The 251348-nt window shown below is 36.4% G+C and overlaps 1 protein-coding gene across 5 annotated transcripts; it reads left to right on the top strand.

The window, feature by feature from the left end:
• The first annotated feature begins 50995 nt into the window (after positions 1 to 50995).
• On the top strand, positions 50996 to 236190 carry fgf13.L (fibroblast growth factor 13 L homeolog). Of its 5 annotated transcripts, none has more exons than XM_018228963.2 (7): positions 50996 to 51232; positions 61914 to 62107; positions 147838 to 148005; positions 198486 to 198596; positions 201133 to 201236; positions 227547 to 227745; positions 234541 to 236190. In XM_018228963.2, exons 2-7 carry the CDS (start codon positions 62059 to 62061, stop codon positions 234675 to 234677), a joined length of 768 nt encoding a protein of 255 aa, XP_018084452.1. In that variant the 5' UTR covers positions 50996 to 51232; positions 61914 to 62058; the 3' UTR covers positions 234678 to 236190.
• Positions 236191 to 251348: the final 15158 nt, after the last annotated feature.

The following is a 251348-nucleotide window of genomic DNA, read 5'->3' as shown; positions in this document are numbered from 1 at the left end:
TGCAGGTAATAAGGTATCTCATCATTCAAGGTTTAATTTTCCTCTTTTATAATATATCTATTGGTGAACATGACAGTCCATAAGCATATAATTATTGGGTGCTCTCTATATGTACTATTCATTTGAAGATCAGTATTACAAATATTACTAGTTTTCCTTTACATTTCATGTTAAATGTCAGGAAACAGCATCCAATTATCTTTGGGGAGAGAGCCTGTAAAGTCCCCATGGTTCCCCCTCAGTCTCCAATGCTGCCACATGTATACATGCAGGGAGGGAAGAGAAGTGCTCCATAAAGATCCATGATGACTCTGCATTTCACTACAATCATACAAAATGATGACTTGATATTTTAGAATTGTTATTTTAAAGAGTGAAAATATGAAGGCAACAGCTGCAAAGTTGAGGAGCATCAATCCAATGGCTTTTATTTATGAATTAAAATCAGTGCTCAATGTGCAATGTGCCACGCTTTATGATAAAGTACAGTGAGATATGTAAAGAACTATGAGTGCCCTTATGGCACTTGCAATACACTGAACGGGAAACAAAAAGCATGGCTTGTTCAACCTAATCTTTTGCAATTATTTGATGTTCTGTTAATGGGAAATGTTTCTTTTCCACATAGATGTTGGTTTTGCTTAATTATTAACTGTTTTTTTTCAACTTTATAACTAGGTTGAGCCACAGAATTTCAGACACATCTCTGCTAATCATTGTTATATATGCAAGCAAAGAAGTGAATTTAAAGAGCGAGGATTTATGGATGGATGGGCAAGAAAACAAATAAAATATAGAAATATAATCATGCTACTACCATAATATTGGCTATACATCAAATCTCTAATCATACACAGCTTTAAATAATGAAAGCTCACATTTCATGAAGGCTGCCCAGCACAGAATAGAAGTATGGTATAATAATTTCTGCCATAGTTGGATTTGCACCGAATGAAATCCTCTGCACTCTCATGGAACTAGGAAATTACAAGTGTATAATACAAAAAGATTACTCGAAAAGTCTCGCTGTTGAAAATCACTTTCACTGCATACAGATCCCTGCTCAGGGCACAAAGTGACTCATTCAAGGATTTATTCTCAGCAAATGGATATTAATATATGAACTATTTCAGATCAGTAGGGTGAAAGTGATTCAAGCACTTGTCAAAAATACAACCAGCAAGTGCCAATACATGTGAAATTGGAGTTTAGAATTGGAGGTGTAATTGCTTACTCTGTCAGACGCATCTATAAACATGTTTATTAGAGGTTGGCATGTTCACGGATTCTGGAAAATGAGTTGGCTAAATTGTAAAGAAAACATTGCTGGTAACTTGACTTAAATACTGTACATAGCGGGTTCGGTATTTGGAATAATGAAATCAGTGGGATTAGCATTTTTAAAAATTGCTGCTGTTCATAAAATTATTACAGGACATTTTCGGTCTTTAGATTAAATGCATCATGGCACTGGTTTATTTGTGATTTAAATAAGGATTATTTGCAAAACCACCCACATGATAATTTTTGCTGTAATGTAGCTGTGTGTTCTACCATATTATGTACTGCGTGTAGAATTTATCTACTAAGAAAGGCTTAAAATTAGGGTTCCCTAAAACAACTTGGCAGTCCAAGTTAAATTAGATGTAATGTATATAGATGTATATATACTGTATATATAGAATCCATATTTCCAGCGCACTCCGTACATAAATTGCAGGACCCAGGTGCTACCTTAAGAGGCTGTGTTATCAATCAATGTGTTATCGAAGAAGTCACTTGCACACTGGGATTTAAATAGTTAAAATGTCCACATTTTATTTAAATACTTTTAAAAAACAGAACTGGTCGACATTTCGGTCTTTCTCTATGACCTTTCTCAAGACCCTCTTGTATATATATCTTAGTAAATGTACCCGCACTCCTTCTTTGTAGTGAAAAAATCAATGTGCTTTATTCACAAATTCATTTCCAACGTTGGAAATGAATTTGTGAATAAAGCACATTGATTTTTTCCCTACAAAGAAGGAGTGCGGGTACATTTACTAAGATGTATTACAAGATTTGACAGACGCACCACCTGTTACATCCTAAATTCTGGAAAGAGTGCGCTCACTGCACTTTTTGACATTATATATATATATATATATATATATATATATCTATATATATATATATATATATATATACACACACACACACATTATTGGCACATTTTTAGAGGCATAAAAATAGTACATAAGGAAATATAAAAATATATATATAATTACATTCTAGATTCGATTCTCCATGTTAATACAAAAGAGCAAGGTGGCCGTGTCCCGTACAGTTAACAACAGTTAACAACCTAATGAGGTGGGGCACTTGCTAACTCAAATAGGAGTTTATAGTGCTGGGCATACCATCATAAGGGCTAGATGTTATAGCAGTGCTTCAAGAGACGGTTTTTAACTTTAGTTCAGAAGAGAGTGAAGGATGCTTCTCTATGGAGGAATACGTGTATGGAAACCAGACCTGCAGCACCCTTTGCACAGTTTATTACATTACCTAATGCAGGCACCTGAGGCACAGGAACAAGTAATTGACAAAAAGTGAACGGCTAACCTTATCTCAGCTCTGTGTCTTAGCTCAGCCTCAGTCTTGTCTATAATTTTGTGTTTGGAAGAAACTATCATTTAACCCACTAGATAAAAGTCAGAGCTGTTCTCACAGAGTTGCTTGGGGCAAGAATTATGAAGATTCAAATTTAAGACAACGCAAACATTATTTTAAAACACTAATAGGACAGCTCAGTGGAATTAAACAAAAGCCTTAAATCTAATTGTGGAACAATTTACAAAGCATTTTCAACTTTTAAAATCTCCCTATATCAGTATTATTATGAACGGGATGGAAAAGTAGACATTAGGAGTTGGGGTAATATAATAAAAGTCGAACAGACTGTACTAGGCCTCGCAAATCATAGCAAACAATCTTAAAGGCTTATTGACTATTTATAATTGCAGTACTAGGAACCATTTATTATTCACCCTCACCTATGTGGACTTAAATCTTACACCAGTGCACAAGTAGCGCATATTGTAATGTGAATGAGAAACAAGGCAAAGTGGGCATAAGGGTGCCCTGAACTTGAAAGACATTCATTAAAGACTTTCTTTCCACTGTAAATAATTTGAAAGTGCTATTGCATTAAACCCTTTGTATTCATAAGCTTATTTGTATTCTTTCAAGCTTACCTTGAGGGGGTTGCAACTACTGTATGTACCACTGTGCTGGACCCTGCTCATAGTGTGGAGGAAGGAGTTACTGGAAGTTGTAGTTTAACAGCTGCATAACCATAGTCCTAGTTTATAAATGGGGCCAGACAAGCCTTTGCACCCAGAGCTCATCAACCCATAATAATCACATTCTAATCACTTCTTTTTGTTAGGAAGAGAATAAATCATTTTTCATACTTATTTTGCCACGTTTCTTCAATATGTATTGCCTACTGAAAACTTGACATCCATGATGAATTGTTTCCTATATATGCATATTATTTGTTTTTTATATAAAATGATTTCAATTATATGTTTTCCATGTCCTCAATTCTTAAGTCTGTATACAGTGCAAAGCCAAGTGCAGAACTAAAACAAGCTTATGGCCTGCAAATCTCTGCAAATAATTAAACAAGATCATGCATCAGCTTGGTTCTCTGATTATTAACATGATCAAAACATTACAATGTCATGCATATCAATCCTCATACACACTCATAGAAGCCAGAACATATAAAGAAAAAAATAAAGAATAAATAATGCAAAGATTGTTTTGGGAATGGAATGTATTATTATTTTTCTTCAATGCTTGCTACATTTGTTTTGCTAATTAAAAATTCCCCTTCATATACTTCCAATGCTAACTGGAAAGGTCAAGACACCCCCACTGACTGCTGGAGGGTCAGCAGCCACAGTTCTGATATCTACCGCTCACAAAGATTATTGCAGCTGTCAGTAGGAGATCAAAATTGTAAAGATTATGGGAAGGAGATATGTTTTGAATACTGCCCTTTGGGCCTGTAAACTTGGGATCTGCAACTATAGTCCCAATGTAAAGAAGAGTAGAATACATAAGGAGTTTTCTTACTGGAATTTATTTCACTATTGGGTATTGCTGGCTGGGTATGCCATTTTTATTGGTGAATGATATATGTATCCAACTGCCCACATGTTACTGGAACACTGATAAAATGCTGGAAATAATATCTAAAATAAAATCACAATAGCATGGTGGTTCTCAGTAAATCCTAGTATTTCCAAGATATGTGTTGCCAATGGGTACCAGCATTGTCCATACTTTACTAATGCAAGGTCTACTTTTAGTGAAGTTGTCCCATTATGATCTACATCCATAATAGCATTGTTATCATTATGTTCCATAGAAAATATTACTTAAATATTGATTTATGAGAAAATGTACAGTTATATTTAGCAAACAACTATTTCTTATGTAAACCTAACGTAACAAATCAGAAAGAAAAAATGAACAGGTATGGATGACAGTAGTATACAACGTGTCAGCCTTGTATACCGGAATAAAGTTACATTTTTAAATCTGCCTGGAGGATTGATCTTTGGAAGTGCCTGCTCATTTAATTTGCCTAACGTAATAAATATCTGAATAAAAAGCATGAAACAGAAGGATAATTTAGGCAAGGTTTGTGTGTTGACAGTGTCTTGAGATCACTGATCACCAGCTAAAGGTCTACTGGTAGATCCCAATCTACATTTTGGGCACCCCTGGTCTATATTATCAACATAACAAAAAAAGAAAAGAGAATGAAAAAACTGCTAATTACTGTATATACTTAAAATATACCTAAAATTCTCCTAAATAGCAGTTTGTCTAGTCAAAATCTTAAAATAATGATTTTCAGTTTTATTACATACGCTTACTGTCACAATCTATAACAAACGCACACATCTGAAGTCTGATGGCCCATGAGAAACTGAAAACTGTTACAGGTTTGCAACCTCTATATAACATATGCACAATAGTAGACTTCACCATTGAGAATTTCTTTGTATTATAATAAACTACACTGCAGGATCAAGCCCAGTCTCAGTGCACAGTCTGATTTTTGGCAGGTAAATAAAAAATCTCTACAGCAGCACAAAGGACTCTGCAGAACACCAGTTTTATTGGAATGAAAAGAAGCCAGCTAAGCATACTTTGCCACTCTTGGCAAAATGTAATATAAACAATGTCCAATTTGACAGGAGGCTCAACTTTTTACCAACTGCAAATAAAAGTACTTCTAATCTTGCAACTGTAAACAGATTCTAGTACTTTCCTGGCCTATGATGTATATTCCTTATGTTTTAAGTTGAGATACACCTATGGCTTCCATTTTATTATCCCTTACAGGCTGCAGGTCATAAGGCAATGGAGAAAGAAATGGATCCAGGATCAGCAGTCCCTCCCACTGATACTCCAATTAAATGGATTCACAGCATTAAGACAGAGGAATTTACTCATGACATATAGATGATAAACCAGCCTGATGTCTAAGCCACATTATTATGTTAAAATATTTATTATTCATTTTGCAATATGCTCTGTCAAAGTGGCGGTGCAGTACAAAAAAATACAATCGTAGATGCTTCAGTGTTTTGGCACCTTTTCAGTTATTGCATTCACTTTTCTGTTATTGCAGATGTTATATTGTGCAAAGACTTGACAAGTAGATATATAGATCAATAGATACTATACAGTTTTGCTAATATTACTATATGCAAAAGAAATTAAAAAAAAAGTGAAATACTGAGATTTTATGGCTTTAGGGTCCATTGTTTAAAGTGAGCAAGAACACAGGGATATTTATCAAGCCAGATAAGTGCTGATGTATTGTGGACATTTGTATCAATATACAAAATGCACTGGAAATAAAATAAATTACCTTGATTGACGTGCCCCCAAATGGCTGTTAATTTTCCAGTGAAAACTACTTGTTTTATGCCATGTCGATTTGTCCACACCATAGATGAATGAAACACTGTATAATCTAATAGTGTTAACTGAACTTTCTGCATGGTTAGTCAATAATAATTCCATTTCAGATACTGTGACTTCTGTGGGGCATTGAAATGTGTGTTGGATATAACTGTTTGATCAATGGATTTTCAGAGCTAAGACCTTTGGCAATCTATGTTGCTCTTTAGATGATGTTTTCAAGTATTACTGTTCATGTGGATAAAGCATTACCTGCCTAAACAAAAGATTGCCTGCCTAAACAAAGACTCACTAGCTAGTGCATAGAGTATTTACCACTTCCACAACAACCAAAACCCAAAATAAGCCTTTAACAGAAAAATTTCCCTTATTCTATGCCTAATGGCCTTTCAACCTCACTCTCACCCTTACTGATATACTAATACAACATGCTTGTCTAACAATTACCATGTGGCCTCTGCAACTTTTGCTTTTATTATCATCGGGCCATAGGTTTAGGGAAAGTGGGTTCTGTGGGTTTTTGTGCTGGGCTGGGGGCGTTGAGATCCTTCAAGATTGAGTACTGTTTACATTTGTATTTTATCCTACAAAAGGGTCATCCTGTCCCAAGCCCAGTGAGAATGAAGGAAGACTCCCCTGCTTGCAACCATCAGTGCCCTACTCTGTAAGTATTGTAATCCTTTCTTGGCATACTCCCTTAAAATAGGATCACACCCAGCATACATTGGATGCTCACACACTGGTAGTCAAGCAAATCTGCAACTCTCCCTGGGAAATTTAAATTGGAAGAAATGGCAAAATAGAATTTTACAGCACAGTTTCTCCACCTAGTGGCACTAAGTCATGCATCTCAGGGGATCCAGGTAGGAAATTATTTTTGAACAGTAATGCACTTTTAATTGAAAGAAACAGAAAATGTAATAAGCATTTAAACAAGGAAACACTCCCACAATTGGGACATGTGGGGGTCTGTCGGCCTTACCAATGAAATGCCCCACAGTAGTTGCCCTGACTAGAAGGCCATGCCTTAGGGTAACTCACAAACTAACCATATTTAGCCTTCAACCTATATAAGGTTGCCAACACGCTCCCTTGGATAACATCACTTCTGGGTTTATGATGATGTCTGATAGATGATGACATAACTTCTGTTTTTACAGTGGCTAGCCAATAACATGCGGGGTTACAGTTTGGATAGGGTAGCAGATCCAACCAGGCCAACATGTGGGTTCACATTGTTCAAAAAAGCAGGGAAAATGCTGGGGAGTCATCTGCATAGAGTGTTGTCTAGCAGCTTGGTAGGAAACAGGATGAAGTCTCTCTGAGCTCCAGAGTTTTCCCAATGAATGTAGTGCAGTAAAAACCTGTACGTACATGACCTTCTGCAGGACTTTAAGCCATAACACTTTTAGGGGCCAAATATGTTCAGATTGTGACTCAAACTTAAGTCATGACCTTTTAGTTATGGCAACTACTATGGGGCCCAAGGGTTCCTGCACTCATTTATGTGAAAATAAGTCCCTATCAAACTTATTTGTGACCACTTAATAATAAACTCACTAAAATGCATCTATTCTATTTCTAATCGCTTTCTAGTCTAGAATTTGAAACTGGACTATTGTTATTTTATCTGTCATTCTACTGTAATCATAGCATACATTAAGAAACATACAGAATAATATTAGTCATTTTAGTTTGTCAGTGATTCATATATTTAAGTCAGTAATTGTTATAATGGATTAAAAAGCAGATAGTTACAAAATTAACAGTTATCATTCTATATCATTCTATAGACTTGGCAGAGTGAAATCTGCATTTATGCCCATATTTCTTTAAACTTTGATTGTGACTTTATGTGGTTAGACTTTAGGGTGGTATTTTCCATATGCATTGCATGTAGAGGTTATGTTTATTCTCTATTACAACACATGATGTGACATGCAACATTTTGGTAATAGTACTCCAAAGCCTCAAGCACAAACATCTGATCATTTTCTTGAAGTGCCCCATTCAAAATAAAAGTCATGGGGCACGTACATGGGGCACGTACACAGCCCAGATTTCCTTCACAGAGAGAACAACTAAAAGGCTGCAGTTTAAGCAAATAAGAACAAAGTAATCTGCAATTACTATTGCTTTTTTATTGTTACTGCTGCCTAAAGGGCTGAGTTCCACATTGATCTCTTAGAGACAGCAGTTCCTAAAACATTAACATATTTGCGCCCAAATACCAAGCAGATTGCTTTGTCAGACTGCAGATCTGTCTAAATATGTTGGGTTTAGGGACTGCTTATTTTCTTGATGCAAAAAATACAAAGATGATTACAAAAGGCTGCCTAGGGGAAATTACGATCTCTCTGACACCAGATGGCCCCTTCAATGTATAAACCACAAGTAGAGGAAATGCAGGAACCTATCCCACAATGCTAGGGAAAAGAAAAGTGTTTTGCAGTGCCTTGCTATTCCTTAACATTAACTTCTGGAGTTGTTACAGCTAGTTGGCATTTACAAAGTGGGGATCATTTTGCTTGCAATTGGAAGCTGCAAATTATCTTGCCCTGCATATTGCACCCCAGGCGCAGGTCTTTGCTCTCCTCCTTGAATACAATGAGGCTCTTGGGCAGTGTTGGAATCATAAGGGAAGAGGCTGAAGAAGGCACATAGGCCTCCACCATACTGCCCCCTAACATGGGCATCATTTAGAAACATAAGTTGGTAAATGCTGGTGAAGGAGTGCTACAGTAAGTGTTAAGAAGGTGCCATTCTCCTATCAGAACTGTGCTCTGCAGATTTTTAATCCAGTACAAAATGCAATGTGCGGCAAGGCCCCAATCACAAGTGTTTAGTGAATGAGCACTAAGGGGTACCCAAAAGTATTCAAACAGACAGTATGGCAAAAAGTATCTGCAAATCTCTTCTAAAATTTGTCCTCAATTGGAAGACATGGCCAAATTCCAAGCTGACTCTGGGAGCAACAGGGGTATTATTGTGAAACAGCTACACACAAACTTAATATCACCATAAATAGTGCCAAATGTTGGCTGGAGTGCTCTAAAGTTTGGTGTAAAGGTTAGGACAATGCTTTCTGATTCTGTAATGCCAAGTGAAAAATTGGTGGAATATGAATAACGGTCTGGATCTGTTTTTTCATGATTTGGACTAGCGCCTCTGTTCAGATGAAAGCAAACCATAATGCTATAGCTTTACTTAGTTTGAGGGAAGTCCTGTTCCTGTTGCTGTGCCCTGTCCAAAATCAAATTCAATCACCAATATCTCAGCCCATCCTCACCAAGGCTTTTGTGGCTAAATGGAAGTAACTATCACCAACAAAGTTCCAGCATCTAGTGGAAAGTCTTTCCCGAAGAGTAAGAGTAAAAGTGCATTTAATTCTGCTTTCAAATGGTAACTCTTGCTCTGTATCTGTTTGAAATGGTATCAGTTTTTACATATTGTGGACATTTTAATGGGGTGCACTGCTTAGAAGACAACAGCAAAATAGAAAAATGGCAAGCTAAAACATCATAGTTACCCACTGAGTTTTATATGCCTATATATCATTAATATATTTGTGAATGATCACAGTCAAGGTGCAGAAAATGAACAGGAAGGAGGAACTTACATTTTAATCTATATATTATTTTTCATGTGAGTTACATCTTGTACAAATTATTTGCTATTTTGGCATCCGCTGGCCACACTGCATTCCTAGAATATTAGATCTGAAGGGCTTAGTGCCAAGTGTTCAAGCCTAAGCTAGACATTTTAAGGCACCACTTCCAAAAGGCCTTCAACAATATTTATGTACTTTTAGTTTTTTTTATACAACATACATTGTTCACATATTAAAATAACAGTAATTATAATGTTCCTTAATTATCATTATGTTGAATGCAAATTCCGTTAGTAGCAGTCGATGTCCAAATATCAAAGTCTTTTGCCAAAAGTGATTGGAAAATGATAGCTTGCCTTTTTAAAGTACAAGATGCAAAACATTGAAAATTCATTGTCCATGCTTTAGAAAATAACTACTATGTAATTCATTTAATATTAAATTCTATACAGTCTCACAAACTTACAACTAAGACACGAGAATGCAGGCTCCAGGATTCTGGTGTCCCTAGATGCCAATAAGGCTTTTGATACTGTTGAGTGGGAATTTCTGTGGGCGGTCCTGCAAAGGTTTGGATTTGGGGTGAATTTTGTAAAATGGATCCGTTTGTTATACAAGAAACCCACAGCTTATGTGTTTGTCAATGGGGTGAACTCACCAAGAGTGAAGCTGGGGAGGGGCACCGGGCAGGGATGCCCTTTGTCCCCCCTCCTGTTTGCGCTATGTATTGAACCCCTTGCACTCTTAATTAGGCAGGCTACTCAAATAACGGGGCTACGTTACAAGACCATAGAGGAGAAAATATCGTTGTATGCCGACGATGTGGTACTTTATCTTGAGAACGCAGGCCCCTCTCTTACTAACGCACTACAGGTAATAACGGAATATGGGAGACACGCTGGTATAACAATAAATAAGGATAAATCGGCCCTGCTCCCCATAGACCTGATCCCAGAAAGTGATAGATTGCAGATGACTGATCTTCAGTGGGTTAGTAAACTGAAGTACCTAGGGATAGAGGTGGAAGTGGATATGACCAAGTATGTGGCTAATAACTTAGAGCCGGTAATCAGGAAATTGCAACTAGCTACCACACAATGGGCCAATCTACCACTGACACTCTGGGGGAGAACCAATGTTATCAAGATGATATATTTACCCAAATTTCTGTACATCCTCCTGAACTGCCCCGTGTACATTGACAATAAGGTATTTCGTAGAATTGATGCTATAATCAGGCCTTTCTTATGGTCGAATAAGGCCCCTAGGATTGCACTGCACACCCTCACGTTCCCTAAAGATATGGGCGGTCTGGCGCTCCCGAATCTGCAACAGTACTATGTGGCCTCGCAGATCTCCTACCTTCATGCTTGGTTTAATCCAGACACAAGTAGTCCATTACTGATCCTTCAAGCCTTAGCGGCAGGATCCTGGGAATCCCTTCGTAACGACCCATACAGGTTAGGGGTAAATATGTTAGCTCAACCTCTCACTATAACTACCCCAATTAAAATATGGCAGCTGGAGATGAAGCACATGGGGAAAAAGACGGCCTATATCAGTATTAAACAACCACTTTGGGGTAATAATAGCCTATCCCACTTTCGGCATTTTCCAGATTTCTTATACTGGCCACAACACGGTATTAAATATCTGGAACAGCTACAAGTGAATGATACCTTCCCCACTCTCCTTCAACTACAACAAAATATGTCACCACCCCGACTCCTGCAATATCGGTATTTACATTTAAGGCATGCCTTCAGGGAACAATTTGGCACTTTATCTTTGCCCTCACACTCCAACAAAATTGAGGAGCAGGCTTGGAATGCTTCCCCTACAAAAGTGGTGTCCAGACTCTATAAGGCTCTTATGGGTAGTCAGGACTCAAAATATCCAGCACTATTTCTAAAGTGGCAGGCGGATATACCTAATTTAACTGACGACAACTGGGAAGAGGTTACTGAGGACCCATACTGTCATTTGGTTTCGGGGAGAGATAAACTTATTCAATGCAAACTCCTCCACAGAGTGTATATTACGCCTCAGAGATTACATCAAATAGGGAGAAGGGAAAATGATGCTTGTCATAGATGCAATCAGACTCCTGCTCACTGGATACATATGTGGTGGGATTGCCCACTTATTAAAAAGTACTGGGATAAGATAGCTAGGTACATGGTTAATGATCTGGGACTACCACCGACGACAGACCCACAGCAGGTATTACTGGATGCCGTTGGTGATCTCCCAAATACAAGTAAGGGCACTCATACTTTGATTAAAATTTTACACCATTATGGCAGGAAAACAATTCTTATGCACTGGATGGGTGGGGATAACCCCACCATGAAAAAGTGGCGGAGACAGGTGAATGCGGTACTTCCATTGTGTAAACTAACATTTGAAAAAAGGGGTAACATGACTAAATTTACGAAAATTTGGGAGCCATGGTTAACACAGGAAGGATTGGACATAGACTAATCTCATCTAGAGAATTAGGGAAGAGTAATGGGAAACGGTACCCCCCCCCCTATGTTTTGTCTCCTATGTGATTGTTATTACATATTGTGCTGTAATTTTAAGTACAATTTCACTGTTGATGTATGTGATTGTTTGTGCGAAAACAATAAAAATTATTTTGGAAAAAAAAATTCTATACAGTCTACTAAATGCTATTTTTTGATGAAGCCTGTATTTTTGCTAGAGTGATGATTGTGCCATCAACAGAGTTTTATGTTCAACAAAAACACAGTACCTGCCAATACTTCCAAAGGGATTTTATTTTCATCAGAACGCAGATGCCACTCTAGGCAGGCAAACAAGAAAGATGATTAAGGACAAGGTTAAAATGATAAATAGACCAGATATGGACATCTTAATCATGAGATTTATATCTTACAATGCCAAATAATCCATCTCATTGAAAATTGAGAAAATAAAATATTTACACTATCTAAACAAAATGTTTGTGAGGGCGGGGAGTGTTGTGGTGTGATACTGGGTCTTGTTTGTGATACCCAGCTATTGAGAACATACAGTATAACAATTTAGAATTTACTATTACTACAAGGCAAAAAATAACAATGGAAATATCCATTAATACAAGACAAACAGTTGCTAAGCGGGTGATGGAGAGCTTGTTTCTGATGTGTGTAATGGATCTGAAATTTCTTTTGCTCTATATGAATTCATCCCATTGGATCATAAGTTTGACAGAAGATCAATACCTTAGTTAAGTTAGGGAAATACTTTCATCCGCTTGGATTTTCTTCCTGCTGTTATGGTAAGTGATTTGTGGGCTTTGAATTTATATAACTCAACAAATATGTAAACAATTGGAAAGCTTAATCGTCTTCTACCCCAAAGGTTGCTCTGAATAAACACACGTGGGAACTTTCTTTAACTTCTCTGATATTTTTGGGAAGTAGATCAATTGTGCCAGGCAGCCATGACAATGATATAGCTTGTGGTAAGAGGTTCCTTCAGTTAGGGTCAAAATGGCCCAATGGGTACTGTGAAAATTCCCAGTGGTCCACATTATTGTCACCTGGCACCAATCCTAAATTAACCCTTTCACTTGGCCCTCATAATTTTTTGAGATGGCCCTGTGCCATGTGCTTGCTTGCCCACTACCTGCAGCACCAGAGTGAGGTTGTATGCATTAACCCTGGTAACGGCAGTGCAGGAGGGAGCTCTTGAGGTTCTCTGGTGGGCCCCAGTCTGACAATACTGCCTTCAGTATTAGGGAAACATAAGCATTCATCTGTCAACATATTTTATCCCCTTGCTATCTTATATTTTTTCTGAGGATTTGTATGGTGAGATGAAGAAAGACACGAGAGGACTCTGAAATGTATAAACTGTATAATATATTATTTAATCTAGACATCTTAGCTTTCATTTCAAAATAATGACGAAAATTACTAAGATCAGATTCTAACCTGAGCACTAGATGCAGCAAAGCATTTTTATATAAAGTAGGTTAAATCTCCTCTGTTAATCCATATGCATTGATTATTGCATGTTGTGTTAAACATTCAGCATTGCTTTCTTCATTATGTTCATTTCAAGGTCTCCTTGGGTTTGTGATCACTCTGAGCTGGCCTGCTGGGAGAAGCACAGCCCTGAATGACATTGTTCTGTAAGTGACAGGTAGAAGCAGAGCTGGATTCAGAATAGGGCAATTCCCTTGGGACCAGAAAACCAGAGGTGTAAAACATTTAAAAAGTACTAATGACAAATATTTTGTAACCTTTGTGAAAGTGTTTCAGTCCAACTCGTGGCCCAGCACCTTCTTATAACTGGAAGTAGCAAATACGAACCAACTACCCTCCTGTTGTTTTCATGCTCCTCCTGACCCTCACTCTCCATAAAAAATAATCTATACAAGTGACTTCGGATTCTGAAATAAATTATATTTAATGAGCACTGGATTTCTCAAACTTGGAAAACTTATTTGTGATAAAGAGGTTCTGTTATCTGAAATCAAGCATGCACCCATACATACCTATAACACAACTCATCTAGTTCTCAGCAAAGTTTTCATCAGTGGTAGTACAGAATATACAGAGACATTTGCACATTCACATTTACTTAGTTGTACTATTTTGCTATTTTCCATTCAACAATAAACCACATGTAATGCCTGCAATTAAACAATTGTAAAAATTCTCTTCTGGGATATCCCTGACCAGAAACAGATCAATTACTATAAATACTATGAGTGTCCTTCTGCCTAACCTTCATTTACAAACACTAATTTGCAGCTTTCTCCCCTTCTGAAGAACAACATACTACATTGTGTACATTTGTTCATTGCATGTGACCACAGTCCAGCACCATGGACAGATCACATTAACTGAAATAAATGCACATATCAAATACAATATACAACATCCCAGAAATAAAATTGGACAGCCATATATACCAGCCAATAATCTGCCAACTCAGTCTGGAAGGACAGTATTGCTTAATTGATCAGCCCATGTATGGCCACCTTTAGTGACTGGATTTTCTGGGGCTGCTTAACATATTACAAACCTACAATAAATAACCATGTCCTTGTCTTTTTATTATTTTCAGCTACTTTTTGTTGTGTGTGAGCTCACAATTCTGGGGAACTTTAAGTTGGTGATATCTAGAGGTAAAAATGGATAGGGAATATATGGATGGTAGATGCAGAATGGATGCTAGAAACACACATTTTAGCTGATTGATTAGAGCTTTGCAACTTTGCCTTTCACATTTCAGTATATTTACTCAGAATTCTTTCTGCACGCAGTACCCATTGAGTAGTCAAGATGGAGTCCGGTGAGTGTGCAGAGACAATACTGAGCTCCCCATAGAGCACAGTGGTGTTTAACTATCTAAAGCAGGGAACTATTTTTTTGCACTTTGCCTACTGTGTGGGGCATTGTGTAGATACAAAATACAAAAAAAGGGGGCTGTGGGTGTACTTCAAGGCTAAGTTAAAATGTGTTTAAATACAATGGAAGTGCTACTGATTTGGCCAATTAATCAATGCACATTCCCTGGTCCCCGTCTGATAAGCCACCATACCACATCAAGGTAAACCCCATACGGTGGTCCCTAACTGCATAGTAGCATTACTTGGGAGTCTCCTGAACCTTGGTTTCAGTCTGAGGGCTAAATCCTCCCCTACCACTAGCTTTTGCGGCTTTTAAGAGAGAGAGAGATTGCCCAAACCATGGCCCATTTTTATTTAAAACATAGGACCACCATTTGTTTAAAGGGGTGGGTGTGGGGTGCTACAAACCACATGAAGCTTAGCCTGCAGCTTATCAACTATATTGTATTTAAACTAATTTTAACTTAGCCTTGGTGTGCACCCACAACCCACCTTTTTGTATTTTGTATTGCAGCCAGAAGCTGCAGGTTAAGCTTCATGTGGTTTGTAGCACTCCCACCCCTTTAAACAAATGGTGGTCCTAAAAAATGGGCGTTAGTTTGGACAGTCTCTCTCTCTTAAAAGCCACAAAAGCTAGTGGCGGGGGAGGATCTAGCCCTCAGACTGAAACCAATGCCAAGGTTCAGGAGACACTTATCCCAAGTAATGCTACTATGCAGAGAGGTACAAGCCTTTTTATACTATGATCGGAGGTAAACAAGTTAGGGACCACCATACGGGGTTTACCTTGACATAGTATGGTGGCTTCTCAACTTTATGATCATAACTTTGTAACTAAAAACCCCATTTTTTGTAAACACATGCACCTGCATATATACTGAATTACTTATGAGACAGAGGACCAGGGAATGTGCATTGATTAATTGGCCAAATTAGTAGCACTTCCATTGTACTAAAACCCATTTTAACTTGAAGTGCACCCACAACCCCTCTTTTTTGCATTGTGCAGATACCAAAGGCCTCTGTGTTCCATTTTGTAAGTCAGTGCTACATTAGTGAGGGGCATTTAGGAGAAAGTCACATAGTTACCCCCCCCTTACTGCCACTACCCTGTGTGTAGCCCACATGTAGGTCATATCCTTACTACCAGCCCTAAGGCATGTTGTAAGGACAAGGCTGAGTTGTGTCCTGACTAACTATTATCTGTAATTTAGTGCCTACACTTTAACGCAGCACTTACAGTGATAATACATCTTAAGGTGGCCATACACAGACCGAGTCGACAGCTTATTGGCCAGTGTATGGGGACCTGCAACGGGCTTCCCTGATCGAGACATTACTACTAAGAAATTGCATGTGTTTCAGCTGAGGCAATTAAAAGAGAACTGAAGCTTAACTACAACAGTAAGCTAGAAATATTGTACATTATATTTTGGGTTTCTGTACCAGCCCAAGGCAACCACAGCCGTTTAGCAGAGAAGATCTGTGCCTCCAAAAATTCCCCAATAGCTCCCCATTCTTCTTTTCTGCTGATTCATTGCACATGCTCTGTGCTGATGTCACTTACTGAGCTTAGGGACCAACTCACAATATTCAGTACACATAGACTAGGAATGCCACAATATAAGGCTGATTTAGTATTTAATACAGATACTGTAATTACTACATGGCAGCACAGAAACCAGTGCAACTTGCATCAGTATCAGCCCTGTAGCATCAGCTTATATTACATACAAATCTAATTTTTTGCATGTAAATTTGTGATGACCCCTAAGTTTAGCTTCTCAACAGCTGCTCAGAGCCTACTGAGCATGTGAGTGTCGCAGACACTTTACAAGATGGTGACCCCCTGTGACTAGTTTGAAGTCCTGGATCATTACTGCTATTGAAAAGGTGAAACTTTAGGTTGGTGCAATATGTTTAGTTATAAAATATGGCATTTTTAACCATATCATTTTTAGGCATTACTTCTCCTTTAACCACACTGTCTTCTAATGGCCTCAAATAATTACTAAATTCATTAACTCCCATAGTTCCTGTCTGCAGCTTTTGATAATTAAGTACTAGGACAACCACCTAATCTGAAATGCGCTGAAGGAGGCTTAGGCCTATCCCCAGGAGGCTGGGATCTGCCTGCACTTTGCTGCTTAAAGAAAAATAATGTGTCAATGGGGAATATGGGGGTGGGGTATAAGGGAGTAAAGTATCACTTAAATAACGAGGTCCAATAGGTATTTTTTTTTACTATATTGTTTACAGTAGAATAAACAGTTTAATTTTTTAGAGATGTTTTTATGTTTAGTATTACATGTACTCATTCCTTATATATGTTGTAATTTGTATACATGTTCTAAAAATACATTAAATAAAAGTACAATATTCAAAGAACATATAGCCAGGGACATTAACAAATTATATGCCTAACAAAAATATCACATGCTAATAAAGGCTCTTATAAATGATGGATTTTGTTTTGCATACATTGGTTAGTAGTTTAATACAGAGGGTGGAACTTTTAAAAGCATTTACTGGGCATGCCCCACATTAAAGTCTGCTGAAATGATTTCAAGTGCATTCCATTAGCATCATAAAATGCAGATTTATGGAACTCACTATCTTGAATTGTGCTGGGCAGTGGGCACATGCTGCTAAGATGCTTCATAGAGAACAGACAGTATACTATGAAAAAGCATGTTTGCACCCACAGCCACCTCTTCCCCATTTACAGCTCTAATTTGTGCCCTGGGGAAATATCATGTCTGATATAGTATACCAAGCTGTGTGGGTTAACCTAATTGTGCCCCATATGTTGGACTATGCTGCCTTACTCAGTTTGTAGTTTTATTGTTTATGTAAAAATAAAAAGGAAAATACAATATTTAAATTTCCATGATAGATTTGCATTCACTTCTCAAATTGTTGGAAGATGTCACCATGTTTTTTCATTTGGAGTCTCATCAATCCCAGTTATATTTATCTTTCCAGAGTTCTTTTGGGGCCATTCACTAAAGTATCTGGAGACATATATTTTTTCCTGCTTCAAGAAGTGTTCATTACCCTGATTTCTGAGTTCTCTAGATGTATGTCCTATATATTGAAGGTTACAAGGGCATCGGAATTATATAGTGATTGTTTTACCTTTTGTAAAAAATTTTATTTGACATAGTTTGCTTGCACTATATATTATAAATAGCCTAGTTTTGATTATACTGGTGATGAAACAGATACCTGGATACCTTATGATTTCTAGAAAGGGAGAGTTTAAAATCTTTCAAATTTAGGATGTTTCAAAAATATTTAAAGTCGTTTCATATTGTTGTCATTATACGTTCACTGGAGTGGCACCTATTGCAGTCCATTTCTATATGGATCTATAACTGGACAAGGCTATCACCAAATTAACTGCCCGTCAGAGCATTTGAAATTCACAATGCAAATGTTTACTGTCAGCTCCAGTTTATATAGTGAATAAAGTACCCCCTTTTGTAAAATATAAGGATATTATAAGTTACCGAGGAGTTTCATGACCATATAAAAACACGAGGTAACTTCTAATATCCTCATATTTTGCAACTGGGGGTACTTTATTTATTATAATACACAAGTTTCGGTGAGTCATGTGACAGAAATGACATCAGAACTCACCGTTTATAACTGATGACATCAGAACTCACCATTTATAAGGATATAATTTACAGGATATTCATGGCTTTTGTGTATTATAGGTATATACCTTCCCTTCCTTCCTTAGTCTTTCTTTCATTCTTCCTTCCTTCTTTCTTTCTTTCTTTCTTTCTTTCTTTCTTTCTTTCTTTCTTTCTTTCTTTCTTTCTTTCTTTCTTTCTTTCTTTCTTTCCTTCCTTCCTTCCTCCCTCTTCTTTCCATAGACTCTTCTTTTCCATAGACATTAAAGTATGTTCACTAGGTTGCATCTAACCTACCAGTGCACAAGCAGGGGTACTAACTCACTATCCCTCTCATGGAGGTTTGGACTGCTCTTTACCCTAACTGGTCTTAAGTGGATTCTGACACACTTACAACACAAGTTGACTATTACTAGCTGGAAACTGAGAGAAGATTGCTTTAGGCTATAACCCCTAAGATTAGAGTATGTTGCATTCTTCATTGCAGCAGCTCCATTTAGAGGCCCCAAAAGGAAGTGAACAATCTCTTAATCTTCATTATAAATTTTTGAAGGCACTAATCCCCCCCCTCAGACTGTTGATTTTTTTTTTTTTTATAAAGAGGAACTAGGATACCTGATGGCAGATGAATAAAAAACTAAATTCATTTAGCAGAAAAAAAATTGATATTTTCCCCTATTATTTATTTGTATAACATTGACATATAATTCAGTGTTAATAAAGACTGGTCATTACATCAGTTGCTGCCACAGTGGTGCTCACAGCCCATTTTCTCTGCTATGCACACATGTAGGGCAATACTCAGAAAAAACCCCACACAGACACAGGAGAATATACCAACTCAAAGCATTGCTTATATCAGAATTAAACGTAGGACTACAGAACTGCAAGACAACAGTGCTACCTGCAGTTCATTTCAGTTCCAGTATTCCATCAAAACAGCTATAAATTTGACTCCCATAACAGTTACATTTGTTCAAGTTAAAATCTGAAAGTATGAAAGAAAATCCAATTTTGTGTAATCTGAATTCAACACAGATGAGATTAATTGCCACACAGAGACAGCATGTTTGATAATATATTAAAAAAAAAATGGAAATAGTGTCATATGAAATTGGTACATTCAAACCTCAATATTTTTTGAGTCAATATTAAATTTGTTTCAAAAATTTTCTACAACGTTGGGTGTTTTTTGTTAGTATAAAGTGACTACATATTCTGCTAATAACCATACAGTATATACTGAAAAATTAAATCTAAGTGAATTGTGCTTTATATTTTTAATGTCAGCGTTTCATTTAATGCCTTCGAATCTTCGATTCAATGAATGGGTTTTTGACTATGTTCTTTTTAATAGGAATAAATACAATTAATACTAAAACAGGTACAGAACCTGTTATCCAGAATGCTCAGGACTTTGGGCTTTCTGGATAATGGATTTTCGTAATTTGGATCTCCATACCTTAAGTCTACAAGAAATTAATGTAAACATTAAATAAACCCAATAGGCTGGTTTTGCCTCCAATAAGGATTCATTATATGTTAGCTTGGATCAAGTACAAGGTACTGTTTTATTATTACAGAGAAAAAGAAAATTGTTTAGAAAAAATGTAGTTATCTGATTAAAAGGGAGTCTACGGGAGGCGGCCTTTCTGCAATTCGGAGCTTTCTGGATAATGGGTTTCTGGATAATGGATCCCATACCTGTACTATTAAACCTAAAATTTCTGTTCTGCCCTCAAATTAGGTCCTGTGCCTCAGGGACCCTGTAGTTGTAACAACTATCGTATCTGATATTACTATGTTGTTGCCTGAATTGTGCCATTGATGTTGAATTTTGTCACACATACACAGAACAGGTGCCTACTACAGCCATCTTTGTCCATAGCTAGCTAATTCCACTGTCCCAGCTAATTCCACTCTCCTCAGCACCCCATACGTCTGAATGCAATTGAATTAGTTAGGAGGCTGCACTGTAGGATGTGCAGCTCGGTGTTGTTTATAGCTGCAGATTATTTCCAAACAAACATATCTGTACTCACCGACTTGTAACTCTGCTACAGTTGTTAAATGGTGCTTTATTGCGTGCAGACTGATGGTAGCATGTACAGAAATCATAATTTGCTGCTTTCTATATATATATATATATATATATATATATATATATATATATATAGTTGTCCACACAACATAATGTGACAAGGACCTTGTTATAATCATTACTTAACACTTAGCTGCACGATTGCAGGAGGTAAATTTGGTATTAGTGATAAGAAGATACAAAGAAGCATTTTCCCTAGTAAGTTCCTGAACTACATGTTATGTAGCACGTTCACATACCAATGTGGTCCATATTAAGTAGTCCATTAATTTCCTACCAGCCAAAGTAGGGATAATAGGGTAATAATACATTTTACATTTTTGGGTTTCCTTCTTTTACTGAAATCTCCACCCTTCACACTTCCACAATGAGGCTTTCACATGATCACACTATCCAATTATTTATAGCACTGGGAGAGAAACCTTCACTTTTTTAATCTAGCTGTTTGTCATGATAAAGGTTACAGCTACATTTGCATTATAGTTTTATCCCTTCATGTGCCAGTAATAGGTAAATTTGCCACTTGACAAAGAGCTGTTTACTTTAAATGTGTTTTGTGAATAAATATCTGTTTGCAGCAGAATTCTGCACAAATTGCATCTACTCCTGATTTATGTTTTTTTTATTAACAGTTGCTTGAAAGCAAGGGAAAATGGATGCACAATATTTATAAAGGACTGGTATTTGGTTAGGGCTCAGTAATACTAATCATAACTACCTGCAAGCTACGATGCATTTGCAAACAGAAGAGGTTTATTATCTTTGTTAGAGCCTGATAGCTACTGTATAGTTAGGTTATAATGCCTCACCTCCAATCCAACACCAGCAATCTCTAGTGCAGGGAAAGGCACCTTACATGGAGACAACCTTAGGGTACTAGTAAGTTTGAAAAGAAACAACAACTGAAGGGACAGTAATACTTTATGAGGACAGCTTGGGTTTAATTGTCACTATCAATAATATTTATATTTTACTGTTATTTTACTTACTGTTATTTACTCTTTTTTTCAGGCTAAGAGATAGAAAATATACCTGCTGCACTAACATAATACAAATAAATTTTAATTACCGGGAGGACATTTGTAAGCTTAGTATTTTATTAACAAGCAGCAGTTGAGCCTTATTTTATTTTAAGATCTATTCAAATTCATTTACAGGCTTCATATAATCATTCAGAGAAATATCTGGGGAATCCTACTGAAGTATGGCAAATCAATATGCTCTAAGCTAAAATCAAACGTCAACTGTAGAGGAAAAGATTTGTACAGCTAAATGAACCCAAGTTAACCACAAATGCCATACAATGGTTCACCCATTAACCTACCATAGAATGGCAGTAATGGAGGATCTTAGCTATTAATCCACGATTAACAAAGATTACTCACACTCAACAGGAGATTAGCAATAAGCTTTCAAAACAATTTACGTCTTGTCTCAGTATATAAAATATATTTGGAGGCCTTTGTCAGCAAACAGCAAAGAGGATCTTGATTACTAAAGCAAAATGCTTTAGTATGCTAGTATGCTTCCCACTAGTGTTAAAGATATAGTGTACAAATCCTAATGTACATTGATTGTTAACTTAGGTTAGGTTATGCATGCAGTCATGCATACAAGAATCAATATGGCTTCCAGGGAAAATTCCCAGTACTATAAGATTATACTTTTAGGGTGTGCAAAATATGCAATCCATACAACGATAGCTATCCAAGGTACGTTAGCAAGTTATTATGTTATTGCCTAAATTGCAAGTCAGAAATCTCCAAAATAAGAAGCTTTTATATAAACAAACATTTAAGTACACTCACTCACTGTGGCGGAATTTTACTCTTGAGGACTGTGTGACCTCTAACTTCACTCTGATAAATATACCCCTTAGCTTGGGGTAGAGGGAGCTCCAGTTCCAGAGGTAGAGAAAGCCTTACAAAAAAGTTTGTGAGAATGGGGATTAGATGTAGGTACTCTAGGATCACAAAATAGGATATATTATTGTGCAGCTTTGGCACTTTGGCACTAGGTTGGAACTATGAGCCAAGTGTGCAGAGTTACAATAGAAGTAATCACTTGAAAATTTGTGGCTACAACACCTTTGTAAGTACTGTTACTCTATTTGGGTATCTTCATTACAATCATACATAAAAATATTTTTTTTACTGTATTAGTAATAAGCAATATTGTTCACACCCGGAAACATAAAAAAACAGAAAAAGAAAGTATTTTGCTTCATTTTTTCAATTATTATTTTTTCTGCACGAATGCCTGCTTTGACACAGATTAGGGCATTAATGGACTTATTGATAAAGCTGTGAAAACAAATGGTGTTACTGTTACCAAATATTGGCATTTTAATTCCACAATAAACTGTAAAATCATGGGGATTTATAAATCTGTGTAATGATTTAAATCAGATTACAAAATTCTGGTGAAAAACTTGTAATGGATTAGTGGAGCACAGGGATGCTCAATATAGACCTGACTATCTGGTCACATTACAGCAGTATCCCTTCACTTTATCAGATCCTGAATACTCCCAGGTAATGTCAGAAACGAATACCACTGTCTAACAGTTCCCTCCTACTATGGCTTAGTTTTCAGCTAATAGATCATAATCATACAGACCACAAACATTATAAAAAGGAAAGCAGCATTAACATCATCATAGAACCTATTGAAAATGTTTGAAAGGAGCAGAGTAAAGTCAACATAATTGATTCAATTTATTGCACAATGCCCATCATTTTTGTGCTAACGCCTTTAACCACTTTTCCCTCAATAGTTTTATGTTGACTGTACTGCATAGAAGTCATGCTGGTAAATATAATAAAAATGATCACTGAGGGACAGAGTTCTGGGGAATATGCAGGAACAGTGGGAGTATAACTAATGCATATATACATAGAAGTAGTCTGTAGTAACCACACTCACAGGTCTTATGTAGTTAAGAGAATTTTTATTTGCAGACAAAAACAAACGTTTCGGCTGGAACGCCAGCCTGTTTTGGCTGGCGTTCCAGCCGAAACTTAGATTTTGCCTGCAAATAAAAAATCTCTTACATTACATAAGACCTGTGAGTGTGGTTACTACAGACTACTTCTATGCTATCCTTTTTGAGCACTGCACTCAGGCACGAGTGATTTGATTTGTCGTGAGTGCCGGCATTTCATCCATCCTTATATATATATATATATATATATATATATATATATATATATATATATATCTGTACAAAAGTAGAGTGGAGCACTTAACCCGTCCGTGACTTAGTCCACTTACATGGACAAATCATATATATATAACAAAAAAGTCCAGACCACTTCTAGGTAAAGAAAAAATGAATTTTACCAGTATACAGGTAGTCATGCAAACATGCAACGTTTCGGAGCTCCCGCCCCTTTGTCAAGCATTAATTCTCACAATGACATCATATCCTATTTAACCTGTCCCAAAACATAGACACACCTTCTTCTTACATGGTATTAATTATTTAACATACACAAATAATAGTTCAATAGTTTCACTCCTATCGTATTATATCAATACTACATAGGTATCACATAATTTCAGTCATTATGCATAATGTGTCTAATTCTCATAGTTTGATACTGTCTTACTCCTAAACCATTTAAATAAACGCATAAAGATCATATTCTCTATTGAGTCCTTTTGGATGCAGCGTCTGTAGAGTGTGGATCCAAAATTTCTCCTTCTTTTGGAGTTGAAGGAGTCTGTTGCCCCCCCGTCGTGGGGGGGCAACAGACTCTAATACAAGAAATCTGAGGGATGCAGTGGTATGTCTCGCCAATTTAAAATGAGCTGGGACTGGTAATTTAACCACTTCCTTCCTGATTGTAGATTTATGTTGACTTATTCGATCTCTGATCGGCTGTATTGTTTCTCCTATGTATGCTAGCCCACACGTGCCTTTGATCATATATATCACGTATCCTGAATCACATGTGTAGTGACCACGAATATCAAATTTTTTTCCTGAGTGTGGGTGTGTGAAAACATTAGTGCGTATTACGCTCGAACACTGATTACATCTCCCACACGGATACATACCATCTTTAAGTGGAGCTAACACTCTCTGTGGGGTAATACGTGAAGTGCCTAAATTGGCTTTCACCAATCTATCCCTCAAGTTTTGTGGTCGTTTGTAAGATAACAGTGGAGGTTCCTCAAATTCTCTGATCCCTGGGTAGGCCTTACGTAAAAGTGGCCAATGCTTATATATAATCTGATGGACTTTACGTGCGCAGGGATGATACGTATGTACAAACGGAATTCTGGTTTGCCTCTCTGACCTATGTGCCTTTTCTTGGATACTAGATTGCCGATGTAGATCTCTCACTCTGCACACTTCTCTCTTCAATATCTCACCAGGGTAACCCCTCTGTTCAAATTTAGTAGTCATTTCCTCCAGTCGTATGTTTAATTTTTCTTCCTCTGTTACTATACGCCTCACCCTTAGCAACTGGGATCTGGGGAGAGAAGAGATATTAGCCCTCGGGTGTGCGCTCTCATATCTTAATAAGTTATTGCGGTCTGTAGGCTTAACAAATAGATCAGTACATAATTGTGTTCCCTTACGATAGACCTTTGTATCCAAAAATACCACCATTTCATGGCTATGTACTAATATAAATTTGATAGTTGAAACACAATTATCAAGATATGTTTTGAATTCCAGCAGGGATTGAACGTCACCCCTCCAGATGACCATTAGATCATCTATGAAACGCCACCACTTTATACAATGTTTGTCAAACAGGTCATGTGTATATACATAATGATTCTCAAACTGACTCATGAACAAATTGGCGTAGGTAGGGGCGACGTTCGATCCCATCGCTGTACCCTGTAACTGAAGGAAGAAAGTGTCCTGAAACAGAAAATAATTCTTATGTAATATTAGCGCTAATAGTTCCATGAAAAACCTTCTCTGCATCTCATCATATTCAGAAGCCTCTAACACCGCCTGTGTGGCCTCCATTCCTAGATCATGAGGTATTGATGTATAGAGGCTACACACATCAAAGGCAGCCAATATAAACTCCCCCTCACCTAGATCTACATTCTGTAAAGAGCGCAAGAAATGTGAAGTGTCCTTGACATACGATTTACCCAACGGTACAAAGGGAGCCAAAACCTTATCCAGAAATATGGCTAACGGAGCCAATACTGAGTTTACCCCTGCCACTATAGGGCGCCCTGGGGGGGACTGTTGATCCTTATGCATTTTAGGGAGGGTATAAAAAACCGGTATACATATATACATACATACATACATACATACAGGTATAGATCATGGTAGACAAATTTGAGAGCTTTTTATGATGAGGTAAGTAAAACTGGCTACAGGATCTGGTATAGAGGGTGGTTGTTAAAGGTACATTCTCTATTTGGAGTAAGGTTCTTAGTGGGTTCCCTCAGGGCTCTGTATTGTGTCCAGTTTTATTTAACTTGTTCATTAATGACTTAGGGGAGGGTATTGTAAGTAATATATCAGTGTTTGCAGATGACACAAAACTATGCAGCCCAATTAATTCCATCCAGGATGTCGCATCCTTGCGGCAGGATCTTGACAAACTGGCAATCTGGGCAGCTAAGTGGCAAATGAGATTCAATAGAGCACTGGGCTGATTTTTCCTTGGGGTACAACCTATACAGTCATGATGGATTGCACCTCAATGGAAGGGGGTCCACTGTGCTAGGGGAAAGAATGGCCAAGAGGTTGGAGAAGTGTTTAAACTAGGCAAGGGGGAGGTGGGTGAGATAAAGAATTATGGGGAAGCAAGGGTAGACACGGCAGTGGGATTAGTAAGGAGTCATGGGTGAGGAGTGAGGGGGGCATACAGTTTACTAGCTAAGGAGGTCCCTCTGTTACAAGGAAAACAGACTAATACTAACTTAACATATAATTTTGCACTAAGTAATGCAAATTTAAAAAGTAAAAGTAGTAACTTCCGCTGTATGCTGGCAAATGCATTGAGTTTGTCAGGTAAAATGGGAGACCTAGAATTAATTACATGCTCTAAAAATTATGATATAATTGGTATCACTGAGACCTGGTGGGATGAAACATGTGACTGGATTGTGAATTTAAATGGTTACGCCCTTTTTAGGAGGGACAGAGGGGTTAAAAAGGGTGGAGGAGTGTGTTTGTATGTAAAGCCTGAATTAAAGCCATGCATTAAAGAAATAACCATAGCTGGCAATGGAGAGGGTCTAGAATCCCTCTGGGTAGATATTTTGACTGTGCAAAAACTAATAGAATTATCATTGGTGTATGATATAAACCACCTTGTATAAGTGACGAGTATGAAGCCCAGCTGCCCTTACAAATAGAAGCGACTTCACAACTAGGTCAAGTCATTACTATGGGTGACTTCAATCCAGACATTGGCTGGGGTAATGGGGTTGCCAAGACAGAAAAGCTAGTAGGTTTGTAAATATGCTGAATGACAACTTTTTATTACAGCTCGTTCAAGAAGCTACTAGGAATAACTCTCTTTTGGACCTTGTAATAACTAATGTAGGGACCTATAGGATCTGCTATGCTCCTATAGCTTTAAATCCCTACCCTTCCTTTATCCCTAGTTACTAGGCAAAATTCTATGTAGCTAGTTTAAGTATTTCAGTTATTGGCCAAAGGGTGTATGACCACTTCCTGCCACACTTCCATATAGTGTTGGAAAGGAGTGACCTCTTCCTCTTTGGCTGCTGGTGTCCTATCCAACTGGTTGTGCTCATTGAGCATGGGTACACCAAGACCGGCAAAGCCACCACCCTAAAGGGACCTGATAATGGGTAAGCATTTAGGGAATAGTGATCATAACATGGTCTCCTTTGAGATCCTGTTGCAGAGGCAATTCTATAAGGGAGTAACTTAAACTCTAAATTTCAGACGTGCCGACTTTTGACAGTATAAGGGCAACTCTGCAACATATTACGTTGTAAATGCTTTTCACAGGGTTAAACAGAACAAAAATGGGAAGTCTTTAAAATGCTGCTTAATAAATATACATGTTAGTATATTCCCCTTGTAAACAAGGAACGTCGTTGCAAAGCAAAACCTTTTGGTTCAATAGAAGTATTTCAAGTTAGCTTGGACAACTGAATCATTTATTAGGTACAAGGAGGACAATAAATCATGCAAGCTAAAATCGAAATGGAAAAGGATATTGCAGTAAGCAGTAAAAAGAATCCAAAATTATTTTTTAAATATGGTAATAGTAAAAAACTGAAGCAGGAAGGGGTGGGACCTTTAATATCAGAGGGGGGTCAGCTGGTTGATGAGAACAAAGAAAAAAGCTCAGAACTCAGAACTTATATTTTTTGTCTGTCTACACAAATGAGGAACCAGTTAATGAAGGTTTCCTTATTAATATTCCCAATTATAGTAATACAACTAATGATGCATGGTTCACACATGAGGAAATTCAAAAGAGACTAGAACATGTTAAGATAAACAAAGGTCCGGGGCAAGATGGTATTCATCACAGGGTACTTAGCGAGCTTAGCTCTGTGATTGCCAAACCTCTTTACTTAATTTTTCAGGATTCATTGTGGTCTGGCATAGTGTAGAGAGACTGACAAATTGCTAATGTGGTGCCGTTATTAAAAATGGGATCCCGTTCTCAGCCTCACAACTATAGGCCAGTTAGTGTGACATCAGTGGTAGGAAAGCTTTTCGAAGGGTTAATAAATGAGAAGATACTGGACTTCATAGCATGAGTTTGTGCCAGCATGGTTTTATGCGTAATAGATAAGAGATATGGGAAGCACTACTTACACTCTTCAGGTGTTGTTGCATATGGTGGTTCTATTCCTTAGACGTACAGCCAAGTCCACATTCAGCAAAATTTCACAGGAAAGGCAAGCACTTCACTTCTTGCTGTGCAAATAATCCTTTATTTTAGCCAGTTTTACCACTCCAAGTACAGAACAATGTTTCGGGGAGTTTGCAACTTCCTTCGTCAGTTAGTATAGATATGGGTAGATATAATTTATGTGGAAGTAGGTTGGGGCGTGTGGATGAATGCTGGGTTGTGTATGCATGCCCCAGAAACGTAACTAGAGGGGGGCGGGCCCTGGCACAGGACGCGCAGCCGGGCCCCTGCCCCCCTCCGTACACCCGGAACTCCCGGGTGTACGGAGCCCAACCCGGGGCCTTGAGGGGGTGTGGGCCCTGGCCCGCTCGCACCCCCTGCTCCCCCGGTAGGGATGTAGCGAACCGCCGAGTATGTGTTCGCGAACGCCGTTCGCGAACACCGGCAAAAAATGCGAACAGTTTGCGAACTTCGAACATCCGAAAATCGTTCGATTCGAACGATCGTAGGATTTTTAATCGTTCGAACGAACGATTTTCGTTCGAATCGAACGAAAATCGTTCGATTTTAGCGATCGAATGGTCGAATGGTCGAACGATTTTGACGCGAACGACTATTGGCGAACGTCGCGCGACGTTCGCGAACTTGCGGCGGACGCGAACAGCCGATGTTCGCGCGAACAAGTTTGCCGCAGAACAGTTCGCTACATCCCTATCCCCCGGTAGTTCCGCCACTCGCATGCCGATTTAACTATGTTACTATGTAATGTTAATAAATGTAAAGTCATGCACCTGGAATATAAAAATAGCCAAGCCACTTATACCCTAAATGGGACTGCATTAGGTAAATCCATAATAGAAAAGGACCTTGGAATCCTCGTATATAATAAACGTGGCTGTAGCAAGCAATGCCAGTCAGCAGCTTCAAGGGCAAATATGGTCTTGCGCTGTATTAAAAGGGGCATAGATTCTAGTATACTAGAAAATGAAGGTCGAAATTACAGAAAGTTCCTTTACCCGGAAAACCCCAGTTAATTAACCCTCGATATTCGACTGGGGAATGAAAATCCTTCGACTTCGAATATCGAAGTTGAAGGATTTTGCCCAAATACATCGATCAAACGATCGAAGGAATAATCGTTTGATCGAACGATTAAATCCTTCGAATCGAAGATTCGAAGGATTTTAATCCAACGATCGAAGGATTATCCTTCGACCAAAAAAAGTTAGACAAGCCTATGGGGACCTTCCCCATAGGTTAACATTGAGTTCGGTAGCTTTTAGGTGGCGAACTAGGGGGTCGAAGTTTTTTCTTAAAGAGTACTTTGACTATCGAATGGCCGAATAGACGAACGATTTTTAGTTCGAAACGTTCGTTTCGAAGTCGTAGTCGAAGGTCGAAGTAGCCCATTCGATGTTCGAAGTAGCCAAAAAAAAACTTCGAAATTTCGAAGCATTTTTACTTCTATTCCTTCACTCGAACTTAATGAATGGGCCCCTTAATGTTAGTCTATTTTGGGAAAAGCAAAATAGATTTCCAGTGTAAAGCCACTCAGCACTGACTTTGTAAATGAGTCCCACAATATGCACCATACAGGCAGATTGCAGAATTACTTATTGCTTGCTAGGGAATAAGATTCATTAGCATAGTGACAAAGCTTTCATCAGTCTGCCAATATTTCTGTCAGTTAGTGCTTTCCACCTGTGGCACATGCATAGTACAAGTATCCCAGACTTCACATCTGGTGTAGCACTTGTCACGTAGGGAGGCTTAATGAATATCTCCACGCTCAGGAACACTGCAGGGATCAGCATGAGCATTGTCCCAACTGTAGAACTGCCAATGATTAGTAATATATGAACAGAGCATATTCTGACAATATGCTATTTTGCTTCAAAGAAAATGAGTAAGCGGTCACGTCATTGCTTTTGTGTGTGAGGATGAGTGTAATAAATGGAAAATAACAGAAGTTCGTTGGCAACACTTTTGTAAAATGTTAATAAACTTCTGTAGACTAAGAAGTGAACATCTCACTCACAGATCTCTGGCTTTATAAATATTATGCATAGGTCTACTGAGAAATGATTATTTTACCGTTAATTGCAGGGAGCTTTAACCTCCCACATACATCACTGCTTCACTGTTCAAGCGATTTCTTGAACATTTCCAGAGCTCCTGCTCATTATACCCAGGGATTATAGTGCACATGGATTAAAGAGCAAATTGAATACTCATTCAATTCTGCCCACATCCACAGCTTCATATACAGTTAATAAAAAACTTTTAGAATTAAAAGAAGAAGGTATTCCTGCTACTCAGTTACCAATTTCTATCCTCTTTTTGGTCTAAAAAAGAGCCAACGGGCTACCTTGGAATGCTGAGCCAGAGTTCAACAGCAGCTGGGCAGCCATTTAGCAGGGACTTCTGACTTGATGTAATGTAGAGGTATGTTTATTTTATATGGTCTGCAAGCTGTATTTTTTAATGCAGATATATATCTTATTTATAAGTGTCAGTGAAGCAATTTACCTCCACAGCTACTGGACTTTTAGGTCGGACTCCCAGGGACAATGCAACAGCTCTCTGCCTTACTCAAGGCAACATATACAGAGCACCAGTGTCAGCCTATAATCACACAATAGGGGGGGTACAATTGCTAACACTGAGTGACTACTTCCAGGCCTCTAAGTTGCAACCCTAGCAAAAGCTTGTGGCTGTACCTTTTCACTCACTTCTATGGCAAGTGGCATTTCAGTCTGATGTACCAACTAGACCCAATCACAAACCCAATCACTAACACAATACAAATAATGCTTTCTGTATCTGCTTACAAATTTAGCCACTAAAGTCTCTTAGAAAATATACATAAGCAACACCAGTAGGTATGCTGCCACTGCCCTACTGGTACTTGATTATTGGGATCTGCCCAGTGGGAGATCAGATTTAGAGGCCTTTATATCCTAACAGTGATTGCAGCTATATATAATATGTATAATATGGTAACGTTGACAGATCTTTGTTGGATCAGAAAGAGTGACTTTTACTGATGAGATCCGTCAACTTTACCATGCTGATCTTAGTAAAACAACACACTGGCAGTTTTCGAAAGTAAAAAAACAGGAAACGATTTAAAGTAGAAGGGACATATAATCTTCCACTCTAACCACTATTGGCAGCCACTACTCTAACTAAAGAAATGTCTACCATAAAGTTCCATATAAGTACACAGAAACAGAGGTTTGACAATCTGAATCTATGTAACAGAGACAGAGGCCTATTATAACCAAATATTATTTTTTTTATTCAGTGTACTACTGTATGTTATCCATGCTAAAGAATTCTCTGAATTGCTGTAAATATTTAATCAGAATTTGAGTTTGTTTAATGTCAGAAGTTTTTTCTACTTCAAACAAACTCTAATTTATAAAAAAAATAATAATGCTTGCTTATTTATTAATAAATCAGAATATAAAAAAATTGATAGAGGAATCCAGATAAAACATTTAAATAGGTCAATTTTTTTTCTATTTATTATTTTCAATAGGTCAAAAATTTTGAAAAACTTGCAATGAAAAAAAAAAAACAAACCTTAAAGTTGCTAAAGACCACTCCCACTGACTACATAAACTTGGCTTTTAGGTGGCAAAGTTTTACATTCAAGCTTTACCAATTGATAAATACCACTTGATAATATACGCAGAAGTTTTCCAGGGCATACCTTGAATTCACAAGTTGTAGTGCAAAATAATTTAATTTGTTAAATGTTGATAAATTACCTGTTTAGTGAGTACAATCCTGGTTGCTGTTCAGTACATTGGCAATTACTGAAGTAAGGAAAGAGCTTTCAGAAAAAACATTGTATGCTGGGTTTGTAATTTCGAAGGGATGCCTTAGCCCAGTGATCCCCAACCAGTAGCTCGTGAGCAACATGTTGCTCTCCAACCCCTTGGATGTTGCTCCCAGTGGCCTCAAAGCAGGGGCTTATTTTTGAATTCCAGGCTTGGAGGCAAGTTTTAGCTGCATAAAACCAGCTGTACTGCCAAACAGAGCCTCAAAATAGGTTGACAATACACATGGGGCTACCAAATGGCCTATCACAGCACTTATTTGGCACCCCAAGAACATTTTTCATGCTAGTGTTGCTCCCCAACTCCTTTTACTTCTGAATGTTGCTCACGGGTTCAAAAGGTTGGGGATCCCTGCCTTAGCCCATCATAAAGAAAGCTAACACACAAATGTGCGCCAATATAAAAAAAGTTGGTTTTTAAAGGAGAACTATTGCAATAATTAAAATGTAATATAAGATTATCATTTAGATCCATTATATCTTATAGGGGGTCTTCCTTTCCTAGCAGATTTATTAGAGCTCACTCAAATCTAACAAAATAGCTGCCTTTTGCACAAATTCTGCATGTAGAGAGACGGAATTTCTGGGAATTTTAATAGAGTGAGCTCTAATAAATCTTCAAGGCAATAGGAACCCCCTATAAGATATATTGGATCTAACTGTCAATGAAGAGAGAATGAAGAGAAACAGATAATGAGAGAGGAATAGTGAAGATGAACATGATCAGAAACGGTACAGAATTTTTAATTGATTGTATTTAGAAAGTGTCTTATTTCAGTATGCTGAAGCTTATATTAAATTTTTATTTTCGCGATAGTTCCTATTTAAATACAAAAAATATAAAATATTGTCGTTAGATATCAGGCTACCCTGCTGAAAGTCAAACCAGGAAACAATCAATGATTTATTATATCAGGGAAACGAACAGAACATTAATAGTAATATTAGACAATAAATGCTATCTGGAGAGCAGTTTACTAACATAGAAAAGATTGGATAAGTGACGGCTCTGTTTCCACAGCAACAGACTTAATGGTACTCGTTTTCTGCTTTGACTCCTGATCTCTTCTTTAGCGAGTTTATATTTGTGACTAATACAGAAACATCCCAGTTGAATTACTGTTACATTAACTGCCAGTAAATACTGTGGAGGTCCTATAATACAGTAGGTTTTAGATGTACACTAATGCATTACATCAGTGGCTGGTATAAAAGATTAGTTTATGGAAGTCATCATTTGAACCAGGCATGATAAATCCTAGAAAACCCATTAGAGGAAATATTAACTGTGGAAATAAGTTCACTGAATCCAAGAGCCTAAAAAGTAGCATATGCGTGTCTATTCAGGCAGGGGTGTGCCAGTTCCTTGCCGCAGAACACCTATTTGTGCCCCTAAAGGAGTTGCTTTGTTATTCGGCTGAATCCTTTGTGAAGGATTCAAGATTCAAATAAGTTGTTTGTAAATGAAATTACAATTCAAAGCAGTTGCTCATTGCTCAGTTCCTTCTCAAGTTTCCAGAAACAATGCATCGAAAATCAGTTCTTCTTCAGCCGACACTCCAATTCCCACAATGCCTTGCACCCTTCTCCTATTCTGCTTTTCAAGTATGTTAATCATAGAACATAATAAGAATTAAGGGATGTTGGTGTTTTGGCTAGAAAGTTGACTACTGATACAATGTTACAGTGTTACAATGTTATGTGTGCAGAGAGAGACTTAAGGAGACAAATTACTTTAACACAGTTTTTGATAAAAAAAAAAATCAATAAATCATAAAAAAACCTGCTGGTAATCCTTCTGGATTTCCCAGTTTGATCCATAATAAATCAGCTCATAGCCAAATCTAACTAAGCTTTTTTTCTCTTGGCCAACAGGAGCCACTGTTTCACTGGACTCTAAGGGGTATATTTATCAAAAAGTGAAGTTAGAGATCACCACAGTCCTCGAGATTGAAATTCCGCCTCTCTCCATTCATTTCTATGGGATTTTGAAAGGCATATTTATCAAAGGATGAACTTAAGGACACTTCCAAGAAATACAGGCAGAAGGGCATCACTGTTTGTGTTTAATTTAAATACAATCTGTATGCATAACAAAGCCCAGAGAATTGCAATTAATGTGTGTCTAAAAATGATCTAGTAACCTTATACTAGAGGGCACATTACTTAGTGAAAAGGAGCAAGTGCAAAATCACGCACATTAGAGCGAACACACAAAGCACATGTGCTCCTACTACAACAACTGGAGACATAGAGTACAAGAGTGTCCTATATTTAATGCCTGCCTTGACCATAAATGATGCAAAAGTATCGGACATTCATGGGGACATAATGAGTGTCCATATGTACCTTAAATAACTGGCGGAATCTCCATTTGGGAAGTGCACAGAGTAGCACCTGAGAGCACTACACACTGAAAAGGATGGTAGGAGACAGAAGCAAGGTGCATCATGGACAAAAAAACATGGCAATGTGTGCTCCCCTGTAGTAAATAAGCCCAGCGTTTGCCAGGTTTCCATATACAGTAATCTTGCAGCCGACTGTTCTTAGTACTCTGAGCCAAGGTACATTAGATAATCTCTCATTTTAAACGTGAAGTTGCTTAGAAACAAGGAATGTTTAATATCTGTACATTTGTTCTGCTGTATTGACTACTTCTTTTATCTTTGAATAAAATATCTAAAAAGAATACAACCTCTTTCTTACAATATTGATTTTTTTCACAACAATTATATTTCATCATTAAAAATGTCCCCATGGAATGCTTTCTATTAATTTCCTGCTAGTAATTACTGTAAGTCTGCAAAGAGTTATTACTGTGTAGAGTCAATTTTCATACAGTCTGGTCAGCATTAAATCTAAAATGTCTTGCTATGCTTTTTGTACTACAAATAATATGGAACACTTATTCATCCCAGTGCATTTTCTCTTGGTTTTTGTTTGAGTGCAGAGAGTTAGTTATTAAGCTTTTGTTTTTTTAGCACATTTAGTTCCAGTTTGTACCACTATATATTTTTTATCAGTATTGCTGGGGGCACATGCATTAAAGGGTGTGAATATAGGGGAGTAAGTTAAGAGCAGTAGCTATAGGTAGAATACCTCCCAACATTAGAAAGATCAAAATGAATTAGTCCATGTCCTCGATATACAAACACATATGTATAATGGGACAAGTCCATTATGCTCTAGGTTCTACTGCAACTAAAGATTGCACCAACAGGTGTACGTATATGTAGCAGGACTTCGAATTTGATTCAATTACAAGTATAAAAGATTATATCAAATGTTTAAAAACAATTAAATAGACAAAACTCCAACTAACACAAAAAGCCCAAGCAGTATAAGGAGAACTATAGCTAAATTTATATCCTTATAAGTGAACTTTTTAATAAAATCAGCCTATTTATACCCAAAGAGGAAGGTGGGAGTAATGGCCATTCATTGGCTGATCTAAGCTATGCATAGACTTTATTTGTATGCAAGCACATTGGCTTGTATGAGTCAGGAAGATATACTTTAGAACAGGTATGGTATCCATTATCTGAAAAACAGTTATCCAGAAAGCTCCAAATTATGGGAAGGCCATCTCCCATAGACTTTAAATCAAATAATTCACATTTTAAAAAATGTTTTCCTTTGTCTCTGTAGTAACCAAATAGTGTCTTGTACTTGATTCGAACCAAGATAAAATTAATTGATTCTTGGACGCACAACTATCCTATTGGGTTTAATTAATGCTTAAATATTTTTTTTAGTAGACTTAAGCATGCAGGATATTAGGTCCCACACCTGTCCTCAAAATGGCAGTGCTTCCATAATGGATGGCATAAGTATATTTTTCATTAAAAGGCTTTATTTATAAGAAGCAGTGCTTTAAATATAAGCATTTTTATGTGATATGTTTTTTAAACAATGCAGCAATGTTAAGGGGTATAGCTTCCCTTTAAAATATTAAAGATACTCATGTGGTCCATTTGGAATAATTTGGAAGAGCACCAAGACTAAGGTACATTACACAGGAAATAATTCATAGAGACATAGAGAACTGCAGTAAACCCAACAAGGACATGAGAACAGATTGTCCAGGCAATGAATTGTGGAGGCCATGACCTCTTCATACAGTGGCCTTTGTCTGACATAGATCTATGTCTTTTCATCTATAAATTGATTTTTCTATGACATCAGTACCACTTGCATAAATATGTTTTCATGTGCACACTGGCAAGGTATTGCTTGTATATAATTAGACTTAGTGATTATCAGATAATCCAGTACAGAACTGAGTAGTGATAAACCCAACGATGGAAGTACCAAAATGCATTGGCTGCATTTAAATTTGCAATATGAAAGAAATGAGGTTGAAATTTAGAACCTGTTCAGAACTTTAACACTGCTGTACCACCAATTGATTTGCTGATTATTAAACATTGAAGAGCACCTGTGACCCCCAAAAAATATAGCCTACACTGCTATTTGGGGAAACAGTACTATTTTAATACCCCCTGCCTGATAGTTCCTGGTGTGAGCAGCCATGTTTAAGGGTGCGTAAACACAGGGAGGCCCTTTTATCAAAGGTCAAATTTTGAATTCATGTGAATTTCGAAATTTGATTTGGAGGTTATTTAAGAAAAATTTGAATGTATAAAACTCGAACTCGACTTGAAAACTCAAATCAATTTCGAATCGAATTTGACTAAACTTGAATCTAGTTTTTTCTCCGAAGGCTATTAACATCTTCAAATGGGTCACTGGACCTCTGCCATTGACTTCTACATACGGCAGATTTAAAGGGATAGATAAAAAATTTTCAAAATGAATCAGTTAATAGTGCTACTCCAGCAGAATTCTACACTGAAATCTGTTTCTCAAAAGAGCAAACAGATTTTGTTATATTCAATTTTGATATGGGGCTTATCAAATTGTCAATTTCCCAGCTGCCCCAAGTCATGTGACTTGTGCTCTGATAAACTTCAATCACTCTTTACTGCTGTACTGCAAGTTGGAGTGATATCACCACCCTCCCTTTTCCCCCCCAGCAGCCAAACAAAAGAACAATGGGAAGGTAACCAGATAACAGCCCCCTTACACAAGATAACAGCTGCCTGGTAGATCTAAGAACAACACTCAATAGTAAAAACCAATGTCCCACTGAGACTCCTTCCGTTACTTTGAGAAGGAAAAACAGCAGCCTGCCAGAAAGCATTTCTCTCCTAAAGTGCAGGCACAAGTCACATGACCAGGGGCAGCTGGGAAATTGACAAAATGTCTAGCCCCATGTCAGATTTCAAAATTGAATACAAAAAAAATCTTTTTGCTCTTTTGAGAAATGGATTTCAGTGCAGAATTCTGCTGGAGCAGCACTATTAACTGGTGCATTTGGAAAAAAAACATTTTTTCCGATGACAGGATCCCTTTAAGGTGGTGAATACTTGAATTGTTCCCAGGGTCAAAGTTTGATATATCTCGGATTTGAATCGAGTTTGGATTATTCCCAATTCAAATTTATGATTTTTGACCAAAAATACAATTTGAAAATTCTAATTTACTATTCAAACCTTAATAAAGCTGCCCCATAATGAGTGGTGTGCTCGGTGTATGAGTGTGTGTGATCACACACTTTCATATGATGAAAACTGGCACTTCTCTCAGAAATGTTGATTTTAAAAAAATACCCTTTGCCTATCATCCTTGATAAAGGTCCCAATAGGGACAGAAATGTTGGAATTCACAGTGATTGAGAATAAATCTGGATTTTTGTCATGATATAGAGTGTGGATCCTTTTACCAATATATGTATAATTAAATATATAAACTGAAAAATTAAACTGATACTCCAATCTTTTGTTTATACTGCAGACCAGGTTTGTAAAGATTCAGTCTTTGTTTGCACTCTGATGAAGGTATAATGAGCTGGTACTGCTTCTGCTTCTATTGGAGGATGTTCATAGGAAACTAAGAAAGTTACTTTGCTGCACATCGCATAAACAAAATATATGTACCCAGTTGTTTAATTTTAAATCCCTATCCATCCAAGCATTGGGTATGGAGAAAGGGGTTAAGGCATTCTCCCAACTAATTACATGCAGACCAGTGCAGCAAAGGCCAAAAAAGCTTTTCAGATGTTTTAAAAAATATCCCTTGTTGGAATTCATTTTGCCATTTTATCCAAAATCAGCTACTAAAAATACATACTAATAATAAAATAATAATATGTCAGGAAGAGGCATTTGAAAGAGACAGTGTTGAACATTTCATGGAACAAAAACCCCTAAATTTTCCATTTACACAAAAAATATTTAAAGGAGTAACTTAATTTAAAAAATATGGACCCATCTAGAATATGTCGTAATGTTTTGGTCTCTAGTGCTCAAACAGGACATTATTGTATTAGAGAGGGTACAGAGAAGGGCAACTAAGCTGGTGAAAGGTATGGGAAATCTTAGCTATGAGGAAAGACTAGCCAAGTTGGGGTTGTTCACGCTGGAAAAGAGGCGCTTAAGGGGGGATATAATAACTACAGTATGTATACATAAATAAGGGGATCATATAATAATCTCTCTAATGCTTTATTTACCAGTAGGTCTTTCCAGCTGACATGAGGTCACCCATTCCGATTAGAAGAAAAGAGGTTCCGCCTAAATATTCGGAAGGGGTTTTCTACAGTGAGAGCTGTGAAGATGGAATTCTCTCCCTGAATCAGTTGTACAGGCTGATACATTAGATAGCTTTAAGAAGGGGTCGGATGGCTTTTTAGCAAATGAGGGAATACAGGATTATGGAAGATAGCTCATAGTACAAGTTGATCCAGGGACTAGTCAGATTGCCATTTTGGAGTCAGGAAGGAATTTTTTTCTCCCTCTGAGGCAAATTTGAGAGGCTTCAGATGGGGTTTTTTTGCCTTCCTCTGGATCAACTGGCAGTTAGGAAGGTTAAAATAGTATTCAAAGGTTGAACCTAACTTTCTATGTGACTATGTTTCTATATACAGATTTATTAAACTGTGAAATATCTTGGTTTGGCTGGACATTGTGTCAAACATTGTTCACAAAACTGAAAATACTTTGGTTTGTGCTACTGCCACATAACAAAAAGTATCTATGGTACCACTAAAAAAATAAATATTAGATAAGTGAAAATACAAAAATGTATAGTAGAAGAAATAATAGGGAGAAAACACTCACAGTTCACCTCAGTCCCAAGGTGCAAAAACCAAAAACACTGTATCCAAAGGGTGTGAGGGTCTCCAAAAATAAAGAGGCAAATGTAAAAAGTAGAAAAATTTATTAGGACATGGAGACCTCAAACATTGTTCACACCTGAAAGCAGACTTTAATAATTATTTCTCTGGATTCTGTATTTCATTGGCGTATTTCACAAGTGAAATTATTTCTTTGGTACGTTGTCCTTCTAATAGAAGGTTCTGACAACCTTACATAGCGTACAAGCAATATGTTGATGAACAAGCAGCTGTATTTGCCAGGTACCTTTTGAGGCTATGAAATATTGTCTGTCACATTAAGATGTCTCCTAACTACTTGTGCTTTTGGAAAATGTTTATTTATACCTAATAATAATATTAAAATATTCCTGGAGTTGCATTTGCGCTGAGGTTATTGGATAAATAAAGCTTTATTAAATGCAGCCCAGAGCAGCTTATTCAGATGTAAAAACAGGAAACTATGAGTCACATAATTTACAGCAGGATAATACTAATAAGGGGAAGTAATTTGATATGTACGCATCAAACTTTTAACTCCTTTTGTGCTAAGGAACCCAGCATTAACATGAAATCCCAATTAGCTCAGCTTACCCACCATTCAGTATATTGTCTTAAAGTGATACTGACACCAAAAAACTACTTTTTAAAATATGAATGTACATTAAAAGTTACCTATAAGGCATACTGATTGTTTTGTTTTTTTTGCTGAGAGGTTTGTTTTTGTAAGTAATTGTTAGTTGAAGTTCCTAAACCTGACTGTTCTGCCAACCTGACTGTCCAATCTCGGCCTGTCAGTTAAAGTTTCTAATGCTAATTGACTCCTGCTGCACAAATATGGCAGCCTCCTCATACAGGAACATGGGGCATCAGACAGGTAAAGTAAAAGCATTGTGCAAATACTTTATGGCAAAATCCTAAGTAGTATGCAAAGCCAATATTATGATAGATGTAAAAAAAAGGCATAATTTCTGGTGCCAGTATCTCTTTAATCAATTTTATCACAAATGATTTATTTATAGTAAATAACAAAAAATATGAGTGTAATAAGAGAAAAATATGGCTAAGTTCCACTGGGTATAGGATTCCTTATCCGGAAACCCGATATCCAGAAAGCTCCGAATTACGGAATGGCTATCTCCCCTAGACTCCATTTTATCCAAATAATCCAAATTTTTAAAAATGATTTCCTTTTTCTCTGTAATAATAAAACAGTAGCTTGTAGTTGATCCCAACTAAGATATAATTAATCCTTATTGGAAGCAAAACCAGCCTATTGGGTTTATTTAATGTTTAAATGAATTTCTAGTAGACTTAAGGCATGAAGAACCAAATTACGAAAAGATCCGTTATCTGGAAAACCCCAGGTCCCGAGCATTCTGGATAATTCTGCACCACTAAATTGTGCCACATGGTGTACAAAAGGCAGTATCCAATTTGACCTTCAAAAAGTTTATTGAGCGTTGCTGTCAGATAAATGCATAACATACACTAGAGGAGAAAGGAACAATTTCCCAGCTCTTCACTTACATTCTTTAACAGCTGGATGTTTCAATACCATACAAAGAAGAGAAAATGAGTGTATTCATCAGACACTGCAAAAGTTTCTTTCTGAAAATAACTTACAGCCTACTAGAAATGTGTTCATGGTGGCATTTTAAATGAAAACCTAGCTGATATTGTTTATGATAGCAGGGTAGCTTAAATATTTGTGTGAATGAAGCAAGTTCTCTACGTAGATACAGGGAGTTATTATTTAGAAAGATATTAGGAGCAATATCTTGCAGGTGCCTGGTGTAGAGACTGTCACCTCCAATCAAAAAATAAACACACTCTGTCATCCTTCCTAATTATATAACTGTACCTTAACTAAAGTAATTTTCTTGTTACAATGCAACAGTAGGTATGACTCAAGCATTTGTTTGGCATAATAAAGCCTGCTGCGCAATGCATTAGTGGTTTGATGATAAAATAGCAACTGCTTCATTTAAGTAAGAAAGAATCTATAATACATATGCTCAATATACCCATCTATGTTATTCAAATATGAAGCGGAGAGCTTAGTAACGTATGAAGAAATTGCACTTGTACCAAAATTTGTTTACATCTTTCAGAAGGGAAAATTTAAGTTGATTGATATTAATATTTATATACTGTAGTACTTGATGACTGCATTACTTATGATCTTGCCTGCAATCCAGGTTAGTGAATTATAGGATATGTTGATTATGCTTAAATATTTGTAAATGTATATACTGTAAATATGCACTCAGGGCGCTAGCCAACACTGTACTTACAGCATGCCATAGTGCTTCCTAACTTACTCCTCTAAATGTTATGCCCCTTAATGCGCTGGTAAGGAGTGGGGACGTCTAGATGCCTTCCCCTCCTGCTGAATGCAGATGGCACTGTATTCATAGGCCACAGGTTAGAGTCCTGCACAGAACAAATAATTGAGACCCAGTAGACCCGTGGCCTGAACCTGCATTTTTACCTGGTTGGACCCACTACCCAACCCGGTGACAAACATGTTGTTGCTTCAAACTAGAAGTGACATCGACAGAAGTGGCTTGGGCAGCAAGTAACCAGCCTGCTGCAGGACTCTACCATAGGTCTCTGTACTTCAAACTAAGGAAATGGGCTTGTATTGTAAGCTTTTGCGAGTATGTTCATTTCATCCTATTTTTACTCCGTAAACCTGATGCAGGAATGCAGTGTGAAAAGTGCAAAAAAATTATGAATTTGCACACTACCTTCCCAGTTGTAAATTACACTTTATATAACTGAGAGATTCTTCAGGCATATACAAAGAAGCTAAATGGAAGATTCTAGATAAATAACTGTAGGCATGAGAGTCTAAAGAGTGAATTAACAGTAAAAGCTGGGCATCTCAGATGCTAGCAATTAGTCAAGTAATGTTCTATGCGGTTTATATATACATAAAAGATAATAAAAAATCATATTACGCACATTTGCAGAAAGTGTAACAATTAAAGGGTTAATACTACAAAGCCAATTTCACTCAGTCTTGAAAACCATCTATAGTCAAAAAATCGCTACAAGTGAGAACCCTAAACATAAAAATGTCCTCCCTGTATAGGTAATAGAGGAGTTCTCTCTTTACTTCTTACAAAATCTACCTAAACTGAGGTCAGAATTGGATAGATACTGCAGCTATATTTCCTACTTGTGCATAAAACTAATGTAAAGGATCCGGGTTGGACTGGCCTGCCGGGGCCCTGGGAGAAATCCCCGTGGGCCCTGGACTTTGTGGGCCCCTCGGATCCCAATTTTATTAATTTGCCATCATCTCTTAATAATAAAAAGTTTTGTACCAGCCAGTCCATAAAGGCGGTGGGCCCCAGCCAACTAAAATCAGAATAGCACCAGACCAGAGGAGGGGGCCCATTGCTGCCCGGTGTCCGTTTCACTAACTTGCAGCAGTTCTAGGTAATAGCTGGTTGTGTCTATCTAATATCTATAGCTGTGTTCCAACTTCACATGACGTCACAAGCGATGTAACATGGTCAGAGCATAGGACCCTGTGATGATAGCGGCAGGCCTGCACTGTGCCTGCATGGCTGCATGCAGATTCTACATTTCAGGTAGGAGGCAGTAGGCTTAATCCATCACCAAGCATGCACACTTCTATAGGTGTGGCAGACTCTCTGAATTTATGGTCGCATGCAGGGTCAGTGAGCTGTGAACAAGCTAGCAGACTTTAGGACCCAGGGACCATTTGTGAAACTATCTTCACATCACAGTGAAAGCAGAAGACCCGAAGTGCAGTCTGCAGTGCTTGGCAGTAACACAATTTCTAAGTGGCACATCAACTTGAGGACTTGACTGGCACTGGCAGAAGCTGAACTGAAGTCCCCAGCTGCAGAAAGTGGCACGGGTACTGACTCTGGTCTACATTTTAATTTTAAAAAGAACCTGATATTTCTACTGTCCTAAGTCTTGAGTGTTAACAGATACTTCATTTTTGCCAAAGAGAAGTTTTTATGTATAAAACAAAAATAAAAATGTGATTTAAAAAATGGTATAAATGTCTATTGTTTCACTGTTACTAGGGTGGGGATAAGCAGACAAAAAGTTGTCTAACATTATTTCTACCTCTATAAGGGTACTATACTAAAATGACTCAAACCACTGCCCGGTTGCTAGGGTAATTAAATTTTTTTCAAATAAAAATGTTCATTTTGATATTTACTTGTGGGCACTATTTTTTAATTCTTAATTTTTTTATATTCTAATAAGGCTTTAAACAATGCAACACAAGTAACAGTTGGTAACAAGATAACATATTTAGCAAATTGAGTTTGTGGGCACTATTTTATACCGTTGGGGAGGGGGTGCAGGCCCTTGAGATGAGGTTTCCTGGTGGGCCCCAGGCACCTCCGTCCAACACTGAAAGGATATGTACTTTTTACATGAATGTATTCATGTATTTAAGAGGGGTGGGCATCCCCCATCCCCTAATGTGCCATTCAGAGTCACAAATTAAGAAGCACCAGTCGGTGCTAGTGTTGCCACCCAGCTGGTATTTTACTGATATTGGCAGTAAAACACCTGCAACATCACTGCGGAAAACTGCCTCAGTTAAACACCATGCAAAAAACAAAACAAAAAAAAAAACGCTGTGAAAAACTGCCCATTGACTAGAGAAAAGTGTTATTTTACAAGATATAACAATATTTTTATTATATTTGCTTCATATATTGTAATATTCTTCAGCATTTCTGTCATTCCTGTCAGTCATATTCTTAGTGTGATTTTTTACTCATATGCACACACATACACACTAGAGTCAGTTTCACCAGCGATCAATTAACCTACCAGTATGCTTTTGGAGTGTGGGAGGAAACTATGGGAACACAGGAAGAATGTATAAACTGTGTATAAATAGTTCCTGGCTTGAGTTGAACCAAGCAGTACAAGAAATCAATGCTAACCAATATGCTGCTCAGAGAGGTATAATAAATGTTTATCCTCTTTCCTATAAAGTACCAGCCCTATCTAAACTTATCTTTATTACATTTGTGTTATGGCTCAGAGCCACTTCCATGGCCATCAGCCTGTTAACCAAAAATTAATCTCATTTCTCTAGTCTGGGTGTCTGTGCTATTTCCAAACCAATTTCACTTGGGATTGAGGTGAAGGTAGATAAGCTACCTTGTGCAGAAGGGGAGGGCCTCAGTGCAAGTAGTAAAACCAAGCAATACATAACCCCCTAGGTATACTTGTGGTAGTGCAAAGTTTAATGATGAAACTACTTGTGCCAAAATATTTGCAAACAAAGGTTTAGGCAGCCTTAAAGCTGCCAAATTTCTGTTCATTTGCTTTCAATACTGTTCTTTCTACATTTTTTCTTTTCCATTTCATAAAATATCACTAGCAGTTAAAGCCCTATTTTCTCATGGAATATACAAAGCTTTCTTTTTTTGCTGCAGTTTTGTTTCCTGTTGTACAAGTTGACTCTCTCCAGATTTTTTTCCTACCCACCAAAATGCTCTTTTACATTCCAGCAATTTCTGCATTATATATGCGGCATGGTGTTCCTACACTCCTGGTTTCTTTTGCAGTTACTGTGTCAGAATGTACAAACTGCATCCATTTAACAATAGCATCAGAGACTCACTGCACCTTTTGTAAGAGAAATAACTAGCAAAGAAAAATAACATGGCATACAGTCCATCATGAATGTAAAACAAAACTATTTTACCGGGGTTATTTGACGTTTCTAAACATCGTACACCATTCTAAATATTGTAAAGTTACTGTATAACGAAAATATGGTGTTTCAGCAAATTATATGCAATAATCAATGCAGAATCCTATTTATATAGATGTATTGGTAAATTGTTTTTCTATGATCATAATCCAACAAAAATATTTTAAATCTGGATCACACGCTATTTAATTAATTTAATTATGGCAATCATGTAAAGTTTTGTTGAAAAGAGCCAGAGAGGTCAGTCTGACACAGTACTTATTTGCTTTTACGGCTCATTTTGACTGCCTAATGAGCTCCATAAAGAAACTCCCACTAAAAAAAAAGTATTTCTGAATTGCCTTATATAAAGAAAGAAATTATAACTGAAAATGGCACGTCAGTCCCCAGCCTACCTATGGATTTGGTAGACATTTATGTTACAACTTCAGTTTGTTATTCCTCTGTACATTCATGTTAAATATTGTTACTCCACTGTGACCATGAGTTGCATTTTGTGCTGACAAAATTCATGGAATAAATTTTCAGATCATATATATATATATATATATATATATATATATATATATATATACTCAAACAGAATGGAATGCACAACCATTATTATGTAGAAACCTGGGTGCTAGTCCGAGAAGTATGTAGACAAAATGCAGGGATTGACACCACTCCAAGGATATACATCAAGTCAATAGTTCCTGTGCGGAACTAATATATATATACAGTATATATATATATATATATATATATATATATACATATATATATACAGTATATAGGGGTTATTTGCAAACTATCTGGGCAATATGCCATGTTTTTTTCACACACATACAACATCTTTACCATACTTACAGCTGCTGCAAATTATGTGCAACCCAGGTTGAGCCTGATTTGTCAATATGGGCATTTGGTAAACTTTAAGGAGGATGTGACAAGAGCATATAACAAAATGGTTATGCCACCTGTTCAATGAAGATGGGAATTCTAGAGCTCACATTTGCCTGTATACCCTTGAGAATGTTCCATGCAAATTAGAAGCAACATATATAGGTATAATAGTTTTTCTCTGGGTGCAACTTGCAACAATCATTTTCCCCAGTGATGCTGCTAGTGTTTGGTGTTGCCCCTAATTGTATGTTAATGAAAAGTTTTCACATATACACAAATACAGTATATATATTTGAAAAAAGTGTCTGCATTCTACTGCTGCTTTTTGTTTGAGGTGCACAGTCAAAAATATGCAAAGTTTTGCAGGTAGAACCAGGACTCTCTAGATAAGTAAAAAAATATTTCTTCACATACCATTTGTATCCAATGTTTCCGTCTGTTAGGACCATTATCAAGGATAACAAACAGTGATCAATGTGTGACTAAAATACACTGTAACAAGTGAAAAAATGGTGCCTCTTAGCTATAAAGAAAGACTGGCTTTTTGGTTTGGGATTGTTCAAGCTGGAGAAGAGGCTCTTAAGGGGTGATATGATAACTATGTATAAATATATAAACGGATCATATAATCATCTCTCTGATGCTTTATTTACCAGTAGGTCTTTCCAAGTGACACAAGGTCACCCATTTTTATTAGAAGAAAGGAGGTTCCGCCTAAATATTCGGAAGGGGTCTTTTACAGTGAGAGCTGTGAAGATGTGGAATTCTCTCCCTGAATCAGTGAATCTTGATGGACGTGTGCCTATTTTCAACATAACTTACTATGTGACTATGTAATTGGGTCAGGAATGACTCACCCTGGACCCAAACCTAAACCATAAAACCTTAAACCCACCCGAACATAATCAGCAAAATGTTGCCATTGTAGGACTTGCACCTGACTCATACCCATACGTTTCTTGCTCTGTAAACTACTTCTGTGCATGCCTCTGGTTCCAAGACACTGAATCTTCAGGAGCAGAGGAGGAGTGTTCTTCCCCAGTCTGGCCTGCACCCAACTCTAACCTGCAATGGTTGGAAAAATCTCAACCCAAACCCACCAAAATAGTGGTCAACCCACAAATCACTACATCACATCCTTACCCCTCATAGCCCCATCTCACACCTTTTACCACTGATCCATTGTCTTTCTGGTAGGGACCTGTACATTTTGTTGCAAAAGGTGGTAACCCTATGGCTGAGGCTCTGTTAAAATAAGTTTGTGGAGATATACAGTCAACAAGCTAATAGAAAGATAGACAGACAGACAGATATAGAGATAGATAGATTATTATTAACATGTATTTTTAGAGTGCCAACATATTGAGCAGCGCTAAAAAATAAATGTGTTCATACAAAGAAGTGACATTAGAGATGGACATGGAGACATGGAGATGGGGTGATAGCAGAATTGTTAACTATGATAGATTCTTCTGGGATGTTATGTGTGTTAGTAGAGGAAAAGAGAACATTTCCATTTTGGAGAATTTAATTTAAGGTAGTGTTGTGACATCAAAGTTGAGATAGCGGACAGGCAGGAGGAGATCCTAGTTAAGAGCTCTGGATTGAGATCAGGAGAGCAGAGATAGATCTGATTATAGCCAACATAGAGGTGGTATCCATGTGAGTTGATTAGTTTGCCGAGGCAGGAAGTATAGAGAGAAAATAAGGGGCCCAGGAGCCTTGAAGAACCCCAACAGATAGAGGCAGGGGAGAAGATTATACTCCATTGTAGGAGACACCTAAGGAACAATTAGTGAGGTAAGAAGAGAACCAGGACAGGGCCGATAGCTAGATAATGTTCAATACTCAAATGTGTCCAGAGATTTTAGGTACACAGAGGGTCAAAAAAAACCCCACCAATAAATAGTGATTATGAAAGAAAAAAAGCCCCTCTGTCGTTTGCCAGGATCTACAGATTTTCAGTCTTGGCCCAGCATGGTAATTGGAAAGATACTGGAAGAAAGGCATATCTCTCCCAGAATACCCTGTTAGGCAGCACATGTCAAACAAGTGCCTTTTCAGGCATTTGGGCTTAGAGAATTCCTTTATTTTTAGAAACTCTATGCCAGACACATACTCTACCAGAAGTCCTGCAAAATGCTCTTGCAGGGAAGGTTGGATCGTGTATTGTGTTTCTTAAACACCATCTCTGCATTCCAATTGAATTACCTAATTGTTAATCACAGTCTTATGAGCTGTTCTGGTATGATCAGCATCTCTCTTGCCCTTACTATTGGATGCCAGTGCAGGACCTTTATAACCTTAGTGTGAAAAGAAGAAAACACTTTGTAAAACATTATAAATATATTGCTTATTGGAAAATAATTGTTTTCTTTGCAGTCTCAACATAATGTCATAATAAAACTGCAGCCCCAGTGGGCCCCCAATGTTCCAGTCTGATCCTGATGATAGGACCCCCTGTTCGTTTGGGCAAATGCCTCTTTGTCCATTTGTTAAAGAGTCTCTGGTGCAGGGGTTGGCAGCACTATTAGGGAAAGATCTGTCTGCAGGAAATTTTGAATTGGATATGTCCCCTGCAAAGGAGATCTACTAGTAAACCACCCTTCTTTGGTATGGTGCATTTTTTCAGTATTTTGTATAGCATGTTGGTAGACTGTGTTTATACTGTATGTTCATTTGTTAATCACTCATGTAACATACATGGTAAGATGTTGATTTTATCATATACTTGGCAACTTTGCACTTGGGCCTGTGATGCACATAATATGTTTATAACTGAGAATTGTGGTACATAAACACCTACAGCCTACAGACTTGTTTTAACTGTCAGTATGCTCCCCTTAAGTCTCAGCATTTGCCTGCTAAATCTGGAGGTTAGGGGGACGTGTTACAACATTCTGTGGCACAGGTTTGAGAGCAGGGCTAGCAATCAGTTGTATACAGACAATGACATACTTGCTTTCTCTTCTCTGGACCTGAAATAATGTGCAGGCAGCTGCACTTCTGATCTCTACTAGTGCATTATAATCTACCAGTGCAGCTGCCTAGTAGGAAATCTATACTCTTGTTTGTTTGCATAAAAACAGACACCTCATGGCAATTTTGTGTAATGAAACAGTACTCTTCTTCTCTTTAATGGAAAAGTTCAGTGTAAAAATAAAAAAAACAGGTAAACAGATAGGCTGCGCATAATGAAAAATGTTTCTAATATAGTTAGTTAGCCAAAATGTAGCGTATAAAGGCTGGAGAAACTGGATATCTAATATTAGAGAACACAACCCAGCATCCTGCTTTTCAGCTCTCTAACTCTGAGTTCAGTCCAACCCCTCTCAAAATCCATCTTTCTCAATGTATAGAACACTAAATTAGAAAGCAGCTAGACTTGTAGAGTGAAGTGTTGGAGAAACACAGTGGGGCTGATTTCTGAACATAGGTGCTAAACTGCATATTTAGTATGTAGGTAGAAAGTGTATCCAATCTACAATTAGCTTCAAACAGTCTATTGCAACCTGGAAAATGAACAAATACATTTGGTTGGTTGTTACTGGCAAATGCCTTAAATGTTCATAAATCAGCCACATAAAGTTCAAATACTTATGTCTACTGTCACTAAACCCAGGGGAGGATGTCATATGCAAAAATCATTGTGGAGAGTGCCCAGTTTCTGTACTTTTAACCCTGTCCAGAGTAAATAAAAACAGTGTCACTATCTGGCACATTTATTATGATGTCATGTTTCAAAATATATTTTATGTGTTACAACAGGCTGATAAAGCAGAATTTATTTATAATGCAAAAGCTACATGACTCAAGTTTACACTACAACACGTGCTGGGGAATTCTCTCCTACACTCCTAGTATAGGATTACTCCTATCAGTAATGAACCAGCCTCCAACAACTCCAAATTCAATATTTGTTGGCCACTCTGTCTCTGGATTCTATTATACCCAGAAAACTTAGGGGCATTTTTATGATGCTATTTAAAATGAAATTTGCATTAGTATACTAACTCTAGTAGGTAATTGCAAAATACTACTATACGTCTATGTAAAGTAAAGGGTACTAACTATTTACAAATTGTATAACAAAAGGAATGTTATTGCACATGTGTTCTTTATTTATTTTCTTTTTCCTCTTTTCTTTAATTTATATTATATCTTTTCTTTATTTTGTCTTCTGTTTCCTTTGCTGTAAAACGAACCTACAATAAAAAAGATATTGTTAAAAAAAAATGAAATTTGCAGAAAAAACTGTGTAAAAAGCTGTGAAAAATATCACAAGGTGTGTGTAATTTTACACCATATGAATTTCACATTTGCCACCCTTATTTTACATTGCTTCAGGTGGAAGTTACTCTAAGAACCACGTAAAAAGTATACACAGTTTTTTATGCCGTTTTTTTACATGGTGAAGCCTGGCGATGTGTGGTGTATCATCTGCCATTTTTTACACAGCATAATAAATATGCCCCTTAGACCCTGTCCTGGCAATGCGTATGCCTGGATGTTTCACTCTTTTAAGTGTCCTCTTTCTTCAACCGTCAAAATTTAAAAATGCTAGCCTTTTTTTCTGTTTATTTCCTTAACCTAGTGGAGTCTTAGCTGTGTAAGTTGATCTAGACACAGCTGTCTACTGCACTTAGTTAGAGCAACTTGGAAAGAAAAAAAAAACGGCCCGAGGAATTCAGTTTCCCTAAAAATAGAAGCAATATACAGCCAGTGACTTGCCACTTTTTAGATAACTGTTGTGTGAACTGCATTCAGCTGATGACCCCTGTAATAGCTGCTGACATTCATCCCATATTCCATAAACTTAAATATTTTTGCCAATTCCATTAATAGTAGAAAGAGTACATCTTTTGGATATGACATGTGATCAAGAACTGGCATCGGTAACAATCTGCGTGTGAAAGACTCAAAAAGAGCTTGTTTGTTATCTCAGCTTCTATTGGCGAAAAAAAAGGACTGATCCATTTTTCCCAACTTCATCAGCAAAAGGTGAGTTCTTCCTGATTTTTCATTTTAATTGTATAAAGTTGTTTTAAACCATAAACCAAATTTAATACTGTTTACTACCTAAAACTTAATATATACACTTTGGTTTTCAGTTGGATAATTTTTTTTTATTATCAGGCATTTAAATGTTTCAGATTGTGACAACCAACAATCAAGACATTTCTTTTCAACTCCATTGGGTATGACAAGGCAGTGGGTGCTGTATGGTATTATTTAATATTTGTAATTCTTTAATTTACATCCTTTATACCTAAATGCATAGAAAACCCCAGAGAGAGTTTTAAAAAAAATTTAAATCTTGCTCCAAATTTATTTTGTTGAAATGAATTGTTCTTTAATTTACAGAAAACTATACCTCATATTAGTGCTGTCCAAAATGTATTCTTCTTATTTGTTATTGATACATTAATTTTATATTTTATTTTGGTTGAATTCACACAATTAAATACTTATACAAATAGATTTTTGGTTATTTTAGAATATGAGGGAATTAACATGGCTCTGTTCTGCACAACAAATTTACAGGCAGCCCGCTCTATCTCTCTATGGTAACATTGCATATCACCCTTTAAACGATTACTGTAAATAGATTTACATGGCCTGCAGGTACCTCCCACAGCTGACTTGCTGGCCTCACTTTTTGGCAGGTTCAGTTTTATAAACTCTTGTAAACACATTAAAACACAAAATGAGCCTTGATAAATTCTTTGCAATGCTGTAGATTAAAACACTTTTTAAGATTTGCCAATGCTATTTCTCAGTAGTTTGGGAGACAACCTTTGTTTGTTTCCCTTCTGGGTCATGATTCACAATTCTGTATTGTAAATCAGAGAAAGAAAAGTAAAAGGAGGAATTATTTTTCTACATTGTGAAAAACAGCATAAAATCCCTGATGTCTCAAACTATAATGTGACATGGGAAGAAAATATATCAACCTATGCAGTGTGTGACGCACAATTTTTAAGGATTAGCCTTGGTTTGTTATGTAGGACCCTTTATCAGAGGTAAACTGGTGTGACTGGGTTAAATTTCAAGAAGTCTTTCTGAAGACACCAGGACTGATAACACATGCAGGTCTTTAGTTACAGCACCTGATTCACAAAAGTATTTATAGGTTTCTTCTAACACTAGTTTTTTTTTTACGTTGCACTGGTGCATTCAGTATTTTCTGCAGAGATGCCATGGGAGAATGGTATATCACTAAAGGCTGATGTTTCTTTTCAGTCTGTAAGACTAATTTTCTAAAGGGTATTTTACAAAGTATCAGTGCATGTTTCTCTATTTTATTTTACAATTAAATAATCCTTCCTAGAAGTCGAGCATAAATACATGCACAATTTTGCTCCATATAAAAAAATAGCTAATATAAATTATTACATTATGTGCAAATAAGCAGTAGAGGGGGCAGGATGGAGGCAAGATGAGTGTACCATTATATTGCACTGCATGTAGAAGCTCATTTGAGCCAGTAAGCTGAAGCTTACCCCTTCAAATATGTCTACAAAAAATAGTCTCCAAATGGCATCTGCTGACTTAGGCTAAGGCCACACTAGGCGATAGTGCCGCGATTTGACTCGCGGCGACTTTTCGCCGCGACTTTTAAGCCGCAATCGCTGGGGAAACTTTTGCGCTGGCGTCTATGGGGAATCGCGTAAAATCGCCAGCGTAAAAACACACGCGGCGATCTTTTTTCTATTGTCGCTCGAAATCGCCTAGCGAGTGTTTTTACGCTGGCGATTTTACGCGATTCCCCATAGACGCCAGCGCAAAAGTTTCCCCAGCGATTGCTTAAAAGTCGCGACGAAAAGTCGCAGCGAAAAGTCGCCGCGAGTCAAATCGCGGCGCTATCGCCTAGTGTGGCCTTAGCCTTATACTCTGAGTGGTAATTGCGTAAGTATTCAAATGTGATGTTGGCTGATTTCACTGCTAACCTATTATATGGCCACCAACCTAATAAGGTAGCTGTACACATTCAGTTTCTCATACTGTCCTACAGATAGCTCTTGTTATATTGTGAAAGCAAAGTAAGGGTAAACAATCATAGAAAACATGATGCTTTGCCCCTGCTGCTGCTTCGTACATGCAGAATTCCATGTCTTTGTTGCTGCCAAACCACAGCAGTGAATATGCTATTAACTGCCAACAATACGGTGACTATTCTGTTGTGTATTGTTACATACTGTGACCCTTACATACTTGTTTGTGGGAGTTTGAGTGATTGTTTGGTGATTTAGCATGTGCAGAATTTTGCTAGCTACCGTAGTGTCCCATAGCAACCACTCAGCATAGCTTTAACTGAATTGAAACAAAGTCAGGGTAAGGGGATACAGGTATAAGCACTGGCCTAGCCACACGCCAGTAGTAAATCCAGGACCGAAAATAAAGCCAATACCTGGTTATGCAGCAAACGGGTGATCCCAATTTATTTCATGGTGCTATTGATGAGATCACTGAGGAAGGGCCATGCAGTCCTGAAACGTTTGATATTTTGTACTGCGTCAATAGCACCATGGAAAAAATTGGGATCACCCCGTTTACTGCATAACCAGGTATTGGCTTTCTTTTCACTCCTAGCTTTAACTGACACTGAATTTATGAGGATGTACTTAATTGTCTGAACGACTGATGTGGAACTCTGCACAAGTGCATACTTTGCCTGTGTTAACAAAGAATGTCTTTAGTTCCCTTTATAACATTTTGGGCCCAGCAAATTACAGAAAGCTAATACATATATAAGGAGACGCAGTACATATTTATCTCCTGTACTCGCCTAACAGATGCCCCATGCTTTGATAACTCATAGTCATAGAAAATGCCTGATCACTACCATTTATCAAGGGTGGGGGCATTCCAGCACAATACCTAACCCCCCTAAAAATCTACAGGACATGAACCAACTCCCCCCCACCACCACCACCATACACACAAGGTTTACAAGCATAACGTGGCTTTGTTCCCAGTGTGAGAGCGGTAGGACAGCTTTAAAAGCATGCCTGTCATATTAATTGTATGACACACGATGGGATTGTTTTTGCAAGTTCCTTCTGTCACTGTGGAATAGGAGGATCCATTTAGAGCTAAAACAATTATAAATGTATTTATATGAGCATTTCCCAAAAAATTAATCAAGGCATTTTCCCTTCAGATCAGTTGAGATTGTGCAAATTGCACATCAGAATGGTCACTGGTACTCACAGGGGTCACACAACCAATTTACCCCCAGTGATGATTAATATTCCATTGAAATCGAACTAAATATATTAAAGGGCATGTTGAACACTTTCAAGATTCATGGTTCAAAGTTATGAAGAAGTAATAGGACTTCAGATTTATGATGATGCATGACGCATGCAATTTTATTTCCTCAAAACCATTAATAATGTGTTCTAACATGATACATTTGAAGTAGGAAGTGCAAGAGATACTGTCTGCCTCAGATTGGAGATAAGGTTTACAAAGTCATTGACATATTTTCCTGTGCATTTCTGTATTTTAATGTAGAAAGTGTATATTTGTATTTCTTGTTTTTTTCTGAGGACTAGATGTACAATGAAAACTACATCAGAGGTAAAAAATAAAATACAAATACATGTGTATTTTTTAAAAACAACCATTTAACTACTGTTTTATTTTAGTTCATAAAACAAGGGTGATACTTATAAGCAGATTCAAGATTCTGTGTCCTTTGGGTCATAAAAATGTTCCATTGCTTGTAAAAACAGACTAGAAATCAATAGGTTTTTAATACCTTGCTCAAGGAACAGCTTTAATGGAAGTCCCTGGAGAATGGTGGTTATTTTAATTATCAAAATACAAACACATATGAAACAGATTTATATTAGTCACTGAATAATATTATGTATAGGTAGACTTTTCCTCTATCTTATCTGGGCAAATTCAGACCTATGACACATGGCCATACCCAGCATTAATTAGTTAGTAGAGGAGCACCCCAACTAACAGTGACAGAAAAGTGTGTTTAACTGTTGGCAGAAAGAATCTATTCAAATAAATAACAGGCTGTATTGTAACATGAAAAAAAATGCCAGTGGAAAATACACCCTATTTGACATGGGTCTTTTTATTTCCAAGTAACATGTAGCTTTGGACCCAGCTTTGTCATGGCAGCACCCTGTCACCAGAATATACTGTAAAACCAAATCAAGTACCTAGGCTCTCTGACCCAAATTACCTTGGAGCTGATAAAATACACAGGCCCTTCAATGGGGCCTCTGCTGGTTTGAGTGAAGATGTTTGCACCATTTATATGCAGAGTAGATTTGCAACAATGCTTTGGAGTGGCTTGTGTTTCCCTTTTTGAAGTCCTGAGGGAGGAAGGCACCCTGTAATCTTGATTTCTGAACCCTACCAATGAGGATGTACAGTGCACATGCACTAGCAATGACACAATCAGTCTGCACATAAGAGTAAATCAAATGTAGGAGGGGGTGGTGCTGCAAATTCGTGTCTGCAGCCCTCTCGTGCTTGTTGACGACAGCAGCCTGATTGGTGTACCAGAAACTGGAAATTCAATGCACTTGCTCACTGAGTGAGAAACAGGAACATTTGTTTCCAGTGTTCAGGTAAGAATTAGAAGAGCAGACACAGAGTACTGGGGGTGAGAGACCTATGGCATGTGTCAAGCAAATTTCATCACAGCAGTCGCTTTGTAATCCCCATGACTACTCTGTGCCCAGGGAAGTTACCATTTTGCGGTTCTGTATTTACTCCAACAGACAAATGATCCATGATCAGATGTAAAACCAGCTGTCTGTAACAGGTGAGCTGTTAAGCAGCCCTTTACTTGCTTTTCATTGTATATAATTTATTTCGTACATTGTGAAAAAAACACCTGGCACTGGCTACCCATACTTATAATGCATTAACAGTAATAATCACCCATGTGTTGAAAGTACCAGATTCACAGCAAGGAAATATACCCAAAAGTGCTAAATAAGATTCAATACCCATGTCACAATAACAAAGCAGATGGAGAAATCAGACTCCAGAAGTATTAGGTATGCAACAAAAAAGAGACAGACTTCATGCTGCACTCAGTTTAGAACTAAGACATTATGATTTAGATGTGTGTAAGCCATTGAAGATAGATTTCCTCCAACAACTCTTTGCTTCATCCGTTTCTGATAATTTGTGACCATAATTATCATGCATAATGAATCCTCTAATCAAGAATCAGATTGTGTTCTTTTCTGCTGCTAGCTGCCAGCCTGGTTACATTTGTTTTCTATGTGTTCATGGCTAAAAAGAGTGAAGGAGAATCATACAGAGACTAACTACATATCTCAGCAAGCCTGTAATTAGTCCTTAGGAAGGCAGCTGAAGTACAGGAAATAATTTGGTTGTCTGCTGCTGCTGCTGCATAGAGCCCTTGAGCCACAAGGAATCAAGCAAAGTATCAAAATAACCACTAGAAGCATAGCATATTTTTCATAAGGATCTGTATAAAATTAGTGATGATCACATGCAAAATTCCTACTAATTTCCTGCAATCCATGTACACAATCATTTTTTTTAATGTATGGGCACAAATGGCAGATATGTGTGAGCAAGTACTGAATTGTGTGTGTGTGAATAAAGTGACTTTTTTCTGTTCTGTTTAGCGCAGTGCTTTTCAGCATCAATCTATTTACCAAAGCCCATTTAATGTCCTTTTTGTAACTTTTTAAAACTTATTAGAACTCAACACTTAAGCACCCCTTAAGCAATAATAAGAAAACAATTGTTTAAGGCTGGTGGTGTGGTTACTGGTTTCATTTTAAAGTACATGGCTTCTGAAAGATGAAAACAATTAAGCTTGTCTCTTGTCACTCGTGATGAAAGATACAGTGTGCTCAGAGGCTTACTTTACACTTTCAGAAACACATCCCTTAAATGCCATACCTTTGTTTACATTTGGTATTTAAACCTCTCATCAGGCTAAAGTATGTGTGAAATTCTCTGGCACATATGTCCCATTCCACACAGTTCAGCCAGTGCTTATTAAAATAAACCGTGCTGCCCTTTACATTGTGTAGTAGGGTCAGATGACACCATTGTTATGAAATCTGAGTTTTACTCTAATCCAATAACCAAAACAGCATTAGTCACTTCAGCTATGTATTTAGCCATGGGGAAATCACATAACAATTCTCTGTTCACATTTTAGATATTCCCACAAACCTGCAGGGGGTCCAACAAAAGATAAAGTAATGTTACTTTCTGGATTGTCCTTGCATTGAAAGCTGCAGAGTTGAAGTTGGGAGCAATATTAAAGGCTTCCTTTTGATTTTCTAAAATACATATTATACTGATGCTCTCTATTCCTCCCGACATAATCCCTGCTGAGGACACCTAAACTATCCTCAATTTCATGGAAAGAGAAAGAAATCGATTGCATGCATGATATGTGCAGCCATGTATCACATGCCACTGTGACTGTAGAGATTAAGGCATGCTCACTTCAAGGCATAATCTTGTACATAATCTTGTAGAAAAGTTGATTTATGCTTATATCAACCAGAGAATAAAATGGCAGGTACTGAGTGCCTGCCATTTTCTTTTCTGGTTGAATGCACCTGGCCAGACTATGGAGCTGGTGCAAAATTGTTGGTGAGGTGAAAGGGTAAATGGCTTGTTGCATCACTGTGTTTTATGCACCTGATGAAGACCGTTGTAGCCGAAACATGTTGTGCAGGATTTTCTGCAAAATAAAATGAAAACCAAGAAATTGTGCTCTCCGGGCTATTCTCTCCTTTACTTGGAATCTTTGCACTCCGGCACGGGGTCTGTGACTTGTTGAGAAGCACTAAATACACAGATGACCATTATAAGGACAACTCCATATCTAATCGAAAACCTCCACCTTGAGCATGCGCACCCAGAGCACAAATTTATACTGGTGAGATTATAAACTCATTGGCTATGTACCGGGGATTTCATAATTAATGTATAATGCTTATATCACCCATAACTTGTATTACAATTGCATAGTTACACAACTCCCTCTTATGTAAAGAAGATATAAGCCAAAAAATGCTATTTTGATTAAGTAAAGACATTGCAATTCAAGGCAACTCTCCAATGTACATTAATACAATTTTTTAGTGGTTTCAGAGGTCTTTGCATATATAATCTTGTTCGAAAGCAATATCTCTCTGGCCCATTCAATTTTCACCACTGGTGGTTCTGACTTTTGAAACAATGTAGCAGAAGCCGGACACATTAATTTAAACACAATGTAGTGCCAGCCAGGGGAATAGAAAGAAAACTTACACTGGAGTTGGTCAGAAATTAGCTTGACACACAGCTCTAAAGAAACTTCCAGTTTGAAGCATGGGGGCGCTTTAGAGTTGCTCTAGCTGCAACAGGGTGCAATGGAAGTAGTCTCCTGTAAGAAACTTTACAGACAACCTACACGGTCTACTGCCATATACATAACAGCATATCCATGACAATAACATGTCTCAAATTCTTGAATGTAGTGCACCCCCCCCCCAAAAAAAATTATTCAGTTCTAGTGGTAGAATGTTTAATTTAAAAAATGTCTGGTGTTACTGGTCCTTTAAGCGATTAATTCTGTGATGTTATTTTTAGGCAGTTCTGAGGCAGCACAGTAAGAGTTAACTGAAATCACATGGAATGTTTTGCACTGGACATAAATGTTTTAACAGTGTGGGCTGACGTCCTAGAGGTTCAGTGTCAACAGCAGAACGACGATCCTTTTAGAATGCCGGCTAGAGTATTTGGATTGCAATGTGCCACTGAGATTGAATCTAGCTTTTCTGCTCAACAAAACTAGCTTCATTTAGTCAGAGAAATATATCAAACACCGTAGGCAGCAAACCTTAACATCACAAAGGCTCATTCTAATCTATTTTAATTATACCACCCACTTATCTTGTAACCCTGTATGGATTAGTGTTAAACACAAGCCAGAAGTAATTTCTAGTGCAGGGGTCTTAGGTCTTATTTCACCCAGGTTTCACATGCACAGGCAACACCCAGGCCTCAAACAGTTGGAACATCACTGCTGAAATGACAGTTACAGGTGTTTAATGAAAGAGCAAGGGTGTAACTCAGACCTCACCAGAATAGCATGTGAGTCTGGTCTCAGTCTGAGAAACACTACCCTACTGCCTTGCTATCAAAGAACGCAAGAAAAGCAAAATGGCAGTAGCACTAACGCTTTCATGGTGTAACTACAAGTTATTGGACCCTGCCGCAAAGTCTTTACCTCCAAAACTTTGATGAAGATGCTAGATGCTTCTGGAAGGTAAAGATTTCTAGTCCAAGGAATTGTAAAACTATAACTCTCAGCATACCTCCATCAGCTCAACACAGTCACGGGAATCATGTCTGAATGTGGTATTTTGTTTGTACTGCTTGAATTTATCCTAGAGCTTGAAGATAAGCTGTATGTTGAAAAAAAAAGTTGTTTTGGTGCATGTTTGTGGGGTGAAACATCAATTGGATTTGGTTTACAGTACACTTGTCAAATGTTGCAGGCTTACAAAGTAGGGTGTTTGCAGCCTTTGGTGTTTGATATATAAAATGTGTCCCTCAATGAAAACATCAGTTCAGAATATTCAGCTTGTTTTAGCATATATAGTTCACAGTACTCTACACACCAGATCCATGCTATTGTTAAAAGCCTAGGTTATCACTGTTAGGTTGTTCCTGCCCTCTTCTGGTAACCCAGCTTATGGAAGGTCTTAGTTATGAAGGAAATTATCCATCTTTTTTTTAGTTGGCCGTATAAAGGTGCAGTCCAGCAACAAATATCAGTGCCTCAATAATTGGGTTCTAAGTCCAATAAGCACTAAATACAGGCAGAAAATCGTGAGCAGGACTTAGGTCTATGGGTGGTTTTATTGGCTCAGCCCTTTGCTCCCCTGCTGGGTCCCTCATATGGAGATACCCGCTATAGTGAACATATATATATTATGTTGGCTTCCCACTAAACAGTGAATTGTAATAAATGATATGATGTCAGAGTCCTGATTCCAAATCATCACTGGTAGACAGGGGTCAGAACATTATTATTAATCCACAAACATTTTGATCAATACAAACATCTTGTGGATCTATAAATTGGCAAGATCCATTCTCTGGGAGCAGGTGATATCCTAGCACATATTGTAGCTGGTAGTCCATGCCCTAAATAGTGTATGCAGACATGTCTGTTTATCTACAGTGCAGATGTATTCTCTTCCCAGTATGTGGGAAATCCTTCTCAGTCAGCTTTATACAATAAAAGGGCATGGACAACCAGCTAAGAGATATATAGTATGACGATTGATTATTATTGCATTACTGTAGGAACATCTGTGGATGCTGCCCCCCTCCCAACACATTGCTAGTGCAGGGAGTGCAATTCTCTCCCTTAACTAGCTCTTAAAGTTCCAGCTTTCACTATTTTGCTTCTGCAGGTAAAAGTTCTCACCTTTCCTCGTTCCTCAAATGATATGTTAAGCTTTTTTTTACAACCCTGGTCTTTCTAACTGTGCTCTCCTATTGCAATTGATACACTTGCCTTTATTTTATCATTTTATCCTTTTTATACCAAAAGTGTCTCTCCCCCTTTTTCCAGAGAGGCTATAGGGATAATAGCGGACAAGATACACACATATTTCCCAAAGATTTAAGGTTCCACGTGATGGTCCCAAAAGAAGCATAGCTTACTCAAAGGTGGGTGAGGATTTGAATAGATTGGGGCCTGCCTGGTGTCTCTTTTTTAAATCAAATGCTTAGAGGCATGTTACATGTGCGGGCATGACTTGTTCCAGTGCCAATGTGATATTGGTGCCAATTCTAATTGACAGAAATTTAACATCAGTGTCCCTTATTGAACTGAGAGGACAATGTTTATTTAAGGAATAATGTCTCATTTGTGGCTGGCAAATGAAAGCTTTTGAATGTGTCTGTTAGCCCAAAGGTGCTTGAAGAGCTCAGGCTTACTACAGTCACCTTGTAATGTTCCTGAAAAGCACCACAAGAGCTTACCCTTCACATTGCACCGGCCTTACCTGGTGGTGTGTGTGTGTGAGGCACGGTGGGGGTGGAGTTTCTTCTGGTGGGACCCTCATGCTCTGGGCTCGGTGCTAGCGAGAGTGGCCTCTATGAGAAGAGTAGGAGGCGGACCTGTAGTTGCCTATGTTTCTAGAAGGAGGAGGCGTGTATGTGAAGTGGTTATTTCCAGCTCATTTCCAGCCTCAGCTGTCTGACGTGACGTGTGCTAGCTCCTGAGCGCCTTTTACTACAACAGACAGCCTGTGCGCTCCTCTCCCCTCATTCTCCTTCCCCTGCCACAGCATCTCCTGTCAGTTCCATTCAATTGCCTGAGAGGGAGAGACGCGGAAAGGTAAGAGCCACTCGCCGCCTCGCTGTCACTTCATGTACCTGTCATTTCTAAGCTTTAACCCCTTGCTCTCCAGGACAGCATCTGCATTGCTAAACCTGACAAACGAGCATTGTGCCCCCCCCCATTTATAGCATTGTTTGTGCCTCATGGCTATGACTTTAATTGGCGCTCGCATGAAACAAAGGGTGGGGAGCGATGCTTGGCTGGGAAATGAGAGGTGTCAAACGTCCCTTTGTCTGTGAGTGGCGACCCCCTGTTCAGTACAGTAGTATTGAGTCTCCCGTCCTCTTTCTCTTACTGCAGCTCTCAGGGGGAAGCGAGGCACCCGCGCACATACCATTCCGGGGGGGAACCGAGGAGGATTTGCCTGACAATATTCAGCCTACAATTCCACATTCGAGGAAGAATTCGATCACATTTGGGAATTTTTACAAGCAAACTGGGATCTATGAGTGGAAAGGTGATCAAGCCTAAAGAGGAAAAGGATGCTTCTAAGGGTAAGCCTGCTGCTCACAATGAGCTAAACCTGTTCAGCGGCTGGGGGGGGTTGGAGGGGGTCCAATGGTGGGAACTGCGATTGCGCACGCCCCTGACTCTCAGGGGGTTAAAGGAAAGTCACATTGGAACAGGTGGTGACCTCTTGTTGCTCGGAACGATGTCGATAGTGCGCGATAGGTTGTTGGTTATAATTGGTGGTGCGGGTGGCATCCTGCGCTCAAACACACGCCAATTGTCTTGTGTATATACTACAGATGATATGTCGCCAGACTGGCAATCTGCAGCTCCCTCAGCCATCAGCTGGACGACCTGCTGCCTACAAGTGCTGCTGCCTGTTCTCTATTCTCATTGGCTATTACTATTTAATTAAGAGAACGGCCACCTGATGTCACTAGTAACCGTGTCATCTCCTCCTAGGTGTGCGAATGGGGTTATAGGCGATGCTGTAGTTCACCAGACCTGAGCTATGAAACAATCAGCTGTCCTTAGGTAGGGTCGATAATGCTAATCTCCCTGAGACACATTTCTGGAGTCCTTTCCTAGGGAGAGAGGTTTTTGCAAGAAGGAAGGGGGGGGGGGGGTGTTAGAAGATGTATTTCCCTGTATGTATCCAAGCCATCGACTGCCTTTGTGCTGGATGTAAACTGGGTGACAATTGCCATGGAGACTGGGAGGGCAGGAGGGTGGGGGAGGAGAGGTGTGCTACATTGCAATGACATTACTTTCATTTGCATCTCCAGCACAAGCCAGTGGGATAGAGCAGGGGTCTGGGCAAGTTGCTGCTGCTGGGTGTGCACTGGTGCAGGGCTGGGGAATGATAATCAACACTCTAATCTGTACATGTGCTCCTTCCTGTGCTGTGACAGCGTGGGCTGGCCCTTACCCCCATTACTCATGCCACTTCCAAAACTTTTCCCTAAGGGTAACCCATTATGTATAGTAGGCAACATGTACTCATGTCTGCAAAAGCCATAAACTCAGTAAACAATAGATTGTAAGCTCTATTAGAGTATAGTGCAACCACAGTTTCCGGTGTTCCCCTTTTGTTCCGACTTGGTATTCCCGTTTCTTCTCGGGTAGAGATTCACAGTATCAAAGTCTGTTATGAATCAGCGCTAAAAAAGCTAGGGAAAAACAAGAATGCAGCATAAAAGGAAATCTAAGTGTAGCAGATTATCGGTTGTTGTAATTCCACAATTTCCCAATAGATTGTAAGGTCTGCCAAAAGGTGTCTGGAAATTCATTTGGTACTTTGCTGTGTACACTGAAATGTATAAGCAAGAAAAAAAGACGTATATGAGCCTTGTCATTTAACCACATTAATTGAGATAATCCTATCCCTGGTGTACCACATGTTATTCTTCTGTCTATATGTCCACTCACAACCATTTCTTTTGTACTTCAATTTGCGCCACAGTAAAAGTTCTCATGAGAGTGGCTAAGCAGCACAATCGGTACCTTGAGTATTCTATATGTAATTATGCCAATATAACAAGTGCAATAAAGATAGTGTAACCAGCCTGCATGCTGTAAAAACCAACAAACTGCCACATTCTAGATCCATCACAATAAATATCCTGAAAACAGCCAGCTTAAAGGGATACTGTCATGGGAAAAAAAAATTTTTCAAAATGAATCAGTTAATAGTGCTGCTCCAGCAGAATTCTGCACTGAAATCCATTTCTCAAAAGAGCAAACAGATTTTTTTATATTCAATTTTGAAATCTGACATGGGGCTAGACATTTTGTCAATTTCCCAGCTGCCCCATGTCATGTGACTTGTGCCTGCACTTCAGGAGAGTAATGCTTTTTGGCAGGCTGCTGTTTTTCCTTCTCAATGTAACTGAAGGAGTCTCAGTGGGACATGGGTTTTTACGATTGAGTGTTGTTCTTAGATCTACCAGGCAGCTGTTATCTTGTGTTAGGGAGCTGTTATCTGGTTACCTTCCCATTGTTCTTTTGTTTGGCTGCTGGGGGGGGGGGAAAGGGGGGGTGATAATCACTCCAACTTGCAGTACAGCAGTAAAGAGTGATTGAAGTTTATCAGAGCACAAGTCACATGACATGGGGCAGCTGGGAAATTGACAAAATGTCTAGCCCCATGTCAGATTTCAAAATTGAATATAAAAAAAATCTGTTTGCTCTTTTGAGGAATGGATTTCAGTGCAGAATTCTGCTGGAGCAGCACTATTAACTGATTCATTTTGAAAAAAAAATTTTTTCCCATGACAGTATCCCTTTAAATTAAAAAAAGAGTTTGCAGGACTTAACAGGTTTACTTGCACTGTATCTGCAAGCTTTATTGATGAAAGGCTTATTTTCACAATGAGGCGGTGAATGCTAGCCACTGTAACAGGCTCATCCGTATTGTAAAGCAAAAAATAAATGGATCCTGGGCAGCCTGGAACAGACTCTGCATTTGTGCGGGAACAATATTTGATGCAGAGGCAGACTCCGTGTGATCAAAAACTGCTTTTCAATCATCTTTGTTACTGTTATAGTCTAGATCCATAAACTTTCGAAGTCCACAACTTCTCTGGGATACAGAAGGTCAAATGTCATTCTGTTTATAAAAAGTGCTAAACTGTATGTTTTCAGCTGTAAAGTGGGCTGTAGTTTTAGTAAGGGAAAATATATAAATGTAATACTAAATTAACATTTGAAAATTTAGAAATGTGTTATTTAGTACAGGTAGGGGATCTGTTCTTCTGAAACCCATTATCCAGAAAGCTCCAAATGACAGAAAGACCATTTCCCATAGAAAAAAATGATTTCCATTTTCTCTGTTATAATAAAGCAATACCTTGTACTTGATCCAAACTAAGATATAATCCTTATTGGAAGCAAAACTAGCCTACTGGGTTTATTTAATGTTTACATGATTTTCTTGTAGACTTAAAGCAGATCCACATTACAGAAACTAGGGATGCACCGAATCCAGGATTCGGTTCGGGATTCGGCCAGAATTCGGCCTTTTTCAGCAGGATTCGGATTCGGCCGAATCCTTCTGCCCGGCCGAACCGAATCCGAATCCTAATTTGCATATGCAAATTAGGGGTGTGGAGGGAAATCGTGGGACTTTTTGTCACAAAACAAGGAAATAAAATAATTTTCCCCTTCCCATTCCTAATTTGCATATGCAAATTAGGGTTCGGATTCGGTTCGGTATTCGGCCGAATCTTTCACAAAGGATTCGGGGGTTCGGCCGAATCCAAAATAGTGGATGCGGTGCATCCCTAACAGAAACATCCGTTATTAGCAAAATTCCAAGCCCAGAGCATTCTGGATAACAGGTCCCATACCTGTACATACCTGTACTTCATATGATTTACCAAATATTTTTTGGTTTTCTTACATACAGTACTACAGGTGACAAGCCACCCACATGGGCAACAAATAACAAAAACTTTTTACATTTGCAGGGATATGCATATATATGTAATATGTAACATGAGATTATAATCATGGTTACTTTATAGCAGGGATCTTCAGTTTGCAGGCGTCTCCAGCTGCTACAGACTGAACAATCTGTTTTCCAGGAGATGTTGGGGATTGTAGTCTGAAAACAACACAGCTTGAGCTGTATATAATGATGCTAAAAAAGATTTTTTTAAAAAGATTTTAAAAAACATTATTGTTTATTTATAAAGATACATTTCCATAGCACTGTAAAAAAGGAGGGAAAAACAGTGTAAGAAAGTGTCTTGTTCACAAGAACTCACAATCCACAGGTGTTCTGTATAACCAGTCATATGAATTAATAGTGTAATTTAAACAAGTCACAAGAAAAATATGGCCACACACTTGCTGATACAGGTTTTCTCAGTATGAGCTCAAGGCTTTTCTATTTTTTTGTTTATTTTGTGTCTCAAACCATATTAGCATTGCATGATCTATGGATATTTTTAGTAGCTTGCCTCTGTAAAATGATCCGTCAATACATGTCTTGCCTTTGGCTAGTCCCATTTCTGTGTGACAGTGTTACCACGTCAGCAGATCTATGTTTTGTCTGTATAATAGTGGCTCATGGAAATTTCCTGCTCCAAATTGCTGGATAGCCCAGCTTTCCGGAGAGCAGAATATTTTTTCCACACTCCAGTAGCTTAGATTTATGGAATTGATATCTAGAGAAAACGTAAATTATTATATGCAATGTTGAAGTCATCCCAGGAGATAAGAGGAGATATAGCCACCATCACTTAGGTTAGCTGCGTAAAGCAAATACTGAAGTTGAAATAATTTTGCTTCCAAGATCAAATTATTTACTCCATCTAAAGGGCTCACCCTGTTACTTATTTCATTTGCAGAGAGATAAGCTTGGTGCTTCTCTTCTTAACCCAAGGGCTAAAGTTTGAATTATAGATTATTCATTGAGAAATAATGTTATATTGATGAATGCCCGTACTGAGGATTTGGTTCTTTAGAACAATAAAATATATTCTTTCTGCCGGAAAAGGCATGGTATAGCATCCGAGTGTATGTTTTTTAACAGCATGTTGCTTTATGTACAAATGCAGGTTAATATTCTATCAAAAATGATACAAAAATACAAATGCTGCAGCATGCAGACCAATCAGCATCTAAACCAAATAATTGTCTTTTTATGTGGCACAAATCAAACATATGTTCAAAATAGTCAAAGCACTGTATACAGTGCAAATCCCAATAAGTCCTTTCGATTAAGAGCATTTGACATCTTTTGACCCTAGACTATATTTAACCCATGTCTATTCTGTGCAGAGTAAATTCAAATGACAGAAAAATAAAATGATATAACAAACAACTCCCCCCCCCCCACATTTCATTTATACTGATGGCTAAGTCTAATAATTCTAGTGAAAGCATAATATTCTTGTATGATCTTTCAAATAAGAGCAGTAGATATTTTTCAACCTACTGTGTATTGAACGCATTGTATTTCTGTCAGAAAATGCCAATAGGATCAATTTGTATCAATACAAAATACAACTTTCCAGTAAGAGAGGTTTACATATACATATGTATAAATCTGTCTCTGTATTCTGTCGGAATGTTACCGAGTGCAAATCTTACACTGTAATCTTTCCAATAACAGTAATATGTTGCTTCTATTTGAAACAAATATCAAACCCATAGTTATTCCTTGTGAGCAAATGTAACATTGTGCAAATGCCGGAACGCGACCCAACCAATGAGAACACTGGAAATCATTTTAACATCTTTAAACTTCTGGCTGCACTACTCACAGACACAGCAGGAAGAAACAAAATGAGCTGTCTCATAAATACATGCCATTTTTATGTTCCACTCTGTTTACATCTAAGCAGACAGCCAAATATAAAAAGACACAACAGTGAAATCTCGATTTTAAGTACCCTGATTTTACGTTTTCCCGCATTTTACATTTTTTATTTTGTGGTCCCACCAATTTATAATGTATTTCAATGGGTGCATTTCCCTGAATTTAAGTAATGTTTGTCCTGATGTACCCAAAAAAATGCTTTTTTTCCTCTATGATTATTATTATTTGTGAAATAAAGAGGTTTAAAATATTAACCAGATGTATATTTTGTCATGGTCCTGCCTGTAAATGGTCAATTCCAGTTAGTCTGTCTCTTATACAGTCCTGCACCAATCACTTATTGCTTTAGGTTTTATATGTGATTTAGTGATATGCGGGTTGGGTTTTTCGCGACCAGCAACCGCCCGATATCCACCATCCCACCACCTGCGCCCGTCCGATCCCGACTTACGGGTTACTTTTATTGACCCGAGCCGCCCCGCTCATGAAGTCACAAAAGGGGCAGGACGATCAGGCGTGGCTATAAAACCGGAAGTCGGAAAGGGGGGGGGGGCGGGGAGAACAGGAAGAAGAGCTCGACCTGGACCTGCCTGCCAATGGGGGTGCGAGGTTGGCCCGAACCCGACAGACCCGCGGGTAATCCAGCAGGGCCAGCATGTATCCGGCCGGCCAGCACATCACCAAGGCAAATACCATCTCTGCTTGTTGCAGTGGGCCACAAATAATCAAGATTATTTAGAAAATGAAAACTAATCTTTACATTTTAGACATTGTTACTTGGTGCTTTGACTTATGTAAAATCTATTGATCAGCAGATTATGTAGCTAAACATGAAAGGTGCTACACTGCTGCACACCTCTGTCTTTAGTTAGTGTTGCTTAGGCCTAGAAATCTGGATGGAGTCTATTGTGCATCTCCTGTTTCAATTTCCCCTTAAAGCAGGGTACTTTCCTTCTATTATGTGATTTTAAACGTCAATGATTTAGAAAATGAAAATGCCCCTCAGAAGGCAAGATGATTGATATGAGAAATGCTGTTTAAAGGGTGGTTCACCTTTAAGTTCACTTTTAATATCTTATAGAATTGCCAATTCTAAGCAGCTTTTCAAATGGTCTTCATTATTTATAGTTTTTGAATTATTTGTTGTGATTCTTGTTCTGACTCTTTCCAGCTTTCAAATGGGGGGGTCACTGACCCCATCAAAAAACAAATGTTCTGTAAGGCTACACATTTATTACTGATAATTTTTAATTACTCATCTTTCTATTCAGTCTATTCATATTCCAGTCTCTTATTCAAATCAGTGCATGGTGGTTAGGATAAATTGGACTCTAGCAACCAGATTGAAGAAATTGCAAACTGTGGAGAGCTGCTGATTAAAAAGGTAAATAACTCAAAAACCACAAATGATAAAAATAAATACCAATTTCGAATTGTCTCAAATTGTCTACATCATACTAAAAGTTAACTCAAAGATGAACAACTCTTTTTAAAACGTACTTATTTAACAAATTTAATTTCTATGTATCCCATTATCTTTTTTAGCTAGATGTTGCCACATTGCATCAATGTGTTTGCCACTCAACTTTTCATCATAAAACTCAGCTTCATGTTTTCTGCCCAAAGTTAAAATACTTTGGTAGCTTGGTTTGGCCACTTGTCATACAAGTTTACATGTTTTCATAAGCAAAGAAAGTTTTATGTCACCTTTACCTATTTAAATTATACTGAGAAGAGTAATGCAAATGGCCATTCACTGGAGAAGAACAAACCAGTTAAAAGATTTGTTTGTGGAGGATTGAACTTTGAGTCAGTGGTTTGCTTTTCACCATCCCTCACCATTTAATTTCTTCTAGCATAAATATAATACCTGCTTATCAGGCTTACTAAAACTATTATTCCAATTCAGTCTTACATCAGACTAGTGTACTACTACATGATGGTCAGTTTCTGACTAAATGATATTCATGGCCTGTAGCTGCTCAAAAGCAATAGGAAGCTTCAGGGAGCCCCAGCTAAAGTGGTGGAGCATCTCACTAAACTGGAGCATCTTAGCTACTTTAATGTCAAAAACCTCCCATCAGGGCTTTTAAGAAAATCCCCTAGTGCGAGAGCATACATTGACCATAGGGCTCATCATGATCATAGTACTGCTAGATGCAAGAAAAAACAGAAACATGGAAACAGTAGTTGCAATGCTGAAAGTGCTTTCAAGCTATATTTATTAAATGAAGGCACACCCTAATTTGGTCCATATTAGACATCATAGTCAGCTTTCCGATGAAGATCCATGGTTATGTTCAGAATGGGGATGGTAGATCACATTTATCTCCATAATGGGGATAAAAGATCCCACTGGTTACATCTGCAAGCCTTAAAATGTATGTCTTATATCACCCCATTTAACAGAATCTGACTCTGCTGTGTGACCATGGAGGGTATATGATTGCAACCCAATCAAATTTAAGGAGAGCAGTACAGGTTAGTCACAAACTGCTTACACGTATGAACCCACTGTTTAACATAGGCTTCATTTCTTGCACTGGGATTTACAAAGAGAGAAAATTGCAGCCCTACTCACAACTCCTAATAACATAAACAGTAATTAAACAAGCATTCTAATTAGGACCTACAATAAACATTTGATTCTGTTCTTTACATTTCCCATCCCATGATGATAATGACATCATATAATTTGCTAAATCTTTACCGGATCATCTTTTTGTAAGCACCAATTCACTATTATAAAAGGCAAAGGTACAAAGGTTTCACAAGTAAATGTTTCTGCCTATTATGTCTTTTGCTTTTGTCTTCATCTTAATTGATGGGTTTTCATTTTAAAAAAGCCTATTGAGTAGGCTCTTAATTATTTATTGAAAAGTATTTGAAGTTAATTAGGCCATGACAATGAATTACAGAGACGCTGTTCTTATGATTGCTCTTTCATTGGTGTTTTATCCTAGGAAACATAGCTTTGCTATATTTTGGTTTTGTTGTAGTTGCATTTAGTGTTTCAGAAAAATTATTCCCAGTGGTTCAGAAGCATTGATAAATGCAGTTTAGATAAAATTCACCAGATTATTAGAAATTAATAAACTATCCAAACCTGCAGGAATACCCCAGGTAAAGTGCTTTGCCTCGTGGCAAAAATTAAATTGGGAATAGTGGAATATAGCAGGAGATAAAGGCAAAAACATAGTAGAAAAACAGTGAGTGTGGAACAAAAAAAAAGTGAGTAGGAACATTTATTGGGTTAAGTAATAATTGACAGTTTGCTTATGTACAGTAACCTTTAGCAACCAATCAGCAGGTAGAATTTACTTATCACCTGTTTGATATGGGTTACAGCAATATTACATTGGGGCTTAGTGTTTATCTGTAATTTAAAATGTTGTATGATTGTGGCCTTGTGCCCAGTGAGCTTGTGTTCCTTGCAATACTGTTGCTGGTGCAGAAGTGGCTCAGCGGTGGACAAATATCTTACTTATAATCTGACAGCTTTTAATTGGCAGGAGGAAGAGTCTTGTAGTGACAACAATTTGAATTTCCAGCATTATCATTATGCTGCTGACTAGATAATTGCAGTGTTATTACCTTGCTGTTTGGGGAGGGGGCGCAAAGATTTAGGGTGCACTGTCTATCGCTGAATTTAATGTTCTTGAGATGCCAGTAATCACCGCCTCTCACTGCATAAAATGAAAGTTTGTCAACAGTACCACTGCCTTTCCCTTCTGCAGTGTAAATATACAGAAAGCAGGCCTTGAAACTGTTGGAGGCTCCAAGGGGCCAGTAGGTCATTGACTGATAAGACATTTCAGTATCCAGTATGTTTGTATGTTGCTGTGGGGCCTAGAGGCTTCTAGTAACACCACTGCCCTCCCTGTAATGTGCTTGGGGTGCCAGTGCCTACTTCCTATTGTTGTAAATTAAATGCTTGGGTTGGCAGCATGTATTACCAGTACCTACAGCAACACAATATATATACACAGTACCTTTTTCAGAAAAGCTCATACTTTATTGGAAATTGGAGAAAGCAATTTCTTTCCTTGCCAGCAAGGAAGCAATTGAATTAAAGGCACAGTTAATCTTCACTTTTCCTGTGGAAAATCATTTCTTTCAGCTAATAGAAGCTAGGGAAAATGCATTTAAAAGTAGATCTTGCCTTTAGTTTGTACGATCAGGGCAGCAGCATTTTCAGGTGCTTCTTCAGCTAAAACATGGCAGCAGAGAATAATTGCTGTGTGCCATTGCCCAAAACAGGAGATGTTTTATTAAAACACATTTAATTAGGTATTATTTTTGATATATAAAAAAAGTCTACACAAAAATAGCACACGATACTGAAGATTGTAAAACAAAGCAAAATGCAGTCCTGTGTTTACTGATTTTTTGAGTATGGCAGATGCCCCCAGACTCCCCACCTGGATGAAACCATTTTCACCACCTGTCCTATTGAAATCTTCCACTTGTACAAATAATTACCTTTTTTACTGTAAAATTCAAATTATATATGTTTTTTTTTTAAATGACTTATATGCATTTAAATCAGACTCACTTGTCTTCACCTCAACCTTTTATATTTTAATCGTCATTAAAATGATTCAGTGTTTTAATATCTGATTAAATGAGAGAATAAAATTTTTACATGAAATGTAAGACCATAGTAGTTTAAGGTTTTACTGCGCTGTGACCCAATAAAAAATGAAAAGCTTGGTAACTGCCAAATATAAATGTGTTATTAAATAGAATCATTTGCAGTTAGGTCAGGATTCCTCACTATTAAAAATTTGTTTAAAAATAACTTGCCTGTCACATTTTTTTTCACGGAAATAATTAATGATTTCAGTCACTAAACATGATGTCACTTCCAGTATATGTCACTTTTGGTTTTCGCAATAAACCCTGTACCTGTCACATGGCAGAAAGTTCCCTGCGGTGGCTGGGGGGGATTTTTTTATTTATTTTTTTAATTTATTTTTTAGTATTCAATTATATAGGCCACCCCCCAAAAGCTGCCACCCTAGGCACAAGCCCTTGGGTGTGTGTATATATATATATATATATATATATATATATATATATATATATATATATATATATATATATATATATATAGTCAACTACAAGAGATCCTCTGCACTCAACCCATTATCAATATATTTAAGACAGATATAATAATATATTGATAATGGGTTGAGTGCAGAGGATCTCTTGTAGTTGACTATATGTATTTTGTGGTCACACCCTCATTGCACCCCCGCCTAATGGTTTTAAAAAATAGTGGTGAGCACAACCTTCCCTTGTTATATATATATATATATATATATATATATATATATATATATATATATATATATATATATATATATATATATATATATATATATATATAAATGAATGCCATACTATGGGGCAGATTTATCAAGGGTCGAATCTCGAAGTAAGAAATACTTCGAAATTCGACCATCGAATTTAAATACTTTGAATTCGAATATCAAATTCAAACTTTTTTCATCGAATTTGGGTATTCTGCGTTTGAAGTAAAATCGTTTATCGTACGATCGAACGATTTTACTTTGACTTCAAAAAACGCAGAAACGCAGAAAAATGCTGTAGAAGGTCCCCATAGGCTAACATAGCACTTCGACAGGTTTAATTTGGAAATGTATTGAAATCGAAGTTTTTTAAAGTGCAAGTACTTCGATTATCGAATATTGGAATATTCGAACTATTTTACTTATAATCGAATTCAAAGTAATTCGAAGCCATAGTATCCTATTCGATGGTCGAATCCAAAAAATTACTTCGAATTTCGAATATTTTTACTTCGAAAATTCCCTCGAATTCACTTCGACCCTTGATAAATCTGCCCCTATGTGTGTGTGTGATAGGGACTTTGATTGTAAGCTCCACTGTTGCAAGCACTGATGTATATTCTCTCTAAAGACAATATATGTTGGAACTATAGAAATACAGTATATAGTCAAGTGTGCAGGTGGAAGTTTGGTATGCTGCATAATGGTGTGATAATTCATGACATAAAATCATGTCTAACGAGAACTACTCAGCTTAATAAATAAATAATTTACAGTATTAATCTCCAGTTCTTGCTTGAATAGGTCCCAAATTACTTTTCACCAGTTGTTTACGATAATTTTATAACCAAAATGGCAATGTGATTATAATGGAAGATCTCCACATCTGATAAGGACATATAGTGCACTTCACAAATCTAGCAACAAACATACTTACTTTGGACTGAGCTTTGTTCTGCTGCTGAGGGGGTTATCTTGCTGCAGTCGCTTTCTTACAGTCTCAATTGCCTCTGTCGTAGGTATACATGTGAACAATGAAGTGACATCATATGATACCATTGTTTCTTCTGCCTCTAGTATAACGCCATGAATCTTGGTTACAAACTCTTTGGCAATTATGGATACAATGTACTGTATTGCCTACCAAAGGGGCTAAGATGTCAGCCAAGAATTTTGCAATGCTGTATGACATTGAATTTATGCAGCTGACAATGGGCCTTAGTGGGGCTCCTTATTTGTGTATCTTGGGGAGTCCGTATAAACATGGTGTGGCTTCTCTGTGGTACAGGCAGCGGTATAAAACTCAATTGATGGCTTTCTCCTTTTCAAGTTTTTGTAAGCAAACTATCAACTTTTTCTTGTAACAGCTGGTTGGGTCTTCCCATACCAGTCAGTTGAACTGAAGAAGCTACAAACTTTTGTGGCAGATACCAGGGGAGCTAAATTTGGCAGTGGTTTGTAAATTGCTTAAAATGGAACAGGAAGAGGCAGCAATTTACTAACCTGTGTTTGACTGGCAAAAGCAATTATGCTAGAATTCTAAGAAAGACATCGTATAGTAAAAAAACTAGGTACAAATGCCAATATTTTGTTCCTTTGCACTTCTTGTGTGAACATAGTTTAGTCATCAAATAAACAATTTCCATTTAGTATGAAAATGAGGACCAGCACTGATTAATTTTGGATGACAATGATCATTTAACAAGTCTGTATTATCTTTGACAGAGAAAATGAGAGCATCCTGTATGCTTGTCTCTCAGTATCTGGATGTTGTTGGCACATTGCTGGCTATATACAGCAGGTGTCCAATAAGAATTCAGCGCTTGCATGAATCAGAAATAGGCATAACACGGTCTTGTCAAGGCCTGCCTCTCCTTCAGATGTTAAAAATAGAAAGCACGACGATGTTCAGTGCTGAGCAGCACATTTAATTATTATTGCATTTTTACTTGTATTTTTTTTTATAAGGATGGCACATCTAGTTTTGTAAGGATACTTTCCCTTCAGCATTTGCCAGTGAATGAAATTTTCCTGATTCTGCATATGCAGAGAATGAGCTGGCAAAACACATTTTTATCCTGCTACATAATTAAAAACTTAGCACTTTCAGCAGAACGTAACCATTAAAACATTATTAAACATATTCACAAGTTATGTGTTTGCAATGGCTATTCTGCACATTTATCTTGGTGGGGTATGCTGTACTTGCTGGAAGATTTGTTTATAGTACGTAAAACTCAATTATACATATAAGTAAGGCATCCTTACATTGTCTGCTTTTTTAACTGCCTGTTGCCACATTAAAAATCTGAGTAATGGACTTCTTTCAATTAGCAGGGTTTCTTTTAGATAAAACAGAAACATTAATCCAAGCACAAAGTAAAAATAGCAATGTGAATAACTGATGCTGTTCTCTTTATTGGCCTAATGGTTGCCATACATATCCAGATGTGGTCTGGCCAATTTTGACAATACAGGTGGGACCTGATATCTAGAATGCTTGGGACCTGAGGTTTTCCGAATGAAGGATTTCTGTAAGTTGGATCTTCATACAGTACCTTAAGTCTACTAAAAAATCATGTGAACATTAAATAAATCCAACAGGCTGGTTTTGCTTTCAATAATGACCGAATATATCTTAGTTTGAATGAAGTACAAAGTACTGTTTTATTATTACAGAGAAAAATGAAATAATTTTTAAAAATGTGGATTATTTGGATAAAATGGAGCCTGTCCAGACTAAAATGTTATCAGTTAATATTCTCCCCTTAGTGGGAGGATGGGACAAAGATAGAGAACTCATGGCTCCACCTAACTGCTCTCAGATCCCACAATGTGGTATATGGGCTAATTGCTTGGATAATTGTAGTATAAGGTAAGCCAGTGTAGGCCACCTTTAGAGGAAACACTTGAGGATGAACCAAACTCCCTAACTTGCAGTGCTTTATCTGTATGCAACAATACTCTGAGTAGTAATTATGTGTCTACTGCATTGGGTACCTTGTTATTTCAACTTTTGCATATTCTGTAAGAAAACCCTTTTTGTACTTTGAAGCTTTGCAGAAACTGAAAACGAACAAATTTTTCCACCTCGGATTTTGACACAGAACATTTCTTTAGCTTCGGTGCTAGATATGTGACACGATCTGTCTGCTGACGAAACTAATGGTGCAGTACATAAATTGTTCTAAAAGTACAAAAAGTATGATATTCACATTTATTGTAGACAAGTAAGAGATTTTCAAGAAGGACATATAATAAAATATACTGCATGTGCTCTACTTTAGAAAGTTGAAGGTATTTTAAGTCTTAAAAATCAGAGTACAGATTGGAAACCACAAAGTGTGGAAAGCCTGGATAATCAATTCTGGGGGAGCTGATGATCAGGGATCTGTGTTCAAGTGTGTCATGATATCAGTGGGAAAGGGTCTAGAAACAAGGAATGTGTGCTTATGAAGGTACATAGGCAGTTTAGAGGGAAAATTATCCAATACACATGCTGTATATTTAAACATGTACAGCAACATAATAAATAGGACTGAAATTCTGGGCAGGTTTTTGAATCTGTCTTTAGATTCCCTACAAGGATAACCACTGCAGGCAAAAGTACAGTGATTAGTATACTAATGGGGGGGGAACATATTCTGTAGAGCAGTACATTCTGAATGGACTCCTTGCTTTTCAGCGCCTTTCCAGCCTAAACGACCTTATTTTGCAGTGCCAAAATGCCCGTTTCAAAATGTTGTGGAGGACCTAAAATATATTATATTGTATTCTGATCTCTACAAAGAAAATTTTAAATGTAAAGTTCTTCTGGTTACAACCTTTAATCATCATTTTTAACCATAACTGTCATTTTACTAGCAATGGGTGACACTTAAGTGAAGCCGTTTTCCTTACTGTACTACATGTCACTGCAGCACTTATCACTGTGAAGGATTTCATGCTTATAGGCACCACAAATGTATATTGTATTGTCTCATGTATTTATGTACAGTACATGCCTCAAATATGGGTTCCTAACATATCAACAAATAAAGGCATCATTTTAGTGGACAAATGTGCTAAGAAAACCATAAAAGAATATTTTTGACATGTGCCTTTTCAAATATAATTTTGAATTAAAAAACCTTGTTGCACTCATTGCCATGCTGAATTGCAAGATAATTGTGTCAAGTTAAAAACTTGAAGAACCATATTAGTGAGGTTATTTTTTTTTTAATGGAATCAGGTTCATGCATTCTTTCCCGATATAAACACCACTTTCTGGCAATTAAATTTGATTATTTTGGTTGGTTAAGAACATGTTTCTGTCTTCTGTGCTAGAGTTTTAGTTATTTTCATTATGTGAAATCAAAAGTGGGTATGACAAGAAACTCTTCTCATTAGAAATGTTAGAAAAAGCAGCCGAATTGACTTGTCATGTCTACTGTTGATAACGAAATCATACAGATATAATAAATTATTTATTATGCATTCAATTAAGTCATTTTTCAAAGCATGAAAACCTATTCTAACGTGCATAACTGCAAGATCATCTAAGGATTTGTTTCAAATAAAATAATTCTTGTTTCTTCCCCTATTAGATAACATTACTAAAAAAGCATTTTCAGTAATTAGACAGCGTGAGTATTTGTAGTAAATAGTTGTGTTCCACTACTGTATATCCTGTTAGTGGAAATTGGAAAATATACTGTAAAAGAAAATTAGGACATGCACCAGCAATCATCTCCTATCTAACAGCGTGTTTATTGAAGACTGAAATATTTTATTGTGTGTCTTTCATGATAATTTCATGCTTTCACCATCTACACTGAGGAAACATTGCCTGAACTTATAACAAAGTAGTTCTTTCCACAACAGAATTTGTTAATGAATACCATTGTAAGACTGATTATTTTTTATTACTAAACTAACTTGTTTGTCCCAGTTTCCTAACATTTCTAGCTAACATGTTTTAGCTAAGTATAGGCCTAGAGGTCAGAAGAGACAAAATAATAATAATAACGACACTATTTACTATTGTAAGAACAACCCAAGGTCAGTTTATATACAACTGTATCTACAGTGAGATATATTGTATACTCAAAGGGGTTGTTCACCTTCCAAACATTTTCTCAGTTGAGTTGTTTTCAGATGTTCTCCAGAAATAAAGACTTTTTTCATTTACTTTTTTATTTTTTAACATTTTTTTCACAATGTAAGTTTAAAGTTGAATGTCCCTGTCTATGGTGTTTCAGTCTGGCAGCTCAGTAATTCAGGTGCAAATTCTGAACTTTTACAATTTTTCAACGTTTAGTTTATACATTTCCCAGGAGCTTCTCTGGAGTATTAGCAACCATTGTTTCAATTATACATAACATTTATCAATTTAGAACAGTTTAGAGAGTCAGCACCCCCCCCCCCCAAAGCTGCTTTAGAAAGGTGAAAATTTTAATTTACTTCAATATTAGAAGTCACACATAGAAAATAGAAAGTAATTGGAAAAAAGAAACCAACTGAAATTAAAAAAAAGTGTTGGAAGGTAAACAACCCTTTTAATACAGTAGCTCATGTCTCCATAGGTTTAGTGGAATAACTGACTAGTTGAGGCATTCATTATAACACATGATAAAAGCTGACCAGCAGAATTGAAATATTCAACAAACAATTTTAGACATCTAATTAAAAGCCAAAAGTTTGGCAAGCACTTCCAGAAGCCACTCGATATATAAAAGATGAGCTTTATTAAAAACATGCAAAATCCTGACTTGTTTCATATACATGAAACGTAGTCATAAGATATACACCCAGGCCTATCAGGAAAAAGGGTGAGCTGTTTTGAGCTGTATTTGTAAATGTAGGAGCCGTTATGTTATCAATATTTGGATACTAAGACAAATAGCTCTCTAGAAAATTTGATTTAATGCTGCTGTACATATATGTATTTACATATCTAATTAAAAGCCACAAAAGAGAAATGCAAGCCCCAGAAACCAAATCCATTTTAAATTCTGGTCTGCAAATTCACCCACAAGTTTTGTATCAAATTCAGTATTGAACGAACTAAGTTTTATTAAGCATTATGCAAGATAGAAATAGGCAACAATTACAGGGGACTATAAATGCTACATGGACCCTCAGTCTACCTGGGACCTCTAACAATTTGATTGTTTGAATGATCGTTTATTGACAAGATCTTTACATTAATCAGCCACTTTATCCCCACACGTGTCTGTGCAATCTATGTTTGACAGCATTAATATGAATAGCTCCTCTAAAAAGATACTTTTAATTAACAAAAATGAGACAAAAATGTATAACAATACACTGTTATACATTTCAGGATATGTTAGCAGACGATATCCTTCAATTTAAAATTACAGTTCTCAGGCAGTAACGACACAGATGAATGATTGGCTATATTCAGGCTGATTCTGGATGGTTAATGAGTTACTCTCCTCTATCATTACTATTAATAGTTCTCTCTGGCAATAATAGGCTGTACAACAGACCTTTGAAGCTGAAGCAATCAACATAAATGATGAATCAGAATTATAATTTAATGGATGGAACTACAAAAAGTAACATGTATTATGCTATACTACATGTTGGAATATAAATGTTTTAAGTGATTTTTCTCTCAACGCAGAGACATGTTGAACACTTGGGATAAAACTGTAAGGAATTTAAAATGCTTTATCTACTAAATAAGTTACACATATCCATAGTTAGCACCAAGGCTTGGCTGGTTAGCATATTCACAGTAATTCAATAGAGAAATGGTCTAACATTACAGCACCCCATTTATAAGTTTACATCGATACAAGGGGGTGCATAAATGATACCATGTGTAAACAGTGACTTTAAGTTAAAGTAGAATAATATTTTAGTTCTGCATGTTTAAACTCTGTTTATTAAACTGTGTCCTAAATGGCACATACATATTTTAAGTTCAGTGACCATTTTTAGACTAGCTCAATATCAAGTTTACACGTACAATTTATACATAATATGATATCTATGTCAAACTTTATACTCGTGTGTAAATGTTGGCACTACTTGGCTGAGTTATGCCCATTTTGATGCCAGCAAAGCTTGGTGAATATTTTCTAAAAAAAGGCCAAAGGCATAAATGTTCTCCAGTTTGTAGTTTGGCTTACAGAAAATGTCTGTGTATCATTATTATTTTACTTAATGTATTATAAAAGGTTACAGGCAATAAAAGCAAATCAAAACACAGACAATGGAAAAACACAAAGGTTTAGTTGAATCCCTTTTAGAAGAACACTTTGCTCAAAACAAAATAAAAAATGCCTGAACCTTTACATACTGTTTGGATATAACAAGAATCAGGGCACAATAACCATGTATCCTATATCTGAAGTTTGCAGTTTGAAGCATTGTAGTCTGGGGAAACAAATTACATGATTAAGTAGCCAATCAGTATCTCAGTATCAGAATCACATGACTATTGAAAGTGTATTAATATGGAAATAAAGCATCTTATGTAGAAGCAGATTAAGCAGCCACCTGAAGGGGTCAACGTTATTTGAAAAGACTAGCAATGCAATGAAGTCAAAACTTCTGCATAGCACCAAAAATGCATTGAATACCCATTGCATTCATGTACAAAAAGCAAAGTCGGGAAGACTACAGTTGAGTTTTGCTTCGAAAAATGTTATGTAACGCAAAAGGAATTAAAGACATGACGGTCCATATTAGGAAGTGTAAAAAGTGGTAAAATTGTCTTTGGCTGTCATATACAATGACCTATGCATACAAGTGGTCAGATTAATTCCCAAATGAGGAGAGCACTCAAAGTTAGCAAAAAATATGCTGTGGTTATATTTATTCAAGGCCACTACACGACATGTTTCGGGTGACACTTGATAAAGGGTTTATGGGTTTAAGGACCCGAAATAGTGGCCTTGAATAAATATAACCACAGCATATTTTTGCTACCTTTGAGTGCTCTCCTCATTTTGGAATTTATCAGTATATGTCGGGATAGCGGTATACCCGGAAGAGGATTTGATGCATTCGACAATACAGCTAAGGCAGTGCGGAGAACGTTTTTGATTATTCTAAGTGGTCAGATTAGAAAATATTAGATCAAAGAGCTTGAGGGCATTGCCTACCACCCAGCTGGTATCAGAGTGAAATGTTGGACTGGGGCTGTTTGATGCATAGTATGGTTCAGCTGCCCATCTGGCTTCATTAAGAAAGCAGAAGGCAGAGCACAGTTACCTCTTGCTGTTACAGACGGTGAAGGTGTATTCAGCAGTTAAAAGATGCAGCTGTGTAATTGGTTGTATTTGAACTGTGGGTTGATCGTTTAATCATTCAGCAACATCGTCCCTAGAATTGTTAGGCGCAACTCATAACGGCATCCTGATAATACATACAAACTGTTACAGGCATTTGTTTGTACTTATCTATTGGTAAAAGAAACAATATACTGCATATTGTTCATGTGTTTTACTGCTATGATTGAGCTGACTGTTGATGAAAATTGTGTGTAAAATCATATGTGAGATTGTTTTTATTGAAAGTCAGTCATCACTATAGCAATTTTATTTACCACCACATTGTTACTGCAGAGCCTGAATACTGCATAGAACAAATAACAGATCCTGCTGCCACCATGTCTATATATCTGAATGCATTATGGGTTTTTTAATTCATGTCTTTAGTAATTTGTGCTTTATGTCTGTTACTTTTCCAGAATATATTAACTCTAGTATAGCTGTCTTGCTCTCAATCAGATTTTACGTGTAACAAATACGTAAACTGCTATCATTAGGTGTCCATAGCAAGCTTTATTGTGTCATGGTCGTCCTGTTAAGAATCCTTCTGTTGCCTTTATCTCTTGCATAGCTTATAGCTTGTGAAATTCAATGTAAACATGAATTAAAATCGTTTTAAAATTTGAAGATTAAATCTCCCTCTAGCTATTTGACTTATCAAGACTCAAGTAGAGGAAATATAATTAAAAAATGTTCGTTAAGCAGCTTCTCTTGAGGATATGTACAGTGTAAAAACTGATGTTACCAAATGAACAAAATTGTTGTTAAATACTAGTCTAAGGTAATGTACATGATTAGATATGCAAAGAGAAGCCCACAGTTTGTGTTTAACTTATGTGTAACTCTGAAGCCATTCATTATTAATATGGAAATGCAGAGGCTGATGACCTCAGTGGCAGTTCACCAAATAACTACCACTCAATAGTAATTCTTCCTGGAAGTCAGCAGGGTGTCTGTCGCCATTAAATCCTTCAGCAACTGGTTGTATCAGAATTATATCATTCTTTACTATATCCATGGAGCAATTTGTGACCATTTTTGTCTACAACCAGAAATCTCATGGGCTGGCCATATTCCCTTGTGTGCTGTATGCTCAATGGATATCTAGTGATTAAAAAAAATGGCTCTTAAACTCAGTTAATTCAATGGTCTAAAATCCTTCCTGGAACCCACTTTTTATATTACTGCAGGACTTTGAGTCTGTAAAAATAATTTATTCATAGAATTATTAAGATAAGAATTAGCAAGAAGTAAGGAATATTTAAAACATGCTATTTGGAAAAATAATTGCCCCAGAGCAAAGTGTAAAAGTAAAATTGTAAAAAATGAAATTAAACATTTGCTTAAAGGGAAATGTTTTCATGATCATAATCCTTTAGCTATTACTTTGTCGATTTGTTAGTGTGCTCTTGAATGAATACAAGCAGTGTGCACACAATCTTGTGTACACAGAATTTAGGGATTAATATTGGGTGATAAATGATTCCCTTGTGCACATCTGATGATTGTATTTTGTAATTTAAAGCTGAGGTTAACAGGGAGAGATCTCATGGGAGATACACAAAAAAGGATTCTTACACTTAAACATAATGATGAACGGTTTCCAGTTAGCAGAGAGTGTATGTGTAAAACACATTGATAGATGTTTCCATGAGAGGGTAAATTGGATTCTTGAACATTATTGTTGATTTCCAAAGATTTTAATTAGCTCCTCTGCTGTATATTACACATTATGACATGTCCTTAGCTAGCCAAGGTTGTGTAACGCACTGAGGATCTATTTTTAGCCAAACAGCAATACCTGATTTTATTGTATGAATTTCTTACCCCCAGATATGAAGAGGTTTTAACTAGATGAAAAGAGCAAATTCAATGTACACATAATATGTGTAAGCTTATTTTTATGCCCAAAAGTTTAAGATGTTTTTTACAGGTTTTAAAAGTTAAATAGACAAAACAAGTTACAGATCACGAAGAGAAATGAGCTATTTTATATTTAACATTTCCAAAAATATTTTTTAGGGTGACATACATATAGTAATAATTATCTTATTGTATGTTCAAGTAGAGCCATATTCACTAAACTCACAAAATAAATTCCACAACACTTTTTTAGATGTGTTGGCGCTAGTTGCAAGAAAATATGCAGGTGCTTTGTATTTAGAAATGTAGCAATTTTGTGTATGATTTTGCACTGTTTACTACACCCACTAATGGTAAATGAAATTATATATTTTAATTTATAATTATATTTATAAATGATATTTAAATTTGATTATACATATACAATTTGAGGAAATTATAAAGCCCCCATAGCAGAAGCCTTTTCCTCCAGAACCACATCATTAAGCCTTTATTGCAATTGCTTGCTTACCTTGGCTTTAATTCTAGCTGTGCAGATTTCCCCAGTTGGACATAGAATTTAGTTCTAGGTATACTTAAAAATTTGAACTAAATTTCAAAGTAAATATAATTGGATGTTGGTGGAATGGATATCTGGCAGAAATCAATGCTTTCCTTTTTTTGACATTATCAATTATATTTCGCTAGCTTTTAGGTTTGCCTGATGGTATAAGCTTTGGAGAGTGAATGAACCTATGACCTCAAAGCTCCAAGACATTTAGCTACTCTCTTGTATTCATAAAAACTTTCATGTACTTTGTGTTCTCTCTCCGGCAGTACTGAGTACAAAATGTTCTCTGTAATATACATTGTGATTCTATATATCACTGCAACTGCCAATGATAGAAAATGATGGACATCACAGCATATCAAGTATAGGAATTTTTTTCATTTGGATAATCAGAATCTTGGGTTTTAAACCATATAAATAACTGCATCATGAAGCCCTAAGAGACAAATTACTTTATAACAGGAGGGGCATTTAATTCAATGCAAAACAGACTGGGAGTGGAAACCAACATTTGTTAAAAGAGATAAATTATACTTTACTTGTGCATTCCTTCATAGACTACCACACACCTAGATTGTTTTTCCCAGGGTACTATTGTTTACATCATTTTTAGTAAACAAGAATTTGCTTTGACGTTGCCCTAATGTTTGTGGGCTTTCTCAAGGGCTGTAACAAATTGCCAGATAATTTATCTCACATGAAGTTGTGACGTCAGATAATACAGAATATGATTCATGAATTCAAGTTGATACACAATCATTTTATTGCATGGAAATACATATTAAACATGTATTAAAAAGACTTCAAACTAATATGCCCTCCACTGCAATTCTTTAATCACAATATTTACAGTTTTTAAATTTAAATTTCCAGTCTGATTTAAATAATATGGTATTTATCTGTTTGTCATAAAATGAAGGTTCTTAGTATTCCCTATTTCAGGCATTCTTCCACCTAACCCATGTCAGGTGTCTCCCTCCTACAGTGGTGAATATTACAGCTATTGATAATACCATAACCCACTGGTTATATTGATATCAAAAGGTTTTAGTCATAAACAGAAAACCAATGAAGACTGCTTCACATGTTATCAGAAAGATGTGAATCGACCTGCTCATTATTTGTTAAGTAATGTGCTTTCAATGATGCTTAATTGGGGTTGGGCACTCCATATGTCTTTTATTCTTTGCAAAGCACTACCCCCTTACCAGTTAACACCTTTAGTCACTACACAAGATAACATAAATTAGACAATGTACAATATAATGCACTCTTTCCCTGCACTGGTACAGTTGGTGCATTTGCTTTAGAAACACTACAATAGCTTATATAAACAAACTGCTGTGTATCCACGGCAGTAGCCATTCAAAGCACAAGTTACGTAGAAGATAACGGATGTACTCTGTAGAATCCCAATGTATCCTTTTACAGAGCTTATCTGTTATCTATTAAGTAGCCTGTGCCTTTTCTCCTTTTTTAGCTTGTATTGCTGCCCCCATGGCTACACAACAACCTATTTTTATCAATTATAGTAGTGTTTCTAATGCAAACAAATAACTTTTACCAATACATAGCAACAGTGCAGTATATTTGAATTACTTTATAAGGATTATTTATCAAAGTCCGAATTGATCTCAATATTTTCTGAAAAAAACTCAGACCAAATCCGCACAGGTTTTTTGGGCTTATTTATTAATACACTTTCCTGAAAAGTTTGTTTGTGGGAAAAAATTGTGAAAAATAAAATTTTCACTATTTTTTAGGATTTTTCACCCGAAAACTCAGAATTTGCCAGAAAACTGCCAAAAACCCAGTGCACATCAAAAAAATCATTGGGACTTCTCCCATTGACTTATATGCAACTTCGACAGGTCCGATTCTAACTTTTCCATCCTTGGGGTTTAATAAATTCCAAAAAATTTGTGATTTATTTAAAAGTCCGATTTTATAAAAACAAATTTACAAATTTTTCGTGATTTTTGCATTCAGAGTTTAGTAAATAACCCCCTAAAAAGCTTTTATTTTTTCACGTTTCTGTCCCTTCAATAAGTCTTCTCAATGAAAGTTTTATTTCTCAATGAAAGTTTTATCAGGCCTGATGTGCCAAATCTCTTATACTGCTATTTGCGAATGTCTATATAGCATTCTTTTTGCTTCTTCATTAATGAATATTTAAAATCAGCCAGCCGTAGTTATTAAGTAACTCTTCTGTAATAATTACTAAATGTACATCGGATAAGTGTTATCTATTTTTTTAACAGACAAAACAGTATTTGTACTAGGAATACCTTGTGCTTAAGCCACTTTGAACTGTACCATGGAAAATTGTAAGGAAAGACATAATACATTATTTAGCATAGATTCAGCTATAGATTCAGTTCTGAGCTGGTTGTGCTTGGAATGTACAATTGTGAGACTGATTTGTAGTAAAGGTTTCACCAGGGAGTATATTTGTTTTACAAGCTGCAGAATCAACAAGTGAGAATGTTCAAATGGATTTGTTTTTCATCCCAGTACAAAAAAAATCAGGCAACCATTAAATTCTGTGACTAACCAATAAACAAAATGTATGCTAGTTAGTAAGGTTCATTGATGAAATAAGGGATCAAGGGTTTTTATTTCAATTATGCCAATTGAGCCAGTTTGTGCAAAGGTGGGCGAGCTATACCTATTTACATTATGCTCTAGGGCAATGGTTTTTGAATTAGCAGTCAATGAAATTAAAATTAAATTACATTGCCTGTCAGATTATGATATATTTGTAAGTGGGCCCAAGGAAATCTTAGAGTTAAATATAAATATACAATAAACACAATTTGGCAGATACCTGCCATGCCCAAGGAAAACTACTGTACTGTGCTACTGTGCTATTATTCCTAGGACTAAGTTTAGGTTCCAACAATACTGTAAAACCAGTAAACCCCAGCTGCTGTTGCTGAAATGCAAGCCCTAGAATTTACTCACAAACACATTTTTTTGTATAAAGAATATTTCTTTGCTTGTACACAATTTCCTTCTTATTTTTTTTAATGAGACAAAATTATATCAGTTACTTAGGGCAATGTCAGCTTGAATTAACAGCAGCACTTCTCTGATCAAGGATACATGTTTTTTTAGTTCTCCACTAAATATATGTATCGGTCTCAATTAAGCTAAACACACAATTTATATGAGTGAAAGAAACAGAGTGGGCAACACCAGGGAACAGCATGAACAAAAACCATTATATATGATCATTTGTCAGAAAATCTGGCAAGTATTTCTTACTGCCAGTAAGGGACCATATCCACCTTTTAGTGCCTCTTTTCCAGTGTAAACAATCCCAACTTTACCTTTATTTATAACTAAGGTCTTCAAAAACATTTATCAGCTTAGGTATTGCTATTCTGGACCATAATTCCATTATGTCCTTTTGATTACTGTAGTCCAAACTGCACTGCATATTCTAGATGGGGGCCTAAGGAGAATTTGGTAAAGGGTAGGATTATGAATCTATACCCCTTTTTATACAGGGCAACATCTTGCTGACCTGGCTACCCATGAATGCCATTGCTTGTCTTGCTTTCTTTTTATTAGCCGGAGTAAAAGTACGCTCAAAATTTTTAAATCTGAAGTGCCTCAATTTATTTAAACATGTTATAATTAGCAACTGTTTATAAAGGATCAGATATTCGGCATGGTTATACAATAAAAGGGTGCACTCTATGAATAGACATGGGAATGCACAAAATGTACTTGAGCCCCTTATATAAATGATCATTGTAGGCTTCTTGTTTCATGAGAATGAAATGAAAATGAATGGGCCATTGTCCTACAGCAGCTTATAATTGCAAAATTCTGTGTATAATTATAGATACTTTCAAAATTTTCCATTATTAAAGTATATTCTATTTCTTGACCCATTGATTAAAATTGTTCAAGCTTATTTTTTTCCTCACAGGTTTAAACCCTACTTTGACAGTAGAAGTAGAATACTTAAGAATATAATAATAATAGGGAGAAATATGAACAAGTCCCAGAAGATAGAAAAGATGAGAGAAAGTCCTATCCAGGCCAAGCTGATTAAATACATGTCTTGTGATTCTGAGCCATGGCAAATGGTACAGGATGCCAACTCTTTATCTGACAGCACTTCAAAGTGATGGAATATACATATTTAAAGTTTGCTGACTACAATTCAAAGAGTAAAGTATTGGCAGATTAATTTAAGCTTACTAGAGCATTAGTAAGGATCAATCTTTAGCATTTTGCACAGATACAGCATATTGCATTTTATATAAACAGCAATTGCACATAAACAAAACTGAATAGAATTTTAGGGTGAACAAACAATCCATCCAACAAACACCCCTACATGAACAGGAATAGCTGATTTTATTTTTAAGGCACTGCCAAGCTGTATCCCAATCAGCAACTGACTACATGAAATTAGTATTAGTATTAGCAAGTTGTATTTAATAATTAAAATAGGAGGATCAGATCTCCTTTACAGCTGATACCATATATATTCTTCCTAATCCCATTCTCTTCCCAGCATGCCACACCCTCTGTATATTTCTGATCTACCATACAACTGCCCCAGGCAAATACCATAAATATTATACAGAGAAATATAAATGTCTATAAATAACTTCTTTATTTCCTGCTGTCACTGTACATTACACAAGCCCCTTCTCTGATTATGCCCCTTATTATTATGCCTTTTAGAATGGGTCATGGCATGGCAGAGGGCAGTTATCCTATAGGTATCCTCCCTGGTTTGTTATACAGGGCAAGATAGTTGCTGCACAATAGATTGTTACAGCACTGGCCTAAGGCTCTTAGGTTCTGTAGCTTTTCTTTGTATTTGAAGGTAATATAAGGAGACACCTCAGAATGGAAAGCTGTAGGGCAGAATGTGATTTGCACTGCTAGGTAATTGTGTTGTAGGGTCATTGGAAGTGCATATTCCTTAAAATTGTGTTAATTGTATAAAAATATTCTGTGATTCAATTTTGTATTACTGTCAGTTTATAATAAAAATCCCAAACAATGCAAAGTTGTTTAGTAGTCCCCTATCCTAAGACTTACTAGGTCTAAGAGGACACTAAGAGGCCCATTTTTCAAAGGTTGAATTTTGAATTCATGTGAATTTTTTTTAATTCAAATATACTCACAATTCGACTGGGAGGTTATTTAAGAAAAAAATGGAATGTCTAATATTCGATCGAAAGGTTCCGCCCCAAAAATTGTACGGACCGAGTTTTTCTCCCAAAAAATATTCGAATGGCAGGAAGGCTATTAACATCTCCAAATGGCTCATCGGACCTCTGCCATTGACTTGTAAATAGGGATGCACCGAATCCTTCACGAAAGATTTGGCCGAATACCGAACCAAATCCTAATTTGCATATGCAAATTATGGATGGGAAGGGGAAAATATTTTTTTTTCTTCCTTGTTTTGTGACAAAAAGTCAAGCGATTTCACTCCCTGTCCCTAATTTGCATATGAAAATTAGAATTTGGTTTCAGTTCGGCTGGGCAGAAGGATTTGGCCGAATCCGCATCCATACTTGTAAATGAACTCGGCAGGTTTTAGGTGGCAAATATTCAAATTAGGATTGTTTGCATGGTTTATGTGTAATCAACTCACATTTGAATTTACTTTCGAATAGGGGGATTAAAATACGAATGCGTGAATTCTGACACTTGCAAATTCAAATTTAAAAATTACTTTTAAACCCTTGATTAATCTGTTCCTAAATTTAAGAAGAGAGTATATGTTGTTTAGTGCAGTTACGTATATAATATTAGACTTCTGAATTACCCTATACCTTTGCTTCTATAACACAGATTTATGTCATCTGCAGCTGTTGAGTATTTGTAGGCAAGCATCTATTTTTATTGCTATGGCTGCCAATGAAAGGTGGCATAAATGGCAATATTAGAAAATGAAAAATGATATTTATGTTGACGGTACTGTTTAACTAAAAGCATACGTCAGATCAGCAGTAATGTTAAGATTTTTTTAAAGCCTTATAACTTTCAATATAGAAGGTCAGTGGAGTAATCCATATTAACATGATGACTGTTCCAAATGCACATGCGCAAAGTACCGAAGATAGCTGCCATATCAGTAAAGTGCACCTGTGTAATGGCAGACTGGGCAAACCATTGCTTGTGTTACTTCAAAATGGTAGTTTTAAAGACAACAATGATTTGTCAATATCACTGCACTCTGTTTGGTTGTTCCATATAAATATGATATAATTATATGTTATAAGGGACAAGGTTTATTGTGCATGGAAAAGTACCCTGCAGCTTAATAGACATGGCTGAGTTTTTCCTCCTACAATAGATCTTCAAATAACTGGACACAACCTGTTATGTAGCTTTGCAGGGAATGTTATGGTTAAAAACGGTGAGACATCACTACTCATTTTCAATAATATTTATTTTTGCAAACAAAATTTAAACATTGCTACTTTATTCTCTATAGGTGCATTTGATTTCTCTGCATCAGTTATCGTTTTGTTTATCTACAAAGCTTTACCGCATAGCTGCACTATCAGTTCGCACAGTGGTAATGTAACCTATTTACATAATCATGTAACATATCTATTTCCCGCAGATAAAAAAAACTATTTTTCATGTTTAGTGATAAAAAACAACACTTACCATTGCAGGATGGATGATATTGTAAGTGGAAACCTTGACAATATTTTGAATAGTGGGTGATATAGTATATGGACACTTGACAAAGTTGCAAAGAAAAGAAATGCAAAACTAACAACTGTGTTTGTAAAATGGAATTCAACACCTTCAAAACAATTGGTGACAACATATTAAATACAATAAACCACAAACTTCACAGTGTGAACACTATTGGCATGAATGTTATATGTCACCATTGTTCATGTTGTTTCTTTCAAAAATGTATGCAGGGCCCTAGGCAGGGTCATACAGGTGAATCACAAATGACCTGGTATAAAAACCCAGTATTTTAGGATTAGTAAAGCCATTGATGCAGGTTTATATGTCTGTATCTTCAACAGTGGTACTGCTATGCCCTGTACCTGCACCCCATTAACAGTGTTGTTAAACTGTAGCCTTGACTGGCATATAGATCCCAAGCTCCGTTTATTATTAAAATGGAACAAATTGCTTTTGTGTTTTTCAGTGAAACGTGGAATCTTTGCAAGGTGCCATAGATTCATATTTAAATGTAGTTTTGACCTAAGCAAACTAACATCATAAAATAGCATCTGCTATTTCTACTTTATATTAATGCCTTTGATGTGAGGGTTATGTAGAGCAGGGATGCCCAAAAGGTAGATCGGGATCTACCTGATGATCAGTAGATCTCAAGACTCGGTCAACAAGCAGCTTGTCTAAATCACCCTCCTATGTCATGCTTTTCATTCAGATATTTATTATTATTAAGATTACATAAGAAATAGTTGTTTGTTTAATATAGCAATATACTTTTTTCATAAATCAATATATAAGTAATATTTTCCATGGAACAGAATGCGAATAATGCTTTTATAGATGTAGATTCTAATGGTACAACATCACTAAAAGTAGACCTCGTATTAGTAAAGTTTGGGCACTCCTGATGTAGAGGAATAATCTCCATTCTGTATGACCACTTATTAGAAGAAAAGGATATATAAAACCCCCACTTACCTCTAACCTAAAATAGACATATAAAATCCCCATTTACTTCTTTCCTGCCTTTTGATAGGCTGTTGCTAATCTATAAGAGACAAGGCATAGTGATGCAGGTGGTTTAATTAAGTTGTCGCAAAAGCAAAGCATCCCCCGAACAATATTACAACTGTGTTTAAAAATTCTAGTTCACTGAAGTCAACACACTTGAGTGATCTCAACTGTGTTAAACATAGGTGATTCTTATAATAGCTAGAGAATAAAGAAAGGATATAAACAGGAAGGGTAGAGGGAGAAAACAGTTTTAGGGAGCTATAGCTAGATATTGTGCCATTTCACTAACCTCCGTGGTTTGCCCAGAGCTTTGTAATTGCAGGGTCGGAAGTTGAGATCTGGCCTACTTCCTCTGGTCAGATGTGTGGAACCCCTGTAGCACAGTGCTACCAAGCACAGTAGTGGATGATGCCCTTGCTTACTAAAGACTAGTGATGGGCAAATAAATTCACCAGGTGCGAATTCACCACCAGTGAATAAATTTGAGAGACTGCAGAGAAAATTTGCAGGCTCGAAAAAATTGGGTGCGTTTCAGAATAGTTGCGCTCCTAAAATTTGTTGTGTATCCAAATTATTCAGACGTCAATTGACTTTAATGCAAAATAGGCGCGTGTATAAAAATTGTAGCTGCAAAATAATTTTGATGCCCATTGACTTCAATGCGTTTCGTGAATTCTTGTAGTTTAGTTCGCTGGAAATTCACGAAATTTGCACCAAAGCGAAACAGGAAAAATTCACCCATCACTACTAAAGGCTGCTTAATCTAAAATGGCATGGGTAAAGTCTGATGGGTAAGGTCTTTTTATTCAGGAGACCCCAAGGTTTCTTCTTGTTCTGTGTCCTGCAACTATATTCATACAATTTCTTACATGAAATAAAACACAAATTCATGCTGTTGTCAGTCTTATAAAGATTAGGATAGAACATTTATGTAGTTGCTTTGAACAAAGTAACAGAGATACTATATTAACACAAACGTTCAAGCTTTCTATAACATAAGCAATTAACTTCTGCTGACTGCTAAATTATATAGCTAAGCACTACATTTTGATAGCAATCAGCCTATGACAAGTAAAGATAATTTACTTGGTTGCCAAGTTTTGTTAACATCATTTCAGAGCAGTGGCAATTCGATAAATGTGAAAGTCAGTGGTGTCACTATATACTCATAGCCCTGTCCCATCTCCAACCAATAACAACCTGTAAAGACTACGATTACAATCATTGACTTCAACTGAAGTCAAATGCAATTTCATTGAATGCTGTTGCCTGCATTTCTACTGGCACTATGGTAGCCAAGTGTGCAGCAGAGATATTCTTGTATAATTTTTTAATGATCCAATTTATTCTTGACATATGCTAAATAAGTGCCAATATATATTTGATGTTTGAGCTCCAGTTTTCATAAATATATGCATATAATGATGTTAAAGAATGAATGATTTTGCCATTATTGTTGTTAGGGTATTGCTTAGCTTCCAATCCTTTATCTGGAGCTTGGGGTGTAAATAAAGGCAAAGCGGCCTTTCTGCAAAGTGTCTCTTTTTTGTGCCAGGTTAAATGAAATATTTGTATGTTGTCACTTTAAGAGGGAATAAATATATTTTACTTTGTTGCAGTAGTGTCAAGGAGAATAATCCACAGTACATTAGCATTTCATATGCTCAAAATAAAATCTGTGCTTGATCAATGCAGTTTTACAGTCAATTTTGATTATCTGTCTGTGAAACAGGCCGTTAATGACATGTACAAGTCTTAAAAAAAAACCAACAACCTGCTGATCACGGATTCTAACATTTATCGCGTTGGTATGATACTTGAAGCAGTTGTCTCTCACCGAAAATTTGTTTTCATCAAAATCTGTATCCCAATGATATTATTTGTGGGCCCATTACTGGTGATCACACATGTTCAACCGATGCCAACTGGGCTGCAATTTTGAAAAAAAGGTCTCTGCAAAAAAAAAAAAACTTATGGTACAATAGGCTGTTCTTATTATCCAACTCCGGTTTTCTGTTTCTGAATATTCTTTTCCACTGCTGTGTAGGCAACATTTCAGGTATTTAAGGGCCTCAATTTTATCTTAGAAAGGGAAGCTCTGATGTACAAATGTGCTCAACTAGATTTTTTAATGGACGATTAATTTAATGGACGATTAATTTACACCCCAAGCTCCAGATAAAGGATTGGAAGCTAAGCAATCTCTCTCTATTGAGAAAATATACTTTTAACTTATTATTCTCCATAATATTTTACTTGTTAGTCTTCTTGTAGTTTAGTTGTGACCCAACAAAATTAGGTTACTTAATTGTAATACAAATGTGCCATGATGGTTTTTAAAGAACTAAGGGGCCCATTCATTAAGTTCGAGTGAAGGAATAGAAGAAATAATGCTTCGAATTTCAAAGTGTTTTTTTGGCTACTTCGACCATCGAATTGGCTACTTCGACCTTCGACTACGACTTCGAATCGAAGGTTTCGAACTAAAAATCGTTCGTCTATTCGACCATTCGATAGTTGAAGTACTGTCTCTTTAAGAAAAAACTTCGACCCCCTAGTTCGCCACCTAAAACCTACCGAGCTCAATGTTAGCCTATGGGGGAAGGTCCCCATAGGCTTGCATAAATTGTTTTGATCGAAGGATAATCCTTCGATCGTTGGATTAAAATCCTTCGAATCTTTTGATTAGAATGATTTAATCGTTCGATCGAACGATTATTCCTTCGCTCATTCGATCGAAGTATTTGCGCAAAATCCTTCGACTTCGATATTCGAAGTCGAAGGATTTTCATTCGCCAGTCGAATAGCCAGGGTTAATTAACCCTCGATATTAGACCCTTGATGAATTTGTCCCTATGGGATTTTATGTAAAATAGTAAGTTAGGTTGAAAAAAAGACACATGCCCATTACGTTCAACCTTTTAAGTCTATATATAACCTGACTAACTGCTAGTTGATCCAGACAAAGGCAAAAACCCCAGTTTGAAGCCTCTCCAATTTGCCTTAGAGGGTGAAAAATGTCTTTCTGACACCAAGATGGCAATCAGACTAGTCCCTGGATCAACTTGTACTATGAGCTATCTTCCATAACCCTATATTCCCTCACTTGCTAAAAAGCCATCCAACCCCTTCTTAAAGCTGTCTAATGTATCAGCCTGTATGACTGATTCAGGGAGAGAATTCCACAAATTCACAGCTCTTACTGTAAAAAATCTGTTCTGAGGGTGCCCTTGTGTTAGTTTTGTGTACAATAGAATTATCCTCAATTATCAATCAATACCATCAATGTGAAAAAGTTAATTTGGATTTGTAAATTATTGAGTATGGGTTTGTCTTGATTATGTAAAGGTATAGAGAAACTTAATATACCATGTTAGATTATTTAGCCTTTATGCTAAATGCTGTGCTCTATTGGTATTCTGACTATACAGCTTTTAAAGTTAATGCTAAAATACACCGTGTACGTATTTAATATTTATTATTTATTTAGCTTTTGGTATCTAAGTAGTGAGTAGTTCACAGGTATACTCTAAACATTGCTGATTTTTATTCTCACATTATTAAAGTCACTTGCTACAGTATATACATTAGCTGACAATACAATTGTATGTATAATTTTATATGATCATTTGCTCATTGTCTAGACCATCTTAAGTTAATATTTTCCAATGTGACAATGACTGAGGCTATGTATATTGAGTTTAATTAGAAAAAGTTGAATCAAATTAAAAAAACTCGATTTGAATGTCAGAAACATCACCAAATTGATCCATCTACCTCTCCCACTGACTTATACAGCAATTCGGCAGGTTTAAGGTGGCGAATAGTCGAAGGGCCAGAGTATGATAAATCTCAAAATCCAAATTCGAATTAAAACTTGAATCCAGTTTGGATAATTCATAATTCGAATTTGAGAGTTTTTTTTAATTTAAAAAATAGAAAATTAGAATTTTCACTTCGACCCTTAATAAAACTGCCCCTTATTCTCCAAAAAAAAACCAACAGTCAGAGCTATAGCACATGGTGAGTTTTGATCCCCGTTACATTCACGCGCATCTAAATACGAACACATTTGTAGACCAATACAATGTAGTTAAAATTGGAAAGATAATCTTAGAACATATTTCATAAAAAAGCACAATGATTCTCCAGATGCTCCATGATTTTGCATATTGTCTCTTTTTTTTAACTAATTACATTAGTTCCATTGCATATCCCATATTCTGTTGTTCTAAGCAGAGCATTATAATAATATCCTAATGTTATAGTCAGATTCATTGTAGGCCTTACCTGGAATTTCGGCTAAGGGAATGGCAGTTCTGTGATGTTAAATGCTATATATATAATTTATGAGTGGATAATGAACTAATTATCATCTTTACTACCAAAGCTCCAGTTTCTTTGCAGTACATCCAACTGTATTATCATAACGATGCACTAGATCACCTTGGTCTTCAGAAGGTAAAATAATACACAATACATTATACAAAATTTAGTAGTAGTAGCTCAAATTCTAGCAAACAACTCAGCTTTCATGTTGCTTCACCTCATCATTCTTAGCTGATGCCACCAGTGTGGTGAAAGATAAATATAATTATAATGAATTGGTTTCAATATAAGAAGAGAGATAATGAGCAGTGATATATCAATTACTTAAGAACAAGTTTGCCCATATTTTATATCTGGCGCCCTATAGAGTTGCTACTACCATAACAGGATACCAAGGTTGGCACTTTTATTGCGTATTACGTTATGTGCCTTAAATGCCACATTCTGTGTCAAGTTTAGTGCTATATTTTGAAATATATTTAGTATATATAGAACCACAGAAATAAATATATTTAGGATCACAGAAAATAATTATCATTGACAAATTAGAGTTGGCTCTAAGACTGTTAGAAAAATAATTAAAAAAAATATTCAAATCAACTTGCAACACATGGTAGGTTATGTATTAATTTTATGGTTTGGCTTTTTGGGGCATAAACTCGAATTTTTTGAGATTTATTATACCCCCATGCTGCAAAAAGTCTAAGTCCTGTATAAGTCAATGGAAAAGGCATCTATCACAATTTGAATTTATAGTGGTCTGTATTGGGTTTAGCCCGAAAATTTGACCTTTTCAGGTTTTTCGGGCAAAAACTCAAAAAAAACGGATGATTCGGAAAAAAGCCCGAAAAATTTGTATTTTTTTTCATGACCGATTAAATCAAGTTTTTTTTATTAATAAATATGCTAAAATTTGGCACGGGAGTATGGTCAAGCTTTTTTTATTGAAAATTATATAGAGTATGGTGGAGTCTAACCTGCCAATCCATACAAGGCAGAAAAAGTTCCAGGATGTCGCCCAGTCCCCAGGGCGCCCGCAATATTAGTACAATTATAGAATCCCGTAAACTGCTAGTTATAAAAATACAAATGTTTATTAAATAAGCATATTGATAGTAGTACATAGTGACCCCCATATGACCCACCTTATGCGTTTCGTACCCTCCGATACTTAATCATAGGTGCCTATTATCATATTATGAGATAATTTCAGATTTTTGTAAATAACCCCCTTGATGTAAACTTAGCACTCCCAGCACCTCCCAAAACCTTTATCCACAAAGGTTTCTAGTAAAGGGTCCCTGCAAAATGCAATTTTCTTTCTGTCCTTTTGTGTAGTTAAGACTTTTGTAATGAGAAACTGGACTGGTAGATTTCCAAACAATACTCTGTGTGGGTTGCCCTTTACATGAGAACAAGGTGAGGAGCTGGGGTGTCGGAGCTCAACACTAGCTCTGTTTTAATCTTGCTTTTTCACATACTCTAATAATGCATTCTCTAATAATGACCAAAGCATTATGGCTCTGGGGGAACAGAGATATATAAAAACAATCAATGCTTAAAATCATACCCTAGGATTTCTTTCTGTAAGAATCACTTTTCTGCATAGTGATGCCTTCTCCCTATAGTGATTATGAAGCCTGCTGTGTATAATGATTCTGGCTGCCTTAAGAATGATAAAGGGCACACTGTTTTCAATAACGATGCAGCTATCTATAATATCTTAATGATGTGCTCTGCTGCCATCCTGCATGTTGATATGCTGGCTGTAATGTACCATATTCAGAAAACAGGCACAGACTGTGTGTCTGTATTGGTGTACAAAGCTCTGCATAATGATATTGGGTGTCTGTATGCTTAATAATGCATTAAGCTTGCCAAGTGTTAACAGTGTATGACTACACGGTAGATATAGTTTTGTGCATAGGTATGTTGGGTAGAATGCAGACTTAAGACAAAGGTGCATCTGCTCTTGGATCAGATCTTTAGTCTTTGTAGAATATTGGGACTAGAATGGCAGATGCTGTCAAGACAATACCAGATGTAGTACAGGTATGGGATCCGTTATCTGGAAACCCGTTATCCAGAAAGCTCCCATAGACTTAATTTTATCCAAATAATCCACATGTTTAAAAATGATTTCCTTTTTCTCTGTAATAATAAAACAGTACCTTGTACTTGATCGAAACTAAGATATAATTAATCCTTATCGGAACCAAAACGGGCCTGTTAGGTTTATTTAATGCTTACATGATTTTCTAGTAGATCCAAATTACAGAAAGATCCATTATCTGGAAAACCCCACGTCCCAAGCATTCTGGATAACAGGTCCAATCTGTGCCTGTGCTGCAAACGTGTGAAACAGTAACCTTTTTGGTGAAAGTTGCAACATTTAGGGCAATGAGTTTTTATTGGTTTCTAAGACCGTATCAAAGTCGTTTCTAAGACAGTATCAAAGTCAACACATAGCTTAATTTTTATGCTAACATATAGGCATTCAAAGGTAATGAATTGTGCATTGTATATTAAATACCCTACACAAAGACTTACAGAACCTTTTATTCTACAAGTACTTGAATATCCACATGTATTGAAAGAATGATTCACTAGCTTGACACATGTGGTGTTGCATGTGGTGTCTCTTAGGTTGCAGATGGGATTTAATAAGAGATACTGTATAGTAGCTTTGTATGAATACATAACCTATTCAAGTATTTCTTGTGTAAAATCTTGTCTCAATGATATTAGAAAAATTAGAGGACATCCACTGAAATTAGAAGGTAGGAGATTTCAATGTCAGTAAAATAAAAGGATATTTATAGACTAGAGAAGTATTTGCCAGTGGCAGTGGTCTTGTGGGATAGTATTTGGTCATAAAAAAAAGCCTTGGACATCTTTTTGGAATAAGAGATTCTTTGAAACTTTGAGAAATGTCCTGATGATGTTACTGTACTGTGGGTACAGTTTTAGGTTCATGTGTCCTTGGTTATTGCACTATTACTCAAGATACAATGGTTAGCCTCTCACTCTGAAATACATACTAATAGCCATGCTGTATAGTGATTACATGAACATGTATTTATTTCAAATGCACTCTTCTGTTTTCGGAGCTACTGGCCAAATGAGTTAGAAAATTAAATGCAATATTTGTGTGAAAAACAGAAGCTCTAAATACAAGGGACACTTTGTATAAGCAGTGCCATACAAACTTTATTACATTTAGTCATTGTTCTCCGTTTAGCAAATGGCTGCTGCTTTTAGGCATCAAATATGTTCTTTGCATATTAAATTAAATATATGGCAGCAAAGTATACATAATATGGGGTTTACAACAAAGAAGGTGCAAAGTGCAAAGAACGTGCAATCTACTATGTTTTTGTAGTTTGCATCCAGCCTTCCATGCTAAATGAATAGCCACAGGTGTTTGTGCTCCATTTTGGAGCTAAGGCAAGGATGTGCAAAGTTTAGCAATGGCAACAATAGAAATACATTTTTAAAAATACATTTTTGGTTGAAACAACAGAAAGTCCAGGCTAAACTAGAAATAAAGGGGATTCAAATATGTATTACATTAGAACCCCCATTTTACATCCCCTGATTTTACGTTTTTCCTCATTTTACATTGTTGTTTTGTGGTCCCACCTATATATTATGCACAATACATTTCCCTGATTTTACATTTTCCTGGATTTTACACGATTTTTATCTGGTCTCCTGAAAAACGTAAAATGGGGATTCTACTGTAATTAATGTGACCAAATTTCTAAATAACCTTTGGCTACAATTGATGGATTTAGTAAAAATCATAATAATAACATATTCTTTGTTGAAGGAAAACTACAGTCAAGCATTAGAGGATGTGTAAGTTTCTTCTAAAATTATACTTTTTTGTTTTATTTAACATGAATGCTATAGGAAATCGTTAATATAGGCTAAAACAACCCATATAAACATTGGCCTTTTGAACAGCATTTATTGTCCTTTCCTCTTGCGAAGGTCATTACTTATAAGAGAAATAATAATATAAAACTATATTTCATTAAATAATATTGTATAACTGATCAGCCCCTTACATACAAACAGCTATGCAAGCAATTGTAAAACCACTCCCTTTTTCTTTTTTTCTGTCTTGATGGGAGTGTAGCTGTCTGTCTGCCTATTCACTCTATGTGGCAAATTCACTAAGATGCGAAGTTGCGCCAGGCGCAACTTCGCCGCACTTCGCCGCACTTCGCCAGGCGTAGTTTCGCCAGCGGTTCGCAAATTCACTAAAATCCGAAGTTGCGCACAGGGGTAGCGTAAGGTTGCGGAGTTGCGCTAGCGTTGTTTCGCTATATAAAGCGAAGTTGCGCTAGCGAAGGCTAATTTGCATACGGCGCGAAATTCAAATTTCAATGGAGGAACACGTATCTGCACTACAAATGCCTAGAAAACCTTCAAATCAGCAAATAAAATTTTTATTTTGCCCTACACATGTGCCCACTATCTAGGTAAGTTGCCATGAGTCAGGAAATGTAGGGGGGAGGAAGGGGAGCCCCAAAAAATTTTCGATCTTTTTCAGCCTATCAGCCATCATGTAGAAAACACGCCAGCGTTTTTTGGGACTTAGAAAAAAAATAGACTTTTTTTTAAACAATCCCTATCTACTCTATTGCGCTTCGCCAGGTCTGAGGTGGCGAAGGAAGTCTAGCGTAAAAGGTAGCGTTCGCTACACTGCGCAAGTTAGTGAATTTGTGTAGTTTCGTCGCTAGCGAAGATTCGCCTGGCGTAAGGTTGCGAAGTAACACTAGCGAAACTACGCCAGCATTCGTTAGTGAATTTGCGCAGTAGCGAAAATGCCAAACGCTAGCGAATTAACGCTAGCGTTCGGCGCTTCTCGCCTTAGTGAATTTGCCCCTATATCTTTCTTGGTATATAGCAGGGTGTCTAGAGTCTGCCACCTAACCTCGTACCTGGTCTTTAAGTGCAGAACAGGGCCATGGGTTTAGCAGCCACCACATCTGCTATGTCAAATCCAGTACCCAGGTTGTTGATTGCTAAGCAGGTGCATGGGCATTGAAGACTGATATGGTCTAGTTTCTAGAGCACATGCTCCATTATCCAGAAACTCAATATTCAGAAAATCATTCCCATAGAGTTTTTTTCTTATTTTTAAAAATTATATAATTTTTTTGCTGTAATACTAAAAGAGTAAAGTTGTGTGCATAAAGCCATATTGGTGGCAGAATAATCCTGCTGGATTTATTTAGTGTTTAAAAATGTTTTTTTTTATTGATCCAAATTATGGGAAAACCTTTTATCTAAAAATCCTAAGGTCTCACATATTCTAGATAATAGATCTCATGCTTGTACTGTTTGTTATAATTATTTATCAAAGTTCTGCATAGCTTGCTGGCTTTATATAAATAAATGAAGGTAATGATTTGATAATATGGATGAGGTATACTTTTCCTTTATTATCACACTGGTAGAAATAGTAAGCATAACTAAAGTAGCTGAATAAAAGACTAATGTGTATCTTCAATCAAAAAAATAAAATGAAAATAGAAAGTGAGTACTTTTGAATCCCAACTCTAGTGCCCACCTGTGTCACATCCATCGCCCAGACTGCTTGCTTTTAAAAAACTGAGATTCTATTTGCATTAATAGTTATTTTCTTTTCATATTTGTGCACTTCTGCTACTCTACATTATGTTTAGGAGCATAATAGGATAGCCAATGCTCCTTACACACTGATACCTAATTATTTCATCTTTTTCTATTATACAGAAGCTATAAATAATCTTCCACATTTTGGCTATTTTTCCGTACGAAGTAATTACTGAGAAGAAATTCTGTGAGCTTTCAGGAAAGATTTATGAATGTTCTGGAGACATGAGGAAAAAAAACACTATATTATGCACATGTTGGGCAACTGTGAATTAGGATTGAGGGCAAAGTGTTCTAAAGAATTCATCATTAATGAGCCAATAAAAGATATTAGAAGACAGCTTGGCTGAACTGCAATGGCCTATATCAGTCAGTTCTACAGAAGCACAACACTTAAGATAAAATTTGCCAAGGAAGTAATATTAGTCAGGAACACTGTTCTAAAAAAATTAATTGTACTGATGTAACGTTTATTTAGAATTTTCAATATTCATCCTGCCCTACATTTAGGGGGTTATTTATCAAAGGTTGAGCTCTTGAAGTTTGTGAGTTTTTCTTACCTCGAATAAACTTACAACTCAAATGTTTGCTTAGTTATAAAAAAAAAACGGAATGTAAAATACTTGATTGAATGCAATCAGGGGGAAAACTTTAATTAAACCTCGAATACCTTAAATTGATCCAGTTTTCGAGAGCAAACCACCATAAAAAACCCTAAAATCAAGAAGGCTACAAACATCTTCAAAATGAGACAAAAAGGGACCACTGCCACTCACTTCTACATGTCCTTGACAGGTTTTAGCTGGAGTATTTTGAGATTCAGGTTTTTAGCAGCTTTGGGGCATAATAAATGTAGAAAAAATTGATTTTTTCATCCCATAAAATTAGTTTTTCCTCGAAAAACTCGTAGCCTTTAATAAATAACCCCCTTATAGTCAGGGCTACAATTCATTTTATTATGGAAGAAAGTTGTAATCTTGTGGGTCTGAAGATATTTTTTTAGTAAATAAGTGTTATTATTTTAGATAGATGCTTCACTATGGAACAAATTATAGACATTAGTGTAAAGGTTTGTGTACTTCATTCTTACTTGTGTATTTAAGCCACTTGTAAGTAAGATCATAGCTACTCCCAAAAAGATAATCAAAAGTGGATAGATACATTCACACTTCCTTATGAGATCTGAAGCAGTTGTCTTGTTTTGAAAGGACTGCAGCATTGTAAAATTTTGGTATGGCTATTGGATTCCTATAGACATTTTACGGTGTGGCTGTGGTCTAACCCATTTGACTTGGTCTGAACAAACCAAAGTTCTACCAGTTAAGGCCAGATCATGGGCATGCTTTGTGGGCATATCAATGTGGCATGAAAAATTAATTGAAGGGCCACATCTGGCCCACAGGCCTTCATTTCCTGACTGCTCTGCTATAAACCTATCTCAGCATCAGTATTTCTTTGTATTAGGTGAAATTTACAAATACACTTTCTTATGACTGGTTGGGAAGTATGCAGTTTTAGGTTATGGAGGTATTTTAAAATGTACAGTTTTCTGCAACAACATTTTTTAGACATTTGGGAGCTACTTATATATTTAAATAGCAATAATGTTTACTCAGTGGTGCACTAAATAGTGAATAAAGTACCCCCTCTTGTAAAATATAAGGATATTATAAGTTACCGAGGAGTTTCATGGAACTCCATGGTAACTTCTAATATCCTCATATTTTGCAACTGGGGTTACTTTATTTATTATAATACACAAATTTTAGTGAGTCATGTGACAGAAATGACATCAGAACTCACCGTTTATAACTGATGACATCAGAACTCACCGTTTATAAGGATATAATTTACAAGATATTCATGGCTTTTGTGTATTATACATTATTTCAATACAGCAATAGAATAAACAGGTGGAGAAACAAATAAAAATACATACAATAGCAGACATCAAGTGGCACAACATACAAAGTTGGTAGGAGGTTGCTGCCCAATAGAGTTTATATTTAAGTTAGATAATGTTTGTTTACTAGCTGCAGTTTGTGACACGGTGGCTTTTAAGTGTATGCTACTGATGTTCATTTTGTAAAAAAATGCTTATTTTGTTAGTGATTTTATGAAATAAGGTAACTTTAATTGCAAAGACAGTTATGTTATTTGGATTACAGTTTACCATTTATTTATTTGATGTCTTCCCTTGTCTTGGGAATGTAGTTTGTGGGAAGGTAGTGAAATTTGGTTTTGTTTAGACAAATTAAACTATCTCCTTGTTCAATGTTTCATTCCTATTTTTATGAAAGCACTTTCATGGTTAATTAATTTTAACAGAAATCTAAACCTGTTTTCATTTGAGTGTCCGTTTCAGTGTGTAATCATCTTTTTCATTATTTTCTCTAACTTTTATATGTGGTGCTGGCTCTGCTTTCAAATCCTGCATTGCATGAGCCCTCTTTTGTGTTTCAGAACACTCCCTATTAGCCCAATAGCTGTTCTCTATTTTCCTCTTGCATTCTGATATGTCGACCCTGCTTTAGACTTCTGTCTATATACTGTTAGAAAATGGTGATACTATGATACTGTTTTATAAGATGCAAAAAACATAAGCATATAGGAAAATAAAATCTAACAAAAGATAAAGCTGGAAGTGCATCAGCCGTAGGCTGTGGATCAGTTGAGCTTAGACTAAAATGACACATTATATATTCAGCAAAATTTAACTTATATGTGTCATATAATCATAATCAAGTTAAAAAAACAACAAAAGTCTGTCAAAGTCAAGTATATAGCTCTTATTTCAAATAAGAAAAGGCTTAGTATTTAATCCATGATTAATCTCATTGGAATTTTAAATTAAGTCCTCATTCACGACTAAAGAGTCAATTCAGCCTGGACAGATGATATAGCTAGTTGTATCACAGTTGCTTCTATTAATACAATGAGAATTGGATAAACTTAATCCACTGTGCAATAGGATATGTACTGAACCTTTAATAATATTATTAATTATATCTGTCCGTCCAATGTATTTTTGTATGTTTGCCTATACAGGTATGGGACCTGTTATCCAGAATTTTCGGGACCTGGAGTTTTACAGATAACAGATCTATCCTTAATTTGGATCACCATACCTTAAATCTGTTAGAAAATCATGTAAACATTATATAAACCCAACAGGCTGGTTTTGCTTCCAATGCGGATTACCGTATATACTCGAGTATAAGCCGTCCCGAGTATAAGCCGAGGTACCTAATTTTACCTCCAAAAACTGGGAAAGCTTATTGACTCGAGTATAAGCCGAGGGTGAGAAATGCAGCAGCTTCTGGTAAGTTTCAATCAAAAAATTGAGGGTTTCTGCTCCCATTGGAGATGCCAGCGTCTTGTTTTTGGATGCCGGCGACCGTTCTTGGACGCCGGCGAATATTCTTGGAGACTATTCTTGGACGCCAGCGACTATTCTTGGACGCAGGCGACTATTCTTAGGCACCGGCGACTATTCTTAGGCGCCGGCGACCGTTTTTGCGCTTGACCCGAGTATAAGCCGAGGTAGGTTTTTTCAGCATATTTTGGGGGCTGAAAAATTCGGCTTATACTCGAGTATATACGGTAATTATATCTTAGCTGGGATCAAGTACAATGTTCTGTTATATTATTACAGAGAAAAAGGAAATAATTTTAAATTTTTTTAATTATTTGGATAAAATGGAGTCTTTGGGAGATGGCCATTCTGTAATTCTGAGCTTTCTGGATAACGAGTTTCCGGATAACGGATCCCATACCATATTCATGAGAAAATGACACACTGCAACTATGTAATTCTTTTCTATGCCACATTTGAGAAGCATCTTATTGTTGATAAAAAAAAAGAATTGAAATAAATCAGGAAGTCTGGTTTCATGGCTTGAGTGAGAAACTTCAAAGCAATTTCACAGAATTTCACTCTTTGAGCATCTTTTTAATTATCTATGTGACGGTGGATAGGTTTCTCTTTGGAAGTTAAGGAAGTTCGAACACACCAGTTCAAAAGAGTATATTTTTAATTTAGTTCCTTTTTTGAAGTCAGCGTAATTGGAGTGAAGACATCTGAAGTCTAAAACATCATATTTACTGGCAACTTCTGTTGATTGTTTTTGAAAATATTTTAATGAGCTTGTTTATTTTGTCATGCTGAGGAACATTTCTAGTGTATTTCTAGGTCTCATTAAAAAAAAGTTTAGTTAGTACATGTGAAATAGCTGTTTAGACATAGCTAATATAGTATGTTCAATACCTATGTGCCATGGCTAGACACTACATACTGCTTACCTTCCTACTTTTGTTGTATAACTAGTTCTACATGCTAGGGTAGATGTCTTCTATATTCATGAATGCATAGGAAAACATCACTATTCCCTTTACGGTATGCTGAATTGCTAATGTGAATACGATTGCTATGCATTTTTGTGCTACTGTTTATTTTTCCCCAAAGTCACTGTGTGATCCTTCTAGAACATTTTATAGTTAGCTGATAGCACAGTTTTTCTGTACAAAAAAGTCGACATCATATTGCTGCCAGAAAATCTTACATGGTTACCAACAAACGCTTATTGGTAACAAAAAAATATTAACATGTTCTAGTGATGCTTTTTATGGTGACATATTTAAATATATTCAGCCAAATTTTTTTTTATTGAGCTGACTTTACCCGAGTCTGTGACACACATCCCCACCTCTCTGGCACCAGCCCTTAAATGCAGTTCTGCCTGACCACCGTGCTCTGTCCCTGTGCCATTTGGAAATTTGCAGTGTCGGACTGGCCCGGAGGGACACCGGGAAAAAACCTGGTGGGCCCGACCCTTAATGGGCCCCTGACGGGCCAGTCCCCTCTCACGTTCGGATTCGAATGCGCGACACCTATTGATTTAGGCGCCTTCATCCATGTGCGCTCAGCGCGTCATAGTAGGGGGGGCGGGGGCCCCGGACATTAGTCTCGGTAGGCCCTGGAAATTTGTAATTCATTTCCGATGGGCTGCTAAATCTCCTCCAATCACAATGCTGCCCATCACACTGACAAATGGTGTACAGTTATTGATCTTTCATAAAACAATTTGCTAATTTACTGATACAGGTTCTATATCAAGTGCTGTTACCAATAGCAAACAATCAACAACTGCACTTGTGCATATTAGCATCTTTGTTAGTGAATCAACCTCATATTTATAAAGTATCCTTTACTAGCGTCAGCAGTGCTTACTAGTTATTTAAGAGTTAACAATAGTTGAACATTAAACAAATCATGCTAGCACAGACAATGCCAGTGTGGTTCCTTTCCCCCGACATTACATATGCATTGGAGAGTTAGGATACAAACAAATAACAGTGCTCAGTTCTGCTTTCATCATAGAGTAGACTCTCAAACACGTTCCGCTTTTCAACGTATGTGAAAAGTCTTCTGAGAACAACATTGTTAAATTTGTTTGATTAAAATGAATAAGAAACCCAATAGAACTCACGGTACTTGCATTTTGTGCTTTAATATTTGTAATTTGCCACAGATATATGATCATGGATATCGGAAAACTTTTTTTCATAATCAGTATAACACAAAACTTTAAAAATATATATGTTTGTGTTCTATGAAATTATACATCTCTGAGTAATTACTCCAGGTAAAAGCAACTTGCATTTAACTTTTAGTGCTCCTTGAATACATGTGAAGGTTACCTACTCTACAAGCAATTATACCTCCAAGGTAACCAGACATGACTGACACTTTCTATCTCAATAACTAGCAAACCATGAGGGAAAATGTTCATAGCAGAGAATTCTCACTGGGATATGAGATGAAAAAAAATCTGTTGCAATAAATGCAAAACACGAAGGCCTGATTATGTCTGTATTTTAGCATTCATGAATCAAACGACTGTTTGAACTGCCTAATGTGAAAAAAGGAGAAGAGTTTCAACTTAGCAATTATGGATAACATGTTAGACTTGTGTTATGACATATATATATATGAAATTATTATATTATAATATAAATTATATATATATATATATATATATATATATATATATATATATATATATATATATATATATATATATATATATATACATTTCCTAAAGGGGAACTGAGAACGGTGTATTTGTACTAAATAATGCATACCCAGCCTAATGCCCCCATGCCACTGCAAAACAAAAAAACACGGTGGAAAATTATTTTAAAAATGTAAAAACATTTAAAATTAAGATGACCGACTGCTTACAACAGCTCTGTATCCAAATAAGTAGATATTTGGCAGATTTAGCCACATTCTTGGCCAAGTCAAGACATAATCATTAACAAAACAAAATTAACTTATTATATAGGTATATATATATATATATATATATATATAATGGGGAAAAACTGCATAATACAAACATTCTGGGTGTGCCCATTTTAAAACTATGTTAAGCAAAGTCTGACCTAAGACAGTCTGGAAACAAGCCTGGAGGCATATATGAAGGAAGGGAGGTATTCTGGTAAATGAGGTCCAAGAATGCTGATATCATTCTATGCTTAGTGTCATTGGCTGAATTAAAACAGATTAAGCTCTCCAAGTTTGTGAAGTGTGGATAGCTGGTTGCAATGAAATTTATGAGTAAGTGGCACATTTACTAAGGGTCGAATATCGATGGTTAATTAACCCTCGAATTCGACCCTCGAAGTTAAATCCTTTGAATTCGAAGGATTTGGGCAAATTTTTTGTTCGATCGATCGAAGTAAAAACCGTTCGATTCAACGATGAAATCCTTCGAATCAAACGATTCGAAGGATTTTAATCGACCGATCGAACGATTTTTCTTCAATCAAAAAAAGCTTAGGTGATGGGGAAGGTCCCCATAGGCTAACATTGTACCTCGGTAGGTTTAAACTACCGAAGTATGTAGTCAAAGTTTTTTTTAAAGAGACAGTACTTTGACTATCGAATGGTCGAATAGTCGAACGATTTTTAGTTCGAATTGTTCTAATCGAAGTGGTAGTCGAAGGTCGTAGTAGCCTATTCGATGGTCGAAGTACCCAAAAAAAAAACTTCGAAATTCGAAGTTTTTTATATTCGAATCCTTCACTCGAGCTTAGTAAATGTGCCCCCTTGTGTCTCAGCTAATACACTCTGATCTGTCAAGCCATATAAGGACTCATAGTCTTAGTTTACCACACTGGCCTAGCATGCATTTATACCCTTTTTTGCAAATAAAATTTAAAAAAAAAACTTATTGTGGTCTAACTTCAAAACCATTGAAAGTTGTGACTATAATTACTGTTTGCTTGATATGCAATCGGTCTTTTTGACAGGGATAACTGTCCTTATGGGTGATATATTTTATACTTGAGTTGGTAAAATTCATTAGCATAATGAGCCAAATAAGCAGAGGTAAGTGTTAGATCATTTTGAACTCTATTTATAAAAAGGTAGTACAATATTGATGACTTCCAGTCTCTTTTTTTATTTGCATTTTTCAATATGTTAACATTCAAGTTTTTTGAAGTAGATAAAAAAATAAAGAATTTCAGCAATATGAATTTTGATAAATAAGTTACTTAATGCCAATGATGTTTACAATAAATTGACTAAAAGGTAAAGGCAGCACTAAAGAACAAGTTGCTATTGCTTCTACGCATGAAATGAGAGGATTTTTGGCCTTGGTGAACTTTTCCAGCATGGAGTATTAAATGCTTGCATTAGAGGAACTTCAGAAGGGAACACAATGTACTATACACACGTTTGTAACTATGAATTCTTTATTTAGATTTTCTTAGTTACTGTATAATTAGTGAATCTACCTCCTGAGAGCCTGGGCTTGGTTCTGCAAATCGTTTCTTAATTAAGGAAAGAAAGATGTAGTAATCTTTTTTGCATATGCAACAAGGCAGTGCAGTTCCTGATATCTAAATATAGCTTCCTTTCAGCTTCTTGGTTGGAGCACTTTATACCTAAAGCAGCCGGCCATGACAGGCCTACATAGCAGATGAAATTCATGGAAAATTGGTTCTCATGTTTCTTTTTTTCTGAAGAGCAATTTAATTATATTACAAACAAATGCATTGAGTGTCATGTTACAATAAAAATGACAAGTAAACAGTGCGGTGTCCTCATAGGAAAATAAATATCTTGTGAAACAGAGGACAGAACCGATTTGCTATACCTTACAGAAAATTGTCTGTCAAGAGTTCAGAGCAGATTTGTTTCTGGTACTGTTTTTAGCCATGTTCTGTACAGAGAGTCCTCTGAGGTCCTTCAGGCTATCGTGGTAGAGCTACTATTACCTTGTATGACATATGGTTTTCAAAACCAATGTGTATTGACAAGCCCAGGAGACTGTATACATTATAATCATCGATTTCTACTGCAGTCCAGGGCATCACTGTTTGCTCTTTTAGCTCTAACAGAACTGACACCTCTCTGTCAATATACAGGAGATTTTTCAATCATTTAGAAAAGATATTAAAAAACTATTAGAATTCCAAAAGTGATATTACCAGTATGCATCTCTAGCCATTCAATCCTTAATATCTATTTACATTGCAGGGATGCCAGCTAAGCTCTTTTCATAGTGGTAATAATGGTCTTCTCTGGATTTTTTGAAACGCTATTTCATGTTACATGTAATTAGAGTTTTTTTGTGGGTTTTTTGCTTAATAAATAGAGAAAATGTAATGTTTTAAAACTATTTTCCATATGCAAGCTATTCAGCACTAAAAAGTTCGAAAAACAATCTCTGAACATTAATAAAGCTTCCCTTTACCGTTGTACAGCTCTGTGGAATATGGCTGAGCTTTAGAAATACTCAAATATTAATGACACTCATAATACTTTTATTTTATATAAATGTATAATTCTAATAAATCAATAAGATCAACATAATAAATAGTTAAGATGAAGAGAGGTAAACATATGAATACCTTGTATCCAACATTTTAAGTAGAAACAAAAGGCCTAAATCAACTTATTTGGAGCAAAACTATGATAATAATGGTAATATGAAATATGGATAGTCTTTAACCCTCTTATGAAGACCTTATTATCCTCCTGCAAAAGACAAAAAGGATTTTGTTTAGCTTTTGTCCCAAAAAAATGTGATTGAACTGGAAAGCAAACTGTAAATCAAAATAATGAAACAGATAATTTGTGCTGGAGCAATTTCTTTGATTTTTGCTATGAAGCATCACTGGGCAGGGGAACAACTCTTTTTTTTTTTTTAACTTAAATTTTTTTATTAAGGATAAAATTCTCCAGAGAAGAAAAGAAAAATAAAGCATTCCAAGCTTGCGATATCACATGTATACAGTACAGAAGTAGGTGCCAGACAATACATTAGAATTAGACATTGCTGCAAATCTGAAAAAATAAAAACAAAAAATAAAGTTCTACCTTACATCAAATAATCTCTATATTGATTAACAAAAAATTGTACAGTACATTGCTTAGTAACTCAGATACCAAAGCAAATTCCACATCTTAAGAAAGCATCGTGAGTTAACTAAAAATCAAGAATCTAAACGACTTGTATCTCAACACTTGCCACCTAGTCAAACGTAAAAGTAGTTAGGGATTTTGTGGCTTTGCCAACATCTCGTAAGGTGCCCAAATAGCTAGAAACTTATGTGTCCTGTTCTGAGTATATGCAATCATGTTTTCAAAAGCCATATGCGAAATAAGTCTTCTATGGACCTCCTGAACAGATGGGGATTCAACCGATTTCCATTTAGCCGCTAACGTAATACGGGCCACCGTTAATATATGGTTAACCAGAACCTGTGACGAACTAGAAATCTCCTCAATAGGTTTTCCCAATGGGAAGGTTATAGGGTCTTTCACCACATCTGTGCAGGTGACCTTCGAAATTATACTATGGATTTCGGTCCAATAAGCAGTAATAATTGGGCATGACCAAAACAGGTGATACAGGGAACCTGGGTCTTGGCATCCCCTCCAGCAGTGATTTGGGATCTGTGGAAAGATCTTATTAAGCCTCATTGGTGTCATGTACCATTGCATCATTACTTTATATACGTTCTCCTTCTGTTTGACACATGTGACTCCCTTCTTAGCATTAAGCCAAATAGCTTCCCAGTCATCCAGTGGCAAAGTGACATTAAGTTCTTGTTCCCAGAGAGTCATATATTTATTTTTTTACGAAATCTAGAGGTGGCAACGTTGAGAGAAGTGTATAGATTCTTGACAGCAGAGCTTTTTGAGGCCAGCCTGCCTTGATTATTTTCTCAAAAGGCGAGAGAGCCAAATTACACTGAGCATGGAGAAATGGTTGTACAAAATGTCTGACTGGAAGATATTCATAGAATTTTAAAGGAACTTCAGGTAGCTTGGCTTGAAGGTCTGTAAATTGGGCAGGGGAACAACTCTGAACAATAAATGGGTGCATACACTAAATATAAATATTTACATATCAACCGATGCAATAGCTTACAATCATTTGAAACAATGTTGTTATTATACAATAACAAATTATGTCACTTGATGATGATGATAATAATTATTGGCAGTTATATGTCTATTGATATTTTAGAGCCTTATTTACATCCTATTTGTTAAGTGCAGCAGACTTTATGCATTTAATTTCCACTTAATTTTCATGCATGAGATATCACAGAAGAGTACAACCGTAGCATTATTTGGCTTTAATGCAACAGTCTTTCTATTATATATACATATATATATATATTTTTTTATAAATACACATGCATATGCTGCATCTTCTCGGCTTCAGGTTAATAGGTTGTTTTCCCCTGGGAGACCTTTTGCTTGCCGTTACACTTTGACCTCACATATGCTTGTGTCTAATTTAATCCCGCCTGACTGTCCCTCAGCTTGGTTAACTATCCACATGCCAAGCATTGCTTCATGACAAGTCTAAAGATTTTTATTTTATAGTTAGTCAAAACAGTTGAATCATAAATCTAAAATCTAATGATTGTTGGTTGTTCTTTTTAGAATCCCTTTCTGTAATGCAACTGGAGAATTCTTCTACTGAATGTAAAAATTGTTATAAATATCCCATTACATGGATCAAGTGCTCCTTATTGTGTTGCTTTGGAATGGCATCATGTAGAAAGTTTTCCCTGGGACATCAGAAGTAGGGTTAATAAGAGAATTAGAAAATACTAAGCAGATAGAAGGAGTTTTTTTTCTTTTTTTGCAGAAAAGAGGGCATTATACAGCCAAAGTGAAATGTGCATCACCTCATTGCATTGATTTCAGGCCATGTTTTCTCAAAAATATCAGTTGAATTTTCCTACTCAAAGAGAATACTTTCTAGTGTAGCTATAAATTATTCATTTTTAGTTTAAAAGAGAATATTAAAGAAAAAGGAAGGAACAGAATGTACTGTGTAAGTTATTTTATACTAATTGATATGCACTGGAGGTGTTCATAGCATGTGTACATTATATTAAGGGCCACATCCATCTTTCAAGTGTGCCAGTTGTGTGTCTGAATTTACAGCAGAGAGTGTAATGATCTGATGTGAATTTATGGGTAAGCAATTCACTATTTTAATGTAAAAGAAAATTTACTTCAGGAGGTCAGGAAAGTACAGCTGCAGTACAGATACAATGCTAGCAATCCCAGATGATTTCTCCAGATATAGCAGACAGCTAGATCTAAGCTGGGTTCCTAGGTGTTAACTTAATTAAATGGTTTAAATTATATTGAAGTCTTTTAGCATAAATATCCTAACAGAAGAGTATTTATTATCCTCAGTGCTCTGAATCAGGTGAACCCATAGGAATGCATCTGTACAGTGCAGCTACATTCGCCTTGATACATTTACAAGTCAAACAATTAGTTCTGGCTTCCTTAGGAGCTTGTTGTTCTTCTGTAAAATAAATCCTAGCATTCAAATCACAGTCCAGCAGCACCTTTCCTCAAAATGCATTCAAAGCTGCTGACAAACAAAATTACAGCAAAAACAGAATAGATATAGTAGGTGGAGCAGTTTTATTTATAAAATGTTCAACAGATATGTTTATTGTTTGTAGATACCAACCACATTTCTACTGTCTTTGTGTCACTTCAGCATGCGGCAATTTAATTCTGAAAATTCTGTTGTTTCGCAGCAGATTTGGCAGAAGTAATTGTGATTTGGTGATTTGCGTGGTTCAGATGGTTGCTTATAGAGAGGGTGTCCATTCAATTGTATGGTCTTTTTGACAATATCTGAAGAACATTTTCCCCCTTGTGTAAATATGGTAATATTGTATTCATATATAATTCTGGGTTGCATGATGACGAGCCCCTGATATTTTGGTCACACTTCAGTAGCTTCCAGACCCTTAACTAATGGAACTCTTTCCATGCCACTGACTATATCAAGTGGAAACATAATATACTTTCACTTGTTTAGTAGTTATCCTATATAATTTCAACAGCTATTACTTAAAATATAATTTAAGAACAGTGGACATTTCTAATTTGTGCTAAACCTTTAAGCCTTTAGAGCTATAACAAGACACATTTTCTAATCTGGTTTGATGACCTGTTAAGAGGAGATGAAGATTTATGGCAGGTTTGCATTTCGGATTTATCAACAAACTGACATTTCTGGCTGCCTCATTAATTCTGGGGACAAGACAAACCAAACGCAACAGACCATAAAAAGGAATGGGTTCCGAGGATTTACAGTACATTCAAATGAAGGAAAGGAAAAAGCAATATGATAAATTCATTTTTGGCATGTAAAATAAATAATGTGTATAGTTGATATTAATATCTTCAGATTAAAATGCAGAATATGTCTCTTTTGTTCATGTATTATACAGTTGTCTTTTTCTTCCTACTGACACCAAAATGCTTGAGAATGTGATTGATTTACAAACACCCTTTAATAGAAATGTGTCTGAAGACATATGGGTGTGAATGTGAGACCTCTAACTATTATCACAATTAGCAGGTGAACTGGGCATCTCCAAGTAACAGTACAAATATTGATGGTCTCGGTGCCAAGTACATGTATGTTTCAGGTTCCCCCATTAATGTGAAGTTTGGATCAAAAGGCTATTATTTACCTGAAGTTTAGACCATCACAATGTATAGGCTTCCACACATTTTTAATATGGAATTAAAATTCCATGTATCATTCCAGCAATCTTTTGAAGGAAAGTTTTACTTTTCTTAACTGTTCCAGCTTCCATAAAAAGATTTCTAATACTTATTTTTTATTAGCTTACCTTTCACATAACTTTGCTTTTACAGTAAACTAAAGACTGGCGCGTCTCCATGTTTGGTCCTTGTTTGATTACCGGTATACAACCCCCCATCTTTTCCCCCTTATATTGTGACTGTTTTGCGTGCAGAACTTCATTATGCAGGGGTAAAATTTCCCTATTTGCTCTGATTAGCTAAAGATATAACACAAACCATTTTTTCGTGATTAAAACATTAGGCAAAAAATTATATTTGTCACAAGTCTATTGTTCATTATACCACTGTTGAAAATAAAGTTACTGTCCCTTCAAATAAGAAAAAAAGGTTGTTTGTTAATGATGTGCCATTGTAGAAATAATATATTCCACATACTCTCATAAATTCTCTTTATGTGGTAAAAGACAATTGTGCCAATTATTTAAAAGGTCATTTGGGTAGTTAACACTGTGTTGTTGATTCCTTGGTGTTGCTTAGTGTGAGCTAATAATATTCAAATAAGGAAATATAATTCATAATAAAGGATATATTTGGATGCTAACTAATTGGTGTAGAGACAAAAGCCACTTGAACATGAGTGCATTATTTGTCTTGCAAAAAATACACTTAATGCTGCTCAAATCATATACAGGGTACCATTCGCTGCAGCAATAGCTAGCTCTTCCATCATTTATGGTGAAAATAGCAAATAACAGTAAATAGCATGTACATTTAAAAATATTCTGTTTACTAAATGTTTCAATAGTTAATGTTCACCAGAGAGTGAGCTGTGAATCAAAATGTTCAGCATCTCTCAATCTGAAAAATAATGCTGCCTATTTGCATGCAACTTGGATTCTTTCCTAAGATTCTTTACGAAGTTCTACTTTGAAGCTCATGGAGGTCTCTGCTCTTCAGTGAAGATTGTACCTTTATGCTGAAACAAAACAGTGCTCAACCTGGCAGCAGGCTTGATATTTCTAAGCACCAGTGAATCACTTCTGGGGTGCATCTGAATGTTGTGGCATTGTCTAGCCAATACAATTTGTCTGGATGTCTTCTAAAAAAGTAAATCACTGGAAAGGATGCAGTGCTGACATATAAACAAGGAGACCACAATGGTCTATTTTACGCATATTTAGGAAATTGGAAACAAAAAAAAAAATCAAGAATAATCGCTTATACATAAAAAAGGCAAGTAGTCATGGTGCACAGTTTTTGGCCTGGACAATATTTGTTAGGTTTCAGGTTACCCCTTTTTTTGAACTTACATATGTGTTCTAATTTTTTTCTGACTTGTATACATTTTGATATTGGAGTACTTTCTCCAAGACATGTAATCAAGAATAGAGCAGCACCTTGGTTGTATTTGTCTTGGAAACAGTGCAAGGGTGTATTAGTTAGGCCCTTCGTAAACTGTTTTAGTCCCAGAAAGGTTGCTGTGAAATACAAAGTTCGCCCATTTTCAACAAATTATGTGTAGTCTGAGAAATCAAACTTATTGACACAGTTTTGGCACATATACTGTGTCATTTGAGAAACATCACTGTGTTGTTCACTGCATTATAAATTAGAAAAAAAAAAAACGTAATCAGTGTCCACAAGGCTTTGATGTTCTTACATATAACACAATCACATATAAGTTAAAAAAAAATCAATGTATATTTGTGCATCACTTTTCATTATCACAGGTCAATTTTAGGAGGCATGGCGACACAATTAGTTTTGCCGCAAAATTGACACCCATAGACAAAAAAAAATTGTTGCCCATAGACTTCAATGCATAGAGCAAATTTTCGCAGTTTTGCTAATTTTTGTCGAAACGGATCAGATTCACCCATCACTAAACACAATCCTTTCACCATCTGATATACCCCCTTCTCCCCAAATGGGATATATCAGTTAATAGCAGTGATCATTTTATAGCCATACTGGAGACAATGCTATACTGTAGAGATGATACAACACTCAGATGTTGTTTGATTCTTCTGTTCAGCGATAAGACACGGTTTATTGTTCTAGCTTGTCACCCTGTAGTTCTTAGATGAAGATGCATGTTTTCCCTGATGAACTGTGGTTACTGGTGTTGGTTATTGGTTGATGTTTTCACTTGTGTATCTGGGGATGAAAAAGATGGCTGCTGATGGGTGTTTTTGCACCTATTTTACACTAGTTTCTACTATGCAAGTGCAACTGCTAGGTGTTTTTATTTTTTCGGGAAAAATATAGCTAAATACATTTTCAATCCAGTTTGGTAGTCACTTGATATCAAAAATGATGCACTTGAAAAAAAAAAAAAATATATAAAATAAATACGTAATCCTCCATATCCATGGCTTTAGCACGTACAGAGCCACTGTTTCTTAAGGGCAGATAAATAAAGTGTTTGCCATCCAGGTCAACAGTTTAGCTGTAAGTGAAACAATAATACCCTGTCATTTTCTTCTCTCAGTTATTTATACCCTTTTCATTACTCAATTTTATTTAAGGGTTGTTGACAAAGTTTGTATATGATGTGTCTTTAATGCCTCCCTCGTGTTAAATAAACAATTCACTTTAAAAACTCCTATTTTATTAATTGTCTAAGATTGGAACTACTTATTAATGTGTGTGTGAAATGTTAAGGTGCCTATAACTGGGAGCTTTTCCAACTGTTTATTATCTACTATGATGGGGCTATTCTCCTGCTGTTTATAGCGAATGCCTCAGCCAAGGATTGATGTATAGCAAAAATATAACAATCCCAGTCTCACTCATAAATAAAAATATGCAGAGGAGACATGCCCAATGCAGAATGTAAGTTATGATCCTATATCATATTATTGATTTGTTTAAAATTACCTTTGCAATTTATTATTTGATTTAAGGCAGTAGGGAAGGGGTTGGAACAGAAGGTAAAATCTAAATAAACACTGTATATACAAGAGGAGGTTATATAAGCAGTAACAAAAATACACAGTCAAAAAATATTACAGTATGTTTTCCCTTGCATAAATTCTGCTTTTTTTCTAACCCTGGTTATAACTTCAAGGTAAAAATGTAGCATATTTTGCTATCTCAAGAATGTCAAATCCAGGTCTAATAGCAGTGACTGAGCTGCAGAAATCGGTTTGACATCGTGCAGTGACTTAAGTGTTGTGCAGGGGAGTAAAAAATTAATCTCTTCAAATAAATTATGTTATTCTTTATATATGGAGATGTTAGGAAGGATCTCTCCCTCTTCTGCTTTTAGTAGATGCTGCAAGAAGATAAGTCTCTTAAGGAGTTGGCATCTAGTAAATTTACCTAGATAGGTAGAGTTCAGTTAGGGAACCCGGCGTCTAGTATTCTATTAATTAATCAGATTCTTTCCCCACATTTCTAAGGTTAAAGGTAAAGTTAGATGTGTAGGAAGTGCTTTGTGGTGATAAACTATTTGCTGAGTAAGATCTGAAGCCCTTTCCCTAGCATCCACACTTAGAAGCGAGTAATGGTAAACAATAAAAATAGTAATTCTTGGCACAGGTATGGGATCCATTATCCAGACACCTGTTATCCAAAATGCTCAGAATTATGGAAAGGCCATCTCCCATAGACTTCATTTTATCAGAATAATCCAAATTTTTTGAAAAATTATTTTTTTTTCTCTCTGTAATAATGAAACAGTACCTTGTACTTGATCCAAACTAAGATATAATTAATCCTTATTGGAAGCAAAACCAGTTGGGTTTATTTAATGTTATTATTTAATGTTTACATGATTTTTTTTAGTAGATTTAAGGTATGAAGATCTATATAACAGAAAGATTCTGGATATGAGGTCCCATAGCTGTACTTATGCTGTGGTCTACCAATATTTTCTTAGTTTAGCATGCTTATACAAATACTTGGAAAATTACCAGGGTAAATGTAATTATGTATAGGACATTTAATATGTTCAATACTTGTTAACATGCAACAACTGTATCCATGCAATGATTTTTCCAAGCCTGAGGTTCATGCCCTTATTTGCTGCTTGTGTTAGAGAATCTCATTCTGTATATAAAAATATTTATACAGGACATATAAACCAGAAACCTAACTCTTTATACTGCCTTCTCAGTAAAAGATAAAATACTTCATGTTTTAGAAAAAGAAAAAGCCGTAAAGAGGTTGTTCACCTTTACATTAACTTGTAGTATGATGCAGTGATGTAGTGAGTAATTTTATGGGATAATTTGCAATTGGTTTTAATTTGTTGTTTTTGAAATATTTTGGTTTTTTTTTTACAGTATTTGCAGGCAAATAATTCAAAAACTATAAAAAAAATAATAAAGCCCAAATGAAAAATTGTTTAGATTTGGCCATTCTATAACTAAAACTTAACTTAAAGATCAACCACCCTTTAAAAAAATATTCTCTCTCTGTATTTAGCAATACTTTCATTCAGTTACATTGCATTCAATTGGGGGAGGGAAGCAGGGGACATCATAATACATATTCATGATCTTGCCCCTAAAAAAACCTCAAAAGTGTTTTTAAATAAAAACATTACAGTTTTGGGTAATGGTGACACATTTTTGTAAGTACAGACTTAAATGAGCATTATGGGGCAGATTTATCAAAATATGAGTTTTATGAGGGTAGTTTCAGTAAAAACTCTAAAAAAAAATTGTGGGTTAAAATAAAACTCAAATTTTAGAAGTCAATGGCAGAGGTCACTTGACACATTTGAAGATGTTTTAAGCCTTCATGATTATGGGCTTTTTTCAGTTGTTTTTTCTTAAAAACTCAATATTTGAGTTTCCTTCCCCCCCAATTGCATTGATTTGAGTTTTTTACATTCAAGTTTTTTCATAAATAAGCACACTTTTGAGTTGCTAGTTTATTCGAGGTAGAAAAAACCTCACAACCTCAACCTTTGATAGATAACTCCCTATATGTAAATGATTTTGTGATGTTTTTTCATTCCCTTCAAGAGGCACAGTAAAAAGTAGCCTGACTTTACTATTTTTACCTGTTCGTAATGGTTTCATGCTAAAAATACAAACTGTCATTACGTGGAAGCCTGAAACCTGCTGTTATATAGGACACCCTCAAGGCCTGAATTCTTCATGCGTATTATTGGTCACTCATTATATGAAGAAAGTAGTTTTGGGTGCCTGAAAATCCTCTTAACTTTAACAGGGTGGATAATATAATTCCTCTGTGTACTTTGCCAATTTAGGCCAAATGCCTCATTACAGAGCTGTGAGAAAAAAATCACATAAATATAACAGTGGTGGCTTTTAAATTGCCATTTTTATTATAGAGCAAAGGGGAAAATGCTGGTTTATCTTAATCAGAGGCAAAAGCACCTTCCACCTGGATTAATGGGAGAAGTATCAAAAGGCTTAACGTGATTCCTATACTATAGTTTATTTTGCAGTGTAATCCGTCATTTAACAAAACTAAGAAGTATAAACTTTGGATAGGTTCCAAAACTCCAGAAGAAATGATCATTTTATCATTTATAAAATAATTCAGTGATGTCTTTTCTATAGCAAATTATATGATTTTTCAGTAATATAACCTAATACCATAGTAATGTAGGTTAAAAGATACATGTCTATATACAGGTGCAGGCAGATGCAGCAGATTTTAGCAGTGAATTTCAGTTCCAATTAAGGTTAGAGAAACCACACACCTCACAAACCCTAAATTCTTATCCTGGTGCCCAGTGATAGAGGAATCGGCCACCTCACATATAAGGTATGAATAAATTCACCAGCACACAGGAGTTATGATAGCAGCGCAAGCCCTTGCAATTTTATTAAAGTATGCTTGACAAAGGGGTGTGTCCCCGAAACGTTGCACCACTGCATTAATAAAATTGCAAGGGCTTGCCCTGCTATCGCGACTCCTGTGTGCTGGTGAATTTCTTCATACAGTGGATTTCAGTGCCAATATGCAAGATCTTGCATTTCGCAACAAAATCCTCTGCGCCTGCCTGCAGAATTAATGTTTCAGGGTGATTCACAGTGAGCAGAAGCAGAAGAGCAGATTCTAGTCCTGTGTTTCGCCATAGGCCGTGATCCATCTTGTGTGGCCCAAGGAGACCATACAATAAATTCTCTAAAGCTATGTTCACCCATATATCTTTCTAGAGAAGTCATGGGCATGTCTTGAGATTAGAATACATAATATTCATCCTTAAATGCAAAAAGGGTTGCAGTATGCAGTAAGGGCGACTGATGCTACTACTTTGTTGATCCAGACACTGGTCTGATTGACCTTTTGGAGTTGTGAGGATTTTATTCTTCTTCTGATGCAAATAGGTAAATAACTTCAGGTAGGTTAAACTCAATGGTCATCTTTTCTTTTCAATCTCAACTACTCTTCAACTATGTATGTATTTAAGGGTTTTACCAGTCTGTGAATTGCTCCATGCTAACAGTTTACACTTATTTTCTCATCAAATACTGCAAGTGGTTTGCAAACTGCTGTTCTTCCATGAAGACTGCAGTTTGTCAGTTATCTTCTGCCAGTAGTTTTAGGGGCATGTTTATTAACATTAGAGAAAAACATCACTGATGGTAATGAATGAAATCCCAACTGCTCCATTGTTTTTAACAGTAATGCAAACCGAATATATACTACATATTAACAAACACATTGTCCCATATACCTTGTCATTGTCTTTAGGTTCATGAAGATGAAGACTAAGGCACTTATACATGCCTATTATTGTTTAATTATACTTTAAACAGTTTGTTACAATCTAATTACTTGAGAGGATATTCATTTTAATGTTGCAGTAATGCTTTTTAATAGATCTTGGCATAAATCTTTCCTTCATTTGATGTACCCATAAATTATCTTTAGCTGTGTTCAACATTGTTTAGTAATACTTTTGTAGACAAAAATCATGCTTTAATGTTTCTAGACCTTTCATTTAGCATATTTATTAATGAACTTGCTGAAAAGAACCCTGGAGGTTTACAATTTACAGTCACTTTCTTATCTTGAAAGTGCTACAATTTAATTTAGTAGAGATGCTTACTCGACAGAATATGCAGTAAGATGTAAATCAGATAAAGAAGACACACACAAAGATTGTGGATTATTGATGGTTTAATGTATGATGGAATTATATACTTGTATCGTATGCCTATTGATCTTTATGTGTGACAACTTTCAGTATTTGGCCAAGATACTTTCTGAAGCAAACTGCTGTGCCTCACACAAACGTGAAAAAACCCCCTACAAATATAATTTCTCCTTGTGTTCTACTTTGGACAATCAACGATGAGCTTATTAGTTACATTAATAATGGTGTTGCATTTCTTTGATGTTGTGCTCAGCTTTAATGCTAAGATTACTGGTGGAACTGAAACTTGTAATAGAGCTGTCTCTTACCCAAAAGGCTTATAGCAGAAAACACGTTCTATGTCAGAAACAAAGCCAGCAAACAAAGCCTCAGGGATTTAATATTAAAAATGCAGAGGAATGACAGATATACAACAGTGTTTGGGCACATCCACAAGGAACTATGCAGGCTCTGGCTTGGAGTAGAACTATGATATGTTTTATTGGATTTTTATTGGAAAATTAACAAGTGGGTTAAAATCATTCTTTCAGTGCAGGAAGGGTTCGAGGCATATGCTTTCAGAGCAATTACAACTTAAAAGTTAACATCTTTACATGAACATTGTAGGTTGCAACGTGATATTCAGCGTTCCCAAGAGCCTTGTGATAAACTAAGACTTACCCCACCATAGATCCTACAAAAGCAGTGGCACTCGGTGGCATTTGAACACCATAGCCTGTTTCAAAGAGATCTGCAGGGATCAAAATATTTTTCCCTGTGGGCTATTACTTACCGTTCTCATAAACAGAACATGTATCTGGTAGCCAAATGTGTGATTAAGTAAGAATTGCTTAAGAATTCTAAATTCTGCAATCTTTAGTGATACTTGCCTGATGGCACGTCTGTCATACAGTATATAATGAGTTTCATATTTAAATGGCTGAGGTGTTCTTCCTAAGAGCAACTTGGTGATCAAAAGTCTTACAGTATCTAATATTTACGTTTAGGGGTGGCCTAGAATCTAAGCTATCTTTTGCTTTATTTCAGACATACATAGTAAAATGTATGTGCACATCTTCCTTATTGGGACTGCTTATGGATAGTTAGCTTATGGATAGTTACCCTATTAACACCCCTGATTGGTCTTGTAAATCAGAACTAGTTTCGGGATTTATTTATTGTCTTTCCAATGAATGCCTTATTTGCCCATGTTTCCTAACACCTCAGGTTTTCCTAAATTGGTGGACTTGTATAAAAAGGGAAACACTGATAACGTTCACTGGTGCTTAGTAGACTTTAACATTGTGCCTGGAGTTGAACCAGTAACCTTGTGTTTTCATGCTGTCTTTCATTGCCTCTGCTCTATGTGGGCAGACAGCTAAGGTCCTGCTATCCTTTTATTTTCAAGTTGACATGGCTAGTTTCACCTGTTGTTAATCTGGCCACAGGTGATCAGTGTAAACAATTAGGCTGGCTATATAATCCCCTGCTCTGCACTGACTCATGGCCCAATGTAGGTCTATTTCCTGGGTGCACTCTTGATCTGATATACTGTTCTTGACCCTTGCCTTTCCTTAACCTTTGCGGTTTTGCTACCTAAACTGACCATTGCCTGTTTTCTGGCTACTCTTCTGGATTCTGTACTGCACTGACTATTTGGTTATTGATCCCGGCCTGTTCCATGACTATAATTACTCTTTCACCGTTCCTCCTGTCATGCGTACCGGTTCCCTTGCCTGCCCAGAACCCTTGCTGTGGTTCTCTCACTTTAAGACCTGGCAGCATCCAAGTAATGAAGGGCTCCTCCTGACATGAAAGGCAGCTGTTATAAGCAGAAACCTTGGCAAATTTAATGAGGTAATGCAAATTTGTCTAGATGCTTATCACTGGAGGCGTACAATGCTCTGAAACAAGTCAAATTTACTGTTGGAAAAGAGCATTTTAGGTGCTCCTGAATTAACTTGGGATGCACATCTTTGTTTTCCAACCATGTTTGTTTAAGGACCGGTGAATCTGACCCGTTTTGCTTCGGCAAAAATGCATCTAAATGCATTGAAAGCTATGGGAGACCATTTTTTTCTCACCCATTGGAGTCTATGGGTGTCATTTTTGCAGCCAAACTTGGCAAAACATTTTGCTCATCACTACTTGTGTTGACTCAACTTCTTAAAGGGATTGTCATGATTTTTATGGTGTTGTTTTTTGTATGTATTTTTTAGCTGTAATATGTTGGCAGCCATCTCAGGTCATTGTGCCTGATTTTGTGCTTTCAGAATGAGCCAGCACTTGGAACTGCTTTCATATAGGTTATTGTTTCTACTACTCAATATAACCAAAGGAGTCATGACTTGGGTTAGCTGGACTTGGATTTTACTATTGAGTGCTGTTCTCATGTACCACTATGTAGGGTACTGATCTGGTAAATAAGATTTGTTTACTCAAGAGAAAATGTTTTAAAGGATAATTAGAAAAGTGACTACTTGGAAAGCATTGTGAAAATTGGAAGGGTGCTCCCCACATCAAAGGGGCAGATCAGGAAACTCAACATTTTCCTGGCATTTATTATTCAAATATTTATGGTTTTGCCTATTTATTAATGTATTTCTTCACTCCCCACAGCCATCAAATTCCTTTGTTCTCTATGGCAAAGGCTGCACAGAATTCTGAGGAAGCTGATTTGAAGTCGCTGAAAAATGAACCAAAAGGAACAAACATGACATTAATTTTAATACAATGCAAGTCTATGGGGTAAACAAATGGCTAAAATCTTTCCACAGCTATTAGGATCTCTAAATAATACTGCAAAAGTTTCATTAATTCAAATCTGATCTTTAATTTTTCCAGTGGTAACCATTGTAATCATTATTATTTTATATTGATTATACAGGTTATGTGCTTTTCTTTCATTATTATATTTGTATTATTTTGGAAGTTTTTTTCTTTCTATTTTATATACTTTTACCACAGCTGGAGCACAACATTTTACCCATCAGGAATATCCTTGCACATAACAAATTATTGTAGTACTAGACATTAAGCACGTTAAATTAACGGGCGCTAGAACATATCCGTGGCCGGGGCACATGCGCAGTAGCGCAATCCCACGGACACAGGGACTGGACGCAGAGACACTTCAACTTAATTATATAGGATAGTTACAACTCCTATTGTTGCCCCAAGAATTGCTTTAGGATTTCCGTTAGATTTCAGTTAGAACCTGCATTTGTTTACCATCAGGTGATAAGTAACACAGAACATCAGAAAATGCTGGCTCAAGGTAGAGGGCAGTATTTATTCATATATGATGTGCCAATTTAATAAGATTTCTTGATATGTCACTAGACTATATATCTATATATAATACACAAAAGCCATGAATATCTTGTAAATTATATCCTTATAAACGGTGAGTTCTGATGTCATCAGTTATAAACGGTGAGTTCTGATGTCATTTCTGTCACATGACTCACTGAAATTTGTGTATTATAATAAATAAAGTACCCCCAGATGTAAAATATGAGCATATTAGAAGTTACCTCGGAGTTCCATCACCTGTATAAAAACACTCGGCCTTCGGCCTCGTGTTTTTATATGGTCATGAAACTACTCGGTTACTTATAATATCCTTATATTTTACAAGAGGGGGTACTTTATTCACTATATTATTTTAATATCTGTATATTGTCTATATACATTTTTCTATAAATTATTTTATTATCTATATATCATTATTATTTAAGAAGGTATATTATCTATATAGTTATTATTTAAGAAGGTGTGCTGGTAACTTTTCCAACTATTAGATGTAACATATTTTTATATTCTACCAAAAAAGATACATTTCCCTTTAAAGGGGTGGTTCACCTTTAAGTAAACTTTTAGTTTGTAATAGAGTGGCCAATGCTAACCAACCTTCTCATTGGTTTTTATTATTTATTTTTTATAGTTTTTAAATTCTTTGCCTTCTTCTTCTAACTTTTTCCAGTTTTCAAATGGGTGTCGCTGACCCCATCAGCAACGCTGACGCTCTGTAAGGCTGCAAATGTAAGGCTACAAATGTATTGTTATTGCTAATTTGTATTTGTCATCTTTCTAGACAGGTCCTCTCCTATTCATATTCCAGTCTCTTATTCAAATCAATGCATGGTTTCTAGGGTAATTTGGACTCTAGCAACCAGATTGTTTATAATGCAAATTGAGAAGCTGCTGAATAAAAAGCTAAATAACTCAAAAACCTTAAATAATAAAAAATGAAAGCCAACTGCAAAATGTCTCAGAATATCGCTCTCTGCATCATACTAAAAGTTATCTCAAAGGTGAACAATCCCTTTAAGAACACATTTTTCTTAATTTGTCTATTTCGAATCGAGGTAACTCATTTCCCACAAACTGCGGTAAGCCACAGAAGTCTTCCCTGACAATGCAAATACAAATATACACAATCCACCTGGCTTTCAGCCATCACATAGAGAAACCTTTTACCTTGGTGCTTTCTTCTCATGCAGTATAAAATGTTCTATCTTTGTCTAGAATCCTGACCTATCAACAGCCGTATTGAATTGGCAGATACCAATTCCCCTGCTGTTTTAGTGGCTACGTATGCACTTTAACTTTAATTTAGTGTTTTGCGCCAAGTCTCTTTTTTTTTTTTACTACTTAAGTTTAAGGTCAAATATACAATTTAATTATAGTATTCTTGGGTAAATAAATTTGCTGAGTGATTCAGAAGATGCATCTGCCTATTACTGATTCTAATGCACAGCTTAAAAAGTAACAGGAAGAATTACGCAGACATATGTAAAAGAGTTAGTCCTCCTATTGTATTTAATTATGCTGCACCCTTCAGAATGTCCTGTATTAATACACTAGAATTTAAACCCTCAGATTCAGCTTATTTACTAGTGTAAACATGAAAGGTTTTTCAGTGTGTTGACCATGATGTATTTATTAAGAATTTGCACTTTTTCAGAGTGGCTCACATTTTACACACACAGCAATTCATACAGCACACTGATGTCTAAAGTTCAGAACTCGATAGGGTGGCTCCATGCTACAGAGTCAAGCGGAGCAGTGGTTTTTTGTTGTTGAGGGGTGACAGCATCTATTTCACAAATGTGTATGAAAAATTCCAGCACCATAGCAGAAGTTCCTTGACTGACTTTGAAATCACATCTCTTTTTTTCTTTAAAAACCCATGTTTAATTGATGATTTTCTATTCCTTTATTGCAGAAATAGACTAATAATGTGCAGTAGAATGGTTTATATGTCTCTTTATTATCTTTAGAATAAGAGTCATTTTATTAGGTATTTCTGTTATTTGAAATATATTGGCATAAATAAGCATTTTTGATATGACTTATCTATGCTATTAAGCAAAAAGCCGTTTTGCTAAATCTATGTGAGAAATCAAATATTCCTTGTGAATTATTAAAGGGGAGAAAGATTTAAATATTTAATAGTGTTTATTGTTTCACTGATGTAAACGGCCAAGTATGAAATCATAGACCATAACTGTAAGCTATATCTAACAGTATATATTTATATAAATTTCTTATTTATAATAAATTATAATAGAACACTTTAGATGACTTGGAAATAAGTGTTAGTAATACTTTAGGTTATATATCTAATTTGTCTTACCCAGGAAAGCTGTCAGAGAGATACCTGCTGAAACTGCACATGTATGCCTTTCTTGAGAATCATTTCTTCAGGCACTATTTACATAGACTGCATGACTTAAATATGTCTTACTAAAACAAGAAGGTGTTTGGTGCTTACATAGCGCAGACTAAGAGCAGACCCTGCTCGAGTTTGAAAGAAGACCTGTCACCAAGTCAATATTTTTAGACTATAGTCAAGTAACATATTAGGGGGCAGATTTACATAGGGTTGAATATCGAGGGTTAATTAACCCTGGATATTCGATCATCGAAGTTAAATCCTTCGACTTCGAATATCGAAGTCGAAGGATTTAACGCAAATAGTTTGATCGAACGATCCTTAGAATCGTTCAAATCCTTAAATTTGTCCTCTCAGGTCTTTGTCTGAAATGTAAATTACAGAGCCAAAACTGCAAACGAATTTGCAAACGAGTTTTATTTAGTGATATACTGAAACAGGGTTTATATTTAATAACATTTAAGAAGGAGGGAGATTGCTCTTTATATCCTGGAAAGCATATTTGTTGCTAAATGGCACTACATGCAGTTGTTTTTGTTACCATCAGATATTGGTTGCTACTCTATCAAGTTCCAAGATAAGTATTGCTAGGATTTGTGCACTTGACTGGAATATCATATTTTATTTCCAGGGCTTGCATTTACTATAACACTGCATACCTCTGTGAATTTAGGATATTTTTCTCGACTTCTAACTAAAGATCCTCATTGGAAATTCTGAACAACTGAACTTATATCATGTTTTATGCATTTCCTTTATAGAGGCAGTATGATGCTACATCATACTGTAGTACTATGGGTTACTGCTCAGGGGCAGACTTAGTGCCTTTTACCACATATGAGGGTAAAGGATTTTTTATTATCATGTATGATGTAATAAGATAAATATTGTTTATAAATGATGTTACAATTAAATGTATTCCTTTAATTCATGCAATATTGCAACATCTATTATTATTCAGGTATAAGATCCATCATCTCAAAACCCAAATCTCTGAATAACAGGAAGGCCATCTCCCATAGAATCCATTTTTAATCCAATTATTCAAATAATAAAATACTATTCCCTTTTTCTCTGTAATAATAAAATAGTACCTTGTACTTGATACAAACTAAGATTAATCCTTACTGGAGGCAAAACAATCCTATTCGGTTGAATTAATATTTAAATTATTTTTTAAGGTATGGAGATTACAGAAAGATCCCTTATCCTGAAAACCCCAAGTCCGAAGTATTCAGTATAACAGGTCCTATACTTATAATAATGTAGAACTAATTTAATTTAGAGGCATCTTTATGTTATGCATTTGTAAGAAATAATATTTTCTCCATTTTAGCACATCAGACCTAGGGTTTTCTCTACTATTTTATTATTCAAACCTTCCAAACTTTAGATAAACTTTGTACACAACATCTTATGATTCTTCTGCTATTTTATGTAAGGGAGTTTAATCTAAATTCCACTGAAAAATAGGGTTTGCTTTTGATAAACATTTTTAGAAGTTCAACCTTGATATCTGACCAAGCATAAGGTGCCTAGGGGGATTACACTAAGTGGGAGATTGGTAAATGCTTGAATAGTTCAAGATTTCAGAAAGGCTTAAGTTGAAGAAGAGCATATCTGTAATTCAGAGCACCATCTACTATTACTCCTGACAGGGAATTTGTGTAGGAAGGGTGTATGTTAGATATGAAAAGCAGCACTTTACCTAAACAAAGTCACATCGATTAAAATTGTCTCTAAGGCAAAATATTATTAAATATGACATTTGTTAAAAAATTAACATTATGTTGATAAGGCATACAATGCCGATATTCACCCAAAGTATTTATTTTGCCATTTATTTTTTGAATGGTAGTGTAAAGATTCTGTTCCATATTGCTTATATATGGAGATTTCTAGTATGGGCACAAAAGGCTGCAAGCAACTCCATCTAAAAAATAAGAGGCAATGTTGCTGAGAAAGTACAGTTAGCACATCATAAAGGGCAACTGAGGTGATAGTTGGTAGCTTTGCACTTGGCGAAGCCTCGTTTATTTAAAAAAAATCAAATATAACAAAAAAGCTGAATATTTATGTAGCAGTAGAATGGTCTAATCACTTCTAAAATTCACTTTTCCAAGTTTGCCCTGTCGCTTGATAATATTTTATGATATATTATTTTAATTATGGGTTCAGTCAGTTATCCTTGTTAATAATAAAAACTAGGCTGGCATTTACACTTAAAACTATGATCAGGATTAACTTGGTAGTGCACTTAAACATTTTAAAAATGTAAGCAAGTTTAATGAAAAACTATTATAGAGATATTTTCATCCCTAAAATGTTACTGTAGTATAAAAAGTTAGTATACTGAATTAAATAAAGAGATGCACCAAATTCAAGATTCAGTTTGGCATGCAACTTTCGGCTTGTATTATATAACCATTTGTGCTTGCTGTTATTCTGTATATACTTTACTGGTTTTGCACCAGTGTGTTTTCTGCAGATATGGGGGGTTATTTATCAAAAGTCAAGTGTTAGATTTTTTTTTTACCTTTTTATATCCAGGGTCAGGGTATAATAAATCTCGAATATTCAAATTTTTTTTAAAAAAAAACTTGATCAATTTGAGTTTTTTTTTAACCCGATAATGTGAGTTTTGTCAAAATAAAATGATAAACGTGAATTTTCGCACCCGCACTAAAAAATCCCAACTCGAACCTTAATAAATCTGCCCCTTGAGCTTAGGATGTAGCTGCCCTGTCCTTTATGGCTTTCTGCATTTCAAGTACATAACACTCCTCCCAAACTATAAAAAGACTGGTATAATAATGTTTCTGCTAATTCATTGCTGTCAGACTTTTTCCTTGTAGCGAGCTAAGTATTCAATGAATATGCTGTAGCACATTGTGCAGGTTAGATTTTTATAAAAATTATGATGCCATATGTAAAGTCAGTGGAGCCTGTAAATAGGACAGGGGCTTTCTTCCCATGTTTAAAATGTATATTGTGCTGTAATAAGTTGCTGAACACAACACTGGTATTGTAGAAACACAGTTTGGCATGCAATGAATTCTAGCAAAAACATATATTAATGTATTTCAGTTTTTTAAATTGCTATACATGATTTCTGTCAAACTGTTGAAAATAATTATACCATCAATTCAGTAGTCACAAGAATGTCAACAATATTTCAATCATCATGACTCATCATGTGCCTAGCTCAGATGTCTATAATTATTTGATTTTTTTTGTATTAGTTTTGGTATTTTTGGTTGAAGGGGATAGGTTCTGAGATACAGAAGAGGGCTCATTTATGCTTGCAAATACAGTGCAATTGCTATATTTTTCCCCATGATGCAGCATTTCCCCCCCATTATTTTTCCATAAATACTTCTGCTTTCCATAGTGGGTGGTTCACAGAAACTCCCAGAATCCATCACTTCAAAAAGGAATAATGTGAGAGAGGGATTGGATCACTCTGTGAGTCTAAAGGGGGGTGGGGAGTTGGCTCATGCAGCACAGACAGACTATCATGGTTTTCTTTTAAATCGGTGGAATCAGGTATGTATGTGCATACCTGATTATTCAGAAGTTCTAATAGTGTTTATGTACCTTTTCTACATAAGTAAAACATTTTTTACTTAAAACATTTTGCCATTGCATCACCGAAGTTAGATGCATTAATCACACAGTAAACACATGCAGTTTCTAATCTAAATAGATGGTTATTTTCTCACTGCAAAATCCTAGGCAGATGTGAGCATGCATAATTATCATATTCTGTGTTGGTAGGATATGTCAGCAGTAGATGACCATTAATTAGTAGCTTGATGGTGCTGTAGATGTGTGGGTGTAGAGATACTGTCTAAGAGGCCTGGAGATATGGAAAGGTCAAGCATGAAGGCTATAAGATATGTAAAAGCTTGAAACCAACTGCTAAACTGTTGTCACAGGAATGACATATAACGCAGCCAAGCAAAGACAAAATGAAAAATTGCCTTTATATATAATGTGTGTGTGGCTTGAACGTAGCCAATTAGAAAATAATAGGAAAAATTAGAAGACAGTTTAAACTTTCTGATGACTGAAGGTGACACTAATTGGAAAGAATTTTGTATCACAAAGATCAGTCAAAGTTGATACTGTGCCTGGTGTAGGTGTAGTAGGATCTGTAATGCGCCAAAAATAGCTTTAAAAAACTTCCAAATCAGTAAACATTGGCTCTGATGTAGAATAATCTGCTTCTCACTGTATCTTAGAATGAAAATACATCTGTGCAGCAGTCAATAATATGCTGTTTTAGTCAGGTGGTCTACTGTATAAACTGCAGCAAACACAGGATGATAGCAAGGGGCATTTCAGCAGAATTTCATATTCCCTTGTTGGTGGCTGGAGACCTGCTGAAATGCATCTTATAAAATCTTACAGAAATTGAATAATTGTGCCCAGTTAAAAACTGAAAAACAAAATGTGTTACAATGATCACCTTGACGGCTTTGAATCTGATAGAAAAACAGGAGGTATGCCATAGACAGTGACTAATCTAAATGGAAGAAACAATGTTGGGTTCTCTCTGTACCTGAAATGTCAGGGCCTATTTTGATTATCAGTCTGGATCTGCAAGGCTCTATGTCTTAATACAAATAATAAAGATTACATTTACTTTAGGCTTTTGCTAGCTTTTAACCTAATTTTACTGTTCTTCATAGTTTTTCAATAACAATTTTTCATAATGAAATCTAAAAGGAAAAAAATGTCCCATATCTTAAAAAACCCTGTACTGAATATATAGGAAGAACTAATTTGGTACAGGCTTTTAGGCAATTTGACATTTAATCAATTTATATGTTACTCATCCGTATATTTTTCAGACAAAGTCTTGATTTTGCAGTAAAAGTAGCATCTTGACTTTAAAAATAAAATTAAAGGAAAAAAGGTAAAGCGTTCAAAATGTCAGCGAAATGGATTCATTTTTTTTCTTGTTTTATTAAATGTCACTTATTACAAATTATACCACCTGATGGATCATTGTTCTTATACTTCAGCTAGGGAACTCAGCACAGGTAAAGAAAGGAATATATTACAAAGGAAATATGTGGAATAATGGCTGGATTTAGAGGACACAGAGCTGAGTAAGATTGAATGATATGTGACAGTTTAGGTTTCAATATTTTTATTGAAATTTTTTTTTTTTTTTTTAAATAGAACATACAGTCATAAATATGACATATCTTATTAATAACAGTAAAATGTTTACATCACAAGATAAAACAGATAAACGGACCAGGTCTGAACTTTAATGTATAAAGAATTGGTTAATAGCTGTAATTATACATTAAAACATTCTTATGAAATATTTGCTTAATCTATAGGACCAATCACACTACAACTTTATTTTTGTATTTTCCTAAATGGAGCAGAGCCTAATAGAAACTGGGGGACCAAGATCCTCCCTGCTAAGTTTCCAAGGGTCGCATCCATCCCTTAAGGATATATGCAGCGCATTTGTGTCCTTTTAACTAATAAACTTAACGTATTATTTTTATTTGTAGATATGTCTACTATATTAAGGGATACTAATATGAAGTTCTATCGCTTACTAGTTTATATCGATAACCATTAGTAATCAAATAATGAACAAATGAACAGGGATTGTCTAACGGGACATGTCACTGAGTATATGGATAGGATAATTAGCTATAATGACCAGTTGTTTAAGTATTGCAGAATCAAAGTAAATTTAACTAGTGAGAGATCTAAAATTCAGATAATTTGGATGCAGGATACACTGACAACCAAAGACTCGCCCTGTCGAGAAAGGTTTGTAGATTTCCACATTTAACAGCCCAAGACTTCTCAGCTGTCAAGTTGAAATCCACTTTTTTCAGAATTTCTGTAATTTTTGGAACATATGGAGATTTCCAGTTATCAACAATTAGAAGTCTTGTGGATACAAATATATGATGTAATATGAGCCTCTCTCTCTTGGGCAGGTCCCTGATTCCCAAGTGTAACAAAGCCATACCTGGGGGGATATGAGTAAGGTTAACTGGTAATTTTGTAAAACTTTTTCTACTTCTTCCCATATTGGTGTAATTTTAGGGCAGTGCCAGAAAATATGGTCCAATGAGCCTGTTTGGCCACAGTTCCTCCAGCACAAAGGTGTTGTTCTGCTGTCAAATTTGGATATTTTTTCAGGCGTCATATACCATTGCCAAACCATTTTGATCCAGTTCTCATGATGTGAAACACAATGGGATGCTTTCTTTAAAGATTTTAGGGCACATTCCCAATCTTCTTGTGAGATGTCAGTTTGTAAAGTTTCTTGCCACTTTTTCAATTGCCATTTGGGTGTGTCATCTTTTAATGATAATAATGCTCTATATAATACTGATGTTCCTTTTTGATTATTTTTTTCAGATTTTAGCAGTCTATTTATCTGGGGAGGTAAATTTATTGGATTAGGGGGATTTTTAGATAGAAATTTATGTATGGTAAGATATTTGTTGTTTTCAGATCTAGGAATATTGTAAAGGTTTACTAATTCATCAAATGTTTTCAGTTTAGTGTCATCAAAAAGTTTGTCTACCGAATCCAGGCCTAATTCTATCCAGTTACCTATATCTAAGCCTTTAATCATACTAGATAAATTTATTATGGGATTTATTTGGATATTTGCTAATGGGTCTTCACTGTTAAGTTTAATAAATTCTTTCCATACTCTCAAGGTGTTGGCTGTAATGGGATTGGAGGTTTGCTGTTGGGTTTTCCATATCAATCTAGATTCCAGAAATGCTCTATAGTTTTTGAGGGGGAGTTGGTCTTGTTCCAAATGTATCCATTGCTTGGACAAGTCATTTGTCCAAATCACTCTAGATTGTTCTAATATAGTGGCCTTATAGTATTTTTCTATGTCTGGGACACCAAAACCTAGTTCTGAGGAATGTAGGGTTAAAATTTTATTTGAAAACCTAGAAGATTTATTTATTAATACAAATTTATTTATCATTCTCTGTAATGAGGTAAAGAATTTTTTGGGGATTCTAATTGGGATATTCCTAAATAAATATAGCAACTGTGGAAGAACCATCATTTTAAACGCAGCTGTTCTACCTAACCATGAGAATTCTAATTTGGAAAGTGCTTCTAATTTTGTTTTTATCTTGGTAATCCAGGGCTCATAATTTTCTTTATATAGTAAGGGTAGAGATGGGGTAATATAAATTCCAAGGTATTTAATTGATTTGGTTGACCATGAAAAAGGGCAAGTACCTTTAAGTGATTGGAGTGTATCTTTTTTGATATTGCAGGGTAAAATTACTGTTTTTTGTTCATTCAATTTATAATAAGAGATATTTGAGAAATTTTTAAGCTCTTTTCTTAGGTTTGGCAAAGATACAGACGGTTTTTGTAGGTACAATATTATGTCATCTGCATAAAGTCCTAGTTTTATTTCAGAGTCATAAACACTGACTCCATGAATAGTTTTGTTTTCTCTAATTTTTTGTGCTAGAGGTTCCAGTGACAAAATAAATATTGTTGGTGAAAGTGGGCATCCCTGTCGGGTACCATTGGTGATACTAAAAGGGGCAGTATATGTGACAGTTTATTGCTACCACTGTTTGTAGAATCTACAGACAATCTTGGCATTGAAGTATCAGGGTTCCTGATAGTGTATATACTACTTTATGGGCTGAACCCTATAGAAAAAACACATTGGTTAGCATTGATTCGTAGGCTAGCACTTTAAAGATGTTACTTTGATATTAGTGAATGTTGTGTAATGCAGTAAATACAATATGTTAATGTTCCCTTTCACAGTAAGCAGAAAAAGGGAATTATAGCTCATGTGTCTATAACATTATATTTGTATTTACAGAAATGTGTTATAAAAGCCATGGATCATTGCATTTTCTCTCCAGTTATAGCAGGAATAGTGATCAGAACATTTACTGGCAGTGTGTGCAGTTTATTGCTGGCCAGTGACCCATTCTTTTTGCTTCTCTTGCTTTTCCACTATTGTTGTTTAGGGTAGTGCTGAGAGGGGATGTTTGGGGTGACCATCATGAGCAGTCACTTTGGAAAAAAACACAAAAATATTTTTTGTTAACTGATGCATGTTGGATTGTTAGGTTGTTAGTAGGGTGCTGGCTATTGTAGTTTTTCTACTGAGACTGGGGCCCAGCCATTCTCCAATGACAAGGGATACTGCCTGCCAAACAACGTTTTATTTTTATTGGTAAAACGAGAGATTGTTATTAGTTAAGCTTGACCTACCGATATTAGTTTTATTTTGTTTGTTTTTCCATTTCTGAAGACAATATATTCTACTAATGTAAAGTATTCATACATAGCATTCCTTCTCTTTTTAAATAATAGTGATGAGATTGCACTTTATTAAAGGGAAAGTTTCTGTTTGTGTATCATGTAGACATTGATATTTTGAGACAATTTGCAAACATTGACTTGAATAGGAGAAAGACTCTAGCTAAAGTATCAGTTGTTGTTGTCTTAGTTTTTTTTAATAACTTACCTTTCTGCCTAGAGTCAGCAGGACAGTAATGATACAATTACCCTTAATCCCATCTGAAGAGCTACAGGATAGAAATGTATAAAATATTCTTCAGCACTGTATAGAGATTATACATGATTCACATAAAATAAATGTCAATTGTAAATAACTTTAAAATATCACTATATTATACTATTATAATGTACATCCAGTAGCATAACTTCAAGGCACCAGACCCCCGCCCCCCAAAAAACTATTTGTCGCTGCCCTCACCCCTTGTGACTTGTTCATCTGACTACTTGTTTTCAGCAGGCACCCCCCCCTTGCAGCTGCCGAGTCTGTTTATGGTAGTTATACCATTGTGTACATCCCCTTAAAGTGATACTGACACTAAAAAACTTATTTTTAAAATATGAATGTACATTAAAAGTTACCTATAGGTCATGTTGATCGTTTTTTGCTGAGAGGTTTGTTTTTGTAAGTAATTGTTAGTTGAAGTTTCTAAACCTGACTGTTTTGCCAACCTGAGCCATCTCAGCCTCTTAGTTACAGTTTCTAATGCTAACGGACTACTGCTGCACAAATATGGCAGCCCCCTTATACAGGAACATCGGACATCAGACAGGTAATGTAAAAGCATCATGCAAATACTTTATGGCAAAGTTAGAAGTAGCTTTCAAAAACAATATTATGATAGATGTAGAAAAGAGTTTAATTTCTGGTGTCAGTATCCCATTTCCCGTTCAAACCTGAATGTGGTGATATTGAAAGTAATTGTGCTAAACCCTTGGACTGTGTTCAGGTGTCATGGGGTTCAGGTTCAATTTGCCTGAAAACAGTAGCAATGCAAGGATTCCTACATCTGTAGATAAAATTAATGATTGTGTATAGTGATGGGCGAATTTATTCGCCAGGCGAATTCGCGGCGAATTTGCGAGATTCGCCGCCAGCGAATAAATTCGCGAAACGCCCGCGAAAATTCGTGGAAAAAATTCGCCCGGCGTCAGAATTTTTTTTTCGCCGTTTTCTGGAATTTCGTGCGAAATTCGCGAATTTTTCGCCGAAGCAAAACGGCGCAAATTCGCCCATCACTAATGGTGTATTTATGTGCATGTGTGTGAAATGTTATAGGGACCTGAGAAAATTTCCCATACACCATACGATATAAACAAAGGATATTAATAATGATTTTATGAGTTTATCTCCATGTGTTTCGTTGTTGGTTTTAGCCAACTTGTTGACTCCCATTATGCTTTTTCAGCTGAAAGCTACCAGAACATGTTTTAAGTTCTATCATTGTCCAAAAAACAAGCAGAATATCACAAGTCAGACCTTATCAGTATTACTGCAAAGGGGAAACCACAATATGTTAAACATTAATCATGTAGTATTGGCCAAATCAGGCATCTATAACATGGGGGTATATTAACTTTAAGTTGTTAGTACTAAACACATTTTATTTATATGTGTTGTTTCTGCTTTTGCCTGCAGCATTGGTTTTCCACCTCTTATTGTGCTATATTACTTGAACTAAAACATGTTTTTTGATTTAACTTGCCTTGTGATGGAGTAGCTTTTTCTGGCTTCCAGTCTAGCTAGGCCCCCTCTTCACATTTCCTCTAAAAACAGTTTTTCACAATTTATTTAAAGTGTTGATATAGCTTGCCACATACACATATTAATGTATTGGTTGAGGACCTGGTATAAGTGTATAAGTAGTAACATAAGTTGCTTTATCTCCATTTTTTCTAGAAGCCAGTTTTGTGTCAAAAACTCATAAACTCTTGATAATCTGCATGTTTATATATAAACTTCAATAAAATATATGAATAAAACAGGGGCTGCAATGTTTTTCCAACCACATATTGGGTATGCAGTACAATACACCCTTTCGTCATATTTTACTTAAAAGGCAAGTCAAACCCAACATAAAAAATTGCCTAATAAAAGAAAATATAAATTTACTACACTTATTAAACATTTTAGTGTTTTTAAAGTTAATTATAAAAACAATTCCTAATGAATGCATTTGCTGAACTCATGGTTGTTACTTTTTAAACAATGTTGCAAAAGTCTTCCCCAATACAGGTCTGTTAATCAGAGCCTTGAGTTACATTGTATCATCAATCTGAGCGATCAGGGCAGAGAATAGAAATGGACAGACAACATATACACATAACTTAAAAACCATAGAAGCAAAAGAATGTTTAATGTATAGAATGTTGCTTAGATTTATGTTTTCTTTTATTAGGCAAAAAAAATATTTGTTTGAGTTGACAGACCCTTTAATTATACAGTAATACACTGCTTGTTTTCTTGGAACAGGATGGAAAGTGAATGGGTAACCATAAAATAAGGAAACTACACTGTATTTGTAACAACAGTTACAAATGTTGCCATGTTTTTATTATATTGTTTTATACTTCTTACAATCGTGGTGTTTATGTGTTATGTATTGCCGAACTCACATTCTATCTCTAGAGAGGGATTATTTTAAAACCTCCTTTAACTGGAACCAGTAATTATTGCAGTTGTTATAGACTGACTGACAAGCTATACAAGTCTAAAATATAGCTTCTCCTAAATTCACCCCCTCTCTGAAACTGAAAACTGATTTGACTATGTTTGTAGAATAATATTTCTAACTCTTAATCATAATCAGCTATATGCTCATCTTTAATGGCCAGAGTAAAGTTTATACTGGATAAAATCTCTTGGCTTAGCTATACAGTTTTGTTGCTGTGTTTTCTTAGAATTGCAAAATATTGTACATCACTGGCATTTGAGATTGAATGAAAAAGACATTCCAAATGTGCAATCACTTCATTAGGTCATATTATATTACACTTTAAACTTCCCCATCTCGTCCCATTTTCAAAACCAATTTATTTTATTATGAGGTTGGTATGTTTTCCTCAAGCAGTCTCAGCTGTGCTCTTATACAGTGTGTCGTGCTATGAAGCCGGGTTTAATATCTGATGGAGGAATATGTGCCCATAAATAGTTATATGCAGATTTTAGAAATAAAGCACAAGAGAATATATTGGGTAAGAGAAAGAAACAATTAAAAATAAGTCACTAGTAAACTTTTCTCATAGTTTCTGAATGCATGAATATCTTTATAGGTCTGACTCTGCTCATACAAGGATAAAGGCCAAAAAGGATCTGGACACATCCTTCTCAAGTATAAAGCATGATTTATGTTATCACTATTACAACCCTATAGAAGGACACCAATCATTTCATTTGCAAAAGGGTAAAAGGAGTACCCAATAAGAAAGGCAAATGGATAATCTTTATAATTGCCTCCCTGCTTTAACATTATTTGCAATATAGCTAGAACAGATATTTGCCCAAATAATCTTATCGTATCTCTTAGTTTATCGTTAAGTAGTAATTGGAAAACATTCCATTCAAATGCATTCAAATGCATAGTGTATGTAATGGATGAAATATAGCAGTTTTTACAAAGACTATGGCACAATAATCTTGTATTAGATCGTCATGTTTTGATGTTGTGTTATAGAACACGCTATACTGTAAATCATAAGATTTTCATGCGTTATAACCCTGCCTTTAGGTAGAATACAGACCAGGCATGTGAAATTCACAGTTTTTAAGCATTATACTACAGTTTTGATACAGATTCACATTAGGGATGATTTATCAGGTCCTGGTGAGGATTAGTTAAACAGTAAAGTGACATAAAATGGTGTAATGTATCTTTTCATGCTCATCAGTACTTACATAAATCCTGATAAACACATGATAACACATGCAAAAGTGTTGACAATACAGAAAAGGAATTCGTCCTTTGCTCTGTGGTCTTGTCGGAGATGAGTGAAATGATTCAGGAGGATGGCTGTTCACAAATGAAAAAAATACAATTTTGTTTTCACCACAACATATGGTTTTGTTACATATTTTTAGATTGCAGCAGGTATATACAGTATTTCTTCCCAGCTGTGCAGTTCTAGACATGGGAGGAGTAAGCCTCTGTAAGAATGGTTGATACGCATGAGGCAAAACAAAGACAGTGGGAGCAAGGGATATAGACAAAGGAAAAACATTTAAGAAATACTCTATATGCTTTTCTTTTAAATCAATGCAAATATATTGACTGAATGGTGGTTGCTATTTATTTAGGGAGATATAATCTACTCTTTGTCATCTGTGCTGTTGTGGTTCGTCGGATGACAGCTAACAGATGGTCCTGTCCTCCATAGGCCAACAGTGCATTCTGGGGAAGCATGTGGTACCAAATGGCCCGTGAAAGCCCCTCTTAGATGCCTATATTCTTATTGTCTGCTGAGTGGTGCAACAATTCCATTGTGTGCTTGATTGCAGCAGTACATGATATCCTGTGTATAAATATTGGCAAATAAACCTGGAAGGGTGTCTGAAAATAGCACACATTTTAGCCTTGCTTCTTGGTGTTAAAATAAGCTCTTTCACCTTTTGAACTATGCAATAATTCAGAAGAATGCTTTAAAATTAATATGACATCACAAAAATACTGTTTTAAAACATTAATAGCAGCTGATTATCTCATCTTTTATAGGCAATGCAAAAGTGCTACTATGCTCTGCTTTCAAAAAATAATACAAGTATTCTTCTGTGTACTGCATTGCAGTATATTCCAGTCTTCCCAATGCTGAATACTCTGTCTTTCTTGTTGAATTTAAGAGACATGGGCATTTAACTAGTTGCTTCCTCCACCTACTGACACATACTGAATAATGGTTTAAATCCATTCAGTATTCAGCGACTACACCAGTAATTTTAGAACATCTGAAAACTATGGTTATTTTCACACTGACCAGAGCTCTAACATGAAAAAATGTCATGTATATTCAGCCACCAAACTATAAATCACAACCCAAAACCTGCTAGTAACTTCATTTCTCATGCATGCCAAAGCAAAACAGATTTATTTCTGAATCCAGCAGAGCAGAGTACAGTGACAAAAGGGACAACAGGAGGCAAATGTTTTGAAAGGCTGAAATGAAGGGTGTTTTTTTAAGTGTGTCCAAATGAATGGTTTCAAAATGAGAAGCATAAGTAGCATTGCTGGAGGTAAAATGTAAGCAAATAGGAATAATTCCAAAACTATTCAAGGCGAGCTTTATATAAAATGCATACAAAAAAGGAGTTGTAGTTATGGACTAGAAGCCATGTTATTTTTTAATCCTTTAAGGGTGGTGGCACACGTGGCTATTTGGGAAGATTAGTCGCCCAGAGACACTCTTCTTCAGACGACTAATCTCCCCGAAATACCTTCCCGCTGGCTAGAATGTAAATCGCTGGTGGGATGGCACTCGTATTGCCCAAAGTTTCCTTGTGAGGCAATTTGTCGCTGGGCGACTCATATCCCCAAGTAGCCACGTATGCCACCACCGTTATAGTGTTTTTAACGGTATGGAATCTTAACATTAAGTACTAGTCATAGTTTAATGACAACAGAGAATAAAGGAAATCTTTTAAACAATAAGAACTGTTTTGTTAAATAGGACTACATGGAATATGTCATCCGCGTATTTCAGAACTTTCTGGATATTGGGTTTCCAAATAATTGACCCTGTATCTTTATGAGCATGTGTGGCACCTCTTCTGTTATTTACTCTCTGCACCCCCTAGTTTTTAAACTCACCCCTAGGATTATCTGGATGCCTAAATTGTGTTTCTGCAAATGGCAGTGAAGAGAGTTTGCAGTACCAAATACATTGCCAATTGGTCCTTCTACAGCTGATAGTGTTGGTTTGTGTTACCTCAGTATGATAACACAATTTCATAGCAGACTCATGTGTAGAGAGAGTTTACATTATTGCATTAGGTGCACTGCAGATATATAAGTGAGTTGCATCAAAATGATCTTTACATATTTTATATAGTATATAGAGCATTAATGTAGAAAGAATTTTGGAAGTAATGTTATGAACCAGGTTGGCCTCATTTGTAGGCTTCCTGATGTTATGTTACATACTTACTATAGATAACTGCATAAGCGACAAGTCCTTTAATATTTAGGATACATGTCACATTTGCATAAAGCTAAAACTGTAGGAATAATAAAAAATATAAAACAGGCAATGTTAAATATTTTACATTTTGAAGTACTTTTGTTGAAACGTGCATTACTGAAATATTCTAATTTTGATAATAGGGCTTATTTACTAAAGGAGTGCATGGTGCAAATTGTACTAATACTGCACCATTCTTCCCAGGATTCTATCTTAACTGTGCACACAGTGTCCTGCGCTGGAGGCACAAGAACTAAACTTGTGCAAGTTGCATCTGTCATGTAAGGCCACTGACAGACGAGGAGATTAGCTGCCCCACGAGTTATCCCCTTTAGCGCGGGTGACTAATCTTCTCCGAATGCGTTCCCACCGAGAATTGCAGGTGGTAAAACACACAAGCTGCTTCGGCTTTCAGAAGTTGCCTGAAGTTTCCTTGCAAAGCAAATACGGACAACTCCGGAAAGCCAAATCAACTCGTATGTTTTCCCACTGGTGAGTCACATTATTGCGAGGGGGAAGACATTCAGAGGAGATTAGTCATTCATGCTATAGGAGATTAATCTTGGGGCAACTAATCTCCTCATCTGTCAGATCCATACTTGCTGTTGCTACTATGCACACTATGTTAATGCCTTTAGGTGCAAAGCGCAAAGAGAGGCAGCCCAGTGGCCAGTGATACATACAGGCATCCCTTGTGCTTAATGTGCTAGAGCAGGCACAAATGTCACAGCATGTTGCACATATGCAGTAACGGAACTAGGAGGTGGGGGGCCTGGGTGCAGGCTATTCGCAATATTCTCTTAATCGAGAACTTGGGAAATGATGCATCAGGGAAAAGTTCCTAAACTACTAAACATATATACACTTGTAGCATACTAATTAAGTATACAGGTAACATAACATAATACTGTACTAATAATACTATTTTGGCAATACATCACCATATAAAATATCTTATAAAACAGATAAATCATAATAGTAAATTGGCTTTTGTAAAACAATAGACATATCTCTCTGCATGTAACTGGCATTAAAGGACACCTGGCGAAAATACTTTCCCCAACCAAAGCTTATAGGGCCCATACTCCAGTTGGGGGTAAAAGTAGTTTTTTCAAAAAATGCCCCCCTCAAGCACTAGGACACTTGCACTGGTTCAAGCAGCAATGTTTTGCAGAGCGCATGCACATAATGGGCTTCTGGTGTCACGCACATAATGAGCAATTTGCAGCATCTGCTCAATAGGCGCATGTGTGTGTCCCAACATGGCCGCCCGAACCGGGAGCTCCCTCCCAGTGCAGGTCTTCTAGTGCTGGCGGGGGCAATTAAAAAAAACAAACAAAACTACTGTTACCCCCAACCAGGTTGCATGCTGTATTAGCCCGCACCTTTGGTTGGGGAAAATAATGTGACACATGCTCTGAGTCTGCAGGTGTATTTGTCTGGCTTCTGTAGCTTACCGCTGACTGTATGTGCTGGTGACAGGATAAAACTAGTTTGCAGTGGCATATAAACAGTTTTCAATACGTTTATGAAAGAGTAGGCTAAGGATATCTACCTGAAAGACAACAGAAACATTAATTTAATCCTGCACATTTAAACACTGCACACTGGTGCTTCAGGAAAAAGGTCCTACCTTAGCTGTGCACATTGGCTCCCTCTGCAGTAACAGATCAGGAAGTGTTCCTGGAAAATATAGTCTTACATAGGGTTGCCACCTGGCTGGTTTTGACCCTGTCAGCCCAGTTTTTTGAAGGGCAGTCCGGATCAAACCTGCCCAAATTAGGAAAACCGGGCAGGATTTCCTATGATTGACGCCTGCCCCTGAAGTCATGACCCACCTCTGTCACATCACGGACCGACTCCTCTAATAAAATATGTGCAGTAATACATTTAGCATCACGAAGGTTGCAACACTGGTCTTACAGGAAATTAATTATAAGTACGTGCTAAATGTATTAATGCACAAATTTCATTAGGGGAGTGTATAATAACTCTGTACCACACACAGTGGTATAGTATACTCCATATGGCAGTTTGCCATTATGTGCCCATTACTATGCCTAGTGTTCCCTCCTCTGTTTGTAGAGTTCTATAGTCTTTTGGGCTCATTTATGACATCAGTTACAGCTGTCTTTGGGCAAAAAATCTAGCACAAGAGTATTTGCCCCACCCCCACCCCCTTTACAAATCGCACACAAGTCTATTGCCTCTCAGGGTAACCCTGGAGTTAGTTACAGACATCTCAAAGGAAATGTTGCAACATGTACGCACAATTGCGCCAATGTTGCCATAATGCCTGTAAGTAATGGCACCAGGTGTAATTCCTCCTGTGCCTACAACAAGATTGTGGAATTGTGGTAAAAAAACATGGCAAATTGCTGCCAAAATTGCACATTGCACTTCCATATGTAATTGACCCTTTTTGTGTAAATGATTTTTTTACCTGAACCTGCCTTTGCAACACCTCATAAAAATATAAATATATCTCTTTTCTCTATTCTTTTATTAGGTACAAAGCATGTCTAGAACACATTTCATATTTATTTTTAATTCAACATTGTCGCAAACTAAAAGTGTACAATTTTGTGAAAATACGGCTGAGTGTCATACACAGTGCTGACAAAAGCAATTTTTCAAGAGCCCAGACACAAAACAAATAGGCTTTAGCCAGGGGCGTAACTACAGAGGAAGCAGACCCTGAGGCTGCAGGGGGGCCCATGAGGTATAGGGGGCCTATGAGGCCCTAATTAATGAGAAATGTCAATATATATTGGTAAAACAGGACAACCTCTGGAAATGTTGGGGGCCCTAAAATTAATTTGCTGTGGGGCCCAGTAGCATCTAGTTACTCCACTGGCTTTAGCAACAATGGGTATCTATTCTTAAGTAATTTAGTTAAAGAATAGGTAGGGGCAGTCCGTGCTCTGTGTAGCTAGTCATGCCGAAGCCTCCATTTATTATCAGCAGCATTATGTTAAATCATACCATGACATTTAGAATAAATGATGTGTTGGTGCCCTCTATGCTTTGGAAGTAGAAAGACAGTGTGGAATGTAACAAAAGTCTATAATGTGACAGTGTTTCTGCAGCTGCTAGTCTATGCCTCTATAATATATTTTTTCATTTTGTTATCACTTGTGTCTGTTTAGTTTTGCCAATGTTTGTCACAGCTTTTTGAGTTATGTTTAAATAACAGCCCCGAGCAACAACCAGCAGTGAAAGCCTTAGCTTTAGTTTAATAAGAGACATTGGGCCATAGATTGCTCTCTTCTAGATATTAGTATAATTGTTTCCAGAAGCAAAGGCATAGTCTAGATTCAGATTCAACCTAATAACAATATATTGTGTTTTGCAAGTCAGAATGCTAATGGCTTCTTTAACTATTATAGTTTTCCCTTATAAGTCACTGGACATTTTGCATTTTTATGTTCTTCTATGTGTCCACTATAACGTGATGTGTAGCTAAGAGTCCCTGGAGCAGAATTAGCCACTCCTTAGAAAAACTATGAGGACTCAGACATTTCCAGAAGTTTAAGAATTGTTCAAGGGTAGATATTTTCTTTTAAATGTATGTTAAATATACATTATTCATATTGCTGGCTAGAAAATGAGTAAATGAATAAACAAAAGCATATACTCTTAGCATTCCATGTGCTTTTGCAGTTATTCATATTTTGGGAAGGTGCCTAATTTATTAATAGGATTCACAGGTGTGTGTTCCCTTTAGAAATATGTATGTATAAAGATGTATTATACTGTAATGTTTGTCCATTGTGTAAATGTATAGCTTAGGTTAAACCTAAGGGCTCATTTACTAGAAGGCCTTTTGTCATCATAGCAAATGTACCATTTGGAAGAATTTGTATAAAATGTGTGTGCATTAGCTCATATATTAATTGTATACACTGTATAGTAAAATAAATCCAATAATCAGAAGTTTATACATATGAAAGTCAATATGAGTTCAGCACGTAACATGTTCCTCAATGTTAGAAGTAAGTGAAAGTCAGTGGATACAGCAGCTTCCATATCTCACTTCTGTTTGGGCTCCTATGTAGTGAAGTATATACATGATGAGCTTTGACTTGTGTCAATTTTATTTATGTTAGTTCAAGAGAATTAACTGGCAGAATGAAAGTTTGCTCTTTAAAAAAAACAAGTTAATACAATTGTGAAAAATAAATGAGATATTGTCATGTGATGTGGATTATTTTGAAATGAATGCTACCTAATTAATCCAGGATACATGTTTATTGCTTTTCTGAATTTTAAAAGATACTGATTTACAGATGTGTACTACAATTGTTGCACAAAGATGGAAAATCACTAAAGTCCTGTAAATAGCAATAATTTTTGTTTGTGTAAAATGCAAACAAATTAAAAATTGCCTATGAACTATATAAAACCCAAACCCTGTATACTACATGGATCAAAAGAACTACATATTTGGGACAGCAATTGATATTATATATTTTATAATATATCTTTTATATGGGGTTTCAGATATCATTTCATTACTCTGTATATCTTTTCAACAAGGCACAATGTGATTCACTCATGGAAACATACCTTTTAAACATCAGCAGTATGCATCTATGCCATGCCATGTACGAATTTCCACTTGTTTTTCTCTGAAAATTACATGTATTTCTTTAGGCTGATGTATAATCATTAGAATATATATATATTGTTTTTGTTTACTAAATATCAGTGAGATGATCGGAAATTTATATTTGAATATTGTCAAAAAATATCTCATGTAGTTGTTTACCCAGAATTTAGCAAACGTTGTTGGAAGATTCAAATATTGGTGATATATATATATATAAAGTTAAAAGAATTTATGCCATCAAGGCAAGTGGTAACAAACAAGCGGTCAGTGGTAGTAATTTATATACACAATGTGGAACACTGAGCGTTTTTGGTTACATACAGTATTTATACTGTTTGGTCTTTTACCCATCTACCACCCCAACATCTTCTGTAGAGGTTTTAGCCCTAATGTGGAGCCCACTGTGGTTCAGAAGGCCCTATTCGGTCAATGACTAGGTCAGTATTATAAGGCTTATTAGTTATTTGTCAAACTACATGTATTTGGAGAGGAAATTGTCAACAAAGTTTTGTAAAGATTTTGGGATTTTTTTCCCTTTTAATAATTATGACCCTTATTCTCATTAAGTAATGATTAAATCGTCATCTATTTGTTTCTTGGTCCCTTGTTTGTATGTATTCTCCTTTCTAAGTGTCATTAAGAGAACATACTCACCTCAAAGATGTATGTTGGACTTGCTTTATGCCTTTATAACGTCACCTTTAACTAAATGTGTCTGGGAGTTAGTTACATAGCTTCGGAGGACTAAAATAGTTTCTGGTCTATCAAGTTCAACCTATTTATGAGGCTCTCTCCAGCAGGGAGGATTTCACATGATTAGCATGACTAAATCTGATCCTTTGCCTCATTACAGGTTCCTGTATTTGTCCACACTTTCTTTTTTTACAAGTGAGAGGGGGCATAACAACCTACAAGTGGAGGGTGAAATTCTATGAATTAGCGGTGTGTCCAACCCACTAATTCATAGCCTAACAGCCAAAAAAACAGCTGAAGAGCTGCAGAATGGATGTATATCTGTTTAAAATCCTTTCATGGAGATAGAGAAACATTGACAGCCCTTATAGATATGGTTCAAGTGTATTAATCTTTCCATGATACAAAGAACGGTACTTTAGATCTCAATGACAGCCTGTTTGCTATACTGGTATAAAGAACCCAAATACATATGCAGTGAATTACCATAATTTGTTATTGATATATTCGGTATCTACAAACTGTGGGCATATTCGCATTTAGACTGTAGCAGTTCAATATACCTTTCTGTTGGTTATGTATTTTCTTTGCTTCTTAGTATTGTTTTTTTTGTATTGTTTCTTCATTTAATGCATGTTAATGTCTGCCAAGTCTTTGTGTGAAGAAAACCCACTTTTTTTTACTTGAAAATAATTGATATCTGTATTTTCTGCCTTTTCTGCCCTTTAGCATTGACAATTCAACACAGTATATTGGAATATAATAGTCCCTCTAAGGGTTTGAGCTCACTTGTAATGAGCGACTGTTTTATGTGGTTTGCTTAGAGAATCTCTTATCTAAACAATATTTGGCAGTAGTAGTAAAGTTTTTTTATATAGCCCAGTTTCTGTCAGATTGTGTTTTTCAATTCTCCAGCAGTAACTCACCGAGATATGAGTTCTGGGCAATTTACCCGATTTACCCTATATGCATAATGACATTAGCAAGTATTTTTAAGAAATCATTAGATTCTAGTATACAGCTCTAACTCCAGTTCATTTTGTTATATGGTAACCGCAGTTCTGGATGACGCACCCCCTGGCACACAGGAGTACATTATGTTACGGCAAGATTCCATCCAGTCAGCGGATTTAAAGAAAAAAGAGTCCCCTTTTCGTGCTAAATGTCACGAAATCTTCTGCTGCCCTCTGAAGCAAGTACACCTTAAAGAACACACAGAGCCGGAAGGTTTGTGCACCATGGAATCCATGTTTTGTTCGTTTCCTTTTTAATGTCCGTGTCCCTATTCCGTGCTGTTTGTTCCCGGCCTGTTTGGAGAACGACACGGGGAACGCAATGCGCTTCATACCATACACCCTGCTTGCCTGTAATGTTTTAAACAACCTCGTCAAGGGACACAATAACAAAGGGTGGAGAACCTGCAATCCTTCAGCTGCTGCTGAAATAGATCTACCATAATCCACATAATCAGAAGTACATACATCACCGTCCTCTGGCAGAACTACAGTTTCCATCTTCCTTTTCCCTTTTAATTACATCCACCATAATCCCAAATCGGATATCTACTATTTCCATCATCTCCTAGTAGCACTAATTGGGGCAAAACTTGACTTTAGATAGTTCTAGCACAAGAATGGGATTCTTTCCATCCGAAATAGGCTAACTTACCCCCACCCTTGGCTCCCCTTAGCTTCTGGGTCCCAGGCTACACAGTGGCTAATTGCACCCTGATTTTCATAGTCAGTATCTAAGGAAGTTGGAATCTCTAGTTCAGCACCTACAGGGCTGCAGTCTCCCCACCCTGCTGTATGATAACAAGCATGTAAAATTTCTGAATGGAAAATTAAAAACAAACAAAAATCCAACTTGGCTTTTTCCAAATTAAATATTTTTCTTTATTCCGTTTGCATCATCACACTGACCTTTTTTGGCTGCTAAAGTTGCTTGCTACTCTAAACAGCATTTACCCTCATGTTTCTGTCTCCTAATATTCAAAATAATGCACTTTTTTGAGGAATGGCACTTAAAGAAAGGAATGATTCTACCCTCCATCATAAAGCTTCTGCACTTGTTATGATATTATTAACCGATCAGCGTTAGCTTCAGAGAACTGAAATATGAATGTGTTTGTAATGCACGCTCAGCGAGAATGGACATGAATAAAATGCATGCTGAACTATTGTGCATCATAAAGGAGTGTTTTTTTCTCTCCAGGAACTAAAAGGTTTGGATTATTGAGCAAAGTTTACAATTATACATTTTGTGTATAATATTGGCTTTTATCTGTAAAAAATATCTGAATGCCTTTTGGTTTTATGTTGTTTAAATCAGGGAGATTTTGTCACACTTACTATGCATTCTGACTTTATTTCTCATTATAAATAGAGTTAATTCTTCTAAATCATGTCAGATGGATTCATTCTTTATCAGGAATTGATTCATTAGGACAGCTGCAGTTATGAAGTGGAATGTCAGAGCAATCTTGTCTCAACTTATATTAATTGGCAATAATTATTGCAGTGAAAAATCAATATTTGAGTTAAGAGAATGTAAAACCACTCTATTTGTTCATAAAAATGAAAGACTGCAAGATTACTGCTTTAGCATATGTTAACAGAGTTTGCAAGGCTTCTTAGGCCAAGCTTTTCTTTATTGTACAGGATTTGGTCATTGATATTAGATAATTAGCATAAATGCTTTGTCTGAATTAAAGCTGTGGTTTTAATTTTTAATACATATCAGTGATTTTCTAACTTTTTCAGTTGAAGCCCCATGTTTATCCAGATCCACTATTTGGTCAGCACTAGTCTTAACTTATAACAAGGTTACAGACCTTAATAGAAAAAGCATCCATTTAACCATGGATACAAAATCTCAAAAATGTAATCTTACCTGAAGATAGGCATTCTCCACAAATTGTACCTTGACTGATCTCCTGGTTGAGTCCCCCATGGGAGGGGGGTTGGGGCTGATATTACAGATGATTTATAGCAGACAACAGTAAATGAGTGATCCATGCTTATTAACCACAGAGCCAGTATATTATTTCCAATGCTCTATCAGAGATGGGTCTATGAATATTGTACAAAATTGTAAAATAAACTAGTGTGTCCATACTGTATTTTGAACTTACTATGAGAAGATGTTATGCCCATAATGTCTAGTGCTTGTATTCCTATGATGTGAGCAGTACCAGTCTCTAACGTTTTTACATTTTGTGACATTTAAACCTGTTGTACATCCAAATAAACCTCAAATAAGAAACTTTGGGAGCCCTTTGTGAATGCTGTTGCATAGCTGGATGACGTTACTTTCAAGGAAATATATATTATACCCCTTTTTGACATAAGCTCATTCAGTTGGGCTTATGTAATTGTAATTATGAAAATTGTACATACATTCATTTTTGTACATAGACATAGCTGAGTGGCATTAAAACAGTGGAAACGATTGTTGTCAGACTGTTAAGGTGTTAGAAATGTAGAAAATATGAGAGCTTAGGGGCAGATTTATCAAAATGTGAGCTCACCATTTGAGCTCACCACAGAAAAACTTAACCGCATTCTATTCATTCATATGGGATTTTTAGAATCGTATTTCTTTCACCCATTGATAAATAAGATTCTTAAAATCCCATAGGAATAAAAAGAAAATGGGTGAGCTCCAATGGTGAACTCACATTTTGAAAAATCTGCCCCTAAGTGTTTCATATTTTACACAAATTTTTACATTTCTAAAGCCTTAAACTTTTGGGGCTGAACGTCAAAGAATACCCATTTTAGTTTAACTTACAGGGAGACATTTAGTAGATTCCATTGTTCTTAGAATCTTCTGTGCTGTAGTTTGGTGCTATTTTCTCATTTCATTATTGCAGTAGCTGAGCCAGCAACTTTGCTCCAGAAGCTCCACCACCAGAATTCAGGCATGTCCCAAAGATGAGGAAATGATTTTGCTTTGCTTGCAGAAGTTGTATAGATGCATTTAATCATTTGTGTGGACATATGTGATCTGTAAGTAAATGTCTGATATGAACTTTAATGATGAATGGGATAATATCCTGCTCTTTGTCTAAATAACTAGATGTTATGCCCCCACCCACTCATGAGGGACACATACATTATGTTCTTCCTTAATTGTATCTGTGTGTGACATTAACACACAATTTCATCACTAGGTGAAAAAATGATAAGTTATGTGTTCATACAAGAATCTACAGCCAGGTTTTTCCACTTGCTATGAGTGAGGCAACTACATTGTCTCTTAAATTTGCATATGCAGCTGACACATGGGGGCTATCACCCTGCCTTCATTACCTAGTGTAAATGTTGCTCTTCTCATGATGCCAGCAAGTACATACTGTAGGATCCAGCTCAGATGATTACAAGTGAGCTTGCATGTGGGTATGAGACTAGTGCTGAATTGTTGCCCTGGACCCAGGTGAATATGGTGGGAACTGAAACTGAGCAGCATCTGATGAGGACCAGGTTGGTGGTACCTACAGTATCATTTTGTTTAGAAGTCAGCAGTTTATTACCATGCCATCTCATTGGTAATAAAAGGCTCAATTATCCAACTATATTTCCCATTTCATTGAGTGGCTGGTTTTCCTCCTGCTTTTCTAACCAACAATATGCTGTTACACATTACAATACACAGATAGGTTTTTCTCAATCTAATACACAAGCTACAAAAAAAGCAGAGGGAAGACATGTTTTACCCAAATAGCTCTGTGTCATATTGTTTCTCATTTTCAACAGACCTGCCTTTCTGTATATTATACATTGTGAAAGCAGGTTCCCAGAGGTACATCCAAGCATAGTTTTATGACCACAGAAAAGTGAGGACAGACTAGAGACTCTGACAAACTACCACATATGCAATTGCCCTTATAACATTGCTTCTATAAGAAAATAAGTTCTGCTTTAGAGGCAAAGAGATTGTGAACAGACCCCAGGAGATACTCTCATCTAAAGGTCCAAGGGGGCTAGTGAACCCTCACATTTTCCAGCAGATCTGTGCTTATTACAGGAGAAAATCTATGGTGCTAGGGCTTATGGTGTTTTTCTCTATAAGTTACCCAGGGAGTTGTCCCTAGAATGAAAAATGCTATTCACAGCGCCATTTGTCTGACCAAGCCCCTGCAGCTTCTTGTAATGGGCTAAGCCCAGAGGAAGGAGTTAACAAGTTTGTGTGACAATGGCTGCAAGGATAAAACTGCAAGCTCATATAATATATTTACAGAATATTTATCTAAATTAAGTAAATATAAAAGAAATACAGCGGTTTTAATATTTCTGTTAGGAGAAACTAAAGGAAACTGAAGGTATGCTAGACCATAAGCCTGGTAACATATTTTTATGTTCCAGTATTATACAAAGATATCATGGTCCTGAATTTCTTATATAGAATACATATGCATTTGAAAGGCATATTTGATGCTAGTTTATGAGGCTCAGATGTATTTACACATGACATTTTTTTATTGATTTTTTTTCTGTGCCTTGAATACAAATAAGCATATAAACTCATCACATAACACAATAATAGCACCACATTGGCCTGTACTGCCTGATTGATTTTCATACACACAATGAATTGCCCTTGCGTCCTGCCATCCTCTCACCCTGTCAAATCAGTGTAAGGAATTTGACCCTGGCCCCATTATTTTATTTATAGCTACAGGTAGAAAGATTGTCAGCACTATAGAATAGCAAAGTTGTATGCATCTCTAACATTGTTTTTTAGCTATGGTGGGATGAGTAAGTGAATGACCACAAATGGGGTGCTTGAGCCCTAAACATTCTGAAACAGACACTGCCTTGCGATTTCACAAACATGCATTGACTTGGGTTATAGCTATGCTTATAAATAAATGATGATGATGATGATGATAACAGCAAATGTTTATAAGAGTTTCTAAAGGCATATTATAAGCTCATGACACTTAAATAGCATATAAAATTATCAGATATCTGGAAGGACAACGGCTTCCTCCAGTTATTGGATTTTTACTAAAAATGTATTTGTATATATGTTGAGCCCCCTGGACCTGGTCACTAGATTTCTATACAAAAGTGTAAGAACAGTCCCTTAGAGGGAGGAAGAACACAAACTCATGAAATGCAAGAGTGAATTAACAACAGCCAAATACATGCATCTATTGCTTTCTGTGTACTTGCAATGTTTCAAACATATAGTACTAGTGCCTCTGAAGAATAACAGGCCATTTCTATTTTAATTCCTCCATTACATGGAGCAACAGAGGAGCAAACCAGTACATGTAATGAGGCTAATTTAATCTCCATTCACAAGAAAGGAAGCAGATGTTTTTTGCAGAGGGATAAAACTAATTCAAATGCAGTTCATATCCTGATACACTAGATATTCAGATTTAAACACATCAAAATATTACACCAGGAAATGTAGTGGGTAATGATATTAGATTTTAGCATTTCCCATATGTTTTACTTCAACCAAACCAAAACTTTAGATGGGATTGTATTCAAAGAACAAAACAGTTGTTGTAGAAAGACTTTGTACTAAAATGAGTGACATCACACAGTGCAGATTTAGTTGCAGTTCTAAACACTTTGGGGCATATTTTTTAGCATTGGAGATAAATATCACCAGTAATGTTGCAGATAGTAACTAATCAGCAATTGGATTTGAACAGTCACCCACAGGTTAGATCTGATTGGTTGCTATGGGCAACATCACCTGTGATGTTTGTCTCCAGTGTTAATAAATACTTCCCTTTGTGATTTTTTGCCTTTAATTCATACTGTGGTGACCTAAAGGGATTGGGGTAATTACACTTTGAATCTCAAAATCTTATCACAAATTACTCTATGGTAGTCTGTTCTGTTGCAGAATTAGGAAAAAAAAGGCTAGTTGCAGAACTGGTAGAAAAAAAAAATTAAAATATATTTCACTGAGGTTTATATGCAATAACATTTACCTGAAGAATCTTCCAGGAGTAGCAAACCCTTACTTTTCATTAACACTAAGGGGCTTATTTACCAAAATCAAACTCCCCTGGCTGATTTTAGCTTACTTATCAATAAAAAAACCTAGATTTAATTGGGTCATGGAAAAACTCTATAAAATCTAGCAAAAACCTGAATCGCACTAATTTTTCGGGCTTTTTTCCTAAATCTCTCTAATTTTTCGAGTTTTTCTACTAAAAAGTCAGAACATAAAAATTTGAGGTTTAGTCAATAACCCCCTAAGTAATAATTTTGAATTGTATTTTGAAAATAGGGAATACACCCCTATAGACTAATAATATAATACTTGCACATCATACACATCAATTAATGAAAATCTGTCCTGGTTTGCTGGGAACACATATGGTTACCATAAAAACTTACTCGCCTTAAAACTCTCTGCATTATTTAGCGGTTGTCATCAGAATATAGAAATATACAGCATCATCTACCATGTTATTCACTTGACAACCCTTTATTATATCATTTGTTTAACCTCTAAACAAAAGTAATTATTCAGGTTTAGCCTTTTCTCTGGGTTACATTGCTTTTTGAGTTTGGAATGATATATGTTCAGCTTTTAAAACAGATAATATGGCAGAGGGTGTCTATACTTGGAGTAAGACCTACAGAAGATGGCTATCGCAGCACTTGTGTTCCAGAAAGATATATACAAGCAGGTGCTGATCACTTATCTTATGGATAAGGGCTGCTTGTCATCTCCTGTTGGCCGACTGCCATGCAATCAGTGCTAAAGCGTTGCTGGATTACTGACTTTAAGCAGCCGTACCACCTAGAAAATGTCATGGAGATGGTGATGAAGGAGCCAGTTGTCTGCTGTCTTTATCTTTGTGAAGGTTTTTATAATTCAACAAAGCAGCTTTTCTGTAACAGTGGAAGACGACATTTATTTAAGTAAACATAAATGTTATGAATATAAATGGTGATATAAAGATGTATGCCACCACACATTGTCGGTTTGCTTCCACAGAATTGATTATTCTAGTTAGAGAAGTCCAAAAAGTAAGATGCACAGTCCTTGGGTAAATGAAGATCTACCAAACATGGGTAATGTGGAAACTTTGCTGGCCTGGTGTTATATGATCATGTATAATTTTCAACTGAGATACATTGTGGCAGATTTACTAAAGGGCCGTCACTAGCGAAAATTTGCCAGAAATCCCATCTGCAGGCACATCGTCAATTTACTAACAGGCATAGAGGACAATTTGCTAGCGAAAGAGACTGTCGCTAGTGTAGTTTCACGCCCTATCGCCAGGCGAATTTTAGCTCAGGCAAATGATTGTTTATTCGCAAATTCACTAAAATGCAAAGAGTTTCCTTAGCCACCATAGATCTGGCGAACTGATAGACTGAAGCTACATCCTCCTCAATCTTATGTCAGTGACATCATATCCTGTATGCTGAAAAGTCATAAAAGTTGTTGGCTCATTTCTAGGGCATTAGAAGATCGCATTTGTCTTTATTTTGCTTCCTTGGACATTTGTAATAATAAGTGGCCACTTCAAGCATTTTAACCAACATCTCTAATAAATACGTCTATATGACATATATGTACCCACCCTATTCAAATTGACTTAAGAGTACTATCGAAGTTTCGCTAGGCAGAAAGGAACGCTAGTGAAAGTTCGCTATGAAATGCTTGCACTGACGAATGAACACTAGTGAAACTTCACCAGCGTTCGGCTAAAGAGACGCAACTACGCACTTTAGTGAATTAGTGTAGGGGTAACAAATTAATGCCTGGCAAAGTGGCGCGAAGTGTGGTGGACCCTTCGCTGGTGAAAATTGCCACAGTATCGGGAGTAAAGCAATGACAATGAAACTAAAGACTAAAAACCCATGATATATTGAGGAATATCAGCTTTGTTTGCAATCCAATGCAGCTTTTTACACAGTTTTTTTCAGCGAATTTAGTTTTACACTGCATACTACATAGGCCCCCAAATGTTGTTTATTTATTAGTTGCGTGTATTTTGCTTGAAGATGACCATGTTCCAGCAATCTGAAATCACTAGACATACACTTCAGTTTATAGCTTGTTGACCCATGTCACTCCAGAGAATACATATTTATGATCACAAACGTAAGTGAAAGCATGTTTTGTTGCTTGTTCTGCACCTCTAACAATGTAAGGTTAACAGATGTGAGCAGAGCTTCATGTAAGCACTTTTCTCTTGACTGTGCCTCACCTGATAATGGCATTGTTTAGTTAAGCCGACAATATGTGACTCATCTGTTCATGCTCACATTTAACCTTCCTCTATTATCTTATATACACTGATCTATACAGCATTAAAGTGGGACATTGATTCTATTTCCTATTTGCTGTCCCTTTAGGTTTCTTACATCACAAGTTTACTGATGTGTAAATGATTGCTTTGAACTATTTGTATTTAATATTATATTTTATATATCTGTAGAGTAAGCTAGATGCAACATGACTGATGTCCAGGGTAATCCCTCACCATGTCCTCAGTACATACAGGCTAAGACTGTTTCTGTGCTTTGTAAAGGATACCCACTTATAATTACTACAGCTTGAGAGAAAACTCATTAAAGGGGAACTATCATGAATATCAGAAACGGTCATCCTAATTTATTAAATTTGGTACATTTTCTGAAGTAATCAAATTACCCTTCTGTATACCCCTCTCAGCCACCTGCTATATTTTTTTTAAAAAAAGGCATCTCTATAGTAGTTATGATCCAGACCTTCACATTTGCCACAGGAGCTCCCCATTTTGGATTTTGTTAGAAGTGTCAGTGACACGCATGTGCATAGTGTGATCTGGGTAACAGCTATTGAAAAGCTAAACTTAGGGGTTGTTTCAAATTATCTAGCAGAAAATAAAGGCCTGTCATAAATTCTGATGCAACTTGTAAAGGTTTCTGAGCTGCCATGTAATTATAATCTGAATTCATTACTAATCTGCCTTGTATTGTATATACATAGTATATTTTGTCGGTCCCTAAGATTAGGCAAGTGACAGCAGCATAGAGCATGTGCAGTGAATCAACAGAAACGAAGATAGGGAAATACTGGGGCATCTTTGGAGACACAGATCTTTCCTGCTAAAGGGCTGTGGTAGCCTTGGGCTGGTAAAGATGCCCAAAACATAATGTGCAGCATTTCTCTCCTATTTTTTTTGTTAAGCTTTAGTTATCCTTTAAAAGATTCTTATTTCCAAAGGAAGAAGCTTATATTGTATTTTCATTTTGCACAATAGTTCCTCTTTAATCACTTACCACATAATGCAGAATGTTTGGCTTTGGTTTTTACAGCGTTGTGCAGGAACTGTATCTGCATAATGTTATTCTCGGCTGATACTAAAGTAAAAAATACAGCATTCCCAAACAAAATATTGCAGCACTTGAGCAACTGCAGAGGGGATAATAGGTTTAACGTCTCTGATCAATCAAAGATGTGGTGACTTATCAAAAGTCACGGGGAGTTAATAAAGAATTTAACCATCATCACAATCACTGTGACTATTTTATCTGCTGTGTTATATAAACAAAACTTTTATTCTGATTTTAAAAAAAAATCTTTATTTTAATCTATGAGAATTCTCAACTATATCAGAAAAAGAAAAAAATACATGATGGATAAGCTGGGTGGAACCTGCTTTGTAAGAATAAAACGTAGGAATAGATATTTTGGATCAGTTATCTGAGGTGCTGTCCTTTAAAATACACATCTCAAAAGAGAATGCAATTTTCCATTTTCCATGCCTATATTAAATTCTCAGAAGACGAGACGTTTGGAGCTATAAAACTGGGTACCTGGGGATATTTACAATACACTATTTATTGCATTTGCTTTAGTAAATAGCTGAGTTGGGCCAAAGCAATTTTGAATGTGTTCTGCCTTCAAATCTGTTGTGATGATAACAGTTCCCTCTCCAAGGACTTGCAAGGGAAAATAGCAGCATGCAAATATCAAGGCTTATAGAGTGACTGATGCCTGGCACACTGGGGGCCAATCACACACTCTCCTGTCACAGACCTATGTCTTCTTGCACACTTACACTGATGACACCTAACAAATGTAGCCCCCAAGTTTGTTTATCTGCTAAAATAATTAGTATCGTTATTTCTGTTCCTTTAATTACTTAAGGGATTTGTTAAAAGATTTATTCCCTTACTTTCTGCAGTAGGATTAAATGATTTTTGCAATATAGAAACTGCAAGCACTCTTTAATAAACCTATTTCTAGAATTTCAAGTCACTTGTTGTTTGAACCCCAGTTGTTGTGCTTTTTGGAAGTTCAGTTAAATGTAAAATTAAATTACAGGAATACTAACATACAGTAGTAAATATGAGTAATATTTTATTTCTACATGTGAAAATATCTTTTATAGGGCATGATCTATATTTTTTTTCAGTGATACTGAGTACTTATACAGTGTTTGAAAGTAACAATAATGTATCATTTTACAATATACAATAATGTGTATTTCCAGCCTTTGATGATAATATTTTTCTTTTTAGCTGCCAGCTCAGGTTAAAAATTACAGCCCAAAATCATATTAGTGATTGCTTCTGATTTAAGGTTGACTGGATAGCGAGTTTTAGCTTCTGTCCAAAAATACAACCTGTCACTTATGACTTAAACTCAGTGGTACAAGTATGAAATCCATTATCCAGAAACCCATTATCCAGAAAGACCTGAATTAAGGGAAGACAATTTCCCATAGCCATTTTAATCAAATAATTGAAATAATTTAACAAATATTTCCTTTTTCTTTGTAATAATAAAACATTAATTGTACTTGATCCCAACTAAGATATAATGAATCCTTATTGGAGGCAAAGCAATCCTATTGGGTTTAATCCATGTTTAAAGGAGAAACAAACCCTTAATAAAAATAAACCCTACCCCCCTACTCTACACAGACCCCCCTCCCTCCTCCCCCCAGCCTAGCTGTTACACCGGGCAAATGCCCCTAACTCTTTACTTACCCCTCTGTACATATTCTGTCTAGTGGAGTTCACGGTCACCATCTTCTTCTCTTTGGTAATCTTTGGAATGAGACCAGAGCATTCTGGATATTAGGTCCTATACCTGCACTATAACATATGGATTAGGATGGAGGGAAGTAGCACAACGTATTATGATCAACTTTGCATTTGCAAGGCTCCCCTGGACCCTAGGATGTCCCTAGGGTTGCCACCTTTTCTGAAAAAATACTGGCCTTCTGATATCATCTTTCTTACAGATTAATAACATTTTTACCAGTGAGGTGGCAACCCTAGATATCACTGTTGGCACACCATTACTCTGCTATTTTGCAGCCTTATAGGAAGAGGAGGTCAAAGTTAAGTGAGATTTATTTATTAAGAAATAAAATAAGTTAGTAGAAAGAGCCATGAGCACACCGGTAAAAACACATCTAATAAACTGAATTGCTTATGAAATCGATATTTTCCTCAAGGGAAAGATAATCAGTAAAGATAATCAGTAAAAAACAATAGGTATGCCTACTTTATATAGAGATGTAGGGCCATACACTTTTTGATCTCTTTGGGCATCGTCCCACACTAGGGAAATAATTTTTAAAACTAGAAATGTATTTTGGTTGTTATCAAATTCTTAAGAATGTAATAAAACATTGCTTAAAATGTACTCAAGTTAGTATTGGCAACAGTGGAAACATGAAGTTAGAGTCTCACTTTTTCATAACGTTATTGAAAAATGTACTTGGAAACCTTTGGAGATGGTGATTTTTCTTCCCTTTTCTAACAAGTTATTGGTTTTTTTTGTTTGAGCTTCAGAAAATGTCTTTTCACATATTGTCTTATTGTTTGTATTTTGAGAATATAAAGGTTGGTATAGCACTTTTGAATTGAATAATCTGTACAGTGCTTGAATACTGAGACTTAGGGGTAGATTTATCATTCCCCTAAATGTTTTAAGAAATATTGGACCCTTCCAACAATCTTTAGAATACTAAGGGCCTTATTTATTAAAATCAGAGTATTTAAATAAAATAAGTCCGACCAAACTAGAATCCATGATTGGATGTTATTTATTATTATTATTATTATTAAAGCAGGATTTAATCAAATCCTGGACAAACTCAATAAAATCGAGCGAAACACCGAATTGCTTGATTTTTTTCAGACGTTTCCAGAAAAGCCTGATTTATTTGGATTTTTGCCCAAAAAGTCAGAAATAGTCGAATTTTCAGGCTAATTTCAGTGCAGACCACAGAAACTTCCAAATAGGATAGGGACCTCTCCCATTGACATATACAACCTCCTTAGGTCTGAGATGCCAGATTTTCAGATTCTGACTTTTTCCATCCTTGGGGTATAATAAATCTTGAAAAGGTTTCCACTAAAAATTTGGATTCTATAGTAAAGAAAAACTTGAATTTTCTGAGTTTTTGGCATTCAGACTTTAATAAATAACCCCCTAAATGCTGCTTTCAATGTTTGGACATTAATGATGCAAAGGGGTGCTGGAACACAGGGCTACTGCTTGAACACTTCAAAGAGCAGAATGATAATGACATAACACAGTTACACTGTTTGATAGTGAATACATCTGGCCCTTACTTTTTGTAAATTCAATACATTTTTATGCTGTTCTTGTCATTTGTAAGGATTGAGGTAAACATTTAATGCCAATCATAATACCATATGTTTAATGCCAACCTTAATACCATATTTGAGATAAAAATAAGAAAATGTTTTGGTTTAGTATAGAGCACTGTAAGGGGCAAATTTATCAAGAGTCAAAGTGAATTTGAGGGAATTTTCGAAGTTAAAAAATTCGAAATTTAAAGTTATTTTTTGGATACTTTTGGATACGACCCTCGAATAAGATACTACGACTTTGAATTTACTTCGACTTCGATTCAAAGTAAAAATCGTTCGAATATTCGACCATTCGATAATCGAAGTACTGTCTCTTTAAAAAAAATTCAATACTTCGCTAAATTAAACCTGCCGAAGTGCTATGTTAGCCTATGGGGACCTTCTAGAGCAGTTTTCTAAGTCTTTAGAGGTCGAAGGAAAATCCTTCGATCGTTCGATTGCCAAATTTGGTAAAAAATCCTTCGACTTCGATATTCAAAGTCAAATTATTTTAATTTGATGGTCGAATTTCGAAGTATTTTTTACTTTGAAATTTGACCCTTGATAAATCTGCCCCTAAATGGGTATGGTTGTCAGTGCAGGTATGCTGGTAATCACAGATATAACACTGATGTATTTTATGGATTAGTATTTATGACTTGTTATGAAATAGATGGAAGGGGCAGGCATGATAGAGATTACAGCTGTGCCAAAGCTTTACCCACTGATTCAGATTTAATCAATGTAGTACATTTTTTTGTATATTGCTCTGTTTTTCTCTGTCATGACCAAGTCATCATAAATCAGCTGTGTATTGATTAGGAAATTGATTTTTATTTCCACTCTAGCAATGACGATGTAGATTAAGGAGAAGATTTGTTGGTAGTTACCTAGTTAATGGTCCAGAGTTTTGTTCAAGGAAATATGTATGTAAACGTATTTATAGCAGTGCTGCCTAGTATTTCCAACTGTGTGGGTTATTAAGCAATATTTATTATATTTATTTTCATCTATCTATCTATCTATCTATCTATCTATCTATCTATCTATCTATCTATCTATCTAGTTGTATACAACAGACATTATAACTATTTTTTGTTTATGTAAAGAGGTTGTGTGCCTTAAATTTTAGTATAATGTAGACATTGATATTCGGAGACAATTTGCAACTGGTTTTCATTTTTTATTTTTTTATAGTTTTCATTTTTTATTTTTTTATAGTTTTTATTTTTTTATAGTTTTTTATTTAGCTTTATGTTTAGCAGCTCTCCAGTTTGCAATTTCATCAGCTCTCCAGTTTGTAAGTTCAGCAGCTATCTGGTTGCTACGGCTTGGTTTACTTTAGCAACCAGGCAGTGTTTTGAATGAGAGACTGGAATATTAATAGGAGAGGGGCAGAATAGAAAGATAATGAATACAAATTAATAATAATAGAACTGTAGTCATACAGAGCAATATTTTTTTGGCTGCTGGGGTCAGTCATTTTAAAGCTGAGAAGATGTAAATGAGAAAGGCAAAAATTGCCAAAATTATACAGAATAAATAATGAAGACAAAATGTACGCTATTATTATTAATAATAAAAATAAAATGTGTACAAATTAACACAAATCAGATTGATATTATGAACCTTATGGTATCTGTAAAGAGAGCAAAACATAATACAGACCCAAACAGGCCTTTAGCAAATGATTTGCATTGATTGTGTGCTGTGCTGTGTTTCTCTAGAGTCATCATGCAAGCTCAGATAGAAATATGTATATTGCATGATCTATTTTTAGCTTTCATCTTTTCACCTCTTTTCCTTCTAGGTACAAATGCTATCCTAGATTGTATAAAACCTCATGGGAAATAGAAGTCTGATGCTGAATATTATCATTTAAAAATCTGATGTAACATAATGAAAAATTATGTTTCCTGGAAAACCATCCTCATAAAGAATTGAAAATGAGTAGAACACAATCACATTGAAGCAGCCAGGCATTTGCTGCCATTTGCCTTTTTAAAGCAGAAACTGAACAGTCTTCGCATAGACATCCCCTATGGCATAATGTAAAAAAAACTAACTTTCATTTAAAGCAACTTTCCAATATACATTAATTACAAAGTTTCAATTATTTTAACATTATTCATAAAGGTATTTGCAATTGAAAGTGGTATTTGTCTGCCCTTAGCTTCATTTCTGGTTATGACTTCATGTAGTACAGAACAAAAACTATTTGCAGTAGACAGCGTCCCTTCAGCTAAGATTAAATTCCCATAATATCTTGAATGTTCTGTGAGTAAAAGCTCTGTAAAGAAGGAGAATCACAGATGGGTTCAATATATCGTCGACACTGAAATCTTGGCTAGAGGAGATCTGCCAACTGCTCTGAATCAGCAGTGCAGAAATTATATTATTACATGTACTATCTTTTTAACGTTTTGGATTTACAACCTTTGTAATTGTTCTTAATAAATGATTCCCTCTAAATGCAATTTGGGGGGAATAAGAGGTTACAGGTGTAGAAATAGCACATTCTGACATTTTGATAATGTCCGCCGTTGCCCTGTTTATTCGTAGAGTTTTCATACACTGATATGTGCACCCTAGTGATTACATTGTCACAACACATTATAGAACGCTTGCATGTATTCACCATGCAATATGTTTTGAACAAAGCATCTCCGCTATGTAAGATAATTTTTGTTTAATTATTCATAAAGGAAAAAATAATCATTATTAATTCAAAATCCATAATTCTTTGTGTTAATTGCAAGTACTGACCAAGATAGTGTCAAAGGACCTGTTTAAAGCCCTTATATACGGGTCACTATGAGGCTTACATACTTACTGCTACATAATCTGGCAGTGCTGAATGAATGTCGGGGATGGCCAGGCAGTGAAATCACCATTTCATGGTGCCAACATAATGGGCCAGATTTAATTCAATGAGAAAAGGGTTTATCACGTAAAAGCTCATGCACAAGATTCAATTTGAAATGCTATTCAATTTAGAAAAACTTATCTCATAGTTTATCACGTGAAAACTCTATTGAAGTCTATGGGAATAAACTGGAACTGAATTTGTATGCACACATACAAGTCTTTTGAAGAAAATGCAGGCACTGTCCTACAAATCAAGGTTATCTTCTATTCAAAAATAAATGGAGGTCATACTGATGGGTTCCTACATCCTTTTAAGAGCTTGCAGATAATGGGCATGAAAAACAAGCACACTTCATAGTGGGACAGGGGAATAGAGCCTTATTTGTTCCTGTTTCTCATTAGTGAAATGCAATTGCTTTGATTGATTCAGACATAAAGGAAGTTTGCTTTAAGTTTTCATCTTTGCTTGTCTGCAGCATTGGAACTGGTTTGCACTGTGTCTTGGTAAAGATTTGCAATTTGAAATTGTCAGATTTAGGTTGGGGTTTACAGAAGAGAGGAGCCCCGGAAATTAATGAAAGACGTGGCCCTAAAATTAAAAACAAGTGGGTGCTGGCAGTTTTAGGGTAGATAAAAAGGGGATTCATTTGCATTGCTAGAGGCCTTGTCATCTCTATTTCCAGATATGAGTTATGGGAGTTGTACCAACAACAGATAAGCTTCTTCAAGCTTGGAATCCTGTAAATACTAGGAAAAAAATCTGTTATTACAGGTATGGAACCTGTTATCCAGAATGTTCAAGACCTGGGGTTATCTGGATAAAGGATTGTTCTGTAATTTGGATCTTCATGCCTTAAGTCTTATAGAAAACCATCTAAACTTTAAATAAACCCAACAGACTGGGGTTTGCTTCCAATAAGGATTAATTATATCTTAATTTGGATTAAGTACAAGGTTCTGTTTTATTACTACAGAGAAATATTTTTTTAAAAAAAATTTGGATTATTTGGATAAAATGGAGTCTATAAGAGACTTTCCGTAATTCAGAGCTTTCTTGATAATGGGTTTCCGTAAAGCGGATCCCATACCTGTACCACCATAATATTCTAGATTAAGGGAGCTCTAATTTAGTAAATAAATTACTGCCATGTAGTAGTACCTCTAGCAGTATTGCCTACTTATTTCAAGTGTCTGTTCCTTTTGGATGTTATTTGCTGAAACCAAATTATTATTCTGATAAAGGCAGAGATAACAATAGCTAAAGACATTCTAGTTTGGCTTCAGTGAATTCCTACTTGTCTAAAGGAAAAATGGCAAGCCAATCCTGTCCCTGAATCAATATCCCTCCAAGGTTTCATTAAAAAGCAATACATTAGGATGTCTTTCTTATCCTGGAAAGTTGTCTACTCTTCTAAAAGTATCTACCGCATCATCAGGGAAATGTGTCCAATCAGTACTGAAACACTAAGGGGCCGATTCATCAAGGGTCGAATATCGAGGGTTAATTAACCCTCGATATTCGACTAGGAATTTAAATCCTTCGACTTCTAATATCGAAGTCGAAGGATTTAGCGCAAATGCTACGATCGAACGATCGAAGGATTATCCCTTCGATCGAACGATTAAATCCTTCGAATCAAACGAATCGAAGGATTTTAATCCAACGATCGAAGGAATATCCTTCGATCAAAAAAACTTAGGCAAGCCTATGGGACCTTCCCCATAGGCTAACATTGAGTTCGGTAGCTTTTATCTGCCGAACTAGGGGGTCGAAGTTTTTTTTAAAGAGACAGTACTTCGACTATCGAATGGTCGAATAGTCGAACGATTTTTATTTCGAATCCTTCGATTCGAAGTCGTAGTCGTAGTCGAAGGTCGAAGTAGCCCATTCGATGGTCGAAGTAGCCCAAAAAACACTTCGAAATTCGAAGTTTTTTTACTTCGAATCCTTCACTCGAGCTTGATGAATCGGCCCCTAAGCTTTTCTTCTGAAATTAGGCCTGAAGAGGATTGGTTACTAATGTCTGGCCAATTTGAACCAATGCAGTATCCAATAACAACCAATCATTAATATTATTTGATAAGTTATTGCAGGTACACGTTTAAGAGTAAATGTATGATTTTTTGCTGCACTACAAAAGTGTATTTTTCATCTAAAAACATTGAATCTTTAAATACCCTTTTTGAAAAAAAAATACTGAATATGTTTTAAACTGTTGTTTAGAGAACTGATTAGATCATGTACAGTATAGACAGCTTGTGCAAAGTATGAGGTACAATGTTATTTGTAGGCTACTCCAAGAAGGTTGCAACATGTCATACTATTTCCCCTTTTACCATTGCCCCTTGCAGCAAGTTGATTCATGCTTGCATCAGCAGACTTGCAACAGACTGCATGGGGGTGAGTAAATATCCAAATGTGCTGTGCCCCTATGAAGTATTTTGCAGGGGGCCCCCTGATCAGTGGAGTCATTTTCAAGTTTTGAAATGGCCATTGACACCGTAACACGATCTAGTGGAAATAAGTAAAAAAATAATGTAAAATATCTATGAGATCTTTGTGATCTCTTTAGTACAGGTATGGGATCTGTTATCCAGAAACCCATTATCCAGAAATTACCCATTATGACAAATTACGGAAAGGCTGTCTCCCATAGACTGAATTTTATCTAAATAATTCAAATTGTTAAAAATGATTTCCCTTTTCTCCGTAATAATAAAACAGTACCTTGTACTTGATCCAAACTAAGATATAATATTGTTATTGGAAGCAAAGCCTGCCTATTGGGTTTGTTTAATGTTTATATGATTTTCTAGTAGACGTATGGTACTGTATGAGAATCCAAGTTACGGAAAGATCAGTTATCCGGAAAACCCCGGGTCCAGAGCATTCTGGATAACAGGTCCCAGAACTGTTTATTTAGTAAGAAAGGTCTCCTAAACAAAGGGCCACAATGATGGGGAAGGCAAGATGATGGGATTAGTGTGCTAGTCATGGAGAAAAGGAGGAACCTATCAAATACAACCTAATGTAAATAGCTTGCACCACCATAGAGAGGTTTCTCTTAGCACAACTGATGGCCTCTCATTAATGTTTACTCTTCTATGAAAAAATAAAATTTCTCATAATATACCCAGAATTTGCTAGGCTTATTCTCTACTGCTTTCATAAATAATCTGTAACCAGGAAACATAAGTTATCTGATCATTTTTTTCCAGTACCGTATATGTTTGTACATAGTGGTACAATACAGAAGACGAGTTATTTGTATTTTGCGTATCTGTGCCTTTTCCCCATTATGTCTTTTGAAGCTCAGCATTATTGTACGGGGTGAAATATGTGTGAAAGGGGGTGAGTGAGAGGAAATTGGAGCTAAGTAGAGTGTTGAGTTTAATCAGTGTCACATCCTTTGTGCTGAGGAGTGCAGTGTTTGAGCAGCAGATCAATGCTGCCGAGTTGTGAAACGCCATCTTGAGTGATGTCACGCTTGTTTCCGTGTAATGACACTGGGCTTCTGGCTCAATGCCTCATGTAAAGAGAATGACCGCATTCTGTGTTGTGGATCACTGGAAATGAACATTTATGGCATCACATTTTTGGCTTCACTGGAGCTTTTTATTTTAAATCTTCCCTATGATCTATAGAAATGAGACCTCTTGATGGCTGAATTGATCCATTTCTTTAACTTCATCAGTTATATTTCCACCTTCCCAGTCCTTCCCCGCATGAGTTATGCCACAAAATATAACTGCATTTATTATAAGCCCGTCTTTGTATTTCTGATATTGTCTAGTGCTATTTTTAGTACAGCAAGAAACATAGATTTTCTGCACTATAATTATATATTGTGTGCACTGTGTGACATTCCCAAGAGAATCATATCCTCACCATTATCTCCAATGTTATCAATAAATCTCTTCTGAAAAGCTATTGTGCCTGCGAGGCTGCCCGGGAGAATTCTAACTCCAGGTACCTTGAACTAATTCAATAGATCACTTTTTGTCTGTCCCAGATTAATGGATAAGCATGTACCCATCTGGTGAGCTCAGATTTGAGTGATATTTTCACATACTGGTGGTTTCACAGAAAATTTAATTAAATAGATGTTGCCTCTTAAAAATCCATATGTTGCCAAGCTCCAAGAACAATGACATCCAAAAGTCAAATATTTTCACCTATGATACAATATGTTCCTATCCTGTTCCCTCTGAAGCTGAAGTCCTGTTTTTTATTACAACATATGTGTTAGGAGCTCTACTGTGTTCAGCCATCTTTCATGTTTGTAGACAGAAAACCTACACTATTCTAATGCATTTTAATGAAGCCTTCACTAATTCATATTCATATACTGCTGTCCCCGCACTCCCCAAAGCCCTACAGGTATGTTCAACACAAATATTGTGATTTAAAAAAACAGTGCTGAATTTTAAAAAGTGCAGCCTAGGGAATTTTAATTTCCTGGTGATAATGGCTCTGCAAGAGGATTATATGTACTACAGGTATGGGACCTGTTATCCAGAATGCTCGGGACCTGGGGCTATAAAGGATATTTCCTTAATTTGGATCTTCATACCTTAAGGGGGTTATTTATCAAAGTCCGAATTTATCTCAATATTTTCTGCTACAAACTGTGATCAAATCTGCTCGGGGTTTACGCTTATTTATTATTACACTTTACCAAAAATTTGCTTGTGGGAAAAAATTTGAGTTTCACAGATTTTGTCAGGCTTTTTCATCCTATTTTCACGATTTTTTCACCCGAAAACTCTGAAAACTTCGGGGTATTGCCCAAAACCCAGCACACATCAAAAAATCATTGGGACTTCTCCCATTGACTTATATGCAACCACGACAGGCCTGAGATGCTGGATTTTCAGAAAAAAGTCTTTAATAAATTCCTAAAAATGTGTCTGATTTTATATAAAAAAATCTAAAAACTTGTGATTTTTGCATGCGTTTAGTAAATAACCCCCATTGGTCTACTAGAAAGTCTCAAAAATATTAAATAAACCCAATAGGCTGGTTCTGCTTCCAATAAGGAAGCACAAAGTACTGTTTTCTCTAATAAGGATTAATTATATTTTATAGCGCAAGGTCCTGTTTTAATATTACAGAGAAAAAAGAAATCATTGTTAAAAATTTGTATTATTTTGATAAAATGGGGTCTATGGGAGACAGCTTTTATGTAATTCTGAGCTTTCTGAATAATAGGTTTCCTTATAACGGATCCTATACCTGTACTACAGCAGCAGGAGTGAACTTTGTTGTAACTGCTGTATTTCCAGAACTGTAGTAGCCTAAAAATACAGACACAAGTCTTCACTAAGCATATATCCATATGGGTTCTATGAGAACAAACTGATCCCCACTACTCTGTGAAGAGTCAGATGTGTATTTCCAGGCTACCGGGCATTTTACGAGTGAGCGTTACACATAGCATGCTCAAAATGACAACTTTTTTGTATTATTCTTTAGGAAATCCTAATAATTTTATTGTGGGTATTGTCTTTACTGTATGTCTTGGTTCAGACACTTCCAAATGCCATTCTAGGAATTCAAAACCTTCCACTGCAAATGTGTCAACCATGGGAGGATCAACGTGTTAATATGTGGAGATCGGTTAGTGTGATCATTCAGTCATGCACATGTGGGATTGGGAGCCAGGGCTGGAGAAAAAGGCAGTGATCTGTTGGCAGAAGCATTGGTAGCCAGGCTTGTGACAGGAAAGTCAAGCAGGCAATGTTCATGAAACGGTGAAAAATTCGCAAAACGGCGGCGGCGTCTCTCGATTTTTCTTTTACGCTGGCAAATATTCACGGCGGTTTTGCGAATTTATTCATCGGCGGCGAATCGCGGGAATTCGCCGCAAATTTGCGTCTGGCGAATAAATACGCCCATCACTACAGCTTAACCATTACAGTGCTGATCCCCAGCAAAACTTTTTATCAAAGTATGTTGTGCCTGTGTAAACCTGCATTCCGCATGGCATGAACTTTACAGCATACATGCCGTTTTTGCAGATGTTACTGATGAAAATAGCCGCCTGGTGAAAGCTGCTACTTGTTTTAGGAAAATGTGATGGCGCTGTCAAATGGAGGGGGTTGTACAAATGATGTGGCTTGGGTGGGGAAGATATGCACAACTTATATACATGGTAGTAAAGTGTAGGCTTTACATGTCCTTTAAGAAATGCCCCTAATGCCAAATTCCATGTGGAATATTTAACATTGGCTGCAGTATACTTTTAATTTTACATGGATTATAACAGATATGTCATCTAAAGGCTGGCAGAGGGTACTGGGTGATGCATTTCTGCAAGTCAATGGTTAAGAGTTCTTTGCCACTGACCCCTGTGAGCTTGGTTTTTTTTTTTATTGCATGAACTAGGCTTTCTCAGAAACAGGGAAATTTAACTTGCAATATTTTCCACAATCAAGTAAATAATGTGGAAAGGCAGCTGATGTAACTTCATCTGTTACTACAAAAAGACTTGGCTGACATCTTTTTACATCTCATATAAATACAGCGTGCAATTCATATGGTGAACTCATTAGGCCACTATTATTGACGCTACATGATATTTCCTCTTCAGATCATACATGCCACTATCACATAAATAATGCCCTTAGCACAGTTAGTTTGACATTTGTCTTAGTTACCATACATTCCAAGGTGGAGTTTAACACTTGCTATGCTGCTTCTAACCATAATTTTGCCACATCCCTTTCAAGCCAAGATGATATGATACTATCTTCCTAAACACAGTAATGTTACAAATAACTAGAATACAGTTGTTGTAGAAAAGGAAACCTTTGTACTTGGATTGGGTATTTAAATTCTACTCAGGCCCAGGCCCATATTTGTGGCAAGGCCACAAAGGCCCGAGCCTAGGGAGGCAGAATTTCAGGGGCGGCATTCAAATCAGTTACAAGCACTATAAACGCTCAGGAGATTTGCAAATCTCCCACTCGCCAGTCTCCAGCGCTTTTCTGGACCGGACGTCCTGAACATGCATAGGAAGGGGAAGGTGACATGGAAGGTGAGAAATGGAAGGGGGATGGGGAATGGGGGGCGATAAGTGGAGCCAGCCTAGGGGCACCTGGTTTCTAAATCTGGGCCTGCTCAGGTCTGGATTTCTGGGAAGGCCACAAAGGTCTAGGGCAGCACAAATTAAGGGGCAGCATATATTCTATATTTTTTAGGAAAGATTTTGAATTTGGTAGGCAGCAGATTTGCAGTTTGAATCTCCTGCATGTGAGTCCCAAAAACTTTGAGCGCACATGCACAAACAAGCGCAGTGAGTGGTGAATGCAAAGTCGAGGGGGACTTGCCTGTTGATCGCCCGGGTAGCAAGTAGATTCTACCTTCTTCCTGGTGTCTGTGTATCAGATGATTTGGTCATGCAACATGGTAATTGCAACTGCACTTATGTGTCCAGTTAACAATAAAGAAACTGCAATATGAATAGGAGAGGGCTTGAATAGAAAGATGAGTAATAAAAAGTAGCAAGAAATAAATTTGTAGCCTTACAGAGTATTTGTTCTTTTAAGATGGATTCACTGACCCCCTTTTGAAAGCTGTAAAGAATCAAAAGAAAAAAGCAAATCATTTAAAAACTATAAAAAAATAAATAATGAAGACCAAGGGTAAAGTTGCTTAGAATTGGCCATTCAATAACATACTAAACGTTAATTTAGAGATGAACCACCCCTTTAAGGCTGAACTACATGGGAACTTTTGTTTATTTTGTTTATGTCCTTGCATCAATAGATTGCATATTATAAGTTGGATGTGATTACATTTATCTAGAAATAATGCCACTGTGAGCTATGAAAGTGTTGCCTTCCACATGACATGCATTCTGCATTTGCTAATAACAAGATGCACAATATCAAGAAACCAAACCATTCTACTTGATCAGATAAAAAAAAACCATATATATAACTTATAGCCTGGATGATCCTCAGCTTTTATAGCATCCCACAATATTTTGCTGTTGCAAGACAAGATATTGTGGTACAGAAAAAAGCTGTTTTACCAAAGTGTCTTGTGTAGTTCAGCCCTTATTTGTGTGAGACTGAACTAAAACCACATGACTTGTAAATAGTAAATAGGCCTACATGTTTCAGGTAATAAACAAGCAGAAAATAGGCTAAAACTTTTGCAGTACAGTAAACATTTATTGTAAAAATTTGAAGAACTCCTTTTAAGTCCCATGTACTTTACATTGGGAATTCAAAGATTGTCCCATTAAACAGACATGAGCCCTATGTTATCAGTGTAACCAATGCTTCTGTCTTCTTAATAGTTTATAAAGTTACTTGGTCTCTGAGAAGAGACATCCAACACACAGTACTTGTTAAACTACAATTCACAGCATCCACTATTGAGTAGACTCTCAGGGACAGGTAATGCTTGTTATTGCAGCTCTACTATTATTAAAGTACAACAGCTTGGACCAAACTATCCTATATACCTGCAAACACTGACTGGTATATTCAGGGCTAGAGTATAGTGAGGAACAGTATGTGCTGTGGCAGCACCGCAAAATCAGTTTGCCTTTGTTATCTTTGAGCAGTGTTAAGTCTCTTCTAGAAAGTTGTGGAAAGGGAGTTTTATAAATAGAGTGTGCTAATCTTCATTTTCCTTAGCATAAAGCACATCTCTGTAAACCCCCCAGCACTAAAACCAAATAAAGCAGAATTTTTCATTTGCAGTATAAGAAGTGTTTACTTTCCTCCGCACACTTATTAAAAAAAGTGGTTTTATATCTTTATACCAGAGAAAGGACTTATTAAAATCAGTGTAAGTAAAATATTGGGAAACAAGCATTCTCTTTTTTCATACAAATACATCTAGAGGTTACCGATTCCTTAAAATAATTACTCCACTGATTTTATATAGTTGTGTTGTATGAGATTTGTACATGTGACATTTTGCATATCTGACACTAGAGGGCATTGCTATTGTATGCTATTAGAATCAAATTGGGAGCAGGATCAGTAAACATTACTGGTATGCATGCCGGAGACCTCTAGTGACCAAACAGAGGTAAAACCATAAACTCAATAATTTCTCCAAGGCATGCTAGTAAGAAAAAAAAAATACACTATATTTAAATCAATAGTTAAAAAACATGAAAAATATCCCCTCTAACGCCTAACGCGTTTCAAGCTTACCCAGCACTTAGTCATAGGCGTTAGAGGGGATATTTTTCATGTTTTTTAACTATTGATGTAAATAAAGTATATTTTTTTACTTACTAGCATGCCTTGGAGAAATTATTGAGTTTATTGCTATTGTATGGACTGGCTGAGAACGTTGTATTGTTTTTATTAAGAATGTCAGCCTTTTACATCACTACGGTACAAATAAAATAAGCATTAACCTGAAATCATGTGAAACAGGTTCAGGGCAGATATTCTAAAGCAACTGGGTCACTTTACATTAATAAATCTACTGAAAATAGGTCTCTTGCATAGATCACTACTTTTCAGTAGACCAAAACATCAAGGCCGTACGGTCTTTATATCAATCCTATGAACCCTATACCAAAAGCTGTGGAGCTAAGAATGCAAAGAAAAGGGGAAAAAAAAGAAAGACTTTCTTTAATTATTGTCGAGTTCCTTAAAACTATCTTAAAACGAGACAAAATAATGTATTGTCATTTAAAGAAAGATCTTAAGAGTTGGAAGTAAGTAATAAGTGCTGAATATCCCATGAAGAAGTATGGTGCTGTATGATACTGTTGCTATAAAAAATAAACCACATGGAACATTTTGATTGCTGCCATAGCCATCTACAAATGTGGCAACATTAAACTCCATTATAGTATGAGATTCAAAATATATCTAACATGATTTAGGCATGCTGTTTTCTTATACCTGGACCAAGAGACCGTTCATTTGGAAATTGATTGTGCTTTCTGGACTATAGAGTGGTGTTTTCAACAGTATATCTATGCACATTTTACTCTTAAATCTGCCACGTTCTCCTGCAGTGAATGTCGAGCAAGTTCATAGATGAACACTGTTGATTGTGCCCAGAAGATGGCAACAGAGTACAACATAAGAAGGGATTTTGCTGTAAAATATGAAGCAGAGAAAGCAACCCGGTTAGAGTGAGATGAGCTAAAAGGAGTCAAGAAGCCCTTCACATGCAAGACATGCAGTGTAAAGCCTTCTGAAGGTATTTACTCGGTTCATGCTATACATACTGCCTTCATACGAAAAATTAGATTTTAACTATAATGGATTAAGGGTGGAGACATGGAAATCACTCCTTTATGTCCCTGTGGCCAACTATGCAAACCCACTGGTTTTATAGCACAGATACAGCCTAATAGTTCAGAGCCATATACTCTGCAGACAGTCTGTTTAGATCCTGTTAGATGAGTAAAATATCTCATTTGTCTGCATGTGTATAGCACCGTGGTTTTATTTACTGTATAATATGTATTCTATATAGAATATACAAGTGAGATTCATGCATTACAAAAAAGATAAAGCATATGTATATAAAGTAACTGAAGGCCTGTGTCCTTGTACTTTAATGTAAATCCAATAATCACTTCTGTGTAGTACTTTATAGTACGTTACAGATAATTAAGAATCAAGGCCAAGGCAACGTGTTTCATGAAACATATGCGCATATCCTTGTAATACGTTATATACATTGGTAATAACCTGATTATTATATAGATTTGCTGCTGATTTCCATACCTGGACAGATATTGATGTCAAACTGGGTCATGCATGGGCCCAAACTTTGCCCTCCTCAGTTTAGGGTGGTCAATAGGGTTGTCACCTATTCTGAAAAAAACACCAGCCTTCCTATACTTTTATCTTTCTTCCCAACTATTAACATTAGTATTAAGCATAATTTTTACTATCCAGGCAGGTAAAGATGTGTGACCTTACCATAGGTCTAAACCATAGAGAAAGTAGATTAGTGCAGTCCATGTATGACCACCAGTTGCTCTGGAATTTTCTTTTTAGGTAAAATAAAGGCTTATCCCAGTAAAATATGTGTAAATGTAAATAAGGGTTACTGCATTTTTATTACTAAATGTAGTGGTGAGTTGCAGTTGTTGGGATCTGTGATTGTGTTATGAGGAAAAGACCAGTGTATGTTGGAGCGGATATCAGAAGCCCTTGGATCATTAGGGCTCAGCACAAAGATACTTTGCGTCCATACATGCTTAGCAACTTACAATAAGCATTGATACAGCTTCACATCCTGCGCAATATTGGTTGCATCGACACAAGGGAACCTTAGCATTACTGGCAGCCATAATTCCAAGGTTCCCTTAGTGGCTTGCATTAATAGCTGCAACTGAATCATGCCAATGCATACCATTCAAACACAAATTTGAAAATTTGAAAAAAAGAAAATTGCTCAGCACCTTGCTCAAGATGTGGTGGACACTACTTAGCAAAGAGAAATGGTGGGAAAAAATGCCACATTGTGGGTAAAAAAAGAAAAAGACAATCGACATCCCCATCAAGCACTGCATTTGTAAATGAGTCCTATTCTGTATTAGAGCTATAGTATTCATACACCAAATATATAATTTTGGATTAAGCCAAATGCTGAGACCTCCTCAAAGATTTGAAAACATTTCAAAATCAATATGAATCCTAGAATCTAGGCTTCAGTATTCTGATACTATATCTTTGTGAAACTTGTAGAAGCCCTATGGCTTTCATAACACTGGAGTGAGATCTTAGACAATGAGTCTAAGCGATCATTATGGCAATTTAAGATTAATTGTAGAAGAGAAACTCGTGCACACCCGGGCCCCTCATGGCGTGGTTCCGCCTGGTGGACAGACCTTTAGGAAGACGGCACTTCTAATGTAGCGACAAGGAAAGACATGGGTACTGGCACTCAAGGCGATTCAAACAGGGGACAAGCCCCTTGTGTGTTTATTATGTCACAAGGTTTTGGGGGCGTTCCCCCTTCGTCAGGTGATATTTAGATTTATTATTCCTACAGTTTGGGATTAGCATTTCATTTTCAAAATTTTAGCTGCACTGTTGACTGAACTTCCGGCCATTAGTTCCTTTGGCAACAGTAAGTTGTGAGTAAGTTGAGCTGCTGCCTGACTTTCCATGTACATGCATCCATCAGCCTGACCTCTGGTGCTAAAGATTAGAGTCTGTTTGGAACTAAACATAATCCCTATGTTATTTTTCCCAAATGGAATGATCCCCTCATTCCCCAAATGGACTGATCCCCTCATTCCCCAAATGGACTGAGCTAAAGAAATATGTAAATAGGAAGTTAGCATATTTTCTATACTGGGCCTGGTTTATTTTCCTTTGAATTATTTAACATTTTTTTTCTATACAAGAATGAAAAGGTTAGTCACTCTTACAACTCCTTACTTAAAGGAGACATATTGTGTAAAACCACAATTCTGCCAGTGCATTATACTCTTTAAATACAGAAGAAATGTGCATAAAAAAAATATGTTACAGACCAATTTATTGAGAATTTCCCCAAAACCCTTCTAGTCCCACCCATCTGTCTCACTTCCTGCTGTCTACTTTCCCTGTCTGTGCAGAGAAGCTGGTGGTACTAAGCAAACTGCACTGTAGGATAGGAACCAACCAGCAGTTTGGCTGATAGGGAACTGAAGCTTGTCTTTGCTTGTGTGACTGTAGAGTTGTGATTGGCTATCCACCTCATATGGTGTTTTTGGCAGGTACCATTAGGACATGCCCACCTCTCATTTAAAACATAACAACAAAATTAGCAGATCTATAGGGAGATCCAATAAACATGCCGTTCATAAAGATAATCATTTTTTGCTCAAAGTAAAATCAGTACCATATATCATGTATTATTGGCTACAATATTGTCTGGGTTTTCACCAATCCTATATGTCTGCTTTAATATATGACGGTGCTATAACGGGTACGGGATCTCTTATTCAGAAACCTGATATCCAAAACAGCCATTTCCTATAGAGTCCATCTTATCAAACAAGCCTTCCGTTTTTGAATGATTTTATTTCCTCTGTAGTAATAAAACCCTAAACTTGATCCTAAATTGCATCAATCCATAGTGGTGGCAAAATAATCTTTAGGTGTGTCGATAGAAATGATGATAAAAGCGCTGGTAAATCTGGTGTTCACATGGCATAAACACATCTTGACAAATTCGCCATTTTACACTGTTTTTTTTAGTGAATTTAATTTTACACAGCATAATAAATAGGCACCACAATGTATAATGGCTTTGCCAAGGCACTAGCCCAATATTCCAAAATGTATGTATTTATGTCTAATAGTAATGGCATTTTTCACTGGACGTGTATTGGCGGGCTAATTTTGTGTTTTGTCATCGGCAATATTGTTCATGAAATTGTGGTAAAATTTCACAGACAAAAAACAAATGCAAAAAACTACAACTAGTAATCCCATTGACAAAAACACAGCAAAAAAACACCCCTTGACGTCAATGTGTTTCGCCATTTAACAAATTTTCCACAGTTATATTTTTGGGCAAAGCGAAATGGGACAGAATGGCCCATCAGTACTGTCTAAGCTAATTCCATCCCCCACCCCACCACTGTTGTTATTCAATGTCTATGAATTGACAAAGTTATTAGTAAGGCTGGAAATGGTGTAGTATTTTCCTGTAAGAGGAAGCCCAGTCCCCTGTCATGATCAATTAACATTTTCAAATGGAAAAGCATAATATAAATTATCGCTGAAAACATTTGTATCATCTAAAAAATGTGTTATTTTAAATGCTTCCTTTGCTTGTGGTTTTTAATGGTTCTAAATAATTTAACTGTACAAAACAGTAAAAAGAAAAAAAAATGTCAAGCCCAAATAAAACAATGTACCATGCACTAGGCAGCCTTGTCCTGTTCCTATTTGTAAAATGCAGCAGAATGTAGCAAACAAGGCCATCACACTGGGAGAGCTAATCTGATGTGAGCCGGTGTCCGGTTACAAGCCCTTTTTTCGTAATTCTAGAAGCCAGAGAATAAATTCTGTGCTAAAAAATAATGTGTTTAGCTCTGAATAAAAGGACGGGGCGACATTCAGGACCAAGAGATTGTTAGCTATTGCCAGAACAATTCAGCTACGTGATGAATCATTAATGATCTCTGAAAGTCATAATGGTCTGTCATTAATGCCCATTAATGATCTCTGTTTACCACTACTGTGGGCTTGATGGTTCTGGCCAGTACCTTAGAGAATACTTTAAATATGCCTTAAACTTTCCCTGTCTATCTGCCTGCTGCAAATGTAGAGTGCAGTTGTGTCTGTGAGCTTCTCCTGAAAAGAAAGATGGCTTTGGGCTTAAGAAAGTCATATTCAGGTAAGACATTGCATATAATCGGCACTTTAAAAACAAAGCTCACAATTATTGCTTTAGTATTGTAGCATTGAATGCATGCTATTAAACAAAATTCCTTACTTACTTACTGGATCATTAAGTGACACAATATAGCATTGCAATATGTTGTATATCTTTGGGAAAAACATTGTTTCTGTTATATTAAGAAGAAATGGCAATTATGTGCTTTGGGGATTGCTAAACTCATTTAGACATGCCTTGTTTTATTGCCATTGTGAATACAACAGAATACACTCTTTCGACTAAAGATAAGAAACACGTTTTCACTGTTATTTCAGATGGATAATTTGCTGATTTCTGCTGAATGGGTCCAAATAGAAATAAGTCTATGTGCCGTTGGGAGGGTTAAGCCATATGAAGGTCGCAGTAGAATATCAGTTTGCTCTATTTATATTTTAAGTGTGTTGGTTTTTGTCAGTGTTTATGCCTATTACAGTGTAAACATTTAAATAGGATTGTGATCCAACGCCCTAAAATGAAGATAGGCTTCATTTTTCCTTCTGTCTAGATGAACCACTAGGGATTAATCGTAGTGTCTACTACTGGCGACCCTTACGGTATCATTACAGTAGTTTCGAAAAATATATTGCCCTCCCCAAGAGGAATGGAGGAGACTGTGGTAATACATGAACTAATACATTTGTATTGATACATCCAATACAGGAAGGCAGTTCTGCTCATATTGTAGTAGGGCTTACAGTTACATTTTTAAAAAAACATGGTTCCTTGTAGTGCTGTATTCCAACAATATACGATGACTTCATATACTATGCAACGTATTCACTTTTAAATGTGGCAGGAAAATTGTCTATTGTATAGTAAAAAGGAGGCTTCTTATTCCAGTAAGAAGTAAATCCATTCTGTGTTTTACTGAGCATCGTTAAAAGCAGGGGAACTAAAGCAATGGTCCAGGTCTAATGACAGTACATTTTTCTTGAAGTTTTCTGGCATTCCTTTGGACAAGGCAGCTGTATTCTTTTAGTCTTATAAAATACTTTCTTATTAAAGGTAACTGATACACACTCATATAGGATAACAGATAATGTTCAGCAGAGATGCTTAGAATAGCTCACACGGGCAAGGCATTTCCTCAGCATTATATTTAAACCTGTTAATCCCACTTAGTAATGCAAGGGGAATGTGTCCTTTCCTGGTGTGCTATATGCTTCTTGTGTTCAACAACCACCTCTGTATTGGTACAGCACCCAAGAGTAGCTGCCTTCTAGATAAAGGCATAGGACAGCGGCAAATAGAGCAACTTTTAGGGGGCACTTCCAATAACTTAAATGGATGCAAAAATGCAAACAGGGTTTAGCCTTTTATTTTTCAGGACGGGTAGATTAAATTGCTACGGTTCCTAACCTCTGTAACTGCCTCCAGCGTGCATGGTACAAACCTGATATTGCCAGCAGGGAAATGTAGAAGATGCAGCAGTATGGATCTCTGAACAGTATCTCCCTCTACATCAGCCCAAAACCCAAAATAGATCATGGTGTGTGGTGTCTTAAATGTATCTGTCCTTTCACAGAGGCAGCGCAGAAGATCTCAGTTATTGATTAGGACCTTTTTTTAATCAGAGATTTGTTTTCTTCCTTTGTTCTAAAATCATCCTTCTTTGATACTGAAAGGACATAGGGCCTGTTAATAAATATAACATGTAAATCATCTCTCTATGCCTCAATGTGCTGCAATTAATTAATTAATTATAATATAATATATTTTTATTCTATTTCAGTAACATCCATTAGTTTTCCTGCATAGATGCCATTATTTGCCTGCATATTATTACGTATGAAGTTGTTTGGCTAGAAAACAAGAAACATAGTTTTGTAATAGCGCCCCCAGTGGTTTAACGGCTTTCAATGTCGTTTGAACGAATCAGTTTTTTAATAAGAGGGCTATCCTCTTTTTTACTCAACAAGGAGAGCAATACAAACGTTTTCATTTTCAATATAATGCCCCATTAAATGCTTTGCCAATCTTGAGTAGAGCAGGAAGCAACTGAAACATTGATTGACACTGAGTACTGTAAGTATGGACTGCCAGCTTTCAAATCTACTTTCATCTTCTCTTCATAAATGTTATAACAAGTGCTATTGGCTAATAAAGTTATCACCTGGCTTTCATCCACTTAATTTAATGAGAGTTTCTGCTTTGCATCGCTTCTCTTACAAAGGTGGCACGAAAGGCAGCCTTCCAAAAGGGCAATTTCAGAAGACAATGAATAATGCAGCATAAAAGACTGTAGATTTTCCTTTGAAATCGAAATGTCTCTCTTACTGATCTCCATGTTAAAGTGTACCAAAATAAAAATATCCTGACTACTGAACCGAGAAACAATAGTTAGACTATGGGGCAGATTTACTAAAGGGCTAAGCGGTGGTCGCTATAGAAAATTTGCCAGAAATCTCATCCGCAGGGACATTGCCAATTGACTAACAGGTGTAGAGGACTATTCGCTAGCGAAAGAGACCATCGGTAGCGTAGTTTTGCGCCCTTTTGCCAGACGAATTTTCGCTCAGGCGATCATCGTTACTCAGCAAATTCACTAAAGTGCAAATTTTACAGAACGTTACCCCTTTTGCCTCTTTTGTCTTTATTATGCTTCCTTGGACATGTGTCATAAGTAGCCACTTTAAGCATTTGCACCAACATCTCTAATAAAGTCATATATAAGAGCTATATGTAGCGTAAGTGGACTAACAAAGTTTCGCTAGGCAGAACTATAGCAAAGAAATGCTCGTGCTGACTAATTAACGCTGGGGAAACTTTGCCAGCATTCAGCCAGTGGCGTAACTACCGGGGGAGCAGGGAGTGCGATTGGGCAAGGGCCCCCCTGGCAGCTCGCGCCACTGTTCTAATGCGGCCGTTTCTGGTCGTACGGAGGGGGGCGGGGCCCGGCTGCACGTCCCTCGTCAGGGCCCGCCCCCCTCTAGTTACGTCACTGCATTCAGCTGCCGAGACGCAACTTCGCATTTTAGTGAATTAGTGTAGTGGTAGCTAGGGATGTAGCGAACGTCGGAAAAAAAGTTCGCGAACATATTCGCGAACTTGCGCAAAAACGCGAGCGGTTCGCGAACGGTTCGCGAACCCCATAGACTTCAATGGGAAGGCGAACTTTAACATCTAGAAAAGACATTTCTGGCCAGAAAAATGATTTTAAAGTTGTTTAAAGGGTGCAACGACCTGGACAGTGGCATGCCAGAGGGGGATCAAGGGCAAAAATGTATCTGAAAAATCTGCCTGTGTGTGCTTGGAAGAGATAGTGTAGGGGGAGAGCTGTTAGTGATTTCAGGGACAGATGATAGTAAGTTTGCTGGCTAGTAATCTGCTTGATACTGCTCTGTATTGGAGGGACAGAAGTCTGCAGGGATTTGAGGGACATTTTAGCTTAGGTAGCTTTGCTGGCTAGTAATCTACTGTTCTCTTTAAACAACTGCCATACGTTGACCTTGTAGGCATTGTTTGCCCAGTTTTTTTGGACGCAGCCACTGAAGCACAGTTGCCAGAAAAAATATGCCATATAAATGCTGAAAATAGTCATTTTTCGCCATTACGTAAAATATATTATGGCTGCTTGAAAAAAGTGACTCCGGTGTTTTTTCTGGAGACGGTAATATTATGGATATTTAGACAGAATGGGAACAAGGTCACACAGCTCGATGGCGGGTTGAAGAAAACAGTGTGCAAATAATGCCTACAAGGCCAACGTATACACTACTACAGCGGTGGATACGGATTACGTAAAATATATGAATGCTGCTTGAAAAAAGTGACTCCGGTGTTTTTTCTGGAGACGGTAATATTATGGATATTTAGACAGAATGGGAACAAGGTCACACAGCTCGATGGCGGGTTGAAGAAAACAGTGTGCAAATAATGCCTACAAGGCCAACGTATACACTACTACAGCGGTGGATACGGATTACGTAAAATATATTATGGCTGCTTGAAAAAAGTGACTCCGGTGTTTTTTCTGGAGACGGTAATATTATGGATATTTAGACAGAATGTGAACAAGGTCACACAGCTCGATGGCGGGTTGAAGAAAACAGTGTGCAAATAATGCCTACAGGGCAAATAATGCCTAAAAGGTCAACTTATACACTACTACAGCGGTAGTAAAATAAAAAAAGTAAAATAAAAAAAAATGAATATTAAAAAAAAAAAATTAAAGTTGGTGCTGCTGAACTACTAGGAGCAGCAGATTAGCACACCAGTCCCACTCCCCAACACTGCTAGACTAATAGCACTGGGCTCTTATAGTAGTAGTAGTAGTAGTAGTAGTAAAACAACAAAAAAATAAATAAAAGCAGTCCTTACAAGGACTACTGTTATTGCAGCAGTCAGCAGATGAGATCAGAAGCAGGACAGCTGCCCACTGCAGCTACATACAGAGCACTGCAGTAGAAGGTAGATTACTAGCCAGCAAAGCTACCTAAGCTTAAATGTCCCTCAAACCCCTGCAGACTTCTGTCCCTCCAATAACAGAGCAGTATCAAAACGATTACTAGCCAGCAAACTTTCAACTGTCCCTGAAATCACTAACAGGCAGCAGCTCTCTCCCTACACTATCTCTTCAGCACACACAGGCAGAGTGAAAAAACGCTGCAGGGCTTCGGTTTTTATAGGGAAGGGGAGTGGTCCAGGGGAGAGCTTCCTGATTGGCTGCCATGTACCTGCTGGTCTGGGGTGAGAGGGCAAAAAAAAGCGCCAACAATGGCGAACCCAAAATGGCGAACGTCGCGCGACGTTCGCGAACTTCCGGCGAGCGCGAACACCCGATGTTCGCGCGAACAAGTTCGCCGGCGAACAGTTCGCGACATCTCTAGTGGTAGCGAATTTGTGCCTTAAGAAGTGTGGGGGATCCTTCGCTGGCCTTCGGCCTTTAGTGAATTTGCCCCTTTGTGTTCATATTCATTTAGGATATATGCAACAGAATGGGTGCAATGTTTTTTTTTTTTTTTTTAAAAAAAAGGACTATGGCATTTTTCTAAAAGCATTAGAGATAATGGAGATTTTTCTTTAGGTGGCTTAAGCCTTTCAAAAGAAAATATCTCTGCCCTCTTGAGGGCGTCATCATTTTATGCTAGACATATTCATTCAACGATGATGCTTCTCCTGATATGATTCATGTACAGAATTACAGTTTTGTTTGTAACATGCACTCATTCCCTTTATACAGTGTATTTTGTGCTGCATTAGGATACACTGAACATTGTAAGCCCCTCGTAATGTTTCTGCTTTTTGCTAAATACCATATATATAAGCATCATGACCTTGGTTCTAGTTTCTCAACCACGAGAGAGAGAATGCAAAAAGGAGTTTGCATACTTATGAGACTACCCCCACACTGCAGAAGGAAGTCCCAAGAGGACTGAAATGTTTGCTCTGCCAAATATTCTGTGAGTGGTTTCTCTCTTTTTTTGTAATCTCTCTCACTGGTCCATATGAACTAAAGAGTGAACATAAAGTTCATTAAAGGGATCCTGTCATCGTAAAACATGTTTTTTTCAAAATGCATCAGTTAATAGTGCTGCTCCAGCAGAATTCTGCACTGAAATCTATTTCTCAAAAGAGCAAACAGATTTTTTTATATTCAGTTTTGAAATCTGACATGGTGCTAGACATTTTGACAATTTCCCAGCTGCCCCTGGTCATGTGACTTGTGCCTGCACTTTAGGAGAGAAATGCTTTCTGGCAGGCTGCTGTTTTTCTTCTAAATGTAACTGAATGTGTCTCAGTGGGACATGGGTTTTTACTATTGAGTGTTGTTCTTAGATCTGCCAGGAAGCTGTTATCTTGTGTTAGGGAGCTGCTATCTGGTTACCTTCCCATTGTTCTTTTGTTTGGCTGCTGGGGGGGGAGGGGGTTATATCACTCCAACTTGCAGTACAGCAGTAAAGAGTGATTGAAGTTTATCAGAGCACAAGTCACATGACTGGGGGCAGCTGGGAAATTGACAATATGTCTAGCCCCATGTCAGATTTCAAAATTGAATATAAAAAAATCTGTTTGCTCTTTTGAGAAATGGATCTTTCAGTGCAGAATTCTTCTGGACCAGTACTATTAACTGATTCATTTTGAAAATATTTTTTTTTCCCATGACCGTATCCCTTTAAACTCTCCAGTGGATCCTTTCTGTTCACTTATATTGGATATTTAGGAGTGTATTTGCCAAGAGGTGAATATACAGTAGACTTCTCTATATTCAACCATTGATAAATGTGCCCCTAAAAATCCTATACAAATGTACAGAGACCTGTGGGAGCTCAGTAGAATTTTACTCAAGCAGCATGTGCTGGGCGCTTCATATTGGCGATTTGAACATTGACATTTTTTTACAGGGTAATTTTTTGAACATTTTTTAAAGGGTAAAAAATTTCTGTTTATCCCAAATACAGCATGGAGTAATATAATAAAAAGTCCAAAGTTTGTTTCTTGTCTAGCTCTAGTCACCCATAGCAACCAATAAGCAGCTAAAATGTACCATTCAGTTGTTTTAAACTGTTGATATGCGTAACTCGACCTGGGCAAACACAGTGCCTTTTATTTTTAATTTACCAGAATTTTCATTGTTAGCTGAAACACCATCATCTGTAGCCAACCAGTGTTCAAATGTAGCTGGCGGTCAGTGTGTTCTAATGAGCTTCTAATGATAAAGGACGGTCATTTATATATACTGTACATAACTGTTATTTATAAAGGGATCATTTTACATTTTAGGCTGCTAAATGTTTTAATGATGGGTACTGGGGAGATTGTAAATGAAAACCTAACAAATGTGATGAATGAACTATACATTTCCCTCTTCTCATAGCAGGCAGGAATCTACAAGTGCATTTGAAGCATTAGTTTGAAATACATTTGCCAAGATAGAAAGAGTCTAGTTTAGATTGGAGGATGAAAGCTGCTAGATGAAATGTATTATGTATTGCAGAAACAAGGCCAAATGTAAACACATTTATGGGTATAAGTGATGATGATGTAATAAGAGTTAATGGATCACTCTACCAAGCAAGGCGTGCTATACATTATAGTGCTCAGCTTGGGGCTGAGAGGTAAATTGCACATAACTGGACCAGTAAGTACTTGTAACTGAGGCTGAGAATAACACGATTCATTTTCTATACCATCCACTAGATGCCACTGCTCTCACAACTTCACTGAAGATTGCTAAAGCACAGTAACGGGTAGTTCTTACTATACTGTATTTCTTATTGAAATATTGGATTTGTAGTTATATTAGTTTGTGGCTAATGATAACACAGAAGAACAAACACATTATTTGTGCATGTACAGTATTTCCTATTTATATATATGGTGCCTGTTTCTAATTTGGTCATTTATGGCATGGGGAGAGAGAAAAAAACATATTGGAGGGAACAGTAAAAGGATACAAGATCTCCATGACTCTAATTTCTAGGACAAACTAATATAGACAGTACTGTAAGTACATATGTTTGTGTTTGAGCACAACAAATCCACAGGACACACAGAGTTTTATTTGAAAGCTTTGGCACTCTTTTAGACTTGCTTTTAATATATGGGGTTTGTGTTGAACTAATCCTAAAGGGAGTGGTGGTGGAGATTGCAGTAAAAGTGTCATATTTAAGAGAAACCCAATTCACATTTTCAGAGAACACTCATTATGCTATAGAAGGCCTTGATGCGGCAAGAGAAAAGTTAAAGGGGTGGTTTGCCTTTAAGTTAACCTTTAATATGTTATAGAATGGCCAGCAACTTTTCAATTGGTCTTCATTATTTATATTTTATAGTTTTTTAATTATTTGCCTTCTTCCTCTGACTCTTTCCAGCTTTCAGAAGGGGGTCACTGATCCCCATATCACTGATCCCCATATAAAAACAAATGCCCTTTAAGGCAACAAATGTATTGTTAGTGATACGTTTTATTTTTCATCTTTCTATTCCGGCCTCTCCTATTCATATTTCAGCCTCTTATTTAAATCAGTGCATGTTGCTAGGGTAATTTGGACCCTAGCAACCAGATTGCTGATGAATAAAAAGCTAAATGACTCATAAAACATAACTAATAAAAAATTAAAACCAATTGTAAATTGTCTCAGAATATCACTCTCTACATCATACCAAAAAGTAACTCAAAGCTGAACAACCCCTTTAATGGCTATACCTCATTGATCTCTGCACTATTTACATTGGAACGTGCTGGTCTCCGTTATCATTATTATTATTTAGACCTGCAAGCAATAGAGCGTCTGTAAGGTGCTAGGGAGCACTATACTCAAAGTGAACACATTGTGGTATTAGCGCTGTCCCCAAAATAGAGTAAACAAAAGCCACTTACCATGCAAATAAAATGTGAAGAGGCATATCACTATAAACCCCAGCCTTTGCAGCTGATTAATCAATGTTCAAATTTAAATTTTTACATTGATTTAAGGTTTCTGCACTAAAATTTAAATAATTTGAAATATAGTTTTCAAAACCCACACCTTAGATTTATTGAGCGCAAAATATAAAAATGTGGCAATTAAAAGCTGCCAAGTCCACGTTGAAGTCAATAGTTGCTGTCCTAAGCAAAATGTAAGCAATTATTTAAATTCTAGTTTTTCAAATTTTTTGAGAGTTGGCAGACCCATTGATTTATCAAGGGTCGAATTTCGAAGTTAAAAATACTTCGAAATTCGATCACCGAATTGAAATACTTCGACTCCGAATATCGAAGTCGAAGTTTTTTTCAGCGAATTTGGGTGTCCTGCGCAGTGCCGGGCCATGCTGGGCAGGCGCCCTAGACAGGCCAGGCAGTCGCATCGCCTATTTAGTATGCGCGTGCGCATGCGCGAATTTGCGCTCATGTGCGCATGCGCAGAAGCGCACAAAGCGCGAAAACTACATAGAGCCGGGCAGAGAAGGGAACCAGACTTGGGGTAGGTGACAGAGGAGGTACGTGCCTGGCACCCTCCTACCCTGCTCTGCCTACCCCTAGTTCCGGCCCTGGTCCTGCGGTCAAAGTAAAATTGATCGAACGATTCAAAGGATTTCAGCGATCGATCAAATGATTTTACTTTGACTTCCATAAACTTAGAAAAATGCTCTAGAAGGTCCCTATAGGCTAACATAGCACTTCGGCAGGTTTAATTTGGCGAAGTATTGAAGTCAAAGTTTTTTTAAAGAGACAGTACTTCGATTATCGAATGGTCGAATATTCGAACGATTTTACTTTGAATCGAATTCGAAGTCAAAGTCGAAGTCATAGTATCCTATTCGATGGTCGAAGTATCCAAAAAATTACTTTGAATTTAGAATTTTTTTACATCGAAAATTCCCTCTAATTCATTTCGACCCTTGATAAATCTTCCCCTTCGAGTTTATTCGAATTTCAGAAAAACTTTAAAATTTACAAATTAAAATAAGACTCCCTGGGTATGACATCTCAAAACACCGTATCATGAAAGCCTCACTGTAAAATGTGGAATGCAGAAGCCTGTGAAAAATGTATTTTATTTATTAGAACATTGATAAAAGCCTAATGTGTTTCATGCCTATAGGGCCCTTAGCTATAGGGTATATGTCTAGAGTTGTGACCTTTGATTGGCAGACTGCCTGCATAGAGGGGGGGGGTCAGAGCGAGTGATGCCAGAGGGCATAATGTTGACATTTAGGGACGGTCTGGTCACATGGGGGAGAGTTATGACACAGCAGCCCATGATTGGCTGAATTTTGTGTTAGTCAGGGCAGAGTCCTGTCCAAGCAAACTTTTACTATGTTATAAAATGACCAATTCTAAGCAGCTTTTCAACTGGTATTTTTTAAATATAGTTTTAATTGTTTTTCTTCTTCTTCTGACTCTTTCCAGCTTTCAAATGGGGTACACTGATCCTGGCAGCCAAAAAACTATGGTTCTGGGAGGCTACAATTTTCTTGACCCATAAAGATTTTTGAATATCATAAGTGCAGCTGTAGACATTATTTGTGAAATGTAGGGGAGCCATGGAAAGCCCCATATATACTTTTATAGTTAATGGGCAATAAGGTCTTTTTAGATGTCTGCACTGAATATCGGATCTTGTGGTCTGATTGCTACTGGTGAAATTAATTAATTGAAACATGCAAGTGGATAGTTGCCATATTAAAACCATTACACAAGACAGTTGCCATACTAAAACCATTGCACAGGTAACACAACTGCCTGGTTCAATAATGCTCTCAGGACCGGCAAAATCCAGATGAAAGAAATTCCTAAATTCTGGGCTCTCAGTTGGAGCTTTTATAAAGATTTACCAATCTAAAACAAAACAAATGTATCTGCACTTAGCTTGTAAAGGGAAAGTGTTTAAAGCGCATTATCCATGCAGAATGAAAGCAGAGGCTACAAATAGAATTATCCGCTGAGCCCTACAAATATAAATAAAATGCTCACTCTGCTCCTGTCACACAAATTGAAGAAATTGTTTTGGAAATAATCATAATTTGAATATAGTGTGTTTTTTGTAGAAAGCATTCCTTTATTCTGCCTTTTCAGCTACCTGCAAGGAAATGTGCTGACTTTCATTGCATTATTTACTCATTTATCACACAGAGCTGTGTTTTAGATGAAGGTAAAACTGACACTAAGTTGAAATCTGCATTGCAGGCAAGGGCTGGTACTGTCTCGCTGACATTTTCACTCTGCTAATGAATAGCACTGTCCGGACTTGACTCATGAATCCACTCTACCTTTAACACCCACACACTAACTAAATTCTGCGGCTAGAGCCTCTTCTTCTAGGCCAGTGTTCTTATTCTGTGCTCAGAGAAATATACAGAATGTGGGGCTGTTTGGGATAAGACGGTTAATGGATAACTTAAAGGGAAAGATTTATTAAAGATCACACTGGGAATCTAACGGGATTCCTGCAGGATTTGATATGTTATGTCCCATAGAACAGCTATAAGTGTCTATAATTTCCAGTTAATGTGATTAGTAATGATATTGATTGATATTGATCTAATTAAAGCATGCATGTGCTTTCCTAGTTAATCCTACTGAATCAATCGAATTCATTATTTGTGAAAATTCAAAAATCATTGTGTGTTTATTTTACAGCACTTTTTATGAAGGCGTGCCAAAAATATCTTGTACCTCTGTTTCCTTTTTCTTCAGTATTTTGTATTCCAGGTTTCATTCAAATCTTGTTTCTTTTAAATACAGTGGGCAATATAAGCTGAAACAAAAGAAATGCATATGTGGGAATGTTATAAAAGTTGTTACAATGTCATCAATCTACTGATTCATGCATGCACCCATATTTAATGTTAACGCAGCATTTTTTAATATGTGACCATATGTAGGGCAGCAGCATTTTTAGCGGAGGCATCCCTCGCTATATTGAAATTCATGTTTGTTTTGTAACCCCCAACCTAGAAATGATGGCTTAATCTAGTGGCAGACATAAGGGGGAGAGGGGAACCCCAACTACTATGCTATTGGTACATGTACTGTATTTGTACAAATTGGGTAAAATAGGAACAGGCAAAGGGGGAGTGCCTAGGGTAGTGTAGGATTAAATCTAGTGCTGCTTAGTGTATGAAATAGTCTGGAAAAGTAGTGATTTTAAGGGAAACAAGTGAATGGAACTTTAAGCAAGTCTTAAAAATTTGCTTTGCACAATTACAATTCACAATACTGTCAATACTTCAGAAATAATATTAAAGTTCAAAGCAATTCAAATCTAATGACCAAAATGCTAAATAATGCACACAGGGCACAGCAATCCGAAGAATATGAATGCATATTGAATGGTAATTTACTGTGCATGACGACAGTAGAAAGATACTAAGAAATTAGAAATTCAGATGACCTGAAAGTAGCAGGCAATGTAGTGAAGTGGCGAGAAAAACAAAATACTTGTTTGGTGCATTGTCTAAATAAGAGATTATATCAAGGACAACTTTATTAAGGTGTGGGGCTAAAGCTGGTTGATATTAGCTGCCGACTTCACTCCTCCAGACTGGGTCGTAGCATATTGGACCATTTATTGAGATAAATCCTTGTGAAGCTGAAGAATTCCTTTATGTAATGAGAATTTAGAGAAGTGACATTTACATGTGTCCCAGTAAAGGTTACAGAGCCCACGCGTGCCACTACTTTATTATCTGTCCCCAAAGTCAGGCTCCTTCCTCTGCTTTTTTATTTTTCTGATGGACATCCAGTTATTTATCGATTAGACTTTGCTTGGACATTGTGTTAAGCAAACTGCGCTCTCCCAGAGAATAATCAATCATGTCTAATCAATACTGTGCAGTATGGTAAAGCAGCCACGTCATGAAACGAGGGAATAACATTGGACAGTTATGGTATTAACCAGTTAAGTCATTTTAAATTCAATTTAAGTAAATTTAAATTCATTTTAAGCGCATTATTAGCCTCTAGGGCCAAACTAAATGGAACAGAATAGCACTGTTGTGTGTTTTTTTCAAGTACAGCAACCCAACTCGCCATTTCCTAGAAAGTGTCTTCTATAAATGTAGCTCTGAGCAGGTTTACTGCAACCTTTAATGCAACCTGTAAAGTCAGACACAAACACCAGCACTGGAATTGTACAAAGGGCATTCGTATTAAAGTAATACTATTGAAAACAACAGCTACAGTATATTAAAGAGCAATCAAAGAAAACATTATATCATACTGAGCTCACTTCACTTGGTTACTTGACACATACTGGACCAACTTTCACTTCTGATTCCTCAGAGTAGTCCTTATATTATTCCCTATGTCTCTGGATCTGTGCATGTGCTCAGTGCTGCTCCTGGTGGTTTAGGTTCTTAGCTGGTTGGTTGGAATGTCTAACCGGCACTGACCAAACTGTCTTGAAACTTAGAAGTATGCTTCTTTCTAGTAGGCAATGATGTCAAATTAAATCTTTGATTTATTCAGCAAAGTTCAGAATTGTTTGGTAAAACAGACCTTTAAATATTAGTAGTATATATAAGGTGCTGCATACTAGTCCACTCATACATACTGTACATTGAGAACTTATTGCATAAAGGAGCCCTCATTTTAGAACATCCTATGAAACTAATCAGCATACCGATCGTTCTGTGCTCCAGCTACAGAAGAAAGAAATGTATAGGAAATGAAACTTGTATGTCAAAATGACAGACTCCCGATTGATTTATTAAGCACAGACAATTACTTAATAAGCAACAAAGCAATATCTGCCCAAGAGTTTCCAATACGGATACCAATTACATTCCTCTATTTCAGAGCCACTGCATTTTCTTCCAGTGACTTATAAAAGAATCCTGTCCTGACTTAATATTTTTACAGTCAATCAACATAATAAAACAATCCTATTTATTTGAGCTGAGTCTACCTTTACCCTGATTGGCTTCTTATATTATATACAGTGTATACCGTATATAGAAATACAGGTATGGGATCTGTTATTCAGAAAGCTCAGAATTATGGAAAGGCAATCTCCCATAGACCCCATTTTATTCAAATAATCCAAATTTCCTTTTTCAGTATTTCCTTTTTCACTGTAATAATAAAACAGTACCTTGTACTTGATCCAAACTAAGTGATCTTTATTGAAATCAAAACCAGCCTATTGGGTTTATTTAATGTTTACACAATTTTCTAGTAGACTTAAGGTATGAAGATCCAAATTACAAATAGATCCCTTAAAAAAGCCCCAGGTCCTGAGCATTCTGGATAACATGTCCTATACCTGCATATACTATTATATAGTGAATAAAGTACCCCCTCTTGTAAAATATAAGGATATTATAAGTCACCGAGGAAGTTACTGAGGAGTTTCGAGGCCGAAGGCCAAGTGTTTTTATACAGGTCATGGAACTCCGAGGTAACTTCTAATATCCTCATATTTTACAACTGGGGGTACTTTATTTATTATAATACACAAATTTCATTGAGTCATTTGACAGAAATGACATCAGAACTCACCATTTATAACTGATGACATCAGAACTCACCGTTTATAAGGATAAGATATTCATAGCTTTTGTGTATTATATTACATTATCTACATTATTCTCTATATCATCTTATATTTTAGATCACAGCACTAAAATGGTATTTATAGGACATTACTGTATTGCCATTTATGTTTTCCTTTGCTGTGGATTATCCTGTTCATCACATCATTGACACATTGCTTAATATACTGTTCCTGCAAATCATTCAACTTTCTCTTATTTGACAGAGCATGCTGGAACATATATACAATCTAATATTTTCTGACAGGGCTGATAGAATATGTAGGTAAGAAAAAGACAGTTTGGTGAAACACGTCCCTTGATAGAAATCAGTGTAGACAATATCATACCTGACATCTGTGAAGCAATTGAAATTTTCACATACTTATCTGAGGGGCTTATTTACTAAAATCCGAATCTATCTAATATTTTATTTAAAAAAACCACGACCAAACTCCCATGCCCGATTTTAGCTTATTTATTAATAAAAAAAAACTTAATGTAATCAGATCACGGAATAACTCAAAATTGAGTGAAACCCCCAAATCGCTCAATTTTGTCTGGCCTTTTCCCTAAATCGCTCCAAAAAGTCGGCTTTTCAGGCTAAACACAGCACAGACCACGAAAACTTCAAAATGAGATATGTGATTCTCCCATTCACTTAAACAGGACCTTGACAGGTCTGAGGAGGTGGATTTCCGGATTCATGATTTTTACATCTAAAAAAAGTTTTTTTTCCCTTCTAAAAATTCAGGTTTTCTAGTGAAAAAAACAAATTCTTCTAAATTTCCTAATTCATCCTTTAATAAATAACCCTTTTAATCTGCATTCAGGTTATTTTCACTTTAATATTTTCTTCATGATAACAGTGTGGCTGCCTCTTCCTAGCTCATTGAAAACAAACAGTGTTGGAAGGTATCTACAGCTTATTCGATGTACCTTAATTAATCATTGCTGTATCAAAAATGACAAAATGTTTATAGAATCCTAATGTCTCAATTGTACCCTAACCTTTTAGCTTGTAAACTCTAATCTCTAGGTCCTTCTAACCCTATTGTATTCTGTAATCCTTGTTTGTTATCCACCATTTATTCCCTGTTTGCTATAACTGCAGTAAAGCACTGCGTATCTTGACAACGCTATGATGATGATGATCTACAGTTTCTTTGATACTGCAAATTAGCTGCCAAAGAAATGGTTAAAAACCTATTGTCAGCTGAATAGATGATCTTTTTGCACTGACACATGTTCATTCCATATACAATTTATTCAATGCATGACTTCAGAACTGCTCAGCTCCCTTTCAGTGTGTACTTGTGTATCCCAAGCTGCTCAGCTGCTCTATTATAACGCTGATTAATAATGTGTTCAGTTACACGCAAGATGATTATATGTCCAATAAAATGAATAGCACTGTGTCCAAACAATGATACAGCAGGCACAATGCCTCACACTGCTGTGATTGATTAACAAAACAATAAACGCAAACAGAAATGGTCGCCATATGTGATTAAACTACAACTATTTTATTTCAAATCTTTATATTCATAAACAGATATATAAACTATTTTATAGGAATCCAGATATGAAAAAATGGCCAAGACTCTGTTGCGTAACTTATGGTTATAGGATTTTACAAGAGGCAAAAACACGTTTTTTTTACTGGTAACAGAGAAGATGTGTGAAAATAGAAGAAATTGCCCTAGGTCTTGAAATAAGGGGGGCCCATAGTACTGTAGTTGTATGTAGAAGAATGGGGTAAGGCTGGTATAGTAGTAGTATTGCAAGATAACACAAGAAGAACAAGATGGTTGGAGCAGGGCAAAGTTGTTGACGATATCTACTAAGACTCATATAGTTGGGCAGCCTTTGAATTAAATTCGAATTGTCACACAATTTGTCTAGACTTTTCCCGCACTGACTTGTTCGACTTGATTTTTTGATTTAGGTAAATTCATGGACGGGAGTTAGGTTGACTTTGTTTAAATTAAAAAATGTTTTAGTAAATATCCCCCAAAAGTATCTTTGGTTGGACAGTCCTACTTTGTGTGCATTAAAGGGTTAGTCTATTTTGTCCCAGTCCCTACCACAAATAAAGTTGGCCCTGAGTGCTGGCCATAGCTCAACTGTGTAGTAGTACATAGTGTGATAAAACAAACATTTAATCGGGAGGGGAAATTGTCAACTATTATGTTATGGCTTAGTTGCTTCTAACTGCTTCAACAAATGGTATGTGTATGATAACCTTTGCTCCTTTCCCTATGTGGTTTTTGATGTTGGATAGCCAGGCCTGCATTCTTTGGTAAGTGACCCCTACTGTGAGGGCAAACAAACCAGCACCCTCTGTAACTCAATACACATAGATGACCCCAAGAGATGTGTAATGTCTGGATCCTACATTTAGACTAAACTGGGCATGCTCACCAAATGGCACCCCATTGGCCAAACAGTATTAGCTGTGATTGGCACCATTATAATTCATGGTCGGATTGGTCCTTATAATGGCACGCCTGGCCGATCATGTGATTGGCCCTTGTGGAAGCTGCCTTTGTGGTTGGCAGAAGGACTCAAACCCTGTTCTGCTTTTACGACAGGGGCTGTTCCCTTTCTGGCTTACAAAGGTGGCTGTTAAGAATTCCAATTTGTTAGTCTTTTTATACAAATGGAAGATCACAGATACTGCCCAGCTGTAAACCATCACAGCTGTACCCACATGTTCCAGTGACCAGCAGTAGCAGTGTCCAACCCTGGCATTATCCTCATGCAGACTCATTGAATGCAGGCTGGCTACCATCTAGACTCTGAGAAAAGCCTGTTACGTGAAGTTGCCATGCTAAATAAAGGGCTCATTCCCTAAAAGGAGTTTTGTTTGTGAGTCCTACCCTATGCCCATGTCCTCTCACAGCTTAGTGCTGTAACACATGGAATATGGAATGGAATGCCAGCAAGCATTTTTATTACTATTTATAAAGTCACCAAATAAAAGAAGTAACTATTATTGCTAATGTCCTTTATCTACATATCTATGCTACAATATTAAATGCCGCCTGTTGCATTTTCTTCTGCATTTAAATTTCTTTATACTGTATATACTTTGACAAAAACTTGTGCTGAGCTGATAGGTCTAACTATAATGAAATAAAAGGAAAGAATGGTGAGAAAGTATGGTCGATCCTAGGGCTGCTACTAAATAAGGCATATAATGCCCCTTCACCCTCCATGCTTACCTTGATCAATTGAACTGGAGCAAGGGGACCACTAGTGTTAAGAGTACAACTGTGTTCTGCAATGTATGAAATAGAAACTCATCTTAAAATTACCAGGGGGGACTTTTTTCAGCTCCTGGTAACCTGCCATATGAATCATGGAATTAAAGATTTAAAATATAGAACTTTCTCAAAATTGCATTTTTATGTAATGGAAGAAGAACAGCACTAGTTAGGAATGCATAGAAAATTTAATTAAAATGTCAGTTGGAAATGATATCACAGCATCTCTTCAAGCGTCTGTCTGACAATGGGTATATAATGTTCTTACTGTCTTTTATCTGTTCTGTGTATTTATTTGTGTATCTATCAATCTTTCCAGCAATATTCTTTCCTTTAAATATAAAGAAAAGAAGGGGTGTGCTCCCATGGTGTAAACATTGTATCAGCACCTTTAATCAATGAAAGATCTATTGCAATTTAACAGAAAATGATTGTTCATCAAAGTCTGTTAAATCTGTTTCCCGACGTGTTTTGTCGTGCCCTGGCTTCCTCTAAGGGTGATGGAGTACTGTCCTAGACAAATAAAAGGTAAATCCCTTCTTACGTAACCCAGCCTAAACCTTAACACTTCAATGGAAAATATTTTTGCGATATATTATAAGGCATAAAGTGTCCTTGCCATGTAAAGAATTATTTCCTTAGTGATTGCTTTTTACAGAATACTGAGGTGAACTATATTTACCTGTAAGTGGAAACGAAATCTAACTAGGATGATTGTATAAAAAGACAAAATCCCTAGAGACTAATGTGAACATGTATCCAAAACAGCCTGTTATGGGTCAGATCACATGCCAATGCTTCCAAACTTCTTTGCCTCTCTTTATTTTGTCCTGGTGAGGAAAGAGTCATTTAGTAATTAATTCAAACTACCTTTCTCTCTCCGGGAGATGGCTCTTCAGAGCAAGTTCCCTTTATCAACACGCAGCTCATCCTGACCTGCTATGCCAAACCTCTGCATAGATAAGAATGGCTGCAATATAAATCCATACAAAGCTCCAATCAACAATTGAAAGGACTGATCTGCAAACGCTTTTGTTGCTCTCTGTCTCTCTCTCTAAAAGTAACCAGATGTTTTCAGATGCTACACAATAGGAGACTGGTCAGAGCTTTTCTGTTTTTCATTGGAAAAGGAGGGGATCAAGCCATCTGCATTTCTGTCTCTCTCTCACACACACAGTTACAAGTGGCTGGGAAGACTGCCTCGCTTACTGCATTGCACACTGTTTTCTTGCAATCCTGAAAGGGGGATCTTTCTATCGAATGCAAGCAGAGTGACTAAGGAAACTAAGATGCATCACTTGAGAAAGCCAGACGTGAGCTGTATCAGTGATGAGGGCTTGCCAGAGGAAAAAAACAAAGCATTATTTTACTGAGGTCAAAGCCATTCTGCAAAGGTGTTCAGTGTTTTTCCTTTAACACCTGGAACAGCTATTGATTGCAGGACGAAAGGACCGGTGCATTAGCCAAAATAAAGGCATCTTGGTGGGGAAGCACGAAGGCAGGAATAGAAAAGTTTGCAATATTTATGAAGACAAGAAGTGACTTGTATGTGACTGTAGCAATCCCCCCCTTACTCTAAGGTGATTGGGATTACTGAAGAGGGATTCATGATTCACTTCAACTGACAATAGAACAATAGTGGTTGCATGCATGTCTGCTTCCTTCCAACCAGCAAGGAAAGTTGTGAAAATATCCAAACCCTAATCCCCAGAACACTAACTGACTAGCTGACTTGGATCTTTTTATTTTATTTTTTTTGTGGAAAATAGAAGAGTAGCCATGGCCGCGGCCATTGCCAGCTCTCTGATAAGGCAGAAGAGACAAGCCCGGGAAAGGGAAAAATCCAATGCATGCAAATGCGTGAGCAGCCCCAGCAAAAGCAAAGGAAACTGCGAGAAAAACAAACTCAACGTCTTTTCTCGGGTCAAACTATTTGGCTCAAAGAAAAGAAGGCGAAGGCGACCAGGTTGGATGGTGTATTTATAATCATTTCTGTCTGTGTAATTCATTGATCATGTCATATTGTATCATGTCTATTCTCCAAGAATGGTGTTATAACAATCACTGATTAATATTTCCCAGCATGCTTTAATACCATTAAATTAATGTTACTGAGGAATGTGTGGCGACTTGTCTGATATAGTGTATTGGTACATTATCAGCTGGCTCTTATTGGACAGAGCAGTTAAAAAATGGAGTAACAGAAATTGGGAAAAATAATAATGACATATTTGATAACAATGTACATATATACAGCAGTATATGTCCTGCAATTTGTGTCTGTCAGTAATACGTATGTGCAGTGACGAAATGGAAACACAACTGCCCTGATGCATGACACAGAGAGAAAATACACGTACAGCATTTTAAAATGGGAATAAAACGTATTTTTATGGTACCAGTGTGTAAATAGTGTCATATAGTCTAAATGCATGAATACAGACCTCTTCCATGTAAAGTCCTGTGTGTTTCCCTCTTCCATGTAAAGACTTATATCTAACTGGATATTTATGTAAAGTATTTTTAATACCAGGTATGATATCTCACACTAGTCACCCCCTCTTTTTCTAAGGGGCTTGACTCAACAGCAAAGGGGTTAAACATTCACTTATTGAATTATTGGGATATCTAAGAGAAAGTAACACTTAAAAATGTGGTTTAATGATTTTAATGTCATTGGGAGTACACATATATCAGCATTGTCCATTATAAAAGCATTGCCTAGGTCATCGACATACTGTAGTATACTCTGAACACATACCATGTCCAGGTTACTTATAAATGGGTATGCAATGCAGAAACTGATATTCTTGTGTTTGCTCCATAGTTTTCACTGGTAAACATTACTAATTACAGAGAGCTTTAATCGCAATAGCTATCATTTTATCAACCATATGGTTCTCTTTAATAGTCTTTGAACATATTATTTGTATAGATCAGGAGATCAAGTCACTAACTAGTTTATAAATGTGGAAAAGAGCCCAGCAGTTTGGCCACCCCAAGAGAAAAGTCTCTTGAAATTTAAAGCAAAAATTTGTTTTTTTAATTGGTGAATTTTTTTTAAAATTGCATTTAGCAGTGACCACCACAAATCAGCTGTAATGGGCAACTAACCCCTGATCATAACCGATTATTAGTTTTAGTAGGTATGTCTTATGGTTTGACATGAGGAACACCGATTCCTTCAACGCCCCCATCCTCGTTTTGTATGTCTTAAATCAGGTACCCCCTTTTGATCGCAGCAAAAGCACCAGTGCAAAGCTGTATAATGGACTGGATTTTCAGTTATTCTAAATGTATGTGTTGCTTTGGGTATGCACCTACTACTCCAGGGAGGACTAGGAGAAGACACAGCTCTTTAAAAAAGTAAGGGGTTTGAGAATTAAGATCCGTGTGACTTAAACTGCATACACCAACCATGGGCTTTAACAAAATGCAACAATGTTCATCTGGCTTTAAGTTACATGCATGCATAGTATTTATGTGTTTACATAAATATGAAAAAAGTCATAATAAATACATTTAAAAAAATCTAATTTTCTCAAATGGTGTATTGTATTGGAATGCAGATGAATTCCAATAGGACTAGAAATACAAAGGGTCTCATGTATGTATCCTTTATCTGTTTCCTTGTAGAACCTCAACTCAAAGGAATAGTAACTAAGCTCTACAGCAGGCAAGGGTACCACTTGCAGTTGCAGCCAGATGGCACAATCGATGGAGCAAAGGAGGAGGAAAGCAGTGCCAGTAAGTAGTACTCACTGTATTTGTTGGTTATGGTGTCTCTTTTCCTGACCACTTTAGGGTTTGAAAATCAAAATGGATTATCAATATTTAACCTACGAGTTCATTGCTAAGTCTGCACTGTTGGCTAAATGGCATCATGAAAGCAAGCTGAGGGCAGTGTTAGCTAGCAAATCAAATGTTATCTCCATGGTGATCCACAGATGTCCTCTTGATTGTATTGCAATATATCAAAGAGCATGTCTTCACCCACACACAATGTCAGCCAGACAGCTCCCATCTTGTATTCCACCTTTTACAAGTCTTTTTGTAAGTGAAGATGTTACTAATGAAAATGCAACTCCATGGACTTTTTTTCCTGTGTAATACCACTCTCAGCAAAAGTACAATGTACTCGTTTTAGAGATAATTGCCTATTAGTCTCTCATGGAGTAGCAAAGGAAATAATCCATCAATACGGGACAGGGTTTTATTAAAGTAATTGTGGTCAAAACTTGTTACAAAGCCGTGAAGTGGCTGCATCCATCAAGGTGCTATCTCCAAGCAATAGTCTCTTTCAAATAGTCATTCCCCGCTGTACTAGCATAGCAGTTATATGTGTGTGTAAACAAACGTGTGTGCAGCATCAGAGCAGGGAGCGACACAAACATTCTCATTAAGCTATCTGTACATTTAGTATAATATATATCATTGCCTTTTCTAGAGAAGTAGCATGCTTCCTCTGTCAGAATAGTAGAACTGAACCATAATTTATATAAAGTTAACATTTTCCCTTCACTCTAGAACAGTTTGTGGTATACAACAAAAGTATATATATCCTCTTAGCAATGCAAACATATTCCTTTCTAGGAGACCAGCAAGCATGTGTTCGGTAGTTAAAGTACAATACTAGAAACATTCTTCAAAAAAAAAAGTCATGAATAATTACAGTTTTTAACACTATGTATTTGTTAGGAGAGCAAGTTCTTTCGGTTTGAGATACATTTCAGTTTCTCTCTTCTCTCAAGCATAATTCATAGATAACACATGGGGTCTATTTATCAAAGAGTGAAGTTACAGTCCTCTAGAGTGAAATCCCACCACTATCCATTGTTTTTAAAAGAGTAGTTCTCAATGGGTGAAAGTGAAAGTTCATCCTTTGATACACTCTTTATAAAATTGCATATATATGAATGGAGAGTGGCGGAATTTCTCTCTAGAGGACTGTGGCGATCTCGAACTTCACTCTTTGATAAATATACCCCATGGGCTTCCACTCCTTTCTTTAATGGTGCAAAACACATAATTCAATATTGTTATGGTCATCCTGCAAGTGTTATATGCAGTAAAACTGTGCTGAACCCAAATCTCTTTTAACACTTTCTAAAAAGAGGGAGGAAATTTTACAGTTTGCAAAACCTCTACTCTACTGTGCTAGTACTAGAAAAGTTAGTTATGTGACTACAACTGGTTGAAGTTCATTCAACCACTGCCTCCATTTCCTAACTTAGGTGATGATGATTTACTGTGCATCTAAAATTATATTTAGATATCTAGTAACAATACTATATATAAGTGAAGTACACATAAGGGCTTATTAGTGTATGGAGGACCATAATGCTAGTTTGGATGCAAAATTGAGCCTGCACTGAACTTCACAAAATCTACATGTGCCCCTACATGCTCCTTCCAATTTCCTTCCAAGAAACTCCAATGCACCTGTCTAGGGGAGTGGGGTTAATTAGGGATGGGACAAAAGGAGGCAGAGGTTTGAGTGTATAATATAATAGTAGTATAAGTGGTTGAGGATGGGGTAGAGGCAGCTGGCTGAGGTCAAGGGACTATTGGGCAGCATGATTGGGATTTCATACTGCAACATTCCAGCACCTTGCAAGCAACAGCTGGAAGACCATAAAAGTGTGAATATAAATCATAATTGCTGTACAAATGCTTGTGTGGCTTTATGAATTTCTTTAGTTGACCTAAAATTTAAATTATCTAGTGAATTAAAATGTATTGCTGGAGAGTGTTCAATTATTTGTAGATGCACCATTATATTTCTGAGTTATAATGCTTGTACATAATGCTCCTATAGAAGGAGGAGTCATACTTTTTTTGGAATGCCCTCACTGTAACTTGTTTTTTCCTTTTCTTTAGCTGTGTTCAACCTTATATCAGTTGGTTTCACTGTGCATTTAAAATAATATTTAGATATCTACTAACAATACTATATAAAATTGAAGTACACATAAGGGCTTGTTAGTGTATGGAGGACCATAATGCTAGTTGAATGCAAAATTGAGCCTGCACTGACTTCCCAAAATCTAATCATAATTGCTGTACAAATGCTTGTGTGGCTTTATGAATTTCTTTAGTTGACCGAAAATGTACATTATCTAGTGAATTAAAATGTATTGCTGGAGAGTGTTCAATTATTTGTAGATGCGCCATTTTATTTCTGTTTTATGCATAATGCTTGTACATAATGCTCCTATAGAAGGAGGAGTCATGTTTTTATTGGAATTCCCCTCAGTGTAACTTGTTTTTTCCTTTTCTTTAGCTGTGTTCAACCTTATACCAGTTGGTTTACGAGTGGTGGCTATTCAAGGTGTTCAAACGAAATTATACTTGGCCATGAACAGTGAAGGATACTTGTACACATCAGTAAGTGCTATTTCTTCTTAGTTGTACACTGCAGTTGTTTATACATTAGGGCTCATTTAGGATCCCAGGGTGAAATTCAAAGTGCAAACTTTTGGGCACCCATTAAAACTCTTTATATATTACTTGTGTATATACCCTCTTCTAAATCTGTGCCTTGCACTGCACTGTTGGTTGAGCTTGCTTTGCTGTATTCGGTATAAGGTGCAAAGCACCATGGAATTAACAACTGCCTTCTGTGATATTTTCAGACTTCATTTGTGTGTTGCACCAGTGTTGTATCTGCACATTCAACTGACTTGCACCTAATGTGATTTATTAGGTAATTCATTACCAAAAGTGATTCTTGCTTGTGCAGCTATGGCAAAAACATTCAACACACAGAAGGGAAACACCACAACAAAAAAATATGCATTGACATGTAACTAAAACAAACAAATTGAGCCCACCAGGGTAACTTATGAGTGTGTGTATTATATGTGTGATACAGAGTAATAATAATAAAAGACAAGCAAATACAGTAGATAGAATTATCTACTAATATTAAATCAACACAATGGCACTGTTGTAAAGAATATAATCAGGCCATCGGGATGAAAGACAATTTCTAGACATATATACTGAATTAAAAATAGAGCCACAATATGGATATAAATTGATAAGGGTGTAACAGAAAAGGATACGTTAAATTTTTTTAAAAATTTATGTATACAGGTATGCATTATCCCGAAAGTTTCAAATTAGGGGAAGGTCATCATCATAAAACAGTACCTTGTACCAACTAAGATATAATTAATCCTTATTGGGGACAAACCCATCTTATTGGGTTTAATTAATTAAAATAATTAATTTAACAATTTGAATTAATTTAAAGCACGGAGATCCAAATTACAGAAAAAACCCTTATCTGGAAAACCCCAGGTTCCAAGTTTTCGGGATAACAGGTCCCATACATATATATATATATATATATATATATATATATATATATATATATATATATATATATATATATATATATATATATATATATATATATATATATAGAAAGGGAAATAAGACAAAAATTGTTTCTAATTCAACCATTAATTTAGACATTTCCTCCCTCTTTTACCAGATTTGTCTCTGCTAAAACATGATAGACATATTAAAACTCCTATTATTTGAGTTAATTGCTTGTATCCTGAGAAGCCATATGATCTGTTCCCTAAACCATTTACATTCTATTTTTTGGCAATTGAATTGCTACCCACTACTTTCGAAAACATAGTGTAGACGACTCCCATGGTAGAGTGTGTTATATTTTGTTGCACCCAGCTCTTGTCTTAACTGGTGTGGTATAACCAGAGTAAAGTTTTAGGATATAAATTATTCTAGATTAAATGGGAAATCCTGCAGGATTCATAGCCATTCCATCTTTGCTGGACTATGGATTGATAAATAAAAACCATTATTTATCATTGTATGTAACCTTCAGGGATTCAGTATCTCAAACCCCAATAGAAGATCTGATCTGGCCAATTGCATCCATATTAGGTTATAGGCAACGGTTCTAGATTTTTTTCTGCTGCTATTCATTCAAATAACATCAATATTGATGGATATCAATTGCATATGAATTGCGCAAATGATTCACTGGGAGCTAGACTTAAATTATATCGACTTAAATTAGATTGATTCAGAAGGATTTGTTCTGCTTTGTTCTGGTTCAGCTGCTATAGTTATTTTCATTAATAAATCATTATGGATCGACTGGAACTTATTATTCGATCCATAATGACACTTGATAAATAAGCCCTTTATTCTTGTTACTGTATATGTGTTAATTTGATATGTATTCACAAAATGTACAAAAGTTATTCCACTGTATAGCTTAAGCAAATAATGCCAATACAGGTATGGGATCTATTATCTAAAAACTCGTTATGCAGAAGGCTTAGAGTTACAGGAAGCCCGTCTCCCATAGACTCCATTTTATTTAAATAATCCAAATTTTTAAAAATGATTTCCTTTTTCTCTGTAATAATAAAACAGTAGCTTGTACTTGATCCAAACTAAGATATAATTAACCCTTATTGGAAGCAAAACCAGCCTATTGGGTTTATTTAATGTTTACATGATTTTATAGTAGATTTAGGGGATGAATATCCAAATTACGGAATTTATCCAGAAAACCCCGGGTCCTGAGCATTCTGGGTAACGGGTCCCATACCTGTATTTCCCTCTTGTGTAATGGTTTTAGCTGGATCTACTATAGCATGAGTTATTGATCGTTTTAAAAACTGAACTATAAAATTTTGTGGTTTTAGGTTTGCTCCAGCTTTGTAACTCATAGCTACCTAATCAGATATTTGCCTTTATTATTCATCCTGCATGAGAACAGAAAATGTTAACACTGGGTTACATTCATTACACATATTTAAGTACAACGGTATTTTTTAAAATATGAGTTATCATTTTAAGGATTTTACTTAAGTCTTGAGTGCAGAGCTCTATAGCGAGGGTAATGGCTCACTGGTCACCAAGATGGACTCGCTAAAAACCAATATGATACAGCTTAATGTTCAGCTCTTAATGGGGAACTAGTATGGCACATATAAGCAGCTGGTAAAGGCTGATGCTAAAACACTGACATTATGCTGGCAGCTTACTCAAGCAGGATTGCATTGCATAGCCTTGCCATCTTTTGCCCTGATGGAAACTAATATTATTGGAAATTAGAGGCTAAGAGTGCTTAAATATGATTTCATTTCAGCTCAGACAAATCCAAGAAAGCAATCAGTTACAGATCCAGACATAAAGAATGAAAAGAGAGGGAGCCTGGGCATTCTAGCAGAGATGCATATCTGCACTATTTGTGCATGCTATCATCATTATAGTTAGAATATAAATTGGGTAATTAGGAATCTGATTTATTGGCTACTTTTTCCTTAGGGGTTTCATTTTCTGACCAGGTTTACCGCACTGATTATATTCTGCTAATCTTTTGTTGCCACTCATCAGAAATTGCAGCATATCCATTCCCAGTAATCTTGGAGCTGTACCTGCCCAGTGTTTTGAAGGATGCCAGCTAAATCGATAGCTGTGCTGTGAGTGTTCCACGGCGTATGACAGTTTATTACAAGGTCCTCCATCCTGATTTAGCTATTGCAATGTGATTTATGTTGGCTGAGTTAAGGCCTTTGCTTCTGCATTGTTCTAAAAAGCAATTCCATAATCTCCATTTTGAGAAACTGACAAATATGTAAAAGACATAAGAATAAAACATTAATGAAGAATCGCTTATTCGTTATTTTGTGGCAACTGTTATTCCTAAACCCCTGCATTATAAAAAACAAAAAACAAAAACAAAACAGCCACATAGAAACTAAACAGTGATCTTACCATTCAACTGGACTAGTGGCTCTAGATTGGAATCATATTGTATTTAATTTCCTTTCTACATACATCTATATATGTAGGATTCTAGGATTCCAACTTAAATAGAAAATAAAAAGGCTCCGGTGTTGCCAGTTTCTTCCAAACATGGTGCCAGGAGGATAGACTTTTAAAAGGTTTTTTTGCAAAACAGAACACACTAAAAGTTTGCACATCCCTAATTTCCACAGATTACAGTGCACAACAAAGCATTATAAAGACGTCCAGTATAATATTCATATACTTTTCATATAATATTCAACAATATTTTTAAACTATAGTGAATTGTCAGTAAATGTTTAACAAGTATTGTATTATTTTTTTAAAGAATTATTAGTTATATTAAGTTCTTCAAACCAACATTTTTCTTTCTACTGCAGACAACCCCCTTATGCTGAGTTAAAGACTGATTTACCTAACCAATTGATTTCAGGATGGGTCATCATCCCTGGGTAGATTTCAACCTGGGCAATAGTCCATTTCAACCAATCAGAGATTAGCTAGTTCAGACAGCTGCAGGTAAAACAGTGTTAGCAAATGAGCACTAGAAATATCCGGCGACTAAAAAATCTGATTGAGTTGGGGTTTTTTATATATTTTTTTTGTGGAAAAATGTTGCTGGAGCTACCTAATAAAACATTTGTATAGTAAACACACGATAACTTAGAAAAATGTGGGAATAAACTGTGTTAAATACTCAATACAGCTTGAAAGGATGCTGTAGCTATGATAGTTTCTATTTTAAAATATCCAGATTTCATAGGGTAACAATAAATATGTTTCAGACACAACAGCCAAGTGCAAATATGCTACAGCGAAACTGTTAGGTAACAATATCTCTGTGACCTTCAATGTCATCTTAACATTAATAGTTTCTATGTAGTGTTCCTTACATACTAGAAAGACTTTATGAAGCAAGAAGGTTTATGATGCAATATCAAATCTTCTGTTCTATTAAATTATGGAAATTCCTGTTGTGCCTTTCACTTATGTGTCTTTTATATTGCTAGAGGCTGTAGCAACTAGAGAAAGGAAAAGACTTTTCTGTCAGGAGTTTCATATAAATACTGTACAAGTACAAGTGAGCCAGAGGGTCTTCTCCTTCCATTTGCGGGATTTCTCAATTCACGGAAAGGTAATTTTAAACACACAGTCCCCCTCATGCTTTGCTGCGACGGAACAGAAGCCACAGTCACTCAGTCCTCAGAGACTTGCCCCATGAACAATTTGTGCTCTGTGGAAATTAATTTCCAGGTCAGAGTGATTTTTTTTAATCATTTCTTTTTTATTTACAGAAGATTGCTACGTTTAGAATAAATTCTACATATAATTAACAGGATAATGGAATAAAAAGTTGTAAAGCTGTGCTATAGGCTTATAAGGCTTTGCAATAATTAGGGGCAGGTGCTAGATGCAAAGATATATATATATATATAAAAGCCTCGTATCCAATGACACCTAGACTGAGTGGTAAGTATAGGGCTGCTTGTGCCTTTAGGTTGTTGATGTTGCATTAGTTTAAGGGTGTGTAAAAAAACTTTAAAACTTAGCTGAAAGAAAGGGGACTGCAGGTATTGAACTTTAAAGAGTGATGTGAATCAGTAAATATTTCAGTTAATTGTTATTCACACAATCATTGCTGTATTGTTTACAACACCTAGAGGTAGTACTGTCTGCATTGGTGAAAATCCTCAGCACTTGGCGAAGCTCACGTGATGTTGCACTCTAAGGATCCCTCTATCCCTGAGCCTGACTGCTTGAGGCCTTATACTGGCAGCATCGACACCACAGGGTATTATTAACCTTTACTAGCCTCCTTTGTAAAGCCTCAAACTGCTCTACTAATTACCCTAGTCTTGCTTTTTACTTCTAGAGCGAGCCACTACAAAACTATCTTTGTACTTAGTTCTCGTACTGGAACCTTTCAGGCCAGGAGCTATAGGAGGCCCAGTGGGAACTGGCTGAGAATTTGAATGCAGGGAGAAAGGTATATTATTCTGGGGGCTATTTACAATAAATTTCAGAGAAGAAAAGGGGTTTTACGTATTCTTTAAACATTTTAATGGTTGCATCATAAATGTTAGCATTTTAGGGTTATAAAACAAGTAATGATTTTATATTTTAAGTAGAGCAGCATTTAACAAATTCAATATATGCCAAATATATTACATGCTCAAATGAACTGTATATAGTACTTGGTAGAAGATGAAACAGATTTTATATTCCACAAGGCTAAACATTCACATTTCCCCAGTGCCCTCAAAATTTCCTGACTGATATAGTTACAGCTCACACTCTCAAAGATAAAGCTTTTTAACAGCTTTATCGTTTTTAGGCTTCTTTGATGCCAAGGCCAGCCCCGGTGTAGCCCATCTCCTTTCCTCCAAAGCATTAATTATGGATGATGGCCTCTCTGAGTCTCTTCACATAACCCATTTATAGCATACAGTATCTGACATACGTTCACTCAGTGCTGTCATGCTTATTTGGAATACTGCTTACACAATGAATCATTGGCAAAGTTAAAACAGCAAATGCACTGCCGTTTACCCAGCTGGTTTGGATGAGTATGAAGTACTCAGAAATATTAATAGGACACTTGACATTTTGAAGCAAGTATTCCCTTGCCCTAATCCCACCGTGCCCTATTCCCAGACAGAAAAGAACATGTTGTCCTGAATTTATGTTTATCTATCCTTATGTGGGCAAGTTATGCTGCCCTCACTTAGACAGGCAAATTAGTTTGCTTTTCCATTTTCTCAGTTTTATCCTTATGGAAAGGAAGAGAAACAGAAGTATCCATGTATGTGGGATTAATACAAGGATGATGATTTCCACTGAAAGTAGTTGTTTTCCATTGTATTCCCTTTTATGCAAACGTGGAGAGGACAGTTAAATAAGTTATTACTTCAAACAAAATTAGTGGCACTTGTGGTGGCATAGTGTACAGTATAGCTGCCTTGTAATGCTGGTGTCTTGGATGTGATTGAGACATGGTCACTTTCTGCAAGGAGTTTCTGTGGCCTTGTTGTGTTCTTGTGCATGTGTTCCGGTTTCTTGCCATAGGTTTAAGTATTTTTTCTGTGTTCTTCTGATACAGGTTTGGGATGCTATCCAAAATGCTGGGGATCTGGGTTTCCTGGATAAGGGGTCTTTCCATAATTTGGAAAAAAAACATTTAACCATTGATTAAACCCAGTAGGATGGTTTTGCCTCCATTTACTATGAATGATATCTTAATTGGGATCAAGTTATTGTTTTATTATTTCAGAGAAAAAGGAAATCATTTTTATAAAGTTTAATTATTTGCTTAAAATAGAGCCTGTGGGAGATGGCCTTCCCATAATTTGGAACTTTCTAGATAACGAATCCCATACCTGTACCTGTATTAGTTTGGCAGAATGTGTTCAACTTAGAGCAGTCAACCACCAATCTGCTGTGTGGGGTGGCTGTAGTATTAGGAGCTCTATCACCCAACCAAATCATTTCCAGCGTGTATCTCTTGTCAGGATTTGGAAATGTATCTTACAGAATCATTTCAATGCAGAAAAGAGACTAAGAAATCATTTGTTACACGCACTATTAATTGGTATCACTCATAAAAAAGAGCAATGATTAATTAACCATTCCCTGCATTACCACGGTTAGTAGACAATGTTTTACAGCTTCTAAAAAATGTGTTTTCCACGTAAAATTTGAGTTTTCAAGGGTATTTTTCAGTCAAAACTCGACTTTTGTCGGGTTAAAAAAATTCAAGTTTTTTTCAATTAAAATTATGCATTTATTTAACCTAATGATTAGGTTACTGAGACTGTAAATAATTAGATAAGCACACATTATTTCTCAATTTGTAAACTTGCTTTTTAAAAGAGATGTACCTCCAAAATTACAGTTTTGCCTAAGAAATTTTAAATTAACTGAAATACATTAATTACAAATGTCTAGTTATTTTAAAAATGTAATTGCTATGAAAAATAGCATCTCTCCTTTTCTGACTACAGGTATCAGGAAACAATGCTACAGTAGGCAGCCAAGACTTGTAATCAGCTGTGAGAACTTGCACACTAGAAGGAATAAAAATAGTACAACATTAAATATTAAAAATAATTCAATCACATATACATTGCTATATGGTTATAGGAAACATTAACCAAGGCTGCCAGATACTCATAAAAGAGAGTTTTAAGTCCTGGAGGTATTTTGTGCTCCAGCAGTTGTGCAGATTTTAGACTGGTGATTTGGGAATGTTCATGAAAGCTTCCACCCACTCAGCTTTCCCTGAGCACCCAGACCATCAAGTTTTGAAATGTTTCCCAAATACATAATTTAGCACTGTGTTGGCTCTTATGAAACTTGGTTAGAAAGTGCTGTCACTATTAGACATCTATTCTACTTTTGATCTGTAATGTATTTTAATTTTCCAAGAAATGAAGTACAATAGCTGACAACACCAAAGGGATTCAAATAAGTTCTATCATCAAACGGCTGATGGTATCTCAGACAGAAGACTTATGTCTCAAAAGCTCATGATGCAAATGCCTCACACAGTCAGCTCATTAACTGCATTACACAACAAAAATATACATTTATTGAACAGATTTTGAGATTTATGGGTAAACCAGGCAAATGTATCGATCTAACTGTATATGTGTATGTATATATTTATCAATACATTACATTTAATGGTCTTGTGTGAATAATCATTCTCTTTCCTGGATTGCAGACAATCTATTAGGAAATAAGAGTAAGCTTTAGTCACATGCATATTGTAAAAACATAATAAGTAATGTGCACATTTTAGAAAAGAAGAAGTGATATTTGTAATGATGTTTTAGTGAAATGTACATACCAATACATCAATAAACAATGGAAGACTGACATTTCAGGATAAGCTTGTTTAGAAAACGCCTCGACAGTCTGCAAGCAGGCCACCCAAGTGAAACTGGTTTTAAAGTTTGAGAAATCCAGATCAAGAGGATGGGCATGAATGTGTCTGTTATTGATTTGCACTTGCCATGCTTAAAGGGGTTGTTCATCTTTATATTAACTTTTAGCATGATGCAGACATTTGCAATTGGTTTTCATTTTTTATTGTTTGCGGTTTGTGAGTTATTTAACTTGTTGCTAGGATTCAAATTACCCCAGCAACCATGTATTGGTTTGAATAATAGACTATCGAGAACCATGAACAGGAGGGGGACTGATAAATAAAAATGAATAATAAAAAGTAGCAATAACAACACATTTGTAGCTTTACAAAACATTTATTTTTAGATGGGATCAGTGACCCCCATTTGAAAGCTGGAAATAGGCAGAAGAAAGAAAGGTATAAAATTATTTAAAAAAAAACCTATAACACCAATTGAAAAGTTGTTTAGTGCTACTGCACTGATCTTATTTATTTGGCATGCAAAAACTGTAATTCAAATATTTACCTAATGATAACAGAATACTGTAATTTTTACAATCTAATTAGAAATTTGAATGTGGTTATGTAAACCACAGTGATATTCAAGTGCAGCTATAGGGGACTCTGTACAGGTACCAATTGATCAAAAGTGGGTGACACTAATATGAGGGCAGAAGCTATTCAGTAAACAGAATAAAGACATAATGGTATGATATGCCAGATATGCTAGTCAGAAGCAGAAAGCTAAGGTAAAACAATGTATGTGAAGATGTTTGGTTTATGGGTAAGGAAATAAACAATTACCTTAAGAAATATGGAGCCAGGGAGCTATGCATATTATGATACGTATTTATTATGGAAATAACTCATGATTGAAGGGCATATTGGCACTATAAAATTAAATGTTTACCATTTACTAAATGGGAACAAGCACCAAGCAACAGTTAAAGGCCATTAAGAATGAGCCCTATTAGCAGAGTTAGAGCATCTGCCAAGTTGACTGTCATCTGTGCTCACAAGGGCATCTGAAAATACTGACAGTCTCTTTCCTTTGCGAGCCAGGGGTCTGCAACATTGACTTTGGAGACTGCAGGATGATATGTGTGTGAGATGGAAGAAGAAAATGCCACCTTACTTTGAGAATGAAATATTTTTTAAAAGAATCTAAATAATTCAAGCATGCACCCTCTGGATAAATTATATTTCTATTCTTCCAAAGGATGATTGCAGAGGATGAGAACTGCATCCAATTTGTGTAATTGTATCATTTGCCTCTGTTGAGTCCTCAAAACAGTCCAGCCAAGCCTGAAAATTTAGCTTCGTGCCCTGAAGAGCTCTAGCATTCAGCCTAATTTGGGTCAGTTTATGTGATGCTAGGATTATAAAAGAGCACAAAATGATCATTTGAATACAATCTTTTATTCCGTCACCTGTTTGTTCACACACACAGCACATTAGTTCTCTAGAAGGACACACATCTCATATATATTAAAGCCTGCACAATGCTAAACATTGTAATGCTGCTTATGTTAGCCGCACAAAACATTTTTAAACATATATTTCTCCATTAGGCAACATCAGTTACTTAACCTGTGATAATAATTGGCACAAGCTATATTTTTCTACTTGAGAGAACCACTGCAAATTTAAAACTCATGCCATCTCTGCTGAAACTGATTCTGTTTACAGTTTTCCCATTTAAATTGAGTATCACCTTCTGATGATCCAACTTATTCTCTACTTTTCCACCCTACCTACTATTTAGTGGTTGCCCAAAATTACTTTATATCTGATGTCAAATAACTTCAGTGGCTGCTCCACCCATTAAGACGTAGATAGTGTAATTGCTTTTACCAATAACATTTGGTAAATTAAATCAATGCTTTATTGATTAAATAATTGCTTAAAAAAACAGCCATGGTTTTTCCCATGCACAGCAAGTCCCTAACTTATACATGCAGATGGGATATGATCATTAAACATAATCTAACCTGATAGAATTCCCCACCTCAGCTCCGTTTCTTAATCCAGCAAACCACTCATATTCTATGGGGACATACACTATATTGTCTTTGAAATCCAAATGTGCTCTGTTTTCCTGACATACAAACAGGAGAACACATAATAGGAAGCTAGTGTTCATCTTAGAACATTCCATGGATCAGAATAGCAGTTGCAGTGGGTGCCATCTTGGTACCATCTCTCATAAATCCATCTTGTGGTAAAGAATTTAGGAATCCTGGGTGAACAGGTGTTTCATACAGTATCTATTTCTGATTCTGAGACAAAGAAGAGGTGAGCTATTACTTGTGCAGTGGGGTTTTGGGAGATAAGGAGCTGTTTATAAACCCAATAAGAAAACATTGCTGAAAAGATACATTTCAAGTAAAAATGAATTCCAAGATTATTCTTTGTCCTAGTAGTCCATATTTTTCAGCAGATGTAAAGGAGGCTTGCAGCAGATACAATTCCCTGACTGCTCTGACCAACACACATTTACCTTTTGAAAGAAAAGTAGTCGTCTCCTTTATAACATCTTGACAAACCGGTAAAGTTAGCAAACGTGCATGTTTCCTTTAAAATCACTGTAGTGTATAAAGTGGTTGCTACTAAAGGGGAAAGTACATTTTAGATAGATTTAATTTAAACAAGTTTTAAAGGAACAGTAACGGCAACAAATGAAAGTGTTTTCAAGTCATTTTAATATAATGTACTGTTGCCCTGCACTGTATAACTAGTGTCTTTGCTTCAGAATGACTGCTATAGTTTACAAGCTGCTGTGTAACCATGGGGGCAGCCATTCAAGCATAGGTTACATAGCAGATAACATTTACATTCTGTAGAATACCATTGTATTCTATTACAGAGCTTATCTGTTATCTGATAAGTAATCTATCAGTTTTCTCCTTTTTCAGCTTGAATGGCTGCCCCCATAGCTACACAGCAGCTTTTTTTATATAAACTATAGTAGTCATTCTGAAGCAAAGACACCAGTGCAGGGCAACAGTACATTATATTTAAATTACTTTAAAATACTTTAATTTTTTGGGGTTACTGTTTATTTAAGTAGTTCTTTATGATTGGTGTTGCATTGTTTTTGAAGTGTCATCATTTCTATTATTTTCAGTCTGCATGTTAAAATAATTATTTACTGTCAGGGTTCACTGACTCCGGCAAAATAAAAACAGATCTACTACAAGGGTTCCTTTTTATTTTTATGGCTTATTATTATTATTCAGGACTTCTACTATTTATCTACCATCTTCCAAAATGCTGCCTGGCTGATAGGGCAGAATTCCAGTATATTCTTTTCATTTTGATGCACGAGGCTCAGGAACACTATGTTGTAACTGCCAAACCCATCTTCTTGTTCTTTCACATCAGCATTGTTGTTCTTTTCCTGGAATTATAACAATGTGGAGTGCAGGGCTTGCAATAGATTAGAGAACCTGGATTTTGTTTGTTATGAAGATAGCAACGTGTTCGATTTTCTACTACAAAAGAAAAAGATGCAGGGGTTGGGAAATTGAAGAGATAAAATAGTGGTTATTGGGCCATAAATGTTCGATAATTAAAAGCCCAAAGAAATTTTTATTTATTATAATTGTTTATGTTCCCTTAAAGGAGAAGGAAAGCTATGGAGGCGTTTTATTGCCATGCTATATTTATTCTTTAGAATGTTTTGCCATACCTGAGTAGAAGCTCTCTGTTTGTTTAGGATAGCAGCTAGAATATTAGCTTGCTTTGACATCACTTCCTGCCTGAGTTTCTCCCTGCTCAATTTTAGCGCTGGGCCCAGATTACAGCAGAGAAGGGAGGGGGAGGAAGAGGAGCAAACTGAGCATGCTCACGCCCAGGGCAAGGAGGTTTAAGTTGAAGGCAGGAAGTCTGATACAGAAGCCCATGTGTACATAAAAAAGGAAATAAATGCAGTGTTTCTTTTGACAGAGGGTCAAAGCACTACTTTGAGGGTTTACTGGTATATTTAGGTGAACCTTTCTGATAAGGCTTACTTCGTTTTAACCTTTCCTTCTCCTTTAACATAGTTTTCATATTTTTGGATCTCTCTGCTAATGTTTCCACCTGTAATGGTTTATAGAATAAAACCCATAACACAGAATATTTAGAAAGGGAATCATTTTTTAAGCTAAGAAAGCCTTCTAACCTTTACCATGAAAATATGACCACTGTTTTAATGCAATCTATGCACAGTGTGTCAGCTCATAAAGGCAGAATATCTTATGCCAATATGGTTAAACTTATTTATAGGGAAAACATTCATTTTAAAACCATCCAATTGAATTTGGTGTGTTTTTTTCTAAAGGCTAAGTTTAATAATATAAACCTATACAGGCAGGTCTGCCTGTCAGTTTTTTGGGAAATTAACTTGCAAATAAATCTTTATATATTACATCATTCGTTTGCAGGAGGCACATTTCCTAATACTGCTGTGATTCGTTTGCTGGTAAAATCTAAGATTCTTTAAAACAAATGTATTATTTTAAATAATTCCTATTCAAGTTCAGTGAAATCACTGCTCCCTATGGCATACTGGATATTTCTGATAATAATCATCCTACCTATTGGTTATATTATAAAGCCTAATATAACTGATAAATTATCAAAATATTTTGTTGATTCTAAAGTTTATTTTGACCTGTAGATTAATAAATTGTTGCTCTGCCATGTTATAATTTAACATTCTCCCAATAGTTTAATCAGTTACCCCATTAATTACATTTCATGAAGTCTAAATTTCAAGTATTATTACCGAAAAGGGGTAATTCACCTTTAAAGGGATACTGTCATGGGAAAATGTTTTTTTCTTCTCAAAATGCATCAGTTAATAGTGCTGCTTTTTCAAAAGAGCAAATAGATTTAATTTTGAAATCTGACATGCAGCTAGACATGTTAGTTTCCCAGGTGCCCTTAGTCATGTGACTTGTGCTCTGATAAACTTCAGTCACTCTTTACTGCTGCACTGCAAGTTGGAGTGGTATCCGCAGCCAGAACAATGGGAAAGTAAAAGCTTCCTGACACAAGATAACAGTTCCCTGGTAGATATGAGAATAGCACTCAGTAGTAAAAAGCCAAGGCCCACTGCGACTCCTCCAATTTCCTGGAGCTTAACTGAAGAGAGTTTCATTGTGAAGTGCTGGCTCTTTCTGAAACCACAGAATCAGACACAATGACCTGATTTGGCTATCTATACACCAATATTACAATTAAAAAAAATACATTTATTAGGTTCAAGAATAAGATTTTAAATTAATGTATTACTTGCACTATATTTTAGTTTGTTATAGAATTTTTCCAAGCTTAACAACGTTTCCACTAGTTCTTCAATCTTCAATAGTTTATGAATCATTTGTCTTCCTTTTCTGCCTCTTACCAGCTTTCAAATGGGAGTCACTGACCCATTCAGGCAAAAATATATTGTTCTGTGAAGCTTTCATTTTATTGTTATTGATAACTTATTACTTTTCTTTTAATTTATGCTCTCTCCTTCCAGTTTTCCAGTTTTTCTTGCAATGCATTGCCTGGTTGCTACTGTAAATTGGTTTCTAGCAACTAGATAGGTGACAAATTTCCAAACTGGAAAGCTGCTGAACATAAAGCTAAAACTTTCACAAACCAAAAAAATTAAGACTAATTGCAAATTATCTCAGAATATCACCTTTACTTTCAGAAAGCATTAAAAACATAGTAAAATCAAGGCTTTATTGGATTTTCTAAAATGTAATTTATGAGCCAACCTGTACAAGGAGAGGTATATTTATGCTAGCTGTTGCAGGCTAGTGGAAGTTTCAGATAGACCATTTAAATTGTAAATACTCAAATGTGCTTATTGATTCTGGCAGGTGCTAGCCATGCCCAGTTACTCATGGACAAAATAAGATATACTGGAGGTCATATCCTACACACTTTTGGACTAATAGAGACATTACAGAAAGAACCCCTTTATATAGTTTTGGTGAAAAAAATATTTTGCACTCAAGTTTGGCACCTTTAAAATATTACATTAAAAAAATGCTGTTATAAACCCTGCAGCACAATACTGGTAATGACTCGTACAGTACAAAATTGATATTTTCACTGCTCAAAAATATTGCAGAAGACACAGTCCCACTAAATAAAATGCTTGCCTTGAATCGACAGGAGGTTAGATTTGAAGTGTTCAGACTGCTCTTGACTATGAGAACGTGTAAGAGAGAAATGACGTGCACTGGGTATTCAGCATGCAGTAAGTGTTTGTTCATACATTCAAGTCAGCTACTGTATACATTAGTCTGCATCTTGCCCCTAGCATATTGTCAGGCAGAACAGTCATTAATCACTAACGCTGTGTACAAGTGACGCACGCTCAAGTATCTGCTAGGATGATGTGCTTCTTTACTTACAGCAATAATGTGCTGGTAACATAGTAATATGTTGAGGCTGAAAAAATAATGCCAAATATCCTTTCAAGCCCTTTCAATCCAAAGGAAGAGTAAATAACTATCCCTCTACCGCAGCAATTTTAGCATGGTACATTGAGCATTTATGAGTGAGCAAATCTAACTTTGGTGGGGAAATGTATTCATATATTCTGTGTTTAGGCAAAGCCCTACACTTGTCTTGTGAGATTCAGGCCTGATATTTAGCATATCTATATTATTATATATTTGCTTTCCCTCCAAGGACTGTAATTAATTAGTTCTATATAACCATAGAACTAGTTACCAAAAAGAACTATATGGATTATATTTCAAAATAAAACTCTTTAAAATGAGTTAGAAAGAAGAACTATACAGGGCAAAAAATGTACTTCTCAGATTTATGTTTGGACTCCAGATTCACACGATGATTCAATTAATTTCCCTTGATAAACAGACAATTTCAAATAATTTTTATTTTCATTATCTGTCTATTCGGTTTATTTTTCCTTTAAATAACTTATTTATCAATTGTTTCTTGCAAAATATCTGGGTAATGGGATATTTACATGGGTATAAACATGAGTAATATATTAGAAGGCTTATGGTGTGGTGATAAGTTGATTGCAGCACCCTTTAGGAACATGTTATGTTGCATTTAGTCATTCCCTGTGCAATGGAAATATCTGATTGGTTAGATAGATTAGCAGGCCATTTAAGTGGGGAACCAATGTTTTCTGAACAAAAAGTAGTTGATCACCTCTTCCCAGACAAGGGAACATTGTCTGAAATTACAGGATTGTTCCTGAGAAATTACCCTGCTATATAGAAACGAGTTCCCTAACAAGTACTGCTTGATCATGAAAACTAGTGAAAGTAAAAAGACTAACATTTCTATATTTATTATTTTTATTTAGACCATTTTCTCTTAATGACTTTGGTGGCCACTCTTGCTTTGTCCAAGGTCTAGTCCTTTCCCACATTAGATCTCCTCTTAGATCTATAAGAAATACATTTAGTGCACAAAAAGTACTGCGCGGTTTTTAAATATTACAGACAGATATCTTAGTCCAGATGGCATAAATGCAATACAGGTATTGGATCCATTATCCAGAAATCCATTTTCCAGAGAGAACTATGGGAAGGCCATCTTACATAGACTCTATTTTAATCAAATAATTCAAATACTTTAATAATAAAACAGTACCTTGTACTTGATCCTAACTAAGATATAATTAATCCTTACTGAAGTCAAAAGCATTCTATTATTTATTTAATGTTTAAAGCATCTTTTAGTAGACTTAAGGTATGGTGATCCAAATTATAAACATATCTCTTATCTGGAAAACCCCAGGTCCCGTGCATTCTGTATAAATTTTGACATGCGGGCAATTTTTTTTCTTACGCGTGGCGCCATACAAGTCTATGGGCGTAATTTCCGATGTGAAACAAGGCGAAAAAATTCTCCCATCCCTACTGCTTCAAAAAAATAAAAAGTGAGTCAGTGCCAAAGTGCCAAAACTGAGGCTCAGGCAGAGTTTTGATTGGCTTGTATGACTGATTGGAACACTGCAAATCAAGGAGCCTGATTTAAGAATGTTCTGGAATATTCGCGTCACTTTTTAGGGCAAACAATTGTATTTTTCTCATAGTTCCTTAATCCATGATTTGTGCATTTTATAAATGGATCTTTTATTAACTTTCATGTCATTCATGGTTTTAGAGAACTAGAGTTTAATTGTAGTTTCAAAGACCTCTATTACCACAAACATTTGACCATTAATAAATTGGGCTCTATATTTGGGAGCTTCAGACCAATCTAAAGCCTACACTCTTGACACTACTGAAAGTGTCCATTATAAATGTAGGACCAAAAATTATTTAAAATTATAAAGATGTTTATACATGTTTACATCTTTGACTCTAGCAAAAAATGTTACCAATATAATTACTTAAGTTCATGGTTTGTTCTGTAACCATGGTTTTATTTGAAATTAAAGATTATTTTAAAATGTATGTCCAAACTTGTAACTTGATAGGCTCAGAAGGAATAAGCATTCAGTTAGTATATTTTTAACTCCATAAGCTCCAGTGGATTCCCAACCATGGGCCTTAGAACTTTGTTACAGCAGGAAAATCACTGCACAATGTGGGAATGTATAATGTGGAAGAAAGTACTTTTGGTTTGAAAGGTACATAAATGGGTGGTTATAGGCCCCTTAACAGTGCCAAATACTTTACATCCACCACCCATTTGCCTCATCATCCATCATGCTGCTGCTCAGACTTGAAAGGCATTTTATAAACTAACACAGCAGGTAAAAATATCTTTCCATATTAGTTACTAGAAAAACACACAAGATTAACAAGTCATGTTATCAAATTGGTCCTAGACAGGTGTAATTCTATGCTTAAACTTCTATTTGTTTTGGTTTGTAAAGCATTACAATTAAAAAATGACATACTTGAAATGCAAAATGTTTTTTCACTATTTGGTTTTTGACTTGATAATATTTATAAACACAAGGAAATGTAAATGTTATTTTTCAACTGTAAGTAGCATAAAAGCCTCTTTGTATGAACTGTTGAAATATCACAGACTATTCTGTATAGGTACAATTGTATTTAATTTTACTTTATAAAGTCATCAAATTTCAGTTAAACAGAATATTGTTAATTAAAATATATATTAAAAAAAATCATCTTATATTGCCATTCTGTTGAATGCTGAAATGTAACACATAAAATTAATTAACTAGGCTGAGAAGTGTTGTAAATAACGTATGTTGGCAAAGGTTCTTCTCAAACGTGTATCCCGTTATTTTCAATGCAATAAATACATTTTTCAACTAATTTTTCATGGATTTACAGGGAAGATTGCTGTAATATATCCTATTCTGTTTAGATGCTCACCCAGAGAAATGAGAAATATTTTCCATTAAAATGTATATTTATTAGAGGAACATCTTTAGGTCTCACCTACTTGTGTTATGAAATTTGTGGAGAGAGAAGAAGTTTGTAAGCAAGTTAGTCTTGGTAGATTGCTTTAATACTGCTTTTCTTTTATTTAGTGTACATGCACAGAACTGTCTGTGTGCTGTGTGCAGTAGTTACATTATGTTACCATATTACCCATCAGTGCGAGATACTTACTGAATTCATCTGACTCCCACAAGCATTCAGCCATGATGATTTTCAGCTATCCCCAGGAAAAAGATGCCTAATTATTTTAGCAACTTATTCTGGCACATCTCATCACCAACCACTTAAGATCAGCCACCCCCACCAAGGCTTTTAAGATTCCTGCAGTGGTTTGTTGTTTACAAAATGAAAAAAACTTAGATAATTTATTGGTCTCTTATAATACATCATCCCAACCACAACTAATGTGCCTTCTCTCAGGCTTTCTGTATAGGGCATGATGCACCCCTTCCTGCTAATTCTCAGGAGCCTTATGACCTCTTAAACATACAAGTCTCTAGTGACATTTATGGGCAGATTTATCAAGGGTTGAATTGAAAATTTTAATTTGGAATTTGCATTTTTTAGTTTTTTTATGGCTAAATTCATCAAATTTGACTAAGAAATTGTTAAAATTGTTAAATTGTTAAAAAGTTTTTTTAAAAATTCAAATTCAATTTTCGAGATCATACTCTGGCCCTTTAACAATTCAAATTTGACAATTTGCCACTTTAAACCTGCTGAATTGCTGTTTTAGTCAATGGGAGATGTCCTGGGATCACTTTGGAGTTGTTTGCAGCCTTCCTGACATTCAAGTTTTTTTCAGAGTACAAGTACATTAGAGGACATTATAGACAAATAGCAGGGGACCTTTTTACCCATAAAGAGGATCACCGTACCATAGGCCACCCCTTTAGACTAGAAGAAAAGAACTTTCATTTGAAGCAACGTAGGTGGTTCTTTACAGTCAGGACAGTGAGGTTGTGGAATGCACTGCCGGGTGATGTTGTGATGCTGATTCAGTTAATGACTTTAAAGGAGAAGGAAACCCCCTGTTACTCACCCCTCTGTGCAGGTCCTGTCCACGGAGTTCACAGTCGCCATCTTCTCCCACGCGCGTCTTCTTCCTGCTTTGACCGGCGTCTTCTGGCGCATGCCCAGTAGGAACAGTTACCGGTAAGGATCTACTGCGCATGCGCCGAATGTCACGAAGTTTTCCGATTTCACTTCGTGACATTCGGTGCATGCGCAGTAGATCTTTACCAGGTAAATTCTCATAATAGGCAACTCATACAAAATCTAAAGAATGGCTTACATTTAAAAGTTAATTTTATTTGAGTATATTTGAAATCTCTAATATTAAGAAGGGTTTTTTTTTCACAAACAAAGCACAATTTTAGAATGACTTTTCTTGCACTGTGTATGCTGTGCAACCACCTTTGAATAGGGTATGGCAAAAACAAACCCATTTATCTATTTCATCATTCAAAAAACTAGAACAACCGGTGGTGATTTAGTACATATTTGGTGGCAGTAAATTGCAGAACATAGATTGCACTGATTGCGCTTGCTACCTGATACCCTTTGTATAGACACAAATGCTACAGAACACTACAGACTTTATACAATTTTTACATAGCTTAGTCAGCAGTAACTTCTAGTCTGCCCATGTCCCCTTGGGTTTTGCATTTTTCATGACCCAAATATGCATTCAATAAAACATTTATATTGTGAGAACATATGATATACTGCATATCTTATTTTATCACATTGGCCATGTAGAAATCTCTAAAATATAGCATTGCATTTTCTCCTGGAGTCCTCTTTCAACAAGAAATTCTTAGTTGTTTACAAGTTTTGATTTTGATCTGTAATAGAGTGTACTTTGTATTTTATTGAAACTAAACTAGAATAGCTATAAACAATACTGTTTTTTTTAAATTATAAATGATGATGGTGCTCCAAATGAATATATGCCTATGCCTGTGTTTCAATAAAAAATAAAATCAGTTGCTTAGCGCTTATTGCTCCCTGATATACTATTTCATTAAAGGAAAGATGCTAAACTTAAGGTATCTGAATATTGTTTTAATAATAAGAGGCCTAATAGTATGATGTGACTGTAATGGATCATTTGCTAAGTAAAAATGCCTCAAGGTAGCATTCTGCGTATTTGTGCAACAATGGGGTCACATCTGTCATTTCAAATGCTAGCTGATTTCATAAATTACATTTATATGAAAATATGTACAAATTTCCCTCATGTGTTTATTGCATCTGGGATTAATCATTTACAATTTCTTAATTAAAATATAGAAAAATTACATTTTCAAAAATCCCTGGCACCATTATTAGCAATTTTATGTTGAAAATAGCTGTCAACCTGGAAGTCATCCTAATTAATACACTGGGATGGGGTGGAAACACCATTACCAAGTTTAAAGAGGTAGCCTCTTGTTCTTTTGCTATGGGAAAAAAAATCAGTTGCTTAGCGCTTATTGCTCCCTGATATACTATTTCATTAAAGGAGATTTGAAAATAATGAAAAAAAAGATGCTAAACTTAAGGTATCTGAATACTGTTTTAATAATAAGATGCCTAATAGTATGATGTGATTGTAATGGATCATTTGCTAAGTAAAAATGCCTCAAGGTAGCATTCTGCTTATTTGTGTAACAAGGGGGTCACATTTCTATAAATGCTAGCTGACTTCATAAATGACATTTATATGAAAATATGTACAAACTTCCACCATGTGTTTATTGGTTCTGGGATTAAACATTTACAATTTCAAAATTAAAATGTAGGACAATTTTTCAAAAACTCCTGGCACCATTATTAGCAATTTTATGTTGAAAATAGCCTGGAATGTGGAAGTCATCCTAATTAATATACTGGGATGGGGTGGAACCACAATAAACAAGTTTAAAGGGGTAGCCTCTTGTTCTTTTGCTATGGTAACAAAAAGATACGCCTCTATCTGTCTATCAAAATGTTGATGCTTTTTCAAACTGCATATCGTTGCACCGTCTGTTGTCCATAACCTCACCCCAAATCCTTCTCCAATAAGGAGTCACCTGAGACACTAGTATTTAACGTATAACTAGCATTTATTATTTTTATCTTAGTGCACATTGTGCAACATCCTGCATGGAACATACAGCATAATGCAATTTAAGTATCATCAACAAATCTATGCTAATTTGCAATGTAATAAAAGTAATTGATAGAAAGACGTACCTACTGTAGTTATGTTAAGGATAGAGTTGTGCATCCATGTATTCAACTATAAACAGTAGAGGATATAATAGGTTTTACCTCAAAACAGCAGGGACCTTAACTGGGGCAAAGCAGCAATTTCTTTTTCTTTTTCACATTCACGATCATTGAAAGTATCTTTACAAAATCAGCAGTTAATGTGTTGAAAAAAAGCAAATGCAAATTGTGATGCTACGGCTAGTCACAAATGACCATATCCAAATCAGAATTAAGTAAATGTTAGTAAATGCATGGAGTGAGTAGGCTTATTCTATCTTTCGAAACAAAAATAAACAATAATAATATATGTTTTTCAGATGTATGTTTGTGTGTGTACAGAACATGCTACTAAACATTAGTGCTTTAGTATTAATTTAAATTACATTTAAGCATAATGTAACTTTTACATATCACTGGTAGAAAAAAGCTATATAAACATAAAATAAATATGCAGTTTTTTTACTTTTTATTGTTGATCACTTAAAATCTGCAGATCACATTTATCAATAAATACAATCATCCATATGTTTAAGATAGCTGACATTTGCACTTCCTTTTTATTGTATAGTTGGATGACAGAAATGCCATAAAAATTCTTAGCCCAAGGACATCAAATGTTCAGCTAAGTGAATCAAACCATGACAGCCCATCCTCTTGCTTGCTTTAGCATAGCAGAATTGTGAAGCCAGGACATTTAGTTAGCCTGCCAAATCTGTTAGCTCACTCTTTTCTTCTTTTTTGACAGAATTATGGATGAAGAAAGACCAATGAAAATAAAATAGGGTTTTAAATTTGCCTATTCAAAAATGTAATTCACATTGTTGATTTTACACTGCTTGGGTACATTATTACTCCATCACTCCAAGGGTTTCATCTACAACTCATGTCATTTTATAGAATGGTTGTTCTTGACAAATCTAGAGATGATCTGCCATTCATTATATTCACTTGGACGTGACTTTTTTGAATCAATCAATTCCATCTGCATTCATAAATCTAAATGTTTTTGTTTATCATTCATCTTATTACAAGGTATTGGAGTTAATATGAACCTGTCATCCCACCATGGATCTTCTAAGCAGTCATCTATGTTGAAATCTCCAGCAGTAGAGGGGCAAGGGCATAGCCTGGAACTAATAGGAATTTGAAGATTTTTAAAAAAAATAATTTATATTAGTATATATTTATTGATACATGTATATTATTTTAAATAATCAAGTAGGATACTTTACTTAGTTTAATATCAAGATTTAGTAGTTGTACAATATTATAAATGAATTTTGTTTTTAATATATTCTAATCATTGGCTGATCATTAATATTCCCATTTTTTATAAACCTTGGAATTTGTACACCGTTTCACTTAAAGAAGACCCTCTGATGTGTAGATATTGTAAACTTTTATGTGCAAAATTATAATTTATAAATAAAAAAGGACCAGGATTGGCAATTTTGGTATGATCCTAAAAAATAGCATCCTGAATGCAGTTTATTGAACAAGAACATGGTTCTATAGCAATACACACTGACTTACATAGGGAGAACTGGTTGCAGAAGTTTTACCTTACCTTCACATACCCCAAATAACAGAGTATAATATCAGCAGTATTATATATATATATATGTGTAATTAAAGGCATTCTGTCATGGGAAATTATTTTTTTTTTACAAAATGCATTAGTTAATAGAAATCCTCCAACAGAATCCTGCATTGAAATCAGCAGAACAATGGGAAGGTAACCAGAAATCATCTCCCTGACACCTGCATTGCTAAAAATGTTCCTAGTGCAGCTAGTGGTAGATATGAGAACAGCTTCCAATGCATCTAGTGGTAGCTATGTGAACAGAACACAATAGTAAAATTCCAAGTCCGGCTCTTTCTGAAAGAACATGATTAGACCTGAGATGGCTGCCTACAAACCAATATTACAATTAAAAAATAAATTTATTGGTTCAAGAATAAAAATGTAAATGGTATAATGAATTACTTGCAATGTAGACAGTGTCATTTAGTAATAAAAACTATACCAAAATCATGACAATACATTTAAAGAATTATCAGCACAATATAGCAGAAGTTCGTGGATATTCACTTTTGCTTTAGAATGAATTATATATGTTTGAACAAGTTAGTCTTTTTTTGTCTAGTTCACTAGTTTTTCTATTTCATCAGCCAGTACAACTTTAAGTAGGTATTGCTGCATGATAGAACTAGACAAGGTCCCCAGTGTGGGGCATTCTGTATGCCTCAGTCATCTCATTTGCCCAAAAATCCCACTGACAAAAAGAAAGGCATTTGATTATCCTGTCTTTAGATCTAAGGAAATGGAATCAAATTGCGAAAAGGAGAAATGTCAATCAAGTTTTCAGGTTAAAGATAATATAATCTTCTTAGCATCACAGGGTTTTAATTCATATAACAGTTTTCAGGTGTTCATTCAGCTTTAAGTCAACTCATGGCTGGACATTTGTGAACAACATCCCCAACAGGGGTCAGGGTGGGGGACAAATCAACCTTAGAATATAATTATATACGAGTGCTAATGTATTCACTTTTCAGCCACTAAAATATGGCACCTTGAAATGGCTTGTAATATGTTTACGATCTTTATAAAACGTAGAACATAAATGTTGAAGATTTCTTTCTGGTGTAATTATAGGGGTAATAAAAGCTTTTACAAAAAGAAAGGCTTTTATAATATTTGAACAGAGAAACAAAATAAAAAAACCAAAGATAAAATCAGAACTGCACCTTTTATACTAATCATAGTAGAAACAACATAATCAATGCTAAAGAGGCATATGGTAAAAGCATTTGCTAATGTAAACCATGGTTAAAGGTTGTATGTATGCCTAATTATTCTCCTGCAGCGTTTTACAAGGATTGGGAAACAGTCACCGCAGTCTAGAGTTGTTTTTCTTTTCTTTTGCTGCACAGACGAAAGTGGAAAATAAAAAGCATATGCTTAAGAAAATTCTGATTAAAGGTTTGCATGATTAGGGCACTTGTATGGCTCAATAGAACTCTCTTCTGAGCTTCTTGTTGTCACCAACTACAACGGATAAATATTCAAAAGGGTTTATAATGTTTCCTTCTCCATTTCAACCCCCATAGTTTTGACTGCTGGCTCCTGTGGGGATATCATAAATTTGCCCAGTAGCCTTTCAACTGGCTATAATGGTTACAGTTTTGTAAAGACAGAAGGTTTTACTTGTTTCAGTTTTCACTATCAACAATATTCTCTGAGGGAATGATTTTGTGCTTGGTATCAGTGCAGAAGAACAACATACACAACAAACACATATAATATCCATTTCAGCATTTCTGATTGTGCTCAGATAAATATCAAATATAATTCAGTGCACTTTAGTTATATGTAGGGTTTTCTGGCCAGTAAAAATGATGCTCAATGCCATTGTTAGAAATAGGGAAGAAAAAAATATATATATATGAAAACTGGTATTCTTTTTCCAGAAAATATGTTGACTGTAGCTATATGCGGCATAAAAAAGATTAAATTATTTGTTGTATATTAGCATTACAGCACTAATATCTCACTGATATTGATAGACAGATGGATATATATTGATGCCCAAAAAGTAAAAAAATTAATAAACATTTAAGTAAAATAGGAAGGGGGTATCGCCCGAAAGCTTGTGCTGTTTTTGCTGCTGCAATAAATAGATTGAAAAGGCATTGGCCATAGGTGTGCTCCTTCCATACGAAGTTACTGGATACTATTTGGTTTCTGAAGCAGCCAGGAAGTGAATGCACCCTTGAAAATCAAGTAAGTGGTGTGCTGAGGAATTTTGTATTGAATAGTTATTTAAGAGACACACTGTCCAATTGGTGCGTTTCTCAGTTTATTTGAATAAAAAAAAACACAAAACCTCAAATTTTAATAAGTAAACCTAACTAAAATACCACAGTTTGCCATGTAAATCCAGCATAGTTATAAAACTGTGCAAAAATTTATGACATTTGGTATCCGGGATGTTTTGGAAAAAAAAATTTAAAAAAAATTTAATTTGTCCTGTTGACCTCCGTCTTTTTTGTCACTGTATAAATAAATACAAATATAAATATATGCTGCTTGTAATAAATCAATGAATTCACACTGCAAGGAAGCTTTTTATATACATAATTTATTTTACACCAATATTTACTTTATAGAAAAATGCAATTAAAATTAAATCCAGCACTAGATATCTTACTCCTGGTTATCAGGACAGAAGCTCTTATCTCTCTTACTTTTTAGGTATTGAGTTGTCACTCAATTGCTCCTGTTTGCTTTGCTGGCCAGTTATAAATTGCCATCCCAGAGTGCATGTATTTTGGCTCTATAAATACAGTTTATATGTATGATGTCATGAGCAGTGTTGGATTGGCATGTCAGGGGTCCACCAGAAAACCTTAGGCCATATTCCCACTCTCCAAACTATCTTTCCTCTATTCTCTCCACGCACCCCCTTTTTGCCCAGTCTTTGTGTATGTATGTTGTTTTTCATATGTACTAGAATCTTAATCAGGCCACACATGTTTACATATTATTCATTATACGGTAAATATCCCGATATTGGTTGTACATAATGCCATGATCTAAAACTAACATTCAGATTTCAACTGTAGGGATAAAGGAGGAAAAATGACAAATCAGACGATGTTCTGGCCATTAATTGACAGACCACAATCGTACCAAAGATATGTCACAGTGTTACCCATGGATATCATCAGATAGGCAATACATGCAAAGATATTATCTTTATCTAACAGAAATTTTCAAACCTATCTAATCGATGAAATGAGCATGGTATGAAAATTGTTGGGACGGTCATTATGCGCACACGGTCTTAACATAGTATGAAACTTTGTTTTGTACGAACATATCTGTGTGTGTATGGCCAGCTTTATTATTTTTTTCCAGAAAGAACAGTTTGTTTACGAATAGGCCAAATTGCTAGAAGCAGGATGGCCAATGACACCTGAGCTCACCAGGAGTTTCAATGGTATTTTGGTGGGCCAGTCTGACACTGGTCATGAGCGTAAAGATTCATTATTATTATTAATAATATGACCACAAGTGCAAATAATTGCCCCACACAAGGTAAAGGATGGATAATCCAACATCTTTTTCTTGACTGCCTTATAAATCAAGTCAAATTTGAGTGGAAGCCCTTATATGGATCTACTGTACATTTCAATAGAAACTGGTCTGATTTTTGTTTATATAAAGCTGGAATAATAACAGCTTATTTATAGGGAAATGATTTCTGTTAAATGAGAAATTGTTGTTTAATAATGAATGTATTTTAATGCAAGGCAGGATTAGTCAAACATATCATTTCTCAACAGGAACATTTCACGCCTGAATGCAAATTCAAAGAGTCAGTATTCGAAAACTACTACGTGACATATTCTTCAATGATCTACAGACAGCAGCACTCTGGAAGAAGCTGGTTTTTGGGTCTCAACAAAGAAGGAGAAATTATGAAGGGCAATCATGTAAAGAAAAATAAGCCAGCTGCCCATTTCCTACCAAAACCATTAAAAGGTAAGAAGAATAGTATATTTTTGGAAAGGTTCTCAGATCAATTCATGTATTTTAAACAGGGATCTTCTTTCCAACAATTTTCCATTATTGTTATCGTTTGGAATGGTATGAAACATGGAACCTGTTTGTCATGGCAGAGTTTAGGGATGTGAGCGGATGCATTCAGAAAGGGTCTTTATACGCATAAATAAAAAATAGATAATATTATAGATGTCTAGCAGTTATTAAACAAAACAATAGATAATTTGTAGTACCAATGATGGTATTTGGGTTTGATTCCCCAGTTTATTGGCTCTTAACTAGGAATGCACCGAATCCACTATTTTGGATTCGGCCAATTTCCCGAATTGGCTGAATACTGAACCAAATCCTAATTTGCATATGCAAATTAGGGGTAGGAAGGGGAAAACATTTTTTACTTCCTTATTTTGTGACAAAAAGTCATATGCAAATTAGGATTCGGATTCGGTTCGGCCGGGCAGAAGGATTCGGCCGAATCCGAATCCTGCTGAAAAAGGCTGAATCCTGAACTGAATCCTGGATTCAGTGCATCCCTACTCTAAACTAGACATTCATACTTTCAGAGTAATAAAATACTTTTCAATTTTTAATGAAAACAACAACACCCATGACCAACACCCAGGGGATTTCATTAGAAGAGCCAATGCAGGTGCTGGTCTGATTCTTGCTACAGGCCAGTTCCATTTTGTTGGAGCACATCAGTGTAGTTCAGAGATTTTAATCAGCAAATATGAAGCCCATTCAGAATATTGTACACATAGGTCTCCAAAAACCATAAATTATAATCAAAGCTCCTCTTTGTGTATACAAAAAAGGATGCCATGTATGAAAACCATGTTTTGACATTTTTTCATTTACATAAAAAAAAACATATAAGCTTCTATGATCCACTGGATTTTAAAGGGGAAGTATAATCTGTGTTCAGCAGTGCAATGACTAGGGCTTGCTTTATTATAAAAAAAAGAAATAATAATAATTTTTCCCACAAGCTAGTTTTTGCAAAAAAAAAAAAATAATAATTTGCAAAATCCTACTCATGGAAATAAAAAAAACCTCAGAAAAATAAAAGTAATTGATTGCAGAAATAGTGATTGAATTTAGGAAGTCGCTTGCCTTTTCTCAGTTCGTTTTGCCAAACCACAAGCATCGATGAATGATAAATCAGCCCCTTAGCATGGTAAGCAGTAGGGCAGATGCCATTAGTATGTATAATTATATGAATACAAAAAAAGCACTTGACCTCATACGTTGTTTAAAGATGAAATATCTGAGTAATTACAACTATTGTGAGCATTTAATGTAAATTTATTTAATAGAAATAAGGAACTTTCTAAATTCGATAAATTAAAAAAATTCTGTACTGTTTCTGAAATAAACAAGATAATCTTTGGTATCCCCCTCTCAGCGCTGTTTCTCTTCAGTCTCTTCAGTCAGGAGTCATAGTCAGAGTTTGACGGACAGTTAATTGAAAGACAGTTAGCTCTAATACATTGTCTAGGCAAAGAGAGCACACACCAATGATGTATTAGACCTAACTGTCAATCAGTCTCTGACTGACAGAATGAAAAGAGACAGATTGCTGAGAGGGAATACTGAAGTGTAACTTGATTACTTCAGTAATAGTACAGACGTGTACAAGTTGATTATATTCAAAACATTTATTTTTTTTATGGTATGACGTTTAGATGAAATTTTCATTTTTGCAACAGTTTCCTTTTAAGATAAAAATACAGGTGCTGATTAAAATAAATCTAATGGCAACTAAAAAATGTAAGCTTAGCCTGCCATTTGTAAGAACAATTATCTTCCATTTTTTTTAAAAAAAATCATTTTCTGCACTGTAATCACTGCTGAAAAAATGTGTACAAATTCGATCGCCTGTATACAATTTGCTGAATTCTGATAGGTTGGAACACCTACCGCTTTTGATAAATGTATCAATTTGTTCACACTTTCCTGGCAGAAAACTTAGATACATTGGTTGAAGTGCTTCCATTGACTAAAATGGATGAATCTAGTGACATCAATTATTGTTTATGCTAAGTAAATTGATTTATTTAAAAAAAATTATGAAATCATATCTTCATTTTAATCTTAAATCATATTATAGATTTTTATAACTTTTAGATTGTAAATAATACTTTTCCAACGCATTTTGTCAAATTTATTTCTATATAAATGATTTCAATTGTATAGTATATTATACAAGAATAAAAGCAATGTCACTTCCATTAAATATAGAGAGTGGGGTGGGTGAGCCAGAAAAGGCTCACGGAATAACATTTGTTTTTTTCCCTCAAGTTGCGATTTGGGAGACCAAAGAAGTATCACCTCCTATTTATAATAAGTATTATAAAAACAAGAAATGTTTTGCTCTGGGCTCACAAAAGGCCTTTAACAACAGAAAAGTCTAATTTCTACTCTAATGATGAATACATTAAAGGTCTCTTGGTTAATGGGAATTTAACGGAACTATATTTAGGACATGCAAATAGTGATGGGCGAATAAATTTGCCAGACACAAATTCACGGTAAATTTCCACAAAAAATCCGCTGCATCAAAATTATTCGGACGCCCATTGACATTAATGCATTTGGACCAATTATTTTTACTTCAATGCGTTTCTGCGAATTTCGCACATTTTTCGGCACAGATTCGCCCATCACTACATGCAAAATGTAAATGTACTTGCAAACTTCCAAGGTGAGAAACATCCTAACATTTCCTAGTTCCCCGTCTTAACATTTTTAAAAGGATTAAGTGACCTGAAATGAAACCAGGAGGCAGACAAGGTGAACAAGCATGCTGTGTTAATAATGTTGGTGCTTTTATATTCACAGCAAGAGATATAATTGCCATTTTCTGTGCTATGATAATAATATGAGATCCTTCCCTGGAGAAGCGAGGCTATTCTAAATGACTGTGCTATATACATATCATAGTATATTTATTCAGTGCCATTAAACTTGCAGAGTTAGTCTGATATTTATTAGTAATGTTGCATATTTGTTATTGTTGCTTTATTTAGAAATAACTATAAATACTGACTGGTTATATATTTTCAGCCAGTCAGTAGGAGAGCATGGTGAGAAGAGCTCTAGTACAGGATAGGAATGGCTCCCACGTTCACACTCCTCGGACCCTCTGTGTCCCCAGCTTTACTAGAATCCTTAAAACAAACCTTTATGAATACTCCTGCTTCTCAAATATTAGTTCTACTGTATTATAGTTATATCAGGTTGTTAACTGAAGGGGGAAACACAGTCCAAAAACTCAGTTTGGCTTCATTAACTTAATAGTCTTGTTTGGCATTTTGGTTGAAGTGAAGGCTCTACCTTGACATGGCCAGGGCCAAATTCCTGCCCCACTTCGCCAGCTACCGGCCTAGCAATAATTACCACTTACCACTTGTCTTTTGTTGGAATTTCTATTGGCCACAACTTTATTAAATTACATAACAAATAACAATACATAACCATAAAGATAAATAACTGTTACATTGTTATAGCAATAATATTGACAGTAATATTAACAGTAGTACTTGGAAGCTGCAAGGTCCCTGGCAATGGACCAAAACTAGGTGCATGACAATCAAACCAGGCCATCAACCAGCACGGTATGTATGCTCTTTCCAAGAGCTGTCAGACTAACTGCAAATGAGTCCTACGGATAATAAAGAAGAAACCTTCAGGAATCACCTATCCCAACCAATCATCTAGTCCCAACGAACTAAATAGTCTACACTGCACTTTACTATACTCTGTATCCCACATATATAGTAAAAATCAATATATTGTAAAAATCAATATGTGTCTCACTGCACTCCTTTGTACTCCAGGTACAGTGGCAATAAATAACGACTTGACTTGACATAACACCTCCCAGTGACCCAATGATCTTAGAGAAGAAAACAAGTCCCACTGACAAAATTGGGACTTGCAAAACTGAGCACTATCACCATTGCCAGGGACCCACCACCCAGCTGTGACAATAGGATATACTCCTTTAAACCCTTAGCTAACCATTAATCCAGAATACTCAACTTTCTGGGTCAACTTAACCTGTATCCCACTAAAACTGGTCACAATTGTGACAACACAAAGGGTAACCAATGAGAGGGCGGGTGGGACTCCATTTTATCTCTCCAAAATGGATGCCTTCCCTAACTGCTCCTGGTTTAATTTACCTACGCTCCTCCCCCCAATGCTACACAACTAAACCCAGCTATATAACCCCTGCCTGGCAGTTTTGCCCCCCCCCCCAGTCATGAGCCCTCAGTCAGCAATTGCTTTACCGGAAAACCCCTACTGCCTTTCTTTTTCCCTATCTGTAAACGCTTTCTCACAAGAACCTGACAAATGGTTTCACTGCTCTTTCCCAGCAGAGCTGCCATTAGCAGAATGGAAAAAATGGAAACACTCTTCCCAGTCTCCACATAAACTTTTCTATGGTGTTATAAAAAACATGTCTTGTGGATGCAAGATTAAGAGGCCACTACTATTAGATGTGCTGGTCTGACTCTGCAGGTGTATTTATTACAGGTTGTGGTGTTGGCTACTATTCTATCCTTACATGCACTAAACTGATGGGAGTTTACTGTTCCCTTTGTAGTCATTTATGATGAGGCACCTCTTACAGTTTTTGAGACCAAACCGTCACTTTTTATGAAAGGTTCTGAAATACTGTGCTCTGAAATTGGCACACAGAGAGAACTGAACCAGCATAGTCTTTGAATAAAACTGGGGAATAAAGCATTTCCTATTTTCTGTTACGCAAATCCCTTTACTCTTTCTGTACCTGGAACTTTGTTACTTATCTGAACGACTTCAAAGAGAAAGAACATTTCCTGATATCCTCACGTATCTATATGAAATCTCACGTCAGAAAACATTTTAAATTACACTGGCTGTTTGGAATTGTTGTGTGGAATAACAGAATAGATATGCACCTGATAGAGCTGCCTAAGACAGGAAGGATTTTTTGTTTTGACTATATATACACATAAATATTTTTTTATATTTTGAGTTTACACGTTATGGATTATTTTATTCAGAGAAATCACAGATATTATTGAGCTGAATATGCTGTCAGACACCCCTTGCAATTTGGGCTTGTGTATAGTTCCATATATGACATAATTATAAAATATATAAAGAAATGAGTGAGCATGTGTATCTGAGTTTTAGGTGGACTGTGTCTTTAGTTATTGAAACTGAGTAATGGAAGACATATAGAAGAAGACATATATAGAAGACATAAAGATAATTAAATGGAATGAATGAGCACGAATGGTTGTTCATGCCTTTGGCAAATGAACATAGAAATGCAGAGTTTCCCATAGTTGCAGTGGAAGCTGCCCATGGGAATACGCCTCAGTAGGAAGAAACATTGTATAGATTGTCCAGCACATCGTGCCAGTTACTAAGGAAGCACAGCAGTAAGGGAACACAACAAACATTATCATTGTTAAGCAATATACAGTCATTTGCTTTATACGTATATTATTAAAAAAAATCTGTTACTGTCCTAATGTGAAATTCTAGTTGCCTGCTTTGCCCAACTCTTATCTGCATTTTTCTAATCTTATACAATTTAGCAATATTCCTGGTTTCCTTCCATGTACAGTGTTTTGAAATGATAAGTAAATATATTCCCTGAAGTCACTTGGCTACTCAGATGTACTGTAGGTTTACTTGTCTTTCACCAGAAAAGGATTTGATTGAAATGTGAAGTTTGTAGGGTTTGGGGCATTAGAAGTTGGATACAATACTTTTACTAAGGAGAACAAGAATACAGACATTTTGTCTTCAGCTTTAGTTACTGAGGACAGGGTTACTTTACTATTCATGTTGCAGTTCTCTACAGGTAACTCTAGACTGCAGGTAATAATTGGTCTCACTGGGCCTTACATTCCAGCATCCATGGGAAACAATTTTTTGTTGGTTAACATGTATTTCCATTTCTGCGGATATAGAGCTACTGTATTAGAGTCAAAGGGACCATTATGCCACAACATCAAATGCCCACAGTTATGGGATGCATTATCTGGAAACCTGTTATCTGAAAACCTGTTATCCAGAAAAAGGAAAGGCCGTCTCCCATAGACTCCATTTTATCCAAATAATCCAAATGTTTTAAAGTTACAGTATTTTCTTTTTCTCTGTAATAATAATTAGTCCTTATTGGAAGCAAAACCAGCCTATTGGGATGATTTCATGTTTACATGATTTTCTAGTAGACTTAAGGTATGAAGATCAGAATTATGGAAAGATCTGTTAACTGGAAAACCCCAGGTCCCGAGCATTCTGCATAAGAGGTCCCATACCTGTATACCCTTATTTGTTTGATATGATGATATATAATATATACAGAGCTCTGAGGAATACATTGGCATTATAATATAATAAAGTCTAATTATTAATATTAAAGACAACATTTGGGCTACTGTATTTACTGTACCTCCCTGGTACACTCGTCACCCAGGGGGCCTGTTTATAAAGTTGCAATGATCATTTTGTGCCAGCAAAAATGACTGCAAAACTCTATGTAAAACAAATCACTTATTTATAAAGCAGCAGTGTCTAGAATGCAAGTGAAAGTACACAGGGTTTCCCTTAAATCCTAAATTATGTATGCAACAGTCCTTTACTATTTATAAGTATGAAGACGATAGTGGGTTACTTACTGTTACAGTAGATGAAAACGTCATTCCTTTTTATAGATTATATATTAGAAAGGTGTTTAGTGTACTTATTTGTTTTCATTTTTTCCAGTGGCCATGTACAAAGAACCTTCACTTCACGATCTCACAGAATTTTCCAGATCCGGCAGTGGAACTCCAACAAAAAGCAGAAGCGTTTCCGGAGTATTAAATGGAGGGAAATCTATGAGTCAAAATGACTCAACGTAGCCAGCTTCAGGCAAGTGAGGTGCTGCGTTATATACAGTAATGGAACCTTACCTCTGGATGCTGTTGAATTATGATAAGGAGCCCTTCATTCAAGTACCCGGTTATTCAGGACAAGCACTGAACTTGCACAGGTCACTCACATTTAAGCCGTTAGATCTCCAGGTTGTCACTGGATTCCATTAGAATGTGCTCTTTGCATCTCAGAAGGCACCCACACAGTCTGCAAAACATAACGTGAAATAAGTCACGGAGAGGACCTATCCTGCTCTCGGTTTATATCACCTATGGTTTGAGGAGAACGAAGACAGAAACATTTCACAGAACTCACAGCTGATTCAAAGAAATTGAAAAATAAAATGCTTTCCAACTAAGAATATCTTAAACGAAAATCTTACTGCTTCTATGTTTTATAGGGGTAAGCCTATACATTGTAAAACCTGTTGTTTTCTTGGCTTAAAGTTTTATATACATATATTATTCATTTGCAAAACTTAGATTTTCATCAGATGCAGCTTTCTGAACTCTCCGGGGGTCTTTAAAGCTGGGTCTTAATATCAAAATCAGGTCTGAACTGAAGCGCAATGCTCAAGTAAACAGTGATTCTGTGATTTCAACCATACTCAGATATATCATTTTTCATCAAATAAATTCTATATGTGGTGTCCTGGTTCACAATATAGTGTATAACCCTAATCTGTAGTCAAAGAATCGTATTGTCAAACCCAAAGCAGTGGAATATACCTTTACAGATACTATTGTCCACGTACATCCAATTCTCTGATTTCCATTTTTTGTGTATGTTACATAAATGTTGTGTGGCTTCTTTTCTATTTTAAAAAAAATGAACAAAAAAAAAAAAGCTGTGGAATTAAGATGAACATTTTTATAAGAAATGTCTTATTTGTAAATGTCCTTTTTCAGTGTATGGCGTATGTATAGTAGACAAGGAGATAAGGGGCAGGCAGGAGACAAGACACCGTAGCTGTGCCTGCCAATCAAAATGCTCAATGTTAACTTAGGTTTTCCATTTAGTTCATCATCTCTGTTGCATGGGAGGAAGCAGGAGAATGGGACTAGACATGCATGATATGTTTTGGTTTTGTGCATTAACCAATGTTGGATTCCGCACCTCTGAAATATACAGTACATAGTAAGGGTAAGGGTTTTCATGTTTTGTGCAAAATGTTCATCCTTTGTTGTAAACACCAAATGCACTGAAGAAGCAATTTATATTTAATGTGTATTTTTTAAACTATTGTATTCATTTCTTTTTCTTTTGTCTCACCACCTGAAAGCTATTCAGTATTCTGGAATATAAGCAGGCTATGCATTTTTACTGTTTACTTGTTAAGTCATGAGAATTTGTTCTGCATTTGATTTACTTCAGATCCAGATGTTTCTCCCCCCCACACCTTTTTTCTTTTTCTTTCATTTTTTTTAACGTTAAACTAGGACTCTGTTCACGTTGAAGCAGATTGTGCACTTGTAAAATAAAATGTGTCCTTCAACTGTATTAGTTCTGCTTTGTTTGTCCATGAAGCCATAACATTGTTATAGGGAAAGCAATTGCTATAATAAACCCCTAATTACTAGGGATGCACTGAATCCACTATTTTGGATTCGGCCGAACCCCTGAATCCTTCGCTGAAGATTTGACCGAATTTGCATATGCAAATTAGGAGTGAAAATGGGAAAACATTTTTTACTTCCTTGTTTTGTGACAAAAAGTCACCAGATTTCCCTTCTGATCCTAATTTGCATATGCAGGCAAATTAGGATTCAGATTCGGTTCGGCCTGACAGAAGGATTCGGCCGAATCTGAATTCTGCTGAAAAAGGCCGAATCTTGTCCGAATCCCGAACCGAATCCTGGATTCAGTGCATCCCTACTAATTACACTGGGTATGTACCTTCTGGATGGAAAAACAGCAGCATGCATTGTATTGTGCTGGTGTAGCTACCCCAAGCAAGGTTAATCTGACTTATAGGAGAAGGAAAGGCTTGGTGCACTTGGGGGGCCAAATATTAGGCACCCCCAACTGATTGTATTGACTTACCTGAAACTCCGGGCTGGTGCTTCTATCAGCAGAAAACTGCACCGGCCCGGGGTTATACCAGTGAGCACCACGGAGAGATCCACTTCCGTGGCAAACACATGCACAGTTAAATAAATAGCCAACTTTTCTACTACACGTGAGCAGCCGTGTGAAGAAGGAGGAAGATGGAAGAGGATTGCTCTTTGGTGCTCACTGGTATAACCCCAGGCTGGTGCAGGTTTCAGGTAAGTCAATACAATCACTTGGGGGTGCCTAAAGGAGTTTTCTTCTCCTTTAAACCTGAGACTGAATTTTCCAGCCATGACAGTTGAAGAGTCGTGCTGGTTTTACATGGAAGATCACATTGTTATGCACAGTGTATATTTATTTGCAGACCTGAGAGACAATAGGTACATGTCCATATGTTTGTCAAGTTTAATAAACCATGTGTTCGTTTAACTACAATCTCTGAGACTGCAAGGCTAGCCCTAGCATAATACCATCTAATGCATCACTTTGGTAAATCCACTTAAGTCTATTACATTGGCTTACTACAGTGGGGGATTTATGCTTAAACAGCAGCTGGATGCATTAAACTTGCTTATAAAAACAGCAAACAGACTTAAGCGGTAATTTACACGTTCTGCTATTATGTGATGGTCATAATTCCCTAACGGAGTGCTGTAAGTCAGCAGTATGATGGATATTCCCTTTAGATAGGCCTAATGAAGACATTCTCTTAGGACCCTTGTATCACAAGATAATGCCACTGGTAGAGATATGGCCTATATAATGTTATCTCCCTTCATCAAGTCTGGGCTGGTTATTATATGATTATTATATATGTGATTATGCAAACATAATATTATATGTAATTATATTCTAATTACATTTATTTATAAGCCACCAACATTTTTCGCCGCTGTGTATATAAGGGCACATAATTTGCCAACAGATTGATAAATTTGGTAATGAGGGTCCTGCATGGAAGGCTTACAATCAACAACCCCGGACACAAAGAAGAAGCAGTTAATTGAGTGATCTCTCAGCTTCAGGAGGCCACTTAGGGTTTTTTTTTATATGACTATGTTCATACATACATTTATTAACTTACTACCAGTCTTAGATAAATAGAACATGTTTTGGACACCGAAACCACAATATATCAATACATGCAGGAATACATCCACATTTGCTTAATAGATAATATGACAATATAAAGAGAAACTCCTGACATTTCACAAAATATGCAAAAAAGGGAAGGGTGGGTGGGATGTTTGTACCTGCTCAGAAGATAAGGAAGTGAACTGCTTCTTCCCCTGACATCACATCCCTGTCTTTCTTCGCCCCCAGCCTGGCATTTCCCTGCCTTAACTCATTCCTTCTCAGCCACTCACAGCTACATCTGATTTTGCCAGTCTTCAAATATAAACCAGTGTAATTTGGCTGCTGGTTATTCGGATCCCTTGTCATGCAGTCCCTACGTTTAAAGCTCCAGGGCTTTCCTTTACAAGGGAACTCCTCAATTGACCCTTCGCCTTCAGTTATCCCATTGACCCCATTGTTACATACCGTAATGAGACACCAGGGGGCTCATTTATTAAAGCAGCGCAGCGCATAAGTGGACGCAAAAGATTGTCTGCGCCATCACGAGCGTGATCGCTAATATATTTGCATGATATTGCGCATAACACAGAGCTTTTGCGATGGTTTTGTTTATGCGCATTGCGCAAAAGATTGGGCATTTATGTCGCAAACGATGCCGTGGTTGTTAGGGGCGTGGCTGTGGGCGTGGCTACAATGCGCTTGCACTGCGGCCGTCGCAGATTTGCGTCTGTATATGTGCAAAACTGCACCCGGGCAACAGCACCACAATTTTTACGACTGCCTCTTCGTGGCGTAATAGTAACGCTCTTCAAAATGCGCATTCCTGCCCAGCTGCGCTAGTATATTCACATTTTTGCGTTTCATGTTGCTTAAAAGAGAATTTTATATATGTGTGCAGAGCCACACTGCTAAACTGGGTTCTGGCAAATGCAATGGTGCTGCTGTTGGTGGGGATGTTTGTTAACTCAAAGTTTACTCAAAGATGAACAACCCCTGTAAAGTGCATATTAACCACGCCTTCCACCCAACATGTTTATATTGACCAAGGTTCCTTTAAGGGTATCAGGTAGGCTAAACACCTTTGCAACCAAACAAATATTAGCACAGAAACAAATGCAGATGCGTCTAAGTGAACGCAATATGCGCAATATGTGACGCAACTAATTAAAGCAGCGCATTCATACATGAGCACAACTAATCCTTACCTTTGCGGTATCTTCCTGTGCGCACAATTTATTATAAGCACTGCGACAGCTGATACGCAGTTTCACACGTCGCACCTGTCTGTGTCTACATTAGCGCACAAATCGCACTGTTAAGGTATCGTGCACTACATTATTAAATACTCGCATGCGCTGGGCAAATGTCAGGCCATTGCGCTCTTTTTAGCGCTGCGCTGCGTTAATAAATGAGCCCCCAGGAGTCAGAAATGGTGAAAATGGCCACAGCATTTATTAACATTTTATCAAATAAATAGGACCTTGCCAGCCTCACCCCAAGGCAATATTCAAAGCCAGAATTCCATAGGAGATCGCTACTATGCTCTGCTGCTCCTCACTTGAGATCAGCACTATGTCATTATATCCACCACTTTAGTATTAGGCTGCCTCTGCCTACAGAGAGGATGGTCCCAAACTCTGCTATGAGCAGGAGCTGCATCTCCTACCATGAGAGAGGTTCAGCAGTCCTGCTGTCGGTCCGGAATCTGCAGTGTGTCGATGATAGGAAATCCAAGCAGGCTGTCACCTTGCACAAGCAGTAGTAGAATCGGTATCAATCAACCCACTGTGCAGTCACAGGAGAGAACCTCTTTTTTCCCTCTTCTAAATTTACTTGTGCAGTATTCTGGCAATGTCCTACCGCCACAACAAGCCCAGTTGGAAGCCTTCAGTTGGGTTCGTCCCCACCATAACTTTATAATTATTGGTTGATTAAACATAGAAAAAGAATAAAAATTAAATATTCACATAATATCCAAGCATTTCCTTTGTATCACACATTCTGTACAACAGGATGGAATAAAATTAGCCATTAACCTTATGGAATATATATAGTTATAGATTTTTGGTTTTTATATATATTGTTGGTATGCAAAACATAACTAAATACATTCCTTCGTTGAAATACCTTTAACTAATCTATGACCATGTCCAATTGCTGGCAAAGCCAGCTACCCCCATGTGGATGTATAATTGTTGGACAGGTTATAGCAAGGTGGACTTCCTACTAGGTTGCCTGACATATCAGCCCAAATAGTTCACTGCTAAAGACCTGGATGAGCACAAAAAAACAAAACCACTAAAACATTCCCTTGGCCAGGAGCCTTGGCCAACAAATTCATGGCATTATTTTGCTACAAATTACCATTTACTCTGCCCACGTGGTAGACTATGATGCTAACATGGTAGGCAATTTGATTCCATCCCAGATACCAAATTACCCTTCTTTTAATAATAATGGAGTGCAAGTCAGCCTGCCCATTTGCTCTGGGGGCCCTTAGCTGTCCCTGTCAAAACTCAGAGGGTAAGGTCAACAACCACTTACCATGCTTCTTTTCATAGCAGCGCATCCGCTCTGTAAAGACCCCCCCTTCTGCTGTTTTTGCCTGGTTCTGAGGGTAAGGTCAACCAACCACTTACCATGCTGGTCCCGTAGATGCCAATTCATGATGTGGAGACCTGTACTCTGACAGCCCACACATATTGTGGAGACCTGTGCTCCGACAACCCAAACACACTGTGGAGACCTGTGCTCTGACAGCCCAAACACACTGTGGACCCCGCTCTCTGACAGCCCTTCCATGTTGTGGAGACCTGTGCTCTGACAGCCCACACACGATGTGGAGACCTGTGCTCCAACAGCCCACACACACTTTGGAGCCCTTCCACGCTGTGGAGCCCGCGCTCCAACAGCCCTTCCGCGCTGTGGAGCTCCACTCTCTGACAGCCCGACCATGCTGTGGAGACCCGCGCTGCAGCAGCCCGGCTCTGCCAGCCCAACCACGCTGTGGAGACCTGAGCTCCAACTGCTTTCTGCCCAGACAAACAAAACTAGGCTGTATGAAAATAAAGCCTAGCAATGTGCCGGATAATTAAGTGATCAGCTTAAAGAGATACTGACACCAGAAATTAAATTCTTTTTTTACATCTATCATAATATTGCCTCTGAAAGCAACTTATAACTTTGCCATAAAGTATTTGCACAATGCTTTTACATTACCTGTCTGATGCCCCATGTTCCTGTATGAGGGGGCTGCCATATTTGTGCAGCAGGAGTCCTTTAGCATTGGAAACTAACTGACAGGCTGAGATGGGACAGTCAGGTTTAGAAACTTCAACTAACAATAACTTACAAAAACAAACCTCTGAACAAAAAACAATCAACATGACCTATAGGTAACTTTTAATATACTTTCATATTTTAAATAGTAGTTTTTTATTGTCAGTATCACTTTAAGTATAGTAAACCTACCTCTCTCCCCGGCTCACAAAGGGAAATGCAATAGCAGGCCTGTATGATATAATATTGGGGGCTGTTAATGCTAAATACTTGCCCAGATACAGTGAAATTGCCTCTAACTCCCAATTGTTATGCTAGTGTACAGTTGTATTATTATTATTTTTTTTTGCAGGCGCTATAGATTTTATGCAAACTTAAAGCATGAAGTGAAATGACCCCTATTCCCAGAGAGAATGCTTGCCAATAATCAAACCCCATCCACCTTCCTGGACTATCTGACATGCCGGCCAACCAACCGCTAGGGATCAGGTGGACAAGTGTAACCAGGAAACCACTTGTCACTACTCCAGCAGGACCATTGCCCATTAAGCCTATCTTACTACCAGTTGGCTACTCAGCCCAATCAACTCTGGCCATAGCCCCCCAAGGCAAGCATCCCGACATTATTCTAGTTGCAAGCCACAGGCACTGCGAGACCTATTGTATTTTGGTGTTGTCTGCTATAAATAAAAAAAAAAAAAATATATATATATACTGTATATGCACACACCATTAAATGTAGTAATCTACATCTGGTTTAAGCTACAATAAGTAGCCACTGCTTTATACTTACCCCTCGGTTTTTGGAAACCTACTAGACATTTTAAGAGGATTACTGTATGTAGTTTCCATCTTCCGTGCTGCCTGAGTGACTACAGTGTGATTGACTGTTGTAAGACAGCATGTAAACAGTATAATGAGGAGTGAATGTGTATATACTGCAGTTAATAACCTTATTTAAAAGAGAGAGCTCTGCCTCATGTTCCATGATAAACTCACAGGGGGAACTGTCTTAAAGGAATTGTTCAGTGTAAAAATAAAAACTAGGTAAATAGATAGGCTGTGCAAAAATGTTTCTAATATAGTTAGTTAGCCAAACATGTAATATATAAAGGCTGGAGTGATTTGATGTATAACATGTCAGTCAGAACACTACTTTTCAGCTCTCTTGGTTTACACTGACTGGTTACCCTGGTTACCAGGCAGTAACCAATCAAAGACTTGAGGGGGGGCCACATGGGTCATATCTTTTGCTTTTGAATCTGAGCTGAATGCTGAGGATCAATTGCAAACTCACTGAACAGAAATGTACCATGTGGCCGCCCTTCAAGTTGCTGACTAACTCAGAGTTATAGAGCTGAAAAGCAGGAAGTAGTGTTCTGGCTATTATATTAGACATCTAGTCACTCCAGCCTTTATACATTACATTTTTGGCTAACTAACTATATTAGAAACATTTTTTATTTTGCACAGCCTATCTATTTACACAGTTTTTATTTTCACACTGAACTATTCTTTTAACACAATAGAACTAATTCTGCCCTATGCACAGCCTGAATGACAGTGTGCAGCCTTTATAGGGTATGATGACAGGTCAGCTGGAATGTTGTCCAAATAAATATATGACTAGCTTACAGGCTCAATCATGTGTATAGGGTGCCTGCTGGGCCCAGGCTGACTTCCATGCTGTCTGCTGTTACTACAGTGAGATTAACTGCTGTAAAACAGCAAATAAACAGCAAGAAACTAACAAACAGCTGCCCAAATATTTCAAACCCCCCAAAGCCAGCAGTTTACTTAGGAGTTAATGTGAATATACTGGAGCTAATAACATTATATTACAGAGAGAGCTCTGCCTCATGTTTCTACCTGCACCGAAGATAAGGAAGTGAACTGCTTCTTCCCCTGACATCACATCCCTGTCTTTCTTCGCCCCCAGCCTGGCATTTCCCTGCCTTAACTCATTCCTTCTCAGCCACTCACAGCTACATCTGATTTTGCCAGTCTTCAAATATAAACCAGTGTAATTTATAGCTCCAGGGCCTACCTTTAATGAAGCTCCTCTTATTACACTATTTGTGATGCTTACATGTTAAATTCACATAAACTACTAAAATGAACTGCTGCAAGCCTGAGAGAGAAAATTCATGTCCTTGCTATGTGCATTGAACCATGTCACATTTTTTTGTTATTATTGCATATTCGGCATTACTTGTGCCTACAGTGCCAGTTATACAAAATATTTCCATTTGGCCTTCCTGCTAAAAATCAAAAAAACATGCTGCATTGTGAGTTAAAAAAACATTCACAGAAGGTCAGAACCCAAAGTAACGCTTGTAAGGTTTATTTCAAAAATTTTTGCTTGCATCCCTTGTTTCTTATCTCCTTTCCTACCATTGAATCTATGTCTTTGACAATACTTTTTCTTAAATTTTGGTACCAACCCACAGTGCAATCTGAATCACATTATGTGCCAGTGTGTCAATATGTCTGCACCAGAATCCCCGACAAAGGGTAATGCTATGATAATTTCATGGCCATTGCTACTTCATCTTGGATCTCCAAGACAACCTCCCAGACCTCGATTAGACATTAGAATTAAGTAAGTTTTACTTCCCACCAGACTCTATGACAGAGAGCAGCAGCACCAGTGTCTAATGCATGTACTTACATTTAATACAGTAGATTCTGGGGGTTTAAGGATTGGAGCTGAAGTGAAGGCCTCTTTCAGTGATGAAATAGTCTCCAAGACTTGATTTGGCCAAGTATATGTTTTCCCCTCCTTTGTCAATAAAATACAGTATGGCAGAAATTTGAGAGAAGGAGCCATAGAAGAACTAAATATAGCAGTCCTGTATAGGTCCATATCTAAACATTCACTCGGGATTATGTATCCTAGAAAGGATTTTTTTCTGAGAAGGGTTAGGACCTTGATACAGAGATTTAGAAAATGACCCAGGCATTAATGTGTGACTATACTAAATACCATCCAGTTCAGTATTTCCTAACTTATAAAGGAGTTGGCATTCCCCTGTCTTTGAGGGAAGCTATTGGTAATGTAGCCTTTACTCCCACAGCGAGGGCCGGATTTACATAGTGGGCGCCCCTAGGCCCACTGCCATTCGTCGCCCCTGTCCCCTCCCCTTTATTCATGAAAATTTTCATCATCTGGACTGGAGCAATGGCGATTGGCGCACAGGAAATTTTAAAAATGTTTGTATCTCCAGCGCATCCCCAGTGTTTTTGAACCAATGTGGGTGTGGTTGGGCTGCATGTGCCCCCCTAAAATCCTACCACCCTAGGCCCGGGCCTAGGTGGCCTTTCCACAAATCCGGGCCTGCCCACAGTAGAGACATAAGCCAGAAAAATATCTCCACATTTTTTTCTCGTTCTCTGAGGTATGCTCTACCAACCTACATACATTCTTCCAAGGGAATTGAAGGAAATAAAGGGAAATAAAGCAGAAGGGGGAAGCAATGGTCTATGGAATCATGGGGCTAAAACACGATTCAATTTGGAGGCAGAGATCAGCTTTTAGATTCTCCAAATGCCCAGACAAGTCTTGTGGCACTGTCAGCTTTGATCTTTTTGTAATAGATACGAACAGGGCTAACTGTCAGAGCAACTGCCCTAGTTTAAAGCATCATAGATTATACAATACTAGACATTAAGCTATTAAACATTAAGCTATTAGACATTAAATTAACAGGGGCTAGAAGATATGTCGCCAGAGACAGTCCGTGGGGCACATGCGCAGTAGCGCACTTCACCAGAGACGGTCCGTGGGGCACATGCGCAGTAGCGCAATACCACGGACACAGGGACTGGACGCAGAGACACTTCAACTTTATTATATAGGATATACCTCACATCACAGAATATACAAGCGACCACCTGCTAAACTTCAGAGTTCTGTGCCTTTAACCAGGGCCGGAACTAGGGGTAGGCAGAGTAGGCACGTGCCTAGGGTGCAAAGCTGGGGGGGCGCCAGGCACGTACCTCTCTGTCGCCTACCCCATGTCCGGTCCCCTCTCTCCCCAACTGCCGCAGGCATTTTCTTTACCTATTGCGCTCCTGCGCATGCGTACAATCCATTTTTGTGCACGCACAAGCTATTTCCGATGGCGCACACGAGAGAGCTCCATTGTGCGCATCGGCGCACGAGCGCCAATAGGGGCATGTGCGGGCGTGAATGTCAATTCGTCTGCGTGCTCTCAGCCAGCGCTGGGGACAGACAGGCTGCCTAGGGCGCCTAGCTGGCCTGGCCCGGCACTGCCTTCAACATCCTTTTCGGCCGTAAAACTTTGCTTTTATATGATCATAGGAATTGGCAACATATTAAAGGAACAATAAAACCAAAAAAATGAAAGTGTTTTAAAGTAATTAAAATATAATATACTTACATAGCCTGCACTAGTAAAATCTGTGTGTTTATTGCATAAAGACTACTATAATTTATATAAATATTCTGTTGTGCAGGCACAGGGGCAGCCATTCATGCTGGTAACAAGGAGAAAATGCATAGGTTAAATAGCAGATAACAGATAAGCCCTGTAGAATACAATAGTGTTTTATCTGTTATGTGCTATGTTACTGTGCCTTTTCTCTGTTTTTCCTATTTTCCTATAGTTCTGTTAATGAACTGGGTTCTGCTTCATTGTTTCAGGAGTCATAGCCATGAATGCAGGGAATATAAACAGTCAAGTAGGTACTGCTCTCAATAAAAAATACTTTTATAGAATAACTTGAAACCCATTTGAATAGTAATTATATTTGAAAGATGCTTAGAATTATGTTTTATTTAATTATCCAAAAAAGCAGTTGTAGAGTGGAGGATCCCTTAAAATATGCTATCTGTGCCTCAATAATGTGCAGATTATATTAAATGCTTGTGATGTAAGTGCTTAATAAATATCAGCCATGTTGTTTAAAAGTATATATTAAATTATCATCACTATAACTATGAAAACCAGTACTGTTTTGATTCCAAATGAAGGTAAGACATATTGGTTTCAGTTAAACTAAATTTCAGTGTTAAGAACATTTGCTTTCACAAAATGACACTGATATATTTCCCTTTTTCTGATCGGACATCTATATCTTTCTTGATATTCAGTATAGAAAATAGATTCACCATTATTTCTTAAGTCTAAGACCATTTGGTTAGAATATGCTTGTCCTGTAAAGCTCCAGTTGACAAGGGTAAGCCACAGGCCAGAAATAATGAAATGCTGCTGCCATGGAGCATTGATACTGTCAGATTTCTCCTTTAACAACATGGTGTCAGAATAATAAGAGCTTAGCTTTGCAACAAAGACTGTCTGGTTCATAATGTAATGGTTTTAATTATCTTTGTGTTTCTGCTAAGCAAGATATTGACTTATTGAGATTATTTGCTAAAACTCTAATTTACATCATCATTTTTATTAAAACAAATCTGACCAAACTCCCATCCACAATTTTATCTTATTTATTAATAAAATAACTTGAAAATGTTGGGTTGGGAAAAGACTCGATAAAATCGTATGAAAACTTGAATCGTATGAATTTCTCATATTTGACACCTGAATTGCTTGTTTTTTTCGGTTATCGCCTGAAAAACCTGAATTTTTCGGATTATCGGACGAAACCCAGCACAGATTACGATATCTTCAAACTGTAAAAGGGACATCTACCATTGACTTCTACATGACCTCGGCAAGTTTGAGATGGTGTACTTTTAGGAGCTTCGGGTAATATTAATAAAACATTTGAGTTTTGCCCAAAAAACCTTGACCAGAAAAAATTGAGGTTTACTAAATAACCCCATTAAAATTATTGTTTAAGTACCCATTAAACAAAACAGGTATTGTTTGTCTGTATATTGCAATATATTTAAGCTGGCCAACTACATCAACGTCATCCCCGGTGTGGCCAGTTCCTACACTTAACTTGAATGAATATACACTAATTCATTATAAACTAATGAATATAATGTAGCAATAGAATTCTTAATGAATCAGATGCAAGTTGAATGTAGGAACTGGCCACACCAGGGATGACTTTGACATAGTTGGCCAGCTTATATATATTGCAATATATGGACCAACAAACCCTGTTTTGTTTAAAGGGTAAGGCATTTTTAGTAGCTTAAGGCACAAAATGATTCAATGTCCTTAATATATTGATAATAGGTTGAGTGGAGAGGACCTCTTGTATTTGTCTATATATATATATATATATATATATATATATATATATATATATATATATATATATATATATATACACACACACACACACATATGTGTGTAACACATATATCAGAGTAAAGGTTAATATAAAATACATGCAGTATCTATAAACCCAGTTAACGGCATGCAATTCTGCAAAGCTTTAGGTTATTATTACAAAGTAATAATCCATGTAGATATTAAGGTGCATGAATTAATTTACACCATAATGGCATTGAAACTAATTTCCATTATTTAACATCACTTTAGACCTTGCAGAACATTGAAGGCAGTGGGGAGTCTGGGGACAATTCAGGTGGCAAACACAGAGATGCCAACCTGGATCCATAATGATCTGGGTGCCTCTTGGCTCTGCCCACCCCATTTTAAATGGGCTTCACCCCAGAGTTCAGGGAATAAAGAAGGCAGAGATTAAAACTGTCACCGTCACTTTGCTGACCTGATTGCTTCATGGTTCCACCCAGAAAAGTATTGAGGTCTGTCAGTTGAGCATGCCTTGGTCTTCAAGATCACAACCCACACAGGGTCAGACTGTCCTGCTGGGGCACCATGGGCCTTAGGCCCTCTAGTTTCATTGATGTAAGTGAGCAATGATGGGCCCATTGCCACAACCATCACTCACGAAGTTCAGAAAGGTGCAGAACACAAACGCATATTTCAGTGTCCAATGTGTTTCTGTTACTAGTGTGGGGTGCTGGCCCTTGAGATCAAAGATCATCACTACAAACCCATATGGGTAGAAAATGTATATCTCAGCTAGGGAGTGACAATGTTTTAAAGCATCCAGACACTTTCCACCATTTAAAAATATCAGGTTAGGAGGCGCACACCCTAGAAAACAATATTGAGGTGCTAATTCATACGAGCTTCCCCATGTGTGTCTCCAAAGTAAGCATATGTAAAAATAAAGTGAAGGATTGCACACTCGGTTTGAAAATGAAATAAATATTTATTACTTTAAAAGAAAAAAAGGTTACAAAAAATACCAAAATAAGTAGTGCGCCTAATGCGTTTTGACCATGGTGGTCTTCCTCAGGGGTACAATAAAATAAAAGATCAAAAGAAAAAGGCAGGTTTTTTGATTTTTGTACTTTCCATCATTAATCTTATTAACTATTAAAGCTAATTTCTGATTTACAGGTATAGGATCCGTTATCCAGAAACTCATTATCCAGAAAGCTCCGAATTATGGAATGCCCATTTCCCATAGACTCCATTTTATCTAAATAATCAAAATTTTTAAAAATGTTTTCCTTTTTCTCTGTAATAATAAAACAGTAGCTTGTACTCGATCCAAACTAAGATATAATTCATCCTTATTGGAGGCCTTTTGGGTTTATTTCATGTTTACATGATTTTCTAGTGGACTTAAGGTATGAAGATCCAAATTACAGAAAGATCTGTTATCCAGAAAACCCCAGGTCCTGAGCATTCTGGTTAACAGGTCCCATACATGTATTGATAATTGTTACCACATATAGAGAACAGTATCTAGTAGAGATAAATTGAAAGCAACAAGACTGAGTTTTCTTGAAAACGTTTCTCCACCCATCCTAGCAGCTTCTTCAGTTTAACTGAGTGGTAAAATTCCAGTCACAGTGGTACCATGAGACTCATTGAGGCAGGTGCTTATTCTTCAATGACTGGAAGTGTGAATTATTGTGAAAATGTCAGGGTAAGGATATCAAAGCGACATTGTACCTTGCTGACAAGCAGTGTCGCAGACCCCTATCTCTGTTCAGGGATGGTTGTAGATATAAATAGACTGCTGAGTCTTGTCCTGAGAAGTTGGCCATTCCCTTGCTAAGCAGTTGTTTAGACTCCTCAATGTACAGATCTTCACTAGTCTAGAAAGCATAGACCACATTACTTTTCATGTGCTGTGGTGTTGGTCCCTTTGGGGTTCCAGCTTCTGTCTCAGGATGTTGATTGGTTGACAAACACAGTAATGTAATGTTTGTTGTAAATTCTGATGTTCCAGCCACATATGGAATGACGATGTTGCTTTGCATGCTATGTGTCTCCCCTCTGTTATTTTTGCTTGACCTTGGTTTTGGCTCAGTCTGGGGTTCCAAAGTTTGTTTGAAATGCTTGTATTGCATGTCTTTAGCCTTAGCAGTGGCTAGGAGTTCTAATAACCCTCAGTTTGTGTTCTAGAGGGTGATGGGAATCAAACAGCTAATACTGATCAGCATAAGTGGATTTTTCATATACTTTTATATACAGGTCTCCCCCCCGCTAACTATTGCACAGTTCAAAAAAGTCAGTTTCCCTTGTGAACTTGATGTTTTTGTCCACTAAGTGTATGTGTTCATTTTATAAAGAACACCTATCTTAACAAGTGAGCTATTTTATTTTCCTTTTTCTGTAGAAGAATTACACTCAATTCAATGAGAGCATTCCTTATATCCTGCTGTATCCAGTCATTACCAAAGGCTAGAATTGTACACACCAAGAGGCTGACTCTACCATTTGCACACAGCAAGACAGCAGTTTAACATTCCATTGTGTCTCAGGGTTTATATTCTCAAACAGCAGGCTTTCCTTATGTTTTATATGTGAATCATTTGACAATCTGCCAGAGCCAATCTTAAATTGAGAACTGATGGTTCTTAAACCCCTAAACTTCAACATTGCACATAAATTATGTCAGGATCCTGTAGTTCTGACGCAGCGCATCGGTGCAGGTGTCAGGAGTCACACGATTTTGACGTGGCGCGTTGTGACGTAATTCTACTGACATAGGTGGAGCTAGTTTTAGAGTCCTTCAAGGTCAGGACAAATCGCCTTAGCTAAATACTCTCTACCTTACTTGAACTTATCCCTGTGTGGTTTTGCCCTTGGACTTTGACCGAATCTGGATCTCTCTATCCTGTTTATCCGCTTGAACTTGTTTGCCTTATTGATTGACCGTGCCCATCCCTGGCTACGCTGGATTTCTGCCTATCTGACCACTCTAATTCTTTATTGCAGTGAACTGTGATTCTATAACTACCATCACTATTATTCCGGCTCTCATACCATCCCCTACCAGTCACTTCCCATATCAGTTCAGTCCGAGGACACACCATGTGGGGTACTGTAAGTGCGGCCTTCTTCCAGCTAATTGGTTCCAGATACCAGTAAGCCTTACACATTATTTGACGTGAAAGGTGAGAATACTACATTTCAACTTAGGCATGAATAAGCTGCTACAAATCTTGTGAAAATGTTTTGCTGCTCTATCCTTTGAGCTTCTGTTCCATCCTCTGTTCAGACAGATAATGTGCTTAACCCTCAGGCTGAGAACATGTTAAGATATAAAGCTTTTCACTGTCCATCGACAATATTTGTTTTGCTACTGGATACCAGCAAGTCCCTATTTCATGAATCCATACTACTTCAAACCTCACTACTGTAAATGACTCCAGGTCTGGAACTGGGCTGCACTTTTTTTTGGCTCGAGTGTGAAGGAATACCCATGAATAGTAACTAAAAACCTCTTTAAAAAGATGTCCAATTTAGGTGATGTCCACAGACACAATGCATCACATTTGGTGGACTTGCCCATTTACAAGAGTTTGGAATCAGGTGCACAATGTCATTTTCTCCTTATTTCAGATTAACCTAAAATGGGACCCTATACAGGCACTCCTGAATGGTAAATGTGAATTGCTAACTAATATTTTCGTAGCTGCACGCTTCTCTATTGCTAAAGCATAAAAATCCTCAATAACACCCTTTCAAGCATTTAAATGGAAAGTAGATTGGATTATGATGAATGAAAAACTAATTCCAGAAACATTACAAGTTTCTAAACTTTTGGAGCCCCTGGATGCTCTATAGACACCCGGATCCATCATCTGTCTGTTTACGGTCAATATACAAATGCCTACCTTAGACCTTTACCTATGCTCACACTTAGGCCTTCAATGGGAAATTGTGATCACCCTAGATACCTGTTGCTATTATACATGTTTTTATTGATTAAAGGAAAACTATACCCCCAAAACGAATTAAGCAACAGTTTATATCATA

The sequence above is a fragment of the Xenopus laevis genome, chromosome 8L (assembly GCF_017654675.1).
Source record: "Xenopus laevis strain J_2021 chromosome 8L, Xenopus_laevis_v10.1, whole genome shotgun sequence".
Taxonomy (NCBI): Eukaryota; Metazoa; Chordata; class Amphibia; order Anura; family Pipidae; genus Xenopus; species Xenopus laevis.
The sequence above is the reverse complement of the archived record's forward strand: the minus strand, read 5'-3'. Positions and strand labels throughout refer to the sequence as shown.

Bases quoted from the DNA above. Each gene is read 5' to 3' on its own strand.
- fgf13.L (XM_018228963.2), top strand. From the start codon at position 62,059: ATGAGTGGAAAGGTGATCAAGCCTAAAGAGGAAAAGGATGCTTCTAAG. The intron at 62,108-147,837 runs GTAAGCCTGCTG...TGGTAACCGCAG, and splicing joins GGAAAAGGATGCTTCTAAGG to TTCTGGATGACGCACCCCCT. The intron at 201,237-227,546 runs GTAAGTGCTATT...ATTTCTCAACAG, and splicing joins AAGGATACTTGTACACATCA to GAACATTTCACGCCTGAATG.